General features: G+C 41.8%; 12 protein-coding genes across 14 annotated transcripts; 6 read left to right on the top strand and 6 right to left on the bottom strand.

The window, feature by feature from the left end:
• Positions 1-4297: 4297 nt before the first annotated feature.
• rc3h2 (ring finger and CCCH-type domains 2) lies at positions 4298-18255 on the bottom strand. Of its 3 annotated transcripts, XM_061083519.1 has the most exons (20): positions 18025-18255; positions 17800-17917; positions 17333-17566; positions 16502-16677; positions 14861-15061; positions 14610-14742; positions 13196-13314; positions 11361-11473; positions 10954-11014; positions 10694-10887; positions 10206-10405; positions 9684-9994; positions 9225-9371; positions 7956-8093; positions 6635-6799; positions 6282-6543; positions 5978-6062; positions 4874-5084; positions 4599-4762; positions 4298-4443 (listed from the first exon to the last, which is right to left on the bottom strand). In XM_061083519.1, the coding sequence occupies exons 1-20, from the start codon at positions 18253-18255 to the stop codon at positions 4314-4316; spliced, it is 3393 nt and encodes a 1130-aa protein (XP_060939502.1). In that variant the 3' UTR covers positions 4298-4313. The 3 variants fall into 3 exon arrangements, with proteins under 3 accessions (XP_060939502.1, XP_060939495.1, XP_060939486.1); XM_061083512.1 differs by having other exon boundaries at positions 6282-6555; positions 6629-6799; positions 10694-11014; XM_061083503.1 differs by having other exon boundaries at positions 10694-11014.
• Positions 18256-29882: 11627 nt separating this feature from the next.
• On the bottom strand, positions 29883-31483 carry LOC133007422 (zinc finger and BTB domain-containing protein 26-like). Its single transcript, XM_061075734.1, has 2 exons — positions 31175-31483; positions 29883-30941 (listed from the first exon to the last, which is right to left on the bottom strand). Exons 1-2 carry the CDS (start codon positions 31481-31483, stop codon positions 29883-29885), a joined length of 1368 nt encoding a protein of 455 aa, XP_060931717.1.
• Positions 31484-34209: 2726 nt separating this feature from the next.
• Positions 34210-57192, top strand: jak2a (Janus kinase 2a). Its single transcript, XM_061076725.1, has 24 exons — positions 34210-34570; positions 41861-42146; positions 44448-44571; positions 44654-44774; positions 45470-45615; positions 46152-46446; positions 46657-46776; positions 47143-47300; positions 47392-47503; positions 47827-48013; positions 48939-49060; positions 50476-50610; positions 50701-50788; positions 51321-51448; positions 51565-51703; positions 51869-52020; positions 52510-52660; positions 52778-52911; positions 53305-53494; positions 53794-53918; positions 54149-54321; positions 54579-54696; positions 54864-54977; positions 55556-57192. Exons 2-24 carry the CDS (start codon positions 41885-41887, stop codon positions 55661-55663), a joined length of 3402 nt encoding a protein of 1133 aa, XP_060932708.1. The 5' UTR covers positions 34210-34570; positions 41861-41884; the 3' UTR covers positions 55664-57192.
• A 382-nt stretch (positions 57193-57574) lies between these two features.
• On the bottom strand, positions 57575-58570 carry rln1 (relaxin 1). Its single transcript, XM_061080929.1, has 2 exons — positions 58375-58570; positions 57575-57912 (listed from the first exon to the last, which is right to left on the bottom strand). Exons 1-2 carry the CDS (start codon positions 58568-58570, stop codon positions 57575-57577), a joined length of 534 nt encoding a protein of 177 aa, XP_060936912.1.
• Positions 58571-59037: 467 nt separating this feature from the next.
• plgrkt (plasminogen receptor, C-terminal lysine transmembrane protein) lies at positions 59038-67342 on the bottom strand. The gene is made up of 5 exons (XM_061072373.1): positions 67208-67342; positions 66104-66204; positions 60592-60722; positions 60213-60322; positions 59038-59874 (listed from the first exon to the last, which is right to left on the bottom strand). The coding sequence occupies exons 2-5, from the start codon at positions 66182-66184 to the stop codon at positions 59747-59749; spliced, it is 450 nt and encodes a 149-aa protein (XP_060928356.1). The 5' UTR covers positions 66185-66204; positions 67208-67342; the 3' UTR covers positions 59038-59746.
• Positions 67343-70204: 2862 nt separating this feature from the next.
• On the top strand, positions 70205-78072 carry LOC133004128 (uncharacterized). Its single transcript, XM_061073909.1, has 10 exons — positions 70205-70245; positions 71127-71187; positions 71289-71545; positions 72374-72470; positions 72771-73037; positions 74033-74143; positions 75950-76018; positions 76432-76482; positions 76569-76692; positions 76814-78072. Exons 1-10 carry the CDS (start codon positions 70219-70221, stop codon positions 77280-77282), a joined length of 1533 nt encoding a protein of 510 aa, XP_060929892.1. The 5' UTR covers positions 70205-70218; the 3' UTR covers positions 77283-78072.
• Positions 78073-85251: 7179 nt separating this feature from the next.
• Positions 85252-100718, bottom strand: mrrf (mitochondrial ribosome recycling factor). Its single transcript, XM_061074029.1, has 7 exons — positions 100650-100718; positions 97295-97468; positions 97015-97167; positions 92477-92595; positions 88175-88266; positions 86627-86786; positions 85252-86081 (listed from the first exon to the last, which is right to left on the bottom strand). The coding sequence occupies exons 2-7, from the start codon at positions 97464-97466 to the stop codon at positions 86004-86006; spliced, it is 774 nt and encodes a 257-aa protein (XP_060930012.1). The 5' UTR covers positions 97467-97468; positions 100650-100718; the 3' UTR covers positions 85252-86003.
• A 229-nt stretch (positions 100719-100947) lies between these two features.
• On the top strand, positions 100948-113185 carry rbm18 (RNA binding motif protein 18). Its single transcript, XM_061070440.1, has 6 exons — positions 100948-101146; positions 102018-102131; positions 105922-106048; positions 106879-106959; positions 110165-110265; positions 112211-113185. Exons 2-6 carry the CDS (start codon positions 102025-102027, stop codon positions 112392-112394), a joined length of 600 nt encoding a protein of 199 aa, XP_060926423.1. The 5' UTR covers positions 100948-101146; positions 102018-102024; the 3' UTR covers positions 112395-113185.
• A 2176-nt stretch (positions 113186-115361) lies between these two features.
• Positions 115362-128054, top strand: lhx6a (LIM homeobox 6a). Its single transcript, XM_061078459.1, has 9 exons — positions 115362-115439; positions 116512-116571; positions 116733-116918; positions 118945-119066; positions 126473-126693; positions 127083-127183; positions 127286-127381; positions 127664-127838; positions 127975-128054. Exons 1-9 carry the CDS (start codon positions 115362-115364, stop codon positions 128052-128054), a joined length of 1119 nt encoding a protein of 372 aa, XP_060934442.1.
• A 2289-nt stretch (positions 128055-130343) lies between these two features.
• On the bottom strand, positions 130344-143134 carry morn5 (MORN repeat containing 5). Its single transcript, XM_061078662.1, has 6 exons — positions 142987-143134; positions 140625-140729; positions 140035-140182; positions 138489-138600; positions 138192-138323; positions 130344-130479 (listed from the first exon to the last, which is right to left on the bottom strand). Exons 2-6 carry the CDS (start codon positions 140669-140671, stop codon positions 130361-130363), a joined length of 558 nt encoding a protein of 185 aa, XP_060934645.1. The 5' UTR covers positions 140672-140729; positions 142987-143134; the 3' UTR covers positions 130344-130360.
• A 77-nt stretch (positions 143135-143211) lies between these two features.
• Positions 143212-148417, top strand: ndufa8 (NADH:ubiquinone oxidoreductase subunit A8). The gene is made up of 4 exons (XM_061071671.1): positions 143212-143386; positions 144934-145097; positions 147023-147188; positions 147891-148417. The coding sequence occupies exons 1-4, from the start codon at positions 143336-143338 to the stop codon at positions 148026-148028; spliced, it is 519 nt and encodes a 172-aa protein (XP_060927654.1). The 5' UTR covers positions 143212-143335; the 3' UTR covers positions 148029-148417.
• Positions 148418-175793: 27376 nt separating this feature from the next.
• On the top strand, positions 175794-184206 carry si:ch211-243g18.2 (uncharacterized protein LOC559906 homolog). The gene is made up of 9 exons (XM_061078984.1): positions 175794-176069; positions 176222-176347; positions 176758-176840; positions 177092-177248; positions 178503-178667; positions 178795-178920; positions 180013-180230; positions 180459-180484; positions 183677-184206. The coding sequence occupies exons 1-9, from the start codon at positions 175806-175808 to the stop codon at positions 183790-183792; spliced, it is 1281 nt and encodes a 426-aa protein (XP_060934967.1). The 5' UTR covers positions 175794-175805; the 3' UTR covers positions 183793-184206.
• The last annotated feature ends 27836 nt before the right edge of the window (positions 184207-212042 follow it).

The raw sequence follows: 212042 nt of genomic DNA, 5'->3' as shown, positions 1-212042 counted from the left end.
TGACTCTCTACACCTTTAAATCCCCGAACCACAGATCTCAGTCATAACAAACACACCCACTCTTCTCATTGTGCTTCAGTGCTGTTGGTCCTTCCTGCCCAGCATGTCGGGGCTTGTTGTTTCCTCACAGTTGGACCAGGTAACACAACTGTACAATTTATTTATCAAACAGTTTTGAATATTTAAAGAAACACACAAACTCAAACAGCTTTTTAAGTGTAAATGCACTTCTGAAGTACAGTTTACAGTTAAAGTGACTATGAAGAGTTATCATGCAGTTTCCCCTCAAAGTATTCCAATGAGATTTGGGGGATTTTAACGCCCCGTTGTGTTCTCTCTTCTCTTTTGTTTTCCTGATCAGATTTTATTCTGCACATGACCCTGTGAGAGAGAAACCTTCACCATCTCCATGAGCAGAAAATCCAAGAGCCCTGAGAAAACGTGGTCATGCAGATTAAAGTTGATGAGTGACGCAGCCTCTTTAGTTAACATCACTTGCTGACACAGGTTTTCTGTCTCTGCAGTTACTCACCGTGTCAGGAGTCAAGTCCTCACAGTGACCTTCCACAGGCACAAGAGGACACTCAGATTCACAAATGATGACAAGAGCCAAACAAACGTTATTTGTTCTCAGTTTATTGTAGCATGCAAATCCCATGTGCCAAAAATCCTGCTTTTTGTAACTCCACCTCTCAGTGCAACAGAGAAGCAGAGCGCTGCTCGGCCAAGCTGTCTGGATACGTCAGTGTCATACAAGTGAACAAACCAGGAAACGCACAGAAGAATCAGTCAGTCAAACGATACTCAAACAGTTTCATCAATCGTCAATAACACGTACAGAAAATCGTCATCACCATAGGTTAGACCTACTCCAGTCCTGCGTTACCGTACAGTTAAGTAAAAGGGAAACCTTTCACAATGTGATATTTCCAAGGAAATAAATGGAATACGTAACAGTATTATTCATTATGGGGACATTTTAGATATGCTGTCTCTTCAAGGATTTTTATTCTCCTCATTCTGAAACGTTACACAGCTGCCCCAATGACTTAAACATTTAAATATAGATGATTATCACAGGTTGTATAAATGAGCGTCTATACTATTTAAGTCCATCTAAAGATGGTGCCAGACTGTATACAATGACAGATGTGTACCATCTCTTAATAGTTCATTTACATGTCAATCGAACAATAGATTCGCAAATAAAATGTCTAATACAGACATGAATAGTCAGAAAACATCAGTTCATCATAAGTTTCACGATCAACAAACAAGCTTTTTAACTTTTTCTCCATATAATATAGATTGATGAGACACTTTCTCGTCTAATAAAAAATTCCATAGTTTTTTTCTTTTTAGCAAATTCTCAATATCCAAAACAAAGAAGCAAAGACTTGGAATATATACTAAAAGGAAAGAAAAAAAGTACAAGAACAACAACCAAATGTGGTACAATAATCGTAGTAATAACAATATAATCTCTATTAAACAATACTTCAGTTTCATGAGCAAACGAGTAAAATGCCGCAAGCAAACTTCAGCACTTGACGTGGCCACACAGTGGGCATGTGCAGACTTCTTACAGCGCTGGGTGTGTTGTATCACAACTACAGAATCATCAGTACTCATCCGCCATCACAAGAGGGACTATATCGCATGCATGAGGCCGGATGCAGGGACGGGGTAAAAAAAGGAGAGTGGGGGGCAGAGTGCACCTGTTGGCAGTGATGGGGTGGAAATCAGTGCAGTGCAGTTTTAGCCACTACAGCAGGAAACATTGAGTATCACCAGTACTCACAATACTGTTCTGTTTACGTACAGCAGTGCCCGGCCCTTTCCCATGAGAGCAAGTATAGCAAAGCCAATATTGATACTAAGAGGCAAAAGCAAACACTGGCAAACAATATTATCAGCGGTAACACTTTGACTCATTTATGCTTCGGGGGCGAAAGGATCTGCAGCTAAACAACACCACTGAATATTTGAAGTGATGAATAAAAGACCAAAAGCCAAACTACCAGCTGAGCAACTGAAGTCTTCCCTGAGCGACTCGCACAGACGAGGATATAGCCCCCTCTAATGGAGAAAAATCGGAACTGCAAGAGGAGTGTCATCATTCCTCAGCTTGACTCGCCCCCCTCCCTACTCCTCCACACAGCCGAGCAATATGAAAAGCAACAGGAGATACAGGGATTGATTGTACTGTACTATACTGTACATAACATGGCACTTACATGACCTCAAAGGGGGAATTGTAAACAGATGCAGAGCGACAGTTTAGCTGAGGCTTATCTTTGTGGTTTGGAGCGGCTGAATCCCCGCGGCAGCTCTCGCCTTTGTGTGGTCAGAAATGAACAGGACAAAAAAGCATCGTCACATCAAGTCACACTGGATCGTTCAGTCCCGTTATTCTCTTTCTTCACTCGCTTGTCTCAGCACTCGGGCTGGAGCTAAGACAGAAACCTTCCACCAAAGGTCACAAAACCTTTCCTCAGATGTACAGCCATTCTGCCATCCTCTAAAACTGGATTTAAGATCTAACTTGAAGGGCTTGGCGTCTCATGATGAACACTTTGAGAAGGTACGGAAGCTGAGGTGAGAGGACACCGAAGAGGGATCGTGAAAGATACAGAGATTTGTTTCTAGACAAATCTCATAAGATTTAGAAGAGGTGGAAACAAACTCAGTGGAGTCTCCAGTCCATGAATCCAGTATATAAATATATAAGATGGGCTAATGCAACAAGACGCCTCATATTTATAAAAAAGGGGAGCGAGGCAAGGCTGGTCTGTATGGAAATCACACATACCGCACAACGTTACAGTGAACTAGACTTTGGTGGTTTAAGGTGCACATCTGATTAAGAGCGGACGCAGAGGAACACGAGACGACGTGATCAGTTTGTTGCGAATTAGAAACTTGACGAACGACAGTAACAAAGATCGGACAACTTCACGGAAGTTAGCAACGCCTAAAACAAAACAAAACAAAAGCTTTAACGCCACGAAGAAACGCTAAATGAAATGGCGTCCCTCACGTTTGCCTCGGCTTGAAAAATCATACACGACCTCTGAATATTTTTTAAGTGTGTAAATGTTATGGGAGCTTCGGGCAAATAGAAATGTGACGTCCAGTGGTCATTTTCTGAGATCACGCCTCTGAAAGGAGAATATGAAGAGCCCAATGTTGAGTTTTATACAACGCCAGGGACAGGAAGGCCACTGTATTGCATGTATGTGTGTGCATGAAGGAGTGAGCACACATGTATTTTATGTGTGCGAGAGAGAGATTGACTGTGAGTTAATGTGGCGTGCAGAGAAATCGACTAAATTAGACAAAATGCAGCTACATCAAAACAAGAATTGCTTTGTGTTCTATAGTTACGCAACATAAGTATGAACTTAGGGAATATGTTGAGGGTTAATAATAAATAAGGGATATAAAAAACAAAAATAACATCTTTACTTTGTTGCTCCCTCGTGACTTTCCCTGATCAAGGATCATTAACAAATTCTCTTTATGACTGTGTCGTTGTGCACTGTGATCTCGTGACAGTCAAGGGAATTCAGAGGTCAACATTTACAAGATCATATGACTCACAAAAGACAGAGGCTTGTTTCACTGTCGCCACAGTGGAAACTTCTGTTGTCGGCACATTTTCGTTCTATTTTATAGGAGGGTTTGAGCGGCCGGTCCAGTTTTGTCCTCAGTGTTATTGCGCTTATCTCTCTTTTTCAGGAAATACTTATGTAAATGTTACGCAGCAACACAACAGAGCCTTCAAATGAAACCAGCGGCCTAAACAAATTCATTAACATGTTACGAGACATGGAGAAAAATGTGTTACATGTCCATGAGTCCACAAAAAGGGATGAATAATGCCAAGTTTGGATAATATTTTGCTTGGATAGTTATCTGGGGTTTGATTATAAACCTGTGTTTTAGCGAAGAAATTCTAAAGTAAACTGAAAAAGTGGCCTTAAGAAACGTCCACATGTCCACAACAAACTGGATTATGTGTGAACCTCTGATCATGGACCTAATAAAGCATTAACAGTGATTTCACTAAATTCTCTGTGGTAAATACACTAGTAAAAATTACCACTTAGCAGACAGGACAGTGGATTTTCTGTGGAGCCTCGCGGGCCTGTCACTCACTGCCGGGCTGTATCTGTCAGGTTTTATTTAGGCATACGATTTACATATATGAAGGCTGGAATTCAATGGAACTGCCTTCAAACAGGATCTGTTTGTGTGCTGGCAGCTCAGCGCCATGTAGTACGTGTCACACTGTCTGACTTTGTGTCCCTTTAGCTTCCATTCAGCAGCATCTCTGTGCCGGGCGTGGACGTGTCCCCCAGTCGAGGGGGTCCGGTCCGCAGCACCAGCTTGCCGACGCCAAGACCCCTCGAGACCAAGCCTCCGGGAGAAAGAGACTTTCTGGAAAACAGGCAGAGAGGAAGGAAAAGTCAGAGGAAACAAAGTGAAAACCTCTCTGTACACTTCTAGCTCGAAACATGACGATGTCAATCAAGTCAAAAACCCCTCAGAGGGAGGGAGATCACGTGACACCAGTGGTTGCCATGGTAATTCACCTGAAGGCCATCTTTTTCAGTAGATGAGCATCCATCTTTTCTGTCAGGGTACCCTCTGTTCGGGGTCGTTCCTTCACAGGGGATGAGAGGAGGGGAGAGGAGCAGGGAGGCGGCAGGAGGTGGGAAGCATCCTGAGACGGAGAATGAATCAGGTCTAAAGAATCCTGGAAGAAAAGATGATAGGAAAGAAAGATGAGAAAGAGGTTTTGGTTGTACACGAGTTGGATTATGTTCACAATCCCATATCCCTAAAGATACATCCCATCCCCACCAACCTGAGACCTTCTCTCCTGGGGGTCTGAATCCTCCATGTCCAGAGCGCACAGCTCCAGCTCGATGTCTCGGCCCGGGTCCGGCTCGCTCTCGGCTCGCTCCCGGTCCTGGCTGTAGACGGCGTGGTGCGCCTGCAGAGTACAGGTCACGATTCTCTCTCCACTGCTTATTGATGTTCGCCGGCCGTGAAGCTCCGATGCACAAAGCTGCTCACTGAAAACACGCAAACAGACAAAGGGAATAATTCTAATTCTAAAAAGTGCAATGAAGAGGCAGAAAATGCAGTTTCAACATAAAGAAGGAAAAATTAAAACCTGATTAAACAACATGGTTATGATGCGGCGTAGTCATATAAAAATGTGTCACTATAATAAAACAATATTAACAACAATGCTGGTTTGAATCAATGTCAGAACATTGGAAAACATGGTAACAGTCACAAGGGGGCCAGATCTGTGCAGAGGGCTTTCCTCACTCCTTTTCCTGGCTCCTCAGTGTGTTTTCACCAAGCAGCCAGCAGCTCTATTTTTAGTCTGACCACTGAGAGGAAATGACTGCTGCACAATGAGACGGAGGAGGGAGGAGTGAGGAGGAGGAAGAGCTACTGTGCCAAGAACAATTAGATATTAAGTCCTGTACATGCCTCTCCATAGTCAATATTATGTGGTACAGAGTTTATTTTAATATTCATTATTAGTTTGTATGATTCCCCAAAGCCCAGCAGTATATAAAACCTTTAGCAATATAAACTGCTAGGAAAGGACATAAAAACTAATACCTCTATCAAGGCTGAATAATGCTACACACGATTCTCAAGTTCTTATCGTTTAAATATAACATATAGTGATTTATTTGTCATAATAAATTGTCCTAAATAGTGGACATGAAAACCAATTCAATAAAAATGTACGGCCGACCCCTTTGACAAAATTATTTGAAAATATCAGAAAATATGTACCACAATTTAATGGATTCTTCCCTGACCCAGCTCCAAGTTAGATGGAAATGGGTTCAGTCGTTTTTGGGTAATCCTGCTAAGAGGTAAATAAACCAACAAACACACAGGGAATATGAACCTTTTTGGCAAATTAAAAAATGTGTGGTACCTTTCGAGGAAACTGGAGTGGCTGGAAGAGTCTGATCCTCTGGAGCCCCACCTGTAGTCACTGTGATCCATGTGTTGGTTATAATCTGTGAGAGACGGAGGAATTATTATGTTAACATGATGAAATACAGTGTACAACTTTTATACAGTTGAAAAAAAAAAAAAAAAAAGATGTTATTTTGTTATTATGATGAAAGGTAAACTATAAAAAGCAATAATACATGCCAGACACCTACACTTATATTTTGAGAATTGATTTTAGAGATGATCTACTCTCTTCTCTCTTTCCTTTCCCCCTTGTGTACCTTTAAAGTTGATGGGTGTGGTGCTGGAGCTTCTCTGGCAGGCCGTGGCTTGAACCGGGTCGGTGGTGTGGAAGCCCGTGCGTGACGCCCTGGATATGGCCCCCCACTTGGAGATGATGGGCCCCTCACTGAAGGGAATGATGGGGTCCTCATCTTTTAAGCGCCGGTAGTGATCCAACGTATGCAGCCACCGCTTCCCGTCACTACTGCCGCTTCCGCCGCCGCCTCTGCCGCCGCCTCGGCCTCCGTTAGCCTCCAGCTCCTGCATGAGTAAAACATGGAGGCTGTTACTAAGAGTGCATGTGTAAACATACAGTGATGCTAAAGCAGTGGGTGAGTTTGAAGAGTCTCACCGGGTGCTCCGAGCAGGAGTGAGCTGAGCTGTGTGTCACTGTCTCAGGCTCAAAGGGACTGAGGCAGGGGCCCATGGAGCCACAGGACCACGGGGAGTAGTGGGCTAAGCTTTCCTCACCTCTGAACCGGCAGCCGGCACACTGGCCTCCGCTGCTCTCCAAATGCTGAGAGAGAGAGAGAGAGAGAGAGAGAGAGAGAGAGAGAGAGAGAGAGAGAGAGAGAGAGAGAGAGAGAGAGAGAGAGAGAGAGAGAGAGAGAGAGAGACATATTACTCTACTAGCAATTACTTGCTCTATCTTGGAGTCTTTTTATTTATTTATAACAATATTGAACTTGCTCATATTTCACATTTATATACTGACTCATGCTCCAGACTTTGTATATCCTATAAGGGATATTTCACTGGTTTCTGATCTTAATTCTTATTTCACTTGGAAAACATTTGAAAAGGTCTATATGAATGAAATGGATTATGTTGATCATCATTATTAATTGTTTGTGTTGCTAAATCTAGACTGACTGGCCCAAAGATCCAAGGGATTTGTGGATGTTTACTGACTTCTAGGGCATCCGAGGAAATTTGCTATTTCATTTACTAACTGGGCAGATGTTAGCACCAGGTTTAAATAGGTTGCCTATAAGCATGAATATGCACAATGTTACCAGTAAATAAATGAGTAAATACGTTCTCTGTAAGTTTAGAGAAAGTTTATTCCGCCTCATGTACCAGTCTTAGCTGCTCATTTGGATTTATACTGTCACTGCCGGTGCTGACATCATAACATGGAAAAAGTATTTTTACTGATGGTTTATTTGTTTTTTTGTTGCAGATGCATCCAACATCAAACTGGGACAGGTAAACAATCACTTAAAATGTCCTCGTGCTTTCAGTAATGACAGCCTCATTTTGAAAGTGGTGATACTCAGAAACACACATCTGACTTTGTGTTAAACAAAGCTTCACTCAGCTGAAAGCCTGAGTCATTGCTTGCTAGAGTTGCTCCTCTCGCTTTCTCCCATTCTCTCTCTCACACACACCCCCACACATGCATGCACGCCACCACTGTGCATTGCTATGATACCTTCCTCCACAGTTGCTAGGCAACTATCTCCCACCTAAATAGCATTGGACGCAGTACAAAAGCAAGCTTTAGGGATAGGAATTAAATGCGACAAATTTAAGAAACGGTAAAAGGCATAAGAGATGAATCGCGCTTGTTAATAACGTGGTCATGGTGGAATTTAAATCTTATCGTCGTGACTATGAAAGCTCTCAACGATGCCGTGTGTGTTTGCGCGGGTGTGTGTGTTGCGCTCTACCTCAGTTCCAAAGTCGATGGTGAAGATGGGGGAGGACTGGGAGTGTCTGTTGGCGTTGTGATGGTGATGATGATGCGCCCACTGTTCCTGCTTCCTCCTGAACAGATCCTCGTAGCCCAGAGGAACACGACTGTAATCCTGACAAAGGACAAGAGAGAATCAGTGAGAAAGAGAAAAGAGAACTGATCATTATCTTATCAAATAAATAATATATTTATATGAGTGACAACGATGCCATCTGCTTTTAAGTTGTTAAGGTTTAGACCACAGACTGTTTATAAAGATGGACGCCACGTCTCCACTTCCCTCCACTTTTTAGACATGAAGCCAAAATATCCTGGATACAAATGCCACCATCCTGCACATTTGAGTCAGTTTCAGCTGTCAATCATAATTATTTTCCCTCTTTTGGTATCGCATCAAATAACTAATCAAAACCAAACCAATCTGTTATACAACCCTTTGTAAATCTCCATGGTGCATTTTAGTTTAGTCTAAATACATAATATTTTCAGTAGAAGCTTTTTCAATATTTGTTGTTAAATTATATTATATTATATTACGTTTCAACAACAAGAAAAATATTTTCAGCTATCATTGCCAATAAATTAAATACTTTGTTATTAGTCTCTATATCACAGTCTTGGTAAAAGATACTTCTTTATTGTTTAGTAGTAGCCATACTGTTGCGATAAGGCGAATAAGAGAAGTGAGTGGGGGAAGCAGAGACATATTTGGGTGAGGAGTGGGAGGACTACAGAGGAGGCTGAAGCTACATACTGCAGCTCTGTGCCTGGCAGGAAAGGTAGAGGTGAGAAGATGTGGGCGTAAAAGAGAGAAAACGAAGTAAAAGGAAATGCTGCTGAAACAAATGCAGCAATAAATGTGTTCAGTGTAGAGCAGACCTGCGTCAATTAAAACAGAGTTAACACAGATGGCTTTAGTGGATAGACTGGTTGTTACCCAATCACGACATTTAGAAATCAAACACATTATGTTTTTAATTACTGTTTGTTCCAAGAGGATTGTCTCTATTATAATATGCCCACGTCAATAATTAATATATATATTGTTTTTTAAGCCATACGCTGGAAATAGAAGCTGTGTTGACACTGCTTCCGTCAACGTTGGAATAAACGTCACTGAAACAAGTAGGAGAAGCTGGAGCAACGTGTGTGTCAAACTATATCAGTGATGACGTGTGTTAGTATCTGAAAAACAAGGCCAGGCAGGACTGAGTATTAGCGATGGTGCATTAATCCCACTCACCCTGTGTAGCCCTGTGCGGTGGTCCGCTCCGGAGCAGTAGTTGCTGTCCAGAGAGTTGAATCTCTCCCTGAGTGGAGGCTGGTAGACGGAGGAGTGCAGCACCTCCGGAGGCAGCGAGTTACTCCTCGCGTCCTCTCGGTGGTACAGCTGCAATGGCAGTTTTCAAAGTTAGACAATAATCACACACATAGGGGACATAGATATCTGTCCACTAAATATAACAGATTTTCCATCAAGAGCCGTTAATTATTCCAGGGAAATTGAAAAGGCGATATAAAACAATTCCTGGTTCCACCCCCTGATCTGGATCCACACCAAAATGTTACTGGGTTCTTCCCTGACCCACAGAACATCCTCCCACTAAGTTTCAGGATAAAAAGACCAGTAGTTTTTGCGTAATGCTGCAAACTAACAAACCAACTACCCAACAAATAAAAAACCTTCTTGGCGGAGGCTCACCTGAGGCCTCCATACTCGTCTGCTGTCATAGAGCGGAGCATAAACCCCATGAGCAGGAGCCAGAGGCCCGTACTGGGGCTGCCCCGGGTGGGGATGGAAGGTGGGACCCATCCGATCTCTGGGTGGGTGTGGTGGGTACCCCGAGGAAGAGGAGGAGGGTGGGTGAGGCGATTGAGGGTCACTGTGGTAGGAAGTCTGTGGAGGTCCCATGGAGGGCGGCAGAGGGGATTCTGGGACATTGGACGACCTGAGGAAGCGAGCCATGCAGGGTTTGTGAGGATGATGAAGAGTAGATGGGTAGTAAGAACCTGCTGGAGAGGAGGAGGAGGAGGAGGAGGAGGAGGAGGAGGAGGAGGAGGAGGAGGAGGAGGAGGAGGAGGAGGAGGAGGAGGAGGAGGAGGAGGAGGAGGAGGAGGAGGAGGAGGAGGAGGAAACAACAAGAAGAAGAACATTTATTTGCATTTTGCCACAACAAGGATTCATACTTTTAAATTCAAACTCCAAATGGAAAACTCGACTCACAGTTTTGTTGATAATGGGCCGTGTCATAAGCAGAGTGGGGCTCCTGATAGTACAGCTCTGTGGCCTGGGAAGGATGCGGCGCACGCAGCATGAACTGACCATGTTTGGGTATCGGAGCGCCACCGTCACCCCGCGGGACCGGGGTCAAGGGAGATGATGCTGAGTGGCTAACGGGAGTCCTGGGAGGAGAGATGGACTTCCTAGGGGACAGAACATCGATAAAAAGACAAGGAATGAACACAATCGGACTTGGTTATAACAAAAGTCAGACTTTCCCAAAATAAATAAATGATTGTGAAGAATAATTTCTCTCCGAAATTAAATAAAAATACCCTGTGTGCACAAAACCACACATTATGTGACGTATAAATGATATGATATTTTGACATGTTAGTACTAGAATAGTAATAATATTGGGTTGTTCATGGGTTATATGCCAACAATAGGAGACATTCAAGCATTATTAAATACCTAAAGAAAAATCTTACTGTTCCGTTGCACCCGACGTGGTTCTGTTGGTACCAGGTAGCCCGTTGCACCCGTTCGCCCCACTGCTTCCGTTTGGCACCACCCTCTTCATTTCCTCGATAATGTCGGCCCCTCTGGTGATAAACTGGGGGTGAGTCAGGCCAGGAACACCGTCTGTCAGGGTAGATGCATTGTCCCCTGTGCCTTTGAGCCCCTCTACCACCTCCACAGACACGTCTTCGTGGAGGCTGCCCTCCATCGTGAAGGTTTTACCCATAACCCCGGGCGACAACGGAAATGCACGGCCCACGCTGTTGCTCTTCTTGTTCCTCAGTCTAAATCTGTGGAGAGGAGGAAGGATAATCAGTACAATGGGGAGGGATTAGCACTGATAACATTGTGTGTCCGTGTGTGTGTGTCTAGCCTTATTATCGCAATATTATTGCCACAGTGGGCCTCTTGTAAATAAATACATGAGCAGATTAATACAAATTTAATTAAAACAGAGGCTGGGGGAGGCTGTGTTCTGCCAGTTCATAAAAGAATAACAACATAAAATAACACAATTAGACCACCAGACGTCTGTCCAAAATTATATTAGTAATGTTATGTACAGTCATCTTTAATCAAATAGAGTTATTCATCTTGATTACAGTGAAAACGGAGTGTTTCTTAGGGCTCACTCACTTCTCCAGTTCGTCCTGTGTGTGTGCGAATGTACAGTTGGTTCCTCGTGGACAGCCGCCCTGTTGACGGAGGTCTCGGCACATGCTGGTCTTATACTTGCTGTTGGCTTGAGGCTGCAAAACACAGATACAATACATTAAGGGTGAAAGTTAACTGAAGCATCAACTCCCCCGTCACCCCTAATTAATTCTCTAATACTAGGGTGAAAATGAACGTCCAACTCTTCAGGTTGTTGCACTCCCTACTAATTTCATGGTGACGTAAATATCAATGTGACGGTATTTTTGTTTGGTAAATCTTACGATGCTTCCTGAGTGGTACTCGGGTTTTTCCAATAAACATATCACATTTTTTTTTTCCATCATCTGTCAGTGTTTGGTGTCCTCAGACTTACAAACTCAAATTCAGATCAGATAAAGGGATTTTTCCCTTCTCAGAATCTGCCCTATGAGCAATCATCATAAGACACCAGCACACTTAACCCGTGTTTGGAAATCAATCAAACAGAATCACATTTCATGATTATTCAAGCTGCTGGTCGGTCGGGTCTCCTGCTCTTTCAGCTAACATCCTCAGTATCTCTGCACTGTCTGTCTCTGTCCATCAGGGCTGGGCAAGGCAAATATAGACCGCTGTTACATCACAACCTGTGTTGATTGTGTACGTTACATACATACAAGGATAATTTCATCTTCCACCACGTGTGTCAACGTGACTGACACAAAGTGAGGTCAAATTTTTAAATGGTTTTGAATTGTGTCATTATACTAAAATATAAAAGCAGTGTAAAGTTAAATGAGTGTTTACACATCAGTCTTTGGCAAATTGTATCCATGGTGATTCCACCCTCTATTTGCAGATCGTTACAAGTCATTACAGTTGATCCCGAAAAGGTCAAATCATAAAATTTCATGACTGTTGAAGTCAAACAAATGTCAGAGACACTGTGCTAGGAAAAATAAATTAGGTCAAAGCCCACAAACAGGGACGGACGGATAAAAAAGAGGAGCAGGGAAACATCATAAAGAGACTTCAATGAATCAATGGTGTGGTACGCTCCCAATGGAAAACAAATTTAGTATTCATTTTTTCATTGAATACTAAATTTCCAAAGCACCAAAGTAAACCTGAACCTTCAGAAAGCATCATGGTGTGTTCACCCACCCTTCAGCATATTTTCTGGCATGGTTAAAAATAAGATAAGCCTTTAATATGGAAAACACAGAGGTGAATATGCAAACTGGTATTTTTGGTTTTATCAATCAAAAACCTGAAGAATCTCCTCTACAAGATAAGTAGCTTAGGATTTCAAGACAGCATGTCAAGGATGATTGATAGAACTGAATGATCCTCTGCATGTGCATGTATTTGATCTGATCAGGCATGAGAAAATCTTTTTGAAAGTAGCTGATCCTTACACACAGGCTGGCCTAGCCTCTTAGCGAGCCAGTTGGAGACCAGTTTCAGTCTTCACAGATGCATTATCTGCAAATTGTTAAGAGTTATTTTTATGCTGCGGGATCATTTAAATAATTGATGGTAATTTAGCCGGGCACACAACGATTACTGCGACCCATTAACTGCTTGTGGCTTGAAATAATTCCGTGTCTTTTTAAGTATCTGAGCCGAACCAGCCTGGAGGAACATAGTGTGCTGCTGCTCCCTGCAGCAACAACTTATCTTCCATTATAATGGCCCTCCACAGTGTCTGGATGAAGCAACAGCACCACTCCTCCTCCCAGGATCGTCCATCTTTAGTATCCTCCACTTTTTCACCTTGCAAATATTGTGTAAATATGTAACTTTTACGATTTCCTCCCATTATGTCAGCATACCTGCGGCGTGTCGTGGCTCTTCTTGCTGAAGTTCTGTATGAATTCCACCAGTCCGTGAACCACCAACTTCACAGCCAACATCACGCTTTCCAGCTCCTCCCATGATGGTGCTGGGGCGTCTGCACACACATCAACAAACAATCTGTTTAGTGCAGCTTCTTATCATGAGGTCTCAGTGCTGTTCCCTGGATCAAAAGGACAGGCAAGTTTATAAAGTTAGACGATATGTCTCCTCTTTTTCCTGTCATGATAAAAAATGAGGGCTAATATAAGTTGGTGTACAACCATCTCTCTCCTTTGACTTCATTTGGAGCCAGATATATGTGCTCGGCTAATAGCAAGTCTCAGCTGTCAATCCTGACATTTCATGCTGTTTTTATAGCATGAAATAACAAATTATAACCAAACTGAATGGAAAAAAATACACGTGATTATATATCAAATTGATAAGAACTACCTCAAATAATAGAAACCTCCACTTAAAAAGTGACTTTTAAGTTAGGTCAAACTCGTCCACTAACATGGATGAGGTGGGACCTACACTGCAGCCAGCCAGCAGGTGGCAACCAAGATGATTTTGGTTCACTTAAGAGGAGCTGTCGTACATTTATATATACAGTCTACGATGCTGACGTGGTTTCACTCACAACGTACTCAATGTTTAGCAGGTGCAAAGTTTGAGTTGAACATCTTAGCTTAGCATGCTAGCAGGCTATCGCAATCAAAAGTAGGTATAGATGATGGTGATGGATTGCTATTCGTTTTCTCAGGTATTTAATCATGAACTGACGTAATGGCCAAATGAAAAATTTTACCTGATGATGTGACGACATGTAAAGGAAACACATTTCAAGTATTTGAACTTGAATCAAAGTCAAGGGAAATATTCCAATTCATCCAAAAGGAAACATGAAAGTCTGCTAAAAATGTTGTGATATTGACAACCTCCACGAGACTTGTGTGGCTAAACATGCTAAACGTGTTGAGGTGGCACAGAACATCTGCAGGGACGGAGTGAACAATAGAGACACAAGACTGACAAATGACCTTTTCTGTGCTAATGCAGATGATTCAACAATGAGGCAGAATGAAACAGTCTGATGCTTTAATGATGCATCAAATACCAGGCTGCTTCATGACTGTATAAGAGCAGAGTGTGGCAGGGAACCCCAGAATACGCCTGTGAACGCGATGAAAACTCAAACACCTCAAACACCCTGCTTGATGCTTTGATAATTAAACGTGTGACACTGAGATGAATCCCTGGTTGTAATCATGTGTTTTGTTGGCGCTAATTGCAGTTTTCATGTGCGTGCCAACGCTTGTTTGTTTTCTTCACATCTCAGTCTCATTATTCTTTGGAACTGGACGAATCTCTTTGTTCTGAGAGAGTGTGGAAAACAAAGTGAGGTACCTGGATTGTGGTCAATGTCGGCCAGCAGCTCGAGGTGCAGTCTAAGGCTCGTGAGGTTGGCCGGGTCTCCTGTCCTCTGCAGGACGATGGTCAGCTCCTGGACGCTCTTTGCAAACGACTCTGGAGACTGCAGCTGGAGCACAAGATAGAAAAATAATCAAAATTCAAAGGGCATTTATTTCTCCTGCAACATTTGAAAGCGAATTCATCGATGAACAATGCTGACACTTGCACCAGTAGAACAGCCGTACCTTGTCAATGATGGACTGCATGTGTGACTTGTGGACCAGGTCTCCGTACAGCAGAGAGGACCACTGCTCTGGTGAGATCCGTAGGCCCGCCTCCATGGCGATGTGGACAATCTGGGCATCGTGTTCCCGCCTGAGAGCCTCGTATGTGCGAAACTCTTCCTTCAGCTGCATTAGTGAAGAGTCCTCATCACGCTTAGTCACCTTACAGGGACGAGTGGACAGACGGTGCAGGGGGAGAGAACAGTCAAAATCTTACATCACCACAAACACTCGCTCTGGTATGTGTTATAAAAACATCAACAATTTAGTTAACTGCAGCTGATCCTTTTACATTTTGACTTCTTCAGTTAATGTGATAAGTACAGCAACTTTGAACACAAAGTTTGCCCTCAGGCACATTTAAGTGTGATAGAGTTTTAAGAGAATAAAGTTGTAATATTAATAACAGACTTTGCAAGAATTTGCATCTCGAAGAAAGAAACATTAAATAACGACTTCATTCTTGTAATAATACAGCTTCATTCTGGTAAATTTACACCTTTATTCATGTAATATTATGACTTTTTCAAATTAATTTGTGATTTTATTATTTTCTAATTTAAATTAGGAATTACAGCTTCATTCTCAAAATCTCATACGTATGCTTTGATTAATACGGCCCTAATACACCCTACTAATTTCATGGTGATGTAAATATCAATGTGACGGTTAATTTTGTTTGGTAAATCTTACGATGCTTCCTACTTGGGTTTTTCCAATGAACATAGCACATTGTTTTTTTCCATCATCTGTCAGTGTTTGGTGTCTTCAGACTTACAAACTCAAATTCAGATCAGATAAAGGGATTTTTCCCTTCTCAGAATCTGCCCTATGAGCAATCATCATAAGACACCAGCACACTTAACCCGTGTTTGGAAATCAATCAAACAGAATCACATTTCATGATTATTCAAGCTGCTGGTCGGTCGGGTCTCCTGCTCTTTCAGCTATCGTCCTCTGTATCTCTGCACTGTCTGTCTCTGTCCATCAGGGCGGGGCAAGGCAAATATAGACCGCTGTTACATCACGAGCAGATAGCTGACATTTCTGACCTACCAGCAATGTCTGTCATCAGATAACAGGCACAGAAATATACACACGCAGACACACACAGGACACATCCACAGAGCCCATATCCGTAGTACAAGTCTGACTCATGAACTGTTAGATGTTAGAAACAGCATTACTTTAATGTCATGTTAATCTGGAGAACAATCCACAGTTTTCCAAAGCTCACTCAGACACTTTGACTAGTTCATAGAAAATCGTTAAACTTTGTTTGTTCTAATTTTGTTGTTTATTTCAGGGAAACTATTGCACTTACAGCTGACAAGCGATTGCATTAAAAACAACTCAATTTGAGGCTTTGTCTCTGTGGCAAGACATGTGGTGGTAAATGAGGATCTATTTAAACACTTCATTTAATCAGGTCATTTATTATGGTTTGGGTTCCTGGGACATCAGCAAATTAAGGTTCCTGACATGACTTGTTTTTCTTGATTGGAGCTGGTAACAGTGCAATAATGCATCTCTTGTATCTGCAGACATTTGTGGGTCTGTTTTGTATCCATGATGTGTGTGTGTATGCTCATTCCACAGTACCTTGAAGCAGGAGGCCCTGTAGAGCAGCTGCACCACGTGGCCTATGCTGGTTTTGGAGGCCTGGGGGAACCGGGCCTCGAGCTTCTGGACGACGAACAAAACCAGCACCTTCCTGGACAGAGCTGAGCCGTCCTCCAGAGCCAGTAAAACCAGCTTCAGTGCATCTTCTTGCATCGCTGATGAGGAGGAGTTAGAGGGTTGATGTAAGAACAGAAGGTGGTGGGGGGAAGTAGGACATAGACAAAGGAATGGAAGAGGGAGCCATGGAGAGGGAATCAGATAAAGCATAAACAGCACAAACACGTTCGCTCACAGGTGTGCATGCATCTGCATGGCGACACTCCAAACAGTGCATATTTCACTTTGTTCCACTTATCAAACAAAGGCTACCGTGATGCTAGGTCTCCTCAGACACTCAATGAACCCATTCTGTGATCATGATGAGAAACAAGTTTCCCAGTCAGAATCTGCCCTATGAGTAATCATCACAGGACACCGAGTACCAGCCGTCAGATTGATTCTACCCTGTTGATTTAAACAATCAGATGTTTTGGACACGAGCCCAGTCGACTGAAACACTACCAATGAAATCCAGCGGGCTGCATTTTATGACTCACTGACTGAATATCAAATCATCAAATCTGATATTATCCATGCTGAAATAAAGGTTGAATTGAAATAAATATGTATAAGACAGGAGTAAAGAAAATTCTCACAACAGCCTTCATGACATTTTAAGTTAACTGAAAGTTTTGAACTCTTGTACAATTACATGTATAACCCTGCATCACGTATTTAAAGCAGGACACCATCTTTGACATCCACACTCACCAGGTCCCAGGAACTGACACCCCCGCGCCCGCACCGCCGCCCAGAGGTTGGCGGAGAGCTGCTGGGGGTTCTGGTGCTGCAGGATGAGCTCGGTCACGGTTCGTTCCCCCAGCGACCGGCCCGCCCGCACCGCCCGCACACGGCCCTCCTCCTCCACCAGCTGGCAGTTCACCAGGGTCACCAGCTTCCTCTGCATGGGCCGACTGAGCACACTCGGACTCAGGGTCGCGACACCTGCAGCGGGTGACAACTATATTGGTAAAAGAGTTTGCCTCCGAAGCTTCATCTCGATATAAGAACTAAAAATTCCCTCCAGTAGGCTACCATGAAAGTGCAGAGGAGTTCAGTGACATTAGAAGTGTGAAAAAGCACAAATGTCAAGTTACACTGGCAAACTCAACTGCAGCATTAAGTACAAAGAGTCTGATTCACTTTCACAAACATCCACACACACACACACACTCTACCTTTTGCTCCGCTGATAGGTTTCAGGTAGAGAGCCAGCTCTTCTACACACACCCTGCAGACCTCATAGTTCTCCACCTCTGCTGCATCGCTCAAGCTCACCGGCTGCATATCAGGGATCTAGGAGGCACAGATACACAAGAGATGGAACAAAATTTTGAGTTTAAGCTTATGTTGATTGTCTCATTAACCCTCGTGCAGCCCCGCCCTCATTCTCCCCGGCTCACCTGAGCTCCGACCAGCTGCAGCAGGGCACAGTTGACCGGCAGCAGGTCGATGTCGGTGCTGATTGGCGTCTGGTCGAAGGGGCAGGCTTTGCGGTGCAGTTTGTGCAGGCAGGTCTTGCACACCGTGTGGGAGCAGCCCAGGCTGATGGGCTGGTGGCCGCTGCTGTCGAACTCATTGTAGCAGATGGGACAGGACAGGAACTCTGTCCACTGGGCGGCCTGCACCGGCATCCTGTCACCACACCACCGGGGGAGGCGTCGTCCAGCTCAGGGGGGGGAACACATGTCAACGAACCCCGACAACAGCTCCTGCTTGCTGACGGCCACAGGCCACTGTGAGGAAAAACCCATAATGATGCATTGTAAGGATACGAATGAGTTAAAGTAAAACACTGTTTTTATAATATTAAATATGTCTTCATATGTTGAAAATAGTGTCGATCCATCAATATAACGAAATGTGACTAGATGTGAATAACTGACTCATCGTTTTAGCACAAAATGGCATTAAAACTATTAAAGATATATCACCAAATGGCAAAAACAACCTATTTTGCAGTAACACAATCTCAATAGCATCTACACTAAAAATGAAAATCCTTTTGTACCTCGTAAGAACAAACACACAAAGACGCAGTCGGCCACAGTAATCAATGTCCTCGGCGTCCAACAAAAAGATGAGCAGCAGCAACATTATGACTTTTTCCGAGTCCTATCAAGAGTAATAAGCATTTAGCAAATTACACAAGCAGAGCTCAGTCTCTGCCGTCATAAAAGTCATAACAGTCATAAATCTATTTCATCTAGCGTGGGCAATAAAAGTGTTTTCTATCTCTCAAATCTCTCTCTCTCTCAAATTCAACCCACATTGTATTAAAGCACATAAAGACTATTTTAGGAGATTATTTTTACACATCATAATGTATAGGCTATAGATAGTATAATCCAGACTGTTTTGGATCAGTCATTGAATTCATTGAATTAGTTTTGCTCGACTGAATCATAATAGGTCCACTGATGACTAAGAAACTGCTATTCATTCGCTAATTTTAGCTTCCACACTTCGTCTATAGAAAGAAGTGAAGCCTATAAAATGCATGAAAAATACGACATTGAGATACTAAAATCTTAGCTAATAAATTACAGTTGACTAACATTTTTGAAAATAAAGGTTCGAGAGTGAATATATTTTTCATATAGAATAAATGTATACAACACAACACCAGTAAGAAAATATAAAGTTCAATATGGATTGAGGGGAAAAAAATTATTGTGTGTGATTGAATGTGCACTGCATGTATTCAACTTTGTACTTTTCATATCAGGGAATATGCCACCTCTTACATAACACTGCTTTACAAAAGTGTATTTTGATATTCTGATACTCTTCTTCTGACCTCCTGTGTGCTATTTACCACATCATCCCATTAGCCAGGGGAAGGATCTGACATGAATACATGAATACATGCAAACATGAAAACAGAGCCATCTTCTTTTGATTCAATTATGCCAAGTGTTTCCGAACATGGCCTTCAGACAGGGAGCACCTGTTGCTGTTATGCTCTGATACATCTGTTCACACCGCTCACCAAGAGAGAGAGCTGGACACACCCACACACACACACACACACACACACACACACACACACACACACACACACACAGATAAAGAGAGAGTACATTAATTCAAAATATGCTGCCACCAGTCTTTTTGATTCTGAGAGGCTGTGCAGCCATGTATTGTCTACATGTGCACAAAACCAGCACTATTTACAAAAATATGCATATTTATTTATTCATAATTTCAAATTGTTAATTCTGTGGTGGAAGAAGTACTTGTGCCAATAATTAGACATAGCAATAACTTTTCAATTTGAATAAGTCAGTTTTTCCTTGAAAATATATTTAAAGTATCAAAAGTAAAAGCACCTATTCCTTAGAGAAAAGGCCTGCTATGTCATAATTGCTGAGGCCAGTACCAGTACCCTTACAATTATATGATTACTTCTAATAATATATTTTTTTAAATTACATTTAATGCAATGCAATGTAAAAATGGAGTAGAGTGGAAAATACAGATACTCGCTAAAACATGTAGTGGAGTAAAAAAAATCCAAAAAAATCTACTCTTTAAGTGAACGTACTTTGTAACATTCCACCGCTGTAATTACTTCTTCACTTCCACTTGCATGAAAGTAGCTTTGACATATAAAGAATAAAAAGTAAAAGTACTTGTCTAGGCTATTCCCTAGAGTAAAGGCCAGCAACATAATTATGGCTGAGTCCAGAACCAGTTCCCCTCTTGTTTACTTCTAATAATATTGAAAACAAAATGAGGAAAATGTAGTGAAGTAGAAAGTACAGATATTTGCTGATACATGTAGTCGTGTAAAGTGAAAATAAATCTACTCAAGTAAAGTAAAAATACATAGAACTCAAGTACAGTTACGTAGTGCATGTGCTTGGTCACAACCCACCACAATATTAATTTTATCTATTTACTATTTATTTTATTATGGAAAGAGTATGGAAATAAATAAACAGTAAATAAGACTCCCCTAAGTTTTCTAGGAATTAAATATGAACCGATATTTATAGCCATGCGCCTTTACGCACCTTCCCAACCAGAGGCAGCACGCGGTGCCCGCCTGTCCTCCTCTGTCTCCAGGACAGTTCCACTCTGTCCTCGAGGCTCATGTTTCCTTTGCAAGGAGCCCAAACGTCAAGGAGCTGCAGCAGCACACAGAGTTCTGACACTGACTGACTGAGCCACCGTATGAGGACGAGGGGGGGGGGGGCAAATAAGTTGGGGAGTTCAAGGCTCAACTGTTCAATGTCATTCACTGGCCGCAGTCACGTTGACAGACACCTGTTTCTGCTCTGTGCAACTGCCACATCCTGTTCAACAAAGTCCCTGCATGGCACAACTCAAAAGTCCTGCTGTGCCAAGCCCCTGCCTGTCTGTGCCTGTGGTGGAGGAAGTACTCAAACATTTAATTTCCATAAAAGTACAAATAAATACACAAAAATGTACTTATTTAAATATTAAATCACCATATTGACTTTTCTACTTGATTAAAAGTAAGTACTTGGTTTTAAATATTCCTTACATATGAAAAGTGCTTGCAGAGTGAAGCCTTTCTCCAAATGCATCGTTCTCCTATATCATTATGACTGAGTCTCAGCCTCTTCTGAACTCATGTGTCTGCTGCTGCTCCTGGGTCTAATGGTACCTGCCTGCTCTGAGTGGATCAGTGGATCAATTCGCTTGTTACCGATATATACATGTAAATGTAAACCACTATGTAAACATGTAATGCCATGCTTTGTAAAAATTGAGTATAAAGTACAGATTTTTAGTAATGATGACGTACAAGTAAAGTACTTGAAAAACAAGTCAACTTAAGTAAAGTACAGATACATGAAGCATCTACTGTACAGAAGCAGAGTAAATGTACTAAAAAGTACTTTATTGAAGTATAAATACTTGAAAAATGTACGTCAGTACAAAAAAAGTAATGGTACTTTGTTACATCCCACCACTGCTCACAACCACGCACCAACCCCCTTTATACAATGCCACAAAACAGCTAGATTAATAATATACAAAAATACCTCACGTGACATGGGAAGTACAAATGGATCACTGGAAGCATGCAAACGCACACACACACACACATACACGCACACACACACGAAAGCCCCCATAGTCATGTGTAAGTCTTGTCTTGTGACAGGGAGAGGTGGGTATGTTGTATTGTTGGTGAAGACCTCAACTTCCTCATCAGGCACCTCTTCCTCGCGGACCATTTTAAAACGAGGAAATCGACCTGTTGTCTCTCGCACTAGTTTGTGCTTTCAGTTTATCAAGAGTCAACAGGAATATGTGTTCTTTAGAACAAGCTCCAGTACATTAAACGTCTGTGTATTTGATAAGATATGCATGAAATGGATAAATATTCAGATCTTAGGGGGCGTTTTTTGGGAGGGTATTGACCTGTCGAGCCGCTCACTCAGAGGAGCGGAGGATGATAAGTACATTGTGTCTTTACAGCCAACAGTTGGCGAGCGATCATCTGGCTCAGGACAGTGAGTCCTCACTTGGCTCCCTCCGTGTGGGGGAGGGCATCTGGAGTTTTCTCTGGCTCGTCACAGACAGAGAGAGAAAGATGTTATTTTGAAGGTGTTTATTTTCTCTGCTGAATCTTAAGGTATTAAATATGTTTTAAAATTTTAGCCTGTAGAATTGTCTGGCATAGCTGGAAAAAAGGCAGTGTTGTGTTTACATGATGCTTTTAGCATTTAGCCTACCAGAGTAAAATATAGTGACACACTGTTGACAGAGCTCCAGCATTGTGCACAACGCAAGTTTTGCCACAAGTATAAAAATGTTTTAAGTGACAATGAATTATCCGCTTTTGGCCCCTCTTGGGCTCCCCCTACAGGATGGTTGCGTAACTCCGTCGTAAATACAAGTTGTGGTCTGAGTCCCACCCCCTTCCACACAGCCATACACAAGTGCATTTGTTAACGTTGTGTCTTGAAACACTGGGTAGAACAGCTGCTAACAAGCTAAAAGTAGCTTATGGAGTTATCGAGGTCTGGTGTGTCAAATCCAATCAAATTTGTTGGCTAACCAGCTAAACCTCTATGGAAGCGTTTACCTGGTTTCGGATGATAAACAACCTCACTTGCAACATACCAACGTCAGGCAAGCACAACAGCACAAGACAAAGCAAACGATAAGAGGATATAATTTACTACCAACCACGCCAGGTCGGCATCTGTCCTGTATCCTTTAGCCTCTTTTATTTGTCTTCTAGATTGGCAAATTGGTTCTCTCTTATGGCTAGACGCTAAGTTAGCTTTGTCTCAATCGGGGGGACACATCCTTGGGAGGCTACATTTGTGGACCAATTACGTCACAGCGCCTCGACTTGACTGTCCCAAGTCGAAGGCGCCTCCAAATGCATTCGACAAATGTGACCTTCCACCCCTAGCTGCTATTTCAAGGTAGAAACTGTTGCTTTAAACTGAAGGAAGCGATGAGGAAGAAGGAAGAAGGAAGCGAAATGCAGCAGTCAGTGAATAGGAGGCTTATCATGATGGTACACACCCACTAGATGTGAAGGATAAGGTTATAGTTGAAATGAGGGCTAAGGCTAGGCATGTGGTAATGACAGATGGATGTGGTTGTCACGGCCTGCTCATGCCTAATGTGTGTGTTGCTTTCTCCACACCCGCTCAGGCATCAGTTTCTGATTGTGCTGTGCCATGGCATTTAACTGTCACTTTGCAACTGTTTAGTGTTCCTGTAAACCCTGTTGACTGAGGTGGCACAGTTACCTCTATTATATTATACCCCAGTATCTGCACAGAGACACATCAGGGACCACAGCGCCACTTAACCCAGCCTACAAAGAACAAGACTGAAGGGTCTGTGTGGAGTGGAAAGTGGATTTTTACGCCAGTTTACACAAAATTATAACAACTGAGATGCAGTTTGCTGTGTTTGACAAAGTAACATGATATATAAGCTTTGACAGTTATAGGTCTGAAGCCTTCTCATGGCCTCAAGTTCTGAATGCAACATCTCTTGGAGGATTACGGTAAATGGAGAGCATTCACAAAGTTCTATTCTGACGGACAAAGCGCTTTACGCTACAGTTCCTATTCACAAATACATATTCATGCCACACCTGTTCACACTCACGCACATAGAAATGGTGTATCATCATGGGCAATTTGGGATTTCCAAGCCGAAGGAGCCAGGGAACGAACCATCTACCCTTTGCTTAGTAGGGGACTCGCTCTACCTACAGGGTAATGAAGAACTTTTTTGTATTTTTATCCAAACTTTTTCACACCGTCTTTCCCGCCAATCTCCAACAAATATCTCGCCAAAAAAGGCCAGAAAATATAAAAACTTATGTACATAACAGAGATAACAGAGCGAGCTGCCTCGGCCGTCATCTGATGGATGAACACTAACAATCATATCACCCCAGAAACATCGCTGCTACAGGACCACAAAGAGGTTTACACAAAAAGAGATAATACATGGATGTGTGGACATACGACTCACACACACACACAACACCACAGAAAATGAGTTGAAGTAATATGAGCTCCCAAGTTCCCGGCCCCTTTTCACCGTCACAGAGACCTCAGAATAAGAACATTCAATGAAACAAGAGTGTATGTGTGGAACAGGTATTACTCGTGTTGTGGGGACCTACACCTGTTTACACACTCACATTATGGGGACTCGTTTTCCTTATGGGGACATAAACAAGTCCCCATAACGCATTTATTTAACTCTAAGGTGAAGACATGTTTGAATGTTAAGGCCGGCGCATGCTTCTGCAACAGCGTCTGCAGCTTTTCACGCAGCTCTGTCGACTGACTCGTTGTAATTTATGGTTCCCCAAGGGTTGTGCTTGATGCAAAGCAATTCACCGCCAGACCGCTAGGCGGAGTAATGTTTTTTGTCGAAGTCGGCTCTTCTTCGTGTGTGGCAGTCGACTGTTTATTTACATGGCCACGGCGGCTCCTCATAGCCTTTTTCTGGCGGACAAATCCGCCAGTCAGTGACGGGTTATACTAGTGGTCATAGTTTCGGATCTCTTCTGCCAAGTGCTCTTCTATTTGGTCCATATTCGTTCTTCTGTATCTTCCGTGGTTTCCGCCGGTATTATCGGGCATGAAACCGGAAATGCGACTCCGGGAAGGATGTAGCTAGCAGACCAATCACAGCCTTGCCGGCTACGTGAGGCTTGCGGACCTTTGCCGTCTAGTTAGAAAAATTGGGCGACGCACGTATGCACCTAAGAAGGGATACGTAAGTACTTAAGGGTCCCGGGAGGGCTCTTGCGCTTGCGGGCCCCTGAAAATGCAGAAGCATGCGCCGGCCTTTAGGCTAAAGGCGGTAGACAATAGGCCTGGGACACCGATTTTTAAAAATGCATATAAATCACAAAAACCTCTCAATCATTTACAGTGTTTCTGTTCATCAGCAGAAAACACTGAAGAGAGAAATCATTCTCGTCTAAGACTTCAAATACCTAAGACAATATCACAACTGTACTTTACCCACACTATGAAATATGAGCAACTTGAGCCAGTTTTGTTGTCTGAAGCTCACTTTGCTTCACTTTCATAAATGTGCTAATGACGTTTCAAGTCCCTCCGCAAATGTGTCCCACGCAGCCGCCTCAACAACGTGAGCTTCAGCCAGACTTTTCACATGCACTCAATTGTACAGCCTTCTGGGCAAAGCAAAACACGGAAAATTCACACCCACCACATTGCCAAACAAGAACCACTAAAACACAACATTTTAAGTTAAAGAAAAAGCTACAATAGGGACGTGAATTGAGTCCGTAAAATATGTTAAAATTGAAACAAATTAAATCCGGTTGTGTTAATAACAACAAAAACCCTCTAAAGTTCATATATCTGTTGTAATAGGAATCTCCATATCTCAGCTGTAGAGTGAAAATGTTGTCCGTCAAAGTAGCATTAATGATGAAGAGAAAGTTAAACTTTAACGTTGAGAAGTGACAAAGCTTGTAAAAGATTTTCAAAAGGCAAATAAACACCACACGCCGACATTATCAATCATACACATCGTTCCTTTTTATGTGGTTTTACTGGTTTATAAGGTGACACAGTGGGTGGTTCCACTCTCATATTAGGGATGAGTTGTACAGGATTACTACAGTTGTTTCACGACTTGTTTTTGAGAGTACAGCAGGGGTATGTGAGTCTGTGTGATTACTTATTCATTAGGCATGTCATTACAGTGTGTGGGGGTAGTGTCTGGATAGGAGGCAGGGCAGGCATGCAGCCCACAAGCTGCTGTATTATACAGCCAATACAATAAAGGCCTGTACTTCACTATTACAAAATATACGTGTGTGTGTGTGTGTGTGTGTGTGTGTTTGTGTGCAGTAACAGGAGCTGTGCAGCCATCAGTTTATCACTGCCTTGGAAAATATTGTCAGAGTATCAGGTTGCTTGTACTTGCAAATCAGCAGGTTGTAGGTTTCAGGTCATAACCTACTACCTGTACTCAAACTTTATGACACTGCTGCACCACCTGAGCTGAGAAGCAACATGCCGAGAGCTAAGGTGATGTTCCTCTGTAGAAATCACGTTTTTGCACAAATCCCTATCACCATGCATGGGATGCAACCAGACTCCACCATTACCACATTGCATTCAAGGTGCTTCAACTCTCTTTCTGGAGAAGCCTTGTTTGCATTCGCAGCTGAACACGAGCTACAGGCCCCCAGTTTCAGTACAGACTGTCTCTTTACGATATTCTACTCATGCAGCACCAGTTGCAGAAATTGGGGATGTTTGCAGGTCCCAGGTCTGACCATTTCTAACTGAACTGTAATTTATCTGAGCGGGGGAAACCAAAAACAAGTGAGCATCCCCTAAAATATCAAAAAGGCTTTACCCTGGTGAATGAGAGGAGCAGCAGAAAGTAGTGCGCACCTCTGGATAAGTCACTTACCTCACGCACTACACCAGAGCACCAGAATAAACATTATTCATCATCCACGGGAGCGCAGCAAAATAAGAACGAGTGGCGAAAAGGAAAAAAAATCTTCATCAGATGCAAAACATCCGCAGCAGCAGCAGCAGGCGCGCAGGGATCATCCTCGACGTCTGATGCATTTCTGCAGAATTACGCACGGTCCAGCTCTGGTCCTCTGGTCCTCTGCGCCCCTGTGCTACGTGACGGACTTGCTCAGGTACAGTGAGCAGCCACACACCCTCGCCTTGACGAACCGGAGCAGAGAGGAGATGCTGGTATCAATCCGCCGGTGATGGAGCCTGAACTGCGCCTCAGCCTCAGCCTCCGCGCCGGGCTGCACAGCAGGAGATCCGCCGCTGCTGCTGCGCCTTTATTACGCATCCTGCAGAAAAATGCTTCCTCAATCCTCCACCTTATTTTTTTTTATTTATGTAATGGGAATAATAAGAATAAATCCTTGCGCGTCAGAGGAGAGGCACTATTTTAATGTTGAGAGCAGGGATAAAAAGATGTAAAGGGGCTGGCCGGAACAAGCCGCTTTTCGAGGCGTGGGCTGTCTGCATTTAAAGGAACAGACCGAGAGGCGGCGGAGGAGGATGCGCTTCGACAAGTGCGCCTGTCAGGAGGAAGTACACACACACACACACACACACACACGAAAACACACAAACACACACACGAACACACACAGGCAGCACCGCTCGTTGTATCGCAGCTCTGCGTTCAGAGAAGTGGAGCAGAAGAGAAAGTGCCTGAGCTCAGTCTGTCCTCCACATCCCTGTTTACTCCAAATACTGGATGTGGGTCTGACCAGGCTTCAATTACACAAACAGTACTTTGAGTTCATTTTAATAACAGTTATCATTATAATCAATTATATCATCTAAATTGATAAGAACAATAATAATAGTCATTATAGCATCAGGAGAAATAAATACAAGAGGACAAAACATCCAAATATATCGAATACGGCAATTGATATAATGCAAAATATAAAATTAAAGACAACAGATGAACATAATTTAAAAGTAATGGCAAAAGAAATAATAGCAATAAACACTCAAGTAAAATCTATTTTTTATATTATTTTGTATCTGTTGCTGTTAGATTATGAACAGCTTGTGTTGTTCAGTAAAAACAGTGGATTATGTTAATAGCTTATGAAGGTTTTAATGCTACGCGCTGGATCCTGTACAATACAATAGACTTTCATCTCCATGCAGGATTCAACAGGCTCATTGACCATGTGGCTTTACATCTGGTGTTTTTATCATTTATCAACCAACTCCTCAATGACCTGCTGTTCACTGCAGTCGAGGAAGGACATGTCATACATATGAACACACATTTATATATTCATTTATATTATTATTGTTACACCCATCGGGCCACAATCTTATTGAAGATAAACAGTCTTTATTCATCATTCAAAAACAAAACTTTGTGTTTCTATTAAACATGTAATATCTTGAACCCAGAGCTGCAAACGTGGGATCAAGAGGTCACGACACACTATAACATTAACCTGAAGTTAAACCCTAAATGAATGTTTAACAGCTCATATTTAATTCACATCATAGTGCTACCGTTTACTGGAAAATCTGTCCTCAGTGAGACTATTCTGCTACGTATGGATGCATTAGACATTATTACAGTAAAGGAATCTAAATTACTTTTTGTATTGTGCAGAATTCCAGAAGTCAGTATTATGTCCCTGATTAATGAAAATCACACATATATAAAAAAACAGCCTTACTTACAAATTGTGTGTGGCCACTATAGTGCAACAAAAAATATATTTAAATCAAAAAGCAGAATAATTAGTTTACCTCTATATTCATTTGTGTCACATGACCCTCACACCCACACACACACACACACACACACACACACAGACACACACTGACACACACACAATTATTTGTGTGTGAATGTGGATAAATATCTAACAAAAGCAATGCTTCAAGCTTCATTGATGAACGGTATAGTTTTGCTGAGCGCATCTTTTCCTGGAACAGTCTGCTCGACACACACAGTTACACAACCTGACACCTGTCCGACCACTGTGATCTGTTCATGGCTGCTGAACAGCTTCACTCAGCTGTACTGGAGCAGGGGGATCAGCGCCCTGCTCAAGGGCACCTGGGCTGTGGTTATGGAGAAGGAGTAGCTGCTGCTCTTTCACCTTCATGTTCCTTCCTCATGGCTCATACGGACATTTTTGCCAAAACTGTGGGCATGGATGTATGAAAACCATCTTTTCCACCAATATCAGAGGGAACAGGTAAAGTCATGGTCATGCACGTGCATATATACATACTTGTTCTTCTTATCTTTAGGACAAAGAAGATTTGGGCTGAGTGCAACTTTTCGGAATATGATAAAGACACCATCTCTATATCTACCTCCTCTTCCATCTCTCCCATGACCTTCCTCTTCCTCATATTTTAAACCTCTCTCTCTCGCATTCATAATGGAGCTGCCCTGAATACCACATTCACTGTTTGAGTGTTTATATGTAAAACTGTGTGTGCAAGGACATGTGCATGTACAGTATGCATTTTGACTTACTTCAGGCAGAAGGTGGATTGACAACAGAGGAAAAGTCACTTGATCAAACCACGTGAAAGCTAATCAAATGTTAAACCACATGTAAAGTATGGCTCATGTTCACTAAAGAGATATTTGGTTGGCTGTAACTTGCTCACAGCGTTCTAGTTTGTATGAAAAGTTTTCTGAGATATTTGAGTGATGATGCAAAGTAAAATTAGTAGATACACTTCACATACTTTGGTATATCTAACCCGGTTCCACACCATGCATTCATTCTTCGTCTCGTACTCCCTGCCCATGGCATCTCAGATGGTAGTGCTCCATTCACTTACATGAGTGGCATTTCTGGGCCAAAAGGATAAAAGGCAGAGAATGAGGAGACGGGTGGAGGGAGAGGACGCAGCGAGGGAGCATGAAAACCCTCTCAGCCATGTGGGACAACCCACTCACTTATCACGAAATGCTCAGTGAGCTGCACACAATTTCAGTCGGGTCAAAGGGTGAAGTTTTATAGCCTCCCTGCAATGCAGGGAGAATGTATGAATGAAGAAATCCGTCTATCAATCAATTCATGTCTTTGTATCAAGAATTTCTTTCACAATAAGAGGAAACAAGCCAGGAAGGGTTGGGATTTGTTCCAATAATCACAAGAAAACATCTGATATATATTTTTTTTCCTTCCTGATACAGATTCTGATACCTGTACTTTGCAATTTCTAAGAACTACATGAAAAAAACCAAGCTTAAAACTGCGACTTTATTGTCGGGCCTGCTCCGCCTCCTCGAGCATGTTCTGCAGGCTACTCTTACTATGAATTTCCTTCAGGTGGCGCCTGAGGCCTGGCTTGTGTGAAAAGTGCATTTCACAGTAGTTACACGTGTGGGGCTTCTCCCCAGTGTGCAGGTTGAAATGGTCTTGCAGTTGGGCCTTGTGAGAAAAGGTCTTGTGGCACAGCGGGCACCTGAGAGGCTTGACACCGCTGTGGACACGAATGTGGTGAGACAGAGTGCTCCTCTGGGAGAAGCCTTCCCCACACACCAAACACAGGTGCTGTCTGTGCTCCTTCAGGTGTCCAGCGTAGCTTTCCAGGTGCTGGAAGACTCTGTCACACCTCCTGCACAGGTACGGTCTCTGGACTGACGTGTAGTCTGAACCTTCTGTCAGCTCATCTCCAGATCTGGGACCCTGTGACAGATGTGCTCCAGAGGAACAGAATAAACCAGAGACCATCTGCTCCCTACATTCTTGCAGTTGAGCTGAGAGTTTTTCATTCGGGCTTTGGGAGCTGTGCAGCGCCTCTTCAGGTCGAGCACATCTCAGGACATCTGACATTTGGTGAACTTGATGGGATTGCTCATTTTTGTGAACAGCCTGGGCGATTGGCTGGATGTCTCTCCCATCCTCTGAGTCCCGGGTACTGAAACAAAAGGCTGCATCTTCAGATGACTGTATTTTAGCTCCTACCTCCCTCCTCTTATCTTTAACCTCCCTCAGTCCTTGACTTTCCGCCTTCGCTCCTTGGCCGAGCCCCGACTTGGACTGAATCACAAGCTTGCCACCTCCGTCTGTGTTTTCTTCCTGGGTACTTGTATTGGGTTGGGCTTCGTCCCTTTCCTCCTGATTTTTGGAACTGGGGCATGGCCAACCACCCTGTGGCTGCAGGATTTCCTTCTCCTCTGATCGTTTGTCCATATTCAAGAAAGCCAGAGTCGGACTGAGGTACTGGGACACAGCCTGGGCACACTTCTCCACCACCTGGCTCATCTGAAGTGCGCTGGCTGTAGTGAGGTAGTTCACCAGCTCCTTCACAGGGACCTGGAGCAGATGTATTATGGAAACAAAGGAAAACACAGAATTAACAGTCTATAAAAACAGATTGCCATAATTCCACTTGAATGCTTTAAAGCTGCATACAAGAACAGACCCACAGCCCCCTGATGGAAGTCTTTTGTTTATCTGTTTTGATTCTATAACCCTAGAGCTGCTTATACTCTGTATACACTGCCATGTTGTTACTGTACAGTTCAGAGATTCTGTAGTTCATATACCTCCAGGATCCCGGTGTAGCAGGACAGGAGCAGTCTCTCGCCGACCTCCACGCTGGAAACTACACCCACGCTCAGCTCTGCCCGGCCCTCGTGGAGCACGAATTGGTCACGCAGGAAGTCTGAGGACGCCGCAAGCACCACACGGTGGCCGTGGAATTGCAAAGGCTGGAAGGCGGTGCCCGGTGCCCCCCCAAGAAGGAGTGTGACATCACAGAAGCGGTGATCCTCTCTGAGAGTGTTCATTTTGCTGAGGATGGCGTCCCCGTGGGTGGGGAGGTGAAACTTGAAAGTGTCAACGGAGGCTGACATGATGATCTATAATGGGGGGGAAACAACACACATTATTACTAGAGTGTGAAGACAGAAATGTTGCTTTATTACTTTATAATTGTGTGCTTGAATCAAACTCCTGAATCTCACATAGGCTGTGGGCCTTTTCTTGTGGTTGAACAGAGTGAGAGATCTTCTGTGAAATCTAAACATGATACAAAGTGTCAATAGATTAAATCAAAGCCATACAACAACTCCTCCACCAGGTGAAATTGGTTTGCAGTTTGCAAATAAATCTAAATGTACGCAGTGAAGTCAGTGAATTGCCAAAGAGAGGATGAGAGAGACGCTGATCCAGCCTCACCTTTTACAGCAGGCTCATCCCGTCACGATGGATCCTGCAGGACAGCTGCTCGAATCCCACTGTTAACTTTGACAACAGAGGCTCTGTACTTGTCTGACAGTTCAAACACTGTCATCGAATTGATTAAAGCAAATGTTAATGGGTTACACATGCAGGAGGACGAAATGCATCCTCCAGCCGTAAGGCAGTGGTCTACCTTCTTCCTGTGGTTTTCTGCTGAGGACCCTAAATCGAGGCAAGAGGGTTTTGCTGAGCATGAACTAGTTAACCTCTTCACTGCCTGTAAGGATTCTACTGAAGCACACAGAGTGCAATATCTTAAACAGATGCAATGCTAAAAACAAACCACATGGTGGCGATAAATCACTAAGTCTCTCAATACAACAGAGCTGCACAATTACTAGATTGATTGGTTGTGACTTTCTTTATTTGTGTGCTACATACAACATAATCAGAAACAATAGATTTAAAAATATATATATTTTCCATAAGGTCCTAAACATATAGTGATGTTTTAAAGGTAAAACTAATGCAATGCAATTGAGCTGAGAGTGCACCAGTTTCAACATAAAAAAATAGAAGATTGAAGAACCCTGCTTTTTAAAATATTACTTATATTAATCTTTTCAATAAACTCTGTATACTGTTTATCTTTTGGCCACCGAAAGATCAGACAGAAGTTGCAGTTGAGAACGTTAACTTTTTCTTTTCTTTTTTCACTTCACAACAATAAGGATATAATGGTAAATGCTGCCTACTTTCACATGTAAATAAGATTTGTAGAGAAAGCATGATAGGCCAGTGGGTGGATGGGCTCCAAAGGGCTTATAAACCTTATTAAAATCATTATAACAGAGGATGTGGCTTTTGAACTTATTTTAGGCTACATCGTGAGACATCTGTCTGTTTCTAGTAAGTGAGGCTGGTGTGCTTATTCTTATTCTGCTTTATCCGTTACTATATTAAACAAAAAGAAAAGTGAGCATGTGACTGTCCTGGAACAAATCGTTTATCACGTCTTCCAGTCCACACAGACTTCTGAAAGCTGAGACATGTGATGAGGTTAAATCACTAGTTGTCGCACAAGCTCCACAATCACATCACGCCATAGTCAAACCTTCTCCTCTGAGGAGCTGAGACTCAGAGATCACGTATAATCCAGTTTCGGGGGGGAAAAACTCGAAAAGAAAAAGTTATCAGATTTCATATTTGGCACATTATCACTGCACATGTTGCTTGAGGCTTTTACACATCAAAGCAGAAAACTGTCTCCTGCAGCTCTGCTAATATTTGTGTTCATTTCAGAAACAGGGTCAGAGAGTGAGATGTGGTACTTTTACATTTACTGCATGAATTATTTACAGTTTACAGTTTAGAGCTGCAACCCCTAAACTGACTGTGATGCTGCCTTAGAAATTTTTTTATTTCTCATTTCCTTGTGCATAATTTAAAGAATACATACATACCACTACTACTATTATATTACTACTACGACTTCAACAATAATAATCATAGCAATAATAATAATTGTAATAAAGCAACAAATCTTTGCTGATTTGACTATGATGCTGCTATAAAATCACTTTTCATTTCCTCGTCCATATTTGTATTTACAGAATACAGTAATACTACTATTACTACAACTGCTACTACGAATACTTCTTCAAAAACCATAATTAAATTAATAATACTTATCTTTGATATTTTTACTGTGTTGCTGCTTTAAATCACTTTGTCTTCAAACAACTGTGGAGGAAAAACACAATAACACCAACACTCCATCCAAATCCAACGCATGTGTAAACTGAGTTCGAGTAAAGTACAAGTACCTTTAAACTACACAGTACTTTAGAGTCTATGTACTTAGTGACTTTCACATGCAGAGAGCTGCAACACTTAAACTGACTGTGATGCTGCCTTAAAAATTGTTTTATTTCTCATTTCCTTGTGCATAATTTACAGAATACATACATACCACTACTACTATTATATTACTACTACGACTTCAACAATAATAATCATAATAATAATTATAAAGCAACAAATCTTTGCTGATTTGACTGTGATGCTGCTATAAAATCACTTTTCATTTCCTCGTCCATATTTGTATTTACAGAATACAGTAATACTACTATTACTACAACTGCTACTACGAATACTTCTTCAAAAACAATAATTATATTAATAATACTTATCTTTGATATTTGGACTGTAATGCTGCTTTAAATCACTTCAAACAACTGCGGAGAAAAACACAATAACACCGACACTCCATCCAAATCCAACGCATGTGTAAACTGAGTTTGAGTAAAGTACAAGTACCTTTAAACTACACAGTACTTTAGAGTCTAAGTACTTTGTGACATTCAAGTGCACAGAGCTGCAATACGGAAGAAGCGGAACCCCGGGTGAGAGGAGTGAGGAGCCGAGAGGAGACGACCTGCGCCGCCCTCAGCTCCTCCACCATCCTCCGTCATCACCGAGCCCACACAGCGGAGAGGAGAGCCGGGGAGGAGGTGCAGGAGGAGGGAAGTCACAACAATGAGGAGGTGCTCCAGAGAGGGACAGGGGAGGGTGAAGTGAGCGATGCCTCGGAGGAGAAGCGGTGAATCCGGACGGAGAGCAGCGGTACTTCCCTTGACAGCTAGCCGAGAGGTCCGGAGCTAGCTAGCCCCGTGAGCCCGTCCCGTCCCCCCGGGGGAACTCCACCAGCCGGGGAACCCCGAGCCCCAGTCCCGCAGCGAGGCAGGAGACAACACGGAGTAAGTGTTGTGTGAGTGTGTGTGTTGTGTTGTTGTTGTTGTTGTTGTTGTTGTTGTTGTTGTGTGAAACACCAGTTAGCCTAGCACGCCACAGGTCCTGTCCCAGCCTGCGCCTCTGGTCGATGTGCAACAACGTGGAAGTGTTCACATAAAGATCTGCAAAAGTTTATTACATCAGTTATTGACTAAGTACAAAGTTAATAAAAAGCAACACGTGTTTTTTTTTTTATCTCCACAAGTTTACACTCACACCTTTTTTTTGTTTGTTTTTAGAGGCTTTAATCGATTAGTTGATCGATAGGAAAATGAATCAGCAACTGGTTTTTCATCACCAGTCATTCATTTCCAAGTTCTTGAGTTTCCGGCTCAGACTTCAGGGTGTTTGCTCGGGTTTTTCTAGCTTTTTATTTTTAGTCATCCCTCTTCCTTGAGACTCATCTGGTTTCTGAGCTGACAGTTGCCTGAGGGAGTTCTTTATTTACTATACTTAGCACTCCTGTCTATTTCAGGGTCATACATGTTGTAACTATCCTGTTTATGTTTCAAAGAAATACGTATATGACTGTGTTAATTATTATGTGGAGGTTTAGGGTTCGTGCAATTTGTTGGGTTTCCTTAAAAAGCACTTCCAGATGTTTATTTTAATTTATTTACTGGAATGATGCGATCAGCTCCACAGACACGCAGACACTTATTGCGTCATGTGCAACTTTCTCTGAGTTTTATTCAGGTCACACATCCCTTTAAGTTGCTGTAACGGAGGCAAAAGGAGTCGGTTCGGTTTGAACTGCACAAGCAGCAACAGCAAGGTTCCAGCTTTTTCCACTTCCCACTTTTTCCTCGCCAAAAATGATTTTTTTCGGATCATGGGGAGACGTGGAGCTTGTTTTGAACAAGAGAGAATGAAAACATACCACACTATGGGGCCGTGTGGTTAAGGGAAAGATGTTTGACTGAAGAGCTTTGCCAACACATGTGACAGTTATTTCCATGTGTATTCTTCCATAACTTAAGGTTAAATCAATTAAAAGGAGATGTTTCTAATGTGGAGCCCTTTCTCAAAAAAGTGCCTCTGTCCTTCAAGCAAAGCTGGAGCCAACTCTGGGTAAACACACACACAGTTTGGATCAGGGAAAGGAAAATGCCTCCGTGTTCCCATTTCACTTTGATTGAGATTATTAGTGATGTTTAAAGGGCACACTAGAGGCTTTAGCATGTTTCTGCTCCAACGGCCACAAATATTTATTTTAACTTCTTCAGTGGAACCTCAGCATTTACCCTTTTGTGTCCAGGATGAACCTCAACGGACTTTAGGGCCAATTTAAGGGGAAAATAACCGAACTTTCAAGAATAAGGTCGTAATTTCAGGCTTTGTGTCATTTTGTGGGCGGAATATCAGTAGATCAGCCAGTATCCGATATTAAAACAAGGAGAGTGTAGCATCTTGTTATAAGTTAAAGGTTTCACTTATTTTGAAATACTTCAAATCATTAGCACCACATTATCAGAAGAATCAGGATTTGGAAACAACTTGTCTCTCAATACAAAGTGTGATTTTCCGACCGACTCCTCTTTCTTCTTGTGGGAAAAGAGTAAACACAGAATGTGCCTTCGTAATGAAAGGTGCGTCCGTGAAGAGAAAATCACAAGAAAGCACGATGTCTGTTAAAAAAAAAGAGCGTAAAAAGGAAGAGCGGTTTACCAGAGTACCGTGTTGAGTTCTAATTATAATTACACCGAGTAGGTAAACTGTCTGGATGTGTTTCCCAGACACCTTTAGAGGAAGTGCCAACCTGCTGAAACAACCACAGTGTTACATCAATTTAGTGGGAAGTGGGAAGTGGGTAAGCATTCATACAAAGGAACATGTGAACATTAGCCACCAAGCTTTCATCTTAGTGTTTGGTCAGTGACTCAACATTACATCCCTCAATTGAACCGATGTTCTTTGTGAGCTTTTAGTAGTCACGATGAGGGATATGAAATCGAATCAGACCATCATCAATGTCTGGTTATGACAGGTATCATCCAGTAATTTCGGACTTCCTGTAAAGTCTTGTTTGGCTGAACAATCAGGCAGTCAGCGACTTCCTCTCCTGCCACAAAAAGTGCTTCACACTACACTGCTTTCCAGCATTTATATATATTTTTTGCCTTTTCACTTAATATTCTTCTTTGCTGTGCAGTCCCATTTCGTACGCTGCTCGGAACCCCTCAGACAATGGATGTACTTTCATCATGTGCCGGTGGGAGAGCAGCTGTTTAAAGATTTGAAGACACGGAGCAGGATGATTGATTCCCACACGCTCCTGTGTACCAAGCTCACAGTATAAAGAGTTGTCCTCTGTTTCATTTTTGTGGTAGTCACTGTGTTGGGGGTGATGTGTTGGTATTAGTAGACATACAGCCTCAAGGCAGGTATTGCTTCATAAAGCTGTGATGGATGAAGCACCCATGAAAGCCACCCTGGAAACCTGTAGCTCTGTCAGAGTTATCATATGTCTCATGGTAATTGGCCTTTGTTTAGGTACTGTCTTACAGGAAAAGGTGATGGCCATTTTCTGGATTCATCATTATCACAAAGTGATACCCTTTGTTCAATCAGCTTCCTTTGTCAGACCAACAGTGACTTAATCTAAAGGATTTGAGTTCTGAAAATAACTAAACCAATAAAAAACAGCATATATTTACAGAGGGGAGAGGTTGAATCCAGGGATTTTCTTTCTGTTTTTGCTCAAGACAAATCAAGCGAAAACTCAGAATTGTTGCAGAATCATTTATCATTGACTTGACTTGTTAAGCCCTGTGAGACAACTTATGATTTGTGAATATGGGCTATACAAAAAATAATTTGATTGATTTAAAATATTAAGAGTGCAATTAGAGAAGTGTTTTTAGTGGCCAGCTGTGGAGCAGAGTCACTTAAAAAAATGTGTCAGAGCTGATAGCCCTGACCTCTAGTAGCACCGAGGCCTTGATAAGACCCAGTGAGGAGCTGAACTAACTCTATGCCTGTCTGCCTCATGATAAACGTTTTGGGTGTGTAAACACACTGGTAAGAGAGCGGTGTTTTCCTGTATTCTTCTCAGTCTTCTCTCAAAGGTCTCCTACTGTGTAGCTTCAGCAGCTGAGGTCTCGTAAACAAAAACAATACATCCACGTCCATGTGCTGTGCCCTACATAAAGTAGGTCAAACACTGAATGATTGCGACAGTTAAATTCCACCTAAAATTTGACTGCCAGCATTTTTAACTTAGTTCATGTTCTTAATGCGTCATTGATTGCATCAGGATTCAAAAACAGAAGGTCTATATGTAACTTAAATTCTAATTTGATAAGCTGCATCACAACAAGCACACCTACTTTCTCCCCTGAAACACATATCCTATAAATCCTCATCTTTTCCAGAATCATAATTAGGTTGGTTAACCATCATCAAGTTATAGTCATTATCAGCTATATCCTTTGAGGCTCATGTAAGGGCTGGAGCTAATCCCAACTGGACAGGTCGCCAGTCTGCCCCATCAGGTTTGAACCCCAGAATCTTATTGCTGTCAGGCAACAGTGCAAACCACTGCAACACAGAGTCTACATGTAAATGTGACAGAGCAGTTTAAGTACAGACAGCTGGAAGTCATTTGTCATGCCATGTTACACCTTTTTTTGGACTGGTTCAAGGCTATGCAAAGTGTAGAGCTGCCTGCAGCAACAAACACTGAGAACACGGCAACTATTTACATGGTAACCAAAGCATTGGATCTTCAGTTATCAGCCGGTGTTGGTTTGACCATTATATTTGCATATCAACCCGATCAGCAGCTGGCTATACAAATTCCGTGTCTCTCTATGCTTATTGTGATCATTGTGCAAAAAGTCTTTCTCCTGCCAGAATAAGATTTCAAAATATAAACTATGAACACTTAAAGGGACTCTCACCTTTGTTGCATTTGAGAATTACAGCACATTCAAATCATCCCGCCTTCCTCCAATGCCCCACCCCCTCGTTCCCATCCGCGGTGTTTTATTTAAGAAACTTTATTTACACAAGCAGACTTACAACCATCCCGGTGTTTTTATTTTTTTGAAGAAACTTTATTTACAAGCAGACTTACAACCTACTGCCTCCGCGCACGCACGTGAGTTTTTGTTTACCAAAGCAATGGATTCGGATTCAGAAGCACCAGTAAGTTATATACAGTTGAGGACGCGCCTTGATGACGCGGGCCCGAATGCACCACAAGAAGCAGACGGAAAACCTGCATGTCCATGCAGCAAACAGACAGGTCTGTCGGCCAATAAGGTCCTTCGGTCCGAAGAATTTTATTGGTTGAAGTTTTCACTAAATATTATTAGAGTGAAATAATTGTTTGTTTTTACTCCTGGTGGGTCTGTCTTGCATTTTAGAGTGTCATTACCGTATTAATACCAATTTAACCTTATCCAAAAAAAGTGTAAAAATGCAACAAAGGTGAGAGTCCCTTTAATCAAATATCTGCAGAGAAACATGGCATGTCAACAGAAGAATTACAACTGACAAGACTTTAATGAATCACATTCCATTTTCACTGAGCAGGATAAATGTTCTACCTGTAAAAACATGCATTGTCGTTATTTTTCCTATGACGTAACTGAGCATGAGTCAAAATGGCATTAGACCAAGTTCTAGATAATTGGAAAAAGTAGATATCTGCACTGACAGAGAAACTTCCCCTTGTAGTCTCACAGATTTAAAGCTAAAGAAAACATCAGCTCAGTGTCCTTGAGTCACAGCTGCACTTTTGTCTAAATGTAATGGATATACAGTGAATAACGCCAAAAACAACCACATCATGATTCAGCCACCAATGACCCAGGGCGTGAATCAGACCACAAAATATGGTAATAGAGCCACTTGAAAGATTTTTTTTGAATAATTAAATCCTACCAGAATCCCCAGAGAGAATTTAAGATGAAACAGTTGTGCTCTCTGTGCACCACAGCACCAGAGGGGTGGAGTGGAGGCGGATCAGCGAATCCAATCAACCTTTGCACACAATATACAATTGATGAGGTTATTTTAAGAAGAGGCTTGACAAAAATAAGTCATTCATTTCAAATTCTGGCTTTAATACCAAGTAAACTACTTAATGCAGAAAATGACACTATCCAAATCCTACTGCAAAGCAAATTCAAAAAAGCAAGAAATGTTATGTATCTGTGGACTGACTCGATAAAGAGCAATTCTTTCTTTTCTCCCAGGCTTTTTCTAGATAACTAGACAATTTATGTTTTCATAATGTAAACAGCCAAGTCTTTATGCAGCCTCTATAGTTACAAAATCACTTTCTTCTTTTATCTTACAAAACAGGTCAATAAAAGGAACAGAAGGAAACCAAATGGACCTGCATCATTTAGACAGCACATTGGAAAGATCCGATTTACTTCTTCTAAATTAACATATTGTCCATTTTTAAAGTTACCGATAAAGTACCAGATCTCAACTATGCATAGAGATCCTCGCTTTATGCAAATCCCTGTACATATTCTGTTTTCATCATAGTAAAGATATGCAGCTTTGGATCAATATATATCGTATGTCCACTGTTCTTGGTTCTTGACAAACACAGATTCTCTAAACAAACACCTGTTGAACTTTACATGATGAAAAAAGCCTCACAAAACCCTGAGCTGCAGATCAACGTGCACACATCTTTAGACCAAAGCCTGTAACAATGTTTTTAATCCTTTTTATCGAATCCATCCATATCATCTTCCACGCCCAACAGAGAAAACTCATTTTGACTGCTTGTATTTGCAATAAAATGTTATGACTGTATGTATTTTAGAGCTAGTGCCATTGTTAGGAGGTTTTACACAGTAGACAGAATCTGTGAGGGCATTACGAGTGTTGAATTAAAGTACTGAAACTGACTCACTCGTCTGGTATGTACTTCTGCACAGAGAGTCTGCTTCTCATTACCGGAGGCATTAGACTGGCACAGATGACATGCAATATTTTTTACTATATTCTTAGTCCTCTTACAGTTAAACAAGTTATGTTTCCATCTAAAAATCTAGGTTGGCTCACACACATTTAACGCAACAAATACTATTCAATATAGAAATATTAATTACATATCATAGTCCTGTACGGTGGAGACGATTATCAAAATGTGGGGTCATTCAGGCTAAAGCCCAGTAGACCATGGTGACCTACAGAACAATAACACTTTCAAAAGCTCTCGCACCATTGAGATGAGGTGGCCCAAACAGACAAGGATGTTACGATCCGCTGATAAGAGTCGAAAAACCATAAAGAGGAAGTGCAGCAATAAGAACGCAGAGATAAAACAAACAAAGCACACAAACATCAAGAGGAGAACAAAGTCAAAAACAACATATTGTGGACATAACTAAGCCAAAAGCTTAAAGAGACTTAATATAGGTTATTTTACAAGCTACAATTAGGCTTAAATATATTATATCAGATTACTGTGATATGTCTTGTACTGTAAGTGGGTTAAGGGATCATGCTGTACACGTCTTGGGATAAAACCCATTCCTGTACGGGTAACTCAATTTTGATGCAACAGATTTGTTCCATTTCTACATCACTGAACATGAGCTTCTGTCCTTTACATTCAGTATTCATTTAGTATTAGTTCCAATACTATTAGCTGCTGCTATAAACAGGTATGATGTGGCCCCTGGGCAGACAGAGCCACAACTGCACTTTCTTTAAGTGGTTGATCTTGACATGAACTAGTTTCACTAAATGTAGTTGATTAAAGGAAGAAAATCTATACAAGAGAGCAGATTGATCAATATAGAGAGGTACATAACAAAGTGATAAAATGCACTGGAGTGAAAGATCATTCAAGTGCAGGTACTTGAAAATCAGCTTTTTCAAATGTGAAAAGCAAAGCACAATATTTGAGTCACACCCCATGATTCAAAGTGTATTACACAGGGCGGCTGTGGCTGAGGGGGGTAGAGTGGTTGTCCTCCAACCTGAAGGTCGGCGGTTCGATCCCCAGTCTGAACCATCTGCACGCCGAAGTGTCCTTGGGCAAGATGCTGAACCCCCATAGAATAACAAAGTGCTGCAAGTAGATGCACTGTATGAATGTGTGTGTGAATGGGTGAATGTGAAACTGTACTGTAAAGCGCTTTGAGTGGTCATCATCAGACTATAAATACAAATCCATTTACCAAATCCATGTCATGTGATACAGCTAGGGGCTGTACACTATGGTGAGTGAGAAAGTTGCCTCTGGATTCACTAAAGATAACGTCCTTTCTCTTTAACAGGTGAATGTGTGTTTCAAGCAGCACATGGCCTGTATTCTGCTGACAGACATGGACCCGCCTACCTCTGGTCCCACAGCGCAGCACAATGGCCTCCAGCCTGACCCAGACCCGGCCATGGAACCAAACCCCAAACAGGACGAGGATGCCACCTGTCTTACTGTCCACCTTTACTACCTGGGGAAGGCCGGAGGAGGGAATGGGGCCACAGTCTCAGAAAGTGTGCTCACATTTCCACCAGGGGATTATGTCGTGGAGGAACTGTGCATCGCTGCGGCAAAAGCTTGTGGTGAGTTACACATGGATTTAGTAATGATGTCTGCCAACACACATTACACCATCATCATTGTTGAGTAACATCCGTTTACAACTGATACATGAATCAAATACACGCTAAGTGCGTGTTGTTAAAAAGAAACGTGATGTAACATGCCCTTGTCTCAAGATCGTTTCAATAACGTGTTGCAGCCATCAAATTCGACCTGAAGAACAACACCCCCCACCACACACTACCAGGGATCCCATTTTCCTGCATTCCATTTTGTCCAGTTATCTTCCTTCTCTGCCAAATAAAATAGTGTTTTTATTTGTATTAAAGTAAATAGTACATACACCTTTAAATATTAGGTTGCAAAAGTTGCGTTATTACTGTGGTCTGTTGATCTTGGACCAGGCCATAAATAGTCTTTGAAACTTGTGTTTGAGTTTCATGCACAACCAAGCATCAGTCCCAATAGCCATCTGTGGTATTTGTGAAATACATTTTAGTCATAAAATTTGACGCACACACATCTCAATAAGACACTAAAGAAAACAAGATGTTTTTTGTAACTTCTAACTTATTCAACAACAAGCTATGTCTAATCTTTGCCAAACCAAATAATGTTGTTTGTGTTTCCATGTAGTTTCAAACTTGTTCTGGCAGCATGTGGTGGCCGACTGCCTTATTTAGACATTTTGCTGTTGATTTTCTTTAGCACAGAATGTCTTCTCTGTATATAAATGTCTGTTCTTGTTTACAGCAATTCTTGGAGCGAATATCTAGTAGCTATATATATATATATATATATAGATATATCTGGGGTCAGTGTCCACTAGTCAGGGATTTACAGTTTTAAGCTTTGAGAATGATCTTCTTGGCTCAGACTTATACCAGTCAAGCAAGTGGTAAGACGGTGAATAATCAAACAGACTGGTTACTGCAAGGTTTCATTTACATGTCTCCTTCAGTTATGATGTGAAGTGTATTGAATTATTGTTTATTAGGGTGAAAAAAATAGGGTAAAGAGGTATGACGTTATTGATCATATACCAGTCAACTATCCCATCACTTGCCATCCAGAAAAAACCTGTTTCTTCAAAAGAGTTGCCTTGGTTAGGAAATGTGTTTATAAAAAATGTGTATAATGTTATAGCTGCATTCCTAGGTCTGTCTCTTTGCCTTCTCTTTTACGCGAACTCAAATCAGGAAGTTGTCGACTGTTGTGTCTGTTTTCCGCTCCGCCTTCGCTCTATCTCCTTCTGCCACACTCTCTTGCATCATTCCCTCTCAAGCCGATAAGAAACAAACCCTTCTCTCTCCCCTTTTTATCTTCCTCTTTTCTTTTCTTTTTTTCAATTCTTTGTAATTTCCTACTCACTACTTGTCTTTGTCTTTATTGTTAGAGTCCACCTTTTCATGCTGTTCATGCTTTAACCAGCGTCAAATAATAATCATCTGAGGTATTTCTATGAGCTTTCTCTACCTGGTCCCTCTTGTAATGGATCCAAACTGTTCATGTGTGGAAATAGTAATTTTCTCTCATTTTGAGTCGGATTAAACCCAAACTACAGAACTGTTTTTAATAAAACTTGGTGGAAAGGTTGGACATGGGCCCAGGAAGAGCTCATTAACTGTAGGAAGGGATTTGATCAAGAGGGAGTACCCAGGGTATTTACTTCGCAAGATAGGATATTTTTTTTATTTTCAAGATATAAAGAAGATATCAGGCAAACTTAAAGGACCGATATCTATGAGTGTTTGCAATTTGGTGCAGCCTGACTGAATATAAGAGGCCTTGGCAGGGGTATATGCTCAACTGAGTGCCATTCTAGTGTGTACTTTGACTTGACTTCCTCTGTTGTGGTTGAGTATACTGCCTCTTACACGGCGTTCCTGTCCACACACCATTGCTTCATTTTGGTTTGTGCTTCCTGGTGTCTTCCAAAGAATTATCGTCGAAACAGTTGCAGTCTCCTCTGCTACCACAACACAAGCTGGTTTTGTGTGTGTAAACAGTGACAGTATATGCTTGACTATGTTTATGTCTAAATATTGGCCAGTTGTCAGTCATTAGTGGCAACTCTGTTAGACATGAATACAAGAGGACTAGATGAGTAGGCCCTTTTCATGTTTAACGTACAGGATGCTTTGTATGCCTGAGTAAAAAGAGACTGACTCAAAAATGGAAAAACTGCTGACTTGCTTCCTCATATCTGTTACAGTTACTACAGGAACAACATCAATCTTCTGTGAAGTACATTGACTTTTAGCACCAGCGTAACCACAACCTGTGCTGCATCATAGTAAACATTGACTCACTCGTTCCAGGGATTGCTCCAGTGTTCTTCAACCTGTTTGGCCTGATGAGGGAAAGTGACAAGATATGGTTCCCTCCAAATCACATCTTTAAAGTCAACCAGTCAGCAAGTGAAGACCTGCACTTCAGAATAAGGTAGAGATATATTAAGCAGGTTCAGATTTTGTCATAATTAATTTTCTTTGTTTTAACTTCTTTGATCTTCTTTTCTGTCCAGATACTATTTTCCTGGCTGGTATAACAACAGCAGTTCATTTTATGCCCATCGTTACGGTGTGTCCAAGGGGATGGAGAGCCCTGTTATGGATGAATGTGTGATAGCATACCTGTTTTTTCAGGTCAGTCTTCAAGTAGTGATTTTATACTTTGGTGTTTTTAAGTGTAATTTATATATGTTCTGTCTTTGTAATTTAGTTTTTCAAAATTCAAATGCATTGCTAGTCTACTTCATTTGTGTTTTGGGGGCCAAACTAGGGGTCCGAATCTTCGAGACTAATGCCCCCTCATTGTTTTCAGTATGAGAGAGAAAAACATGGTGGTGAGAGATAAAAAAAAAAACGTCCTTGTTTCCCCATGTCTCTCTGACAGTCTGTTTGTCATGTCAACCCATTCTTCTCTGTAAACTGAGAAAACAGGAAGTGGTAGAAAGAGTGTGTAAGTCTCACATAATTGGTACAAGGTTATGTTAAGGTTCAAATAAGTGTTTGTGTCTGTCTGTCTATGCACGATTACATTGTCTGTGTGTGTGTCTATGAATTTTAAGAGTGTATTTGTAAAGTTAATAAAAACAGTTGATTAAAGTACTGCACATAGCATCATTAAATAAATGAAAAATCTGCCAAGAGCCCATCATGCTCCATATACACTCTGCTGGAATTAAGTGAACTTTACAGGCAAGGGAATTAAGCCAGGTACTCCCCTGTATTTAGTATCTGTTAAACATTCTCCTTCCACATCCAACCTACTTCTTTTTTTGTGTGGACCTGATCAGGTAATAAATGTTTGTGTATCTTTGCCTCTTTTTGTTTTCTAGTGGCGTAGTGACTTTCTTAATGGCTGGGTTCAAATCCTGGTAAGCCACGAGTCCCAGGAGGAGTGTCTGGGCATGGCGGTCCTGGACATGATGAGGCTCGCTAAAGAGAACGGTCAGTCCCCTGTGGACATCTACAACGATACCAGGTAGGATGCTCACCACCATAATGTGACGACATGTAATCTGAACTAGGGCAGGATGAATGGTGTCAAAGATAGAATCATCATAATGGCAGAACAGTCAGATAAGTGCAGAAATGTGAAGTAGAAAAATAAAACATTAAACTTGTGCTGCTGTCTACATCAAAATCCCAGCTCCAGTCCCTGCCTCACTCTGCACACTCTCCTCCCTAAATTATGTAAAATCCTCGCTGATACACTGGTGTGCATGTGCTACAGCCTATGAATAACGATTTCACAGCGGCGCGACAGGCTTCACTGGACACATGAAGATAGTTTCATTATGTGTGTGCATGCAGCTGAATTAATTATCTCTGTGAGAGACAATATTTAAGTTGAAAATGTTGGGTGTATTATCTGACCTGTTCAAAGCTTATGCACTGTATATACTCACATAAGCAGTTTATCTAATTCCTTTATTGCATTTTTTGTGGTATCTCCTGTTACTTGTTCTTTGTTCCTTCGTCCTCCGTCATCAACTCGTCCTCCCTCCCTGCTTTCAGCTACAAATTCTTCCTGCCGAAGTGCATGCGGAGCCGCCTCCAGGAGTACAACATCTTGACGCGGAAAAGGATCCGCTATCGCTTCAAGAAGTTCATCCAGCAGTTCAGTGAATGCAAGGCCACGGTGTGTAACCTCAAGCTCAAATACCTGATGAACCTGGAGACGCTGCTGCCCTCCCTCTTCTCCGAGCGCTTTCAAGTCACCGGCCTAGCCACGCGCGAGCTGACCATCGTTGTCATGGGCAACAAGGGCATCCAGTTGTCGAAAGGGAAAGAGGAAGAGGGAGCAAAGGAGGTGAGGACCGGGAGGTCAGTTCATGTTGCCTTGGTAATGCATTTTCACATTACCAATTGGCAACAGTGTGGTACGATCATGGCTGGGTTTTTTTACCAATAGATGGAGCTCAAGCTGTGGGTTGAGAGTTCCTGTAACAATAAGAGTGCATGTGTGTGCATACATCCTCATCTAATACAAACTGCTGTTTTGTACTTTCTGCATCTCCAGGAGTTACAAACATTCTGTGACTTCTCAGAAGTGATTGACATCAGCGTGAAACAGTCTAATAAGGAAGGATCTGCGGAGAGTCGCATCGTTACCCTGACAAAACAGGACAGCAAGATCCTGGTAAAGTATCATCCACTTCATCATCCGCTATCACTCTGAGGATTATTAGCTAGTTCACTTTGCTTACTTTTAATCTAATCTAATTATATCAGGCACACGTTTCCTCTTAACCTCATTCTTGTTACTGCAAAGCGCTCTAGTGGTTTGTTACAGCAGCGACACAGTTAGACTGACAGTTTTAAACACGCAAGTAGTTTCAGACATAAAGAAGAACAATTCAACTTACTTAGTACCACAACTAGTTTGACACTATCATGACAATACAGATTGAACAGTTCACGTATACAGTGGTTTAAATTCAAATCAGGTACTGAATGGTTAATTTTTCTTCTTCTGATTCCTGTGTCCGTGTCGATGTCCACAAAGGAACTGGAGTTTCATTCTCTATCGGAGGCCCTGTCGTTTGTATCATTGGTTGATGGATATTACAGACTGGTGGCCGATGCCCATCATTACCTTTGTAAAGAGGTGGCTCCCCCAAGACTCCTGGAGTGCATTCAGAGTTACTACCACGGTCCTGTGTCGTAAGTATCCAGCATATGCAATCTGATTACTCATGTACTCACACCCATAGACACGCATGCACAAAAACACATTGTGTCTCTTTGATCACAGGATGGACTTTACGATTGGTAAACTGCGTCGCTCTGGCAACCATCAAGGCCTGTACATCCTTCGCTGCAGCCCGAGAGACTACGACAAATACTTCATGTCCTTTGTTGTGGGGGTAAGACGTTAATGTTGGGTCATCAACATTGTGAAGTACATGACTGTAGAAATACCTGGTCATTGCTTCAGCCCACATGCTATCAGATTATCTCCTCCATTAGCTGACACAACAACCAGGGCCATTACACTATCACTACACCAATTTAAATGTAGTGCTCTGGTATGATAGTCCTATTTCAGGTAAGGAATAAAATGTTATAGTAACTGCTGCATGAGCATCTGTTTCTGTTAACTGATATAAAATGACTGACACTGAAGAGCAACTCATCACAATTCAACTGTTTTAATTCGCTCTAGACTCCATTTTCCTTTGACTTTCAGTATGAAGCCATGGTGGACTATAAGCACTGTCAGATCATGAGGATGGAGTCAGGAGAGTACATTCTGAGTGGAGCCAAGAGGAGCTTTGGCTCACTGAGCGAGCTTCTGCACTGCTATCAGAAGGAGGCGCTGCGCACAGACGGATACACATTTCAGCTGACCAGGTGCTGCCCCCCCAGCCACAAAGGTCAGTGTTCACACACAAGACCACGCTGTACACATGAGCACTGATGCAGATGTGTAGCCCTACAGAGATTAACACAAATTAAATGACAACGGGCGCTCAGAGAGCTCAAACCGCATCTCACATGGTTAAAGAAGTGAAAAAAAGAATCCTGAATCAGACCATTTATCTAAATCTGCCCCCAAATTGAAGTGGTTTGACCTTGAGTTGTGCGCCGACACTCCGCAAAGTGTCTGAGCGGAAATCTGCTCAGTGGTTATTGCTTACTTCAGCCAACAGATGCAGACATAACGTTTGGCAGAATTAATAACACATACATAGTAAACAATCTGCACAATCCAATATCTAAATATTTATATCCAAAAGTCCAGCTGAGAATTTTTCACATGTATTCAATCTTTTGTTCATATAAAGATGAGTGTTTTTAGAAGAAAAGGTTGTTTAATGAACTGGATTTGCCATGAAGATGAACAACCCTTCTTCCGTCATGTCTTCAGCCTATTTGTTGATCCGTTGGATTTAATTACATGATTGTCCAACTTCTGACAAAATAGACCATGCAGCTATAACTGGGTTTCTAAATTCATTCAGCACATCAGCTCCTAATCCTCAACATGAGTTCCTTCTCTGAGCACCTTCTGGTTTGCATGCTCCCATTGTCACATTTTACCCATAAAAAAACAGCTGGGTAACATATCAGCTTCTTTTCACATCAAGACCCAAATTACCTGACTTCAGGGAACAAATACAAATTCAGGTTTCCTTCATGTTGATAATTAAGAATTGTAGATTAAGCAATACAAGTATAATAAGCAGCTTCATCTACTACTCTGATTTGCCATTTAAATAGTCACAATAACCCAGCTTTACTGCTAAATGTGAGTGACGGATCCTAATCCCTGTCCACCTTTACTTTTGTTTTTTTAAGAAAAATCCAACCTGCTGGTGTGTAGAAATAACCAGGGGGCAGAGGTTCCTCTGACGCCCTCCCTCCACAAACATGTCAGCCAGATGGTCTTCCACAAGATTCGAAAAGAGGACCTCACCATCGTAAGAAAACCCACGTTCACTTCCTGCGATAGCTTTTTGTTTCAGCAAAAGACACAGACACTCATAACCAGGACATTAGTTTTAATAAGATGGATAAGTGTATAGGATGCAGTGTTTATTATACACACATATTTATCTGTAGAAGCTTACAACAAGTATTTAAAGGGCTCTTATTTCTAATTGTGAACAAACACTAATTGTGTAGCCAAAGTATCTTTTCGTAGACAAGTTACCAAGCCACGGCTCAGGGGAACAAGAGGGACTCGTGCAGGCTCAGTGAGGACACCACAGTTAACAGAAAGGCCTCCCATTGTAGCTCAGAATCATCAATCGCAGTCCCTGTGTGCGTCGCGTGAATCCATGTGACAGCGTGTCATGCCTTCACCTCAGCGGTTTGTCCATTTCCGTCTCAGCTCATTTTCAGCTGTTTGAGCTCTTGATGTTTGACACGACAGGTCTGTCACAGGAAAACCACAATTTTGCAGTTCCAGTAATCAAAGCACTCAGGGTTTTTTCCTGCGTTACAATATTGTCTTTGTGTTTTAGTGTTTTTAGTGTTTCATCATGTTTTTTCATGCAGTGTTTAAGAGCTTGTACATCGTGACCTCAAATTTATTGAGTGAGATGAGAAGCAGTTAGAACCATTTGGTTTTGGTTCTAGCTGACTGAGTCATAACTTGGTGTAGGCGTGGGGGGGGGGGGGGGGGGGGATGGGCATGATTGAGTTTGTTTTCGGTTTTCATGACCGAGATTTAATGAATGAATTAGTTTCCCTCTGGTGCTTCTTCAGAGTCTGGTGCACGTTTTCAAAGATTTCCCCTTTCACACTTGAAATTGCAACAATGAGACTGAAAACGAATCAAATAACATTATCAAATGGTAAAGAGGCATTCAAAAATGTTTATTTGTCATTATGTCATGTCATTAAGAGCTCCTAAACTAAGTAGCTGTGGTGCACATGATTCTCCATTTCGTTTTAAATTTGGCGATCTGTACTTGTATACAGTATAGGTCTAAGGTAGAGTTCTGGTTAGGCTGGAGATATATTTGCTTTTAACCGAGTGTACGAGTAAGCATCAAGCCGGCCTCGTCTCCATCTGGCACAGTTAGTTACATCAGTCGTGAACATCTTTTGAAATGAATTTGACACATCATCAAGATATAACTCGTGCATGAACAGTAGCGGCAGTGTAGGGATAGTGATCATTGAAGGGCCTCATATACCATCCACCATTGCGTTTTCTGCCGCAATCTCAGAAGCAACGATAGAGCAACCTCATATATTCCCAGTACACATGTAGTAAGTGTGTGAACAACTATGCTTACAACAGATCTGGTTGTCTACTCGAAGTGCGTTTGCATTTCACATCCTTTCCAAAGCAGGTTTTTTGACATTATATTTAAAACTGTTTTAGAATGAAAGTCTGGGCCAAGGAACCTTCACCAAGATCTTCTGCGGGTTGAGGAAGGAGCTGAGAGATTACGGAGAGATTCATGAGATGGACGTCGTTATCAAGATCCTGGACAAGGCTCATCGCAACTATTCAGAGGTTGGTTCGCCAACTGGCTGAATGAGGGAGTGACTGGATCTGATTAAGTAAACATTTTGAATCAAATTCTGTCTATTTTCTACCCTGTAGTCGTTCTTTGAAGCAGCCAGCATGATGAGCCAGCTCTCCCACAAGCACCTAATACTCAACTACGGCGTGTGTGTGTACGGCGATGAGAGTAAGTTTACAGCACACACACACACACACACACACACACAGAGATGTAACAAAGGAGTGCTCTGTGGTGGTTATTCTCACCTGTGGCTTGTAAACCGGACAGTTTGAAGATCTGTGTTTACAAACGAGAGAAATGCTGAGAACAACACAAAACAGAGTCACCCACGAGGAATCAATACGCGACTGGATTAAGACCTAGAAGCTATTCAGATTCAGATTTCAGACGGGAAAGAAATGATGCACATACTGGAAGAGTGTGGAAGTGATTTACAAACTGTTTGTAGGGCCAAGGTTTTGGTCTGTTTCTTTGCAGGTCAGGGTCATACACACTTTCCTGTTGGGCTTACCACAGTTCACAAGAATGTGTCAGTTCGAACATGACTGAAGCCAGATTTCAGTGGGGAAAAATAGAAACGGAACCAGATACCAAAATATGGACGATGACATCATTTTTGAAAGATATAGATGACGGGTAATAGTTTGAATAATAAAATCATCTCTCTCTCTCTCTCTCTCTCTCCTCTGCGTGTCAGATATGATGGTGCAGGAGTGTGGCAAATTTGGTTCGCTGGACATTTACCTGAAAAAGAATAAAAGCTGTGTCAACATCACATGGAAACTGGAAGTGGCCAAGCAGCTGGCCTGGGCTATGCACTACCTGGTAAGACTGCTGACTCATGCACATCAAACACGCCAGTTTCTTTCAGACAGAAAACTGAAATGAGAAACGCCTCCACACCACACAGCTGATGTTGTCCCTGTCGTTTGTGCAAACAGGAGGACAAGAACCTCATTCACGGAAACGTCTGTGCCAAGAACGTCCTTCTGATCAGAGAGGAGGATCGCAAGACTGGCAACCTGCCGTTCATAAAGCTCAGTGATCCTGGCATCAGCATCAGTGTCCTGCCCAAAGAAGGTGAGACAAATGTACACACACACACACACACACACCTATGTGAAGCCATAGTTTTCCTTTGGTGTGATCGTCTCAGCCGCTGATGGACAGTTTCTACCGTTGTATTTCTCATCTCTAACTCCCTTTATGTATCTGTTTCTTTTTCTATACATGTCCCTTCATCAGTGCTGGTAGAGCGTATCCCATGGGTCCCCCCCGAGTGCATTGAGAATCCCCAGAACCTGAGTTCAGCCACAGACAAGTGGGGCTTCGGGACGACGCTGTGGGAGATCTGCAGTGGTGGAGACAAACCACTCAGCACTCTGGATTGCTCCAAGGTCACAAACACAAAGGATGCATTGAGAGAACCACATGTAACAAAGGAACAGTTCAACATTAAGGGAAATGTTGAATTAAGTGTAAAAACGGAGTTGCCGCCGGCTGCCTGAACTAGCCCGCTCCAAAAGGTCACAACTCAACAGGAAACAAAACACACAAAAAAAACGTGTAAACCAACAAAGTGTTCTTTTGTTTCACAAATCAGATGCAGCACGTACTGGTAGAACATTTGAAAATGTAAGACAAAGCCAGGCCAACTTTTTCTTCCTGTTTCCAGTCAAGTGAAGTGGGTCCTTTGTCTTTATTTTTATCTAACCCTCGTGAAGATAACTTATTATCACATTTCCCAAAATGTTGAACAATTCTTTTAAATTGTGCGTATATTTGTTATAATGCAGTACAAGTGTTAATTCTAAACAAACTCTTTGTATTATACTATTGTTTCTCTCCCTGGCTCCTCTCCTGACTTTGTTTCTTTTCCTCTGCAGAAGAACCTCTTCTACGAGGACCGGCACCAGCTCCCAGCTCCCAAATGGACCGAGCTGGCCAACTTGATAAACAGCTGCATGGACTACGAGGCCTCACACCGGCCGTCGTTCAGAGCCATCATCAGGGATCTCAACAGCCTCTTCACACCAGGTAGGAAGTCTAACACCTCCACGTCCAGTCTGACAGGCAGATCTACAGATCGTGTCCCACACACACTATTGATCCAGGGTTTTTATAAACGGTTTGTTGCATCGTGTCGTGTTGCAGACTACGAGCTGCTGGTGGAAAGCGACATGTTACCGAGCAAGACGAGAGGCGTCGGCTTCCCGTGGTCGTCCGAGAGCCACGAGCCGGCACAGTTCGAGGAGAGACACCTCATCTTTCTCAAGCAGCTGGGCAAAGTGAGACATGCACACGGCACAGACACTTAACGTGGAGAAAAATCTGTTAAAGCTTAAAGCTTCACAGTCTCATGTGGTGGTTTTTGCTTTTGTTAGAGTGGTAATTTGGTAAATCGCTGATGAAAATACATTTTTAGATAACTTGTGAATTGGCAGTGTCTGCTGCTCTCATAGTCATATTTTCTGGACTAATGAAATGCAGAATTTGTTCCTTCTGTGTCGAGGAGGTGTATTGTTTTCTTCCACAACTACTTCTTTTACTTTTGACAACACAGCTGATTGATTCCATCCTATTTGGTGTGAACACAGCAAATTATATTTTTCAATTGAAATTATAGCGCTTCTTTCTTTCTGACTCTCTAAGTGTGTTCTCCCGTTGACTCCACGCTGCAGGGGAACTTTGGCAGTGTGGAGATGTGCAGGTACGACCCCCTGCAGGACAGCACCGGGGAGGTGGTGGCTGTGAAGAAGCTGCAGCACAGCACGGCCGAGCACATCAGGGACTTTGAGCGGGAAATCGAGATCCTCAAATCCCTCCAGCACGAAAACATCGTCCAATACAAAGGCGTCTGCTACAGCGCAGGTACGAGCTCATTGTCCAGTTTCCGTTTGTTTTATGACGTGGTCAGAAAAGTCACAATGAGCGGTGAGAGTAGATATCCTGCTCCATTTTCTTCTGTTTTAACGTCACTTGATTTATTGTGACACATGCATTCAATTATTACCCCAGGAAGAGGTGTTGTTGCATTGTGATGACTACACTGCTGAAGGTCTCAATGACCGAGTCCGTGAGAAACAAATCAGTCTAGATTTCCTTAGAAAACTCACTCACCTGTCATGTGTTCCTCTCGGGTGTGGCATTTGACTCGTTTCCCCGTGCAGGACGAAGGAACCTGCGGCTGGTCATGGAATACCTCCCCTACGGCAGCTTGAGAGATTATCTCATCAAACACAAGGACCACTTTGACTGCAAGAAGCTGCTGCACTACGCGTCACAGATCTGCAAGGTAACGTAGGTGCAGGTTGTTAAATCCTACCACAACAGGTCACTCGGACTCCTGCTGTGAGGATTTAAAAGCAAGTTCCCTGCTGCTGGGGTCCAGTGTTACTAGCATGTCAAAATAAAAGGAGTTGAAGGGTCAAATCTAATCAAATCTGAAAATCATCTTTTAACAGTTTTTCTGTGTAAACACATTCAGACCCCCCCCACACACCTGAGTGAACTCCTCTCTTCCAGGGTATGAACTACCTCGCCATAAAGCGTTACATCCACAGAGACCTGGCCACGAGGAACGTGCTGGTGGAGAGCGAGATGAGGGTGAAGATCGGTGACTTTGGTCTGACCAAGGTGCTGCCGCAGGACAAGGAGTACTACACGGTCAGGGAGCCGGGAGAAAGCCCCATCTTCTGGTGAGGATGACACACTGCACGCAATTGTTTCAAAAAGTATTTCCACGTTTGCTTTTTTCTACACTTGAGGTTAATATCACGAGCCGTTGAAACCGATCATGTTCGAGATGAGATTCTAAGATTAACACAGAGAGAAAAGTTTGATTTGGTTTCGTACATCCGATCATCTCACTCCTTCATACCCGTCTACGTAGATTGTAGGACAAGTGTTGACTGCAATCATGTGTGTCTGAATCGTGTGTTGTGTTGTTTTTCAGGTATGCTCCAGAGTCACTGACAGAAAGCAAATTCTCTGTGGCGTCGGACGTTTGGAGTTTCGGAGTCGTCCTCTACGAACTCTTCACTTGCAATGACAAGAACTGCAGCCCTCCAGCGGTACGACAACTTTATTATTTCACTTTTGTTTGACTTCTCTGTCAGGAAATCGTTTTCCTCTTCTGATCATAATTGTTTATAATCAAGCTGTAAAACAATGGCTGTGTAATAGTTGAAGAAATCACATGATTGAGGACTCTGCTCTGAAACCTTCTTCTCTGCTCCAGGTGTTCATGGACAAAATGGGGAATGAAAAGCAGGGCCAGATGATCGTCTACCATCTGATCGATCTGCTGAAGCAAGGTTACAGGCTGCCGGCTCCTGACAACTGTCCCAAGGAGGTCAGCAACAACAGTCAAGAAAAAAAACTGATGTTTTTTCCCATTAATGTTTGAATCAAGCAGTCGAGTGATTTGAGGCCGAACAATAAACAACCTTTATGTTAAATTAAGCAAAAACTAGATTCTAATTTGAGAAATTTTCAAGTGGACTAACTCAGGTAAATCTTTTGCTAATTACCTCGAAAACACAAAGTTCAATGAGACTGATGTGAATTATTTTGCAGGTATCGTAAACAAAATAACAATTTTGACCTTATAATGTAAAATCTAAATGATGATAAATAGTAATTATGATGAATTCTCAGGTGGAAACAAATGTCTCAAAAAAACAAAAAAACGATTCCAACAGTTTGAGACATTTCACTCTAAACCACAGATTTTGTTGCACACGGTTCAATTGACCAACGTTTTGCTTCACGTGTTATTTCATTACTTTCTTTCGAAGTATTTCCCGTCCGTTTCCACCACAAAGAAAGGTGTAAACGTTGAACCGAATGGTAGCGACTCATTTCCCCCTCACAGCACCGTGTGTAGATTTGGCTTCGTTGACATTTTCTCTGTGTTTCTGTCTCCCTCAGATTCACAAGATGATGGCCGACTGCTGGAACAAGGACCCCGGGCTGCGGCCCACTTTCAAGACCTTAATCAACAGTGTGGAGTCGGTGCGAGAGGCCAAGGAAGGATGAGGATGAATGTCTCTGTCCACTGCAGCAGCTCAGTCCAGAGGCTGACTCACTTGTTTCCTTCCCATTGTCCTCCACCTCCCACTCAGCCTCATTAACAAGCACCTAAATCAAGACGTTGCACTCGACACCATCAACAAATCATTCATGACACGTCTGAGAACATTTCAGTGAGATAAATCATTTCATAAGTTAGTCATTGACTGGAGAAAGGAAACTCCGACCTTTTATTTGGGATTTGGATTATTGGAAAATGAGCAGCGACTTGTTTTATTCGACCAAAGAGACGATGGGATTCCCAACAGACTGTTTGATGTGCGATGGCAACTGAAACCAGACTCTTGCTTGTTGCATAAGTATTTTATAAGTATTTTTCGGAGCTTTTATTTGACAGAAACAATGGCGAGCACAGACTGGCTCTGAGGATTGAGGATTCCACTAGAAACAAAAATGCTCCCAAACCATTCGGCTCTGATGTCACTCTGTAAGACTGATGAAGGAGATCACACCTCTGTTGTACTTCTATGAAGATCCCTACAGGTGGAGCTGGAGTCACATTTGTGCTGTGACCCTGGACTTGGCAGAAACTCATGACCCACTGAGGATGATCCTGTGCTGCTGAGGCGGCGGTTCAGTTCAGTTTCAGTGGAACACAAATTCTTTGTTTACATCAATACGTGGAGTTGAGATGTTTCAAACAGCAAAACCTGCTCATGAAGCTCTTTGATCACAAAGTCCAGGACGATGTCAGGGTCAATAGCAGTTGTTTTTGAGGGATTACCCCCAGGGAAATGATGACATTGTTTTTGTTACTAATTACTATATCAATACATATTTTCTAGATACAGTTTGAAGTTTTTAATGTTACAATGCTATAATATCAGCCTGTAGCTACATGATGTGACAAGTGTGTCTAATGTGATGAAGGGAAGTGTTTGTTGTTGTAAAACATGTCAAACATGAGCTTGTTTGATTCAATTTTTTCCAAAGTTTAAAACTTTACATGCCAAATGTTATAGGATGAAGTGCGGGATTCGTGAGAGGAAACTCAAATTTGTGGAACGGCCTCGTTTGATTTGAATTTCCGAGGTTATTTAAGTCCACAACAGACAAGACATACAATCACGCAGACACACAACATATCAGAGGACGGGTCCCCTCTGCATGAATGAGTCACTGTTGAGAACAAAGTGTGTCTGTGAGCTCCTGAACCTCCGGGACATATTTATACTGAAGATCTGAGTCAAGTCTGATGTGAATGAGACTTTCTGTTTGCGGTGCTTCTGTTGCTATATATGTTTTTTGGCTGTGTTACATCAAATATCAGTTTATTGTGAAATGTGAACAGCAGAATGTTTAACTGATATTTTTTCTTTGCATTCATTTCCATTTTATTTGACTTTGAAATAAATGGATTGTCATCTGATGCAGCTACCTTTTAATACGTGTATATATATATGTAAATATTGAGGTGGATGTTGTATAGTCCAAGAGTGTTTATACTTTTACTAAGCAAAACCTAATGCAGTGCTATGGACATTAAAAATTATACTGTTTAAAAATCTAAATGTGGCTTTTTTCTCTCATATTAAACTTCATCTATTTCCATTAGGGCCACAAACGGTATTGTAGGATAGACGACAGAGGCAAATAAAAACAAGGGTCACAGACAATACACAATATTCATATTTACACAGTATTTCAATTTTATTGTAAATGATGCTGAACGTACACACAGAACTGGATCTCCGGGACAAAATATGGGGAATAAATCAAATATGACGACACAGGGATTTGTACAATAAGACATGACTGAGATTAAATAGATGTGCACTTCCTCTCCTCCATCTTTCCACATCTGTTTATCACTGTCCATCTCACCCCCTCCTCCCTTCTTCTCTCTTCCTCCATAACTCAGCACAATCGTCCGATATCATTCTTGGTGCAGCCCTGGCTACAGCACATTCCCGCCACACCCAGAGAAAAGTTCCTCTTCTTCTTGCTCACCACGGTCCAGTCCTCCGCCTCTTGACTCCCGTCTTGCTCACCTAATAGTGTGGCCGGCACTGATCTCTCCATCGGCTGCTGCCGTCGCTCCCCTGTGGCCGCGTACAGAGCCAGGAGGTCGGCCAGCGAGTGAGAGGAGACGACCTGGGGAGGAGAGCGGTTCTCTGGGAGCTCGGCGCCACTTTGCCAGCTGTGCAGACTGTCCCCCGCTGTGATGTCACTGAGAGAACTCCACTGGAAAGAATCTGGAGGAAAAGCACAAACAGGACGTCAAAGCTAATTGTTCATCACATGTCAAAGGTAAAGAGAGACGTGGTGATGAATGGGATTACTGGAGGAACGATGGTAATGAAAGGGTTCATGTTGTTATTAACAATTTATAACATTAGCGGTGGTGCTGAAATATGAAGCTGTGCATATCAGCCTGGTGAAAAGCCTGAGGCATCAACTTCTGACCATGTAATGTTTTAATTGTCAAAACTGAGATGGACCCCAGATGATTCAAATCTTGGTTTTAAATCTTAAACCATAATGTTATCATTGGTAATCAATTACACATTTAAGTCATTAGAAAACCTTATTTTCAGTCATCTCATTATTTCTGAGCCACATTAGAATGTTTAAAATGAGAATTTAGAGTAAGTCTTGTGGATATTTTTCCATCTGTCCAGTCAGCGAGCAGAGGAGAGGAGGAATGTCAAACCCACCTGAGTCCCCCCCCGTGGCTCGTCTCCAGCGGGAGCCTCCGCAGGTGAAGATGACGGCTCTGATGAACTCCCTCCCGCACAGTTTCACGCCGTAGTCCCTCGGCGCCATCAGCCTGCTCATGACATCCGCCTTCACACAGCTGCACATGCCAACCACACACACCACGGCCACGGCAACAGTCAATCTCCACAGCATTTTGCACTTGTTCCTGAAAGTGAGTGGACGAGCCGGTCAGAGGAGGACGGATCTGCTCGGGTCTCCTGCTGCTGCTGCTGCTTCCCTGGAGGTTTCTGTTCTTCTCGTCGTTGTGAGCCACGTTTGGTTCTTCTTCTTCTTCTCTCTTGGTCAGTGGACGCAGCCTTTTATAGTCTTACTCAGTAGTTCATTCATCAACCTGTGCTTTCAACCCCCAACCGCCTCCCTCCCTCCCCTGCTTCTCATTCTAACACACTCACACACGTCATTTAGATTGATGACAATGACGTACTTGAAGTTATTTCTTTCTTTTAGTGATATTAGAGGAATATGTTTATTCATCTGCGGCTTCTTGTAAATGTCACCAGGAACAAAGTCAGACTAATAGCACTTTAGGTTTCTTTTCACACTGTGATTCTAACGGGGGGAAAGTGGGTTTGCATTTTGCATCAAAGAATCACCTCGTCTTGTCTTCCATGTTTTTATTCATTTGTTTTTACAAATATGTTTTCAATTATCAATACATAATGCATGAATATCAGCACCGTGTAACATTTTACATCCATTTAATGTTTCCATGATGATTCAAATAGACGATACAGGAGCACCAGGGTTAAATAAAGCTTTCATATAAAACTCTTAACACTGACATTCAACTTTGGCAAATTAACTTGTCTCTTAATTATTACGACAAAGATTTTCATCAGTATCATTCGGAGTTATTAAAATCTGTCCTGTTGTCGGGACAAATGTTTGCTTCGTCATCACGATCAAAGCTACATTCAATTATTTTTTACATTAACATTTTCACGACTGTTTGAGTCGAGCAGTTTCTTGACCGAGTTTGAATTTTGGGGACTTTCTGCCCTCTAGTGTTGAGAAATTACTTCATGCAGCTTTTGAAGCTTTACTCTGAGTTATATGAAAAATAGATGTTTGAAGAAACCGAAACTGATAATAAATAAAGGATCATACTTTTATAGTCATTTACAGAATATAACACTGATTTGACGTGAGAACCTTGACGAAGCTTTAGTGTAAAAAACAAGGACTTGATAACTTAAAAAGAAAAAGGCGGTTGCTATTGAATAGTTTGTTTTTTCATACCTATGGAAAAGCAACTCTGGTGAATGCACCGACAGGACGACTCTGATTTTCTCTCAAACTTCCAACACATCATCTCTCCAGGAGGGAGGTGAGGCTGCTCTGAGCGCGGCGGGCCTTCTCTATGCTGTCGAAGGTCGGGGTCCCCTGAGGCAACGCCAGACGGTCCCGTTCAGACGCCATGATGCCCTCAGCCTCCCCTGAAGGGAGAAGAACAAACACGTTATGATGTGAAACCAGTCGTTCTTCTGTTCGAGCACAAATATCCAGATGATCGATTAAAGCGTCAACTTATTAACTGTAATTATTGGGTTTCTGCCTTTAAAAAGAGATGTAGATGCGATATATTATTAGTATATGTTAGTGGTACATTGAAAAGAAAATAAGGAAAACAAACAGCTGGTCAGTGAAGATGATGCAGATGTTTAAATACTACATTTACGAATGATAACCGAATGAGGCTTAGTTTTTCTGAGCCGATATTGAACCTTTGATTTTGGCTGTGATGATGAAAGTGACGGTGACTGTGTGTCCTCACCTCTCATACGGTAAATCAACGTCCCATAGGCGCTGTCCATCTGGTAGGCCATTATGAAGCTGAGGGGAACGATGGGGGCAAACAGCGCCGGCCTCCTTCTTCTAACGGCACTGTGGAAAAGCAGAGCGGGTGAGTCAGACCCATGATGACTGAGTTGATTGCCACCTATGGATGTGATCACTGTGTTCAACACTTATTAAACAAACATAGAGCTGCACCACTGGTCCACAAAGTTTGACATGTTCAACCCTGAAGCTGAAGAATCAGCTCAGTGAGGATCACACTTTACAGGTGGGCCCCTCCCGGTGGATTATTACTGTTAGAACCTGTGAATCATCCTAAAACTAAAACCTCTGAGGGGACGAGACACAGAACTCACCCTACAGCCAGTCCCACTGTGGCCACTGTGAAGAAAGTACCAAAGTATTTCAAAAACTCTCTGGACCAAGCGATCTGCATCGCCATCTGTCTCTCCCTCATCTGGTTCTGCATCAGGATCTGACGCTCCATCTACACACACACACACACACACACACACACACACACACACACACACACACACACACACACACACACACACACACACACACACACACACACACACACACACACACACACACACACACACACACACACACACACACACACACACACACACACACACACACACACACACACACACACACACACGGACACACGGAAACGGAAGACTATGTTTATTTCCAGAGCTCAAATGTCCCACTTTGTACACATCACACTCCCAATTCTGAAGAAGGGCTCATGGAATGTTCATAGCTGCAACAACACCTTATCTCGTCATGTTAAAGACGTAGAACATTTAATTCCTGGATCCGCCTGTTTATCCAGACTGCATCACGCCCTACAACTACACAAAATTCTATGGAAATCAGTTCACAGGTTACAAAGTAATCCTGCTGAGACAGGCAGCAATGAAAACATGACCCTGCTGGTGGAGGTAATTTCCAGGTAACGTGTTGATCTAGTCATGTCTTTCTGTGGTAAGACATGAATAGCCTCACTATTTACACACTCATATGTACATGCACACAAACACATGCTTCCTCCACGTATTGAGCGGGCTGAGTCACATTCTCATTTAAAAAGCCTCTATTCTCTTAAAGGAAATTTGTCAAAGATGAGTCTTTTTTTCACATAAAAGAAAATATGACACTAACTCAAAAATGATTGAGAAAAAAAAGGCCAGTGACATTTAAATGAGTCAGAGACATAAATTACGACATGTCGGACAAACGGCATTTTGATTTCTGCCCATATTCACCATCACCATTACATAGATTGAGCCTGTTGAACAGACTAATGGAGACTTGCCTCTTAAAAGTCTATTTCCTATGAAAGGAAATAAAACGGTAAACTTTTCAAAATGAAACACTGAATGAATAAAAACTGATTCCTGACTGAATTATTAAATTATCCCAGCTACACCTGGTGGTAGTGTTGAGATATCTATGTTGTTACAGGTTTCTCACCTGGTTCTGTTTCTGTGCATCATTCAAAAGATACGAAGGACAAAACTGAAATGAACTAAACTGTCGGGAAGAAGAATCCCAACAAAGGATGAAGCTGTTGAACTCGTGGCTCTGAAAGTGATTTAACTGCTTAAGCCGGATGAATCTAGGCAGGTATGATCAGTTAACTCTTTTTTCAGCACTTCAAGGCTTTTAGTGAAACTAGATAGCTATATAACCGGATTGATGAATGGGCCATATTATTATAATTTAAAAGCAGTAAGGAATAGTTTAACATACCCTACAAAACATAAGCACTGAAACGTGAGACTTTTTAGTGAAAAACAAAACATACATTTTAATGGTTTTACTAAAAAATATTTTGTTTCCCAACTAAATTAATAGCTCTTAAACAAGTTCTCAAAATGTCCTTAAGGTTCTTTTTGAGTTGGTCTAAACGGTTCATGATATCGTCGTATATAGATCGCAGGCCACTGAACAGGATCTGGTCACGACTTTCTGAAATCTGCAAGTATTGTGTCGTAATGCAAAGTCAATATGGTTTCGTACCACCATGAAACTTGTGATTTACACCAGTGGCAAAGACAAGGCCAAACATTAAGTCCTGTTTCCCTGCTGAACTAAATGCTAAATTAGATACTTGAAATAACACTTAATGATTCATCCCTCTATAATTGGAATTGAAAAGGTTTTTCATTCTACATATACCACTTATCCCTACACAGGGGGGCTAATCAAAAACATTGTATGTAAGAGCATGAATCAAATACCTTGACAGGTGATTTAAGTGCTTTGCTTCTAATAGAAGTCAGTTAGAGATGTGGAGAAAAGGCCTCAAATTAAGCGGGAGGGTCTGATTAACCTACAATCAGACATGAACGTCACAGTTAGTAATAAAGTAACGAATGCAATCAACCCTTAGATATAATGTGCATTATGGAGAGTATAATCAACAGTCTTTTTAATTAGAACATAACTAAATGGCACAAAACATCCAGTAAATCCGAGGCAGGTGCTGTATAGATACAATATACTATATATATATATATATATATATATATATATACCAATTACCGCAGGTGTTGTTCATGAGTCAAGAATTTAATTATCTTCTCATTAGACCCCATTCCAATGACAGCAAGGGGAAATTTCATTTCCTTTCCCAGAGCCATTTCGGTCCTCAGGAGTGGGAAATGTGTAATAAAAAGGTCAGAGTGAGATTTCACCTCTCGTGAAGTCACTGCCTCTCACCGGGGTCAGAAAACAGGAAGGGGACGACAAATACTGATCTGGAAATTACCCAATTACTGTCACTAGTATTATCTAATTCTTTTCAGTCCCCTTCGTGTAAGGGAAAACATTTGTATGTGGTGAGGTTTTGGCTCCAATATTGACTTGAAGTGTTCCAGTGTGAGAGAGGTTGAAGGTTGAAATTCACCTTCCACCTCAGCGTTTTTCATAATTCCAACCAGTTATATTTCATCACCCTACCTCACTTCATTAATTTTATTCCCTTTTTCTGGATTAGCTAGTTTTTAAAAAAATGGCTAAACAAACAAAGCTTCTATTTATTTTTGATTTGGTTAAAAACCACTTTAAATATCTTGTGGGAAGATCTGCTGACCTGCTTTAAACTCAAACCCCACTTAGGTCTGGGGACTGTGAATAAGAAGCACAACCATATTATTATCAATCTAGACCTCTTTAAAAATGTTAAATGAACAAAAACATCATGTACGTCATTTCAGATCGACCATTTATACTCAAGACATGTGTCAGAGGAGCGGACACAGAGCCAGGGAATCTCAAGGTGATGTTTAAGACTCAAACACAATGACCAATGACTTTGACTTAAGGATCCACAAAACCAGAGCAGGGCCAGAATCAATTAGCGCTGACTGGTGTGACTTGATAACACTGGGAAGCAATTACCTCTGACATCTTAATGCAGGGGGAGGCAACAGTGATGCTTTATATATATTTTAAAATTGCTGGGTTCCATCTTCCATCCTTCAATTTGCTGCCATCAAAACACAATTTAAATGTGGAATAAGCCAGAATAATAATTTTCTGATAAAGGCAGTAACATAACATCTGACGTTTTCCATGTATATTTTCACCCAAGGTCTGGGAGGTTAAAAGTATGAATTAAGTTACTGATATATTTTTAAACAGACCAACAGTTAGAAGAAACATCTCATTCATTTGTGCTTGAATATGAATGCCGAATGAATACATATAATAAATATAAAAGTATGTGTACTATGTTATCCCACTACAGCAATGCTTAAACAAACCCAATATTCACAGGTGACTCATTGTCCTGATCCAAATGAGGAACACGCTGAAACTCAATTGCCAAACATTTGCCATCACTGAATAATATTAGTCTTCATTTAGCGCATTTACGGCTGCGAGGGGCATCGGAAAATTAACGGGAAGGCGGCAAAACAAAGCTCCTGGGTGTTAGCCGGGTAATGTCATTGGTGTTATGACACTCACATCCCACCTGCTGCTCAGCCGCTCGCAGGCGAAGTATAAATCACAGCAAATTGTTTGTTATAAAAAGGAACGGGAAAAAAAAACTAATAACACAATTGCTACAATTCACCAATATGCAGCGAAAGAAACAAACAAAGAAACAAACAGAAGATAGAAAAGGAAAGATAGATAGAAAGAGTATCAAAGAGATCTGATAGGAATCTGTGATACTGTCGGGTTTGCCAGTTTTTCTATATTTATAGTGGTGAACAGATATTATTTCTGCATTATATTATGACAATAATAATTCATCTTAAAAGCATCTTACCCAAGGCTGCTTTACAGATTCAAGAAAACATGGTGAAATATTATATCGAGATAAAAACGTTCTCAATTATCATGATAAATGCCCCATGATTATTCTCCTCCCACTCAAACACACACAGGACAAACATGTTTACAAATCGGAGGCAGACGGTGCTTGTTGAGATATCTATGTTTTGTTCTTTATCTTATGACTATGTTTTACCTATATCCTGTGAATAAATATTAGCTGTAGTCTATAGCAGTGGTTCTTAACCTTATTAGAGGTACTGAACCCTGCAAGCTTTATCAGTGCATTCACCGAAACCTTCGTAATTGGAAAAATAAAATATGATTTCTTCAAAACATAGGTATATATTTTGTTAGTGCACAAAATGAACCATGCATCAGTTGCACACAAAATCACTATGTTCAAAGAACAAAACCAACCATAAAAACCAACAAAAACATAACTCAATGAATATTTACTGCAAATCAATGTGACTTTTGCTGTTGCCTTTCAGATACAAGTTCAGGAATGCGCGGCTTCACCTTGGCAAGTGCCACTCTCATATCATTTTTGCAACAAAGTCTGTTTCTTTTCTTAATTTTCATGTCTACTATCCTCGAAAAGGATTGCTCGCAAAAATATGTTGTAACAAACAGTGTGAGTATCTCAAGGTCTTTCTTAGCAATAAGGGGGGAATGGTACGATTTGGTGACACCAAAATGTTGAGAGCGTTGTTGTTCTGAAGAGTTGCTGTTGAAGCTGGCTCTGCTGAATAACGTACAATCACACCAGCCACAAGACTACTGAGCGCACCAAGTTCCCTGCAGCACAGATATCAAAGCTAAGCTGCAGCCAATGACGGCCAAGCGGAGTGTGACGTCACGAATAATACGAGTGGGCTGAATTTGTTTTGTGTAACACATTTTTACTAAGCAACAAAATGTTTGCAATCTGATACGGCGAAGAAAAATTGTGTGTTACCAAATTGTGGGCAGCCAATTTTTTGACGGCCGACAAAAAACAGCCAGACATTGCTAGTGTGAACCGGGCTATACTGTGTGTGTCTTGACCCCTAACGAACCCCTGAGAGTGACTCACCGAACCCCTGGGGTTCGATCGAACCCAGGTTAAGAACCACTGGTCTATAGAATCAATAATACTACAACTGTTTCTTTTAACTGGAATGATGTATATCTTTTTGACCCAGACGCAGGGTCAGGCCCAGAGCACGACCACAGAAAGAGACAAAACAGGAAACCAGCCGTCAGAAAAGTGTGTGATGAAAGTTCATCTTGAGATTTGAAATAATGAAAAGCACGGATGCTCAGGAAAGAGAGAAGACGTGCCAGAACTAAAACAATGAAGTGCTTCATGAAACATGGTGAGAAAAAGATGAAATCTTCCTCTAAGTCTAATCTGTTGTGTCTCTCCGCTGTGGCAGACTCCCTGTTTCCCTGTGTTCTGAAAGAAAGGAGAACAGCCCTCCCTCCAGTCGTCCACCTGATTCACCACATTCACCACAGAGCTGCAGGTGCATGGATGTTAAATGACACGCGTGGAAACAACCTGGTTTTCGGACCCTCACTCACCTGCAGCCGCCCATTGTGGAGCATGAATTCCTGCTGCTTTTTAAAGTTGGCGTCCATGGATTTGGACAGAAGAAAGCCCATGATGGTCTGTTCCTGGTCACCTGAGGACACAAGGAGCCACAGTGATGCTGCAGTCACAACATGGGACACACACACACACACACACACACACACACACACACACACACACACACACACACACACACACACACACACACACACACACACACACACACACACACACACACACACACACACACACACACACACACACACACACACACACACACACACACACACACACCTCACACAGGCATTGGTGTTTGTAAACAAGTCTGAACTTGATATGATACCAACATGCTAACACTGTCACTCACAAACTGTCACACACACACACACACACACACACTGTCTCACACACACTGTCACACACACACTGTCACACACACACACACACACCTCACACAGGCATTGGTATTTGTAAACAAGTCTGAACTTGATATTATACCAACATGCTAACACTGTCACTCACACACTGTCACACACACACACACACACTGTCACACACACACACACACACACACACACACACACACACACACACACACACACACACACACACACACTGTCACACACACACCTCACACAGGCATTGGTGTTTGTAAACAAGTCTGAACTTGATATGATACCAACATGCTAACACTGTCACTCACAAACTGTCACACACACACACACTCACACACACTGTCTCACACACACACTGTCTCACACACACACTGTCTCACACACACACTGTCTCTCACACACACTGTCTCTCACACACACACACACACACACACACACACACACACACACACACACACACACACACACACACACACACACACACACACACACACACACACACACACACACACACACACACACACACACACACACACACACACACAAACACACACAGTTAGCTTTGACATGCTAGCTGCTAACAACAGACATTGTTGTGTAGTTGTATAGTGTTAGCCACTGGATGTCACCACAACAGCAGCTCGTACTTCACCTGGTGTGAACCCGCTCCTAATGGCTGAAAATAAAAGCTCCACATACCTGCTACACTCCGGAGATGCTAAGCTAATGCTGCTGGTCACAGAGCTGCGTGGCTAACGAGGAAGTGAACGGTCATGTCTTTATTAAAACAAGCGAAAGTAACCCGCCATTAAAACACGACTCACTTCCTGGACTTCTCTCCTCTGTCAATGTCACCAGTTCTCCAACCGGAAAGGGCAAGGACCGTGCTTCCGGTCAGACTTTAAAAAATAAAACTCCAGACAAGAAGGAAGATTTACAAATGTCCAAACTAGCATTTTATTAGGATCATAATTATAGTTCTCCAATCAAAATAATTAATTGGAATCTCATTATAAAGCAAAGGAGTTTCATGATGATCTTTCATCAGGGACAAATCACATTCAGGGAATAGAATGAGGATAGAAAGCATTTTATTTTTATTGCACAGGTTAAAACGTGTTGTGCGTTCACATTAATCTGACATTTAAAAAACATTTTTTAACTCTGCAAAGTTACCTCAGATATAATCAGAGGAGAGAATTCTGTAGCAGTAAAGTAAATGTTTATCTCATTTATTTCATGTATATATTGCTGGCTTTGTAGATAAGAGATATTGTAATAACGTAACATAATAATTATAGAACAACTTTGTGGGGAAAGTTAGCTTCAGTCCACGTTTAGTTCTGACACGTTCAGACAAAGTGAAAATGCATTCGATGTGATAAAGTCATGATTTAATGAGCCGCATCAAACCAAGCTCTCATTTATCTGTCAAGTCATTACAAGAGTGTTGTGAACTCTTATTTACCTGATCATATAACACCTGGTTTTCCAAGAGTATCAGATGTTTCTGGAGGGGTTTCCAAAACACACTGAGCACAATATGGCAAGTTCATAAAATTTTTAAAAAAAAACTCAGCCAACAACAACAACAACAACATTAAGCTCAGACATGCTGCTGTCATGTTCCCATATTGGAAAAAAGCCATGAATTGACAGGAAGTAAACAGTGGAAATCCCTGTAGAGTCACACAACAGGAAAACGTGATCTCTGGTCCAACCGCTCAATCTGAATATTAACTCTGGGAATTTATGATGGAAATTATATGTAAAACTTCTGTCTGTGTTGTGTTGTGTCAAATTTCCAGCTTTCCCAAATGACGTGTGTTGACTTGTTGTTTGTCAATATACATGTTGTGTTCTCTTATGGTTGCCGTCTATAAAGCACATTTAAATAGAAATGGTGACATGGCCTAAAATCAGTTTCTGTTGTAATGTGTAGAGAACAATGTTCTATATTTATTTAATGAATTACTTTAACTATATCTCATGGTCTTCAAAAGCCTGGATGACAATCACCAACATTTTTTGCTGATGAAGTCAGTGAGATGGATCTGAAAGAACCTGTGAAAGTTTCATGGATACTTTATTCTGTGATTTACTTTGCAGGCTATGTTTTTAAACCCAAACCATGAGATCAACTTTCATTTTAACATTACATGTCATTTAGCTGACGCTTTTGTCCAGAGCGACTAACATTTTTAGTACACTCAACATTTATGAGGGGCCATTTAGGGGTTCAGTATCTTGCCAAGCACACTTCGGCATGTAGATGGGGAAGTGTGGGGATTGAACCGGCAACCTTCTTGTTAGAGAACAACCACTCTACCCCCTAGGCCTGCAAACTATGTATGTTTGTTATTAAATATCTGTTATGGGCCACGTTGCTGGATAAAAAATACTTTCACTTTTGATTCCTCAAAATTAATTAATTATTTAAGTCTTGGTCTGAATTCTCTGCTGCTGGGATTCCATCAAGTTACGGTTTTAGTGGGTTTTACCAAAGCAGTTAGAGTAAATGCAACACGTCATCACATGACAGAGCTAAATCTCACTGAAGTGTAAACCAGCACATGATGCTTTGAACTGCAGTTCATGAAACTGCTGATGCAAAACTGAACTGAACTTAGGACATCACATTCAAGACAGAACTGATCACAGAGACTGAATCAGATAGTTTCTGTACCTGACTGTCTCTCTCTCTCTCTCTCTCTCTCTCTCTCTCTCTCTCTCTCTCTCTCTCTCTCTCTCTCTCTCTCTCTCTCTCTCTCTCACACACCTCTCTATATGTGGATAGATAGATAGATAGATAGATAGATAGATAGATAGATAGATAGATAGATAGATAGATAGATAGATAGATAGATAGATAGATAGATAGATAGATAGATAGATAGATAGATAGATAGATAGATAGATAGATAGATAGATAGATAGATAGATAGATAGATAGATAGATAGATAGATAGATAGATAGATAGATAGATAGATAGATAGATAGATAGATAGATAGATAGATGGATGGATGGATGGATGGATGGATGGATGGATGGATGGATGGATAGATAGATAGATAGATAGATAGATAGATAGATAGATAGATAGATAGATAGATAGATAGATAGATAGATAGATAGATAGATAGATAGATAGATAGATAGATAGATAGATAGATAGATAGATAGATAGATAGATAGATAGATAGATAGATAGATAGATAGATAGATAGATAGATAGATAGATAGATAGATAGATAGATAGATAGATAGATAGATAGATAGATAGATAGATAGATAGATAGATAGATAGATAGATAGATAGATAGATAGATAGATAGATAGATAGATAGATAGATAGATAGATAGATAGATAGATAGATAGATAGATAGATAGATAGATAGATAGATAGATAGATAGATAGATGGGTTGGGAGATAGTCTCATCGAGTTCCGAATGTTATTCCCAGGGTTTGTTCAGTTATGTTATGAAATACCATTGCCTGAGTCTCTACTGTCAGGAAACTTCTCTACTTCCTTCAGAACAACCGTTAGCTGCCAGGAGCCTGTTTACTGTTTCCCATCAACAGATTATGTCAGATTTTGGGTTTGAGAGTGTGTGTGGGAGGGGCAGTGAAACTCAGAGGAACTTCATATAAAGAGCGCTCGCTGCAGCTCAGATCATTCACAGCTACAGGAAGAAGGAAACACCACATGAAAAAACTATTACTGTCACTGCAGGTAAGAACGCACTTTATGAGCTCATATAAAACAACAGCAACTTTAAAACTTAATTTGTTCTTATTTCTTATGTTTATTCTTATTTTTATTATCATGTTTCTTCTTCCTATTATATTGTTGTTTTTCAATATTAAACATTTGGTGCTAGTAGAGGTTTATTTATGAGGAATTACTTATGATATGTCATGTGTGTGTGTGTGTTTAGAATGACTGTAGACAACCCTGCCGACCTGCTTGATCAAGGCACTTAACTTTGAGGTTCAAATAACAAAAACTATTTGAATGGACTCTATGTGCAAGACACACAAAGAAATGCAGCTGAACCTTCATTCAAATGCATGCAAAGTTGTGCAGAGCTGCAGCCATAGACTGTATATAAAGAATAAATATCTTTATATTATATACAATCTACAGCTGTGGCTCCATTTGAAAGGAAAACAGCACAGAAAATGAAAACTCTTGTGCTTTTTACATCAACATTTCACTCAATAAACAAGTCAAATGTGTGTAGGATTTATTTAAAGCTTGACTTGTATGAATGGGAAGATCATTGTCCTGAAGGAATAACTAAAGATAAACATTCATGCTAAGGTAAACAAGGTGACGGCTGCATACAGAGTCAAACCGCAACATTCTTGTTTCTTTCTAAACCAAAAAAGGAAGTAATGCTTTGCTGCTGAATCATGCTTAGATAAGGGGCAAACAATTTGGGCTCATAATCATGTGACCATGTGCTTTGCTCCTCGTGGTTGTTCAGAGTAAATAGCAATGTGATTAAACTCTTCCTCAGTAAAATGACTAATGTTGTAAATAGCATGAGGTCAAACATGCCGTTAAATGAGTCAGCATCTGAAAAAACTCCCCTTGTGTGTTTTCCTCAGCTCTCAATGGACTGGGCCCTGTTTGTAATTTTGCAAGTCTTGTTTCAGCCATCGCTCTCAGGTGTGTACAACAACTGACATGTAATTAAAAGCTCAAATTGAGTCTACATGAGACCTGTTCAACCTAATTTCTACATGAATCTTTGGATTATCTCTGTGCAGACCTGTTCACTGTTGAGGCGGATCGAAACACGTATGAGGCGGAGTTCGGAAGAGACGTGGTGATGGGCTGCGGGTTTCAGCCTCTACCGTCAAACTCTGACCCAGAGCTAAGGGTGACCTGGCACTGGATCAAAAGTGCCAAATCCCGGGATGTGTACCGGATAACTAACGGCGTGGAGCAGTCCGCATCTCCGGAGTATCAGGGCCGAGTAACACTCCTTAAAGAGGAGCTGAAAATTGGCTGGGCCAAACTAAAGGTGATTTCTCATATAACATTTGTTGGGCGTGGGTTATTTCCTGTAAAAATTCCCCCAAGTTACATAAAACATGAGCTGTCTCCTTTTCATCCTGTGGGGACTGACTCATGTGAGGGTCAAATTCCTCCCTTGTCCTGCGGAGTGGCGGCACAGGACGACCCAGACAGCTGACATTTGAAAAAGTCTCATATTTATCCAGGAAATAATATCTGCGGTATCACCATCTTTCAGTTGTGAAGATTTGGTGCCTCTCTCACTTTACCAACCCATAATTTGGTATTTTCAGACGCGTCTCTTTGATACACACACACAGGAGTAATCACTAGTCAGTCTCAGATGTGAATAGAGTTTCCAGAAAAAATGAGCCCTTGAACTACTTACAATCACAGAAACCGAGGTGGGATTTAGGACAAACGAATTGCTTTGGCCTCACTTATCTGGAGCTGTCATGTCGTCCATCTTTATTTACAGCCTATGGTTTGGCCACTATGGAAATCACCAAATTTACCAGATATAATCATCATAAACTTCCTCTTTCTGGTGAAGAACTCAAATAAACGCAGCTGTGAATAGTCTACGAGTTGTATATGTGTCCATAAGATACTGGACTTACTTTCTTTTCTTAAAGAATGGATGAATGAGAATAAAAATCTTTGCAGATACATAAAAAGTGGGTCATAACGTTGATGAAAGCTCAATTGATGAACTTTTCAGCAGGTAGTTGATCTTTAAAACATGGAACACAGAATTCAAACCGTTCGTCTATGTGACTCTAACGTGTCACTTGTGAGGATAATTCATGAATCTTCTTCTTTGCTCACGTTACAGCTCTCCAATCTCCGGATCAACGACTCCGGGATGTATCAGTGTTTGGTGGAGACGGCAAAAGGAGCCGACTATAAGACGATCACTCTGTCTGTTGTAGGTAGGTACACACCACAGCTATGACAGTACAACAGTCACTTTGGTAGAGTAAAGACTTCGGGGGCTTAGTTCTGCGAAGGCTCTTTGGCAATGATCGGTGTTGTGACATTTCTGGGAAGTGAAGAAACTCGATCATTCTGAAAATGAAACCTACAAGCGAGTGTCTGTTTGGCTTATTTAAACATTCCTCAAGATATCCCTCTCCCCATCAATAACATGCAAGATCATATCATAGTATTTTTGTGCTCTGGTTCTAATCGATCTTTTCTCCTTTTGTATTTATTCTGCACTTCTCCTCCAGCACCTTATAAATCAGTGACTAAACGCATAGAGAAGACCGCAGAGGGGCATCAGGTGCTATTGACCTGTCAATCAGAGGGATACCCCGAGTCGTCTGTTGTGTGGCAGGACGGACGCCGGCAGGGAATCAAACCCAACACCACCGCTGTGCTAACAGCCAACCAGCTGTTTACAGTCACCAGTCAGATACGTGTCAATGCACGGGACAAAAACAACTACACATGCAACTTTACTAACGACGCCCTCTTCGCGACATTTCAAGTTCCAGGTAAGTTTTCTTTGAGCCTTCCACTGAAGACATATCAAACCATTTTCCACAGACAAAATAAAACTGTACCAGTTTGATGTGTGAAAAGCTAGATGTTGTGGGTGTGCAGAGGAAATACCTCATCATTGCCAACTTATCACTCAACCACCTCTGTTTCCACGGCCTATATAGCTTCTCTCAGACAGAAACGTCTGACAGTATAGATTCCTGTATGAGCAGTGAAAGTGTAGGTGGTGTTTGAGGTCGGATGCAAGAGGTGTTATCATGTGTTGAACCGTGTGACTTCCTGGCTCTGCCTGTATGTGCCCATGCTTTTCTTCTGCTCTATTGGCTGCTGCACGTCAAGTATTATCAGTATTTTTAAATGAATATATTATTCTCAGCGGTTTACTGCAACCAAAATTAATAAGAGCTGTTTGTTTATTTTTTGATGAATAAAGGGAAATGGGTCAAAGTGAAAAAGACCAAGGTTTAGCAACACTAATCAAAACAACAATTTCTGCAAAGCATGAGAAGCTTTAACAGCTGCAGTTATTTGAGGAAGTTTGTCATGGAGGTTTTTGGTATGTTTGGTGTTTTCCACTTTGGCCCAACAGTAGACTGTAAATACAAACAAACATGACAGTTCCCCACAAGTGAAGGCAAGGTGTCTGGACCGTCATCTGCAGTGTGGGTCATAAACCCCACTTCCTCCATGTGAGTGGATGGGACATGGACCAAACAAAACAGTGAAAGTGAAAGTGGAGAAGTTTTCTCAAAGTTGTTTTCTCATTTTAGGTGGTTTTAATCACACTGATACATGTTTAAGTGCTAAGTTTTTATGTTATGTTTATGTTTGAGCGTTATTACCGTAGATACATTGGCTTTATTTATGGATAGCGACAGGAAGTGGGAGAGTGTCGTCCGTCTGCAGTCTCTGGGCCTAACATTTTAAAAGCATGGGTGTAAATGAGTGTAGGCCAACACTTGTCCTGACTCTGTCGCTCTTTCCACAGATGAAATACCTATTCCACAGATAAAAAACGAGGCTCTCTACATCATACTGAGCATCGGAGCCGTAATGACCGTGATCATCGCTGCCGTGCTCATCTACAGACAACGAAAAGGTAACGATTCCTTCTGTTCTTCACGTGAACACCACAAGCATTAAAATCAACAACACAGAGACCGCAGGTGCAGAAAGGGGAGGAATATTGAAAATCTAAATCAGAATAAAAATGGTCTTGTCCACCGGCACAGCAATGCATCATGACTCAGAACAGCTAGAGTGAAATGTTAAAGTGACACAGTGACAAATAGCAGCAATACAAGCGATACATCCTGCAGAATGTTAACGCTCATCGGCCACAGTGGAAGTAACAACAACCGAAACTAACAGATACAACTGCACAATATGATAACAGTTATAATGAACACGTTCCAGGGGTCTCAGGGGGCACCGTTGAGCCATTTTGCAACGCCCATTGAAAATTCCTCCATAATACGTACATTTCCACCACTTTCTAACTTTCTGCAAATTTTGGTAAGAATTTGAGCATGGTAAAGCCCTCAAAAAGCCAATTCATTTGCCTGAATAATAATAATAATAATAATAATAATAATAATAATAATAATAATAATAATAATAATAATAATAATAATAATAATAATAATAATCCTTACAATTTAATAGGGCCTCACCTGTCAGTGCCTGGCAGTGCTCAGGCCCTAAAAACAGGCTGTGGTTATGATGGGTGTGTTGACACTTAAACTATTATAACGAAAGGAAGGTGGAGAATCCAGTTATTTGGGGACGTGCCAGCTCTTAACTTTATTATTTCCTCATTGAAGGTGTTCACACTGGTTTGTTTTTAACACTGGTTTAGTTTAAAAAACAGAGAACCTTAACTTACTCTATCACTGCATTCATTAGTCAGCATTAAAAATCTAACCTTCACAGGTCAGTCCACGTGAGCTCTGATATTTACTGAGATGTATGTTTACCTAAGTCATTCTCCCACTGAAAAGAGGAAGTGTTATGACATGTTGGGTGTTTACAGATCATGTACCGTAAAGCCCTGTCATCTATCTTTCGAGGGAATTTTATCAGCACATGATCTCATACTTTTGGAACCGACATGTGTCACAACCAAAAAAACTACAGAAACACTCCCTTATCAGGGTGTGTGCACGTGTGTGTTTGTGTGTCTCAGGGGAATTCAGGGTTATTTGTAAATGCATGGCTGGTCTTTAAGTGTTGCACGTTTGTAGAATCCTCCAACAAACACCTCCATAGTTTCTACAGAGACTGAATCACACGTTTCTATATATGTATGAATGTATGTACACGATAAGAAGACGACTTCCTTAGTTACTTGTGTGGGAAAATAGAAACTTATGAAAGAGTGAACCTTAAAAAAAGGAAATAAGTATAGCACATGGACTCACAGGCAAGAATGTTGCATCGGTACTAAAATATACCAAATATTCAAACATTATAATCGTTCTTTATTATATCATCATAACAGCATAAGACCCAGGGCCACACCAAGGCAGGTAGAGACAGATAATATACTAAGAGACTCAGATTGGTCCACTCCAGATTCAAAACATGATGCAAAACAGTATCAGGTAATTCCAAAGGTGGAAAACACGTTGGAGCAGGAAGTAAAACCACACTTTGAAGGTGATTTTCCAAAAACAGAACACGTTATTACTCGAAGACAACGTGTAGAGTCACAGAAGGGACAGATCACGACACAGAGAGGATACATGACATCAGCATTCTGTCAAACAGGAAGAGAAAGGAGTTCATGTTAATCAAGCTGGTTTAAATCATTTACTGAAACAACATACAGAGCTAAAACAAACATGTACAGATAATGACTTCCACTCTGTTCTCGATTAAAAGCAATATGTGTGTGTTCGTGTAGGATCCATCGCTCTGAGTGCCAGGAACCTTCTGGGTGTTCATCCGGCTCGACCTTGTCCTTCTGCCGCCTGTGAGTTTGAACACAGCTCTTTTTACTTTTACTGTTGAGTCTCATCTGTTGCTCACTATCAGCAATACCTTGCGATGATGGAGCTGAGGGGTTTTATTTACAGCCTCATGTTGTGAGAAGTGGAAACTGTGAACACAAAAGATTTCCTGCAACAGATAGTTTTGTGTTGCATTGAGAAGGCTGACATGATCATCCTCTACCATCTCCATGGTGATTCATTTCTCCATGTACGTTAGAAAAGCTCGATGAGGTTTGATAGACTGAAACAAAGCTATTCAAAAATGATTCTCCTGTGCACCCGTCTGTGTGCAAGTTATATATGAAATAAGTTATTTGATAAAGTAAATTATATAAAGTTTAAATATGTTATGTGAATGTTTTCGGTGTTCTAACAACACTTTTCTCTCCATCAGGTCTACAAATAAATACAGGAGACGAGGAGGAGAAAACTGTTTTCAATGAATGTAAGTGACTCGTCAATGCTCATTTAATTTGTCTTAACCCAAAAGTGTTGATAGGATCATGATCAAGTGTGTTGTGTTGTTTGCAGATGGCAGAGAGCAAAATCTGGGGGTGTTTCTGAGAGCGCATTATTCCGACTCCTTCAGTAAAGAGCTGAGTCGGCCGTGGGACGTTGTCACCGTGGAGGAGTTACCTCCCAGGCTGAAAAACAAGTGAGTCACAAATACTCATTTCAGGACGGAACATAGGTAGCAAGACATTCAAAGGTAAAGTCTGTATTTTGTGAAATTGTCAGGCCTCTAGTTTATACAGTTTGTTGTTGTTTTTTTTCAGTGAGGGCCAGTACATAAAACTTCAAGATGTACTCCCAGAAGCTGGAGAGACCCTTTTCCTCGAGGGACCTCCAGGGAGCGGGAAGACGCACCTAGCCCAGATCCTGGTCTCTTCCTGGACCGGGGGACGGACAAACCTCATCGATCTCAGCATCCTCCGACTTCTGGTTCACGTCGACTGCAGCGCTGTGGAGGGCGAACTGTTCCAGGAAGTAATGTCTCAACTCTCGCTGATGAACAAAACGACAGCGGACGAGCTGAGGACAGTGTTAACCAGCTGCAGCGAGGCTCTGCTGTTGTTGGACGGGTACAGAGAAGGAAGCAAAACTTTTGATGATTCCTTAAAGAGGTTCCTGAGTGAGAGGGGGGGTTGCAGGGTGCTGATCATGGCCTCGCCTGCAAACTGCCCCACGCTCAAGGCGGCATGTGGAACAGGAGGGATCCTTAGGCTCGAAACACAAACTCTGTAATACAGATTTATGACATCAATGCACTTGTTACGTTTTGATTATTTTTGTATTTATAGTTTGCATGATGCTTTGTTTTTGTAGTAGTTGTTGTCTGGTCCAATTTTTTAAAAGCCCAAATGCTGCAAAATGTAAATTCAAAGTATTATCCAGTTTACATGAGAAATGTTATTAATTTAGCTATTGTGTTCTATGTTTTGTTACATGTCAACCTTTTTTCACAAGTTTATAAAACAAAAACAAAAGTACCTACATCTTTTATTATGCCTCAGTGCCAGCACATGCCGGAGTCAATACGCGCAAACTTTGAATCAAGGATTAACTATTTACAATTTGGTGGTCAGAGAACTGAAACTGCACTTATTTTTGGAGGCTTACACCTGAAGGGGTGATGATTCCAGTGGTATCCCTTTACAGTTTGCACCAGTCACGAAACCCCTAGTAGTGATTTCAGCTATACTTTAAACTCTGTCTCCTTTAGATGTGATAGTTCACAAAAGTTGGTTCAGTTTCTGTTCTGTCTCAGAGCAGGAGAAAGAGAAAGATCATTATTAGGGTCAGCGACTGCAAGCTGTTACAGTAAAAGGGAAATGACTCAGTGTTCCTGGCATGAGACTCTGCTGATGCCAGTAACATTGGATTTTATTTCTGTTTGTTCTTTATTTTCTGGTAATTCTCTATCATGTGAACTTATTAATGAATCAGTCAGGTTTTCTTTCGGTCAGCCTCCTATTCTGTGTGTGTGTCAACAACTGTAAAAATCAACCTTCACACATGGAGAGAGAGGAAACTTTGTCTGTGTCTGTGTGATTTATCTCTGTAGCTGACCCCATGTGAGCTCCATTCCCCAAAATCCCCTGAACGTCAGCTGGGCTTGACTCCAGCCGACCCCACGACCCCAAAAGATAAGACGTACAACTAATGGGTGGAAGGATGAGAAAAGTATCTCATTGACCACATTAAGAACGTTTGCAAGTAACTGTAGATGCTTCTTAAAGCTGCACTTGTAAATATATCATGCACATTTTTATGAAAGCACACAAAGAATTACAAGTAATGGAAGGTTTTTGATTTTAGAATTCTTAGCTCTACAGTTCATTATAGCATCTTTCAGCTCATTGTTCAGGTTTTATGGCCAAGAACTTTCCATCAACCTTGTCTCTATTCACAGTGGTAGGAAGCTTTTTTTCAGTGAAAAAATTCTGACAGCCATCACAAATGACAGCTTTGTTCATTTCAGTAACAAACTGCGGTGACAAATGTTAAGAGGAATTACTGCAAGAAGCCAGAATCAAGGGAAATACCAAACAAATTGCAACATTTTGGAAAACGCAAATATACCGGAACAAATAAAAACAAGTGGTTTATGATGTTTGACGAGAAGCCTGTCAAAAAACTGATTTCCCAATCGTGAGGTCACACTGAAAGCCATTTAGTACAGGTCCTGGGGAAGATTTGTATGCGTTTCATTTACCGGAGAATATCTCAACTGTTATAGACTAATATGTCCCCACTGAACAACGTAGGATGTGTACCAAAATCTCTCTCCGGGACGAAAGTCCTGAAAATGACCACTATAGGTGACACTATTATCACACCACATGTGAATGGGACTTTTTTCCCCTTTGTAGATATCCTCATCAATTTCTACCAGGTTAATGTTCATATTAATAGAAATACTTTTTGTATTACACTTTGTCTAAAAAATAATATTAGAATATGCAAATGAGGCGATATCTCCTTATATATGCGTAAATAAACCCTTGAAGCTACAGATTTTCTTAGGTGATCACAATGTTCACAATGACCATGATTATAAGGTCATAGAAGAGTTTAAGCATTCTGATTTGATGATTAATTTCCCAGGACCTAGACTTATTAGGTTTTACAAATCATTTCTAAAAGATTTCTATCCCAAGAGGAAAATGTGTGGTTTCCTGTCTACATCATAATTTCACTAGATGGTGCCATCCTCCCTTTAGTGACGGCTCAGTGTGTCGCTGGAGACAGAAGCTGGACAATGTTTCTACAAGTGTTCCCATAGAAAGTGTATCTAAACAAAGAAATATTTCTATGTGATGCTCATGTCATGTATACATGATGTCAACAGATATGATAATAAATATCAGATGCAATCATAGGATATAGAAGATTTTTTTTACCACAGACATACATGTAAATGGATTTAAAGACATTACACACCATGATATACAGTATGTTATGACGTGTTTTCATTAAAAAGTTACTAAAAGCCCTGTAGAGTTTTAGAAGCAAATACACAGATGTGATTTTGATTGAGACACATTTTGAATAACCTTTCCATACAAATACAACTTAAGCAGAATGAACGTCTGCAATGACAATAGTTGAAACACATGAATGACACTTAGTCGAGCCCATACTTCCCAACAGGACCCTGAAATTCAATCAAATTGCAGCAAATCACACACTCGCAGAAATCAGTCCTTTAATTATGCCTGATGTTTTTCACCATAATTAATTAATTATTCCCTGGGAAATCTGTGTGAAAAAAACCCGCCCATCATTCCACCGAATTTTGTTGGAAATCCATTGTGCAACATTTACGTAATCCTGCTGGCAAACACAAAAGACAATCTGCTTAGTGGAGCTAATGAGTGTAAATATTATCATATGTGGAAAAAACAATGAAACGGGTCAAACAGGCTCATGGAACTCAAAGGTCAAAAGCTTTAACTTGGCAGCGAGATAAATGGCATGGTGGCTTAGTGGTTAGATTCCCAGTTAAGATAAGTCACAGGTTTGATCTCTTCCATTGAATCTGCACAGACTCATAATCAATGTTATAACATTAAGATGCTGAAACAAAAAAGTGTCAAAAAACCATACTGGTTATAAACGTGTGTTACGGTTTGTATTAAATGATACAGCACACAGGTGGGAAGGGGCCATTAAAGGCCCAAAAACCAATGCTGCTCTTTGAGTTGTAGGTTCCATTCTGGAGTTTGAACACACAACTCTGCGCTCACCGACCCGGCCTGCTGGGTAATTGGGATCAGATGAGTGGCAGCAGAAGCGAGGCAACCTGGTTCTCCGGGACCCACAGTAACCTGGAAGCATTTATTTTATGGAAAAGATGTTTAGTTAAAGTGCAGCTCTGCAGCCCAGCCCCTCTAATGACTCCCCAGTTCTTTTGCCCAGGCGTGGAGACAGAGGCCTGTGATGGATATGACTGGTGAAACAGGGACACACACACACACACACACACACACACATGCTCCCATCGCCGTGCACTGTGATGGATATGACTGGTGAAAGCTCTGAACACTGTTTCCTGAGTCCTTCACTTCCTTCCTGTGAAGGCCTGGATTGGCCGAGCTCACCCGACTCGGACCGGATTGGATTGCAGATTAACCGGCTTCCTGTCCAATCCGTTGGCCGCCGCCTGCCTAACGGTCACTTGTGCTTACGAGCACCCGGTGACGCTGCTGAGGATGAATGACTCTGCTCAGGATGGATGAGACGCTGCAGGCTGGAGGTTGAGGTCCGGGTGGGGGGGTGCTGATATGTGCGGACATGTAATGAACAATGACTCAGTCCAAAACAACATCGTGTCTATGTGTGTGCACATTCAAGCTTTTCCTGACATTCAACAGCCTCCACGCCTCATTATTCGAGCAGCGTATGTTTTGTCTTGTTGAGCTGCAGCAGATGGGAGTTACATGTTCCTCAAGTGGCTACTGCCCTGCAAAAACCCTCATGGAGTTATTTTCATATGAATCGTATTTAAAAGCAAATGAAAAATAATTCTGCCCGTGTAGGGAAACGTTCCAGGACAAGTTAATGTCAAGCTAGAGATTCCAAGTGTCGTCTTTTTCACTCTCGCGAAGCCTTTTGCTTTATTCTCTCTTGTTTCGGTGAAGTTAATACAATGTGTATTGGAAACCAGTTGAAAAATACCGAAGCAATAGCAGATTTCAAAAAATCAAAACAGTTTTATTGTAAGAAAATGTGACTTTTGGCTCCCGAAGAAAATCTCATGATAGAAAAATGAGGCCGGAAAATGAAGTCAACATTGTAAACGATAGGAAATTATCTCAAAGAGCAGTCGTAGGACTATAAATACCTTATAGTCCAGATGTTCTGTTATATAGGATAATGTTTGAGATAATAAAAAAAACAGATACTTTTCCCTCGTTATTTTTCTTTGCGTAACAACTGGTTCAGCAGTTCCTTCAGTTTTTTAAAAAGGATGTAAATGACATATGTTTGTAAATTGGTTCCATTGTCATTCCCTCCACCATCTCGCCACTACAGGTCTCCAACGCCACCCACCCCACACCTCTCCTCCTCCCTCCCTCGTTCTCCCGCTCTCTTGCTGGCAGCCCTTGATTACACTTGTCTCCTGGGGGAAGGTTTAAACTCCTCAGAGATAGTAATATCGAGGGCACTACTGGCTAGTCACTTCAGATCAGGGCGGGGGGAGGAAATGGCGACGGACATAAAGCTAAATATATAATTCCTCCCATGCTGGTAATCACGACGTCCAGACGATTTGAAATGACAGTTTAACCACTTTGGACTGAGGAACGCTTTGTCCGGATTTGAGAAGCAGGAGGTGTGTGTGTGTGTGTGTGTACGTGTGTACGTGTGTGTGTGTGTGTGTGTGTGTGTGTGTGTTGCAGCATCTGGTTGGTACCAATGATGGTTGGGTTAGCCTCCTTGTGGATATAGAGACTATCCAAAGGGGCCCGTGTGGTCCTCTTCAAATGCACGTGTGGGGGGGGGGGGGGGGGGGGGGGGGGGGGGGAGGGAGCGCACGTTCCACTGAGTTAAAATGGATCGCAGAAGCAGACAGGAGCAATTCTGTGAATGACTGACGGGCCAAGAGCTCCGGAAGGAAACACTCTCGCCGCCCCGGTATTAGTTTACCTGATTATTAGGATATCCAGCTTCCTCCTAAAATGGCCGGCCATTTCCCTGTTAGAGGCGGTGAGCACGCCCACCTGGATTAGGCCTAAACGTGGTCTGCATTACAGCTGGGCCCGGAGAGCCAAGCATCGGCTCCACCGGCTCCGTCTATAAATATTAATGGGCTAATCTGCACATATTCTTCTCCTCCGAGGTCGGTTACCGCATCCCGGCGAAGGGTCAGAGATACTCTGGTGAACATCGAATCCATTTAAAATTTAAGTTCACTTTGCATATGCAGAGGTTCTCGCTCCAGACGGGCGCTCGATGGGCCTCGTCCCCATCATCACATCGCAGGGGGAGAGGGCAGCTCGCATTCACGCGCTGATTGAATCCTTGATGAGATCTTGATGGTGGCTTCTTGCACTCTGACGCTCTTTAACACTCCAGAGGTGATGAGGAGAGAGAGAGAGAGAGAGGAGGGAATCAGAAGTGTGTGTGTGTGGTTGTGTGGTTGTGTGTGTGTGTGTGTGTGTGTGTGTGTGTGTGTGTGTGTGTGTGTGTGTGTGTGTGTGTGTGTGTGTGTGTGTGTGTGTGTGTGTGTGTGTGTGTGAGTGGGCGCTCAATTCAATTCTGTCTGCCCTGAAGTGGCTCTGCCTCACTCACAGGCCTCCTCGGCAGTTTGGCTCCTGCCGGGGGAAATGTGGCTCGATGTTGCGGCTGTAATCACCGGCAGCACAAAGGGAAGAGAGCGAGCGGAGGGGCACTGTATACATCTTTATTATATACATTTACATAATTCTCTCATACGCCATATGATATAATCTAGGTTGTTTTCAGACCATTGACAAGCTTCTCTATAGATAAGAATATCGCAGTCCAGAGACGCACATGGAAGTAAGAGCTATATGGGGCAGAAAGAAAAATGAAAGGGTGGAGAAACATTTTAAGAGATTTGGATTATTTTGTCACACGAGTGTAAATTGTATTATTTTCATGATTATATGGGACATTTCCAACAACAAAATACTGACTAAACTGAAACCTACTGCATCTAGCACACATCCAGAAGTTACTGGAGATAATTTTAAGTGAGACAGAGAAAATTTTATTTTCCCTTCCTTGTTCTCTCCCGCTGCTCTGGGTAAATAGAATGCCTCCTTGATGTATTTGCCCTTAAAAGAAACCATTCCAAACTTATGTCACAATTATACTTCTGTCAAAAAACTAAGTTGACCATTTTCACAGCATTTAAAAACATCTTGTTAGACCTAAAAAAAACATTTGTTGAAAATGGGAATTGCTGGATTTTGATGCTTCTCTATTTAAGTGCAGCTTTAAAAGGAGCTTGCTGTGTGTAGAGTATGTGGTTGTCTTTCCCTAAATGCACCAGCAGTGGATGAAGAGCTCGACTATTAAATCAAACGTCTGCAGGAGTAATTTAGATTTGTATATTTTTGTGAGGAATCACCAAAGGACACAGAAAAACCTCTGTTGCTCTCCCGCTTGCACACAAATGCCGTCACACACACACACGCACACACACACACACACACACACGTCAAAAGGCGGTGCTAGTTGTAAACATTTGAAAGGAACAGGGGTAATTCACTTGATAAATGTCAACCGAAATGAAGCTATCAGCTGAAAGCAATTTCCTCGTGCTTGTCTGTGTTCTGCACCAAGGACCTGGGAGATTTTCACCCCTCCATCGATCATGAAGCCTCTGTTTTAGGCCAAGGTACACAATGCCCTCAAATTGCTGACATATGGACCGAGAATCACCACGGAAACCTGCCATTTCCAGCCCGCCTCTGCTCCGTCCCGACCCAGCCACTCCTCTGCTAAACTCTTGTTTATCCAGCGACTCTGGTCTGTTTAGGCCATTAAAGCCGAGCTGTGCGAGGAGACACGGGGCCAAGGCAAATGTAATGAAGCCGCAATCTGTAGCATGCAATTTAGCACTGCTACCATGCAGCAGCAAAGATGAAAAAAAAATTTAAACCATGAACGCAGCATTGTCACTGCTCCTCAATTCATTCGCTCTATTTTGAAGAAATCGGAAGGTTTTCTGGTAGAGACATAATTAGCAGTTTGCAGTCCTGCAGCTCTGTAATTATAAATCAATGGGTGGCTATAAAACTAACTGTGTGGACCAACCGTGGCTGCTGGTGACCAGTAGCAGAGGAAGTGACACCAACCACATAATGATATGGAAAGCCTCGATGGTGTAAACAGCAGATGCATGAAAGCAAAGCTGCGTGTGTCTGCTTGTATTTATATCTTTGTGAGGACAATCTTAGGCATGGACCTAACGGAAGGAGGACATTTCGGAAAGTGGCCTTCACTTTTTCCAAGGGCTGTTGAGGACTTGATTTAGGGTTAGAGATGTGTGAGTAAGGACAGAGGTTGGGCTTGGCCATTGAGTTGTGATGGTTAATATTAGGGTAAGGGCAAAGGAAATGCCGTGTGACACTGAGTGTCCTTATTGAAGCCGTTTTCAGACACAATCTCCAGAAAATGCACCAAAAAATCAGGTCTGGATAATTTTCAGAGTTTGTCTTTCATATATGGAGAACACAGCAGGAGAATGACGCGTTCACAACAACTGGAAAATGTAACATTCATCTCCTCGTCTTTCCTATTTGACGTACATGTGTGACTCCTCTTTTTCATTCTGACGCATTTCTCACTGGGAATTTTCAAGATTCAAATTCAAGAAAACATCTGGACTTGGAAATTTACAGCCCCTCCGAAAGATTTCAGGGAGATGTTGGTTGCATGTGCAGCTTAAGACAGAAGTACAAGTTTGTTTGTGTGCGTGTTTCTCATTCAGACTTTTCTTGTCACTGATCTGATCTGCTCGCACCTCCCTGACCGTTGAGAGTTCAGCTCCTTAAAAGACAAAGACAGGACATCAAAAGCCTGTTTTCCTAATGGACAGTTGTGGCGGCAGCAGCCGTGGCCGCGAGGTCTGTGCACAGGAAAACTCCATTATCACTCCGACTAATGGCTGAGGGGGCGACTTCAAACCCAAAAGTGGGGGAAAAGAAAACAGGAGAAAGAAACATGACGCACAAAGTACAAAGCAGTGTTTCTTTTAATGGAGTCCATCAATAATGTTACTTCCCTGACGTTATTGTGTTTAAAAGAGAGTAGCCATATTATCAATCCTCCACATGGGCAGAAATTACAGAGCTTTTTTTTTCTTTTTTCTCAAGTGCATCTTTAACAGACTTCGAATCAATGTGAAACAAATGTTTGGCAACATGCTAATGATATCAGTTCAGCTGGCTCCTGCGTCTCTGGAACAAACTCCTTCTCTCGCCACCGAGACAAACCCACAGCCAGTTTACATTCAGACGGGTGCGCTTGTTTTATATAAACAGACAGCCCTTGTGGCGGAGGGTTTGATTAGGAGGAGGCCCGCAAATCCCATTAAAAGTCTATTCGTCCCTCGCTCCGAGTTCTGTTTGAAGACAGGACGGGTAACAAGGGAGGAGGGAGGTGACTGGCAGTCTGTCCTTGTTGTTGTTGTTTCCGTGCCAATCTGTGTTTATGCAGCGACGGTTAAACACAGATAGAAACCCAGCGGCGAGGAGACGATCTCTGCTCGTGATGAGAGAAGGGACCGAAGCCCAGTGGCTGCTGGGAGAACCCGACACGTACCACTGGACCCAAGACCTGTTTGTGATGGGAATTTGAATGAAACTACCTCCTCAATGTGATCAATCCAGTCACTGTGACATGTTGCTGTTGTTGTTGTTTTGTATGTCCTGTAAGTTCGTCTGCAACAAAATGAGACGACCTGTGTGTTTCATTTCACCGTCACCATCAGCCTAACAGCTCCTTAGTCTTGACTGCAACCTGCTTGTCGATGTCCAGTGCCATGTTGTCCGCCATCAGCTGAATCTGTGAGGGCAGAGAGGAAGACACTCTTTATTACAGCCTAACAATATATATCGGTTAGCCGATAACAGGGATATAAAACATATTAGCCTTTCAGAGAAATATCGGTGTCTACGCTTATGTTTGCCAATATAAAAACCTTTTTATAGAATGAACCATGCAGAAAAGATTCTATGGAAAAGAAAAAAATATTTTACTTAATTGAAGTTTAGAAATATTTGGTTGTATTTGTGTTTTCTTTGTCATTATAGGTATTTATAGTTTTAGTTTATTGTTAAACTGTTAAAGATAATGCCTCAATTATACTTTTTTTGTTCAAGGTCCTGTACATTATAAACAACACGCGCAGAATCAAGAGAGTAAATAAAAATTATAAATCTGTTTTCAAATTAAAAAATATGTTAATTATATGGAATTTTTCATCAGACAGCCACTTCAAGCTTTAGTTCTAATGTCACTTCTCCGTCTGAGCAATCAATAAATATCTTTTTGAAGCTCACTAATAACCACTGGTGTGTGACATCACTGTCTTTCTTTCCGTCTTGTACCTGTTTCTCCACGAGTCGGATGGTGTCCTCCGAGTGTCCGTCCTTCACCTTCTTCACCTGAGCCACAGCGTTGGATCGCACTCTCCTCAGCGAGTCTTTGGCCTTGTTGCTGAGCTGCTTGGCGAGCTTAGTGAGGTTCTCTCTGTGTTCCCTCGTCACTCTGCAAGGAAGAGAGAGAACCGTGGTAAAAAAAGAAAACAGAGAAGGTAACGATCGCTGGAACACAGACACACAAACTCATCCGTGCTCTTTTTATGTTCCTGTAAAACACATAACGGGGGGGGGGGGGGGGGGGGGGGGTGCTAAGTGCTTGTAGGCAGTTTAATAATTTACTTCTGACTCGTAGTAACCGTATAACAACAATCCCTTTCCGAGGTCTTGGACCTGAGCTGAAACATCCATCATGCAGATAACTTTGCATTTGTTGATCATTTAGAAAAATCTCGCTCTCCCTCCTTTGTCCTCAATTGGCTTTTTTTCGCTGTTTTTTTTTTTTGTGCCTTGGGGACTATTTGCAAACAATCCAAGTGCGGCGTCTATTTACCGCAAACAATGCAGCCTAATTACTGATTCCAGGGCCAATCAAAGAGCGCCTTCTCCTTGGAAATGCAAATGGGGGCTCGGAGCGTGCCGAGACTGATTGCAGGGGGAAAGCAGTCTGACTCTTGTGTCCCTCCTCTGCCAGACTAACACCTGCTGCTCCACACGCACGCACGCACACGCGCACATACACACGCACACATACACACACATACACACACACACACACACATCTTAGGCCGCCATTTATTTATGCACACGTGTATATATGTAAAGAAAAATACTGTAAGAGAAATACTGTCTAAACCGGGTGGTTTAGTGAGTGAGTGACGAATTGTTTTCTGTGAAGTTGTTTGACTTGGCAGACGGAAAAAGAAAGAGAGAGAGAGAGGGAGAGAGAGAGAGAGATCTACATAGAAGGTGGAGTGTGACCCGACGCTCACATCAACACACCGGGGGTCTCTATACGTCTACAAGCACAAGTTAATAAATCTGTCAATTACAGTTCTGCTTACGGACGCTAAAGTATTTGTTAATGGAGTGAAATACAAAACCAGAGTCGAGACTTACTGGACGGTTAAGCTCTGATACTTCACATAATGTACGAATTATTTGATTGATTTATGATTCAATTAATCTCAAAAGTCATGTAAAGTGCCTGTTACAGGTCAAAAGAGGCCAAACACGACCTGGACGACAGAGAAGTTTCACAGACATAAAACTACAATGGACATTTTGACTGTTCAGCAATCGACAAATCTGGAAAAAGTAATTGTTTCACAACTAGCAGATGGTAAAATATACAATCAAAGATGTAAACGATTTACAGAAAAAAACAAGATGGAAAGGAATGAAAATGTTTTAGCCCTTGGGGGTGTGTGAGTGTGTGGGTGATTTTGTGTGTGTGTGTGTGTGTGTGTGTGTGTGTGTGTGTGTGTGTGTGTGTGTGTGTGTGTGTGTGTGTGTGTGTGTGTGTGTGTGTGTGTTGTGTGAGAGAAAGAGACTCACTTGGGAACAGGCACCTTGATGATTGTCCCGTCCACCTCTGGATTTAGATTCATTCCACTCTCTCTCAGGGCATGGGTGGCAGCCGCTGTAGCCTGGGGTTACACACACACAGACACACACACACACACACACACACAAAAACACAGAGATTTATTTGAGCACTGGTGTGAATTGGAAAGCAGCACTGGAACTGCAGGTAGTGGCTTGGTTCCAGCTGGCAATAATTAAGGTGTTAGACTGTGCATATAGTGTGTGTGTGTGTGTGTGTGTGTCTCTGGGGAAGCCCATGCAGTGTGGAAGTGCCTCGGGCCACTGTCAGCACTGGGCCCTGTGGGAGCGGACTGAGAGGTTGCAGGGCAGGGCACTGACTTCTGGTGACCTCACAGGAGAGTCTGCTTATGCTTGTGTATGATATATGGAGATATCATCTGAACACATGTGCAGCGCCTCTGTATGATTTTATTCACTTGAACGTAGAAACATTTTCGTGCGTGTGGTCAGCTCAAAATTAAATGTGAGGGTGAAAGAGAGCAGGAGTCAATGTATCTGGTAAAAAATGGACGTTGTGGTTTTTGGACATGGTATAAATGATGGAGGCTAATCAACAAGGACGATGGACAAACCTTAATACTTTCATTTTATTTCCACAGATTGATCAAACACTACAGTGTCAGCAAGTTTGTTACTAAAGGATGATTCTGTCGAGATCAGATTAACTTCATACCTGTGAAAGTCAGATTCCTTTCAAATCTGGTGTCATTTTATTTGCTGTGGTTTATAGTGGAGCTGCATAAAAATCAGTATGTACATAAAATCTTGACACATCTATATACATTTCTGATCTATACTGAAAAAGTACATGTATTTTCAAACATTTTGGTATTTATAAGTATTTATAAGATAAATAGTTTGGGTCATGATCGGCAGTGTTTCCAAACTTCCAAAAAACTCAAATGCAGCGGCGTGGATGCAGCCTGGGTTTTATTCAAGCCTGTAAATCTGTAACTTTGGTCTAATCTATCACAAGAAATAAAAACATCTGCATGAAATTTCCTTCTTCGCTGTTGTCCAAAATATGTTCTCGAAAAACATACACCACCCATCATCTTTATAAAGGAGATAATCAGAGGGAAATGAGAAGAAGGACATTGTGTTTCGTGAGGGAAGCGTGGACAGTGTCTGCAGAGGCAGCTGATACGTGATACCTCAACACGAGATCAGACAAAGATGCCGGTGCACAGACACACAATACTTTGATAATATTAACAAACTGATCTTCCTTTGTAATGTTTTTGAAATGTTGATTCTTATTCGTTTGGCAGGCACGCAGGCCGACCGGCAGGCGGAAAGAGAAGCTTTGCATGAGACTCAACGGTAATTATTAAAACAGCACTCACATATGTGAGACATAAAGACATTATCCTCTATATACAACACAATCCCCTGGCCCAGCACACACTGCATTACAAGCAGTTAAACAGCGCACATGCACACACACAGGGGAGGAAGCCGGATCCTTTGAATAACTGAAGTCGCACTCTTCAAACCAATCCTGCAACCACATGACAATTCCCCCAGCAGAGCTTTACAAAGTGTGCAAATGTGCAATGTGAGGAATACGAGCTCTACCCTTCTCCCCTTTCTCGACAGCTCCCTCTGGCCTCTTCCGCTGGGGGAAAGAAATGGCAGCGAGATTAAAGGAATTTATTTGTGTGCATTAAATCAATTCATGGGAGTTTCTTTTCATTTGTTAAAATCATCCGGAGCGCAGGCCTCTGGTGGCTCTCTTTGAGTGTGGGGTGATAGATTCAGCCCATACCTATGTTTGATTGTTCTCAGCGTCGAATTCATCACCGCTCCCCCCCCCCCCCCCTGTCCCACGTCCACGCCGGTGGTTACGGAAAACCGAGCGGAATTATTTTTGTCTGGAAAGGCCGAGCAGGTTCTGGTTAATATGTTGGAGAGGAAGAGAGATTAAGCTGAAGTTTCACATCAAACGCTGACGGCCCGGTTCAAAGCAGAGCAGAATGTGTGTGTGTGTGTGTGTGTGTGAGAGAGAGTGCGTGATTGTGTGTGTTTGTGCGTGTGGGCACAAAAAAGTGAGTCCAGAAGAAAATAAAGTTTTATGGACAAAGCGGTGGGATGCTTTAACATGCACACCCACACACACACTATAAAAAATGCACCAAATTGCTCTTAGCTGTTGTTGGTTCCACTGCCCTTAATGAATCAGTGGGAAACAATGGCAGGCCTCTGGAGTGCATGGTAATGGATAGGCATCATTATAAGCCTATTAGCTCTGGGCACAGTGGACTCAGGCGACGCAGGGCACACCAGGGTAGAGTGTGTGTCACATGCGTGTGCGTGTTGACACGTGTGTGGTCTGTGGTCGGCCTTTCAGGGAAGGACTCACCGCTGGATCATTCAGCCTTGAACACTGGATTTCCTGATCTGAGACGCCGATAAACACTTTAGATTCACAGGTGATATTTGTACAAAGCAGAACAAAGAGGTGAAACCACAACGCTCAGTGTCACAAACATCGACAGCTTGAAAAACAGAAGGAGGACAAAGATATTTGTCAGAGCGTTTTTCTCTTTCTTTGTCGTAACCAACAGGTGGTTCTTTACAAGAAGTAACTGCCTTTGAAAGTCTGCTTAGAAAAGCCGGTTAATATCTTTGAATCATTGAAAACTGCTGTTAATTTGTGGAGACACTAAAATCTGGAGCAGGTTATGATATTGTGTAAGAATCGACTGATTGCTTGTCCATGATTTCTTCTTCTTTTGTTTTTCCCTGTTTATTGGATCTGTTTTTATTCATATCAGTGGCTGGAGGATTGGCTCTAGTGTCGACTGGTTGGTCCAGCACTCTGCTCCGGACTGAAATCTCTTGGATGGATCACCGTGACATTTAATACGGACATTCATGGTCCCCAGTGGAAGAACTCCACTGACTTATTGAGTAATCCAATATCTTAATATGTACTGGATGGATTGGGACAAGAGGCCAATAGATATGGATTTCTGCGAGCCAATGCAGAAAACGATAAATTAAAATACTGACATATCAGCTGAAATATACAAAAAAAAAAGGAATGTTTCTTAAGATGTCATTATTCAAACTCTTATGACCAAGAAATGAAACTGAGGCTTGATATTTTTCATCAAATATATTATTAATAATTACAAATAAAAAGAAAACAAATAAAACCAAATATACAGAACTTGAATTAAGAAAATAAACATATTTATATGAATGCACGTCTTTTCTGCTTTGCTTGTTCTGTGAAATAATAAAAGTTTTTATATCTGCAAACATAAAAGTTGATACCGAAACATCTCACAGGCTCATATCGGCCGATATTATCGACGAACTGTTAAAGTGAGAGTGTAAATGGGATTTCTATGCAAATGTATGATTCCAAGAAGATGAATCTGAATGATCCCAAAGTTATGTGGTTATTTTGCACTTTTACAATAACAGGCATACAAATTCATGTGTATTGGGTGGAATTTATTGCCTAAACTTTGCACATCATATTTATAGGGTTAGGGTTACATGGTGAACACTATGAATAAGTGTAAAGTTAAACATTAGAACCTGAGCCTCGGCCTATCAAACAAGGCTCCATGTACATTGGCTCAATGGCTCATGATATCAAAGGGAGTTAAACTATCGCTCATTGACTGTGTGTAGATATATGATTGCTTAATATTAAATGTTAAAAAGGCACATTTGGATTTTCTATACGAGCAGAGTCTGGCCACTAAAGCTCTGCTTCGCCCCCCCTGTGTGATATTTCTCCGGGGAGCTCTGATTAGCACAACGTTATATCATCTACAAAGAGGAAAAGAGAAAAACGAGTGAAAAAAGAAAAATAATCTATTCCTTTCTAACCTGGGGGTAAAATGAGGTCATTTCCTTTTCTGTGACAACTCACACGCAGGCACAGCCACATCTCCGTGCCTGCACACACAGAGTTTGGGTTCTTGTTGCTATCTTTCACCCCAGAACAAAGGGCTCCACAAGTCATCAATCAATTAGCCTCTGAGACACAGTCGGAGGGAGAGAAGGAGGCCGGTCAGGTTTCATTTACACAGACTGATGTGAGATCTGAGTTCTGCTCCGGCTCACTTCTCCCTCGGTGAGGACCGTCTATCTGTCTGTGCTGGGGATTATTTTGATAAAGCTTTTAGTTACTGGCCGCTCGTCTGTGTGAGACAAACCAATACCAGTAGGGAGAATCGTACTGGTCCTTGTGTGTGTGTTTGTGTGTGTGTATGTGTGTGATCGTCTTACCTCAGGGTAGCTGCTCATGTTGACCATAATGAGCAGAGGTGATTTCATGGAGATCTGACCCAGCTGGTTGAGAGGAAACTTTCCATCTTGAGTCGTCACCACAATGTGATCCAGAGCTCCTACAAATGCAGATACGTGGAAATTATTATTTACTTTATTAATTTACCCACATTGACCGTGTAAGGACGAAAGAGAATCAGTGCATTCCCTTTAACTGTGGATCTTTAACATGCAGGTCAGTTTTAACGCCCAATATAGAACATTTCAGCATTTGTAAACTGTAGGACTAGATGTTTTATTGGCTGTATTTTCTGTATATTTGACTTTATTTAGATTCTAGATTCAAGATAAATTTGATAGTTGCAGATAATGCTTAAATAATTTCTAATAATTAAAATCTCAACATCGTATTGTCACCACATTTGTTTTAATCTCAAGTAGCAGAATCAGCCCCAAAAATCAATCAATCAAAACAACCAATGGCCTGTGGTAGATGTACAGGCTGTTAAGAGTTTCCATGATATCGCCTCTTCTCTCTGTCGACACTGAGAGACGCACAGGTAGGTTTGTCAACATGAGTCCGGTCCCCACCACCCTCCATCACTCCCTTCATCTCCCATGTCCGTCCCTCACTCCACCCATCCGCCCCTCTCCCTCTCCTCCATCTGGCTAACCTCAGACGCAGTTGTTTCCTTCTTCCCCAACTCTGCCTTACATCACTCGCTCCCTGCTTACCCAGTGGGGGCTGTGCTGCTGGTGGCTCTGTGTGTACAGGGGGGGGGGGGTTGAAGGGAAGCCAGTGGTTTAATTCTCTCTACACAATCAATTCATGACGTGAGGCAAGAAAAAAACACAACACACCGGTCAGAGATTAAACACAGAAGAAGAAGAAATTAGAAATCAAAAGGTTGGTATGATGTGATGAAATGGATACCTATTATTTAAAGAGCCGCACCCCCGGCTGAATCACTGACATACTGTCCGTCTCCCAATTATTCTGTCTCCCTCTTCTTCGACTTCAAACATCCCGTTTGTGTGCGGGTCGGAACCTGCCCGTCCCCTTGTCCATCTCGCAGGACGTCTCCATGTCCACGCAGCCCGCTCACGTCCATGTCTGTGACCTTCTGCCTGTCCGTCTTTGTTACCCGTGGCTCGACAATGAGCACCTACACATCTGCTAGTACTTTTGGAGGGCCGACGGAGAGACAGTCATTTCTTTAACGATAAATATGGAGGGTGAGGAGGGGGCTGAGAGGAGGACGGCCTAAGAAGTATCTGCCAAATATCCGAAAGATTGTTCTTTGACAAAATATTTCAAGTGATGTAACATTAGGATTATAAATGATTGTTATATATGATATATTAACATTTTTCTTTTCTCAGGCAGAGATGTGTTATTTTGTGTTTCTGTCACTGGCACAGCATTAATCAGGCTGCATCATTTGTTCAGTACATTGTGACACTGGGGTGACAGGTGGTGAGGACGGGTACCAGGCTGTGATTGAAACATCCCCAGTTCAGTTTCTCCCCAGAGACCTTTAATGAAAGTCAGCTCCGATTCTCTCTCTCTCACCCCCCTAATTTACTCTCACCTCTCTACTGAACCATCTTAAGAAAAAGGCGGATAAAAACATTGCTATACATAGTGCTCCTTTCATATCAGGTGGTTATTGTGCATGTTTGTCTGAGCACATCTTCATTTAGGAGTATTCGCATGCAAACATTGGTTTGATCAATTGCTCAACACTGGCTTGGTCATTTTGTCACTGGGAGCATGCTGAGGTTAGCATTTAGCCCAAAGCGCTGCTGTGCACAACAACCTAACAGAGCCACTAGCATGGCTGCAAATGTCTCATCCACAAAGAAGACACCTTGCTTTTGTGAGACCATTGTCCACGGTATAATCAAAAACTGTTTTCTGCAGCAGGATGGGAAATGGGAACCCAACAAATTTTGGCACAAATACAGAAAATTTAGCAAATCAAGGATTTTGTTTTCATTTTCTTTAACATTGATTGTGCTTTCCATGCATGGATCTCTCCCATGACATGTGGCCATAGCTCGAAGGCTTGTTTGAATTCAAGGCGACTGTTGGGCCTTGGCGTTCTGCTGATTCTAGTTTAGCTTTTGATGCATGAATAAAATTAATGATTATTAAGTTGTACAAGTTCTTATCTTCAATTTTTAAGTCTCATATATGCAGACAAGGAGTTTGTGTTTTTGATATATATTTTCAGTAGTGGGGTTGTTTTAAGTCGAGGTCCACTCTGTTTTAAAATTTCCTTGGAAACAGAGCAGGTTTCTGGGCCAGGTCACCCATCTGTGACTCACCACAATGTGCTGGTCATTGCACTGATCCCTTCTCTCTACATCTATCTGTGACTTTGTGCTGTACGCCACACACAAACAAACACATGCAGTGTGCATTCACGGCAACACACAACAGTGCATAAAGTCAAATCCACACACACACACAAGCTTAATGAGAGCCAGATGAGAGGTTCATGGAACAAACACATACACTCGCACCAGACGTACACACATACACACACACACACACATTGAGACAACTGACGTCATTCCATTCCACCATCTCATCTCTCCTGTCAGCTCTAAGTCCTGCTGCCTCCCTGGATTACAGTGCAGCTGGACGGATGAGAGGGGGATGCACGGAGCGGAGGAGAGCAGTGAGGGATACACAGATGGAGGGAGAAGACAGGGAGGATGACAGGATGTAGAGACGGACGCAAGAAAGGCGAGAGACACAGGGGCAGGAGAACAGAGGAGATGGAGAGAGTGAAGGAGGGAACTCTGAAAATTCTTGAACTTTCGTTCACAGGGCAAAAGTTTCCATGTGGATCAATAAGAAATTGGAATTCAAAAGGTATGAAGCATCACAAGCAGAAGCCAAATTATAAATCTGGGAATTATTGGAAAAAACAAGAGAGGAGTAAGTACAAGAGGGATAAAGGGAGGGGCTGAAGATACAAGAGTGACTCAGAGCAATAGCAGTTGAATGATTAAGTGTTGTAAGAAAAATAGATCAAGATGAAAACTGGACAGATGAAGAAATAGAGAAGTGAAATAATTGAAGTTGAGTTAAAACATAAAAATCAAGTTTGTGTTCGTGTTGCCTGTGTGTCTCGTAAAAGAAAGCGGCTGCACACAAAGAGAGAGTGAAACTTCAGCTGAGGAGGAAAGGAACAAGAAACGTTGAGTTTGAAGTCTGATTCCAGCGGCTGCCTCCTCCCACGAGAGCTTCCATTATACACCCCACCTCCAACTCCCCCACAGCCCCACTCCCATTTGTTAGAACCCAGAGGCAAAGGGCCATGACCTGGATGTAGTTGGGGGGAAACTGGGGTCAAGGTGAGGTCACACAGGCCTCTACCTCGCTTTGAGCCTTTGGGTGTGATTTGTCGGGTAGAATCAAAAAGGAAGGTTTACTCACTTCTGTCCTGAAGTATGTGGTGTTGTGTTTAAAGGGAAAGTCTGCTCTGCACAGTAAGTGATCCACACAAAATATTATAATGCACCTTTAAAGTTACACTACATTCAGGCATTGTACAGTTCATGCATGTGCACTTTGTTAGGAATGCTCTTGTAAAGTAGATCTAGAAGTAATGTCTATAAACAGATTCTGCATGTGAATATGCAGAATCTGATTCTGCATGGTTTCAGTTTCTAGATTGATCAATAAGGTTTGAGCTCAGTGGCTTGGCCCCGGATATCTGCCGTCTACACTGGAGCCCCCCAAAATATTGCCTGTTGCCCCTGACAGTTTTATGCAATAAGATTGCTCCATGTGTGACCTCAGCACTCAACTTTCTCCATCAGGTTTTGAAGCTGCTTTGAGGTGTTTCATGGCTGAGCATGATCTCATGGATGCTTTCAGTCCATCCAGAATAACAATACGGGGGCAGAGGATGTAACAACCAGTTCATATAGAGAAGAAAAGAGGCTAAAGGGCCTGTTTGTAGAGATGTAACTGAAAAATATTTGGATAAAACAGATTCAAACAAAGGCTTCACTCGGGGCAAACGTTTAATGATTCCGGTCTGAGCTGCGGTGTCCAGGAGGCCCTGCAGAGACATACCTCTGAGTGGAGGAAATGTTTATGGAAAATAGATAAAAAATAACTTTTCTCATGAGGCTAAAGGCGGGAGGACTGCGGAGGATTACTGAGACTTAACCGGCTGCAGTATAAACCCATTTATCAGTGAGACCTAGCATGTGGCCGTATGCAAGATCATAATCAATACACAAAATATTCTGTTATCCTTGTGACTTTTTCTTCTTTGACAGTTAACTAGTAATTTGAGATGACAAGTTGAGAAATTAAATTAGCGTTGTAAATTTGATTATACATATTTGATTATTCTGCCATTTATTTCCACTTTGTGTTTCATCAAATGTCAACTTGGCTCAATTTGAGAGTAATTTATATGTCACCTTTTACGTTGGTTTTGTCTTTTATACGTTGACGTTTCAGTGTATTTGAGGAAACAGGAAAAGAAGTAGAGAGATGAACTAAATACCTGGAGAGGTTCGGATGCTCAGGTTGCGTGTGAAGTCGTCTTTGAGCGCATTGAGAACAGCCGACATGTCGGCCTTCACCTCATCCAGACTGATGATGTCTTCCACCAGAGCTGAATTCATATTCACCTTCGCCGACTGGCCCTTTGCCTTGGCTTGGAAGACGAGAGGGAGAGAAGGTCTGAGGGATGAGGATTAAGATAAATAATGTCTAATCAAGTGTAACGCACATCCAGAGGTTGCACGAATGCCGGGTCCAGTGTTTGTAATCTCCTCACTGACCTTTTGCCTTTTTGGTGGCGTAGAGTCTGGTGCATGCAGCAGGGTAGCAGGTGACGTCGGGGAACCGCGGCGCCGCACTGACCCTGGATGCGGCTGCCAGAGGAGACCTGAGCTGTCCAACCAGGGACTGACTCAGCAGAGGTCTCAGCCGGCTCAGATGATTCAGAGCCATGACTACAAGAGAACAAACAGAAACACGAGTGCTACTGGGTCCAAAGCAACATCATTTAGTTTTGAATTACACGTAATCAGAGGTCATTCGCGGATCACAAAAATCAGTTGTAATGTCAGTTGTAATATCATCAAAATCAAGTAGTAACTCATATCAGCCAGTAGGAGGTAGGCCTACATCTTGTACTGACTTTTAGTGCCATGATTTCCTATAAGTGATTAGCGTCATTATTAGAAACAGCAGCTGGTTTTGTGGTTTATAAACCTTAATGTAAGAAACATTTCCCGTTGGATCTTTATGCAATTTATCAAATTTGTCAGAGTACATATCATAATATCTTTACAGTGGAGAGTTTTTCCTCCTGTGGCGAGCCCAATACTCTGCACTGAACAAGATCTGTTACTTTCTTAATAAATCAATTCAAAATTGTCAAGACTATAAAATATCAGAGTTTCTTAAAGCCCGATGTGACGTCTTCAAATGTGGTCATACAATTTAATATGGTTAATTTTGTAAGCAAGAGATGAACAAAAACTGGAACTGAGAAGCTCAACTCGGGAATGTTTGGCATTCTTGATTGATGGATAAAGTGACTTTGGATAAAATGAGAGATTTGTTGATCAACTAATTGATTAACTGAGTTCCTACGATTGGATCGTGGACTGTGCCTCAAAGCATATTTTATCTGACTTTAGAGAGCAGAGTGGAGGTAAAGACGCCCTCATGAATCCAATCGAACATCCACAGGCTGCAGTGCAACAGGAAAAATTAGTCACCCTGTTTTTACTCTATCCTGCAGAGCATTCCTGAGAGGGAACCTCCCATCTCACAAACTGCCTCTTGGAGTGTGAACCGTGTCACAGATCCTCAGTTCACACACACACACACAAACACACACACAAGTGCAGACAAACTCCGAGATATCGAAGCCCAGAGACACAAACACACGCTAAAGCCTGTCTTTCACAGTCAGTGGCTATGAACAGCTCGCGGTGCAATGCAGCTTGACTGACACCCTCCATTGTGCAGTGTGTATTTATGACTGTAAACTCGGAGAAACAAACCGTGTTGCTGGCATAAAAAACTATTTGGTCCCACATGAGAGGAGCTTTCACAGATTCATCATGGCTCTAAGACGCTTTTTTTCTGGGAGGTGATGAAGATTAGGAATCAATTCTCAGGTTTGAGTCAAACAAAATGTAACACAAAATGGATCAGAGACTAAAAAACTGACGGCTTTCTCCACCAATCTTACAGGCATTAATTAATGAATTAATCCTATTCTGTACATCTTTATAGATGTTAAGAGTAAATGTATTTACATTTTTGGCACATTTATCTATTTCCTTGTGTTGGACGTTATCCAGATGTTTCACAAAGTCTGATTACATGATGGTTCGTTTTTCTGTTAATATTCTTGAATTTTAAAAGCAAGTAAAGACTTTTCATCATCCGTCATTCACCCAGTTCTCTCAGATATTTTCAGAGTCAACGAAACCTCTTAAGAATTATAGTTTTACAAGTTTTATGTGAATAAACATATTCTGAAGTTTTCAATCAAACATTTATCAGAATCAGCCTTAAATAACACATCATAACTGTAAGCAATACTGATCTTGGTTTCCTCAACCAGCCACGACTAGTTCCCACTGTTACTCCCGGGTTACTTCAACGAATTCCAAACATATTCCACTTGCAATATTTAGGCGAGACGTGGACCGCCAAGTTCAACACACAAACCCACAACAGGCACCCGAGGCTGGCAGGTTTCCTGTCACGCCGATATGATTTGGTGAGCTGCGGCCGAGCAGATAGGCCGAGATGTGGGACAGTGACAGATCTCTTTGCAGGGGAAGTCGAGCAGAAAAGGTGAAGCGCAGGTGTTCGGTGGGATACTGTCGCCTCACATCCTGTACAGCTCACACACGGCGGCAGCTGCAGACACACCCCTGCTTCTTGCAGCCGCAGACGAAGCCAGCTGGTGAGCCCGCATGATCTCACCTCCGTACCTTTTACCGTTTGAGCAGAACATAATGAGGCGGAGGATCTGACGGTGCTCTGCCTCATCAGATAAACAAGCTCCAACTGTGGCAGCGACAACTGATTATTTCAAATATCACTCTCTTGTCTCTCTTTCACCTTTTGTTCACTTGATTCAAGTGTTAAACGACATGGACCCCTGATACATCTCTGGGCTTCTCTCTCTCCACTCCCAGGTCCTCCTCCTCCTCAGGTCCTCTGACCTGCCCATCCCTCGGTCGACGTTAAGGGCCATTGAAGTGTTACTCCTCCAAAGAAACACGTGTTCTCTAAAGTTTTGATGTCCTTCAGTTGTTTTTATTCATTTTTTTCGTTTTTTGTAGTGACTTTTCTAAAAACCAAATATATTCACGTTACAATGCTTCTGATTGAAAAAGGACACTGTTCTTACATTTTTAAAGCTTTTAAAATGATTTAACGATTGATGATTTGACTAATATTTGAGAAGTTATTGAGGTCTGCTACAGTTCAGTGGTGATGGAACTTCAAAAAGCATTGAACCACAGCCAGGTTCATTGGGTTTCGGGGTTTATTCCGGGAAACATTCATGGTGTTGGTTTCACTATTTGCAGCACGTTTCTGTATTTCCACATGTTGTGATATTTGCATATGTTTTCATAATTTGCAGTGCATGACCTCTCTCGGCCACCGTATATTTCTACCAAAAAGCAGAAAACTGACTTATTAGGATATATTTATCATTTTATATTTCACTGAGGGAAACGTCACATGTGATAGAGGCAAACTGAGCAGATATGAGAACATAATCCAATGTGGGAATGTTTCATTGTTTAATTCATTCTTTTAAATGCCATCCAATCCTGCAGGTGACACGAGGTTGGTCCAGAGCTTTGTTTTCTCATTTCAAACGAGAGTAAACAACAACATTGCAAAGCGGATATAATACTAGTTAGAAAACACACACTCGTCACTACGTGAAGCTGCAGCTCCGGACACTTTAATACACAATCTGTGGTCCTGACACTAAATGAAAGCCCAGGGGTGTGAAGGTCGGTGTTGTGCACATGCAGAGGACAGAAACTGACGTAAACCGATTAAACGTCACTGCTAAACACGGATCGAACTTCCATTTACGTAAAACAACATCCCTCAAATGGATAAAGACACTAAAACGTGACTTACTTTCAGGTGCAACGTGTTTTCAGAGGCTTGGGAGCTGCTGACAGACCCTCATCAGGGGGAGAAGCCACATTTGACATCTACAGCATCAACATGCGCCGCGGTTTACCCACTTCCGGGTGTGGGCTTGATACACTAACAAGGGGTACGCCGAAGGAGCGGGGTTTCACTCTGAGCCAGTGTGCCACCATACCTGGAGACACTCAGCGATGAGAGGGGATGTTGGGGTGAACAAACCGAGCGCTCCCTCCTTGCGCCGCATCCAGCTAAACACAGCGTGTCATCACTCCGCGCCTTTGTTGTCAGACTGCGACCGTCCATCGGCCCCGGCTAGCATCAGCGACCCCCTTCTGCAGGACGAGCACAGAGACGAAGACCACCCTCATAATGATCCGTGTTACGTGTCCACGCAGCTGAATCCTCCCGGGGACAGTGGGGTCAGAGGCGGGTCGAGCTGAAGGAACCAGCCGCTGTTTGAGGAAGGGAGACAGAACGAGGAGGTGAGCTAATGCTAGCCCGCTAACTGCTAGCTAACTGCTAGCTCGTTTAAAACCCACTGTTAGATGTGTAGTTGGAAGGTTCACACGATCAGGACTGAATGAGTGACACTGTGGATGTGTGATGCATGTGTCGCTTTACACATCCGGGTTAACCAGCTGACGCCAGTAGGGTTAGGGTTAGTATTAGCCCGGAGTCCGCTAAGCTAACGGTAGCTAGCAGCAGGTCAAAATGAGAGAACATGGGGGGTGTGGAGGTTTTGTTGGAGCACAGAAGAATACAACTCACTCTTCATCACAACCTGACAGAGGCTGAGTATTTAAACTTCAAATAAACCAAGAGACAGTGTGTTTTAATGACATAGAATCACTGATCTGCACATGTGTGTGTCCATGTAACATACTTATACAGTTATTGACAATTATTATTGTATTGAAATCATATTGAGAAATATACCTTTATCTTTCAGATGATAGCACTGTCCACATGTTATTAAAATGACCAATCTATGCAGGTTTGATAGTTTGACCTTATCTCTTCAATACAACACTGAGTCTATGCACAGTCTTGAGAGTTGAATGTCAATAAGTGATTAAATATAAAGCAGATCAGATTATTTCTGATCAGTTGTCTAAATATGCCACATGCCTTCTGATCAATCATGTTATCCACAGTTTCCAGAAATATAATATATTGCTAATTTGTAAGAGTATATTATAATATTACATTTAACAGCTTACTCTTCTGCACAGCATTTCTCTGTCTTCATGTCTTTTGTCTACAGCATTATGTTTCAAAAGCTATTTTAAATTTTCTCTTGAACTTATTTGAAAGTCTAATATCTCAGTCTTCCCTTTTCCCCGCCTCCCTCAGAGTCCACATGTCGTCGGCAGCAGAGACGGTGGAAAATGCCTCCATCATTTCAGAGAGTGTGTCCCATGATGGAAACCGCTTGTGGCTAGGCAACATCGATCCCAAAATCACAGAGTGAGTAAACCCACAGTTATTAAACAAACTCCAGCTTCATGTTGAGTATTGGTTATTAAAGAGTCCAGTCACACGTTGACACATATATGCTTCTGTTTAAATTAGAGCTAAAACAACTAGAACAGCAGTGCAATTTATTTTGCCATACAATATCGTATTTCCTATTTACTGGAATCTAAATTGAAAATATATTTTGTCAAAAATCGTAACTTTTCAACTCAGCACATGAGTGAACAACAAAGTTAGTGTTTGATTTCAGCAGCAATAAGTGTTGGTTCTGAGGAGGCTGATGCAAAGTCTACGACATGAACCTGAAGCAGTGCTTTTCAACTCGCCTGCCTCTGCCTCATAGAGAGGCAACGCATTGTGTGTGCACTTACATGATTGATTAACTGTGTGCATAGTGTGTGTGTGTGTGTGTGTGTGTGTGTGTGTGTGTGTGTGTGTGTGTCGCAGTCTGAGACTGAGCAGACTGGGCTGGGTGTGTGAAAGAGAGGCAGCGAGGCGTGGAGACCTGCTGTGCTAAGGAGCAGCCATCATTCCTCACTCACCTGCCCTGTTTACTCTCTCTGTGTCAGTCTGGTGTGTGTGTGTGTCTGTGTGTGTGTGTGAGCACGGACAAGCATGTTTAAGTACACAGGTGATGTTTGGGTGGCAGCTGGTGGAGGTGCAGGCTTCAACACACTGAGGTGTCTGTGTTCACAACATAATGTTTACAAGTAGACATCCTTCAGTTGTTTGTGTGTGTGTGTGTGTGAGGGGGGGGTGATTGAAGAACCCCTGTTACGTATGCTGGATGGAGAGGAGGTCGTTTTTTTTCTTCTTGGGGTGAGGGGTGTGTTTGTGTGCCTGTGGGGGCTGCTGGAGAATGTATGGGCAGCAGCTCGGTGGGAGTCTAGACAGGCGTTTCCTTCCCCTCTCCCTGCTCTGCTCTACTTCTCCTTAAATAGCCCTCTACGTTACAGTATAGAGGGAAAACAAGAGAAATGCCCGTGGCCCCTGATGCTGATTGGGAAGATTAATTAGCTCCTGGATAGCATACGTAGTTTGTCCCGGTAAGTCGGAGCAAAACTCTCAGTGCGGGGGGGGGAATGTGGGAAATGCAAGGTGCCGACTATGAGTGTGTGATGCCAAAACATCGGACAACACAGGTTGCTTTCAATATATTAAATGAATAGTGAATAAATTTACTGTGCAAGTTTTTTTTCTCAGTTAGTTAGAGACCTAATCTCTTGAGCTACAAGTTGGTATCTGAGTAATCAATCAAAACTTAGATTTAGTATTTTAGGTATAATAATTATGTTTTATTTATTTGACGGGTATATTTTTTCATATTTTCAGTTATTTGAAAGAAAACATGGTTAATTTAAATTTACAATTTAGCGGTACCTTGCTGAAATGATCTTCTCAGAGCTCCTTGTCGCTGAGATAGAAATCCCACGTGCTTGTTTCATCCAGTGAGACCTTTCCTCTGTCTTTGCTCTTCTCACCGAGCAGAAGCACAGCAGGTGGAACCACAGTTTTCACCACATATTCATGTTTTTGGTTCTGTTGGTTGCTCAGAGAGGGGATTTCTCATTAGTGGTGATCCATCACCTTCTTCCTCTTTGTTCACCTTCTGGCCGTCATGCTACAAGTTGTGTTGTGTGTCTGGAAGTTGTCGTGCTTTTTAATAGAAGCCCTTGTAACCATCATCTTACTTATGTAGAAATTACAGTTCACAGCCTTGGCAAAAAGCAGCCCCCACCCCCCACCACATCCAAATCCATTCCTCCTCCTCTCTAATTTTGTCTTCCCTCTGACCTGCACCTTTTTGGATCGAATCCTTCTCCCCTTTCCTTCCTTCCTCTTTTGTGGGTTCCTGAGCTCTTGTATCTCTCCTACCTGGCTCCTCACCTCCTCTCTTCTCTTGGCTTCTCATCCTCCTCCTCTTCCTCCACCTTTCACCTTGCTGCCAACATCCCCTCTCTGAACTTTACTCTTCCTCTCCCCCACCTTTCCCTCCCTTTCCTCGGCCCCTCTCCTCCTCTTCCTCCGGTGGTTTTTACAACCCCCAGGAGGAGCGGCCCATTGTGGTTCAGCTCACCAACAATCCAAAAATGTTCTTAGAATGATCCCTCTCACATTAACCCATATATGCACAGATATGCAGCATGTATTTATTTGAATATATAGCAGTATTAAAACACTTGATATTACTTTACAGAATTTAAGCTTTGTTGGTTTTGGCTGACATATAATTTCCTGATCAGCGTTGCAGAGGTTCAGCGCTTGGCAAACTTTTCGAGTAAGAGTGAAGCAAAGTCCTATAAGTAATAACTTTATTATAGTATAGTCTTTCCTGTTTAAATAAGCCTATAGTGCAGGAAGAGCCACCTTCACATGGGAGCCTTACAGGGTGTTGTCTGGGAAAAGCAGAAATTCTCCGTGGCCTAAAGCCCTCGAGGGAGTCGTAGAGGAGTGGAAGACATTAGTACAACCTGTAGCTTAAAGCGACACGTCAGCCTCAGTGACCCACACTGAATCTTATTCTCACACACACACACATTCAGGATTAAAAATAACAATAACAATAAAGGTTGAATAATTGATTATTGTCCTGTCCCCATTGTCCTTTCATACGAAGCATTCATTCTTGGGCCTCGACACAAGGTTACAGCACTGAAACAAAGACACTGGAATATGTCATTAGATACATGTTTATATTATATATCTTTTTATATTCCATACATTTATGAATTAGAGGAACATTCATATTGTGATACATGAGAAATTTGATTGATCAAATTCTGCTAAAAGAGGAAATTAAATGTTTTTTTCCCTCTCTACTAATCTTTAGTTTCTTTTGAAGGATAACCAGGCACCTCTCAGAGGATAAGAATGACTAAGGAAAACACTGTGTATGAGCTGTTAAATTAAAATTATAATCAATTTGCAGAAAACAAATATGCAAAAAACCCATTTGAGTGATTTATCAATTAATCAAGAAAATAATTTTTAAACTAATCAATAATGTAAATGGTCCATAGCTGCAGCCCAACCAGTATAAGAGGTCTTAGACGACAATCTGAGAAAAAACAGGTCTCAGCAAATCCTACATTTTTTAATATTTTAATTTCACATTATAATTTCACTGTCGATTAGTGAAATTAAATCAGGCCCTGCTGCTCAGCATGTATTGGAAACATGCAGACAGCACCTGTTTTTTACAGCCATATACAGCGGCAATGAATGCAGTTTATATGTGACCCTGAAGACATTTCTCAACATAATAATGTTTTATTTTTCCCCCATGGCAGCTCGTCCACAGCAACATGTACTTAAACATTCACACATATCTCTTCGGTGACAACATCTCTGTGTTCACGTGTAGTCCAACAGTCTCCGGCAGGTCCACGCAGCCAGTGGATGTTTGTTCGGAGCTCGGTGCCCAGGGGGGATTTTAGGCTTCCTCTGTTTTATTCCCTCATTGTCCTGCTACTGTATCCTCAGCATTGTCTCAATAAAAGATTTACTGTCAGTGGCTGCCACACCAGCTGGCCCGCTGCTAAAAAGGTGTCAGGGAGAGAAAGCTGTCGTTCTCGTTAGCCTCATCTCCTGCAGCCACAGAGTTCAGGCTGGTAAATCCAATGTGGGGTACAGGTCTATGCAGGCGAATCGTTCATAGTGCATGTTTTTAATCATAAAGGGGAATGTTTTAATCATGTATGTTACAGTTTCAATAAATTCTCAAAAGCTAAACCTACATATTAGCCATGATTTGACTCTGACCGCTCTTATGTCCCGGCAGGTATCACCTGGTGAAGTTGCTGGAGAGGTTTGGTGAGGTGAAACAGTTTGACTTCCTGTTCCACAAGTCCGGGCCTTTAGAGGGACAGCCACGGGGCTACTGCTTTGTCAACTTCAGCACCAGAGAGGTACACACAAGATGAAGGGATTTGTATTTAATTTATTTTATAAAAGTTTGTGGAAACTAATCTTACATGCACTAAATGTGAAGCTTTCTGCTTATCTCAAGTGTCTACCCCCAATGTTGATTTTAATAAAAACTACATTCAGCATGCGTCACACATTTTCAAAGTAAAATTCTTGTAAATACAGAAATTCTTTTTAATTTCAATAAATTACTAAATCCACTACCCGTCAATCACAGGGATTAGTACCATACTGTACCATGTCTACATTGATTTGTGTTACACAGACTCCGATCACAGGTTTTATTTGATCAAATCAAGTCTGACGGCAAGACAGCGTTTCCTTGAGAACAGGAGTCAATAGTCGGCTCGGCCACTCGGGGTTCAGCGGGCAGTATTTGTTTTGGACTGAGCTCAGGGATCATGATAAACATCTCGTTTCACAGCTTCTATCTATCGGTGGGATATGACGCCCTCCCAAAAGGAATATACAGAGGAAGTGTGTGTTTATCTAACTCGCTCACACACACTTAGGAACCCGCTGACACACACACACACACAGATAGAAGTACTTCATAAAAATATAATTTAGCATCAAGCCACTCGTTTGATCAGATAATCCTGCATTTACTCACACAGCCTCTGAAACACACACAGTTGTTGTCTACGTGTATGAAGTGGCACATCATCATCATGTATTGTTGTTTTTGCCTTCTCTCTGTTGTGAGGACTAATGATTTAATGACTCGAGTGCATCATTCATCAATCATCCCGGCTGATGTTTAATCATAATTGTAAAAGATCTGATCCTCTGATTCATGGTGTGCCTGCAGGAGGCCGAGCGGGCGATCCAGTGTTTAAATGGGAAGCTAGCTTTATCCAAGAAGCTGGTTGTGCGATGGGCGCACGCACAGGTGAGGGTGAGTGTCAAACTCCTGTTCCACTTTACAACATTTAAAATCTTACACACCCTGATGGCTCAGTGAATTAATACATATAAAGCAGAGCCTGAATTGGAGGTTGGCTGAAATCGGCCAATATGAAGCTTTCATAGACGTATCTTTATCAGCCGCAGCCTTATCAGAGAAATTTCCTTTTACACAATAATAAATGCAGAAAATATTTCATTTCATGTTAGAATTTCACACAAAAAAGGTTTATTTTTTTCACATAAAATGTTTATGTATTTGGTGGTACTTAATTAATGATTATCAGGTTTGTTTTAATTGTAATATATGAAGCCTCAGTTACATTTCTTTGTCACAACGATTTGATAACAACCTCTTTTAATATATATTGGTATATCCATATCTATAGGTTAGCCAGAGGAAATGTAGAGCTGTGCATTCCAACCATTGTATCATTGACTTTCAGAGATAAGAGATAAAAAAGTGGAAATCTTAAGGAAAATAAACAATAATTCTTGAGATGGACATTCTTGACTGGGACACCACTTGCACCTTGGTTAGAAGCTATTAAAAGCATCTGTCGGTTTTCATTTTCACATTAGTCCTCCAGTGGTCAGTGTATGGGGAGCAGTGGGATCCCAGCAAAGCTTATGTCTGTATCTTAACAATGGACAGCCTACTGGCAATGGGTGAAGGGATATCCTGTATAGAGACGAATCACGCCCTACACACACATACACACACATACACACAAACACATAGTAGAGTGAGGTCAAGGTCAACTCTAAGACAACACGCTGTCGGATAAATCTGCTCACACATTGATTGTGGATGAGCTCAATCCACCGTTACAACAAAAAATAGAATCTCTGTGATAAAATGTGAATTTTAGCTGTTTTTATCCTGTAAGTCCAATTAACATACAGAAACTAGTGTTAGGGCTTTGTTCATACAACTTTAAGTGCAGACAACTGTGTCTTAAAGTGATAGCTAGATCCTCTTATGTGTTTGTGAAGCTGCAGAGTGAGGGAGAGAGTGAGATGTGTGTTTTCAGATTTTGGTTTGGGTGCAAAAGTTTAGCTTTTTTATTTTATTGCACTTTCTTCCATCCCTTTTATTGACATAAACTTTAAAAGTTGACTCAACTTGAAAGAGTTAAACATATCAGACTTTCTCTGTCAGTGGCAGTCACTTGGGATTTTGCTAAAAGTTTGATTATCGTTCTACTCAGTCATTGAACACACATCCATTGAAAGTGGCATTTGTGATCTGGGGGTTTGAGTCTAATCGTTATTTTACCGGTAAGATTTGAATTTTAAGTTAAGTTTTTATGTGACATGATGAGATTAGTGAGTCAAAAACTGTTTGTGCTGAAGTCGTCGACACATTTCCGGACTTACATCTTGATTTTATTACATTGTATAATAAGAGAGGAAATTATGTTGATGTATATTTTAGTATTGAAGTGTTTGGTCCAAGTCTTAACAAACATCAGTGAATTTCCAAATCAAATATTGCAACTGTTTAACAACTGTGTCTTATTGTTTTATATTGATAAATTGAGCCATATTGTCTGTGATTGTTTATTGAAAAGGGACGATGTACAGTAATTAACATGCATCCAACATGTAAATGAACTAGATTCAGCCATGCAGGCTTTGTTGTCATCACCAATCCCAGTCGGGTTGATGGTTAAAAAACTGAAATGATGTGTGTCACATTTAAAGATTCAATGATTAATGAATAAATTGATTACGATCAATCGACAGATCATTAATAGGCAACTGTTCTGTTAATCAACTAATATTACGTTTCCTTTTAAAAAATATTTAAAAATAAGTTTGAATATTTCCCTTTTTAAAGAAGCTATTTTAATAAGTCAAGTTAAAATCAAGTAAATTGTTGATTAATTGGGAAAATAACAAGCAGTTTAATAAAACTAAAATTTTATCTGCAGTCGTTGTTAAAGTATTTGCACATGAATTGAATTATAATCCGACTATAATTTAAAACCACATCGTCAGGAACCTGCTGTGTTAACATCCTAACGTACGCGTGACTGCAATCAGCCAAGTTACATGTTCAACACTCAAATCCAGCTGTGAGGTTTTTATAGTGTCGGCTACTGGGATGTTTTTGATGCATTCCAGCTACAGGCCTTTAGAAAGAGGTGGAAGGGAAGGGTCCTGGCTGGTGGAGCGGCCATTGTTTTAGACCTATTCTTGGCTTGACATGTTCTTTATTTCTCGGTTCTCATTGTAAGACCTCGTGTGCTTTCCATGCATGTATGTAACTTCGGTGCCACATCCAGCAGCCGGGACACTGTCAGATGATTTCCAAGCATCACATTCCTGCCCATGGCTGTGGGGGGGGGGGGGGGGGGGGGGTGTCTCTCATACTCATCATGTGACTCCTGTTTTTGTCTCTTTCTTTTTTTTCTCTCCACAGGTTTGACGAAGTCTGTGTTGGCTGGTGGAGATGTGTGGAAGGGGGTTTTGAAAAGGAATGAGTGCAGACGGTGGTGGTTGCTCCTCAGCTGCTCCCATGTTATCCTCCCTCATGCCTCTAGGGCGTGACCGTGAGCTGGACGCACACTCGGCTCCCGTTTGGATTCTGTCTGTTCCACCAGACGCAAACAAAATCAATGCAGCAGTTTAGCAACGTTCATGTTTGCGGGAGGAAGCCGGAGTTGGCTCTGACGAGAACCGCTGTCAGTGTTTATCAGGAGGTCGGAGGCGCTCTACATATCTGGCCCACTTGGTTCCTTCTTACTCTCTCCCTCTGAGATTGTGTTGGTAGTGTTTCCTGGTCAGACTTAGCATCACTGCACTCTAAAGCTTTATGACAGTTTAGTTCTGATTGTGACACAAGCCCTGGTACAGAAAAACAAGTGATGCCAAGGTTTTTGTGTATTTAGCAGAAACAAAAATTCCAATCTTATCAGCCACAACTAAATTTGGGCTGTAATTAGGGTGTGGGCTGTCCACATCTTCATCATCATCTACACAATCTGCATTAGATACTCTCGGCCTGAACAGGACATTCGTCAATCTTTTAGTCTCTCCCACTGACTCTCTGTTTCTGTGACTATCTACATGTCTCTTTCTTGCCTGTGAATTTATCCCTTTGTTTGTGTCTCTCCATCTGTGTCCATCACTGTTTGTGTTTTTTTGTTTTTGTTTCGTTTGGCCCATGTGTGTGTCATCTGCAGAGGTTTGAAGGTTTCCGTAACGACAAGACGATGCCTCCGAGCCTGGAGCCGTCGTCGAGCGGCGCCGGAGAGGACGGAGCCTTAACAGCCAATCACCTCAGGTTGGTACACAACACCGCTTCACTCCTCTTTTAAAGCACATCCCCACTAAAATGGTTGAATGTGAAATCACTGTTATAGCAGACAACCAGCCTCCAGAGTGGATGAATTCGAAAATGACAGGAAGACTGAACCTTTCAAAAGAGATTACGTGACACGGTTAGAAACTGTCTGGCAGCAAACTTAAGGAATAAATGATTTGCCTCTCCTTTCTCCTAAACGTCATCTCAACCAATTGCATGAGACAGAAGTTACTAAGCTAAGTGTGTGTTGGACGATCGAACAGCATCTGAAACAACATTCCTCTGGCAATTTCTGTAACTCTCGGAAACTGGCGTTGTTGCATTCACATGCACGTCATGCAGCGGAAATACGATTTTGAACGAGCGAGATGTTGAAGCTCTTTCAATTTCCACACAATACTTTCTCTCACTTTCATGGGTGCAACGCCATTAACACCTTCGAGGAAACATTGTCCAAATGTCCGTAGCGTTATATCCCTAGCTATAAACACTTCCAAGATATAATAGTAACTATTCTTCTTTAAAATGGTTAAAAACAGCTAGAACTTTGTTATATGTTTTCATGACTTGTTCAATTGCATAATTAGAAATGTTTCCAGCAATGTTCAAACCCAGAGAAATCCCCAACTTTATTTAAGGTAACAGACCGGGGGATTTTGGTCGCCTTTTAATTGCGTTCTTCTCTGTCCTCGGCCATTGCTGCAACTTCCAGGTCAAACAACTTTTGACGAAGGAAAAACGCACAGCTAGCCATTTAGCCAGTTAGCTAGTTAGCCAGTCGGCTGTGTTTTCCTTCCACTGTTTGTATTGCTCGCTCGTAATGAACCATCAATTTCTCTTTGCTGCATAACGTGAATAAAACTTGAAAACATAACCTCATACGTGAACACGATTTGCACCTGAGTGGCGTCTGGTACATTTTGAACTCCCACGCTGCTTCGTGACATCTTTAAACTCGGCTCTCTTGTTATTGTTTTGATAGAGGGACCCCTAGCGGCCGAAGTTACACATCGTACGTTCAACCTGTAGATGCGATTGGCACAAACACCTTTTCGAACATACTCTCCTCCTTCATTAACCTGTGTCGCTCGTCTACCTCCACACATCCTCCTCTGTGCTCCAGCTCGGCCCCTGAAGCGATCACAGCCGAGCCCTGAGTGCTCGTTGCGTTTCGCCACAAACCTCAGTTCAAGTCGAGTTCATCTGGACTCACACTTTGGCTCCAAAAGCTTCTGGGTGGAAACGCTAAAGTTCTGTCAAAGTAAATTACAACGTGTTTCGTTGTTGTGGCTACACTTGCGACCTGACATATGCATATTCACACACACACACACACACACACTCGCACACACTGTAAGCACGCCAGTCACATCGAGCACTGTTAAGTCGGTAAAAGGCCTCTTGTGCTCGCGGTGTCAACTCTTGCCGAGACAATCCAGTGTGTGTAGCAGAGCGTGAGCCGGCGGTGCTTCTCAGGAAAGGTTGCACACTTTGATTCTAGTGTAAACTTCAAAATCACTCTCTCCGCAGTGAACAGGGGAGGAAATATATACAGCCTCTTCCTGCTTTGTCCACCGATATCCCCTCTAGATGTTCCCTCACTCTTACTCTTACAGATGATTCACTTGTTTCCTCGTTCACTCACCTGCACCGTAATCTTTCTCCCAACCTCCTCTCACTTGCTCCTTCAGCGACCGATTTCCTCTCAGTCTCTCGCTCGCTCCCCCCTTCTCCCCTCATTTCTCTCCATAATACCGAGAGCACTAATAACTCCTCTTCTTTCCCCCTTCAGCCACGAGCCGAGAGACTGTCCATCACTCAGTCCGTCTCTCACCCTCAAGTCCAACACTGGTATTTTTCCCGACCTCACCTCACATCTCCTCTCTCTCTCTCTCTCTCTCTTTTTTCCCCTCCCCTCCTCCAGCACGAGTGCTAAAATCCGCGCCATCGAGGCCAAGCTCCAGATGATGGATGAGAACCCAGAAGACGACTACGCCGGCCCGTCGGCCTACGTTCACAACAAACCGCCAGAGAGGAAACGATGGGAGCCCTACAATAAATCCCACCACAACAACCAGAGCAGGCCCTTCCGCAAGTTCAGGAGATGACCCCATGCTCCGAGACGACCCCCCCCTCCACCACCACCTCAGCTCAGCCCCCCCGCCTACACACAAACAGACTCTTTACAGTAGATATTATACAGACTTTATCTGGGAATAAAAGATTTTTTAAGATGTTCCTTTCAGAACTTTGACTCTTTTAGGAGCAATCACGGAGAAGTACCTAAAGTGTTTTATTATTGGGGCCTAAGCACTCAGCACGGACCCTATTGGAATTGCTTCGATTGTTATTATGATTATTTTTGGTTACATTACATAATTAGTTATGATTTAGTCTTCAATGACGCCCCAAGCCTGACTGCTGTACAGGTTGGATCCGTCACCACTCTCGTGCTTTCACTTTGTTACAGAGACTTACCACAGGTGCATCATCCAGCTGGGGTTTGCAGGCACTAAAGGAAAGAGAAATTATTATTATTATTATTATTCAATTCTGTTTTTATTTTTTTTTACCTCCAGATAAAATTATTTAAATGAGAGGTCCTCACTTTTCTGTGTTTGTCTTGATTCAAGACGTCAGACCAGGAGAAAGCAAATAGGATTTATAACGGGTTTGTATTAATGGAGTTTAAATGAGAAGCCACTCAGCGACAATTAGTGTGAGCAGCCGTTTGTTTTGTGTAAAGTGTCGTGTTTTTTCCCCGAATAATTTGCTCTTTTTCTTTTTTTTTCTTGAATCCAATTTTTCTACGACTGCAGCTCAATCATTTTTACAAACGTTATGTGGCATGGAGCTTGTTTTAATTTTCATTTGCAATTAAAGGTAATTGAATATCTCATCCGCAGAGTCTGGTTTGATGACATGTTATAGGTTGTACACAAGATTCAGTTAAATTAGTTGTGCTGTTATAGCAACATTAAAATGCCCTCAGCCCGAAACACTGTTCCTGATAATAAAGAATTGGATCTTAAAAGATGCGGTAACCCTGCTTCACCTCTTTAAAATACAAATAAAAGCAGATCCACTATTATTCTGTGTGGATCATAAATGTTTTGCACCACATAGAATTACCATGACATCCCACATTTTCTGGAATAATTGATTAATCCTGGTTATTTTAAACACTGATTATGTTCTAAGCCCCATTTCCTTCTTTTTTCAACTGGATATTAAATATTTTATTAATTTGTGCTCCATGGAGATTTGAGTCAATAATTTCCATCCTTTTTATGCTGACTGAATGTGGGTTTAATCTTGTTTTGTGTGTTGTTCTACTGGAGCACAGAGATGTTTTTGATGTGTTCTGAATTGTGTGACCTGCAGTGTGAGGCTGTAAAAAAAAAAAAAAAATCCTTTTCAGGGCAAAAATATATTTTAACTAATAATATTTTACTTGCATCTTAATATGAAAGATAAATAACCTCGCAGCAGGGAGACGGGTCGATAGCAAGATGACAGAAGGTTATTTCATGCGCGCTGGAGAAACCAAATCCTACCTCTTGACATCACCCACTCGTTTCCTGTTCTGATTTCTTTGTTGTTGTAAATTCACCAGATCGCAGGATATTTCTGATGTTCGTCAGATCAGCTGAACGGCTCCTTTGTGCCATGTCTGCGCATTTATCTGTTTTCAAAATAAAGGCCCCGTTCGTTCAAATATGTCACAGTCGTTTCTCCTGCAGAATAATGTATTTTTTTTAGGTTTTGGTGTTTGTGAACTATAGATTGACAGATAATTGTGGAATCGGACCAATGATTGAAACATCGATCTCAACCGGTTTGTGGCCTCGTGTATATCCTGTAATTATCTGGCTTATCCTTTGTTAAATAACTCTATTTTATTTCGTCATTGTAGATTTTAATGAGCTCCAATTTGTCATAATTGTTGCATGTTTTTTTTTGTAGCTATCTGTTTTTTTTCTTTCCTTCATTAACTAAATATGCTTCCCCTTATTGTGTGTTTGCAGAATTTATTTCTAAAGAATTAAATAACCAATATTTAGTTTTTGAAAAAATAGACATGATATCACGAATGGGATTTTAAATACATGCGAGCAAATGATTACACCATAATAAATCTAAACATTGGAATTTAAACAAATCTATTTAATTTAATTTATTTAATTTATTTTAAAGCAATTAGTTGTTTTTTTTTCCAATGAAGAAACTTGTGAACTTTGAATATAAACTCAACTGTCTAATATATTAAAAAAAGCTCCGTTTACATGTGCGTTCATTATTGCGTTATTTAGTCAGCAGCAGTTGTATATTTCCAGTAGCAAATAAATGGCAATCATATAACCAAATATATATTTTTCCCTCCTGGCAGCCGCTGTGAAAAATCCTGAGATATCAAACATCCACCCGCAGAGTTTGAGTGTGAGTAAAGTTTCTGTCATAACTGTTCCAGACTGTGTCCACCCTTCTCACGCATACGGAGCCCTGTCCCCCCCCCCCCCCCCCCCCCCTTCTTTCAACTATAAGGCACTGACTTCCAGCCCAGCTCCGCACAGACAGACCCGGTTCTCCTTCTGTCGCGCTCCTCGTCGTCTTCCCTCCCCTACTGCACCTATGAAAGCCTCGGGAGTAAAAGCTGCCAACCCTTCAATTTGATCCACTTCCTGTAGTCAGAGACTCCTTCCCAAAAGTGGAGAGGAGAGAGAGAGAGAGAGAAAGAGAGAGAGAGGGAGAGAGAGAGGGGGAGACCAGGGGAGAGGAAGAAACCTTTCTGGTCTAAATAAGTCTCTCTGAGGAGCAGCAAGCAACTCCACGGGTCTGCAACAAACTCCTGTGTTGTGTGTGTGCGCGGCTCAGCAGGGTTTCACTATAGAGAAAAGCATTTTTTGTTTTTGTTTTTTGCGTTAAACACCAAAAAACGAGCGCCTCAGTCCCACCAGAGTTCATGCACGGTACGGATGGTACGAGCTTTGACGCCCAGCACCGCCGACGCGTCCCCTGATTCCACGCACCGAGTTTGGAGACCCTTGCACGGCGGCGTCACTCCGGGGGGGTTCATGTACTGGAAAAATGAAGTTCTGTCCCCTCTCTCAGAGGGAAATAAGATTCTGTCCGACGGAATTCCCACGAAGCAGGTACCGACACTTTGGACACACGTTTTTTACAAGCTGCATCCCCGTGCGTAAAATGGCTCAAATTTGGAGAGCTTTTACGCACCGGTTCGAGCCTTAATGTGAAGTTAGAGCCGAGTGAGGTTTTATCTGTGGGTGTGATGTGGTGATTTGAGTGTAACGCTGCAATAAGTGGCCTCGGTGAGAAATAATTTCCATTCACACCAAACTGTTTCTCTTCTCCGCTGCAGCTGATTCCCTGCGCCTCTTCGTGGTTGAGACCTTTTTGTGTTTTGTCTCTTCTGTGTTGTAGCAAGATTCACCGCTTGTCTCTGTGTGTGAGATTGTGTGTGAGAGTGTGTGTGTGTGTGTGTGTGTGCGTGTGTGTGTGTGTGTGTGTGTGTGTGTGTGTCTGAGCTGCGATCAGCTGCACGCGCCAGCAGCCGTGAGAAGGCACGCGTCTCTCTCTCTCTCTATCTCTCTCTCTCTCTCTCTCTCTCTCTCTCTCTCTCTCTCTCTCTCTCTCTCTCTCTCTCTCTCTCTCTCTCTCTCTCTCTCTCCCTCCCTCCCTCCCTCCCTCTCTCTCTCACCGGTATGAATAGCGTGATTTGCGGTCCGAGAAAGAATTAGATTTTAATTACAGCCATTAAAAATCAAATTTGCAATTCTTTGGGTGACCCGTTGCCTGTTTCTGATTGACAGATGAAATTGACACTCCGGGTCCCTCTTATCCACAAGCTATTTGTAATTACAGGTAGCCCCCCCCACCTCCACCACACACACACACACACACCCCTAACACCCCCTCCACTCTCGTGTCCTGGATTGCGAAGGAAATACTATTATTCTGAGAGGCATGGGTTAAGGGCTGCAGGGAACAAAATCAATCCAAATTGAAATAGCTTCATTAAATGCTGCCTTTTGTGGCGGGGGCCCCTTTTAGCAGGTTTTTGAACCGGGGTGTATTGTCAGGACGACTTTATATAGGAGCAGCCGTGAAGGGACTTGTCTGCAAATGTCTCCTGGGGGTCTGTCGGCTGAAGATGAGACGGGAGAAGTGATGAAGACTCACCGTGTGCTGCACGTTGTGTTGTAGGTGATCTCCGTCGAACCGGGAGCCTCGCGTTGCAGTGTGGAGTCCAAGCAAGCGACCATGGTGAGAGCTCTATGTGTGTTTGTGCCTTTTACGCACAGTTTGGCCTCTGTGGCTATAGGATCCATCCATGCAAATACATACATTTCAACTCGACTGTGGTGCAAATGGCGACATCTCCCCCGGTGTGTTACTGAGCTGTACTTGATGTCCTCTTCTTGCAGTCTCACTCGGACGCAGAATCGCAGCGGTCCACCATGGAGCGGGAGGACACGCGTTCGTCCCCGAGCACCCCCCCGTCCAGCCCCTCCGCCTGCTCGCCCATCTCCACCGCCAGCTCCGTGCCCTCCACCGGGAAGAACGTGTGCGCCAGCTGCGGCCAGGAGATCGTGGACAGATTCCTGCTGAAGGTGAGAGGCCGAGAGGAACCTTCAACTCAAATAGAATCAAACCACACGATGTTTGATTATTAATTTTTTTAAATTGGCACAAACAGGCAGTTTAACATGTTGTGGAGGGTTTGGGTTTGGAGAGGCCTGCTGAGATTTGTGCTCTGATGAAGGAAGAGAAAGCTCAACTAAAGGGTTTCTTACTGTTGGATTATGAGAATAAATAAATATTTGGCTCAAATAAAACTAGAAATTCTCCATAATAACATAACTACTTTCTTTTCATAATTATAATTATTAATGCAGAATATTATAAAAACGAGCCTTCATATATCTCTTAATTCAGTTGAAATTAGTGTTATTATAATTATTATTATTTTCTAGCTGCAACAGGAACAAAAACAAACCAGATAACCAACTGGGTCCTTGTTTCTAAATGTGACTGGTGTTATCTCCAGTGTTGAACAGTGGGAAACAGGCACAGCTTCAGATGGTCTTCACGACCCGCAGACACAACATGGATGTTTTGTTTTTTACTGGTTTACTGTCTCACTGGTTCCTGGGCCCTGACGCGTGCCCTTGCGTGTGCCCAGTCTGTACTTGCGCTCCAGTGTGCGTGTGTTAGTCAGGAAGTGTGAGGATCATTAGTCTATTATCTGAGTCTGTTTGCTTCTCAGTCTCAGAGACAGTTCGAACACCGAGAACTGTTATTTTATTCAAATAATTCATTTTAGGAAGATACAAAAATTGTCTACATAAATCAATTCAAAGATCAAACTAAAAACACAATAATTGAAAATTCGAATTAATTTTGTTGTGGTGTCGAGGTCCAGGTCTGATTGCATATCAGCTTTAATTCTATGATTCAATTTCTTTATACAATTGGAAATAATATGAAATTATTTTGGTTAATAATTTGTAAATTACGAGTAAATAAATAAACTGGTAAAATAATGATGTGTAATCTTGCATAATGTGATACAATCTCTTGGATGCTGGATTTATTTATTCAAGCTAATTTTTTTTTCTTTGTTATTGAACCCTGTTTTTTTGCCAGGAAATCTCCAATACAGATTCTGTAAACGAATGTATGCATAAGTTAAATAATATAACGGTTATAAAATATAATTGTTATAATAAGTGGTAGAAAGAATATGTTTTAAATATTTAAAACCAAAGTTGCATTAATTCTCAGGCTGCTCACTGAGCAGAATAATAGTCACAAGATGCATTTTTAACATAAAATGTAATATTCTAAAATTATCTGTATTGTTCACATCCAAGGCATTTTTAATAGTTTATTCTCCATGGTAAAATTTGTGATTTCTCGGCAATAACTAATAAATTGTTTTAATTTTCATGTTGGCTAAAACAATATAACTTTTCTGTAAAACTGCATCGGATAATTCCATCAGTCATTTTCAAGGATTGGTCACTTCTTTTTCACGTCTGATAACTATCCATATTACTTTCTTTATTGCAAAAATAAGTGTGAAAATATTGCAACCAAAGAACGTCGTTCAGTCCTGAGGAAAATACTTTAGCTGCGGATTGACATAACATCAATATTAATCTACTGCAAAAATAACCACGGCAATCTTGGGGAACTAATAAAATGTGGAATATGATATAAACACATCTAAAGCAAAAAGACAGATCCATTTGAATATTACAAAAGACGTGCATTGCACAAAATATCTCTCTGAACCAGTCCCTAATATTTAGTAAATATTAAAACGAAACCGTCGTATAAACATGAGAGAATCCCATAGAGATTATTACATATTATTAAAATCCCATTATTGAGCATCACTGTAAAATATGTATATATTATAGTTGTATTATTATATTACTATGACAAAAACCTTTTTTGGGGACTCCTCTGAAATTCGCTCTGTCACTTTCTACTGTCCTTATTGCAGCGATTTATCGTTTGTGTCTGTGTGTCTGTGTGTGTGTGTGTGTGTGTGTGTGTGTGTGTGTGTGTGTGTGTGTGTGTGTGTGTGTGTGTGTGTGTGTGTGTGTTTGTGCGTGTGTCCCCGTGCAGGTGAACAACCTGATCTGGCACTTGCGCTGTCTGGAGTGCTCAGTGTGCAGGACGTCTCTGCGGCAGCACAGCAGCTGCTACATCAAGAACAAAGAGATCTTCTGTAAAATGGATTATTTCAGGTAGGGTAAGTTTGTGACTCGTGTTTTCAAAATAATACCACTCTGACACACTGACACACACACACACGTACACACACACACACACACACACACACACACACACACACACACACACACACACACACACGTACACACATACAGACACACGCACTCACAGGGGGATGTGGGTTGCTTCATGTGTCCTTGTAAAGAGCTTTTCAAAAACTGAAAGTCTGTGACAAAACAAAAGTCTTTACCTACAGCGAACAGCTGAAAGATCCGCAGCTTTGTTATGGCTATGGCCAACACACACACACGCATACACTGACACACACACACACACACACACACACACACACACACACACACACACACACACACACACACACACACACACAGAGAGAGAGAGAGAGAGAGAGAGAGAGAGAGAGAGAGAGAGAGAGAGAGAGAGAGAGAGAGAGAGAGCAAGAGACAGGAAAATTACTTTAAACAGTTTAAAATGTAATTTCGTAATCGTCAGATTCAGACTTCATATATTAAGCAGCGTATGATATTAATACAAATATTAATTCAGATTATTTAACTTTAAAAAAAAAAATATCTCACACCCTCGTCACACGTTTTCCAGAGGGACTCGTGAAACCAACGGAAATGATGTGTGATACTGTGAGTGCGTTTCTGCCTCAGTTCATTCACATGGAAACAAAATGTTAGAAGTGAAACGAAAACTCGTAAAACACAGTGAGAAATATTCGGTTCTAATCTAGATTTTGGAAATATCTAATTAATATACAACAGGCTATATATATTTAGATACACGTGTAGGCTTTATAGATATTACAAAATGCCACATCCATAGAAATAATTTTCAGAGAATCTAACAAATCAAAATCAAACAAAGGAAAAATTGATTCACTCGTCAAAGCTGCTCACTGTATTATTTCATATACATTTACTACAGTAACATACAGGCTGCTGGGGAATAATCTATTAAACGTTTACTCTTCATGTTTTTATACGTTTTGGTCCAATGCATCTTTTTTCATGCAAGCTATTGGGAAAGAAAAAGAAGACACTGATACAGACATATTAAACAAATACACACACTTGGTGAAGAGTGTAGAAGGAAATGTTGCTGGTTTATCATCATGGAAATGTGCATCTGTATGTGTGTGTGTGTGTGTGTGTGTGTGTGTGTGTGTGTGTGTGTGTGTGTGTGTGTGTGTGTGTAGAGAGAGAGACTCTGTTTTAAGCACGTATTTACCATAATTTACTTGCTGCAGAGAAGGAAAATGTCTCGAATGACCTGTGTCCTTGTTGTTTTTATATTTTCCACTTTTGAATCATGCACGTGTGGATTAAGGTTCTGTGCCTCTGAATCTGAAAAGTTCACGACAGATATGAAAATGTGCATTAATGTGTGTGTGTGTGGTATCTGAGGTTAAATGGGGTTCACACACCATCGCAGTTCTATTCAGTAGCCTGGAGCTGGTGTGTATGGACACACATGCCTGTTTGTGCTTATCAATTTAGTGTGTGTGTGTGTGTGTGTGTGTGTGTTTGTGTGTTTGTGTGTGTATGCTCTGAACTGTGTGCAAGCTTTGGTGTTTGTCTGATCAAAACATGACACCAGACCAACACTCTGAGGTTTATAATCACCAGCAATTAGTCGCCCCCCACCCCAGACCCCTCAGGCCTCCAGATCAGCAATTAGATTGCCCCCGAGTGCCTGGTCAGCATGCTCCTGATCTGAATGTGACTCCTGTACACACACACACACACACACACACACACACATAGGCACACACAAATATGAACATTTACATACATATATTAGCAAGAATATTACACATTACCTCCTTTTACAGCTCAAAACACACACAGACGCACACAGACACACACACACACACACACTGAGATCTCTGTTTATTTATGCTTGTCCAGTAGCTGCCAATCATTCTCGCTCATTTTCTCCTCCCCAACATTTGAGTTTTTGCTCGGCCACATCATAATAATATTTTACCTGATTCGTCTCCATTTAAAAGCTCTTTTATCGTTTACCCGTCACACAGCTGGACTCTGCTTTCTGAACCGTGAGCCGTGATTAAACGAACACTTTAAATATGTCAGGGCTTTAGCTCTCCAGAAATAGTAATGCATCCGTCAGTCACATGTTATATTCTCACCAGGAAAGGACGTGAAGTACAGTCATTTAGATTCAGAGCATGTCTGAATGTGGAAGCATTAAATGTTTTCACTGCACTTATGCTGAACCATTAGCATAAGTATCTGAATTTCACCAGGAATATATTGTATATTAAAGACATTGAAGAATAAACAGAATAAAAAAGAGCAGAATTTGTTTGACAAAGGTTTTTCAATATTAAATTATAATAATTTACATACAGCTATCAACAGTTATAGCTGGTAAGCCACAGCTAGCCTTATAGCTAAAGCTTTTTTTCCTGTAATTGTACAATCAGTTCTAATAATCCTCAGTGTTGTTGTTATACCACATAAGTAAGACAGCACTTTAATCACAATGGAAAATAAAGATAAAAGAGTACCACTCGATAAAAACTACATATTTAAATCTACAGATTAATGTGTTGATTTGTTAAATTGAGCAAGAAAGCTAATTTAGTTTGCAGACACTCAGAGAGTAAATACAATTTTTATATATTTTATATCATTTAAACAGCTCAACAAAGTCACCTTCAAACTTCAAATCTTTTTCCTATCCTCCCCTGTCTCTCTTCTCTTGCTGTGTAAAGCAGTGTAGTCGTGTGCTTAGTTGTTGTTTTTTTTATTCCCTGATTAACGGTATCAAGTTGTTATTTATCAGTTTTCATTAACCTTCCAGTGGAACAACACTCTGTAGTGCACTGGGACTGTGACTCCGTGCAAAGTGATTCCACATTTAGTTTGACAGTCTGTATATTCTGCAGCTCAAATAATTAAACATTTTTCATGTGCTGCATCCTCTGCTCCGTGTGGTTACAATATGTGAACTAAACTCCTCATTTGCATAACAATATTTGCCAGTTTTGATTGGATTTCGCTGGAAGTCACTCCGGAAAAATGAGAAATGATTTTTTTTTAAACTCTTGCAGTAACAGTGGAGCCTGGTGTCTGCACACTGGTTACTTCTGTAAATGTAAACTCTAATCTGGGTTTAGGCCAGATTCTAACGAGGCTAAACACCGGTGCGAGTCCAGATCCTCTGGGCCGCCTTCAAACCTCTGGAGATGTTTCCTCATCTGTGTCAGCCTCTCATCTGGCTTTGGACTGACAGCTGCTTTAATGGGGCGTAATGGCAGGAAATCAGAGTGGGTTTCCCTCCATATACCTGTGTGTGTGTGTGTGTGTGTGTGTGTGTGTGTGTGTGTGTGTGTGTGTGTGTGAGAGAGAGAGGGAGAGAGAGAGAGAGAGAGAAAGGGGGGTGTATTTCGGTATAGGGGGTGCAGGACAGAGCCGCACTGTGCCTCTGGAGCCCATGTCAGGCCTCAGGGACTGGCCGACACACACACACACACACACACACAAACACACACACACACACACACACACACACACATACACACACACACACACACACACACACACTCACACACACACACACACACACACACACACACACACACACACACACACACACATACACAGACACACACACACACACACATACACATACACACACGCTCACATGCACACACACGCACACCCTAACCATTTCTTTATCAGCCTCCTCCCCTGAACACCCACCCCTCGCCTCCCTACACCCCCCACCCCCCTCCCACGGCTCGCTCTCCGTAGAAACCTCATCCTTGTCCGTGAGCTGCAGGCCACACAGGAAGTTGCATGGCTGCACTAATCAGGGGCACCCTGGGATACCGACACTGTAACCAGAGTCCATGTATGCAGGGAACTTTGTGGGTGAGATGTGTGCACGTGTGCATGTGTACGGGACTCTTTAGTGAGTGTGTGTGTGTGTGTGTGTGTGTGCATTGTAGTAGTAATTATTCATCAGCCTACCACTGGTTAGCTGATTAGGTCTCCATAGCAACAAAGACTTGTAGAGAGACGGAGTACGTTTTCTATTAAAAGCTGAATGGATCAAAATTATAATAAGACACGCAGTTCTACACATTTAAAATAAAGACTGAGCAGTTTCAGCATTTATTCTATGGTGAAAAGAAGAATGGATATTAAAGAGAAAAAAAAAAAACGCCTGTTACTCCATTTTAACCAGCTCAAAGAGCGGAGGGTAAAAATGTCAAGGTGTCTTTCCGTCAGGGTTAATATTCCAAAGCCTGATAATATGTTGAATCTGTGAAAAGAAGTTGTCTGCGAGGTATTAAGCTCGCTTTCCCCCCCGTCTTAGATTTCTACACTGCAGGCCCAACATGAACCTCGCGCCCTAAAACCGCACATTCGAGCAAGAACTCTCCCGAGACAAATCTAATAGAGATTAGTGTATTCTCACAGCACATCAGGAATAATCCAAAAAACATGTACCTCCTCAAGCCCCTCTTTCAGCAGCAGGTGAATTATTCTGAAAATAACACAACCAGTAAAGATTAGACCGAAGAAGGGGAACAAATAGGAGAGGACTGGGGTAAAAGAGAGTTTTGCGGTGTGGGATTTTCCCTCTCGTGAGTGATATAGGGGCCGTGGGGATTGACGTTGCTCCAAAATAAACACCAGGTTTTTTGGTACAAAGACAAAACGAGATATAAAAAAAAGACAGAGGGAAGGGTTGAGGGGATGAAGATGGAGGAAGAGGTTAAAACGAGGGATGATTTGCAGCTTTTCTGGGTTCTGTCTCGGAGCTTGAAACTGACAAGCTGTCGTGCCGGATTAGCCGCAACGTTCCACAAAGTTTTCCTCTTTGCTGTAGGAACAGGCCGGAATTCTCCATTACAATATGAAATGATACGTAGGAGCTTGTACAGGAAGCCAGGGAGTCGATGGGTCTCCGGAGCGGCTTCATTGGGTTACAAGAGAGTTCTCTTTTTTTGTTCGAGTTGCACGTCGCTGTGACGACAGATCTCTGCGGCGGCAAATTTCATTTCAAGGTCACTGCGAAGACTTTTCTGTCTCGTGGCTCGGATGCCAAAGTGAATCTGATGATCTGCTTTCATGTGGACGTTGTTGCAGTAATTCGAATGAGATTATCGAACCCTCTCAGACAGATATGAGGCAGATCCCTTAAACAGTCTGACCTATAAATATTCTCCTCCATCCTACATGGAGACGCCACTTCTGGCCAGCGAGCTCATGTACATAAGGGGGGGGGGGACTGGGCTTGTGAGATGTCAGGGCTATAGTGCGCTTTGATTCCAGATAGAGTGGAGCTGAGTGCACTGATGAGCTGCCAAATCCACTCTCTTGGCAGCCCCCCCCCCCCCTTGCTCTCCTGCAGCCCGTCACCCGGCTCCCTCTCTGCCATCCAGGCTCTTGATGCTGTGAGTTTTCTCTTTGGCTGTGTCCGCGAAAGCCAGTCCACTATACAGTGAGTTCGCCATTTTGTATTGGCGTCCGGATGTTTCCCATGATGCATCATAGTGCACAATGATGGTCACTAAGGGAGTAATATACCATCATGCATTGCACTCGTGGCGGAGAGACGAGCATCGCAGCACAAACTCCAGCAAACAAGTTTATTTCTATTTGAAGTATTAATACTAAGTGTAAAATAAACATTTTAAAAGGATTGTGGGATTTTCCAACGGCCGATGTTGTTGTTGGAGTATAATGTCAGAAGTGGGTGATTTCGGACACAGCGTATATATCTCTGCTGAAACGTGGTCGTACATAGAAGAAATAGTTTCACGTATTAGTAAAAAATGTCAGAAATATCGAGGGATTAAATCTTGATTTCTGCGTCAGAGCATGCTCATGAACATTTGAGGAATCTGAGCCAGTTGTAAACTCTAATGTTGGCTGCGCAGTTTGTCATAATGTTCCTGTTTATGCCTCTGGGCCTCAGTTTAGCTCCTGAGGTAGCACTTTCCCTCCGATAGCTTTCTAAAGCCCTGCCTCCTTCACCAGAGTTGGCAGCAGCCGACACCAACAATGGCTCTTCGCCTGTAACCATGAAGCGATTCACTGAACCCACAATGAGCTCACAAGGCTCAACCGAGGAGTTTGATCACATCAGATTATTGGTATGATGTGTCAGTTGCATTAAGATATTTAGATATCAGTGGGTCTCTGTAGAAAAGATCTGGATTTTATTCATTTTTTAATAAATCCGATTAACAAAACCAAAAGCTGATGAAGTCGTCTGCGTGGCCAGAGAAAGTAGAAATCTGCAATGTTGTCATTACGATGAACAAACACTGCAGTTAATTAATATGTCCACTGTCCTTAGACGCCATTGTGGATTGTGGATTGTGTATTAACCCACAGCTTAAAATAGTTTTTACCAAAAAATGATCTATTTCTGTATTTATTACTTCTGTAACCATTTTTTAAAGATTTATAATTTCTAAAAATTCACAATTTATTGAAAATATTATGAGAGCTTATCTTTTTCTTAAAATATTCTTCCACCTTATCTCTGAAAGGACATGAAAGTCAATGTATTTAAATGTGTTCGGCCCTTTTGCTCTTTAATCCTTGAATTTGTCACATTCTCTCTTCAGTCACATTTACATCAATTCATGTATTTTTAGTTTCCATCCAACTCTTTCCCTTGCGTCTGTAACTTTCTCCTCATTTATCTCACATCTTCTCCCCCCTGTGTGCCCCTCAGCCTCCCCCCATCCCCCAACCCCCATCCCCCACCCCCCACCCCACCCAACCAGAACAGTAAGTCAGGTGGTTTAAGTTTATGCCGCCTGATCTCACTGTTGCTATCAGTTACAGTGGGGCGATCTAGAGTGATGTCATCCAAGTCTTTCTTCGTCTTCCGCTGTGTGTAAAACCAGCTCTGCTTACGTGTGCTGGTTTGTTCCCTGGTGTGTGTGTGTGTGTGTGTGTGTGTGTGTGTGTGTGTGTGTGTGTGTCTGTGTTTGTGTGGGAGCATGTGTATATGTCAGGGTCTTCATGCATCAGCCAGGAAATTGCAGGTGTTGGTTTGTTTGCATTCAAGGCTCAGCTTGCAGCCGCAGTCAGGAGTCTTTTCTGAAGGCCACATCCTCCTCCGAGGTTTTCTCCCTCCAAGCCTCTCGAGTTCTGCCAAAAACTCCAGGCTCGAAAACACTCATTTTAAAAGTTCATCTTTCCCAAAATATTGTCAGAGAGAAGGACGCCTGTTCATGTTTAATTCTATGTGTGCACTGTCCTGGAAACGGCCCTGAGATAAGATTCAAAATAATCATCAACTGCTGCAGTTTTCTCTCCCGAAATGTTGCTTTCCCTCCACTTATCCTCCCTCGTTCTGCTTCTCTCTGCTGCCTCTCCTCTTCCCTCCCTCACAGTAGGTTTGGTACTAAGTGTGCCCGCTGTGGGCGGCAGATCTTCGCCAGCGACTGGGTGCGCCGCGCCAGGGGAAACGCATACCACTTGGCGTGTTTTGCCTGCTACTCGTGTAAGAGGCAGCTGTCCACGGGAGAGGAGTTTGGCTTGGTGGAGGACAAGGTCCTGTGCCGGATCCACTACGACACCATGGTGGAGAACCTCAAACGAGCGGCTGAGAGCGGTGAGTAGTGGTTCTGGGAACGCGTACAACAATTCTTCTCGGTGGTCGTCCAGATGTTTGCTCAAAAGACTCCTCCCCAAATAGGAATGAATCCAGACATAATCATTAAGTAATTTAATTCTATAATGTCTTATTTCTCACGCTAGGTAACGTTAATATTTATATTACTGTGCTTAGTCTGTTTATTCCCGATTTCTCAGTGGTTCTCATGGATTCCCGCACGAATAGTAGGTCAATGTTAGACTCTGTTTCCCAAATGAGGCGAAAAATATTGAAGTCCTCTGATGATACAACATCTCAGTGTGTTAGATATGCTTTCTGTGGCTGCTCCACATTAACATACATCACCTCTGACTTGTATCTCACATGTCCGATATTGTGTTTCCCAGGCAACGGCATCACGTTAGAAGGAGCTGTCCCCACAGAACAAGACAGTCAACCCAAACCGGCCAAACGGGCACGGACATCCTTCACTGCAGAACAGCTCCAGGTCAGACACAATACAGACACCAAAACAAATGTGTTTCTGATTCTATTTGCATCTCATTGAATTGGGCTTGATTTGATGCAAGTGTTTTGTCTCCACGTGCAGGTCATGCAGGCTCAGTTCGCCCAGGACAACAACCCAGACGCCCAGACGCTACAGAAGCTAGCCGACATGACCGGCCTGAGCAGGAGAGTGATACAGGTCAGTACGTGCACACTCCTCTGGTGCTAATGAAAGTCCACATGCTATAGTTTGCCTGGAGCTAAATGTGTTGCAATAGAATGATACAGCAGCAATAATTGATAAAATGAGAAAAGGTCAAACTATGTTAAAGCATGGAATTAAATATTTACATCAATATATTCACACAGCTTTCCCTGTCATTTATGAACTTAAAAAAAACGTACCTTCAAAATAAAACAACTTTATTTTATGAAAAAAATATATAGCTACATGATGTCTGGTTACATTGCGTCTTCATAGGTGTGGTTTCAAAACTGCAGAGCAAGACACAAAAAGCACACGCCCCAGCACGGTGGGGTTCCCCAAGGTCACCCCCAGTCCAGAATACCCTCGTCCCTGTCTGACGAGCTGCATTACTCCCCCTTCGGCAGTCCGGAGCGGGCGCGCATGGTGGCCCTCCATGGCTACATTGACAGTGAGTGCTGATTTTGTGAGAAACAGATGCATTATTTTACAATTTGAGTTCTTTATTTGTTGACTGTTTGTGTTTTCTAAGAGTAACTTTTCTTTATTTGGCCGTTCTTTAATCCTTTTGTTTGTGTTTTCTTCAGGTCATCCCTTCTCGGTCCTGACCTCTCAGAGCCTCCCTCACCAGGCCATGTCGCTGCCCCAGCTTCCCCTCAGCCGCTAGCACTCCGCCGTGACCCTCCTGACCCCTGACCTCCAGACCCCAGCCCTCCATCTCGCCATCAGCGTCCTCGGCCGACACTGACCCGGAGGTCAAGCTTGGAGAAAAGACTAATCTTTCACACAGGAGCCCCGCCCACTCGGACACAGAAGAGGAAAGCTGAAAAGCGTAATTTTTTTTGTCTCTCTGGGTGACAGGAGTATCCCACCTGCAGCCAGTGGTCTGACAAAGCATTTATCGTCAGCAGGAACTCACAGACTAAATGGTTTACGCCACCAAAAGGACCCATTTTGCTTCAAGTGTAAAGCGTCCTCCACTCTGCTCCTCCACCCTCCGACTGGAAGGTGGAGGCAGTTTTTGAAAGGATGAGACTGATCAGGGAAGCAGGACTGATGTCTCTTAATCGAGAGTCAGAATATTGAAGAAAAACAAAGAGAAAGGGGAAATTTAAGGTGGAACTGTCATTGTGGCCCAAGGCCTACCACAAATCGAGGTAAGACTCCTCCCTCTTTTCTCTCTCTCGAGCAGCCATGAAGGAGAAACGTTTAATAAAATATCTTCACTGTTGAAATATTTCTGAATGACATTGTGATTCTGCATCTCAAAAAACTGACACTTCCCAGCTACATTTTTGTTAAAGAATGGAAATATTGTGTGCCTTATATCTTTCCCATCAATAAAACTAAACTCTAGTTGTTTACAGTGGTAATATTCTAGCCTGTAATAAGATTTGGCCTCGTATTAATTTTAAATCTTCCGTTGGTTAAAAATCTAAAATCTGTAGCAGCATGCCGACTGCTTATAATGAAGGAAAACCACAAAGAACAAGGTGTGTTGTTAAATTATTATTGTAATAGTAAAATCAGGAATTTAGATTTTAAGCAACAAAGCTGTTACTTCACTTCAAACTGACGCAGAAGCAAAGGGAAGAGTCACACTTCACATTCCTGCAAAATCGAATATGTTACAAGTTACATATTTTCATATTTCAGGTGTATTGTCACTAATTTATGATTTTGTTTTAGTTGTTCGTTCAGCCTCTGTGTGCATGTGTCTTTCGTTCAAAGGAGGGAAATGGAGTATTGGTACAAAATGGACAGTAGAAAACAGACTGGGTTGTACATAGCTGTGTGTGCGTGTGTGTATGTGTGTGTGTGTGTGTGCGTGTCGGCAGGGGGAGAGAGAGTGTGCATCTGTATTTTAGTGCCATAACCAATGTGTGAAGAACAGGATCCAACAAGACCTCAATGTCCTTGTATTTATTGAGATGGTAAATCCCTGTAAAGCACTTTTTCCCTCTGAAAATGTTTTTGTTTTTGTTACAAAAAACAGGAAATGAAAAGAAACTAAAAGTTTATTTGATAGACTGTGCATCATAAATGTTTTGTGTACTAAATTGCAATAAAATAGAATGTGATACTTTTGTGGGTCATTTCTGAGCAGATCATGAGGATTTTTCAAATGGCAAAACGTCCCCCAAAATAAACAAATTCATTACATACTTTACAAAAGTTGTTGTGTCTTTATCATATAGTATTATTATCATATTATTACGTGTATAATATATTTTTAATGTGCCGGCTACATAATGCGAGCGATTCAAAATACGTTTACGTTACTGTATTTAATAACTGATGCTATTTTCAATGTATTAATAAAGGTAAAGTTGTTAACAATGAGCTACATTCCTACCAAAACATATCATCTACTAAAAATAGTTTAAAATTATATTTTTAAAAGAGTAGTTTGATTTTTAAGGAATTTATGAATCAGACCTGTGCATTTGAATGTTACCTGCACATTAACCACAGACATCTTCAGTACGCCGGCATCTTCCTGCTTATAAGACAACCCTGACGCTATCCTGTTTCCATGGTGATATTTTGAATATTTTGGACATTGTCAGGATGAATGTGACAGATATCAGGGATCATTGTTGCATCAGAAATCAAAACTATCCCTTCACTTACTTCAGTGTTGATTTCTGTCCCTGTAGTGATTCACTGACTGGGAAATTACACACAACTAAACACACAGTTTAGAAAGAAACAATGGTTGTATGTATGCTATAATATTTACAGAAATACATATGACTAATAAATAATAAACAACTAACCTCCATACACATTTTTTTAAATATATTTTATTCAACTCAGAGACAGGACATACTGTTTTGATCTTAAGTTCTCATTCCTCCCTCTTTACACACACACACTCACACTCACACTCACACTCACACACACACACACACACACACACACACACACACACACACACACACACACACACACACACACACACACACATTTTCATTTGATTTCGCTGGTCTCTTCAGGTCCGGTTGCAGCAGATTTTTCAGGACCATCGTCATCACCTAAGTCTCCAGCTTTCCGACAAGTGCGCACAATCCACTCATGTTCCGAGTCATCTGTTGGGAAGATTTCATTGGAAATTATTGAGAATTCTGGCTAGTGGCAATAGAGACAAAGTTTTGATGAAAACTAAATCGTTTTTCCCGAAACGTTTGACCTTTATCCAAATAGGAAACAGAAATAAAAACCGCAGATTGAAGTGTGAAGGAGAGCACGCAGTGAGGAGCGGCATTCACTGCCAGTGGACTGCATAATTAAGCCGCAGGTCATTTTGTGGATGTGTGAGTGTGTGTGTGTGTGTGTGTGTGTGTGAGTGTGAGTGTGAGTGTGAGGCTGCAGCAGTGAAGTGCCATTCAAGTCTTGGGGGTAAATTCGTCAAATCAAGAAAACCCAGACAATTAGAAGCAAATAACTTCTCAGAGACACTTCAGACGCCAATAAATAATACCCCTCACCCAAAAAAGAAGCCATTTTTTTTTGAAAACCCAAACGATTGCCAGTGGAGCCGAGAATAAAGCAGTTTTACATTGTTAAAACTGCAATGAGGAGCTAATTGCAGGGGAAGTGAGCTTTCTCTGGAGCGGCGTGCAGCTGCATGTACTTGAGCGGCTCGCGGCCTCACCCCCAGGTTGCAGCGCGCGCCGGGCTCCATTGTACGGAGGAGCAGGTCTGAGGCTCTAACACTGATTGTGCATAATTGCCAGCGATGGGCGGCGACACTAACAGCCACTTCAACTCTAAAACACCCATTCCCCTCCTGCTCCTTCCCTCGTTCTCTTTCTTCCCCCCCGGTCCGGCTGTCTCTCTCTCTACCTGCTCTGACCGCCGGTGTCAATTGAACGGATCGGACGCGCGGGCAGCTGCCACGCAAACAGTTCCAGCCGAGCTTTCACTGCGGCCCACTTGAGTTGGTGGAAATAAAGGTCGGCAATTATACGTGTCACTACATCACTTGTGAGACTGACCTCTCTCCGCCGCAAACCACAACCTGCCTTAATGATAATTAGATTGCATGGGGCATTTTCATATTTGCTGTAATTCTGCCCTCTTCAGATTGTGTAGCAGCGTTTATCTCAGGATTTAACTTGCATGTAATTGGCACCTTGAGGTTATTCCATGGCACAGGTGGCTGATGTCTTAAGATAATTTCCTGCAATCTGAGAACAGTGGTGTATTTTCGCGATTTAGTTTCACAGCTTTAGTAATTCAACGCTTACTAACTAGGCCACAGTTAGACAGAAATAAATAAAATAACACCTTGTCTTTTTTCCTTCTTCTTTTGGCTGGAGCATCACCTTTAAATTACAACTAAGTGCAGCACAAACACACACTTGTTTATTAAAGCAGTTTTCCTGGTTGATGTCCATCTCGACAGCTACAACCTGCTCGGGCGACCTTTACGCCGTGTGCACACAGAGAGAGTGTGTGGAAGCGATAATGGCACCTTGTTAAAGTCTGTTTATTTTAATCCTTAAAATACACTCCCAGGGAAAAGTGTTTCCTTCCAGTCTAATGGCGGCGAGGTAAGACACAGACACACACACACACATACAGACACACATTTCTTAGTAAGCAAAAGCTTCTTGATGTGAATAGGGGATGAAGATTCGACTGGATTTGATGGCCGAATAGAAAAAGACGCAGTATTTTATTTATTTAGTATTAAACAGAAGAACTACAACGCTGTGATGTCATCACGAGACAGACTGGACCTGATCCGCTGACAAGTAAAAAGGACCTTAACTTAAAGGGCTATGGTCATTATATGCTAATTTAAACATGTTTTGTGGTTTCCAAGTTGAGACACTACAGCGAATCAAACGCACCTAAATGTGAAAGCCCAAACAAACATTGATACGTGTAGAAGTCATCTGTCTCCAATTCACAGACCTCGGTTCGGTGTCTCGATCGCGTCACAGGACAAAAAGCTGTTTTTTTAAGGAGTTTCCAGCTTTGAAGTGGAGATACCGATCTATAACATTTTTAATCCGCCCGTCTCAGCTCACAGGATTAACTTTTGAAACCTTTTTTACGGCGAATTTTTGGTCTCAGGGATGTTTGAAAAACGAGAGTTAGAGTTAAGGCAGCGTGAGGATATGCTCCCCTCCCCAGGGCCCCCCGGCTGATTTTATCTGTCTGTGAAACACCTCGGCTGGACGGGGACAAAGGGAGGGGCCCGCGGCTCGGTCACCGGAGGTGTTTTCCTTGGCAGTGGAATGTTTTCAGTGCGGAGCTCTTTCTGCGCCGACTTTCAAAGGGAAGCGGTTATTCCAGAAACAGGAAAGTGCTACAAACAATATGGCAACACATGGCCCCTGCTGGAGCTGCTGCCGAGTGTTGCTGCCTGTTGCCAGGAGAGAATATACATAACTGTCCGTGTGTGTCTGTGTTTGTTTGTAGTAACAGAGCACACTCAATCAGCCGCTGGTGGATATTTGATTGTGCAGATGTGGCCTGTGCATCTTTCCCCTTCATTGCCCTTTAATTACTGTTTTGCAGAGAGATGCAAATGTTTTATATCGCACCTCCAACTTCAGCAACAATCTCCAATCAGCAACGACAGATTAGAAGTAGAATTACACGTCGGTGGAAGTTCGGGGGAAAAGCCTTTTTCACGTGTTTGTATTGGAGGATTTGATTTGTGTTTCAGATTTAACAGTAATCACTTCATTGTGTTGTTGTCTGTTGACGTATTTAAGCCGGGTCAGGACACAGTGAGGTGACCGTAAGTGGAAGCACATGTTTGCTGTAGTGCTATCCCAAAATCAAATCATAATTCATACCGCCTCCATTAAACCCTATTAAAATGTATGGAAGTATTATCTATTTGTTTTTATTTCATACACGATCTTTGGGTTTTTAATTGTCTTAATTTAACAAGCTTTCCATTGATTATTAGCCGTAATTCAGTTTGATTCAGCGGTTAAACCACAACTGATGCTGAGACGAATGTGTTTCTGTTTTTAAAACACTTGTTTACACAATGCTAAAGTATTAGGTGAGCCACGTGTCAGAATGAACACCCTAATAACTCTCAGCTGCACAAGATGATCATTTTCAGAGCGAGGAGACAGAGATGGATTAGTCATCTCTTCAGATGAGTTGAAGAGATGAGAAAACTTTGTCAACCTAATGATTAATTACTGTGGAAGTAAAGAGCAGGTGGGAGGAACGTCGGCCAGAAACAAAGTCTGTGACCCATGAATGTTCATCTTTCAGCACCTGCAATCACTCACCACTGACATACACACACACACATCAAATCCAGAACTGCTTAAGTCCGACATCAGGACCTCTCAGGAGATGTAAACCTACTGAGTAACTATTAACTGGGTTTCTGTAGGTTTTAGAGACGTGGTAAGACCTTTCAAAGACCATAATAAATCAAATTAAAGATCTATGTCATGTACGACAGAGAAAAAGTTATAACAGAGTCTCAGAATTTACTTACACTTCACAACAAATAAAAATAAGGTGGAGAACACAACTATACGTGCTTTAAAAAAACAAATTTCCAATAGCAACACAAGTAGTCTTAATTTAAGTCAACATAATTAAGACCTAACTAAATGTTTTGATTTAAGTGTGTGGTATTTTTACGTATTTAGCCTCTTTAAGACTCCAGAGAAAGCCTGTATTTAAACTTGGCCTCGTAGAAATAAAGCATGATTCTGGAAATCGATGGCAAATTGAATCAAAAAGCAAATTTGTTGGCGTTTTAGTGGAATTTTCTCCACAAAAGAAGAAGACAGGAAACGATGACCAGCGTGAGTCATGTGGGTTCACGTGTCAGTTCAGGAAGACATTTGTCATAATCCATTGGTTACACACACACGGCTCACTTTGCTCGCAGAGTCACGCCCATTAACAGCTCCTCCAACCCATGTAAATGTTTCCTGAAATTTGTGGATGTTTTTGCAGAATTAGCTGAGTGCACCACTTACAATCAGAATCGGTCTAATCCTGTTACTGTAACATTTGTGTCTGGAGTGCTGTGCATGCCATTCCATTAGAACTGTTTATCCAAAGCGACGTGAACTTGGAGAGCGGTTTTCGGGTGCGGTGGACAAACCACTAAACTTAAGAATAAATGGACTAAACTTACACACCCACCCTGATATGATAAACTGAATTATTGAGCTAAAACTGTGAAGGAAATATACAAGGTAATGTAGATGTAATTTTGAGAGTAAGTGTTTCAGTCACAGATTGTAAATAAAAATGGACAACATGACAGCTGACGAAAGTGAAGCCAGATCATCTTGCTCGCCCCCTGGTGGCTGGCTGGAATAAAGATCATATACCCCACCTCCTCCATGTTAGTAGATGGGACTTGGACCTAACTAAAAAGTTGCATAAAAGTTTTCACCACTAAAGTTTGTTCAGGTCTTAATTTCTTTCAGCAAATTTGGTTATATCTAGTTACTTAGTTCCAAATGACGTAAAAAACGCAAGATGACGGCTCCCACATCCAGGATATATTGATTTCATTCTTGTAAATATAAGAGAAGTTAAAATAAGACAAGATAAGATAAGATAGACTTGCATACAGCGGGAGGAAGAGGAGACATGTTGTCCATCTTAAAAACAGTTTCAGCAATGCACTCTTTAGACACTGAAGGATTCCTCTAAATAATCCTAACTGACACTCTCATCTCTCCACATTTCCTTTATCATCCGTATGTTTTCTACACGATGAACCAGAACTCTTGACAGATCCCTCCATACATATCAGCCGCTCCTTGACGACAAGAAATCAGCTCAATTCCAAAAATACTCTGCACCTCTTGGGGGATATTAGCAACAGATCCTATTGTTTCACCACTTGGCACTTTTCCAAGACGGCCTGTTTGTCCAAGTTAACAACGGTTACTAAGGAGAGCGGTGAATAAAGTTTAGCCTGTTATTTCCAAGCAACAATATTTAGTTCCGGGTGGTAAAACTTGAATCCTCTGCATTTTAAAACATTTCCATATGCGTAATTTTAGCATTTTTTCCTAGATATGGGTCTTTGTCCTACATCCACCAGTCTTAGCCAGCACATGCTGAGCCCCTTCCGCTTTCCTAGCCGCAGCAAACATCCCCATTGGGAGGGTGGGTCTTCCCTGTGTCCCCTCATCCTCACAGTCCTCGTGTGGAGGCGGAAGCCATTAGGCAATAAACTCAAAAAAGTCCTCACACCCACCCTGACAAATGTGACTTCACTTTTCCTGAGTTGGAAAATAAATCCAAACAGGATACAGGAGCATTATTCTCAAGGATATATGGCAAGATAAGAATATGATATATAAACATGCCACATACAGATATGTGAAAGATGCCTGCAGGTGGTCGCGACCTGACAGGACCGAGACAATTCTTGGCTTCTCATTTTCTTTCTGACAAAACAAAGGTATAAAAACAACTTTATAAAGTGTCCTGAGATAACTACTGTTATGATTTGATGCGATATAAATAGAGCCTGACTGATTTATCGGTTGGCTCATATACAAAAATGGTTGATATGAGCCTTTCAGCTGTATCAGTGTGTTTATAGATATACGACCGATGTAAAGACCTTTATTTTCCTGATAAAACAATGCATAAAAGATATGCATTAATGGCTTTATCTTACTTGAAAATATAAGACTTCAAGTCTTATATTGTTTTTTTTTTTTTTTTTTTCTTTTAATTCATAGCTATTTATACCTCAATTACATTTATTTTTCATAAAGGTTTGATAACCACACATATACATAATATCTGTGTTGGCATTGATCTCCTCAAAATCCTTATTGGTTAGTCTCTTACTTGACTTGATTCACTCAGACATCTCTCCACACACATGCACATAAACACTACAGAAAATAACAAGGCACACATCGATTAAACGGTTCCTGTTTGACTCCATATTTATCTAAATCAAAACAGAGTCGGAGCAGTGTCGGAGAGTGCAGTTCCTTTTCTTTTTCATCTCAACTTCCCAAAAGAATTATTCTCTTTTGTTCTCTTCCTCCCCGTCTCTCTCCCCATCATTCCACTGATCAATACCAGGACTGTAATGATGATGAACAACCCGCATCAAGGAAAAGAATCGCAAAACATATTTTTGTCTTCTAACGCATGCTGATGACATCTGGCGAGGATGTGGATCCTCTCCTCTGTTTCCCCCTGTCTCTTCACATATGTAAATGAGATTTGTGTGCTTGTGGAACTAATCTGTATTATGTTGCAAATAGTTCATCTGAATACAAATACTCTGCCCAAAATTACATTTCTACCTCGGGGAGCCGGTGAGTCATAGCTCTCTGCTCTGTCCAGGGATCATGACTTGACACGTGTCTGCATTTGTAAAGTAAGAAGCAATCAAATCGATTCACGTAGAAAATAAAACCGATACGGTAAAACTTCAGATGAAAATCCAGAAAAAGAAGCTTGACTTAATCTTATTTTTTAAAACACTTGAAGAAAAAATACCAGAAATTGTCCGATTTGAACGTTTCCTGCATGTCTGCACCTAAGAGCAAGACGCCAGGTTTTACAAAAACATTCACGAGCACAGTTTAAGTTATTATTCAGCACATTAGAGTCTACAGCCACGCTAGCGGCTCTGACCTACTTCCCGACGTTATGTAAAAGCACGGCGGGGAGACATGACGAACAGAGGATGTCAGGAATTGGGAATTTCTATCTGGACAGCTGACAAACTGCATTCACTTCACATCAGGGGTTCCAGAACTGGGCACATGTTCAGCGGAAAAATGTGTGTTGAATTTTCCACTTTTGACAAATAACAAAAAGGAAAAAAAAAAGAAAACTTTTTGAATGACTGAAATAGCCTCTATAAGAAGCATTCTTATCAGATGGCTTGTAGCAGTAATCTTCCATCGGAAATTCAGGGATAATCCATTTAAAAAAGTCACTCCATAGGTTCACTGTTATCAAATCCTTCCCATGTGGCCACGTTTGTATGCTGTCACACAAGCAGTTATTGGAATATAGGCAAAGACAGAGGGTCCCGCCTGAAACAAATTCAATTCAAGAGCCTCACCGTGTTAGAAAGTGGCTTCAGTGGCCTGTTTGGAGACTTTTTGAAAAGTTTTCTCATGAGCTACCATTTTGTACAGTGAGACAAGGCTGCAGCAACGACTCTCTCAGTACTAATTTGGCTGACAGCACGGCTTTTACCTCCGTGGATCTTCCTGAGATGTTGGCCTTAGTGGACATTTCCTTCCTTGAATAAGGAGCGCTCCAACCAACCATTAGCTCCACCATGTAGATACAGTTTCATGTCCTTTAGAACTCTGAAGCCTAAAGCGTGCGTGTGCTGCAACATTTGAAATATTAGTTAAATCCACAACAATGTGATCACGAATTGATGTTATCCCTACTTAGGATCATTTATGGAAACCAGTGGCGATGCTTAATTAAATTTCACTATAAATACACTTCACATGCAGCAATTCTATCGCTGAAGTTTGTTGACTTTCTGTTTGGTAGAAAACAGAGTGTGCTTAATTTGGAAAGTCAACTTGTGTTTGCTCTTGACTTCAAACATTCTAAATTTGCCTTGGCACTGCAGGCTGAGATGCCTGGATATTACTCAACACGCAGATACTGTTGAGCCAATTTGGCAAACAAGTGTGTGTAAAAAAAACGTGACTGAACTGAAGAAATGTAAACATGAAGAAAGAAATGGAGGTAATATTCGAACTATGATAGAAATGTTGTGAATATGTCAGATGTATGTGTCGTGGTCTTTAGTCTACAAGTAGAGTATCTGTCTCACCCGCGTTCCTGAGGAATCTGCCTGTGTAGGAAGTGACTACTCTTGTGGTGGGATCATAGAAACCATCCCCACAATCGTGGCCCAAGTCCGGGATCACACGTGGAGGATGCAGATCCGTGAGCTGAGATTCTCCTGTATGGACAGAGCAGATGTTTAGTCATGGATGTATTTGTTGGCATAATACAAATATAAAATGTTTTACTCCCTAATATCAGAATCAGACCCCATGAATGGGTCAGGCTCTTATGTGAGTGTGTTTCTGAGGGAGTCAACATCTGACTGAATATAGATTCCAACCTGCAGGTCTTAGTCCATAGCATCTCTCAGTGTAGAAGCGTCTGTCGGAACCAATGCAGTAATCCCAGTTCTGCTCCTCAAACTGCAGACCATCGGCAAAGGTAAAAGTTCCCTTGAGGCGAAGCACAATGAAAACCACATCATTCATTCAGCATAGTCTTTAAACTTTAAATTCCCAAATAAAAAGAAAAACTGAAGTTCAAGTTGTCTGGTCATGCAGTTTCAGTGTTTTGTGCCAAAATTCGATGATATCTTCATCTTCAACCACAACACTTCAATGGACTTAAAACCTCAACAGCAGAAACACTGTCCCTGCTACTCATGATAATACACAGACCTCTTTGTTTGCAGCTCTTGTTGGGGTTACTTTTTTGGCAGAAAGTGAAAACTGTTGAAAGTGAGGTCTGAAGGTTACCCTGTGTACACGAGAACATGGTCTCTGGAAAGATAAGCTGCTGGTTTTTTAATGTCCCTTTTCAGCGCTTTAAGAACCACAAGAGAGTTTAACTTTTCCTCCATTGTCTTTGGGTTAAGGCAGAAATCTTAGAGATGGAGATCTAAAAAACCTCAGCAGATCAAAACCAAAACTGTCCGCGACATGTACCATGAGGGGGAAGTTGAAAAATATGTCTGTGGGTATTTTGGGTGAACTGACACAACTTGTGTGTGTGTGAAAAGGAAAACTGACTTTTATAAATAAACATAATAAACTGCTCAGTAATTGTTTGTATTGAGAACGTACCAACAACATTTTAACTCCATTTTCAACAATTTGCTTTGCAGTCAACAAATTAGCAGATTCTGATTTGATGTGGATTTTTAAGCGCGCGTAAAAAAAATTAAAAAGAGAGTAATTTGAGATTCACATGCATTTGATCTCAAACTTTTGTCTCAAGATCCATTATAATACCTATTACTTGTTATAGAAGGCATAGAGGCTAAACAATATACAGTATTTTAAAAGGATGAGGCCAGAAATATGTTTTATCCTATTGCAAATATGAACATATAAACAGTATGTCCAGGATTCTCAACCTCAAGGCTGAGAAGCATTGACGGCAGGAAGCAGGGCATGTTCCAGAATGAGCTTTGAGCTACCGGGTATGATTACAGTGTGAATGTCTGCATTTATTGAAGGCTTCAGGTCTCGGTTTTAAATGGAAGTATAGGTTCTGCCAGGATGGCATGAATGCAGGTGCAGGGGTAGTCTGGTCCGAGGTTAGTCACGGTGCAGGCCTGCTATCATTTCACGTGAACCGCAACAGCATTGATGATAATAATTGGAGTGATCGCTGTTGTGGCAAAAGGCCGTGAAAGATTGCAGGGAGAGACTTCAGCTTCACACAGGAAGAAGGGAGGGAAACCTAATAACTGCGACAATAGCGCTGAGTGATTGCTAAAAGGGACCAGATGTGATGTCGACTATAACCAATGTGAAACACACAGTCGTGCTTGTGGATGCAGATATTCTGACACACACACACACACACACACACACACACACACACACACACACACACACACGCACACATACACACATACACACCTGTATGGCTTTGCCTTTCTCCCAAGTGGCCTCATATTTGCTTCCATTTGGAAAGTACAGTACTCCTTCACCCTGGAACACTCCATCATTCATCCTTCCCTCATACCTGGTCTCTGTTGGGAAGAGGTATTCTCCCTCTCCTTCCATCCTGATGGACAGAGGAACAGGTCACCAGTGTGCGGTCAACTTTTAGCTAGCTACAAACCAGTGTGTGGTGGCATCTGATTGTGGTGGTGGCAGCTGATCGTAGACTATGATTACAACAAGACTGCTTATGATATGCCTCCTCACATATTCTACCATAACTGACCATAACTCCTCAATTCATGCGTTTGGTTCCCCTGTTAATATATATTTTTTTGTAGTTTTACACTTGCTGAGGGTTTAGAACAGAAGATGTCCCACCTTGTTAAGCCCTGTGAGACAAATTGTGATTTATGAATATGGTCTATACAAAATTTGATTGATTGATTGATTGATTGATTGATTGATTGATTGATTGATTGCTTGATTGATTGATTGATTGATTGATTGATTGATTGTTCATTAGTTTCTGTTATTAGGTTTAATAAACAGTCCTGTGTATTTACCTGCCATTTTTGATGGGTCCTTTGTAGCTGCTTCCTGTGACCTCCATTATTAATCCGGCGCCTCACAATAACAGCTTGTGAAAATCCTGGAATCTCCTCGTGAAACTGTCAAGCATAAAGAAAACAAAGCAGCAATTACGGATTCACGCAATACGGTCAACACCATCAATTCTAGTGAACATTTTATGTAAATCAAATTAAAGTTGTAAAACGAGGCTCACCTCCTTTTGGCAGAAGGAGGTGATATCACTATCACTACATACAGACCAGTAGATCTGTTCAGGTAAAAAACACTGACTTGCTTCTCTTCAGATCGTATAAATCGTTCACCTTTGCAACAGTTTAAAAGATCAAAGGAAGCTTTGCCCACTGATAACAAGGAATTCTTTGCTTAATGAATCCTATGAAGTGGTCTTCTATATAAAGCCTGGGCGGAGTTAAATAGTAAGTCACAAAACAAGTGTTATTGTTTCAGCTTAACTCAGACCAGAGAAAGAGAATCTTTCTCTCTAAACATTTAAATTACTTTTAATCTCCATGGAGTTGGGTTGACACTCACTGAATTTCAAGTTGATCTAATTAAAGCTCTAGAAGGAGTTTGACAAAATACAACACGTGTGAATGTTCAAAAATGGCCACTTAATAAAAAAATGTCTGACTTCCTGTTTGGTCTAGCTAGCATATCGATCCAAGAGGTTTTTTGGTTCGTAATAAAATTACACAATTCACTAACTCACAGTTTCTAAAATACGTCAACATCAATGTCTTGAGACTCTTCTGACAAAGTTTAACATGGTTGCGGTCAATGGACGAGGAGGAGCACATCAAAGTGTAAGACGCACAAAAAACAAGACATTTCCCGTTGCCACCAGGGGGAGCTGTGATTTTAAGTCATGATTTCAGTATAGATGTCATTAGTTTGCGACTCTTGTCATACGTGTCCAGTTTGGTGACGATTGGACCTTGTATGTCCAAGATACAACAACAGTAGTGATTCCATGGAGACACTCACCGGATTTGAAGTTGATCTAGTGAAAGCTCTACAAGGAGTTTGACAAAATACAACACGTGTCAATGTTCAAAAATGGCCACTTAATTAAAAATGGCTGACTTCCTGTTTGGTCTAGCTAGCATATTGATCCAAGAGGGTTTTGGGTTCGTAATGAAATGACACATCAATGTCTGGAGACTCTTCTGACAAAGTTTAACATGGTTGTGGTCAATAGACGAGGAGGAGCACATCAACGTGTAAGACTCGCAAAAAACAAGACATTTCCCGTTGCCACCAGGGGGCGCTGGGATTTTAAGACATGATTTCAGTATAAATGTCATTAGTTCGCGACTCTTGTCATATATGTCCAGTTTGGTGTTGATTGGACCTTGTATGTCCGAGATACAACAACAGTGGTGATTCAAAAGGTTTGTTGTTGATCTCCATGGAGACACACACTGACATTAAAGTTGATCTAGTGAAAGCTCTAGAAGGAGTTTGACAAAATACAACACGTGTGAATGTTAAAAAATGGCCACTTAATTTAAAATGGCTGACTTCCTGTTTGGTCTAGCTAGCATATCGATCCAAGAGGGTTTTTGATTCGTAATGAAATGACACACGTCACTAACTCACAGTTTCTAAAAGACTTCAACATCAATGTCTTGAGACTCTTCTAACAAAGTTTAACATGGTTGCGGTCAATGGACGAGATGGAGCACATCAAAGTGTAAGACACACAAAAAACAAGACATTTCCCGTTGCCACCAGGGTGAGCTGTGATTTTAAGACATGATTTCAGTATAGATGTCATTAGGATCGCGTCTCTTGTCATACATGTCCAGTTTGGTGTTGATTGGACCTTGTATGTCCGAGATACAACAACAGTGGTGATTCAACAGGTTTGTTGTTGATCTCCATGGAGATACTCACCGGATTTGAAGTTGATTTAATGAAAGCTCTAGAAGGAGTTTGACGAAATACAACACATGTGAATGTTCAAAAATGGCCACTTAATTAAAAATGGCTGACTTCCTGTTTGGACTAGCTAGCATATCGATCCAAGAGGGTTTTTGGTTCGTAATGAAATGACACATCAATGTCTTGAGATTCTTCTGACAAAGTTTAACATGGTTGTGGTCAGTAGACGAGGAGGAGCACATCAAAGTTTAAGACGCACAAAAAACATGACATTTCCCGTTGCCACCAGGGGGCGCTGGGATTTTAAGACATGATTTCAGAATAGATGCCATTAGATCGCGTCTCTTGTCCTACATGTCTAGTTTGGTGTCGATTGGACCATTTATGCTCAAGATACAACAACAGTTGTGATTCAACATGTTTGTTGTTGGTCTCCATGGAGACACTCACCGGATTTGAAGTTGCTCTGATGAAATCTCTGGGAGGAGTTTGTCCAAATACTCAACGTGTAAAATGTCCTGAATAATCAAACGAAAAGCAATAAGGAAAACAAAAAAACAACAAAACAACACAACAAATCAAACTCTTCTTCTCCTTCCCAGTGTCGGAGGCGGGCGGGCGGCTGTCAGCGCTGCCTCTGTGACGTCATCAGACCGCGCCGCCCGGCTCCCAGCAGCAGCAGCCCTGGTAAACCGGACTGACCTTCCTCTGCGCGGCCTCGTCGCTCGTCCCGGAGACAGACGAGGACCTTGACTGTTCCTCATCGGATTGATTCTTCTGTGATTTGTCCTCTGCAGCCATGCCCTCGACACCGGAGGTCCCCACAGCGGAGGAGCTGAGTGTGAACGAGGTGAGAGGCCGTCGTTGTCGAGCCTGAAGGGAAACTAGGAAAGACAGCTAAAGGCATGCTAGCTAACTAGCTGCTAACGCTAGCTGCCACTTGGGTTGACGTTACCCTCAGTGGCTGCAAACTTTGAAGCAGTCAGAGGATTTATGCTGATTAAAGAGTATTTGTGAATGCACCCGGAGCTGGAGAATATTCTGGCATCTCTGTGAAAGTCACCACGGCGACATTAAGAATATAAAGGAAATCTAAATGTGTTTTCAATGCGGTGTTAGTGCATCATGAACTTTGTCTCCACAGAGTTTTATAGTTCACATGACCTCTTTATTCACCCCTGAGTTCATGGTGGCTTTACAGGGACCCAGATCAGGCCTGTGGTGGGTTATCTCAGCAGCAGTAGTGTTGTTTGACACTTTGAACTTGTCCTTGGAAGGCAGGTCAAATCCTTCTGATTTCAACTAGTGATCCATCAAACGAAATCTGTGCCTGTGGTAGCTGCTTTTTAAAATAAGAGATATAAAGGAAAAACATTGAGATATTGTGATGGCAGTTACTTCTCCTCACTGTTGTTGTATTCTATGTTGTCCTGTTGCCCAAGGTCTTATCCCCCTGTAGACAAAGATATTATAAAATGTGATTAATAGTCTGTGACATTAGAAAGTTCACTTCATTATTATATGAAAGCTAACATCTATATATCCTGAAAACACACTGTATTCACCTTGCCATCAATGTTTACCACATTCCCTGTCCCCGTGAAGCCCACACCCCCAGACTATCAGAGACCAACCTCCATTCTTCACCTTTGAGATGATGTATTCTTGTTACAGGACCTGTTCACCCTCTCAAAACAAAGTGTTAGTGGTTGTGAACATGAAGGCTGTTCTCTGTTGTTAGTAAAGTAACAGCTTTGTTTCCCTTCTTTGTTAAAGTTCCTTCTTATTTAGTTCCTTGAGACAGGCGCACTACTTTTTTTTTATGTGTTACAGAGACGTCTGCATTTCAATTGTTAAGTTTCTTGTGAGTTCTCATTGACTCTATTGACAATCTAACATGTTTGGAAACGTGTACAGGAAAACAGCTTGTAGCTCTGAGACAGACGTGTGTTGGTGGATCGATCCCTGGTTCCTCCAGTCCACATGTTGCAGTGTCCTTTAGCAAAACACTGAAAGATGCACCATCACTGTATGAATATGTATGTTAGTGAAGTACTGCAGGTAAAGCATAATCAGAAGCACTGTCTGTGGTTAAACTCTCAGATTGAAGGGTACATGTACACTATTTGGACAGTAAAAAGATTGTTTTGATATATTTATGGACACTGTAGGGTGACAAATTAAAGGATGGCAGAGTCCATTTACTTTTAACAATCCAAACATTCACTAGTTTTCTGCAGGATCAATCATATTTTCCAAAAGATGGTCAATATTTCATAGAATTCTGCCAGAGCGTATACGTTTATTTAGCTACATGTCCCAGCAAATTAACTATTATGTTATTAATTTCCAACCACCTTCAGTGTTTCTAATGTTTTTTATTTTTTTGTCAATCAGATCAATGTGTCATCTGCAGTGCTGAAGGCTGCTGCTCACCATTATGGCTCCCAGTGTGACAAACCCAACAAGGAGTTCATGCTCTGTCGCTGGGAGGAGAAGGATCCCAAGAAGTGTCTTGAAGAAGGGAGGAAAGTCAACGAGTGTGCACTCAACTTCTTCAGGTAACACACACCCAGACAGGGACACAATTACGTAAACACTCTTCTAAGGAGGTTTACACATTGTTCATTTTTCCTATTGAGTCAAAAATTGTTGATGAATCAGATGTGTGTGGAACTGTGAAGAGACGAGAACTGTGTAAGTAAGCAGCAGTGAGAAATGTATCGTGCAGAATATTTCTTGAAGGCAGCCGCACTGATTTCATCTGCAAAACTGCAAAGCATTGTGCTTGTGGTCACAGAGCGATTTTAAGATGTGGCTGAACTCTGCTGCCAGCTAGAGAGTCCATGTTAAACCGTTGTCAGGAGATTTGTGGTTTAGAGTTTTTGCATTTTTCATCTGATTGACACATGGGCAGAATATCTACTTTGAGGTCCGGAATATTGGTGTTGGATTGCTGTTGTTCCTGTTCTGCAACTTATCCTGCGAATAAGCTTTCAATATCATCTGCTTCTACTGAGAACACTGAGTCTTGAGTGGTGAGAGTGTTTAGCTGTACAAGATGTCCACTAACTTCCTGTCTATATGTCTCATATTTAGGAATGTAAGGTAAAATTGGGCATAAGTTCTTGATATTCCAAAGTGTCTCTCAAAGGAAGGAAATCTGAGTGATTAATTTGCAGATGACTCAAATTACTTTTTAATTGTGAAAGCATGCAGATAACTCCAATGCACTAAAAGTAAAGAGCAAAGTAAAATAAGGTGAAGACATGCTTCTCCCATGAACATCAGAATCACCCCCCCGAACAGTGAGGTAGTGCTCTCCACAGAACTTTATCTTACAGTAAGTAAAAATACACGCAGCAGGTTTTTGGTCAAACTTTCCTTAGTCGTTGCCAAATGTCTGAGAAGTTGTTTTTGATTATGTAAGTGTACTTTGTTACGGATCTAATTCCACAGCTGGTTGTGTTTTTGGGTCATCTGGATTATTTTATCGAGTCAATGGTTATTCCAGCAAAGGTCTTTTTATTGTTATTATCATTTTTCATTTTATTTTGCTTTGATTCAGATTTAACAGTAATTTAACAGAATTAGCTGGGGGTTTTTCCTCAATTTTTATGGGTATTTGATAAGTCAGCCTCAAACTCCGATTCTTAATAAAGGTATTTTGAGGCAAGTTTTTCATTTGCAGTTTCTATGCTGATTTCTTTATAGAAAATTAAAATAAAAATGAATGCTCAACGCCTGTAAAAGTTAAGCACAGAGCCTATTGTGTCTTTAAAGGAGCCACTTGGGGCTATTTGAGGAAGTGGTCTGGGTTTTTTCAATCTTAACTACTACGTCTGTGTTTACTGAAAGTTTTAAACAAAGCTCTGTTTATGCCAATTCTCCTCCAGTAACTAAGGTGTTTTTATGTCTCAAACAATTTGTTTGTTTCATTCCTAGAAAAAACTAAACACAATAAAACGCATGACTTCAAAAGCCCTAAGAAGAAACAAAAAGAGAGACTTTGTAACTCCAGACATAAAGTCAGAGTTGCTGTGAAGGATCCTGAAGCTGTAATTGTTATAATGAGGAAAGGTTTGAGGGGGAAAAAGCTGTAATTGCACCTGGGACCTGGTTTGATTCTTTGGTGCTTCTGGTAACTGCCAGACACCTCGAGGTGCACTGCATTCACACAACCAGGTACGACTGTTGTTGTTATGGAAACCTTCACCATGCAATCCGAATTGATTTGACTAGTGGACACATTCATAACCCACACTTAAATAAAAGTTACCGATTTGGTTTGAAGTCAGAATCTTGAATTTCAAAAGGTTCGGTTTGCGTCATTAAGCTTTTTACCTTTTATATCCTTTACTTTATCTTCTTTTGCGTGTTAATCCCACGAATCATCATATTTTTAAAAGATATATTGATATTTTCGAGGAAGAGTTTCTGCTCATATTCGATTTTGATTAAAATCTGTTTGTAATGTTTCTCTTAGGCAAATCAAGGGGAGCTGTGCCGAGTCATTCACAGAATACTGGACCTGTCTGGATTATTCGAACTTGGCGGAGCTGCGTCAATGTCGCAAGCAGCAGCAGAGCTTCGACAGCTGCGTCCTGGACAAGCTGGGCTGGGAGAGACCTGATCTGGGAGACCTGTCTAAGGTGAGGACTGTGAAGGACTGCACGGCTGATTCGAGGGGTTCTGTTCTTGCCAGTCGTGGGCTATGCAAGAGCCTCTGATTGCATCTGCTCGGTGGGCTCACTCGGATTCAGTTTGGAGCATGAAAATCATGTATTTCTGCCTTTCCTTTCTTTGTTTTTTCCTATTCATTCAATAGCCATTTTAGGGCTTTGTACATGACTCGCAGGCATTAATTAGGCAACAATCAGAGCAAGATCAAAAACTGATCCTGACGGAAGTTTTTTGGCATAATTCTTTTTGTGAACTTTCTCTTCACGAACCTCTGAATAGCTCTAATCAACCTTCTGGCCATTTTGCACTTGCCATGCAGAGTCATTGTTCATGGATCAAATCACGTGAGCAGAGAAACAACAGAAATCCAACTTTCTGTGAATAATGTTCAGGTCGGCCGTCAAAACTCTCTGGCTTGAGTTTCTCAGGCTTATCTGCTCTGTGACAATGTTTAAGACACCAGAAAATAGTGACTTATAAAGTGGAAGTTAACAGTGTTTAATTTTGAATCGAGACCCAACCCTTGGATCCTTTCACTGATGACATCATCAAAGGTCACACTCCAGCTTGACATACTGCACTAGTTGTGTTGTGTTTTTAAAAACGTTACATCACTAAAGCTGAGGATGTTCACACTAACTTCCTGTTGAACGCTGTACATTTCTTCGTAGGTGACCAAAGTGTCGACCCCGCGGGCCATCCCTGAGAACCCTTACCACTCTAGACCACGTCCCGAGCCCAACCCGGTCATCGAGGGCAAGCTGGAACCTTCCAAACATGGCAGCAGGTTATTCTTCTGGAGCTGGTGAGGCAGCACCAGAAACATCAGTCACCTTCCAAAGCCATGGGCTCTGTCCAAACTCCACTGGACTACATGTGACCACTGATACACCTGTGTTACTATAAAGGTTTAAATCTCCCAGGTTCAGACCCAAACATTAAAGATGCTGTTTCTTGGCACGTTTATGTTGGTGAGGTCTGAAAGTGGATTTTGGACAGAGCTCATGTCCTAACAGTGTCTCAGCAGCCTACTGAACCTCCAGCATCCTCACAGTTTGATGAAGGAAGGATGGATGGATGATTGTGTGAGAAAAGTCCATGAATCCATTCAGCCTTCCTGACCACATATGTAAATGTAATGAGTGAACAAATGCAACATGCTGTTATTGTTGTCAACTAATAAAAGAGATAAATTATATTACTGGATGTTATGCCTCTTCTTTTTATACCATGTTGCCTTTAAGACAGTTTTAAAAGCTTTAAACATTTCATTACAGCTTAATGGTACCAGACACACTTTCTCTGATATTGGCAAATTGCAGGCAACACCACCTTGTTTGCACATCTGTGTTTTGTCAGTAGTGTGTGTTGTCAGACTGATGGAGGGTGAGGGTGAAGGTCGAGGCTCGGGGTCACTACCTGCAGCCAGAGAGAGCTGCTTCTGCTTCCTCCTTTTCTCCCAGCTCGCTTCCTGCCTCTGACCTGGGCTGGAAGAAGGCTACGGGAGTCATTTCGGAGATGCACAGTGAAAATACGTTATTGCTGCCAGCGCACGTGTGCATGCACACGTCTGCTCGTGACCTTGAATGGAAGGAGACGAGAAGCCAATTCACAGACACGCTCTCTTGTATATGAGGCCGTGCCAATACTCTCATGAACACACACACACCCAGGGACATTGTTTCATCTTCACAATCAGAGATGAACTATAATGTCCTGTAGGAAATTCTGCTATGAACAAGTTCACATAAAAGCTTTGTTTCGGCATCATATCAAATCTGTGCTCATAGCATTGTTGATTTGCATCTATCACAGACGTCAGGGAGTTCGAGTCGTTAACCCCCGCCATGTGATGATTTCTATGGGGACCAATACGATTTGACAGCTTTCTCATACTCAAAAGCTGAGATGTGGCCCTCGGGTGTTTGCATATGATGCAAGTGTCTCATTTCAGTGCATGAAAACACAGGGACTTGACCTGTAAATGGAGGTCAACAGCTCTCAGCTGACGGTCACTGTGATTTTACTCAGAAGATGTAAAAATACACTTGAACCCTTTCTGGTTTTTGCTTATTTTAGATGGAGTTTCTGATATCGTGCTTGCCGACTGTGCTTTATGACGACATGTGTTTTCAGCTCTTTCCCACACGTTTCTTTTTTAACATCAGAGTTCAGCAGTGCCCAGTCACAGCTCGTTGCCAAAAACAACAATATAGTTTCATTATGTACAGTAGCTGCGTGTTTATAGACAGACAGGAGTGTGCCTTCTCTGGGTTTCTACAGTGCGTCACTGACAGTAGTTGCAGAAATCCCCTCTCAAGGTGTGGTCTGGACCTGCGGCTTGAACAGGAAACGTCTGACAGACCCTCTCCTGACCTGGACACCGGGACAAAGGGAGGAGGGAGGAAGGGATGTGAGGAGAGAAGAAGGAGGTGTGGACCGAGGGACACAGAGGAGGAAAGGGAGTGAAAGGAGGTGGCAAATAAGAAAACAGTGCAGGAGGTAGAAGAGGGGCGATGAATGAAAGAGGAGAAGAAGTAGCAGTTACTGGGGAACTAAGGGAAATGGAGGTAGAAGTGAGACCCAGAGAGGGCAAGGTGGGAGAAGGACTTGAAAGCCCAGACGGAGTGGGGGGGCTCGGAGGTCGTTCGGTGGCTGGCGGTGAGGCCCTAGGGCTCGTGGCAGACCTGTCTCCATGCGACTTGCAGGAAGCAGAGGGTCATCGATGTTTGACACGGCACCGCCACAGGAAACGGGCTCTGGCACAGGAAAGAAATACAATACAGGGCTTTCACAAAGCTACAGCCCGCCTGGGAGCGCCGACGCGCTAGAATACTCAAACACCCGCGCTCGTTCATACACACGACTGTCAAGATCCCCATTGTTCAGTGTCATGTTCGACATAATAAAATGAATGTTTGAAGCGGTGACGGCCAATAACAGTCGTAGGTGGAAGATGTGTTTTTTGTTGTTCGTCGGGTCATTAGTGTTTGAAACTGAGGAGGAAGTTCAGGAGACGTAAAAATATCACTTACCATCAATTAATCCTTGGGAAATAAGTGAAAATGTAAAAAATAACACCCAGTCTTGCAATTTAATTAATAAGATAATATGTAACAATTGTTCATCTAAAAACGAGCGGAACTATGTGAAATATTTTGACTTGTGTTCTTAAATTATCAAAAATGTTTCCAACAATGTTCAAACTTGGCCTCTTGTTATTGTTTGGATTGAGAGACTTCTAACGGCCGAAGTTACACATCATACATCTAAAGAAAGAGATCAAAAAATGTTGCCTCTTTTTCTAGATCTTCACCAAAATTTAAAGAGTTCTCAGTTGGCTCAAGTTACATCCTTCAAACTTGTTTTGTGGAAATCTGTTGTGTAGTTTTTGTGTAAACCTGCTGACAAACAAACAAACAGATGAAAGCATAACCTCCAAAGCTGTCTGACATTAACATACAATCTCCATGTTCTGGATTACATTATCAATGCATTACTTATCTTACTATCTCTTCTATGAGACACCGGCTGAATCCCCAGCATTAAGTCCCATGAACATGTGGGTGCACTTGATTTTTAAAAATGCAGTTGTTTGATTTGTTTGTGTTGCTGATCCTCTCCGGCCAATTCCCTCTGTGATCTCTCAGCCTGCTCATGTTGCTGAGTGCTGCTTTCATGTCTCATCTCCTCAAACTGCACAGGGAGGCTTTGAACCGACATGCAGGTCGCTGCATGGGTTTAACGCTCGGCCACCGGGCCACAAGTACCGCCACCGCATCCGCGACCAGCATTCTCGCAGCCTGATAATCTGAGAGCTTCAAAAGAGGGGAGCACACACAGAAGCACGTGTTCACTTACACTGCAGATGCTGCTGTTTTTAAATCTCTGTTTTCTGAGAGGAGTGATGCCGGCACCGCTGCACGAGACGGAGCATCTCAGCGGTGAAAGGTTTTGTTTGCTTCCATCCTCAAGTCTTTGACCTGCTCACAGCAGCATTTTCAGAAAGTCAAAAATTATTTCATTTCAGTGGATATGAATGAAGGAGCCACAATCAGTAGACCTGCTTCCTGATGTCAAATAAATTGGCAACTTGATTCAGCTTTGGTGAGCTTGTTAATGTCAAAGTTCAACAATTGTGGCTATTTCAAAGCAGTGAAAACTGAAATGAAGAAAGCTGTTATATGAACTGACACGAATGGGTGGTACAGATATAGTTGTTTTAAATTACTGTTGAGTCGTTGTTTAGTGAGAGACTCAGTCACACAACTCACAAGTCTTAATTTTTGATAATGGGCCTGAGAACTGAGCAAACCCATTATTTGCTAAAGTCAGAACTGTGTGGATTATGAAAGAAATAGATAAATATCTTTCACCAAACAAGTGGTAAAAGACAATTTCTATATATAGCATATATAACATGTAGCAAGTTGTCCAACCATCCATGAGTTCAACCTGGGACTCGGCTGCTCAGGACATTCACACCCATGTGGAGCCAAGACAAAAGAGCTGACAGATGCTTTAAAGCTCCACAAACCATGGAGAAACTGTAGTCAGGTCAGTATTGTGTCACTTTAACAGACGTCCCACTGTTGTGATAGAAATATAGATCATAGCCACTTTAAAATCCCTCTTCATTTATTTGTATTTGCCTGGTGTTCAATCCCCTTTAACCCTTCCTCACACAAACAGCATATTCACATAACAAATGGATCTAAGTGCCATGCTTAAATGGAATTAATCCGAATTCTGTTAAAGATCACACAGACACACACACACACACACACACACACACACACAGAGAGAGCGAGACAGAGAGAGAGAGAGCCTAAATCCTTGTGGTGACAGAGTTATGACCATCACTCGTGTTTTTACATTCCAGTCAGACACGCTTCGCAGCCGCTCTTTCATGCAGCTTCGCCGAACGCCTCTGAATGCTCGGTCTAAGACAACATTTAACAAATTTTATGGTCTCACTCGAGGTGTCAGTCGCTGAAGGACAAGCCGGAGCAGGAGAGCCCCTCGCTCCACAGCACACAGTGAAACACACTGACACGTGTGAACGCAGATAAACACAAGATGAACAAATGCATGGTGGGAAAAAAGGTTCCCACCCTGAAGGAGTTATGATCAAATCTACAGGACATTTTTGTGGATTTACAATTACAAAGCAGAATGGATTTTTCTTTTTTTATATAGTGAGGGATGGAGTCGTTTTTCAAAAGGCTCCAAGACAATGGGAGTGATTTTTTTTTCTGAATTGCTCAGTCTGTTTATTCCACGTTTACAAATGAATCTCCAGCAGTTTCTTTTTACTACGTGTTTACTCTGTGGTATCTGAGTGAACGCTCTAATGTGGAGGATGCGATGAAATGAGACGTCGAAATGACAACTCCGCCTGTTGTCACACAGCCGAACACTCGAGGAGCTGTGGTGTGGGAGCCCCGCTCACTCCACACTGTTTATTTGTCTGCAGGTGTGTGTGTGTGAGTGTGTGTGTGTGTGTGTGTGTGCGAGCGCATGAATGTGTTTGTGTATATGTGGCAGTATGATAGATATAAAGTACTTACAGATTTGTGTTTTGTTTGTGCATTTGTACACGTATGTAGGGGTAAAGTTCATGTGTGTGTGTATGTGTGTGTGTGTGTGTGTGTGTGTGTGTGTGTGTGTGTGTGTGTGTGTGTGTGTGTGTGTGTGTGTGTGTGTGTGTGTGTGTGTGCGTGCGTGCTCCTTCTGGGCTGGCCTGTGTTTATCTTGGCCTGATCCCAGACCTTCATCACTTCTCCGCTGATAGCTCCATTCCTCCATCCCTCTGTCCCTCCGGCTATTTACAAGTCTACCGCAGACTGCCTTTCCCTGCGTGCCAACATCCAATTCTTCCCTTTTTTTTTTCTCTCTCCTCTCCTCATTTCAATACATCATTTCCTTTATCTCAGACGGTTTCCCTCCCTCAAAAAATCTCATTCTTCTCGTCCTCAGCCAAACACACTGACACTAGTCGAGCTGAAGTGTAAATGAACACCCGCTCGTTACTCCTTCTTTTCGTGGGATTGTTTGTTTGCATTTCTCTTCCTCTGCTCCTTGTCGAGAAAACATATTTCAATGAGGAAAACAATGTGAAAATTGGAAATGAAATTTGATTATTAAAAAAAGGAGGAAAAGACTTTGTGGCTGAGACCCCAGCAGCAAAATCCTGTGAATTAGGTGTTACGAATAAACAGAACAATTCCCCCAGAGTGGAGACAGTGGGGGTGGAGATGAGGAATGGACATGACCAGACATTCATAGGTGGTGAAGGAGTGGAGGACATCAGTTTTAAAGTTGGACAATTACACGCAATTGGCTAAAGGTGTGTTTGTCAGGTTGTGACTGGATGAAGACGAGAATGAGCTGGTGGAGGTTTGAGAGAACAGGAAACTAAACTTAATAAGAAAGAGTTTAGAAAGAACGTTCTTATTACTCCTTCTAACCCTAACCCTAACCCTAGTTTCCATAAATCGAGTCAGAGGGGATAATGGGACAGTTTGACTCAGAGTAGGAAAAGTAGTTGTTTCTAACCACTCTGTTCTAACATCTAACAATATCCGTCAATGAATATCTATATTTACTTAAGTGCTTATCCTACTGTGACACAGCAAATGCCTTCTATTGAAAAAGGGTGTCAATTGGTCTTTTGACATCACTATTATGAAATTAATTTATTTTAAAGCGCACATGTCGCAGGTTGTAGTTTCTTCTGCATGTAGACTTTTGAAAAGTAGAGTAGTCACTAATAATATCCACGGCATCATATGTGTTAATGGAAACTGGCAGGTGCTCTGATTGGAGGAACCATCTGTCAATCACTGTCCACCGTGGTGGCTTCAGGTATCATTAGAGGAGCGAAAACAGCTTTTCAATCAGAAAACCCCTGGATTCTCAAATGCAAGAATATTCAGCCGCTTCACGAAATTACAGATTTCATAATTGAACGATTAAAACTCTTTTAGTTTCCATTAAATCGAGTCAGAGGGGATAATGGGACAGTTTGACTCAGAGTAGGAAAAGTAGATGTTTCTAACTGCTCTGTTCTAACATCTAACAATATCCGTCAAGAGTTTCTATACTTAATCAAATGCTTTTCCTACTTGACACAGCTAATGCCTTCTATTGAAAAAGGCCCGTTGGCTGAGTTGTATCAATTGGTCTTTTGACATCACTATTATGAAATGAATTTATTTTAAAGTGCACTTGTCGCAGGTTGTTGACGCAGACTTTTGAAAAGTAGAGTAGACAGTTTTAACCTCCCTGGCCAGTCCGAATCAATTCTTTACACTCGATTTGTAAATCAAAAACCATGTCTGTTGAGTTGACATGACATTTGATAGTATCTGCTACACAGCGAGTCGATTCTGCGTCTCTGTGGAACGCCTGTCCGGACGTTGTCTTATTTACTCGGTCGGAGGTTGATATTTGAAATCTTCTTGAGTCAGAGTGTCTTCTGGCAGCCGAGTCTCGAGTGGAGTCCAAGTCCGAGCGCTGAGGTTCACTGAGCCGTGTGGAGTCCTGCGCTGGGACTCACATCAGGGACGTCTCTGTTGGGTTTTACATTTCAAATTAGTAAGAAAAACAGGATGAAAGTCAGACCAATGCTCTTTGTCCCCAAAGGTCAATGATTTCATGTCATGTAGTTTTTTTTTTACTAACATGTCTCCAAACCACCTCAGAGTCACTTTACCCTTATCAACTTAAAGGATATACTGGATGTAAGCCCACCACCATACACCCACCCACCCACACTGAGGCCCAGGCAGCAGTATGAGTCCCTCTATAGTAGCCAGAGTTGACTTATTCCCATGCGCTGGGAAGCTGATGTCGCCCGATCCTGTTGTGCTTGTGGTTTCTTGGAGGTATACTGAAGCATTCCTGGGCCGTGCGCTCATCTAAACACTGCTAGTTAAAAAGGACACACAGCGGCTCAGGCTACACACTTGTGGCAGGGCTCCTCTGGGTGGCTCCTATCTGACAGAGGGCTCGGAGAGTTTTGGGTTTCCTACGCATGTCAAGGCAGGTTAGCTATTCCCAGTGTCGGGCCGCTCCGAGGCCATGGTGGGCTATCACTCACATCGGGCCCTCCCGTCTCTCTCTCTCTCTGGAAGCCTCTCACCCCCCCTCCCTCCCTCCCTCCACGCCCTCCTCCCACCGACCGCTGACGCACAGGCCGCTTTCCTGGCTGTCGAGCCTGGTTTGCATGTCAGGTTTTTGCCCTTTGCCTCGTCTGTGTCTCTCAGACCTCACATCCCCTCAGATCCCAGTGTGTCTGTGGACGGTCCCAACTTGTCATCCTTGATTTTCCTCGTACTGCGTTAAAGCTCACTATGGCTGCCCAGTAATTGTCTGCAGGCTCCTATGAGCAACAGGGAGAGCTAAATTACATTTCCGTAGGTGTGAGTGTAATATTGAATCACGGTTTGTTTTTTCCTGGAAGCATCACACGCTCACCGAGGCTGCAGCCCAAACATATGCGTTCGGTGGCAATCTGTTTTGAATAGAGTTGGTTATCAGATTAGTTGGATTTAACATTTAAGAACAAATAAAGGAAACGTCACCTCGTCTCCCCCACCCCCCAGCTGTCTGCAAGCTGCCGAGGAAGAGACAGTCCAGTCCTCCGGTCTCACTCGTCCACACCTCAACACATAAATAATCATACCACTTCCAGGTTTACCTTGCCCGTTAGCGTCCTGCGCGACACAGGCCGCGTTACACGCTGCCGCTCGCTTGTGAATGCAGGCAGTTTGTGAGTCAAAACTAAAACAACTTTTTGTGCAAGAAAAATAAACTGACAGGGATTTTTCCTGAGAGGAAACCTTTAGTTTACTATATGACATGTTTCTTAATAGTGCTAAAGTGTTCAGTGTTCTTTAAATAAACAATGTGGAGTTTTGCATAGTGGGGCATGAAAGAATGCAGGAGTCTCGCTGCCCCTCTCACACATGTCAGCAATTTGGCTGCCTTGTGTATTTTGGACGTTGAAAAAAAAAAGGAACATTTCAAAGTAAACGAAAGAAGGAAAGTCTTATCCGCCTGGCAGCTGCGCTCTGGACCAAATTGCTTTCAGCTGATGCGCTGCAGCTCAAACTTGCTTGGGTAATGTCAAGTGATGCATTGCAATACTGAGAAAACAACACAGACAAAAATAAATAAGAAGGGAAAGAAATGCTGGAAAGTTCCACTGCTTATTCAAGCAAAGCCTGCAGCCCCCTCAACAAGTCGGCGTGTTCGTGAACATTTTATTTTAAATTTTTGCAGTTTCATTTTCTTTTACATGAATTAAACCCTGCAGATGTTGCATCCGTGTAAAAAAGTGTTTAAGCAGTTTAGCGGAGTCAAATTGCACTAATTGCAATAACCAGGATAAATCTCAATATTCTCAACAGCATCAAGAGGAGCAAGAGTGAACATCTTCAGTATTAAACAATAGAACACAATACGAGCATATGACACTGGAAGAAAGGGATGAATTATATTATATGTTTTAATGATACACTTACATTTTAAAGCGTTACAGCAAGAGGTGCAAATAAGAAATACATTTAACGAATAAATATTACTGTTGATAAAAAAAGAGAATTACTGCGTGCCCAAATGAACAGGTCAAAACATGATCAGGCAAAGCTGAGAAGTTTCCTCCTCCCTCCCCCACGAATCACTTTCCCAGACATAATAATGATGATATTATGATTTATCTCACACATTATGTTGTGTAACGACCTGAACTACCTGATAAACTGAATGTCAGTGCAAATAAACACACAGGTAAAGAAATGAAGGTGCAGATGAAACGTTACACAGGATTTGTTTTCTTTCAGAACACAGACGTGCTTTTACAAATACACAGAAATATTCAACATCAATAAAACTAACACAACGCAAATGTGCTGAATGGAATATTTATTTTTTCACATACACAATTATGTTTCAAGACACTTTTCAGTGAACTAGTGAAGATTAATTCATTTTCCATGTTCGGCTGAGTTTTCAGTTTGTTACTCATACAGGAGCTTGAGTTGTTTGAGGTCACTGCACGGCTGTCATCAAGACACACAAAAACACACAAACACAAACACACACACTGGGCTCACAAGGATAAATCATAATAAATCTTGAACAGTTGTGCATCATCTTTTCAAAAGCAGAAGTAAATAACAAACAGAAACAAAGTGCACTGACAGCAGCGAAGTGAGTACATTTTTCATGTTTTATAAGATGCTGTAAACATTTTTCTTTTTTTTATTTCTTTAAGAAAGCCCATGTGTTCCCCCTGTCAACTGTCCAGAGGTCCAACAAACTGTTTTGTCAATTTGTCAGATGCGTCTTTAAGGAGCTGCTGGAACATGTGGATCTAAGTGGAAATCTTTGGACACTGGATAACAAAGATGGGAAGTTAATCTGTGACACCAGCAGTTGTTCTCCACTGTTAGAATTGAGAAAATTAAAAAAACGAGAGAAAGAGAGAGTTGTTGTTTTTGGACATTTATGCATAACGCATTTAATATATCACATAAACGATAACTTTCAAAATCCTTAAATGTAGCCTGATAAAAAAAAATAACACACAGCAACTATTGTATCTTGTTATTTAAACTAATAAATGTATATCTGCGTCCCGAAGCTCAGGTATCACATACAAATGATTCTCCTTTCTACTGGAAAAGTAAAGTCTCCTACTCTTTTTGGGCACATTTCTTCCTCTTGTTACGTGGTTAAGAATATAACTTAAGTTTTATGTATTTTTAGGTGGGATTTTTAGTTAATGAGATAGATAGACCTGCTGTAGAGCGCAGAAAGAGAATGAGCATGGGAACCCTGGGATTATATGGTCAGGATCTTAAACCCTGATGTCAATAATTACCACTGACAAAGACATTTAAAAATGTTTTTATCATCTCTTCCACAGAAAAATACATCTTTTTCTCACTGTTGTTAATTTTGAACATGCAGAAATAATACTGCTGTCTGGTTCATCTCAGTTTTCCAGCTATGACAAAATATTTCCCCATCCCCACCTGCACACCGTCCACTTTCAACAACATACTACTCTTAACTTGGCAAAAGGAGGTTTTGGAAACCTTGGTCCCAGCCAAGCAGACCGCTCCGAGCGCTGTGGTGTGACAAGAACACAGCAGATTCACTCCCTCTCTCTCTCTCTCCCAGCCCAGGCTCTGTTTACATTCTGCTGGCAGCGGGATCTGGAAGTGTTTGGCTCGGCTCTGCGCTCACTGGGAACTATCAGACAATTCACATTTTAAACTATTTTGATATCAGCTCTGTGGAGAGTTGCCGTTTCCCTGAGAACATGACTTGCCTCTGGGCTCTGGGGCCTGCTGCACCGCCAGAAGAATAAACAGAGGCAGGGGGAAGAGAGAGAGAGGGAGAGAGAGAGAGAGAGAGAGAGAGAGAGAGAGAGAGAGAGAGAGAGAGAGAGAGAGAGAGAGAGAGAGAGAGAGAGAGAGAGAGAAAGAGAGAGAGAGAGGCGGGGACAGACAGAGAGGTTGATGGGAAGAGAGAGGGAGAGATAGAGAGAGAGAGAGAGAGAGAGAGAGAGAGAGAGAGAGAGAGAGAGAGAGAGCATGGCCAGTGTGTTCCTCAGTCTTTACAGTGAAAATAAATAAGTTTTGAAACGTATAATCACACACTGTGCTGCAGCCGCTCCTGGACATCTCATGATTCTGAGGATGAATCCAGTGTAAACAGACCAAATCGGGTTTGAAGATAAGACGCTGAATTGCACACATTCGTCAATGCATGGAAAAAAAAAACACAAATATGTACTACAAATAGATTGAAAGATGTTGTACTGTATTAAATGCAGAGTTCTGCAGGGTGGAGAGTTTCTGGTAGAGTAGCTGCATCTCTAATGTTGAGGTCAAAGGTGCTGGAGTTAGAGAGGGAACCTTCAGCCTGTGTTAATTAGCTGAGCAGTTAACTTTCACCCTGACCACGCAGCGCCTGGAGCGGTGTGTGTCTGTATGTGTGTGTGTGTGTGTGTGTGTGTGTGTATATGTGTGTGTGTGTGTGTGTGTGTGTGCATGCCGGATAAACTACTAGAGCTAACTTATAATAAAGTTAAACAGCTTTTGTAACGTTTTAGCTCATTATGTCCAGAGTGTTGATCCAACTCGGTGAGAAATAAGTGTATTTGAGTTGTTATTGATAGGTTAATATCACATAAGACTTTATTGTATTGCTATGTGTGTGTGTGTGTGTGTGGCGGCATTGCAAAAAGTGTTACTTCTGTTTTTAAAGAGCTTGTACTCTACTCATGTATTTACTCTTTGTCCTACTTCGTACTTTTATCCGTTAGATTTCAGAGCAAAATACTGGACTTTTTTTTATTCCACCAGGTTTATTTAATTAATTTGTATTTAATTACTTTCCAGATTAAGAGTTTAGATGCAAAATTTGCAAATTATGACATTTTTACATGGTAATGTATGAGAAGTTATGATCTAATAAAATTGTTATAAAACTCAATTAAGGCTTATTACACTCACTTGATGCTGAATTGAGTAATTTTAATATATCATATATATAATACAATCACTATATCTGACAGGGGCCATTGTTCATTATGTTTAGTGCTACTTTTGATATAGACATAATGTTTATGCAGTTTTGCCACAAAATTCAATGAAGCTTTTAACAAGTTTGGATCCATCATATAGAAAATAGATTGTTATTGTATTTTTTACAGCAGATTTCCTTACAAATTACCCCGTTTTGGAGATTTTCCCTCCTCTCAACATCCCATCCCTCCAAACGTTTGACCAAGAAATCAGATTGTAATTGCAAAGATTGGATCTGTCTGAAATTGTTGTGTTGCCCTTAAAGCTCAATTAAAACTGACACACACACACTGCTAATTGTAAGTGCAGCTGCATGACTCACCGGCGAAGCTTGAACTGGGGATTTACAGTAGTGGCGATAATTGCCTGTGACAGTCTTGACAAAAAGCAAACATTTTGAGATTGTGTTTGTTGCATGTTCGTGGATGCACATACAACCGATCATACATGTGCACGTTAAACCCTGAATCCATGACAACCTTCTGGCAAATCAACAGGCCCACCTTCTCTGCTTCAGGATGGAATGACCTATTAGCCAAATGTGTTTATTCAGTGTTTAGTCACTATTACCCTCAGTATGATCCCTGCACTAAAGGGCTAATGGCTGAAAATTTCCCCCCTGCTCGACTCCACCGTAAAATAATTGATCGCATGTGAGAGCAACTGGCACGCGTTTCCTCTTGTTTTCCTAAAGAGGTGATATCATGCGGTCGGGCCGCTTGTTCGTCACCGAGATAGCGTGATTGCTTCCGCTGCTGAAGACGGAAAAGAGGGGAAGAAAGAGGAGAGATGGATGATGGTGGTTCTCAGTGAGGCACTGTGGCATTAAATCACACATCAGATTATTCTGCCGTTATCGCACATACAAAAAAAAAGCCCCCTGGAAAGAGACCAGAGGTCACAAGCTGTGTTTCGAATGCTCCGTCATTACATTGGCAGGAAATTGTCCTTTTATCAAAAACTAAACAGTTTAATGATTTTTTTTTAACCTACAAAACATATCTTGATAGGATGAAGGGTTTCAACTATATATGTGTAAATTTAGATATAGGTTCAGGTGAAGATAACTTTTTATTTTCTGTCTTTGTGTCTGCAAGTTGAAATTTCTCTCCTTGGACAGATGTGCTGGTCAAATATTTATATTTTGATTCAGTTCAAACCTTTAACATTGGTGGTGAATTCAGAGATGTCGTCATGGAGACTAAAAACTGATCATATCAATGTGACTTCACATCAGCAGCATCAGCACAGAGCGCTGTGTGTTACTGTGTGTTACTGTGTGTTTGTGGTTAGAGGGGGAGACCTTCAGTGTGTGTGTATGTGTGTGTGTGTGTGCGTGTGTGTGTGTGGTTGTGTGTCTGTGTGTGTGTGTGTGTGTGTGTCTGCTTTTGTCCCCTATATGTTACATTTACATAAACTGCTGCTCTCTCCTTTTCCTGCTTCACTTTGACAAATTTGAGTTTCCAGGAAGCCTCTGAGGTCAGCACAGCATCTGTTGCTACTTAGGCCCAAGATGCAGTCATGAGCTCTTGCACATGCACGTGCATGTATCCACACACATGCATTCACATACACATGCATGCACATGCATGGTGCAGGAGCTGCTTTGTATAAATTACTGAGGAACTGAGGTCCAATCAGACATGAAGACGTGTTTTAAGTTCCCAAAGTGACTTTAAAGAGGAGACCAGGTCTAGACTTCCAGATTTAATGTGTAGGTGAAGAGGTGAAGAATCATTTTCATGGCTCTAAATTAGAGTAATAAACTAATTTCTGCATCGTAGTGTTGAAAATAACAGCTTCGTCTCTGTTACAATCAATCTCAAATATTGCAATATGATTGTTAAAAAGTCGCAATGGTTTTCTCAAACAAAAGCTTTAATTTCCTGCTTCATGCTTAACTTCCTCTCAGCCTGTGTGCACGTGTGTACTGTGTGCGTTCGTTCTTCATGTGTCAGTTTTCTGACATGCAGATGGTTGTTCATTTCTCAGAGCCTCGGCCAAAGCAAACAGTTCACCTGGATCCTTCTCGTCTGGCCAGAGCCGTCCACAGCATCAGCCCTTCACCCTCAAGCATTTAACTCTGTCAGTTTTCGTTCCCTCTCACTCACGTCTCTTCGCCCAAAACCACATTCATGACCAAACATGGCCTGATCCCATCAAAGTGATGCCTCGGAATACCTCGGTGAAACCCTCAGATACTCCAGCGATATACCACAGCGATGGGAGCAGAGAGGACCTACAACCCGCTCCTGCTCTCACGGTTTCTCTCGGGCGGGAATCGAGCAGACACATCGAACATCGAGATGAGAAAAGCCAGACATGAAGAAAAGATCTGTGACGGGAAGGTTTTCTGTTCCTGGTTTTGGTCTCAAGCCACAGGAACTGTGCTTCACAGCCAAGTCCCTGAGCAGAACCAACATAACCTCAGCCCGTTAAATAGAACCCAGAACCGCAGACCTCTGTCTCAGTGTGCAGAGGGTTCTGGATTCCAGTGAAACCTCATGTTTGTTTTTGCACATTCATGCCATGAAGAGAGGCGAAGATAAAAACACACAAATTTCATACGATAGATTTTTCTTGATTATTTGAGCGCAACAGAAAATTCAATGATCTATTTATGACCTGTTGATGAAGAAAACCTCATGTTGTCTTATAGTTGATGGTCAGATTTTCTCATAGTGTCGGCAAAGGAAGTACAATAGTCAACTTCGGCCACTAGGGGTCTCTCAATCATAACGATTACAGAACACCTAGCTCGATGTCGTGGAAAAGAAGCAGCGATGGATCATGGGAGTTGTAGTCTCAATCTACCTGATGTGGCTCAGGTGTAAATCACATTCATGGATGACACAGCAAATGGTGAACTGGTTAGCGGTGTGTTTTTTCTTCATCATAGTTTGCCCCAGACGTTATAGCAGAGACAAGCAAATCCACAAATAAAGTATATATCATCATTGACATTTTATTGAAGAATTGATACATATTATATCTTTAAAGTACTGTTCATGTCATCTTGTCTTTCTTTCACTGTGAAACAGGTCAACTAAGTGATTTTCAGAGAAATGCTTTTTCTTTGCTTCCTTTCTTTCATTTGGATTTTGTTACCTTCAGCGAACCTTCTGTTTTGACCTCTTCCTCTTGATTTCCTGGTGCACCGAGCGGTGGCTGCTGCCGCACGGGGGGGGGGGGGGAGATGTTGAGAGGACGAGATGTTAAGATGTTAAGATGCTTCCCCGCAGGGTGTCAGACTCAGCGTGGCCGGCGTGTTAACAGGGCCGACGTGTTAGAGGAGCGCGGACCACCCCAACGCAGCTCCCCCCCGACAAAACTCAACCAGATGTGTAATGAACGCCAGTGCGTGGACCATACGTGTGGTTGTGTGTGTGTATAATCATTCTCATCTGTGTTGCAGTGGGTGCTAATACAACCTCCTGTGTGGAGGCAAATGGATTCACCTCAGGGAGACCCTGCCAGGTTTCTGCTTGTCCCCCTCACCCTGCCTCCCCCCCCCCCCGGTTGTTTCCCTCCCTCAGTCACATGTCTGCAGATCTTACATCACCTAAAACCTCCACTTTCCCTTTTTCCAACAGTTTCTATTTGTGGTGTTTCAGGCTCTTTTTCCTCCTCAGGGTTTACATGCGGTATTAATTTTCATATTCCCTCTACGTGATTCCCTTTCTCGACTGACAGGCCTGGCTCCCCCTCCTCCCCTCCTCCACCTCCTCCTCCCTCCATCCCCTCATCCCTACCTTACAGCTGTTGTTTTGGATTAGTCAAATAGCTCCTGTCAGATCCAGCGATCCTTCTCCTTTGCCACCCACAGAGCCGCACTGCACACGCCGCTCACTCCCTGTCTGCTCCCCCCCCCCCCCCCTCTCAATCTGAAGTGCACGTGCACAAAAAGCCATATTGAGGTTTCTGACAGGTGCGTGTCAAGGTGTCTCCACGGGCCGGGCCACGGGGTTGCCGTGGTTTCACCGGGCTCCCCCAGGCCTTTTTTCTCTTTTCATGTCCAGGAGGCCGTGACGGAGCTGGCGTCCCGCTCACACCTCTCGAGAGCGTGTTGTTGTAGAGCGGACCAGGAGCGCCATAATTCCCAGCATTCTACCTCTGTGGAATTCACTTTTCTTTTTAAACTCTTCCTCTCTTCCTCTGCTTGTGTCTGGAGGATTCTTTTCACAGACAACTTTATTATTTCTCTTTTTTTTTTTTGAGGAATTTTGACAGCTGCAGGTCTGGTCCTCCACGGCGGCTGAGACAGACTGACACTGAAAAGAGTTTTGACACGATGATGGCAAGAGTTATAGTGTTATTTCAGTCACTGGAGAGAGGGAGTTTCCCTGTGTGTGTGTGTGAGAGAGAGAGAGAGAGTGTGTGAGAGAGAGAGACAAATCAATGGTGTTGTTTCAGTCATTACAGAAGTCTTGAGTTTCATTGATACAGTATACGGGTGCGGTGCAAAGATAATAAAGTGAAGCTGTTGTTATGAATTGAGCGGCACCTCCTGTCTCCTTATCTACATATCATATATTTTAAGGTTACTTCAAATATCTGTGTCTGAGATTTTTGTTTCCAGATTTGGGTTGAGACCAAGAATCAAATATCCATATATTTGATTTATATAAATATAATCCATCCTGAGTGATTTTACAATCCCAGTTTGCCACGTTCAAGAAATAAAGGGTTATACAGTGATGACTAAATGCTGTACCTGTCCATCATAACAAGTGTCCTGGTTAGATTCAGACAAGGTTCTGTTAAGGGTTTAATGAAAAGTCAGTTATTAAAATCCATCCTGAGGTGGACATACACATACCCCACCAAATTTCATGGTTGTTTGTCTGAAAGCTTTCAACATCAAGGTGGCACTAGAGTAAAAGTCTGTGTATTTCAGTTTGGAGTAAATTCCAGAGCCTCAAAACTAGTGTGGAAAAAAACCTCAACTACAGTATTCATTCAAATTAGATCGTCAGAGAATGAAATAAAATATGGTCATGGCACTGTGTCTATGACGACTGAGCTGTTTCCACTTCAATCTTCTCCTTCACAAGAGCCTTATTCCTTTGATTTAAAATATATGAATATAAAATAATAAATATGAATATTATAGAAACCCTGAATCAAAACATTGTTGTTATATCCAACTACGGTTTGCCTTGTTTCAGGCAGCACATCTCAAGCATGGTAGCATTCAGCTCAATAACCTATCAATCACACACACACACACACACACACACGCTCACATGATATATTATATGATAGTTGATGTGGTGGCTTTCATCAGCTAAATAGCTCTGTGTCAATGAAACGTGCTTCTATCTAGTTAGTAGACCCTATTATAAAGCCATCAGTGTGTGTGTGTGTGTGTGTGTGTGTGTGTGTGTGTGTGTGTGTGTGTGTGTGTGTATGTGTGTGTGTGTGTGTGTGTGTGTGTGTGTGTGTGTGTGTGTTTCTTTTAACACAGGATCCCTTTATTCGTTTTTTGGTCGCACAACCTCATTTTGCTTGATACAAGATATAAAAGCTGTGAAATTCAAACACACCAGAGACTTGTGGTCACTCATCTCCAACACCTTATATTCTCCCCGTCTGTAAAGATCTGAATTTATGGCAATAGCATCTCGCTGCCTCCTCCTTTTCCTCTTCTTTTTCCTCTACCTCTTCCTCCTTCACCTCTTTCCATCCTGGAGTTTTCTCTCCATCAGCCTCCTCCGTCCCGCGCTTTCCTCCAGCTGAGGACAAGATCCGACCTCCTCCTCCTCCACTCGCAGGCTTCCTCTGTAAGACAATGGCAGGGCAGGGGAGCTGTGTGTGCACAGAGGTGTGTGTGTGTGTGTGTGTGTGTGTGTGTGTATTATAAGCTACTTGTTCCATCTGTGCATTATCTCCCTGTTTTTAAATTTGTGCATCGCTGCGGATATCTTGCACACCTTTTTAAAAAATGTTTGTGTGTGTGTGTGCGTATTATTCTGTGTGAGAGAGATATAGAGAGAGAGAGCGAGAGAGAGAGCGAGAGAGAGAGAGAGAGAGAGAGAGAGAGAGAGAGAGAGAGAGAGAGAGAGAGAGAGAGAGAGAGAGAGAGAGAGAGAGAGAGAGAGAGCGCATGTAGATTTATGATGCAGGAAACAGAGACTATGTCACTGCAAAACAATAGAAGATTCACAGCAAACACACATGCAGGCTTCTCCTGAGACCCTCTGAGTGGACCACAAGGAACTCCCTTCCTGCTGCAGAAACACACACACACACACACTCACACAGTGACACATCCCTCTGGGTGATCTCCTGCAGTCGTGCATCCTCTTTTAAAGTAAAGGTTAAAAAGAAAAAAGGAAAAGCAAATAGGAGACGGCAGCAAACTGTGGATACAGGAAATAAATGTGCGAAGTCTCATGTGTCCACGTACGAGCTGTCAGGTTTATTTATGAGATCACTGCTGGTGAGGAAAGTGTCAGGTGTCCGCTGGCCTTATATCAGCTAAATATCCTTTCATACTGCATATCACGACTTTATTGTTGCAAGGACGATGATAGATTACCAGCATGTGTGTTAGTCTATAGGCTGCAGACTATATGTAATCTTCATGAGACAATAACCTTGAATACCAGCATTCTCTCATAGAGGTATAATGATCTTTCTTTTCATGTGACCCTTCCCCCCATTGTCTCTCTGGAAGCACTGAAGGCCCACTTCAGATGGGCAACGACGCCGTAGCCACCGCCCTCTTCCCCCCGGTGAATGCAGACGGTCGCCCGGAGATAAAGGTGATATGAAACACACGAGATTAGGGTCGTTTCATTGAGCTTTTCCTCCAATTCTCTCCCACAATGCAGAAACAGTCAATCACCTGCATGAAACAGCCTAAATATAGGGTTTAAGACTTGTTACACCACTACCCGCAGCCACGGCTTGTAATTGAAACTTTTCCATTCTCTTTTTTTTTTCTTTTCTTCAAATGCTTTGGCTGCCGAGGCGAGATTGGCAGCTCTGAGTGGCCAGCAGATGAAGCGGCTGGCACGCTAATGAATAGAACGCTGATTGCAGGATCCCCAAGATGCAAATTACCGTGCCTGCCACCCCTGACGACCGGCAATTACCGGGCCGCCGCGGCGGACGCCTCGTGCATATTCATCGCACCCGCTGGGCATATTGATCAACAACTTACTTCAAGCAAGAAGCACTGAAATGTATCATGTCGCTCAGTCAGTGCTATATAAAAAAAAGAGTTTCTCTTTAGCTGTTGTCAAAATTGACAACGTAATATCTAGCAGGACAAAACCTTTAACTATGCAAGGAGCATTTATTTTAATCAGGCGCAGGTACGGGCTAATTGCTAATAAGTGACATTCAAGAAGTGACAACACATGCCATTCAGTGGGAAATTGTTTTAATTCAAATATGAATTTCTGCTGGTACTTAATTAACTGCACTTAAAGTTTACTGCCCTTAGTAATGACACAGCTTTAAGTTTCGCCTCATCGAGATTAATATTTCATTTTTAATAGACTCATTTTCCATTGATGTTAATTGATTTGGACAAAATCAGGAAGAGAATTAAATGTAAATGTTTTTCACAAACTCGACTTATTAAAGGTGAGTTTAATCAGTTTTATTCTGCATTTGTGATCTTTGAAAGTCCTGATAACAACAGCTGTTTATTGAGAAATGTGTTTTCTTGCTTTAGTTTACATTTTGCGCACTTCAGTGATGTTTTGTAGAGCACACTTTATATGGAATCATTCCTGAGGACACACAAACACACACATGCACACACAGACACACAGAGACACACACACACGCTGCAGTCTCGGAATATGAATATGAAAGGGCTTCTTTCAACAACAAACGGAAAAACAAGAGCGCTGCCAGCGGTTAATGGGACCAAATGAAGGAAAGCTGAGCAACATCGGATTTCGAGCCCTCTCCCTCAAAACAAACATCCAATGATCACATTAGCGGCGGATCACAGAGCTTTGTCATTATTGTCTTGGGTGTCTTGTCGGATGTGGAGTCTCGGCCTACGTCATCTTCACTTCACATGAACAGAAATCACAAAACCGTCCTTTCTTGTGTCAGATTTGTTTTTTTTAATGGATTTAGATTTTCGTCCCACGTTGTGATCCAAAATGTCACAATACCTGCAGGACACGCACATATGAGTGGGAGTGCATGGATTTTTCCAACACATGCATCAGTCACTTTAGCTGCAGTGAGCGACTTGCAGGTGAAGTGCAGGACTAATGTGGGGGGGTGGGGGGGCAAATATCTGCTGCTGGGCCTCCAGACTGACCCCGGTCCTGCATTGTGTATTTACCCTGTCATCAGGTGCCGTATACACAGTGCAGTACACGTGGTGGTTAACCCAGAGATCAACTGGTTCTGCAGTTTGAAAATTATAATAATAATGTGGAGTTTAATACGAGGTTGTATATAATGGGAGACCCTCCACAGGCCAGATAGAGAGCATCTGACTTTAGCATCCTGGTGGGAGGAGCCATCAGTCACTGACTGGTTTGATGAAATCCCAAAAGTTGCCTCTTATGACCAAATGTCATATGGAAGCATTGATTGATAGATGTCGACCTAACTTGAGATTAAAGGGAAAGACACATGTGGGTGGATATCACACACAGCAGCTCAACTCAACCTGACTTAACCCCTGAAATGGAGACTACTACTTGAATTATTTGACATGACACTTTATTGTACTTTAATATAACTGTATCATGTCTTTGTGTACTTTTACAACTTAGTTAGCAGTTTAGATAATGGATGGATGGATGCATGGATTATTTCATTATATATTAATTTATTTTTATTTTGTTGTTATTGTCATATGCACCAAATAATGAAAAGTATGTTTGTTGTGTCTGTGTTTAATCTAAATCATAGATAAAGAAATATACTAAATGCTTTTGTAAAATAAATACATTTAGATTGAGTATTTTTTTATTATTATGCATCTTCAGAACACACAGGGAGTAAAACTGAGCCTGGTGAGTCTGAGTCTTATCACTCCGAGTGATGTCCATTAAAAAGCGTTGCCACGGTTCCACTGAGCAAGGCACTGAACTGTATCTGTTGCAGTGGCACAGCTGTGAACAGACCTTCAGTTGCAGCTCCCTCAGGTGCTGTTCAAGAGTGTGTTCATAGCCATGTTTCCCTCATAGCACACACACACACACTCTCACACACACACACACACACACACACACACACACACACACACACACACATACACACACACACACACACACACACACACACACACACACACACACACACACACACACACACACACACACACACACACACACAGAGAGACACACACACACACTCTCTCTTTTATCTCCCTTTCAACTGTTCATACACTCACCAGCTATGCATATAGATCCATATCTTAAATCTTACCAACCAATCTGATAACATCTACACACACACACACACACACACACATACACACACTGAGTGGTCTGACGTGTTTCTGACACACAAAACAACCTGCACTCAGACCAAAGGGGGGGGGGGGGAGAGGAAAAAAGAAACTGTTATTTAAAGCGAGAGAAAAGAAAGAGCTGATGCAGGTGCCGACCTCCAGAGCTGCACACATATGTCGTTATCCGAGCGTAATTTCTCGGCCACAGATTCTTATCTCCTTATCAGAGAGCGGCTGGTGGACTGAAGTCCGCCCATCAAACACCGACTTAAGGGCCCAAATTGCATCAATCAGGCTCTGGAGTGGAGCTGCGCTTCGAGTGCCTCCAATTGGCACAATGATGAATCTACCACGATTCGTTATCTCAGATTTAAACTTTCGACGGGGAGACTGTGAGAAACTGAGCAGAGTCTCTGTGGTGTGGTGGACAGATGATAAGCTTTGGGATATAACATCAAACTTCTGTGATCTGCAGTTCTCAGTTCTGTGTAGACACTTGCATGCAGGACATGAGTATATTGGAGTTACAGCTAGCAGACAGCGGTGAGTGAGAAAACAGGGAATACAAAGTACACTGCAGGGTAACAACAATGGGTCTGTATTATTCAAGTGTGACACAGAATGCATAAAATCAGGAGCCTGAAACTGAAGCAGATAAATGGAATTCAGCCATTAGTCATTATATTATTTATCCATGTGAAAATGTCCTTTACTGGTCCTGCAGGGCTCATCCGACCTGTTAGATTGATGTTTTTATGATTCCTGGCTGCTGAAGAGAACTGGGCAACATTCATTGACCCTTAATGAGTCACTAGTTCTACCGCACTACACGGCACTAGTATTTTATTTCAGATCCTGCTGGGATGGGATGACAAAAACGACCAGGATATTATTTCTAACTTCAGTATGTGCATTATTAATAATAGTTTGACAGTAGTCTGACATGTATAGATTTTATTTTTGATCGTGCTGGGATCAGTTGAAAAGATAATTGTTGTAAGGGGAACGATCAGAGAGTAATTTGTATGACACGCAACATTCTGCTTTCTGACTTTTACGTAAGGGAACATGTGCTTCATCTAATTTTTTCCAATCTTTGTCATCACTATCCAGTAAAAATGAAATATCTCCAATTTTGATGATGTAGAAACACGGAGGGAAAACATGAGGATTAAGTTTCTCTGAGTCGAGGAAAAATTCTCACTCTAAAGCAAAATAAAACATTTGAAACTGCAGCTGATTGCCAGAAAAATCCACAGTCCACAATCCTAATGCAACTGAAAACAGGCCTGTTAATCTCGGCTGGGACTCTTATTTAAATGTGTTGTAGATCAACTTGAGAAATACAATAATGTTTTTTTGTGTGGGTTGACCTGATTCTGATTTGGCTCCCTGCTGATCTGCGTCCGTCTGTCTGAGTGTCTCTGCCAGCAGCAGATTTGTAACAGGAAACAATCACTTCAGGAGCAAAATGACCATCGAGAGGTGAAGTTTGTTTCTCCATCGACCTACTTTTTTCCCCCTCTAGGACTTCACCCAATACAACTCACAAATCAGCTCGTAACACTTACACAGCACGTCTTCACAGCAGATTCTGTGTTTTGCATGTTTTTATATTCCACTGCCGACTGTCACGTGCATGTGTTCGTGCTCTGTTAAGACTTTGTTGCTGCTTCCCTGCAAACTGACTGAAGGATTCTGTGTTTTGACGCTGTGCTCGTGTCCTCAGCTGTCAAAGCTGATTTCAGGTTTAAATGTCATATTCACCTTCAGTGCCCAAAGTATTTATTGTTTTTTTCTACGCTTTTGGGAGAGAAGACCCTGGATGTCGTCAGATCCCGAACGTGAACTCGCTCCTCTCTGCGTCGAGCGCGTTGCACTTTGCCGGTGTGGTCACATGATCACTTGTGACAGGGGTCAGTGGGGGTCAAGTGGGGTCATGAGTAGTATCCTGACATCCTGCCAGTCTAATCACCTGTTTATTTATTTAACAAGCAAACTCTGATCCAGACCGAGCGAGGGACCGAGAGTGAGAGGAGGTGAGAGAGTGAAAGTCGGGAGGAAAAGGTTGATGAAGGTTCAGTTTGACTATGATTGATGTGTGTCCCATATTTAGCTCCGTCTCATGACAATGTGCTGAACACGACTTAATTTCTATAAAATGTACGTGTCTCCTCTTTGTCGAGTGATCCGTCAGTATAACCTGATTCTAATCCTAGTATGTCAGGAACTGAAAAAATGGCCCTGTAGCCCTGTATAAATAAATATATTTTAATATTTCACTCAAAAATCTGTCTCAAAAAGCAACACAGAGTTAAAATACTACATTTCTTTATTTGAATTTGTACTCAGACCCATTCAAAAAGCCATTTTCCTCTTACCATGAGTAAATCGAAACCTTCAGGTGGAATAACTGTGATGTAGAACAGCTCGTTGCTGCCCTCCTCTGGAAACTACTGGCACCAGTTTACTGTGCACTTCACCTGTGTTTACCAGCCTGCACCACACAGTGGGGATAGATCACAGCTGAAGGATCTCTGATGTGGTCTGGTTTGAATACCCACCACAGCTACAGCTATGTTATTAATCGGTTATTAAAGGGACTCTTACCTTTGTTGCATTTTTACACTTTTTTTGGATAAGGTTAAATTGGTATTAATAAGGTAATGACACTCTAAAATGCAAGACAGACCCACCAGGAGTAAAAACAAACAATTATTTCACTCTCATAATATTTAGTGAAAACTTCAACCAATAAAATTCTTCGGACCGAAGGACCTTATTGGCCGACAGACCTGTCTGTTTGCTGCATGGACATGCAGGTTTTCCGTCTGCTTCTTGTGGCGCATTCGGGCCTGCGTCATCAAGGCGTATATGTGAATGTAAATGTATATAACTTACTGGTGCTTCTGAATCCGAATCCATTGCTTTGGTAAACAAAAACTCACATGCGGGCGCGGAGGCAGTAGGTTGTAAGTCTGCTTGTAAATAAAGTTTCTTCAAAAAAACACCGCGGATGGGAACGAGGGGGTGGGGCATTGGAGGAAGGCGGGATGATTTGAATGTGCTGTAATTCTCAAATGCAACAAAGGTAAGAGTCCCTTTAACTTGATCTACATTAAAAGGCTAATAAAACATATCCACTTAGGATAATGCCATCTTCCTTCGTGATCTTAAAACATAAGGTCATCCTCTTCCATCTTAAATAATTACTATTTAAACAAAATTCTTACTGATTTCTATCTTGTTGATTTTAAGTCCTAAATCTTCAGTTGGGTTTAATGTATGGAACGAATATTGAAACACTGGATTTCCAATATACGATTGTAGACAGCTGCAGTTTAAATGCATAAAATATCTCAGACTGATATGTTTAAGGAAAAAAGCCTTCATCAGAGTGTGTGTGTGTGTGTGTGCGTGCGTGTGTGTGTGTTTCTTTGATGCAAATAGAGACATTTCAATGCTGAGACACTTGAACTTGAATTTAAATATTACAATACCTGGGAAACAGGTATTGTAATATTCAAATTCAAGTTAAAAATAACAATTGACAAAATAAATATTACACATATCTCTGCATAAAAATGATTCTCTGTGTGTGTGTTATTGTGTGTGTGTGAGTGGTAGCGGTGTTTCCAATCAAAGGAAGTAAACACTGATGTTCTGCAGAGTTCAAACAAGTAAACATTTGATCAGTTTAAGGTTTTCAACGGTTACTGTGTTCACTTAAACACATTTTTGTGACGGTATGTAAATTGTGACCAGCCGTTCATCCAGTGATGTCCTGGTCAACGTGACCCGAGGCTCCTCACTCACGAGAGCCGGTTTTCTCTGTCTCGCAGTGACTTGTTGAATATTTTATCTCTGGCAGGTAGATGGAGCGTCAAGTTACAGGACAAAGACTAACAGAGCACTGCAGGCAGGGCTCCACTCGCACCACACACACACAGGGAAGAGATGGGGATCATGATGAGCTCTTTACTAGAGATACATGAGAGGCCTGGGTGTGTTGTATTGGGACCAGAGATGCTGATGAATGTCCACTTCACACACAGACTGTCAGAGAGGAGCGTGTGTTGGTAGCTTGTCCAAAATGAGCTTCTTTTATAAGGACTGCCGTCAACTTTTAAGTGTATAGCTTCACTTATTATGTGTAATACTACAATAGCAAAAGTCCCCTTCTGAAACCACATTTAACCAAATTGCACACACTTTTAATTGTCAAATGTGGAATAACACCCTGTCTCCTTATGTTAAAGAACCCTGAAACAAACACCACCAGTTCAACCCTCTGACCCAGATCATCACCAAAAAAGTAAAAAGCTTCCTCCTTGGGTCATGCCCCGCCCCCTCCACAAAATCCATGAAATTCGGTTAAGAAGATTTTTGCGTAATCCTTCTAAATAACACAACACCGACAAAAACAACTCCAAGTGAAACAAGTTGTGAAGTGTTTTTCTGCTCCTTGTTGTGGGGTAACGGACCACGACTTTTGGCTCAGCCTCAATTCTCCATAGTCAGCTGATCTCACTGAAACAAACAGCACGTAGACAATTTGAGAAACAAGCGAGTGAGGACAGTGGATTGTTTCGCAATCAGAGATTCAGATATTTCCCTCAGACGTTGGTAGATACCAAAACTGAGCAAAAAATTGGGTTTAGAGTCAACAAGTGACCAGAGATGGTTGCTCGGTGGGTGAATGTGTAACCAGTAATTGTTTCTTAACAGCAGCTTTATACAGAGATATGGCAATGATCTGTTGCTTCTTCAAATTCTTCTTTTCATTCTTCTGTAGCAAGTCGTGTTCCCTCCGAGGTTTAAAATCCCCCAGTGTAAAAAATGAATGTGGATTTCATGCCGTTATACAATCTAATTACAACACTCATCTGCACCTTTCTGTGTCAAGGTGGAGTAACCACACCCCCCTGACCAGACTTAGCTCCTCCTCCGTCCTGCACACCTGAATATAAGCTCACCTGCAGCACCAGCACCTGCATTCCTCTGGATCCCATCCTGACTCCGTCCCAACAACCTCCAGGTAAGATGGATGCTTTATCTTAAATGTTAATTTTTATATATCAATTTCACCTCTAAAGACGACTTAAATGCATTTTCTATAATTCAGCTCTTTGATAAAGTTAAATTTAAATTTGTTGGGATTATGAAACAATCAGACACTGATCTAAATACAAATTGTAACTAATTCAAAGTAATTCCTCGAGCAAATGTTTTCTTTCATTTAAGTTGTCGGATACACTAAATGCACAATTACCTGTCAACTATCAGTGAGACGATAAAAAAAATAATAAACAGCCTGAAATGAAAGTCCATTTCCTGCAGAACAAGTCTCTCCTTGTGAAACTGGAATTCTCTACGAATATTTTTCGGGATAATTTTCCAAAAGCTCTATCTGTCATCTGAACAACGAGCGTCTTTCTCCCACTGGCTCCTTTGTAGTGTTGTGGGAACGGTGTTGCAGGGATCAGGTGACAGAGAGAAAGAGAGGTTCCCTTGACCGCTAAGCTGCCACTGAAACCCTGCTGAGAAACACACAAAAGCAGGCATGCGCGAAACCTCAAGCGCGTACACACACACACACCTATTGGCCTACACACACACACACACACACACAGACAAAGATACCACATCAATGTTTTACATTCAAACACCAACGAGCCCTGCTAGAAGTACAGGAAGTAATGTAAACACATGTTAAACTTATTATCAAATGAGGTTAAAGGCTAAGGAAGGAAAGAAAAAAGGAATATTTATGTAAAGTAGCTTCATGGAAAACTTTAACTTTTGGACTTTTCAGCTTTTAGATATTTCTTGTTAAACATTCAACCAGATATATTTAGTCTAAACCTTTTTCCAAGCCAAATTTCATCTTTTCTGTTTGTTTCTGTTTTATTTCTCCTCCTAAATATACAATGGATCCTATTATCATAGTAATAGACGACTTGAGAGCGATCTCCGCGCCCTGAGAGGCTCTTCTCCAACCCGGGGTTTGAACTGCGCTCATTTACATTTAGATTTTACATTGACTTGAGTTGAAGTTGTTTGTGAGCGCAGCTGAGGACGACAGTCTGAAGTGGCTCCGGCCGTAGAGTCGTCTCCTCCACGCAGATGGTTAGTCTGAACAGCCTCCAGCGAGCCTTGTACTCCTTTAGAGGCTCCTCTCCTCGTGTTCAGTGGGCGTTCAGTGGTCTCGAATATTAGGTCCTACTTGTGTTTCCATTAACGTCTGGCCAAATGCTATAGAATAAAACACATTTGCTTGAGGGCCACAGAAGAGCTTCTATGCAGCCGGGTCTCATGAAACACGAGCTGTAAACGACTGCACCAGGTTAAAGAATCTGGCTTTTGAAGTTGCGTAATTTAACCATCCATCCACTCTCTCCTTGGAGAAAACGTTCCCACAAGAGATGCAACAAACTCAACATCTATGATTGTGCTCTTGTTGTGTTGCTCTCTTCACGCCAACACAACCCTCAGCGTTGTCTAATGTCCACTTGGACTCTGCGTCTTCACAGCCACCCATTATGGCCTCCAGTCTGTCCGTGAGGAGTTTCTCCATGAGCCGCCAGCCCTCCTTCTCCAGTCGTTCCCTGATGGACAGCGGCCGCTCTCGCTCCCGCGCCTCGGTGTCCTTCGCGGCGTCGAGCCCGCTGACCCGCTCCGCCTCCATCGGCCAGGATCTCAACGGGCCGACCGGCCACAAGCTCAACGGCCTGCACGGCAACAGCGCCAACGAGAAGGAAGCCATGCAGAGTCTCAACTCCCGCCTGGCCAACTACCTGGACAAGGTGGGACACATTACACAGCCCTGCACTGTTGGGCTGTTGGCCAGCAGCCAAAGTGCATGATGGGTTTATCTCTACATACCAGGAAATGATGCTATTAGCAAACGGACACACTTTGATCATTCGGCCCCATCTTCCCTCTCGTCTTCCTGCAGGTGCGGTCACTGGAGCACTCCAACGCAGACCTGGAGATGAGGATCAAGCAGACCATGCTCGACCGCATTCCCAAAGGTCACGACGTTGATTCCATGATGGCTCAGGCTCATGCTGTAGAGCAAGAGGTAGGCCCGTGTTGTAGGTGTGCATGGCAGCCAGGTTACAAGTTTGGAGTTTTGTTAATGCAACAAAGCCCAAAGGTGACTTTGGTTAATTTTACATAGACAAAACTTCCATGTAAATTCACTGAGTCGTTAGACAGGAGCTGGATCATTCCTCAGAGGCCAAATTCAACCCAGTTAATATTGTACCAAACAGATCCAAGGCCAAGTTAATAATTATTTAAACTAGTTTCACCAAAAGGAAATAGTTACACATAACGACGTTGAAATGTGTGATTTAGAGGATTAGAAGTGTTTTAACTATCAGTAATCACACAAAATAAATATTCTGCTTCTGACAGTTTAGCAAACAAAGTTCCACACACAAAGCATCGAGGAAATACACTAGTTAACAGTGACCCCATGTTCGCCAGGTGAGGAAGAAGACTTTGGAGAACGCTCGTCTCATGTTGGAGATCGATAACGCGAAGCTGGCTGCTGACGACTTCAGGATCAAGTGAGTGATTCATGAGGAACTGGTTTGGGTTATTTGTCTTTTGTGGTTTAATTCGATAGATATTTTGCAAAGAATGTCATGGACAAAAAGTACAACGATACGAAATGTTATTTTCTTTGTAGACACAGTGTGAATGTTTGCTTTCCACAGGCAGACATGTTTGAAATTTATAATGTATAGGTACACAGAACTTTCTTTTGCTATCGCCCTCGGGCTCACTGTCCTGTGTTGTCTCCCCTTCCATCGACGAGGTGGGAGACGGAGCTGGTCATGTGTCAGTCTGTGGAGCGAGACTGTGTTGCTCTGAAAAAGGCCAAAACCGACCACGAGCAGATCATCGCCTCCCTGAGAGGAGACCTGGACAGTCTGAAGGAAGAACTTTACTTCCTCAAGAAAAACCACGAGGAGGTACATCTGTTTGTCTCATTGTTTTATTCCCTTCCGTAGTTATATTACCTTTTGTGTCATTTGACATTTGGTCTCGTTTTCCCTTTGGCCTTCCAACCTCCCAAAAACAACAAGCCGCTTGATATCGCACTGACCCAGTTCGACGTTCTCATGAGGTCTTTTTAAGAGAGGACAGAAACAGACGTGTAGGAGAGAGAGAGAGAGTGGTGTTCCTCTGGTTACTACACACAAAAGCAGCAGGTGGATCTGGTTTCCTCTAACCTGCTGTCTCCGTCCAATCAGCTGATACAAGGCATTCAGGCCTCTGGGGAGGAGGGGGGGAGAGACACTTATATAAACTTACCCCCTCCTCTCTCTCACCAGACAAGGCACTGATCTCCCTCTTTCTGAAATGAACGTGAACTGATCCAAGTCATTTAAGATGGTTGGTACACGACACGACAATAATGTGGTTCACACAGAGTAGCACCGTGTCAGTGTTTGTTCGATCTGATGTCGGATGGTTTTAAATTTCTATTTTACATCCAAACTTTGATGTAGAGCAGATATTGCGAAGGAAACTAACCAAATAAGACTTTTTTGTAATCCTCGATAGAACAAGTACATTTATCCTGAATGACACTTTTATTTACGGATTTTGGATTTGTCTTGTTTGACGTTATAAAGATGTTTAGATTTTGATGAAAGAGGTGAGATGGTGTTTCGGAGTCAGTGTCTCTTTCTGAAGACGCTCTCTCCTATAAAATCTACATCCGGCTTTGAAGAATTAAATAAAGACTTTTATTCCAACTGAAACATTAACATAAATCTACATCACACTGTTTTCCCTCATGCTTCCCCCGAGCAATTAGGTGCACAGACATACATATTTAAACTCAATCGTCAAACACAGGCTGGAAAATTGTGCGTGAAGATCATTTACATCAGACCAGATCCAATTAAAACAAACTGCCTGTGACAAAGTGTCCCAGAGAAGAGAGAGTAAGCCCCTGAGCATGTGTGAGGTCGGGGAGGGGGGGTAAGGTGAGCTCTGCCCCATCAACTATTGATGGAGAAAAACTAAATAATAAAGAGGCCCTCACATCCTCTCTGCCATCCTGTGGTGTAGGATTCACAAAACTCTTTCTGCGTCCATATGTCGCCTCAATGCAAATACGGCACGTTCATGCACATGATACATTTAAGATGATAACAACCATACACACTCTGTGGCAAAGCAACAACAAAATATACAAACCACTTCCCCTCCTGCAGGATCTGGAGGACATGAAGTCTCGTCTGGCCAGAGACGAGGTGACCGTGGAGGTGGACTCTGCCACCGGGCCGGAGCTGGGCACCATTCTGTCTGACCTGCGTTCCCAGTACGAGGGCATCGTGAAAAATAACAAGGCGCACGCGGAGCAGTGGTACCACAAGAAGGTGAAGGAAGATCTACAAGTCTACTCTGTTATGTTTCAGTTCAGCTGCAGTTTTTGCCAAATGGCCTGATCGAAGTTGGACAGATGTTTCAAAATGGTTGTATTTTTTGTGTACGTGTGTTCACCAGCTGGAGAATGTGCAGAACGAGGTGAAGGAGAGCAACGAGGCTCTGAGAGACGCTCAGAGCGAGCTGACCGAGCGGCAGCGCTTCCTGCAGACCCTGGAGGTGGAGCTGGAGGGCCTGCACAAACAGGTGAGCTGCTGCACGCCGGGTCTGAAGATAAAAGGTGTTCCTATGTCCACATTCCATGTCTGCCTTCATAACTTTTGGTTGCATAATAAATGATGGACTAGGAGATCTGGGGAAAATCTGTTAACAAAACAATTTAGACGCCAATATGTTTGTGGTTTGAGGAGGGGCTGGAGAGGCAGACGTCTCATGTCTTATCCCTCGAAGGTAATTGTGCAAGTTATTTTGGATGCAGTAAAAACAAAATCTAAGGAAAATTCCGTAATAACGATTTGAAAAAATATTGTCACGAGTATTACCTCTGCACAAAGCCCTAATGAGTTCTGGTTTTGTGTCGGAGAAAGGCCGGTGTGATGAGGGATTTGACAACAAATCCTTTCAGACGCTCAGATCCAGTCTCAGTCAGACTTTGTCGTGTGAACATCGTTTTGTATTTACAATCCTGTGTTGACAGTCAACACCTACTCCCTCATGCTGCTAAGTCATGCAAGGGCACATTGGATTCAGTTGCTAAATTGTATGGGGGTGGGTTTGGTAATTGCGTGTTTGTGTCTGTCGATGCCAAAGCCTTGTCAGGTTGCAGGTATTTGTTGATAATGGTTTGGGAAGTCATTTCAAAATCAGGACATGGGAGGGTTGGTTTCCTCTGGTAAACACAGGAGGAGGTTGAAAAGCCAGAACTACTTTTTTTTCTTTTGTACCCAGCCAACCTGAGGCATCACATTCGCACATTAAGGCCAATTTCTACCTCTGAAGCCTGACGTGCAACCGCCAAGAAATGTAGCTTCACCTCACAGGGACAAACTCGATGACTCTGACTTGTCCACTTGGCAGCTTGGTCTCATCCATGTCTCTCAGTGGCCAGACCAGAACAAAGAACTCTCCTTCTGTCTCAATCCGTTCAACCATCTCCAACATGATCCGCACAGACAAAGAAATGCTATCGCCATCTAGTGTTTAACGATGTAAATGCAGGGCACAAGTATAAATGCTCACTTTGGCGCCTGGTTGCCAGTACGAAAACCGATAAACTGGTATAATGACTATTAACAAAAAATACCCAGCTCCTTCATTGTGTTCTCCTCCGTTTCTCAGATTGCTGCACTGGAGGGCAACCTGGCTGAGACCGCTCACAAATACTCCGGAGAGATGGAGCGGCTGCAGGCCACCCTGAGCCAGCTGGAGGACGACCTCTCCCAGCTCCGGCTGGAGATGCAACGCACCAAGACCGACTACGAGCAGCTCCTCCGCATCAAGCAGAACCTGGAGATGGAGATCGCCACCTACAGGCGCCTGCTGGAGGGAGAGGAATTGTGAGAAGCTTAAATTAATGGTTGAATTTCAAACTACAAATTAAACAAATGAGTACGATATTTTCAGTCTTCGTGACTTCAGGATCATTCGTCTTGTTCAATATTTCTATCCAACTCTGCAGGAAAGTGAATAAAGATATTTCACATCCTGTTGAACCGTATATATAAACGTGTAACTCTTGTATTCAGGCCCAAAGGCTAATTCTATGTTTTCTTTCCTTCCTTCAGAGTCAAAGAGATCCCTCTTCTGAAAAGTGAGTCCTCGCCTTTTCATTTGTAAAAGAAGTGAATCACTGAAACATAAAGACACCCAATCACAGTACAATACATCAATATGGCCGCAGAGGTCATTTATTAATCTTGAATACATCTTATCACAACCTGGAGGAAACAACAGGGAGGTGAAGAGTGACTCAAGCTGAAATTCATAAATCTTTATCTAATAGCTGTTGCGTAAAGATTCACACCTTATATGGACTCAGGTGTGAGTTTGAGGCGACATCGTGGGACTGACACGTAGGTTTCCACACGCTCCCACGACTAATGACAATTTCCAAAGAATGAAATCACCACCAACCGCTCAGCTCCAGTAGCCACAAGCGTGGGTGTGAAGTCATAACTCAGTGTTGTAACTGGGTCCCAGTCCGACTGACTCAATCTGAGGGATTAACAAACCACGCTGTGTTTTAAAAATGTTCATCTTTGACTGACACCATTAGAAAAACCACAGACGGCACAGACTCATTTTTTTTTTTTCAAATTAAGTGTTTTTGATGGGAACCACAGGAGTGTTGGATAAAGGTGAAATTAAAATGACTTCAAATATCTCATCTAATATCTTATTTTATTTCTCATCTAATATCTTATTTTATTTCTCATCTCAACTCTTCTAATGTCTAATCTCTTCTCATTTCTCTTCTCAAATTTCTTCTCATTCTCTCTTCTTCCACCTCACATCTCATCACTCTCAATTTTCTCCACCTGTATCAATCAATATGTTTTATTCGGTCACATATGATCCTATCCTCAATTTTTTTTATATTTTTTCTTTGTCTTTTCCTCTCAAATCAACTTCTTAATCTCATTTTAGATTATCTATTCTCTCTCAATCTTAGTTTCCACAATCATGTGTGTAAATCTCATATAATTTCACACAATTCAGTCTTGGCTGATATCTGTTAAAGCATGCTCGTTTATCCTTTAAGAGAAGACGAGCCGAACAGACACAGACTATAGTTAAAAGTTTGAAATCTCAACAAACCCTCTTTTCACGCCCTTTAGGGTGTGACCACTTACTGGGGATTTCATGTACCCCCAAACCTTCATCCAATCCAGTGCAAACTTGTCCTCCTCCTCATCGTCGCGTCTCCATCTCCATCGTCCTCAGCTCCAGCTCCACAGCATCCACAGCATCAGCTTCCCCATCACCAGCATCAGATCAGCTGGGGGGATGAGGCATGTTTTCCTCCCTCAGAGCCGTGGCGATGATTTAATTTCAGAGTCTACAGCCATGTCATGGCATGGTGCGTAGAGGTGGAGAGGGCACTGGTCACCCAGCCACCAGGGGCGGTTTGGAAAAAATGTCTTTCAAGAACTTCCTATCATAGTGTACACACATAACCCTTCCTGCCAGTAGCAGGTCCAGGGCCATTCGTTTCTGTGTGACCAAACAGGGTACAGGAGCGAGCTGTTCAGATTTAAGCTTCTTTCAGATCTACTCTAAAACAAAATGATCAAGAATTGTCAGTGAGGCTTTTTTCAATTTTAAGACTCAATGATCTGGATCTTAGCCTTGTAAAGATCCTTTTGTGGAATTGATACTCGCCTACAGGCCAGGTGTTTTAGCTTGCACTGTAACAAGCCAGGCGCAGCATGGTCCTGGTGCAGACTTATCATATGTAATTACCCGTGTCGCACGGCGAATTTTAAGCTTGATCAAACGGTGCACTCTGGTTAGTTAAACGTGGTCCCGTCGAAGCAACACGTCTCATACAGAATAACAATATTTTCACAGCCGTTTTACTTCTAATTTAAGGGTCGATCTAAAAGCTGTGTCTGAATTCAATTAAGCGTCTGGTCTCGTCATAACAGCGCCCTGCCTTCAGTTTGACATTATTATCACGGATCCCTTCTTAATATTTGCTTCAGGCTCGATTCAACAGTGTATCTGGCCCGATAAGCACCTGTCCCCGTCAGAACCGGCACTCCGTCTCCAGATCCCACTGCAATCCTGCTACCTGAATCTCTATCTTTACGCCCGATTAAACAACGATGTGTTTGGCAGTTAGGTCCCTCACTTTCAGGCTGACCCCTTCCTCCAAACCTCACCCTTACTAGTTTAGGTTGCAGTGTTTGCAAACTGTTGTTTAAATCGTCAATTTGCGGTATCCCGGCCAAGATCTGGAACTTCTATTTCATTCTCATCACTTTTCATTGTCCCTCTATTTCACATTGCTTTGCCGTAACCCTTCATTGTCTCCCAAATACACTACACATATTATTTTTACCTCCTTCTCATCTCCGCACACTCAAAATCTACATCAACAAACAGAACTTGTTTTAACAGGTTATCTGCTTACCTTATAGTTTGAGTATGTGGAGTATTACAAGGAGCAGCCTCGACCTTGGGGTCTCCGGTCTTTCTGGTCAAAAGATTCTCTTCAGGATCTCGTCTTAAAGAGCTTCTCTTAAAGAATCCCGTCTTCTTTATCACGTCGGGATGTCACCAAATTGTGAAAGCGTGAGAGATTCTCTTTAAGGAGAAGACGAGCCGAACTCAGTTTGCTCAATCAAAGTATTTATTTGAAAGCAATGAACAGGTTACAGCAAAGCAATGGGCTTCCAGTACATTAGTTGTATCAGAGCGCCCCCAACATCCGGCGCCTGTCTATTTTATAACAGTAGATCTTCAATCCTCCTCCTCGGAAGTGCGCAGGCGTAATCCATCCTCCTGGCTTTTGGAATACGGAAGTAGACAGAGAGACACTCCCAATGACGTCCCTGCTACTCTGATAGTTGCTAGACAACTCTATCCTGATGTTGTCTTCTAACCTAGCCTTGAGTAGAAAAGGTCCTGCTCCTTGCCATCTCGGCTGAACCAAATGAGCCATAACAAACTCTCTCTAGACTCTCCTATCAGGACAGCTGTGAGACTGACCATCGTTGTGACGCACACACATTTATAATTTGTAGATTAAACATTAGGAGAGGAAAAGGTTATTATAAAATAATTTGTACTTAGGCCTAATATCTAGCTAAAACTGTTCACATCTTTATTATTAAGAGTTCAGTCAGACACAGACTATAGTTAAAAGTTTGAAATCTCAACATATCATGTATCTAATATACACTATATATTATCATATGTTATATCAACCAATTCCAAAATATTCATTTTCGTCTTACTCATCTGGTTTAATCTATTCTCATCTCATCTCTCCCTGCAGAGGAGCCTGATGTTCGCACCAGGAAGATCGTGAAGGTGGTGACTCAGACGATGATCAACGGCAAAGTGGTGGACGAGTCCAGCGAGGTGGAGCAGATCGAGGAGACCAAGAAATAGAATAAACCACAGAGAGTAGGAGAGGAATTTGATGTGGAACAGAAAACAAAAGGAGGGAAGAGGGGAAAAGAAGATTAAGAGGTTTGCTGATGAGGCATCAGCATCGTTTAACAGAAGAGTTATCGTTTTGAATAGGGATTTTATGGGATGAATTACTCCACTATGAATGTTTTCTGTTTTCAGAGACAAAGAGGTTGACAGTGACAACCAAAGTTATTTCTGGAGAAAGGTGCAACTACAAATAAACCTGCCCTGTATTACTCTAACTACTGCATAGCTTTGCATGCCTAAAGTGATTTTTGACTTTAAATGTGCGTGAGAGAGGAACCAGTGCTACATCTTCATACTGTTTCTCTTATAACATGTCGTCTACTTAAACAAAAATATTTATTTCTTAGTGTGGTGAAGTTTACTATAGAGGATTTAATACATTACTTTACAAAAAAGATCATTTAATCGTCTTTGCTGTTTCTGTGTTTGTACGATGTCTGAATAAAAAGTTTCATTAATCCATCACATGTTTACTTATTTGAGTCACTCGGAATAATTGTTTAATGACTTTGGGACTGAATTCAACAAATGGCAACAAACAGTGAATCCGTGGGTGTTGTGGTGATGCTGCTCCCTAACGTTCACCCTCTGTTGACTTGGTTGCGTAAAAACTGTTTTGACCTAAGTTCAAACAAACATTGTATAACACTACAGTAGTATTCAACAAACAGCAGTTTCAAGGGATTGGGGGGGCCCCAGGCAAAAGGGCCACCCCTTAAAGAAAACATGATACAAACCATATCATTCTAATCTTTTAAATTGATTCTTTTAGTATCCAAATTATAAACAACGTGCGTACTGCACATACAAATAAATAACAGTAACACAGTGACAGCACCACCCTAGACATTTCATAGACAAATTTAGACGTCCTGGTCTTTAACAAAATATCTGAGCTCTCAAAGTTCATGGCAGAAAGTTATTTGTTGCAGTTTCCCTGTACAGAGCCAGTCATAGAATTTAAGGGGGCTCTCGCTCTTCTCTGTGGCTCCCTCTGAAATTTCCTACCATCACTCTAATTTGTACTTTTTATGTCCCGCATGATTGTTTAATTATCACATTAAACTTTTAGTACTTTAAGTACATTATGTAAACTTCAAAAACAGCACTGTGAGGTTTTTAAAAGGTAAAAAGCAGCTGTGTTGTTGAAAACAGAGATGAAAAGGAGAGAAATACTTCCATTATCATTTGTCCTGCTGGTGTTAATATGTCAACACAACCATCAGGTGTAAAGTTATATTTTTGTCAGTCATCAGTGATACTTCGGAGACATCTAATAATGAGTCATAATGATTTTATGAACAGTGAAATTACTCTGAGACAGTTGGGTGATGACAATGCATCACAAACATGAGTTTCTGTTAATTGAGCTGCAGACGGATAAAGTTTGAAGTAATTTTGAATAATTTGAGGATTTTTTTTTCCTCTGCTCTGATAATCCCTTAATGATTTTGTCCCATCTGAACAAAAACTGTGTCTGTCATGAAGTTCTCCCTCAGCCCTGTAATTTAAGGTCATGACCTTTTGGAGTGGGGTCAACGTGCTCCAAGAATCCAAAAGAAGTCAAAAGAAGAGATGAAACGATAATGAACTGATGAACAAAGAAGAGTCTTAAGAAAACAAACGTTCAATATGGAATGGCCCATGCACGTGCCAGGATGTTTCTAACAATCTATCATTATTCTTGACTCAAAATAATAGAAGGGTTAGGGTTAGGGTTAGCTAGAGTTCGCTCACTGTGCAAACAATTTCTTCAAAGGAGGTATTCGGCGTTTCCAAACAGTTTTTTTTATTTACAGAGCAAAAGTAAAAAACAGAGAGGATGAGAAAAGTACATAAGGACGATAACAACAGACTACCTGAGATCACAATTTAAATGAATAACTCAATACACACGATGCCTCTAGGTTATTCTTAACAGCACCTTGTTGACCCTCCCTCACTATAAAGACACCGTCAGTTTACAGAGGAGTCAGGTAGGAGCACAAACAAATACAGTTAGGAGGGACTTTACAGCAGGTAAATATATCAGGACACACAGATGAGACTGAGGTGAACTCACACTGGCCCCTCTGATCATAATAAGTAATCTTTAAACACTTTATCGTGTAGCTCAGGCTGACATCTTATATAATGTGTAGGTGTCTATTAGAGAAAATGAAAATGCCCTTTGTACTCAGAACATGTGAAAAGAATTTGAATAATGAAAATCCAACCACTGAGAGTTGCACCTTTTCATGTTAACTCTTGCACCTCTTTAGTTTGACCCTGCAAGAAACATTCAGTCTCCATCATTCTCTCATCAGTTTGTTTCAGGAAGACTCAGGTGTCATTTTCTTGATATTATTGTATCAATATCATTTATATAACAGAAGATAGAGACTCTCTTTACTTAAAAAAAGAAACTGCACGTGGATCAAATCTCTTACTTTTACAAATCCTTGAAGGAAAGACAATATCAGAAAATTAAGTTCTGCTGGTGTTTTCAAAACAAGCGATTCTGCAGATAAGTATCATCGGTTACATGAACATGATCAACGTGCCCTCACTGGCTGCAGCAGTAGGGTTTTAATATGAGGGTGAATTATAGATAAACAATTCTACAATAAAATGTATTAAATGGAAAATATTTACCAACAGTTAAGTGTATCTACACCTTGACAGATATAATCGTAACTATGACCAATATAACTGTCTGTGAACTCACTCGTCTTCAAGTTTACTGTTGAATGTTTGACATGATTTGACTGCACTCTAGTGGACAAATTCTGCTATAGCCAAAATCAAGATATTATGATGCTGTATATAAAGTAAACAGGTCAGTCGGAAAAAATCTAATCACTTCCGGTTTCATGCATTAACCTGTAACCATAGAATCAGTCACCTATATAATCCAAGCACTATGTGGACTCTCAATAATATTATAATAACATTTATTTTTTATAGCGCCTTTCATTGGAATAACAACACAACATTTCAAACATGTATAAAGGCTTTTTATGATGTAATAATATATTAAAAGACAGTTATGATGTTGCCTGTTGGCATCTGTTCAGACTAAAGGCCCCTGACCTTTGACCCACGCAGCACGCTAAGTGGGCCCACACTCCAGTTTGCATAATAGGGCTAAGTTTCTAAATCATTTGAAAAAATTCTACTTTAGAAATTTAGCTTTATTCAAACAGCTATTTCACAAAGCATCATGATTGTTGACTGATCAGAAATAAAGTGATCTCACAATCTTAGAAATAAATCACAGAACTAGAGAGTGGCACAAAAAAATGAAAATGGAAAAAGTTCAGATTCTTACCTGTTTTGGATCAAAGTATCAACAGCAGTTAAATCTGAAGCTCTTAATCTCAACTTGTATCATCTCATCTCTCCGTGCAGAGGAGCCTGATGTTCGCACCAGGAAGATCGTGAAGGAGGTGACTCAGACGATGATCAACGGCAAAGTGGTGGACGAGTCCAGCGAGGTGGAGCAGATCGAGGAGACCAAGAAGTAGAATATATCAAAGAAAGTAACACGGAATTTGATTTGGAACCGAAAACGAAGGGAGGGAAGAGGGGAAAAGAAGATTAAGAGGTTTGCTGATGAGGCATCAGCATCGTTTAACAGAAGAGTAATCGTTTTGAATAGGGACTTTTATGGGATGAATTACTCCACTATGAATGTTTTCTGTTTTCAGAGACAAACAGGTTGACAATGACAACCAAAGTTATTTCTGGAGAAAGGTGCAATTACAAATAAACCTGCCCTGTATTACTCTAACTACTGCATAGCTTTGCATGCCTAAAGTAATTTTTGACTTTAAATGTGCGTGAGAGAGGAACCAGTGCTACATCTTCCTACTGTTTCTCTTATAACATGTCGTCTACTTAAACAAAAATATTTATTTCTTGGTGTGGGGAAGTTTACTATAGTGGATTTAATACATTACTTTACAAAAAAAATAATTTAATCGTCTTTGCTGTTTCTGTGTTTGTACGATGTCTGAATAAAAAGTTTCATTAATCCATCACATGTTTACTTGTAATTGTTTAATGACTTTGGGACTGAATTCAACAAATGGCAACAAACAGTGAATCCGTGGGTGTTGTGGTGATGCTGCTCCCTAACGTTCACCCTCTGTTGACTTGGTTGTGTAAAAACTGTTTTGACCTAAGTTCAAGCAAACGTTGTATAACACTACAGTAGTATTCAACAAACAGCAGTTTAAATATATTAAAAGGCAGGAGTGTTCCAAGGGATTTGGGGGCCCTGGGCCGAAAGGGCCACCCCTTAAAAAACACATGATTCCAGCCATGTCATTCTAATCTTTTTAAATGATTCTTTTAGTATCCAAATTATAAACAACGTGCGTACTGTTAAATACAGTAACACAATGAACACCACCACCCTAGACAAATTTAGACATCCTGGTCTTTAACAAAACATCTGAACAAAGTTTATGGTAGAAAGTTATTTGTAACAGTCTCCTGTACAGAGCCAGTCATAGAATTTATGGGGGCTCTCGCTGTTCTCTGTGGCCCCCTCTGAAATTTCCTACCATCACTCTAATTTTGTACTTTTTAAGTCACGCATTATTATCAGACAACCTTTAGCACATTATATAAACTTCATAAACAGCGCTGTGAGGTTTTTAAAAGGTAAAAAGCAGCTGTGTTGTTGAAAACTGAGATGAAAAGGAGAGAAATACTTCCATTATCATTTGTCCTGCTGGTGTTAATATGTCAACACAACCATCAGGTGTAAAGTTATATTTTTGTCAGTCATCAGTGATACTTCGGAGTCATCTAATAATGAGTCATAATTATTAAAATGAACAGTGAAATTACTCTGAGACAGTCGGGTGGTGACAATGCAGCACAAACATGAGTTTCTGTTAATTGAGCTGCAGACGGATAAAGTTTGAAGTAATTTTGAGTAATTTGAGGATTTTCTTTTCCTTTGCTCTCATAATCCCTTAATGATTTTGTCCCACCTGAACAAAAACTGTGTCTGTCATGAAGTCCTCCCTCAGCCCTGTAATTTAAGGTCATCACCTTTTGGAGTGGGGTCAACGTACTCCAAGAATCCAAAAGAAGTCAAAAGAAGAGATGAAACGATAATGAACTGATGAACAAAGAAGAGTCTTAAGAAAACAAACGTTCAATATAGAATGGCCCATGCACGTGCAGGGCGGCATTCGCCTTTTTCCCAAAATTGTCAGGATGTTTCTAACAATCTATAATTATTCTTGACTCAAAATAATAGAAGGGTTAGGGTTAGGGTTAGGGTTAGCTAGAGTTCGCTCACTGTGCAAACAATTTCTTCAAAGGAGGTATTCGGCATTTCCAAACAGTTTTTTTTATTTACAGAGCAAACCTAACAAACAGACAAGAAAAGTACACAAGAGGACGACAACAACAGACTACCTGAGATCACAATTTAAATTAACAGACTGATACGTGAGCCGTGATGTTAAAATGTCACGGTACAAAATGAGACTGAAAATTTGTAAAGTGACAAAATCTAAAACATTTCCTGTGTAATCACTGGAGCCTTAATTTGGATGGATGCACTAAATGTGCCTCCAGGTTATTCTAATCAGCACCTTGTTGACCCTCCCTCACTATAAAGACACCGTCAGTTTACAGAGGAGTCAGGTAGGAGCACAAACAAATACAGTTAGGAGGCACTTTACAGCAGGTAAATATATCAGGACACACAGATGAGACTGAGGTGAACTCACACTGGGCCCCTCTGATCATAATAAGTACTCTTTAAACACTTTATCGTGTAGCTCAGGCTGACATCTCATATAATTTGAAGGTGTCTATTGGACAAAATGAAATTGCCCTTTGTACTCAGAACACGTGAAAAGAATTTGAATAATGAAAATCCAACCACTGAGAGTTGCACCTTTTCATGTTAACTCTTGCACCTCTGTAGTTTGACCCTGCAAGAAACATTCAGTCTCCATCATTCTCTCATCAGCTTGTTTCAGGAAGACTCAGGTGTCATTTTCCTGATATTAGTGCATCAATATCATTTATATAACAGAAGATAGAGACTCTCTTTACTTAAAAAAGTAACTGCACTTGGATCAAATCATTTACTTTGACAAATTCTTGAAGGAAAAGAGAATATGGAGAAAATGACCTCAGAGATGAACAGGACAGGTTTCAGGATTAAGTTCTGCTGGTATTTTCAAAAACAAGCGAATCTGCAGATAAGGCAGTGTTGTGTGCTCGGACGTAATAAAAATAATAATAACAAGAAGGCGAAGAAGATGATGAATAAAACGCGGCGGCGCACGTTTCGCTCGTTTATTTTTAAAAAATAATTTGTATTGCCGCGCGCCACGCGCGAAGATCCGAGACGGGCTGAGGTAGGGCCTGTCGCATGTCGGCCGGGGTCCCCGTGACCCGAGGGCACGCGCCGCGAGCATGCCCGGCTGCCAGTGTTGTGTGCTCGAGCCTGTTCTTGCTCGGTGATAGTAAAAATAATAACAATAATAGGAAGAAGAAGAAGAAGCAAGAAGAAGAAAATGCGGTGGCTCACGGTTCACTCTTTTTTAAAAAATAATTTTTATTGCTCCACATGACCACGCGCGAAGACGGGAGACTGTCACACGCACACAAACACATGCTGGGTCAACCAGACCCTGGGACAACACAAGGGTTAAGCCCTTCTTCTCCAACAAACACTTCAAACATCGCATTTCTAACATTCAAAATAAGAGAAATTGATGCTTCACTCTGTCTTATATCATTCACTGTTTTTATGAATTTAAGAAAGTATTCAGCAGATTAGTCAATCAAGACAATATTCAGTGTTAGCAGGCCTGAATGTGCACATTTACATAACAATGCAGTCACTAATACATCTATAATAGCGTCTGAGTTTGAATAAATATTATGAACATAAATTAAACGGTTTAGTATCACAGTAACTTTAGTAAAATAAGACTAATGCATATGGACCACACATCTTTTACAGGTAAGCTCGGCCACACCTTCAACCTAAACCTATAATGGTCATTAAAATATTTTGGAAAAACCATTATCTTCACATCCCTCTCTTCTTTGTACAATGCTTGTCTGCTGGTTCAGGAGTTTGTCTTTCTTCTAGACCTTCACTGTCCCCAGCTGCTGCTCCTCTCTCCTCCACATCCTCTCAACAAACTTCAGCTCGTTCTCTGTCTCACTGAGCTTTTTAAAGCTCGTCTCTGCCTCCACCTTTCTGCAGCTCAGTCTTTCAGATCGAGTCTGCTGCAGCTTCACCTCCTGCCTCCTCAGTTCGGCCTTCGGCAGGTTGACCAATTTCTTGGGAGCCTGGTTCTCCTTGTCCACCTCCTCCTCTACTCCAGCTCGTCTCTGGCTCCACCTCTCTGCAGTTCAGTCTCTCAGATCAAGTCTGCTGAAGCTTCACCTCAAACGTCTCTTTCTGACCTTCGGCAGGTTGAGCTGCTCCTTGAGAAACCGGTTCTCCTTGTCCACCTCCACCTCTCTGCTCCAGATCGTCTCTGCCTCCACCTTTCTGCAGCTCAGTCTCTCAGATCTAGTCTGCTGCAGCTTCACCTCCTGCCTCCTCTGGCCGACCTTCGGCAGGTTGTCCTGCTCCTTCAGAGCCTGGTTCTGATTGTCCACCTCCTCCTCTCTGAAGCTCAGTCTCTCAAGAGCTGTCTGCTGCAGCTTCACCTCCTGCCTCCTCGGGCCGACCTTCGGCAGGTTGTCCTGCTCCTTCAGAGCCTGGTTGTCCACCTCCTCCTCTCTGAAGCTCAGTCTCTCAAGAGGTGTCTGCTGCAGCTTCAACTGGAGTGTCTCTGCCTGACTCTTCTTCAGCTCCATTTCTTTAGCCGTGAGTAAGGCCAGGCAGTCAATATGAGCGCTGGTTTGAGCTCTTTTTTTCTCATTGGCACTCACGATGAGCTGGTTCTTTTGTAGCAGCTCATCCTCCAGCCTTCTCTGTCCAACCTTCAGCAGGTCGACCTCCTCCTTTAGAACCTGGTTCTCCTCCTCCACCTCCATCTGTCTGCCCCAGCTCGTCTCGGGCTGAGGTTGCTCCTGGTGCAGACTTGCCTCAAGTCTCTCACACTTGGCTTGACACGCAGTGAGCTCATACAGGCAGTCCACGTAGGCTCGGAAGCGATGACGTCGTTTCCTGGTCTCTTTTTTCAGCAGACCATCCTTTTCACTCAGCTGCTTCTGCAGAGACGAGGTTCCATCTTTGAGAGCCTTTATCTCATCCATGGCTCGGATGAGTTCGGCTTTAAGGCTCGTCACAGTGTCTTGTTGTTGCATATTTCCCAACGGACACATGAACTATGCACGGAAGAAACTCGAGTGCAAAGAGTTGAATCAAAGTTTCCTTTCGTCTGTTTTGTTGGTTGTTGACTTCTTATTGAATAGTAGATGAAGAAGTATTGAAGAGGATTCGTTCTTGCAAGAATATTCTGCTGTCGTCTCTGGAAAACGATTGACTTCTTATCGAATAATAGTTGTAGTAGTATTGAAGAGGATTTGTTCTCGCAAGAATATTCTGCTGTCGTCTCTGGAAAACGATTGACTTCTTATTGAATAATAGTTGTAGTAGTATTGAAGAGGATTTGTTCTCGGAAGAATATTCTGCTGTCGTCTGGATCTGGATCTCTGGAAAACGATTGTCTGCAGGTGACAAAATGAAATAGTGTTTAAGATTTAGGTGAAATTGATGTATTGACAGACATTCAATACAAAATAATTAGGAGAGAGAGAGAGAGAGAGAGAGAGAGAGAGAGAGAGAGAGAGAGAGAGAGAGAGAGAGAGAGAGAGAGAGAGAGAGAGAGAGAGAGCTTTAAAAACTCTTTAAAGCTCACTAACTGAATGCACCTGTTCTCTCCCCACTGGGAACAGACAAATCTAAACTCTGAGTGCAGCACTCAAACAACTATAATTCAGAAACCATGAGTCCTATCTGTGAAATAAAGACACAGTGAGAACTCCAAGAATATGCCGGACACACAGATAGATTTGTGAGATCACTAGTAAAAAAAACATTTTTTGAAATAAATGACTGGGAAAGCATCCCTCATCAATCACCATGGCAACCAGATGCTTTGATTTGAATTTGAATGTGAATTCGATTGGCAGTAATGGCAGTTTTTTTTTTTTTTACTTTGTCTTACATACCAAAGTTAAACACAAAGGTTAATCTTCCCAATGTTACAAAAATCACATCGTTTGGTAGAATAAGATGTGAAATGTGAAAATATCCTGGTGCTACAGGTGTTTTTTCCACAATGCCTCACTCTGCCTGGCCTAGGGGACCTAACCCTACTTAGCATCACGTTATCACGTATCACTCATTAATATAAGCAGCACAAAATACAAAACAAGCCAGCAACAACATTCCCACATTTGTCATAAAACCAACAGAACACAGCACATTATCAATATGTAACAGCAGCGGGCAACAGCAGCAACTTCATATTATACAGTGGTTTCATTTCAAACTTAAATTATGAGCCTGAATTGTATTGGTTTGCATGCTGGGTAAATACTGAGAGAGAGTGAGACATGACTTACCTCAGTCAAGGTCAGAGTGCAACAGCAACTGTCTTACACTTTAACAGTATTTAAAGAAATCAACAGCCAATCAGAGGGCTCCATTCCAAATAGACCAATCAGATTCATCCTGTTGTCACAACAACAATACTTTTTTTCTTACTAAGATATTTTGATGACTATATTTGATTTACATTTGAAATAATAATGTTATGACTGATAACAAAATATTATCTAATGTTATTTAATGCTATTTAATTATATTATTAAGACTCTTTAAAGCTCACTAACTGAATGCACCTGCTCTCTCCCCACTGGGAACAGACAAATCTAAACTCTGAGTGCAGCACTCAAACAACTATAATTCAGAAACCATAAGTCCTATCTGTGAAATAAAGACACAGTGAGAACTCCAAGAATATGCCGGACACACAGATAGATTTGTGAGATCACTAGTAAAAAAAGCATTTTTTGAAATAAATGAATGGGAAATCTCCCTCATCAATCACCATGGCAACCAGATGCTTTGATTTGAATTTGAATGTGAATTTGATTGGCAATAATGGCAGTTATTTTTTTTTTACTTTGTATTACATACCAAAGTTAAACACAAAGCTTAATCTTCCCAATGTTACAAAAATCACATCGTTTGGTAGAATAAGATGTGAAATGTGAAAATATCCTGGTGCTACACGTGTATTTTCCACAATGCCTCACTCTGCCTGGCCTAGGCGACCTAACCCTACTTAGCATCACGTTATCACGTATCACTCATTAATATAAGCAGCACAAAATACAAAACAAGCCAGCAACAACATTCCCACATTTGTCATAAAACCAACAGAACACAGCACATTATCAATATGTAACAGCAGCGGGCAACAGCAGCAACTTCATATTATACAGTGGTTTCATTTCAAACTTAAAATATGAGCCTGAATTGTATTGGTTAGCATGCTGGGTAAGTACTGAGAGAGAGTGATACATGACTTACCTCAGTCAAGGTCAGAATGCAACAGCAACTGTCTTACACTTTAACAGTATTTAAAGAAATCAACAGCCAATCAGAGGGCTCCATTCCAAATAGACCAATCAGATTCATCCTGTTGTCACAACAACAATACTTTTTTTCTTACTAAGATATTTTGATGACTATTTGATTTACATTTGAAATAATAATGTTATGACTGATAACAAAATATTATCTAATGTTATTTAATGCTATTTAATTATATTATTAAGACTCTTTAAAGCTCACTAACTGAATGCACCTGTTCTCTCCCCACTGGGAACAGACAAATCTAAACTCTGAGTGCAGCACTCAAACAACTATAATTCAGAAACCATGAGTCCTATCTGTGAAATAAAGACACAGTGAGAACTCCAAGAATATGCCAGACACACAGATAGATTTGTGAGATCACTAGTAAAAAAAGCATTTTTTGAAATAAATGACTGGGAAAGCATCCCTCATCAATCACCATGGCAACCAGATGCTTTGATTTGAATTTGAATGTGAATTTGATTGGCAATAATGGCAGTTGTTTGTTTTTTTACTTTGTCTTACATACCAAAGTTAAACACAAAGGTTAATCTTCCCAATGTTACAAAAATCACATCGTTTGGTAGAATAAGATGTGAAATGTGAAAATATCCTGGTGCTACAGGTGTTTTTTCCACAATGCCTCACTCTGCCTGGCCTAGGCGACCTAACCCTACTTAGCATCACGTTATCACGTATCACTCATTAATATAAGCAGCACAAAATACAAAACAAGCCAGCAACAACATTCCCACATTTGTCATAAAACCAACAGAACACAGCACATTATCAATATGTAACAGCAGCGGGCAACAGCAGCAACTTCATATTATACAGTGGTTTCATTTCAAACTTAAATTATGAGCCTGAATTGTATTGGTTAGCATGCTGGGTAAATACTGAGAGAGAGTGAGACATGACTTACCTCAGTCAAGGTCAGAGTGCAACAGCAACTGTCTTACACTTTAACAGTATTTAAAGAAATCAACAGCCAATCAGAGGGCTCCATTCCAAATAGACCAATCAGATTCATCCTGTTGTCACAACAACAATACTTTTTTTCTTACTAAGATATTTTGATGACTATATTTGATTTACATTTGAAATAATAATGTTATGACTGATAATAAAATATTATCTAATGTTATTTAATGCTATTTAATTATATTATTAAGACTCTTTAAAGCTCACTAACTGAATGCACCTGCTCTCTCCCCACTGGGAACAGACAAATCTAAACTCTGAGTGCAGCACTCAAACAACTATAATTCAGAAACCATAAGTCCTATCTGTGAAATAAAGACACAGTGAGAACTCCAAGAATATGCCGGACACACAGATAGATTTGTGAGATCACTAGTAAAAAAAGCATTTTTTGAAATAAATGAATGGGAAATCTCCCTCATCAATCACCATGGCAACCAGATGCTTTGATTTGAATTTGAATGTGAATTTGATTGGCAATAATGGCAGTTATTTTTTTTTTTACTTTGTATTACATACCAAAGTTAAACACAAAGCTTAATCTTCCCAATGTTACAAAAATCACATCGTTTGGTAGAATAAGATGTGAAATGTGAAAATATCCTGGTGCTACAGGTGTATTTTCCACAATGCCTCACTCTGCCTGGCCTAGGCGACCTAACCCTACTTAGCATCACGTTATCACGTATCACTCATTAATATAAGCAGCACAAAATACAAAACAAGCCAGCAACAACATTCCCACATTTGTCATAAAACCAACAGAACACAGCACATTATCAATATGTAACAGCAGCGGGCAACAGCAGCAACTTCATATTATACAGTGGTTTCATTTCAAACTTAAAATATGAGCCTGAATTGTATTGGTTAGCATGCTGGGTAAGTACTGAGAGAGAGTGATACATGACTTACCTCAGTCAAGGTCAGAATGCAACAGCAACTGTCTTACACTTTAACAGTATTTAAAGAAATCAACAGCCAATCAGAGGGCTCCATTCCAAATAGACCAATCAGATTCATCCTGTTGTCACAACAACAATACTTTTTTTCTTACTAAGATATTTTGATGACTATTTGATTTACATTTGAAATAATAATGTTATGACTGATAACAAAATATTATCTAATGTTATTTAATGCTATTTAATTATATTATTAAGACTCTTTAAAGCTCACTAACTGAATGCACCTGTTCTCTCCCCACTGGGAACAGACAAATCTAAACTCTGAGTGCAGCACTCAAACAACTATAATTCAGAAACCATGAGTCCTATCTGTGAAATAAAGACACAGTGAGAACTCCAAGAATATGCCAGACACACAGATAGATTTGTGAGATCACTAGTAAAAAAAGCATTTTTTGAAATAAATGACTGGGAAAGCATCCCTCATCAATCACCATGGCAACCAGATGCTTTGATTTGAATTTGAATGTGAATTTGATTGGCAATAATGGCAGTTGTTTGTTTTTTTACTTTGTCTTACATACCAAAGTTAAACACAAAGGTTAATCTTCCCAATGTTACAAAAATCACATCGTTTGGTAGAATAAGATGTGAAATGTGAAAATATCCTGGTGCTACAGGTGTTTTTTCCACAATGCCTCACTCTGCCTGGCCTAGGCGACCTAACCCTACTTAGCATCACGTTATCACGTATCACTCATTAATATAAGCAGCACAAAATACAAAACAAGCCAGCAACAACATTCCCACATTTGTCATAAAACCAACAGAACACAGCACATTATCAATATGTAACAGCAGCGGGCAACAGCAGCAACTTCATATTATACAGTGGTTTCATTTCAAACTTAAATTATGAGCCTGAATTGTATTGGTTAGCATGCTGGGTAAATACTGAGAGAGAGTGAGACATGACTTACCTCAGTCAAGGTCAGAGTGCAACAGCAACTGTCTTACACTTTAACAGTATTTAAAGAAATCAACAGCCAATCAGAGGGCTCCATTCCAAATAGACCAATCAGATTCATCCTGTTGTCACAACAACAATACTTTTTTTCTTACTAAGATATTTTGATGACTATATTTGATTTACATTTGAAATAATAATGTTATGACTGATAATAAAATATTATCTAATGTTATTTAATGCTATTTAATTATATTATTAAGACTCTTTAAAGCTCACTAACTGAATGCACCTGCTCTCTCCCCACTGGGAACAGACAAATCTAAACTCTGAGTGCAGCACTCAAACAACTATAATTCAGAAACCATAAGTCCTATCTGTGAAATAAAGACACAGTGAGAACTCCAAGAATATGCCGGACACACAGATCTATTTGAGAAAAGGAAAATAAATAAATTGACATATGGGATGCTTACTCCAGGCGACACCACACATGCACAGTCTAAATGTGGGGGTCTGGCTGTAAGTGTTGTGCACAGGTAGCGAGGCGTGGACCTGGGGTAGAGAGCCACGAGATGAGATGCTATGGCGGCATATCGCTTGGGGGAAGGCGAGCCGCAAAGTCGATCAGCAGTTCCCATCAGGAATAGAACTTATCGGAGGGGAACTTTATTTCTATTCCAATTTCAAGAGACATAAAGTGTCATGCAGCAGATCTTTAAATCATAGTGGCAGAGGGGAGTCCCACAAAAAGAAAGTTTTTCTACGTGCAATTACCGAGGCGAAGGCGATAACTTTTGTTTGCTGATTAGTCGATGCTTTACCTTCGACTGGAGGATGGACAGATTTGAAGTTTTTAATAAGTTTTTAATTTTCTTTGAGAATAAACCCTTTCCCCTTCTGTTCCAGAAAAGTGGACTTTCTGCAGATAGCAGTCCTCTCTCTCACACTCACACACTGAGCCCTGTGGTCTGAAAAGGCAGTGCAGTGTACGGGCTGACTGCCAGTGCTAAGATTCTTTTCAAGAAGACTCAGCGCCGAGTCGAGAGGATCTGGCTTGTATGGCAGAGGGCTTAGCATGTAGCTTATAGGGACTGCACTGAGCTAAAAAGTCCTGGATGTGTGAGTGTGTGTGGGGTCTACGTTCTCTGTTGGTGTGTGTGTGGTGATGGGATTACCGTGTGTGGCAGGGTTATTGGAGCAGTGTTAGAAAGTGGGAATGTCAGCCATTGTCCCCAGTTCCTTCCCTAGAACAAACTTCACTGGGATTATTGGCTTTGTGCTTGTTTGTGGTGTTAATTTGACCAAGTCGTTCATAGGCCCTGTCTTTTGGGGTTGTAACCTCAATATACAAAATACACTTGTCACATTTTAGACTCTCAAATATATCATTCTACAAGTCTTTAATATATAAATAAAACCAATTGTAAAAAATGTAAGAAACATTGTTGGTCTTGTGTTGCTGTGTTGTTGTGAACAGTAGCACACTAAACCATTCACACTGATGTGTGTAACTCCAACACTGTGTTAATTGATCAGAGCCATGAATCCTGTATCTACGTTCAGAAAGACATACACAGGTAGATGTTATCTTACTTGTTATATTTATTTACAAAATTAAACATATTTACATCATTAAAATATTCATGTCGGTCTGTAGGTCTGAAACAATCGATTCAAAGACAATGACAACTTTTTACATCAACTATAAATCGTTTAAGCCCTTCTTCTCCAACAAACACTTCAAACATCGCAGTTCTAACATTCAAAATAAGAGAAATTGATGCTTCACTCTGTCTTATATCATTCACTGTTTTTATGAATTTAAGAAAGTATTCAGCAGATTAGTCAATCAAGACAATATTCAGTGTTAGCAGGCCTGAATGTGCACATTTACATAACAATGCAGTCACTAATACATCTATAATAGTGTCTGAGTTTGAATAAATACTATGAACATAAATTAAACGGTTTAGTATCACAGTTACTTAAGTAAAGTAAGACTAATGCATATGGACCACACATCTTTTACAGGTAAGCTCAGCCACACCTTCAACCATTATCTTCACATCCCTCTCTTCTTTGTACAATGCTTGTCTGCTGGTTCAGGAGTTTGTCTTTCTTCTAGACCTTCACTGTCCCCAGCTGCTGCTCCTCTCTCCTCCACATCCTCTCAACAAACTTCAGCTCGTTCTCTGTCTCACTGAGCTTTTTAAAGCTCGTCTCTGCCTCCACCTTTCTGCAGCTCAGTCTTTCAGATCGAGTCTGCTGCAGCTTCACCTCCTGCCTCCTCAGTTCGGCCTTCGGCAGGTTGACCAATTTCTTGGGAGCCTGGTTCTCCTTGTCCACCTCCTCCTCTACTCCAGCTCGTCTCTGGCTCCACCTCTCTGCAGTTCAGTCTCTCAGATCAAGTCTGCTGAAGCTTCACCTCAAACGTCTCTTTCTGACCTTCGGCAGGTTGAGCTGCTCCTTGAGAAACCGGTTCTCCTTGTCCACCTCCACCTCTCTGCTCCAGATCGTCTCTGCCTCCACCATTCTGCAGCTCAGTCTTTCAGATCTAGTCTGCTGCAGCTTCACCTCCTGCCTCCTCTGGCCGACCTTCGGCAGGTTGTCCTGCTCCTTCAGAGCCTGGTTCTGATTGTCCACCTCCTCCTCTCTGAAGCTCAGTCTCTCAAGAGGTGTCTGCTGCAGCTTCACCTCCTGCCTCCTCGGGCCGACCTTCGGCAGGTTGTCCTGCTCCTTCAGAGCCTGGTTGTCCACCTCCTCCTCTCTGAAGCTCAGTCTCTCAAGAGGTGTCTGCTGCAGCTTCAACTGGAGTGTCTCTGCCTGACTCTTCTTCAGCTCCATTTCTTTAGCCGTGAGTAAGGCCAGGCAGTCAATATGAGCGCTGGTTTGAGCTCTTTTTTTCTCATTGGCACTCACGATGAGCTGGTTCTTTTGTAGCAGCTCATCCTCCAGCCTTCTCTGTCCAACCTTCAGCAGGTCGACCTCCTCCTTTAGAACCTGGTTCTCCTCCTCCACCTCCATCTGTCTGCCCCAGCTCGTCTCGGGCTGAGGTTGCTCCTGGTGCAGACTTGCCTCGAGTCTCTCACACTTGGCTTGACACGCAGTGAGCTCATACAGGCAGTCCACGTAGGCTCGGAAGCGATGACGTCGTTTCCTGGTCTCTTTTTTCAGCAGACCATCCTTTTCACTCAGCTGCTTCTGCAGAGACGAGGTTCCATCTTTGAGCGCCTTTATCTCATCCATGGCTCGGATGAGTTCGGCTTTCAGGCTCGTCACAGTGTCTTGTTGTTGCATATTTCTCAACGGACACATGAACTATGCCAAAGAAACTCAAGTGCAAAGAGTTGAATCAAAGTTTCCTTTCGTCTGTTTTGTTGGTTGTTGACTTCTTATTGAATAGTAGATGAAGTAGTATTGAAGAGGATTCGTTCTTGCAAGAATATTCTGCTGTCGTCTCTGGAGAACGATTGACTTCTTATCGAATAATAGTTGTAGTAGTATTGAAGAGGATTTGTTCTCGCAAGAATATTCTGCTGTCGTCTCTGGAAAACGATTGACTTCTTATTGAATAATAGTTGTAGTAGTATTGAAGAGGACTTGTTCTCGGAAGAATATTCTGCTGTCGTCTGGATCTGGATCTCTGGAAAACGATTGTCTGCAGGTGACAAAATGAAATAGTGTTTAAGATTTAGGTGAAATTGATGTATTGACAGACATTCAATACAAAATAATTAAGAGAGAGAGAGAGAGAGAGAGAGAGAGAGAGAGAGAGAGAGAGAGAGAGAGAGAGAGAGAGAGAGAGAGAGAGCTTTAAAAACTATTTAAAGCTCACTAACTGAATGCACCTGTTCTCTCCCCACTGGGAACAGACAAATCTAAACTCTGAGTGCATCACTCAAACAACTATAATTCAGAAACCATGAGTCCTATCTGTGAAATAAAGACACAGTGAGAACTCCAAGAATATGCCGGACACACAGATAGATTTGTGAGATCACTAGTAAAAAAAACGTTTTTTTGAAATAAATGACTGGGAAAGCATCCCTCATCAATCACCATGGCAACCAGATGCTTTGATTTGAATTTGAATGTGAATTCGATTGGCAGTAATGGCAGTTTTTTTTTTTTTTACTTTGTATTACATACCAAAGTTAAACACAAAGGTTAATCTTCCCAATGTTACAAAAATCACATCGTTTGGTAGAATAAGATGTGAAATGTGAAAATATCCTGGTGCTACAGGTGTTTTTTCCACAATGCCTCACTCTGCCTGGCCTAGGCGACCTAACCCTACTTAGCATCACGTTATCACGTATCACTCATTAATATAAGCAGCACAAAATACAAAACAAGCCAGCAACAACATTCCCACATTTGTCATAAAACCAACAGAACACAGCACATTATCAATATGTAACAGCAGCGGGCAACAGCAGCAACTTCATATTATACAGTGGTTTCATTTCAAACTTAAATTATGAGCCTGAATTGTATTGGTTAGCATGCTGGGTAAATACTGAGAGAGAGTGATACATGACTTACCTCAGTCAAGGTCAGAGTGCAACAGCAACTGTCTTACACTTTAACAGTATTTAAATAAATCAACAGCCAATCAGAGGGCTCCATTCCAAATAGACCAATCAGATTCATCCTGTTGTCACAACAACAATACTTTTTTCTTACTAAGATATTTTGATGACTATTTGATTTACATTTGAAATAATAATGTTATGACTGATAACAAAATATTATCTAATGTTATTTAATGCTATTTAATTATATTATTAAGACTCTTTAAAGCTCACTAACTGAATGCACCTGTTCTCTCCCCACTGGGAACAGACAAATCTAAACTCTGAGTGCATCACTCAAACAACTATAATTCAGAAACCATGAGTCCTATCTGTGAAATAAAGACACAGTGAGAACTCCAAGAATATGCCGGACACACAGATAGATTTGTGAGATCACTAGTAAAAAAAACATTTTTTGAAATAAATGACTGGGAAAGCATCCCTCATCAATCACCATGCCAACCAGATGCTTTGATTTGAATTTGAATGTGAATTTGATTGGCAATAATGGCAGTTTTTTTTTTTTTTACTTTGCCAAAGTTAAACACAAAGCTTAATCTTCCCAATGTTACAAAAATCACATCGTTTGGTAGAATAAGATGTGAAATGTGAAGATATCCTGGTGCTACAGGTGTATTTTCCACAATGCCTCACTCTGCCTGGCCTAGGCGACCTAACCCTACTTAGCATCACGTTATCACGTATCACTCATTAATATAAGCAGCACAAAATACAAAACAAGCCAGCAACAACATTCCCACATTTGTCATAAAACCAACAGAACACAGCACATTATCAATATGTAACAGCAGCGGGCAACAGCAGCAACTTCATATTATACAGTGGTTTCATTTCAAACTTAAATTATGAGCCTGAATTGTATTGGTTAGCATGCTGGGTAAATACTGAGAGAGAGTGAGACATGACTTACCTCAGTCAAGGTCAGAGTGCAACAGCAACTGTCTTACACTTTAACAGTATTTAAAGAAATCAACAGCCAATCAGAGGGCTCCATTCCAAATAGACCAATAAGATTCATCCTGTTGTCACAACAACAATACTTTTTTTCTTACTAAGATATTTTGATGACTATATTTGATTTACATTTGAAATAATAATGTTATGACTGATAATAAAATATTATCTAATGTTATTTAATGCTATTTAATTATATTATAAAGACTCTTTAAAGCTCACTAACTGAATGCACCTGCTCTCTCCCCACTGGGAGCAGACAAATCTAAACTCTGAGTGCAGCACTCAAACAACTATAATTCAGAAACCATAAGTCCTATCTGTGAAATAAAGACACAGTGAGAACTCCAAGAATATGCCGGACACAGAGATCCATTTGAGCAAAGGAAAATAAATAAATTGACATATGGGATGCTTACTCCAGGCGACACCACACATGCACAGTCTAAATGTGGGGGTCTGGCTGTAAGTGTTGTGCACAGGTAGCGAGGCGTGGACCTGGGGTAGAGAGCCACGAGATGAGATGCTATGGCGACATATCGCTTGGGGGAAGGCGAGCCGCAAAGTCGATCAGCAGTCCCCATCAGGAATAGAACTTATCGGAGGGGAACTTTATTTCTATTCCAATTTCAAGAGACATAAAGTGTCATGCAGCAGATCTTTAAATCATAGTGGCAGAGGGGAGTCCCACAAAAAGAAAGTTTTTCTACGTGCAATTACCGAGGCGAAGGCGATAACTTTTGTTTGCTGATTAGTCGATGCTTTACCTTCGACTGGAGGATGGACAGATTTGAAGTTTTTAATAAAACAAATCATTTTTTTTCTTTGAGAATAAACCCTTTCCCCTTCTGTTCCTGAAAAGTGGACTTTCTGCAGATAGCAGTCCTCTCTCTCACACTCACACACTGAGCCCTGTGGTCTGAAAAGGCAGTGCAGTGTACGGGCTGACTGCCAGTGCTAAGATTCTTTTCAAGAAGACTCAGCGCCGAGTCGAGAGGATCTGGCTTGTATGGCAGAGGGCTTAGCATGTAGCTTATAGGGACTGCACTGAGCTAAAAAGTCCTGGATGTGTGAGTGTGTGTGGGGTCTACGTTCTCTGTTGGTGTGTGTGTGGTGATGGGATTACCGTGTGTGGCAGGGTTATTGGAGCAGTGTTAGAAAGTGGGAATGTCAGCCATTGTCCCCAGTTCCTTCCCTAGAACAAACTTCACTGGGATTATTGGCTTTGTGCTTGTTTGTGGTGTTAATTTGACCAAGTCGTTCATAGGCCCTGTCTTTTGGGGTTGTAACCTCAATATACACAATACACTTGTCACATTTCAGACTCTCAAATATATCATTCTACAAGTCTTTAATATATAAATAAAACCAATTGTAAAAAATGTAAGAAACATTGTTGGTCTTGTGTTGCTGTGTTGTTGTGAACAGTAGCACTCTAAACCATTCACACTGATGTGTGTAACTCCAACACTGTGTTAATTGATCAGAGCCATGAATCCTGTATCTACGTTCAGAAAGACATACACAGGTAGATGTTATCTTACTTGTTATATTTATTTACAAAATTAAACATATTTACATCATTAAAATATTCATGTCGGTCTGTAGGTCTGAAACAATCGATTCAAAGACAATGACAACTTTTTACATCAACTATAAATCGTTTAAGCCCTTCTTCTCCAACAAACACTTCAAACATCGCAGTTCTAACATTCAAAATAAGAGAAATTGATGCTTCACTCTGTCTTATATCATTCACAGTTTTTATGAATTTAAGAAAGTATTCAGCAGATTAGTCAATCAAGACAATATTCAGTGTTAGCAGGCCTGAATGTGCACATTTACATAACAATGCAGTCACTAATACATCTATAATAGCGTCTGAGTTTGAATAAATACTATGAACATAAATTAAACGGTTTAGTATCACAGTTACTTAAGTAAAATAAGACTAATGCATATGGACCACACATCTTTTACAGGTAAGCTCAGCCACACCTTCAACCTAAACCTATAATGGTCATTAAAATATTTTGGAAAAACCATTATCTTCACATCCCTCTCTTCTTTGTACAATGCTTGTCTGCTGGTTCAGGAGTTTGTCTTTCTTCTAGACCTTCACTGTCCCCAGCTGCTGCTCCTCTCTCCTCCACATCCTCTCAACAAACTTCAGCTCGTTCTCTGTCTCACTGAGCTTTTTAAAGCTCGTCTCTGCCTCCACCTTTCTGCAGCTCAGTCTTTCAGATCGAGTCTGCTGCAGCTTCACCTCCTGCCTCCTCAGTTCGGCCTTCGGCAGGTTGACCAATTTCTTGGGAGCCTGGTTCTCCTTGTCCACCTCCTCCTCTACTCCAGCTCGTCTCTGGCTCCACCTCTCTGCAGTTCAGTCTCTCAGATCAAGTCTGCTGAAGCTTCACCTCAAACGTCTCTTTCTGACCTTCGGCAGGTTGAGCTGCTCCTTGAGAAACCGGTTCTCCTTGTCCACCTCCACCTCTCTGCTCCAGATCGTCTCTGCCTCCACCATTCTGCAGCTCAGTCTCTCAGATCTAGTCTGCTGCAGCTTCACCTCCTGCCTCCTCTGGCCGACCTTCGGCAGGTTGTCCTGCTCCTTCAGAGCCTGGTTCTGATTGTCCACCTCCTCCTCTCTGAAGCTCAGTCTCTCAAGAGGTGTCTGCTGCAGCTTCAACTGGAGTGTCTCTGCCTGACTCTTCTTCAGCTCCATTTCTTTAGCCGTGAGTAAGGCCAGGCAGTCAATATGAGCGCTGGTTTGAGCTCTTTTTTTCTCATTGGCACTCACGATGAGCTGGTTCTTTTGTAGCAGCTCATCCTCCAGCCTTCTCTGTCCAACCTTCAGCAGGTCGACCTCCTCCTTTAGAACCTGGTTCTCCTCCTCCACCTCCATCTGTCTGCCCCAGCTCGTCTCGGGCTGAGGTTGCTCCTGGTGCAGACTTGCCTCGAGTCTCTCACACTTGGCTTGACACGCAGTGAGCTCATACAGGCAGTCCACGTAGGCTCGGAAGCGATGACGTCGTTTCCTGGTCTCTTTTTTCAGCAGACCATCCTTTTCACTCAGCTGCTTCTGCAGAGACGAGGTTCCATCTTTGAGCGCCTTTATCTCATCCATGGCTCGGATGAGTTCGGCTTTCAGGCTCGTCACAGTGTCTTGTTGTTGCATATTTCTCAACGGACACATGAACTATGCCAAAGAAACTCAAGTGCAAAGAGTTGAATCAAAGTTTCCTTTCGTCTGTTTTGTTGGTTGTTGACTTCTTATTGAATAGTAGATGAAGTAGTATTGAAGAGGATTCGTTCTTGCAAGAATATTCTGCTGTCGTCTCTGGAGAACGATTGACTTCTTATCGAATAATAGTTGTAGTAGTATTGAAGAGGATTTGTTCTCGCAAGAATATTCTGCTGTCGTCTCTGGAAAACGATTGACTTCTTATTGAATAATAGTTGTAGTAGTATTGAAGAGGACTTGTTCTCGGAAGAATATTCTGCTGTCGTCTGGATCTGGATCTCTGGAAAACGATTGTCTGCAGGTGACAAAATGAAATAGTGTTTAAGATTTAGGTGAAATTGATGTATTGACAGACATTCAATACAAAATAATTAAGAGAGAGAGAGAGAGAGAGAGAGAGAGAGAGAGAGAGAGAGAGAGAGAGAGAGAGAGAGAGCTTTAAAAACTATTTAAAGCTCACTAACTGAATGCACCTGTTCTCTCCCCACTGGGAACAGACAAATCTAAACTCTGAGTGCATCACTCAAACAACTATAATTCAGAAACCATGAGTCCTATCTGTGAAATAAAGACACAGTGAGAACTCCAAGAATATGCCGGACACACAGATAGATTTGTGAGATCACTAGTAAAAAAAACGTTTTTTTGAAATAAATGACTGGGAAAGCATCCCTCATCAATCACCATGGCAACCAGATGCTTTGATTTGAATTTGAATGTGAATTCGATTGGCAGTAATGGCAGTTTTTTTTTTTTTTACTTTGTATTACATACCAAAGTTAAACACAAAGGTTAATCTTCCCAATGTTACAAAAATCACATCGTTTGGTAGAATAAGATGTGAAATGTGAAAATATCCTGGTGCTACAGGTGTTTTTTCCACAATGCCTCACTCTGCCTGGCCTAGGCGACCTAACCCTACTTAGCATCACGTTATCACGTATCACTCATTAATATAAGCAGCACAAAATACAAAACAAGCCAGCAACAACATTCCCACATTTGTCATAAAACCAACAGAACACAGCACATTATCAATATGTAACAGCAGCGGGCAACAGCAGCAACTTCATATTATACAGTGGTTTCATTTCAAACTTAAATTATGAGCCTGAATTGTATTGGTTAGCATGCTGGGTAAATACTGAGAGAGAGTGATACATGACTTACCTCAGTCAAGGTCAGAGTGCAACAGCAACTGTCTTACACTTTAACAGTATTTAAATAAATCAACAGCCAATCAGAGGGCTCCATTCCAAATAGACCAATCAGATTCATCCTGTTGTCACAACAACAATACTTTTTTCTTACTAAGATATTTTGATGACTATTTGATTTACATTTGAAATAATAATGTTATGACTGATAACAAAATATTATCTAATGTTATTTAATGCTATTTAATTATATTATTAAGACTCTTTAAAGCTCACTAACTGAATGCACCTGTTCTCTCCCCACTGGGAACAGACAAATCTAAACTCTGAGTGCATCACTCAAACAACTATAATTCAGAAACCATGAGTCCTATCTGTGAAATAAAGACACAGTGAGAACTCCAAGAATATGCCGGACACACAGATAGATTTGTGAGATCACTAGTAAAAAAAACATTTTTTGAAATAAATGACTGGGAAAGCATCCCTCATCAATCACCATGCCAACCAGATGCTTTGATTTGAATTTGAATGTGAATTTGATTGGCAATAATGGCAGTTTTTTTTTTTTTTACTTTGCCAAAGTTAAACACAAAGCTTAATCTTCCCAATGTTACAAAAATCACATCGTTTGGTAGAATAAGATGTGAAATGTGAAGATATCCTGGTGCTACAGGTGTATTTTCCACAATGCCTCACTCTGCCTGGCCTAGGCGACCTAACCCTACTTAGCATCACGTTATCACGTATCACTCATTAATATAAGCAGCACAAAATACAAAACAAGCCAGCAACAACATTCCCACATTTGTCATAAAACCAACAGAACACAGCACATTATCAATATGTAACAGCAGCGGGCAACAGCAGCAACTTCATATTATACAGTGGTTTCATTTCAAACTTAAATTATGAGCCTGAATTGTATTGGTTAGCATGCTGGGTAAATACTGAGAGAGAGTGAGACATGACTTACCTCAGTCAAGGTCAGAGTGCAACAGCAACTGTCTTACACTTTAACAGTATTTAAAGAAATCAACAGCCAATCAGAGGGCTCCATTCCAAATAGACCAATCAGATTCATCCTGTTGTCACAACAACAATACTTTTTTTCTTACTAAGATATTTTGATGACTATATTTGATTTACATTTGAAATAATAATGTTATGACTGATAATAAAATATTATCTAATGTTATTTAATGCTATTTAATTATATTATAAAGACTCTTTAAAGCTCACTAACTGAATGCACCTGCTCTCTCCCCACTGGGAGCAGACAAATCTAAACTCTGAGTGCAGCACTCAAACAACTATAATTCAGAAACCATAAGTCCTATCTGTGAAATAAAGACACAGTGAGAACTCCAAGAATATGCCGGACACAGAGATCTATTTGAGCAAAGGAAAATAAATAAATTGACATATGGGATGCTTACTCCAGGCGACACCACACATGCACAGTCTAAATGTGGGGGTCTGGCTGTAAGTGTTGTGCACAGGTAGCGAGGCGTGGACCTGGGGTAGAGAGCCACGAGATGAGATGCTATGGCGACATATCGCTTGGGGGAAGGCGAGCCGCAAAGTCGATCAGCAGTCCCCATCAGGAATAGAACTTATCGGAGGGGAACTTTATTTCTATTCCAATTTCAAGAGACATAAAGTGTCATGCAGCAGATCTTTAAATCATAGTGGCAGAGGGGAGTCCCACAAAAAGAAAGTTTTTCTACGTGCAATTACCGAGGCGAAGGCGATAACTTTTGTTTGCTGATTAGTCGATGCTTTACCTTCGACTGGAGGATGGACAGATTTGAAGTTTTTAATAAAACAAATCATTTTTTTTCTTTGAGAATAAACCCTTTCCCCTTCTGTTCCTGAAAAGTGGACTTTCTGCAGATAGCAGTCCTCTCTCTCACACTCACACACTGAGCCCTGTGGTCTGAAAAGGCAGTGCAGTGTACGGGCTGACTGCCAGTGCTAAGATTCTTTTCAAGAAGACTCAGCGCCGAGTCGAGAGGATCTGGCTTGTATGGCAGAGGGCTTAGCATGTAGCTTATAGGGACTGCACTGAGCTAAAAAGTCCTGGATGTGTGAGTGTGTGTGGGGTCTACGTTCTCTGTTGGTGTGTGTGTGGTGATGGGATTACCGTGTGTGGCAGGGTTATTGGAGCAGTGTTAGAAAGTGGGAATGTCAGCCATTGTCCCCAGTTCCTTCCCTAGAACAAACTTCACTGGGATTATTGGCTTTGTGCTTGTTTGTGGTGTTAATTTGACCAAGTCGTTCATAGGCCCTGTCTTTTGGGGTTGTAACCTCAATATACACAATACACTTGTCACATTTCAGACTCTCAAATATATCATTCTACAAGTCTTTAATATATAAATAAAACCAATTGTAAAAAATGTAAGAAACATTGTTGGTCTTGTGTTGCTGTGTTGTTGTGAACAGTAGCACTCTAAACCATTCACACTGATGTGTGTAACTCCAACACTGTGTTAATTGATCAGAGCCATGAATCCTGTATCTACGTTCAGAAAGACATACACAGGTAGATGTTATCTTACTTGTTATATTTATTTACAAAATTAAACATATTTACATCATTAAAATATTCATGTCGGTCTGTAGGTCTGAAACAATCGATTCAAAGACAATGACAACTTTTTACATCAACTATAAATCGTTTAAGCCCTTCTTCTCCAACAAACACTTCAAACATCGCAGTTCTAACATTCAAAATAAGAGAAATTGATGCTTCACTCTGTCTTATATCATTCACAGTTTTTATGAATTTAAGAAAGTATTCAGCAGATTAGTCAATCAAGACAATATTCAGTGTTAGCAGGCCTGAATGTGCACATTTACATAACAATGCAGTCACTAATACATCTATAATAGCGTCTGAGTTTGAATAAATACTATGAACATAAATTAAACGGTTTAGTATCACAGTTACTTAAGTAAAATAAGACTAATGCATATGGACCACACATCTTTTACAGGTAAGCTCAGCCACACCTTCAACCTAAACCTATAATGGTCATTAAAATATTTTGGAAAAACCATTATCTTCACATCCCTCTCTTCTTTGTACAATGCTTGTCTGCTGGTTCAGGAGTTTGTCTTTCTTCTAGACCTTCACTGTCCCCAGCTGCTGCTCCTCTCTCCTCCACATCCTCTCAACAAACTTCAGCTCGTTCTCTGTCTCACTGAGCTTTTTAAAGCTCGTCTCTGCCTCCACCTTTCTGCAGCTCAGTCTTTCAGATCGAGTCTGCTGCAGCTTCACCTCCTGCCTCCTCAGTTCGGCCTTCGGCAGGTTGACCAATTTCTTGGGAGCCTGGTTCTCCTTGTCCACCTCCTCCTCTACTCCAGCTCGTCTCTGGCTCCACCTCTCTGCAGTTCAGTCTCTCAGATCAAGTCTGCTGAAGCTTCACCTCAAACGTCTCTTTCTGACCTTCGGCAGGTTGAGCTGCTCCTTGAGAAACCGGTTCTCCTTGTCCACCTCCACCTCTCTGCTCCAGATCGTCTCTGCCTCCACCATTCTGCAGCTCAGTCTCTCAGATCTAGTCTGCTGCAGCTTCACCTCCTGCCTCCTCTGGCCGACCTTCGGCAGGTTGTCCTGCTCCTTCAGAGCCTGGTTCTGATTGTCCACCTCCTCCTCTCTGAAGCTCAGTCTCTCAAGAGGTGTCTGCTGCAGCTTCACCTCCTGCCTCCTCGGGCCGACCTTCGGCAGGTTGTCCTGCTCCTTCAGAGCCTGGTTGTCCACCTCCTCCTCTCTGAAGCTCAGTCTCTCAAGAGGTGTCTGCTGCAGCTTCAACTGGAGTGTCTCTGCCTGACTCTTCTTCAGCTCCATTTCTTTAGCCGTGAGTAAGGCCAGGCAGTCAATATGAGCGCTGGTTTGAGCTCTTTTTTTCTCATTGGCACTCACGATGAGCTGGTTCTTTTGTAGCAGCTCATCCTCCAGCCTTCTCTGTCCAACCTTCAGCAGGTCGACCTCCTCCTTTAGAACCTGGTTCTCCTCCTCCACCTCCATCTGTCTGCCCCAGCTCGTCTCGGGCTGAGGTTGCTCCTGGTGCAGACTTGCCTCAAGTCTCTCACACTTGGCTTGACACGCAGTGAGCTCATACAGGCAGTCCACGTAGGCTCGGAAGCGATGACGTCGTTTCCTGGTCTCTTTTTTCAGCAGACCATCCTTTTCACTCAGCTGCTTCTGCAGAGACGAGGTTCCATCTTTGAGCGCCTTTATCTCATCCATGGCTCGGATGAGTTCGGCTTTCAGGCTCGTCACAGTGTCTTGTTGTTGCATATTTCTCAACGGACACATGAACTATGCCAAAGAAACTCAAGTGCAAAGAGTTGAATCAAAGTTTCCTTTCGTCTGTTTTGTTGGTTGTTGACTTCTTATTGAATAGTAGATGAAGTAGTATTGAAGAGGATTCGTTCTTGCAAGAATATTCTGCTGTCGTCTCTGGAGAACGATTGACTTCTTATCGAATAATAGTTGTAGTAGTATTGAAGAGGATTTGTTCTCGCAAGAATATTCTGCTGTCGTCTCTGGAAAACGATTGACTTCTTATTGAATAATAGTTGTAGTAGTATTGAAGAGGACTTGTTCTCGGAAGAATATTCTGCTGTCGTCTGGATCTGGATCTCTGGAAAACGATTGTCTGCAGGTGACAAAATGAAATAGTGTTTAAGATTTAGGTGAAATTGATGTATTGACAGACATTCAATACAAAATAATTAAGAGAGAGAGAGAGAGAGAGAGAGAGAGAGAGAGAGAGAGAGAGAGAGAGAGAGAGAGAGAGAGAGAGAGA

This window comes from Limanda limanda, chromosome 1 (genome assembly GCF_963576545.1).
Source record: "Limanda limanda chromosome 1, fLimLim1.1, whole genome shotgun sequence".
Classification (NCBI taxonomy): domain Eukaryota; kingdom Metazoa; phylum Chordata; class Actinopteri; order Pleuronectiformes; family Pleuronectidae; genus Limanda; species Limanda limanda.
The sequence above is the reverse complement of the archived record's forward strand: the minus strand, read 5'-3'. Positions and strand labels throughout refer to the sequence as shown.

Excerpts from the sequence above, each read along its gene's own strand:
- rc3h2 (XM_061083512.1), bottom strand. The coding sequence starts at position 18,255 with ATGCCGGTGCAGGCCGCCCAGTGGACAGAGTTCCTGTCCTGTCCCATC. Across the intron at positions 14,743-14,860 it reads TGCAGTCCATCATTGACAAG|CTGCAGTCTCCAGAGTCGTT; the intron begins GTACGGCTGTTC and ends CTTGTGCTCCAG. Across the intron at positions 9,372-9,683 it reads GACGAGTATGGAGGCCTCAG|CTGTACCACCGAGAGGACGC; the intron begins GTGAGCCTCCGC and ends CTGCCATTGCAG.
- LOC133007422 (XM_061075734.1), bottom strand. The coding sequence starts at position 31,483 with ATGTCAGCCTCCGTTGACACTTTCAAGTTTCACCTCCCCACCCACGGG. Across the intron at positions 30,942-31,174 it reads GCTACACCGGGATCCTGGAG|GTCCCTGTGAAGGAGCTGGT; the intron begins GTATATGAACTA and ends CATCTGCTCCAG.
- jak2a (XM_061076725.1), top strand. The coding sequence starts at position 41,885 with ATGGCCTGTATTCTGCTGACAGACATGGACCCGCCTACCTCTGGTCCC. Across the intron at positions 51,449-51,564 it reads CCTGGGCTATGCACTACCTG|GAGGACAAGAACCTCATTCA; the intron begins GTAAGACTGCTG and ends TTGTGCAAACAG. Across the intron at positions 52,912-53,304 it reads TTCTCAAGCAGCTGGGCAAA|GGGAACTTTGGCAGTGTGGA; the intron begins GTGAGACATGCA and ends TCCACGCTGCAG.
- rln1 (XM_061080929.1), bottom strand. The coding sequence starts at position 58,570 with ATGCTGTGGAGATTGACTGTTGCCGTGGCCGTGGTGTGTGTGGTTGGC. Across the intron at positions 57,913-58,374 it reads AGCCACGGGGGGGGACTCAG|ATTCTTTCCAGTGGAGTTCT; the intron begins GTGGGTTTGACA and ends CTTTTCCTCCAG.
- plgrkt (XM_061072373.1), bottom strand. The coding sequence starts at position 66,184 with ATGGGCTTTCTTCTGTCCAAATCCATGGACGCCAACTTTAAAAAGCAG. Across the intron at positions 60,723-66,103 it reads TCCACAATGGGCGGCTGCAG|ATGGAGCGTCAGATCCTGAT; the intron begins GTGAGTGAGGGT and ends GTGTGTGTGTAG. Across the intron at positions 60,323-60,591 it reads ACAGTGGGACTGGCTGTAGG|TGCCGTTAGAAGAAGGAGGC; the intron begins GTGAGTTCTGTG and ends GCTTTTCCACAG.
- LOC133004128 (XM_061073909.1), top strand. The coding sequence starts at position 70,219 with ATGAAAAAACTATTACTGTCACTGCAG. Across the intron at positions 72,471-72,770 it reads GATCACTCTGTCTGTTGTAG|CACCTTATAAATCAGTGACT; the intron begins GTAGGTACACAC and ends CTTCTCCTCCAG. Across the intron at positions 73,038-74,032 it reads CGCGACATTTCAAGTTCCAG|ATGAAATACCTATTCCACAG; the intron begins GTAAGTTTTCTT and ends CTCTTTCCACAG.
- mrrf (XM_061074029.1), bottom strand. The coding sequence starts at position 97,466 with ATGGCTCTGAATCATCTGAGCCGGCTGAGACCTCTGCTGAGTCAGTCC. Across the intron at positions 97,168-97,294 it reads CGCCACCAAAAAGGCAAAAG|CCAAGGCAAAGGGCCAGTCG; the intron begins GTCAGTGAGGAG and ends TCGTCTTCCAAG. Across the intron at positions 86,082-86,626 it reads TCCGACTCGTGGAGAAACAG|ATTCAGCTGATGGCGGACAA; the intron begins GTACAAGACGGA and ends CTGCCCTCACAG.
- rbm18 (XM_061070440.1), top strand. The coding sequence starts at position 102,025 with ATGTCGTCGGCAGCAGAGACGGTGGAAAATGCCTCCATCATTTCAGAG. Across the intron at positions 102,132-105,921 it reads ATCGATCCCAAAATCACAGA|GTATCACCTGGTGAAGTTGC; the intron begins GTGAGTAAACCC and ends ATGTCCCGGCAG. Across the intron at positions 110,266-112,210 it reads TTAACAGCCAATCACCTCAG|CACGAGTGCTAAAATCCGCG; the intron begins GTTGGTACACAA and ends CCCCTCCTCCAG.
- lhx6a (XM_061078459.1), top strand. The coding sequence starts at position 115,362 with ATGTACTGGAAAAATGAAGTTCTGTCCCCTCTCTCAGAGGGAAATAAG. Across the intron at positions 115,440-116,511 it reads ACGGAATTCCCACGAAGCAG|GTGATCTCCGTCGAACCGGG; the intron begins GTACCGACACTT and ends GTTGTGTTGTAG. Across the intron at positions 116,572-116,732 it reads AGTCCAAGCAAGCGACCATG|TCTCACTCGGACGCAGAATC; the intron begins GTGAGAGCTCTA and ends CTCTTCTTGCAG.
- morn5 (XM_061078662.1), bottom strand. The coding sequence starts at position 140,671 with ATGGAGGTCACAGGAAGCAGCTACAAAGGACCCATCAAAAATGGCAG. Across the intron at positions 138,601-140,034 it reads AGAAAGGCAAAGCCATACAG|GGAACTTTTACCTTTGCCGA; the intron begins GTGTGTATGTGT and ends CTTCGCCTCAAG. Across the intron at positions 130,480-138,191 it reads CAGATTCCTCAGGAACGCGG|ATGACTCGGAACATGAGTGG; the intron begins GTGAGACAGATA and ends TCTTCCCAACAG.
- ndufa8 (XM_061071671.1), top strand. The coding sequence starts at position 143,336 with ATGCCCTCGACACCGGAGGTCCCCACAGCGGAGGAGCTGAGTGTGAAC. Across the intron at positions 145,098-147,022 it reads TGTGCACTCAACTTCTTCAG|GCAAATCAAGGGGAGCTGTG; the intron begins GTAACACACACC and ends TGTTTCTCTTAG. Across the intron at positions 147,189-147,890 it reads ATCTGGGAGACCTGTCTAAG|GTGACCAAAGTGTCGACCCC; the intron begins GTGAGGACTGTG and ends ATTTCTTCGTAG.
- si:ch211-243g18.2 (XM_061078984.1), top strand. The coding sequence starts at position 175,806 with ATGGCCTCCAGTCTGTCCGTGAGGAGTTTCTCCATGAGCCGCCAGCCC. Across the intron at positions 176,841-177,091 it reads GCTGACGACTTCAGGATCAA|GTGGGAGACGGAGCTGGTCA; the intron begins GTGAGTGATTCA and ends TCCATCGACGAG. Across the intron at positions 180,485-183,676 it reads AGAGATCCCTCTTCTGAAAA|AGGAGCCTGATGTTCGCACC; the intron begins GTGAGTCCTCGC and ends CTCTCCCTGCAG.